A 288358-nucleotide genomic window follows, 5' to 3' on the forward strand; every position below is an offset into this window, starting at 1 on the left:
ATTCACCCCAGTACTTAGTATAGTGCCTAGCACATAGTAAGGGCTTAACAAATACTATACTTATTGTTATTATGAATAGTGATATTTGTTAAGTGTTTACTATATGCCAAGGGCAATTTGTTATACAGGGCTGATACAATACAGTCAAATCAGACACAGTCCCTATCCCATGCAGGACTCAGAGTCTAAGAAGGAGGGAAATATTACTATCAATATTTCTACTGCTACTAATACTGCTCCTCAAGAAAATTATCTCTCCATTACTTGTACATAGCTCTCTCATCTCTGAACCACCACATATTTCTTTCTACTGGAGTGCCTTCCCCCTTTGTCTTTGCCAATTCATACCTATTTTCCTCTTGAAATATACATTTAAAATTAACTTCCTGCATGAAGCCTTGCCGTATTAAGTGCTCCAGTCTTTTTATTCCTCCATTCCAGAAACTATAATCAGCATCTTTACACTCCTTGCGTTACTTTGTTACTTCTTCTGAATCTTACATCCCTTTTGTCTCAAGGCACTTTGTGTTAACTTTTCCCACTGATTTTCATTCTTTAGTGATTTATCACAGTGCTTAGTTAGTTGCTCTGCACAGAGTAGACAGCCAGTAAGGAGGTTTCATAAGAACCGTGACAATGGATTTGACTAGTTTTTCTAAACAGGTGGGCAAAAGGAAAAGATATGATTGGCTTATTAATATAGTTCCCCTTCTATCCATCAAATATGACAATGTGGTCCAGGTAGAAGGAAAGACATTATGGTGGAAAGAGAACATATACTTTACTGTTACAAGGGCTATTAATCAAACTAATCGATCATGCTTATTGAGAGCTTATTGTGTGCAGAGTGCTGTATGAAGAGGTTGGGAGACTACAGTATAACGTAACTGGTAGATACGTTCTCCTGCTCACGATGAGCTTACACTCTAGATTGGGAGAGAAACATTAATAGACATAAATACATAAAATTATTTATACATTGGTGCTATGGGGATGAGGGGCAACATTGATTTACTCCCAGACTGATCCCCCTCCTTCCTCTCCCCCTCTTCCCCCTCCCCATCCCCCCACCTTACCTCTTTCCCCTCCCCGCAGCACCTGTATATATGTATATATGTTTGTATGTATTTATTACTCTATTTATTTTACTTGTACATATTTATTCTATTTATTTTATTTTGTTAATATGTTTTGTTTTGTTGTCTGTCTCCCCCTTCTAGACTGTGAGCCTGCTGTTAGGTAAGGACCGTCTCTATATGTTGCCAACTTGTACTTCCCAAGTGCTTAGTACAGTGCTCTGCACACAGTAAGCGCTCAATAAATATGATTGAATGAATGAATGAATTGAAAGAACTATACCGAATTATTTCCTCTACAAAGATGTTCTGACAATAATACATCGAAAAGACAAAGATAATGAGAAAACATTAGCTGTATAGAAAAAGTGTGTAACAAACACTTAACCCTTAGTGCAAGGGCGAACTTGTGTTGCAACTCATTCCTTAAGATGCTCAGATATTGCAATTTCAGCAGAATAAGTATCACTTTTTTATTCAATTGGACCTAGTTTTCCAACTGGTCTGAAAATGTCTCTTCCTCAGACTATCCTAGCCTAGCTGTAGGGACCAAGCCAAAGGCAGTGGTGATAGAGATGAGAAGTCCTCTGAGATCCTAAGGAATACTCTGAGGGATAGTGATTTAATTACCAGCTGAGTTTGTGCAGAAGCAGAGTGAGTAACTGCCAAACCATGGAGGAATCTTGAATTTCCAGAGAGGAACAGGGGCATGGGACTGTGGAGTGAGAAATAATAATAATAATAATAATGGCATTTATTAAGCGCTTACTATGTGCAAAGCACTGTTCTAAGTGCTGGGGAGGTTACAAGGTAATCAGGTTGTGCCCTGTGGGGCTCACAGTCTTCATCCCAATTTTACAGATGAGGGAACTGAGGCCCAGAGAAATGAAGTGACTTGCCCAAAGTCACCCAGCTGACAAGTGGCGGAGCTGGGATTTGAACACATGACCTCTGACTCCAAACCAAAGCCCGGGCTCTCTCCACTGAGAGAAGACCTTTATCATCAAAGAGTGCTTATTAAAAGAGCACTTTTTGTTTGCTGAGTATCCTGGGTTACTTAAAGTGAGGTGCTGGAGTGTTTGTGTGTTTATGTGTGTGTGTATACATTTATATATATATATAAAAGACTATGGACTATAAATGGCTACAGATTATGACTATAGCCCCATCACTAGGTGCTGGCCATTGCCTGCGGAGTCTGTTCCATTTGACATGAGGAAGGAATCTGATCATGAGGTCTTGGCCATCGAGGTTAGTAGGAAAGTGCCCATGTGTAGAATTCATTCTGCTGGGGAAAACAAAATGGTGAGCTTGCTTGCCAGAGTAGATCACTGCCACTGGCACAGAAATGCTTTTCTTGTACGTTATTCTTTTTGCTTTCGTTTAGATTTTTCCTTGTCCTGCCTCTCCATTCCTCCTTCCCAGCCCCTTCACTATTGACCGCTCCCTCCAGACGCCCCCATCTCCTGGACTGGAATGGGCAAGAGTGAGGGTCTTCCTACTTAGAGCATGGGAAAATCTAGTTACTCTCCTTTCCTACACATATAATCTTTTCTCATTACCTCTGTCTTTTCGATGTATTATTGTTGGAACATCTTTGTAGAGGAAATAACTCAGTATAGTTCTTTCAATTCAAGGCTACCATATTTGTCTCTGCATATTAAATATAGGAAAAAAACAAATGATAGAAAGGAATAGGGTAGATGACTTGAGTATTCATTGGAGGAGGAAGTCAGTGAAACTTCCAGGTTTGAACTGGGTTAGTTGAATGAAACTCTCTTTGTATTTTCAGTATTGACATCCAAAATGTCAGTGAGCAACCAGGTTGAATGTAAAAGAGAACTCTGAAATCCTCAAATGTAAATTGGAGGCAGACAGAAACACCTCAGGAAAGGGAAGTTGGGGGAGTGTGGAGAGAAAAAGGGATGAGGAAAAACTGATCAACAAGTTACTTCTGTGACTTTCAAACTCTAAACCCTCTGGAGTGCCTCAGATTATCACAGTTTCAGCATGCTGTATCCACATTCCGTCCTGTCTATCTGTTGCCCTTGGGTAGATATTTACAATGTTTAAGAAGGGAGAAGGTTAGAGTCTGTGCTCCTATGATTTTTTTGGGGGGCTGAATCAGTGTGGTCTAGTTAATAGAGCTTAGGTTTAGGAGTAAGAAAGACTTGGGTGATAATCCTGGCTCTGCCTCTTGTCTGCTATGTGACCTTGTGCAAGTCATTTCACTTCTCTGTGCCTCAGTTATGTCATCTGTAAAATGGGGATTAAGACTGGGAGTCCAATGTGGGACTTGGACTGTGTGCAACCCAATCACCTTGAATCTACCCCAGTTCTTAAAACAGTGCCTGGCTCATAGTAAGAACTTAATAATTGTGGTATTTATTATTACTAGGTCTTCCAGCTTTTCCTGTTTCCTCCTGGATTATTTTTCTCCAATGATAATAACAATAATAATAATAATAATGATTGATACAGTCCCAGTCTCAAATAGGGCTCACAACCTAAGGGGGAAGGAGAACAAGTACTTGAACCCTTCTGAGAAGCAGCACAGTCTTGTGGGTAGAGCATGGATCTCAGAGTCAGAAGGACCTGGGTTCTAATTCTGACTCTGCCACTTGTCTGCTCTGTGACCTTGGGCAAGTCACTTAACTTCTCTGGGCCTCATTTACCCCATCTGTAAAATGGGAATGAAGACTGTGAGTCCCATGTGGGACATGGACCATGTCCAACCTAATTACCTTCTTTCTACCCCAGCACTTAGTACAGTGCCTGGCATGTAGTAATCACTTGACAGATACCACAATTGCTATTATTTTCTCTAGTCTGTAAAATCGATGTGGGCAGGGGATGTGTCTACCAACTCTATTACATTGCACTCTCCCAAGTGCTTAGTACAGTGCTCTTTGCACACAGTAAATGCTCGATAAATTATGATTGATTAAGCAAGTGGCAGAGTCAGGATTAAAGCCTGGATCTCCTGAATCCCAATCCTGTACTGTTTCAATTAAGCTATGCTGCTGCTTTTACTGTCCCTCCTTCTGACCAGGACATCCCTCTTTTATCTGCAAAAGACAGGGTTAAATGCTGTGGAATTAAGCTACTCCTGAGCTGAAGGACACAGTTAAAATTGGTTTTGCAATGTTGACTCTGAGATCCATAATACAGACTACTTATTTCTGCTCCAATGTAGATAATAATCAATCACCACCAAACTATATAAGGTGGTTGGGGGCAAGTAAGAGGGTGATTTCTGGAGCTAGAGTAGGCATGGCCATAGTGGGCAGTTTGGAATGAATCAAAAAAATAGCAGGAGGTACAGGAATGTGGTAGAGTTTGATGGTAATTGAACATAGTGGGAAAATGAACAGCGTAATGAGAAAAAATTTGGGGACAGTCCAAGAACCATGGTGAAATATATGGGACTGAAATTCCCAAGGAACAAACTTACATAAAACATGTTTCAATTATAGCCAACTTGATATTATGATTTATACCGGACAGCCATCTGTGGATTGAATTTATGAACTACTGATGGACACTCCTTAGATAATTATTGTTTCTGCTCTGATCAGGGAATATCATATTTAGTGAGAACACATGATGAATGATACCCGGTCCTTGTCTATAGCCTACTTGGCTGTTCATGCTCATCCATTGTAGTAGTGGATATCAAACAACCTCTGACTGAAAGAAAACCCATCCATCCCTAAACTATCTACACTTGGGAGAGGAGAGAGAGTTGTATTGCATCTTGGAGGAATGTTCACAATGAGCTTTGTGATGAAAGGGGAAGAAATATAGTCAGGAGCCTGTCAGGATGATGATAGAATGATGGAGTGAGGAGAGTCTTCATGATGTGTAAGAGGATGAGAAAGAATGCGAGTATCACTTTAATGGATTCCTTTCTTCTCTACCTCCGGGGACACAAAACAAGGAAAAAAAATCCTCATCTTTCTAATGTGTGGTGTTACTTCGTCCCATAGTCTCCATCTTGTTTTTATTAAGGAAAAAAGAATCCACGTAGTAATATATTTTTAAGCTTGTTTTTGGAGTTAACCTCTGTTTTTAAAATTAAATAGCTCAGAATATTACTGAATAATCACAGTTCTATTTGGCATCTATATAGGATCTTTCTTCCAGAGAGTTCAAAATAGTTTTCCATATGCTATTTCATTTAGCCTCACACCATGCCTGGGAAGTAGGTACTACACTCATTTGACAGATGGGGAATTAAGGTTCGGAGAGGTAAGTGCCTTACAGATTGAGAGGGTAGAACTGGGAAAGAATTCAGATCTCCTGATTACCAGTTCCAGCACTCTATATGCTGTTATCACTTCCAGAAATTTACTTGTCATTACCAGGTTCATATTAGGTGTAGACATGGAGGTCGCTTGGCTAATCTTCTATGCTAAAAGCAAAACAGCACTCTCAAGGGACTCATAATAATAAATGTGGCATATATTAAGCTCATACTATGTGCCAAACACTATACTAAGCATTTTTAGACTGTGAGCCCACTGTTGGGTAGGGACTGTCTCTATATGTTGCAAACTTGTACTTCCCAAGTGCTTAGTACAGTGCTCTGCACACAGTAAGCGCTCAATAAATACGATTGATGATGATACTTTTGTAACAATGTTCCTACATGTCTTCACTGTGATATGGAATTGAATATTGAAGAATCGTTTATAGAATCCTGATATCATCACCCTCGAGTGAATATCAGTGAAGTATCTCTGGATGTCTTTAATAACTTGTTACAGAATGGGATAGTCACTCTTACTGGGCTCTCACTCAGAGGCTGCGGTTATTCGTGCACCAGTTCCTTTTCGGCAAATTCCTGATGAATAACAAGTTCAGGCCCCAGAACTCCTAACATTCTAATAACAGAACACTTTATTCCATGGTTATGTTTGCATCAGTTGCCCCTCATTCTTATTACTTAAACTAACACCCGCAGGACAGAGCCCAATCAGTCCTGGAAAAAAAATGAAACCTGGAATGAAAATGAAATGGGTCAGCAACTCAATGACTTGATTATTATATTATCTGTTATTTTTCCACACTCTCCACTCGGCCTCCAGTTTTACTGTAAAAATGTTAGCATATCATAATGGAGGGTGTAATTTTTCCCACTCTGCTCAGTTTATTGTTTTGAATTTAACCACAAAATCCAAGTTAGATATAATAATAATAATAATAACAATAGTATTTAAATTCTTACCATGTGCCAAGCACTGTGGTAGGAAAGAATACAATTAGAGCAGACACAGTCCCTGTCAATGGGACCCGCAGTCTAAGGGGGGAGGGAGAATGGGTATTTAATTTCCATTTCACTGATGAGGAAACTGAAGTACAGAGAAGTTAAGTGACTTGCCCAAGGTCACAGAGAAGGCTAGCAACGGAGCTGGGATTAGAACTCGGATTTCCTGGCTCTCTAGGCCATACTGCTTCCCAAGTCCTTGACAGTAGGTCATAAAGTGTATGCATACACATGCTTATGTTGTATTTTACCCCCATTTCTATAACATGAGGGTTTGTTATGGAAAAAAATCTTTTGATATTCAACCCCCACACACGTGCATGTGTTAATAGCCAGTTCTTTTAAGTACATGGTATGCCGTATCCAAACTTCTCATGTCATCAAATGAAAGTTCCCTAATTCCCTTATAATGCGTTAGTTGCAATGCATGGAAACACACTTTATGGTAAAGTCAAATTTACACAAACATACATTAGGTATACATGTAGGTCCATGACTTAAAAATTCAAACAGAATGTGGGCTTTGGGAAACTCTTTAACTGAATTTACATTTAAATCATAGAAACTACCTGAGAATGAATAATATAGAATCCAGTAAAACAAATTCTAATTTGTCAGTAAGAGCAAGAACAAGCATTAGACCAAGTAATTGGGAATGCGATCGTTTGGATCAGGGAGATGTATATTTAGGAATGACTCTAAATTGTTGGAACAGGCAGGTGTATATTTAGGAATAATTCTTTCAATTGTTGGAACAGGCACCAAAACAGTCTAATTTCATCTTCTATAATATTCATTTTAGTTGTTATAGAATGTGTGAACTTTAAATAAGGTGAAATTTCATTTGGTTGGTAGGGATCAATTGGCTTATTTTAAAGTTGTCCGTCAAGCAATTAAATAAATACTTGGGTCAGGGCCCCTTTGAGAATGCTAAAATGAATAAAGATAGAATAAATTTCTTCTTGTCTCAATTCCCAAGTTGCTCTGTGAATCTGGTTGATGGACTCAAGGCAAGTTAAAAGCCAGCACCTGGATATTTAAAGGGAGTGTGTTGAGATGGTATGTGTCCTGTCAGTTACAGACAGAGCAACACTCTGAAAGAAAATATTTACTTTTCTTCTCCTCCACTAGAAAAAAAAACAAGAGGAAGCCTTTTGGAAACCCCATTTTTGTCTCTTAATTTTCTGACGTTTGCCATTAATACTCCCTTTTGTTGACCATAGGCAACTCAGTTAACTTCTCTGTTCCTCAGTTACCTCATCTGTAAAATGGGGATTGAGTCTGTGAGCCTCATATGGGACTGGGACTATGTCCAATCTGATTTGCTTGTTTCCACCTCAGTGCTTAGTACAGTACCCCAGACCTTAGAACAGTGCTTTGCACATAGTAAGCACTTAACAAATGCCATCATCGTTATTATTACAGTGCCAGGCAAATAGTAAATGCTTAACAAATACCATGATTATTATTTACTGCTGAGTCTTTATCTTTCACTTCTGGTTCGATGCCTGTTAAAATGAAGTAGCTGCTCTGGAAAGCTAGGTTAGGTTCAGACAGTGGGAAACTTAAATGTGCTTGATTTGCTGGAATTATTCAATCCTACAGTGAATATAGGAGCTCTTCTAATGTGCTCTTTTTTTAGGTGTGCTGTGTTCACATTGATCTCATAATTCCTTTCAGGTATTATAACTCAAAGTTTGTGAATTAGAGATGGTCCTCACCCTCTGGACAGTCAGAGCCCTGAGAAAATAGATCTTCAGCCCCAAGTGGGCATCACATTTCTCTACAACTGCCCTGTTTGGCTGGAGTCAGGAGAGGTGACAACAGGCTTTAAAGGAAGAGTGGACCGTCACAGAACAGCTGCAACTGTTGACTATAACATAAATCCTGATGCAATCTGGGTTTGAAAGATAAAGACTAACTAGTAGGGATACTTCTCCAGATGGAATCTAGAGGTCCCTATGGGGAAAACCAGCAAAACAAAACGAAGAAACACTGATGAGAGCTCATAAAGCAGAAAGCTACCACAAAAAAGTGGGAAGATAAGGAAAAAAATGTTAATTTCTATGCACCTGTGTAGAAATATAGAGTATCTTTGGCTCCAGTCCTTTATTTTGGCCTTTTATATGGTATTTATCCTGCGAGACTGTAAACTGCTCAAAGGCAGAAATCGTGTCCAGTTACTCTATTGCTCCTTCCCAAATTCTTACTACAATGATCTTCACAGAGTAAATATTAGTAGCCATCATTTACTCTATGTCAAGCACTATGCTCCTACAGCCCTTGGGGCATGTCAGCTTGGTTCATGTGTGCTTTTGAGAAGGGGATTTTGGGGATATAAAATTCCAATTTTTCTTGAATTTGTACGTGGAAAAACTTAGACTTTGAGGACTGTTCTGTGCAGTGAGGAATTAATAGGTTTTTGATCTGCTTACCATGTCATACCTCCTAGTCCTCCAGACTGCAAGCTCCTCGTGAGCAGGGAACGTAACTACCAATTGTATTGTTCTTTCCCAAGCTCTTAGTGTTTTGCACACAGTAAGCACTCAATAAATACCACTGATAGATATTAAGATAACAGACTCCTTGATGATAGATTGCATTTCACCCCGCTTGTCCTCTTCCAACACTGGCATTTTAGCCGTCCCTTGGAGAGTCTGCTGGATGTTACAAAGATCCCAATAGAGTGATGAGAGGGAAGAGTAGGCTGGATGTAGTGGGAGGGAGGAGCACAGAACTCTATGCACCTTCACGTCATAGCAGCCAGCCCATTGCTTGAGAAGCAGCATGGCTTAGTGGAAAGAGCCCAGGCTTGGGAGTCAGAGGTCATGGGTTCTAATCCCGGTTCTGCCACCTGTCAGCTGTGTGACCTTGGGCAAGTAACTTAACTTCTCTGTGCCTCAGTTACTTCATCTGGAAAATGATTGATTGTGAGCCCCATGTGGGACAACCTAATTACCTTGTATCTACTCCAGCACAGCACAGCACAGCACATAGTAAGTGCTTAATAAATACCATTATTATTATTATTGTTATTATAGCTTCTCTGACCAAGAAGGAGACCCATATTGATGAATGTATATGGCTTTGGCCTATAGCTTTACCTCTTCAGTGCTTAATAATAATAATAATAATGATAATGGCATTTATTAAGCACTTACTGTGTGCAAAGCACTGTTTTAAGCACTGGGGAGGATACAAGGTGATCAGGTTGTCTCACATGGGGTTCACAGTCTTCATCCCCATTTTACAGATGAGGTAACTGAGGCCCACAGAAGTGAAGTGACTTGCCCAAAGTCACACAGGGGACAATTGGCAGAAACAGGATTTGAACCTATGACCTCTGACTCCAGAGCCGGGGCTCTTTCCATTGAGCCACGCTGTTTCTCTAATTGCTTAATTGTCATATAATAATGATGGTAATTGTTAAGCACTTATTATGTGCAAAGCACTGTTCTAAGCGCTGATGCAGTATTAGTGTCAAATCCCCCAACTTTTAATGGTCAACATGACTGTTTCCTATTATTTCTCTGAATTGGAGGAGAATCTGTGGTTTTTGGCTAGCTGCCAAGATATTTACTATGCAGACTCAAGCCGTAATATGAATGATCAGAGGATGTTTGAGGAATGGCTGTTGGCCTTATTGGCTGTCATCTACCTCTCAACTTTACTCTTTTGTAACTTTGAATTTTTCATCGAAGTCATTTGGATTTACTGTCAAGACTGAAAAGAAAATGGTTGGAAGGGACAATAATGATAACTGTGGTTTTTGTTGAGCACTTACTATGTGCTCAGAGGAGCAGCATGGCCCATTGGAAAGACCACAGACATAGTCTAATCTCAGCTTTGCCACTTTTCTGCTGTGCGACCTTGGACAAGGCATTTAGCTTCTCTGCGCCTCAGTTACCTTATCTTCAAAATAGGGATTAAGACTGTGAACTCCATGTGGGACATAGACTGTGTCCAACCTGATCAGCTTGTCTCTTACTGTCAAGCTGTCTCCAACTCATTCAGTCATTCAGTCATATTTTTGAGCACTTACTGTGCAGAGCACTGTACTAAGCTCTTGTAAAGTACAATTCAGCAACAAAGAGAGACAATCCCTGCCCACAGCGGGCTCACAGTCTAGAAGAGGGGAGACAGACATCAAAACAAGTAAACAGGCATCAATAGCATCAATATAAATAAATAGAATTATAGAGCCATAGCAATGCCATGGGCGCATCTCTCCCACAATGTCCCACCTCCACCTGCAATCATTCTGGTAGAGCATCCGTAGAGTTTTCTTGGTAAAAATAAGGAAGTGGTTTACCACTGCCTCCTTCTGCACAGTAAATTTGAGTCTCCACCATCAACTCTCTCACATGCTGCTGCTGCCCATCACAGGGGAGTTTTGACTTATAGCAGATCACCTTCCACTCACTAACCACTGTCCAAAATAGGAATGGAGTGTGTATACCTTTTTTTTAACTCTCCCTCCCATAGTTGAGACTGGTAGAGTACTGGAAACTCTCCTGGTGCAAACCTGAGAGGGGAGTTTGTCTCTACCCCAGCACTTATTACATTGTCTTGTAAATAGTAAGCACTTAAGAAATACCATTTTTTAAAATGTGCCTGTACTAAGCACTGGGGTAGATTCAAGATAACCAGATAAGACACAAGTCCTGTTCCAAATGGGGCTCATGTAGTGTGAAATATGTTCAAAGGCAATAATGATGCCTAAGATTTCACTCAGTCAGTCAGTGGTATTTATTGAGTGCTCACTGTGAGCAGAATACTGTATTAAGCACTTGGAAAAGTACAACAGAGTTGGTGGATGCAATCCTTGCCCAGAAAGAGCTTAGATTCTACAGATCGAGGCAGAAATTAAAATAGATTTAGGGAAGTAATAGAATATGTGTATAAGTACTGTACAGATGGGATGATTATTACTCACATATCTTTGTGGTTGGCAAACGAGTTTCCTCAATAAATACTTTTGATTTTACTGTGCTTTAGCAATGACTGGCAAATCCAACTAACTCTTGAAAAATGAATTGTTCTCAATACAAACATTGTTTTTCTGTGAGGTTTCCCTCTGGATGAAAGTCTAGTTTTAAAACTGCAGTGGTAGGACATTTACAAGTCAAATCAGACAAAGCAAGTTCTGAAATTCATGGAATAGATCTGTGTAGCCTACTGACACTTGCCACCTCCTTGCAGAACCAAATCAGGATTATGTCTCTACAACAAGAAACAGAAGCAAATTCTGTTTTATCCATGACATTGAGGGTCTTTTGGTTTATATGTTCTGCATCTGTTGGAGTAAGGCCCCTTCTGTCAGCTCTCCACAGATGTTGGCAACCATTCTATTTCTTTCCTTCCCTTTGCCAATGACAATATTCTATATTTCAGTGTTTCCTTTGTGAGGCTGTGTCTGACGTGGTCTTTCTTGTGCACATGGTTCATAGGAGAAGTGTATTCTGCTTTGAATAGTGGAAGAAACACAAGTGGATTGCAGACATTACACAGATCATGTGGAGTAGACTGTCTAACCCTATCACATTACAATTAAATTTCCTATGTACTTTATCTTAGAGACTTGTCATTTGGAGGAAAATCAATTCGGGTGTCAAATATTGGGTTGATGCCTTTGTCAGCTAGGTTAACTCTACCACTTGAAACCACGGGCCAAACATTTGCCGCATAGTTAGATTCCAGCATGTGCTGGCATTTGCAGCCTGATGTGATCAATCAATCAATCAATCATATTTATTGAGCGCTTACTGTGTGCAGAGCACTGTACTAAGCTCTTGGGAAGTACAAGTTGGCAACATATAGAGACGGTCCCTACCCAACAGTGGGCTCACAGTCTAGAAATGTACTCTTGTCTGACCAGGAACCAGAACTTTCTATCTAAACAGTGTTAAGCCACCATTTTGTGCCAATAGGGAAGTTGGGAAGAACATCCAGTTCTATCAAAACCCTCTTAGTTTATGTTGGCAATAATTTGGCCCAGGGCTTCTCGGGAAGCTTGAATAGATTTGGACCATCATTTTCTGCATCCTGGTTGCCCCAGGGGATCCTAGGCCAGAGCAAACAACTGGTCCACACAACTGTGACTCAGACCTCTGAGGGCCCTGTGGTGTTCTGAATTACTGAGCTGTACAATTCCAAGGAAACCAAGTCAGGCAAGTTCTGACACAAGCCTGAGGAGTTTAGGTGGATTCCCAGGATGGAATCAGGAAATTCATCTGGCTCATTCCCTTAACCTCCGGTGTAATGTTTTCACACAAGGATCAGGTATATTAAACGTCTCCAAGCCTGTGGTCTCCATTGGATTGGGCTAATTACCTAAAGGGATAATTCATAGCTCTCACAAGAATCTCCATTTTGTAGGCTCGTGGTATAACAGACACGGAAGGGATTTCAAGAAATCATCATCATCAATCGTATTTATTGAGCGCTTACTGTGTGCAGAGCACTGTACTAGGCGCTTGGGAAGTACAAGTTGGCAACATATAGAGACAGTCCCTACCCAACAGTGGGCTATCATTTGGTCTAGCTCCCTGAAGAGCTAAGCGTGATGTTTTATGCTTAGTAGAAAGAACACAGGAGTCAGGACACCAGCTTAATTTATCTGTGCCTCAGTTTCCTCAAATATAAAATGGGTATTAAATGTTATCTCTCCTTAGACTATGAGTCCCATGTGGAGCAGGGACTGTTTTGGATCTGATGATCTTTTATCAACCCCAGTGTTTATCATATTAGCTAATAGGAAGCAAATGCCATTATTAATAATAATAATAATGGCATTTATTAAGCGCTTACTATGTGCAAAACACTGTTCTGAGCACTGGGAAGGTTACAAGGTGATCAGGTTGTCCCTCAGGGGGCTCACAGTCTTAATTCCCATTTTCCAGATGAGGTAACTGAGGCACAGAGAAGTTAAGTGACTTGCCCAAAGTCACACAGCTGACAATTGGCAGAGCAGGGATTGGAACCCATGACCTCTGACTCCAAAGCCCGGGCTCTTTCCACTGAGCCATGCTGCTTCTCAATTATTATTATTATTATTATTATCATTATTATTAATATTAATAATATTCCTCCTTATATCCATCCCAAATTTCTCCAGATTTTATGCGTCTATTTCTTCCATGTACATGGAGAACCACCTGGGAGTATCTTTTCTGAAGAAACACTTCACAAATTTGTAGATGGTTTTTAAATCCTTCCTTTCCCTTCTGTCTTCCAGATTAAACAATCCCCAATTTTTGGAACTTGGCTCATTCGACTTATTCTCCATCCCCTCTTACTCACTCTCCTTTGGACCCTCTCCAATGCTGGAAATCATCTTAAGGTACATTGTCTAAAACTGGGCTCAGAATTCAGTAAGGGCCTGACCAGTATAAAAACTATTTCTGTGACTATTAGTATATTTACATTTTCCCATTGAAAAATAAAGTGTCCTGGCATTGGAATGCCAAAAATGCATCATGAGCATTTTTAGGGCCAGTCTCTCCAACCACAAATCTCTGGATTGTCCAGTCTACTTACTCTCCTCCATCAAATCCTCACCCACCCATGTCGGGCTTTTTTCTGAATTCACCAGAAAATTCCAAAAAGAGGGAGATTTGTGGGTCTGAAGGATTAAATAACCCATTACACTCCATCTACCCCAACTTGCATTCTATGGGCTTGGCATGGATCTGCGTAATTTTTCCTTTATTAGAATGATGAAGATTGTATGCATGCACTTTGAATTTTCCCTCTGCCTTTTGGACTCAGCATTGGAAACTCTCTGCCCAATTATCAAAGCACAAGACAAAATTTATTAAGGATTTGTACTTTTCTAAGCATCTAGAATGTAACACTGCAGTCAGTAGGTGCTCTATAGCCGTTGTAATTACTTCTACTCCCACCTTAGTGGGTTGAAAATATTAATGTCATCACCTCTCACAGGGATTGATTCAAGCCCTTAAAAAACTCTGGAAACATTTTCCTTTCTGCCTCAAGGCACTAATTGATAGTTTCTAAAGAGAAGAGCAGCATCCCAAGTCACCTACTCATTACCAGAAGGGAATCACATCTTTTAGAGTACAAAAACTGATGCATCCAGCTTATTTGAGCGTAAACCCTTCGGGTAGAGGGAACACGTCTCTTCTATGAATCATACTTTCCCAAGGGTTTAGTTCAGGAGATCACAACCAGTGAGAGCTCAATTGATGCAATTCCTGATAATATTACTCCTTAAATGGGATGAAGGTTATAAAACGGTTTAGCAAAATCCTGCCTTCTCAGAGTTCGGCACAAGATACAACCTGTGCTGCTTTATATTGTAAGAGGCTGAAAGTCGCTGGAATCAATTAGGTGGGGTTGGAGGAGGAGGCTGTGGGGGGAAGGGGAGACAATAGGTAGAAGGGAAATCTGGGGCAGGGGAAGGAAGAGGCAGTTGGAAAGTGCTAGCTGAGTTATTTAGGAGAAGAGGAAAAGGATGGTTGGACTTGGTTGTTTCTAGCCCCTTAGGCTAGAGAGACGTGCAAGTTCCACAGACAGCACAGATGTTGGTTGGTTGACCCAGGCACAGGTGTTTCTGATAACCAACTAACATCGTACTGCCTTAATGTATTAGACTGAAATGGTCTTGTGATCTTGGTTTACCAGAAATCCAAATGAAAGGAAACTTTATTATTATCAAATTGCAACACTGGTTCAAGATTTGTCTGTCCGGGATAATAAAGTTCTTACTGTCTTCAGAACATCAGAGAATTCAGTATCCCTGGTTTAGTCTTTGAAGTCCCCAAGACACTGTCGCCTGTGATAAAAGAGTTTATTTATAACTTGCTCAGCTTATGTCCTTCCTCGGCCAGCCAGCAGGCACTCAGAGGTTTGGAGATATGATTTCAAGGGCCTTTAAACCTCTGTCAAAATTTGGTCACCCCCTAAGGGGACTGCCTCGCCAACATTCTCCTTGCTACGACAGGTCTTCACGTGAAAGTGTTCAGAAAGCTGACAGTTTCAAGGGCCAGAGTTTTTGGAACTCAAAGTGGCATTTAATCTGAAAAATAACATTAGCAAATCAGCATATAATTGACTTTCTAGTTCCTCGGCCATTTTTTTTCTTTTACACACGTAGAAGAGAGAAGTCAAAGTAACATTAAATAAGTTCCTGATTTCTGGGGAGATGCTTCTCAAAGATTATCTGGCTTGGGTGGCATAGACAAGTCCTGTGGTGAAGTTTTGAAAATAGCAAGAGTAAAATAGAGCCTTTAAGACTTTGTTTCGCTCTCCCTTTGTGTTTTATACTGGTCAGTAGCACATAATTTGAAGATTGTACACTTATTGAGGGTAAATATGCTATGTGCCTATTGTATTGTATTTTCCTAGCCACTTAATACAGTGCTCTGCACATAATAGGCTCTCAGGAAATATCTTTGATTAATTGAGTAATTGGGTAGATGCAGTCTAAACAATTATAATTAACGGACATTTGCTAACTGTGAGAGAAGGCTTTCTTTCCTACAATGCCCTTGTAAATTACCCTTTTTCTTTCCCTCTTCCTGCTTTATTCTCCCCCACTTCTCTCTCCTCCTATATCCACTGCATTTCTTGTCCTTCCCATTTTTCAAAGCATATTTATATCTTCACTTGCCTACTTTTCCCAGATTCCAACTATTCCAGCTCTCAATTTATTGGAATATTATGTAGTCACAGCATTTTAGTTAGGAATACTGCAAGTCTCAATCAATCAATCAAGGGTGTTTATTGAGTATCTATTATGTACAGAGCACTTGGAAGAATTGATAGTCTTGATTTGTGGACCTTAAGAATCTTACAATCTAGTGGGAAAAGAGACACTAAAGTACAGTACAGATAACAATGTAACATGTTCAAAACATGGTTGTGAGTAGTTAGGTGGTGTGAAATTGTTGACATGGCTTCCGGGGGTTATAAAGAGGGTAGATTTAAAAATTAATCAGGGAAAGCTTCCTAGAAGAGATGTGATTTCAGAAAGGCTTTGATTTCAGAAAAGGATGGTGTGCTAGGCCAGGCTTGAGCAATTTCCAGTTATAGTCTCTCCAGTGACAGGAGAGATGAGAATAAAGCAAGTAATTGTTTAGCTTGAGGAATGGATAATTTTAGGTGGTGTACAGTGGGAGAAGAGAATGGATGCTTTAAATGCCTTTGAAGACATTAATTAAATGCCTTAAAAGGCAGTGGACAGAATTGTCTGATTATTGAAGGGAATGGACAGCTACTGATTATTTTCACTTGTTCATTCAATCGTATTGAGTGCTTACTGTGTGCAGAGCACTGTACTGCTTGGGAAGTACAAGTTGGCAACATATAGAGATGGTTCCTACCCAACAACGGGCTCACAGTCTAGAAGGAGGAGACAGACAACAAAACAAAACATGTGGACTGGTGTCAAGTCATCAGAATAAATAGAAGTAAAGCTAGATGCACATCATTAACAAAAAAATAGAATAGTAAATATGTACAAGTAAAATAAATAGAGTAATAAATCTGTACAAGCTTATATACAGGTGCTGAGGGGAGGGGAAGGAGGTAGGGCAGGGGTGATGGGGAGAGGGAGAGGAAAGAGGGGGCTCAGTCTGGGAAGGCTCCTGGAGGAGGTGAGCTCTCAGTAGAGCTATGAAGGGAGGAAGGGAGCTAGCTTGGCGGATGTGCGGAGGGAGGGCATGCCAGGCCAGGGGGAGGATGTGGGCCGGGGGTCAATGGCGGGACAGGTGAGAATGAGGCACAGTGAGGAAGTTAGGGGCAGAGGAGTGGAGGGTGTGGGCTGGGTTGTAGAAGGAAAGAAGGGAGGTGAGGTAGGAGGGGGCGAGGTGATGGACAGCCTTGAAGCCGAGAGTGAGGAGCTTTTGCCTGATGCGTAGGTTGACTGGTAGCCACTGGAGTAACATGCCCAGAGCGTTTCTGCACAAAGATGATCCGGGCAGCAGCGTGAAGTATAGACTGAAGTGGAGTCTACATTTTGAGGAGTATGGAGGAAAATCAGAGCAGCATTTTAGAAAAATGGCTCCGGGAGCGGCCTGAAGTATGAACAGGAGAGGGAGAGAATGGAGTCAGGGGGATCAACAAGGAGGCTGGTGCCATAGTCAAGCTAGATATTGTGACAGCATACATTTGATGAAAATTCTCTATTCCTAAACCCTTGTCTTGAAAACCTGAGAATGTGAACAGACTGAAGATGAATACCATTTCTGTCACAACAATAATATTTTGATTTTTTTGTTTAGGGCTTTTATTTTTCCAAAGTTGCTTCACATCACTTATCTTATTTTTTCCTCACAACATCCCTGTGAAATAGGGAGAGGTGGTTATTATTATCCCTGTTTTAGCAGATGAGGCAGTGACTTTCCCAAGGTCACAGAGCAGGCCAGAAGCAGAGCTGGACCTAAACCCATATTTCCTGACTACTAATTCCATGCCCTTTTCTAAATCCTGGGCCTATTTGCTTATTATAAAGTTCCACTGCTGTAGATGTTCTTATGTCTGTCTCTCCAATTAGAGTGTAAGTTCCTTGAGGATAGGGTTCATGTCTTCTATTTCTCTTCCATAAGTGCTTAGTATACTGTTCGGCATACACTAAATGTTCAATTTAAATACTAGTGGTTGATTTTTACCTAGGAGGTAGAACAAGGTAACTAAAATCCAGAGAAGCAGTGTGGCTTAATAGAAAGAGCATGAGCTTGGGAGTCAGAGGTCATGGGTTCTAGTCCTGGCTCCGTTACTTGTCAGCTGTGTGACTTTGGGCAAGTCACGTAACTTCTCTGTGCCTCAGTTACCTCATCTGTAAAATGGGGGTTAAGACTGTGAGCCCAACGTGGGACAACCTGATTACCTTGTATCTACCCCAGCACTTAGAACAGCTTGGCACATAGTAAGTGCTTCACAACTAACATCATCATCATTAAAGCAGGGATACAGTTCTCATAATCTGTAGTTTTGCCTAGGGAAGTGAGAATCATGAGTGAATCCAGCATGTCACAATGTTGCTAATCAATTAATTGGTGGTATATTATAATTTATTCATTGTAAATGCCTCTCTCCCCCTCAAGACTGTAAGCTCATTGTGCACAGGGAACGTATCTACCAACTCTATTGCATTGTACTCTCCCAAGCGCTTAATATTCATTCATTCATTCAATCGTATTTATTGAGCGCTTATTGTGTGCAGAGCACTGTACTAAGCGCTTGGGAAGCACAAGTTGGCAACATATAGAGACGGTCGCTACCCAACAATGGGCTCACAGTCTAACAATGGGCTTACAGTGCTCTGCACACAGTAAGATTCAAAAATTGCCATCAATGATTTATTGAGCACTTTGTGTAGAGCACTGCACTTCAAAACTTTATTGAAGGCACACCTCCTCCAAGAAGCCTTCCCTGACTAAGCCCTCCTCTCCTCTTCTCCCACTCCCTTCTGTGCCACTTTTACTTTCTACTTCATTCATCCTCCCTCCCATCCACACAGGACATATGTATTTATCTGTAGTTTATTTATTTATCTATTTATATTGATACCTGTTTCTCCCTCTAGACCGTGAACTCATTATGGGCAAGAATGTTTCTGTTGTTATACTGCACACTCCCAAGAGCTTGGTATAGTGCTTTGCATACAGTAAACACTCAATAAGTACAATTGAGTGAATGAATGAATGCACTAATTGCTTGGGAGAGTGTCCTATGTGATTCCTGCTCTCAACGAATTTACAGTTCAATGGTGAATATACATTAAAATCTACTACAGGTAGGGGAAGCCCTGCTGGACTGTGTAGAAGCAGTGTGGCTCAGTGGAAAGAGCACAGGGTTTGGAGTCAGAGGTCATGGGTTCAAATCCCAGCTCCGCTAATTGTCAGCTGTGTGACTTTGGGCAAGTCACTTAACTTCTCTATGGCTCAATTACCTCATCTGTAAAAATGGGGATTAAGACTGTGAGCCCCCCGTGGGACAACCTGATCACCTTGTAACCTCCCCAGCACTTAGAACAGTGCTTTGCACATAGTAAGTGCTTAATAAATGCCATCATTATTATTATTATTATTATTAGAGGGTGGGCACAGAGGAGTAGGAATATGGCAGCAATGCTACTGCCAAAACAGCCCTGGCATGGGGTTGCTTCGTCCACCCCAACCAAAGCTTGCCGAATTTCAGCACAGTTGGTGGTTTTTAAATTTTCAAGTAGAAACAACACATACATTCTAAACTAATCTTTAGAATGCACTTACTACATGGGCTGATTAGAGTCTAAGACATTTTTTTGAAACAGAAAGGGTCAGGGAAGAAGTCACAAACTTCTAGAGCCTAATTCTGATAAAATGGAATCTGATCAGCCAGTAAAAAACTGCATTTTGATTATTTTGCCTTTGGTTCTAGGAAGAAGCACAGTTCCCTCACCCCTACAATTGTCTGTGACATAAAGGGGGACACAGAAGGATTTGAAATGATTTGGGAAGAGATATCACAACAGGAGATCAAGGTATGTCTTCTGAGTTGCATTGGAACATCTTGGGAAAATAGTCTTGTTATAACTGTCTATCAGGAAGCAATGAACAATGGACAGAGAGCACATAGTTTGGGATCCCACTCTGGGTCACTCCCTGGGCTCTAGTACTGCACAGAATAATTTTATTACTTTTTTGTTATTTTGGAAAAAAAAAATAGGTACTCTGTCTTCATGGCAGCCTTTGCACGTAGGATTCTGGTAAAAAATTGCCCTCAAAATGTGTTTTCATCCATGACTAACTTGCGAAAGGACAGCTATGGAAGTGAGTTCCTATTTTAATTAGGAAATGATGCAGTATTGTTGAAAATTCTCTTCACAGCCTCTTTTCTTACAGTTTGCTAAAAATGATAAATCTTGAGAATGTTAAATGGAACAGTCCTTTAGGAATAATTTCTGGTAGTACCTGAGCCCAGTGATATTTGACGTTAACTTTTTTTGTCACACATTTAGCAACTTCCATGATGACTTTTGTCATGCGCTTGAAATAAATGAATGGATAGACATGCCACCTTTTTCAGTAACACATTTTTGCAATAAAACACTTCATATTGTATTACAGTGCAAAATTTGCTTGAAAAGCCTCCAAATTAATGGACTTAAATTTTGTGAATCTCTAGATACTCTTTTCTATGATGTCAGCTGGTATAATATTTTTTTTCCAACGAAGGTAGGCGACCCTGCCCAAGTACTCCTTTTCTTAGTAATGATCAAATAACTCTAACTATGAAAAGTGATGTAGACCAGAACCAATGATAGTTAAATCCTTGAAGTAGACAATTCACAAAGCCAGTTTTCTTCAGCCATTTTAATCTGCATTTTACTTTTTCTGTACAGCAGCTACACATATGTTCAGTTTAAAAACTACAGGACCACAGAACAAAACCAGCTGGATAGAGGGTAGCTGGTTTTTGGGGGGGTTTTTGTGGCAGGAGGAGCGTGGTACGTGTGGTGGGGGTGGTACCCACAAGGGTATGTTGAGGTTCAGTATTTTGGTAAATGGACCCATGTGAAATCAACAGCAACATCTTCAAGGTTAATAATTTTTTGGGGGGTTTAATATAACTTTATCTTTACAGTGAACACTATTACTCTAATACCAGTTATCCTGCATCATGAGGGTTGTGTTCTTGTGAAACTCCACATTAAGGAAAACTCACTGTGCTATTCAGTGTTCTAATGCCAAGAGAAATGGGCACAAACCATTCCTTCACTGAAGACAAATGGGCTTGTATCGGATGAGCGCTCTATGATTCCCAACAACATTCAGGTCAAAATGCTCCTTGAGTACCCAGGTACAATCAACTGTAATCCTTTTTAGTTTATCACCTAGAAGCGTTCTCAGAATTTGGGCTCCTTTCTAGTCGTGATCTCATTCTTCCTTGGTATAGCCTTGACAGATAAGTGAGAGAAAAGTATCATTTTCATCATCATCTATCCTGGACAACTTCCAGTTCGAGGGAATGTTTTGGAAGGACTGAAATGGATTCCGGTTGCGTATCAGTTGACAGTGTTTATTAGATGCTTACTCTGTGCAGAGCAATGTACTAAGTACCTGGTTCAGAGAAAGCCTGAGAGTTTTTCCTTTAAGAAAATAATGTGGATTTTTAGTCTCGCAGAAATTTTCTTCTCTTGGGCTTTGTTTCAAGCACTGAGAGAAAAGAAGAAATACATAATACAACACATCTTCAAGGACCTTACAGTTTAATAGAAGATACCTGTAGTTGAACTATAGAATCTTATTCATAACCAAATCAATCAATCAATCAATCTTATTTATTGAGCGCTTACTGTGTGCAGAGCACTGTACTAAGCACTTGGGAAGTACAAGTTGGCAACATATAGAGACAGTCCCTACCCAACAGTGGGCTCACAGTCTAAAGCCAAATGTGTAATAGGGATGTACATAATTGGTCCAATTGTCAGCTGTGTGACTTTGGGCAAGTCACTTAACTTCTCTGGGCCTCAGTTACCTCATCTGTAAAATGGGGGTTAAGGCTGTGAGCCCCCTGTGGGACAACCTGATAATAATAATAATAATAATAATAATAATGGTATTTGTTAAGCACTTACTATGTGCAAAGCACTGTTCTAAGTGCTGGGGAGATTACAAGGTGATCAGGTTGTCCCACGTGGGGCTCACAGTTTTAATCCCCATTTTCCAGATGAGTAACTGAGGCCCAGAGAAGTTGTGACTTGCCCAAAGTCACACAGCTGACAGTTGGCAGAGCCAGAATTTGAACCCATGACCTCTGACTCCAAAGCCCGTGCTCTTTCCACTGAGCCACGCTCCTTCTCCACCTTCTGATCACCTTGTAACCTCCCCAGTGCTTAGAACAGTGCTTTGCACCTAGTGAGTGCCTAATAGATGCTATCACTATTATTATTATTACGTGAGGATGGAAGATGGAGGTGTATACCAGAGTATCTGGTGTTGGTAAGGTTAATCTGGAAAAGTTTCCCTGGGTGAGGAAAGATAGGAATGGAGTGTTCCAAGATGGGGAGGGCATAGATTAGCAGATGAATTATTAAGTCAAGTCATTTCTGATTCATAGCGACTCTATGGATATATTTTCTTCAGAACGTCCTGTCTCCCACCATAGTCCATAACCTCTCTAAGGGTTCTTCCGTGATTGTTGTTATGGTCTCTATCCATCTAGCTGCTGGTCTGCCTCGCCCACATTTTCCCTGGAATTTTCCTAGCATTGGTATATTTAGCAAAGGAAAGGCTGCTACAAATTGGAAGAATAGCAAATCCTGTGCAAGACAGTTAAACTGGTCTTATCTGACCAAAGTGCAGAGTGGAAGTTTGCGTAATCAATAGTATTTATTGAGTACTCACTCTATGAAGAGCACTGTACTGAGTATTTGGGGGAGTACAATAAACAGGGACAATCTGTGGCCACAAGCAGCTTACAGTGTTTGGGGAAGAGAGTTACTAAAATCAATTACAGCTAGGGAGAAACAGTAAAAAGGTATTGAGTATATATCTAAAGTAGAATAGAGAAGCAGCATAGCCTAAAGGATAGAGCATGTGGCTGGGAGCCAGAAGGTCATGGGTTCTAATCCCAGATCCACCACTTTTCTGCTGTGTGACCTTGGGTAAGTCCCTTCACTTCTCTGTGCCTCAGATACCTTGCCTGTAAAATGAAATTGAGACTGTGAGCCCTATTAGGGACAGGGACTGTGTCTAACCCAATTTGATTGTATCTACCCCAGTGCTTAGTACAGTGTCTTGCACATGTTAGGTGCTATACAAATGTCATAATTATTATAATAAAGATATGTACCACGTTGAATCACCCTGCTATACTGTAAGCTCCTTGAGGGTAGGAATCATGTCAACCTATTTTATTGTACTCTCCTAGGCATTTTTAATGCAGTGTTCTGCACACAGTGAGCACTCAATAAATAGTACTGATTGAAATGTAGAGGAAGGCTAGAGTACCCAAGTGTTTCAATCTCATGAAAGTACTGTAGTAACAGCTGTGGGAGATATAGGCTGCACTGAAACGAGCCTAATTAGGAAAGGCCAGTTGCAATAGGTCTTTTAACTTGGGTAGTTGTTTCAATCACATGTATTGAGAAGAAAAAAAATTGACTTAGGTGTGTCAAACTGAACTAAATACCCAACTGACTATTGTCGACTGGTAAACAACACTGTGGGTCTTGAGGGCAAAATGTTTGGTTTAAGTCAGTTTCAGCTCAAGTTTTGTATTGGGGCTTCAGGATAGTTTCAGCAAAATGTGTGGCACCATCACATAGCTTCCCATAACCATCATATAAACTGATGTCTCTTGATTTTTACTCACTGAGTACATTTGCTAAAGTGTTGAAGAAAGGAAAAGGAAGAACAAAGGATTCCATAACTTTCCATGTAAATCTTTATATCACTAGCCTGTCTATTAAAATTAAGTTTTTAGGGATCTGGAATGGTCTGCATGAAACCAGGCCTGTTTCAAAGCCCAGTTGCCATGGGAATCATCCAAAATTTTCATCATGTTGGGCCCTTCAGAGCCGGTAAAGACAGAACTCCTTTTTTCTCAATGGGCCAAAGCCACTTTGGTTATTCCGCATCAAGATAAAAATGAGGAAAGCAGAGAGTGCTGGATGCATGGAAAGAATATTAGTGATTGGTACTAAAATCTCTCAGCTTGAGTCTGCACTGCAGATGTGTCTGCAGACTTGAAATATCAATATAATTGCCAACATAAAATCGAAATTCGCAAAGTGGATGCAGTCAGGCCTACCTCTCTAACAGTTATGCTCGACGTCGTAAATGTATTTGAATCAAACCAGTGGAAGAACATTTCAGTGTAAAAATGATCAATTCATTAAGGAAAACAAAGAAAAAAGTTATAGACAAATTCTGCGACAGAGATAACATTAAAAGAAATCCACTGGTATAGGGAACTAAAGGACAAAATAGATTTTGTGTGGCTTATTCAAAAAGACTGAAAAAATAACTGGTTTTTCCCTGCTTACCTGTTAGGCACATATAATTCCAGAAGCTGCTCACGTCAAACACGCCAACACAGTGTGACAGCCTCTGTTTTTGTAACAATGAAGCCAGTACTGTGTCTTACATTGGCCTCTTCAGTCCCATATGCCCCCATAGGTGAATTTCACTGACACCACTAGATGTATACATAGGTTAGGGATCATATATTTCTTTAGGTGGAAAATTTCCTCTGAATGAATCATTTATTCATTTTGTTCTGTTTTGTTCTGATGACTTGACACCTGTCCACATGCTTAGTTTTGTTGTCTGTCTCCCCCTTCTAGACTGTGAGCCCATTGTTGGCTAGGGACTGTCTCTATATGTTGCCGACTTGTACTTCCCAAGCGCTTAGTATAGTGCTCTGCACACAGTAAGCACTCAATAAATACGATTGAATGAATGAATGAATGTATAAATTTGGATACTGTCAAAGATTGGACAAACCTGGGAATTCTTTTATATCAATCAACCAGGGATCTTTATAAAACACTTGCTATGCAGAGAGCATTTTATGAGTACTTGGAAGAGTACAATACAATATAGTACAGTTCAATACAATAGAGTTATTAGACATGATCACTACCCTCAAATGCATAATTTGAAAATTATGACCTTCCCTCCCAACTGCACTTTTCTCTCCATGCCCAATTATTTCACATATCATCATCACCACCAACGATGTTTATTGAGCACCTACTACTTATGAAGCACTGCACTATACACTGTACAACTGTAAAACAGACACACAATCACTGCCTTCCATGCTCTTACAATATAATGGAGTGGGGAGTCAAAAATTATTTAGAAATAATGAGGACAAGAAGAAGGACAAGGATAAAGCAGAAAGTAGGTGAAAATGTAGCAGGATGAAATAGGTGAATAAATAATTGAATGCACCTATAACTATACAAATAAATATAGCTAGGTTCATACATTCTGAGGTTAGAAAGGAAATGCAGATGTACTAAGGGTAATCTTGGTTTAACATATACCTTTTCCCCCACATGGAGTTCCAACCAAGCAAAGGTAGCTGAACCTTTTGGCTTCTGGAAATTTTATGAAACTTTGTGTTTCCTCTCCACAGTGAGAAGCTCTGAGACCTAGTGGAAAGCACATAGGTCAGAGAGTTTAGAGACCTGGATTCTACTCCCAGCTCTGCCACTGAATTGCTATGTGTCCTTAGCTTCCACCTCTATAAAATGGGGGTTAAATATCCATTCTCCCACCCCTTCAGACTGCAACACAGGGACTCTACCTGACCTTATAATCTTTCATTTACCCCGGTGCTTAATACAACACACAATAAGTACTTAATAAATACACAATTATATTATCATCCACCCAATCAATGGTATTTAAAAATAGAATACAACAGAATATCCTGAGGTGGTTTTTGAAGCTGTGTCTGTGACTCGGTTCTCTGAGAAAGTGAGAATGCCTGGAGGAGAGCAAAGGATCCAGGGTAGAACCCCGGGAGCCCCCCACGATTATAGAGCAAGGAGAAGAAGGGTGGCTGGGAAAAGAGATGAAGATTCTTCTCAAAACACGATAAGAATTCCTAGAATCTACCACATCTGGCTTCCAGCAAAAGGAAATGGACAGGTTATTTATTCGCTGCTTGGGCAACAATAATCAGCTTGGCCAATGATGTAACAATTTGGGCAGGCGGAAAGCATCCAATATCAGAGGATAAAATCTTTGATTTGGGGAGATTAGTAGAAGTTCTGAAGGAATAAAGCATTATTCAATGTGCAAAGGGATTGTTATTTTAGGAGTTAACAGTCTTTGGCAATCAGACTTTAATCCTGACTTGATTTTTTTTTTCCTACTTTCATTTCTGCTACAATAATGAAAATGATCTTGGTAATAGTAATTTCTCCTTCTTTAGTTTGTCTTCGATCCCTCAAAACGTTTTGACATTTACCAAACTGGTAAACTGAGGCATTCAGGGCTTAATTGGCTTCCTTTATATTTTGTATTCTGCTAAACAAGGTGCACATGGAAATATCATTCATGAGTGTAGATGTCTAGACTTCTTTTTAAAGTCAACTGGATGTTTTCTCCCAATACCAGGAGACTGCCGCACCAAAAATCTCTGGTTAAAACACTGGCATATTTTTCAGAAATGATTTTGGGGTAACTAAAAAGAGAAGCAATTCGAATACTGTTTTTGCAGTCAGAATTCCTGAAATGTAGGTTTAATATTTTTCCTGTCTGTTCAATTGAATTTGAATTATTATGGACAAGGGATGCTTCTAGCCTGATCCTTTCAGACCAAAATTATTTTCCCCAGCCTATTCCACAAATCTGTTATCTGCATCGTGGGTATTTGCTTTCTCTCCAGGACTTGTTCCATAAAAGGATTCTGTGTAACTTGGAATGAGCATTTTCTTGTAAGCTTTGGAGTCTTACCATTATGATTCTTCTTGCCAAAAAAGAATAAAGAAAACTAAGTGAGAACAGTAGACTTCTAAATTACACTTGAGAGCTGAAGATGTAAAAAAGAAAATGTAAAACATCCAGTTTTGTCAGAATAATTTTTGTTGGGGATGCCCTAGATGCAAATTCGATCCTTTCAGCAAACTGGAAGTTTTGTTACTCGTAAAATGGGTCAAAGATGACTTCACCTGTACAGAGTCAGAGTCCAGCTCCTAAAAAACAAGGCCGTAATGCTAAAAGGTATAATGACTAGCTTATGGAGTCTTTAAAATACATCATTGGAGCTGGAAAGAGTCTGGCACCCGGGAATTTTTCTGTTGGCATTATTAGGGTTACAGGTACAGTCAGAGGATTCAAATCAGTGTCAGGGAGGTTTTCAATGAAAATTCCAGATGTTTGATGAATGCGTTGTTTCTAGACCTTTTCAATCATATGCTGTAGGCTTTCTCCTGCCAACAGTTCTCTACTCTATTTAAATCCTTAGACGTGCATGTAAATTTAGGGGCAGTCTGGATGAAGGTCATTTGCCTACCAAAAAATAAAATGTTCTTGTCTTTCATAATCTTTTTCTTTTTGGAGTGATCAAAACTGGAAATTGTATGCGTGTCACTGTCTGTTAACAATTTGTTTAAGCACTAAACACTAGTTTCATCCTCTCAGGTAAAAAAAAAATATTTTAGGTGCCTGATTTGCAAATAAGATTAATTTTTGTTAAAAGAATGCGCAGGATCTTGAGAATTCAAATTTCAGTGGAGATAACTGATAGCAAATTTCCATTATTATTACTATTATGGTATTTGTTAAGCAGTTACTACGTACCAAGCACTGTTCTAAGTGCTGGGGTAGATACAAGATTCTCAGTTTGGACATAGTCTCTGTTCCAAATGGGGCTCACAGTCTAGGTAGGAGGGAGTAGGATTTAATCCCCATTTTACAGATGCAGAAACTGAGGCACGGAGAATGCCACAAAACCTTACTGAAGGCACAGCTCCTCGAAGAGGCCTTCCCTAAGCCCTCTTTTTCTTTTTTCCACTCCCTTCTGTGTCACCCTGATTCTTTGCTTTATTCATCCCCACTCCCAGGCCCGTAGCACTTTATGTACATATCCGTAATTTTATTTATTGATATTAATGTCTGTCTCCCACTCTACACTGTAAGCTCACTGTGGGCAGGGAGTGTGTCCATTACATTTTTATACTGTAGTCTCCCAACCACTTAGTACCGTGCTCTGCACACAGTAAACAATAAATACAACTGATGGATTAATTAACTGATTTGCCCAAGATCACATAACAGACAAGTGGTGGAGCGAGGATTATTCAGTCAATCGTATTTATTGAGCGCTTACTGTGTGCAGAGCACTGTACAGAGTGCTTGGGAAGTACAAGTCGGCAACATATAGAGACAGTCCCTACCCAACAACGGGCTCACAGTCTAGAAGGGGGAGACAGACAACAAAACATGGAGACAGGTGTCAAAATCGTCAGAACAAGTAGAATTATTGCTATATGCACATCATTAACAAAATAAATAGAATAGTAAATATGTACAAGTACAATAAATAGAGTAATAAATCTGTACAAATATATACAAGAAAGTCCTCTAGCTCCCAGATCCCAGGCTCTTTCCATCAGGTTGCACTGCTTATTTAAGAAAAAATGGCGTGTTTCATTTTAATTGTTTAATTGTCATTTTCTGGCACCTTTGGGAATTCATTCTTTAGTCCAGCTAAAAAGATTGGGTCATTTTTATATCCATTCCAGTGATCCAGATTCAACTCACCGATCTCTTCCAGCTTGAAGCAATCTCTGAAGTCACTGGGTAAAGACGCTTGTGATGGAATAGAAAATCAACGTCTGGCCTAAAATCACTTGTATGGGGGAATTCTTGACCGCCTTTCCTAGCTGATTCTCAGATTTACCCGCTCGTTCTCGGCACCCCAATGACCCTAGTAATTTGGGTTTGCTGACGGTAATTGTTTTCAGATGCAACTAGTAAAACTTTCTCTTTCACACTGTCCTTAGCCACTTACTCCTAGGGTGGAAGTCGCTGCGGTGCGTATTTAGGGCAGAAGTCTGAGACTCAAGGAATCAACCCCCCTTATAATGTTCAACATTGGACTTGGCTGAGTACTGATAGACCTGTGTGTGAGGGATTATTATGATGTTACTGCGGTGGTTAGCCTTTGGATGACATGCTGCTGGGCCGGCCTCATACTCAGAGCCTTGAATTACAGCCCTAATCATTCAAAGAACCAAACCTTAGCGACGACAAAAGGGTCGGAACATCCAATCAGTCAATAGTGTTATTAAGCATTTACTGTGTGCAGAGCCCTGTACAAATAATAATAATTATATCTGTTGTGTGCTTACTGTGTGCCAGTCACTATACTAAGAACTGGGGTGGATCAACTGGGGTGGATAGAGAAGCAATGTGGCTCAGTGAGAAGAGCACAGACTTGGGAGTCAGAGGTTGTGGGTTCTAATCTCGGCCCTGCCACTTAACAATAATAATAATAATAATAATAATAATGGTATTTATTAAGCACTTACTATGTGCAAAGCACTGTTCTAAGCACTGGGGAGGTTACAAGGTTACCATGTTGTCCCACCGGGGGCTCACAGTCTTAATCCCCATTTTACAGATGAGGGAACTGAGGCACAGAGAAGTGAAGTGACTTGCCCAAAGTCACGCAGCTGACAAGTGGCGGAGCCAGGATATGAACCCCTGACCTCTGACTCCAAAGCCCGGGCTCTTTCCACCAAGCCATGCTGCTGCCCCTTGTCAACTGTGTGACTTTGGGCAAGTCACTTCACTTCTCTGTGCCTCAGTTACATCATCTGTAAACTGGATATTAAAAGCATGAGCCCCATGTGGGACAACCTGACTATCTTGTCCCCCCCTCAGCGCTTAGAACAGTGCTAGGCACGTAGTAAGCGCTTAACAAATGCCATCATTTTTCAGTGCTTAGAACAGTGCTTTGCACATAGTAAGTGTTTAATAAATGCCATTATTATTATTACAAGCAAATCGGATCGGACACAGTCCCTGTCCCATTTGGGGCTCACAGTCTCAATCCCCATTTTGCAGATGAGGTAGCTGAGGCTCGGAGAAGTGAAGTGACTTGCCCAAGGTCACACAGCAGGCAAATAGTGGAGCTGGAATTAGAACTCATTACCCTCTGACTCTTAGGCCCGTGCCCTAACCACTAAACCATGCATTTGGTAGAGAACAATACAATAGTTGGTAGACATGATCCCTTGCCCTCTAGGAGTTGAAAATCTAGCGAGGAGTTTATTATTTTTCAATAAACAGTATTCAGCTTGTTTAATTGGAAATTAAACTAGAATCAGTAGCATTTACTCAGCACTTACTGTGTTCAGAGCACTGTACTAAATAATAATAATAATAATAATGGCATTTATTAAGTGCTTACTATGTGCAAAGCACGGTTCTAAGCGCTGGGGAGGATACCAGGTGATCAGGTTGTCCCACGGGGGGCTCACAGTCCTCGTCCCCATTTTACAGATGAGGTAACTGAGGCACAGAGAAGTTAACTGACTTGCCCAAAGTCACACAGCTGAGAGTTGGTGGAGCCGGGATTTGAACCCATGACCTCTGACTCCAAAGCTCATGCTCTTTCCACTGAGCCATGCTGTTTCACTAAATGCCTCAGAGAGTACAATACAACCGAGTTGGTAGACACGTTCCCTGCCTAGAGTGAACTTACAGTCTATAACCGCACAATCTCTCTTGACATGACATCTTGAACGAGTTGCGTCTCTTGCTTTAGGATTCAGCCACCCTTTCCCTCATGTGGAACGATCCTTGTGCTCATATACACGTATGTTTTAATTTCTTCCTTCAAGCCATTGGGAGAACAGGTTACAAGTAGAAAGCACCATTTTAGGTCTCATCTTTTGTGAGAGTACAGAGGATCCTTGAAAGTTTGGGTGGCTCATCGAGCCCCGTCAGGGTGAAATGGAAACATCAAAGCAGACAAGAGATTAACGGGGGAGCTGGGTCTCTGAGCTCAGGAAACACTTCAAACAATTTGACTGGAGTGGCCCAGCTAAAGTTCCCCAAGAAAAACATCACTTCTTATATGAAACCTGACCCTGAACGAAGTTAATTATTTTTAACATGCCCACCTCACTATCTGCTGTTTTACCGCATTTCTCTGGAGCTTAGTCATCCTTTCTATAAACATAGATGTTTCCTGTCTCTACCCCATCGCTTTGGAAGAAGGAAGCCACATCCTTGGAAATAGGGATTGCTGAGTCAGGTACAGTAGCTTGAAGTGGAAGGAATGGGCCTTCATGGAAGAGAAAAGCCTGATCTTTTTATTATGAGGGGCAATTAACATTGTACCTATTCCTTCTGTCTAATGAATTAGCTGAATTACTGTCCATTTCCCCCACACTGCTTTCCAGCTTCATCATTTTGTTTGACTTCAAGAATATTTTAGATATTTTATTTTTCTCTTGGCTCATTCATCTATTAGAAGTTAACAGCGTGGCTCAGTGGAAAGAGCACGGGCTTTGAAGTCAGAGGTCATGGGTTCGAATCCCGACTCTGCCACATCCGCTGTGTGACCTTGGGCAAGTCACTTAACTTCTCTGAGCCTCAGTTGCCTCATCTGTAATATGGGGATTAAGACTGTGAGCTCCACATGGGACAACCTGATCACCTTGTAACCTCCCCAGCGCTTAGAACAGTGCTCTGCACATAGTAAGCACTTAATAAATGCCATTATTATTATTATGGTCTAGGGGAAATGGGGTGGGTGGGGAGATGGGACATCTGACTTCTCTTCCCCACTCTTCCATTGGCTTACTGTGTGACTTTGGATAAGTGACTTAACTTCTCTGCTCCTCTCTAGACTTTAAGCGGGGAACATATCTACCAACTCTGTTATGCTATGTTCTCCTAAGGGCTTAGTATAACGCTCTGCCCACAGTAAGTGTTCAATAAATACAATCGATAGGTTGAAACAGTTACCTAATCGATAAAATGGGGAATATGTATGCTTGCCTCTTCCTATCTCACAGGAATTTTGTGAAGATATAATAAGAGCTTTGAAAATGTTTTGAAAGAAAATATCACTATACATTTTCATGACATTATTTACATTATTATGTCACTAAAGTATCCATCATTCCATTCTCTTTTCCTGGAGAGTCCAAAATCTGTTTGCCTCTGATCACCTGTCATCCATCTTGGGAAAATGGCCAACTCTCCTTGCTAATCATGTTTATCATCACTGAGGTGCCCTGCTTATTATTAGTACCCAAGTGTCCTCACATTCCTTTCCGGCTAGATCTCAAAGAGTTTCCAACTATACCCTCTAATGTATTTTCACAAGTCCACGAAGCTGGTATCTGCCACTTGCCTGTTGTGTGACCTTGGGCAAGTCACTTCACTTCTCCAGGCCTTAGTTACCTCATCTGTAAAATGGGGGTTGAGACTGTGAGCCCCATCCACTCCAGAGCTTAGTACAGTGCCTGGCACATGGTAAGCATTTAACAAATACCATCATCATCATTATTATTATTATTATTATTATTATTATTATTATTATTATTATTATTATATTAAGCACTTTGTGTTTGAGCACTGGGGTAGATAAAAGTTAATCAAGTTGGACACAGTCCCCGTCCCACCTGGGGCTCCCATTCTTGGTAGGAGGGAGAACAGGTACTTAATTCCCATTTTATATTTGAGGAAACTGAGGCATAGAGAAGTAAAGTGACTTGCCCAAGTCTTACAGCAAGCATTTGGCAGAACCAGGATTAGGATCCAGATCTTCTGACTTTTAGGCTCATGCCTGTTCCCTTTTCCCACATTGGTAGAGGACTGGTGTTATCCTCATATAAATGAGGGAACAGGCTTCATGGGCAAAATGTATTTTTGTGCCGTTCAAGTTGGGGTACTAATGATTACTATTCCTCAGTGTTGTCTGACTGAGGCATTGCTTACTATCAGTCAAGCAATCGATTGTAATAATAATAATAATATTATACTTTCCCAAGTACTTAGTTCAGTGCTCTGCACACAGTAAGCACTTAATAAATATGGTTGAATGAATGGTTTGTATTGAGTGCTTAATATGTGCAGAATACTCTACTAAACTTTTGAGAGAGTACAGTACAGCAGAATTAGAGGACACGTTCGCTGACCACAGTGAGCTTATGGTCTAGAAGGGAAGACAGACATTAATATGAATCAGCGATAGATGGCCGGTTGATGATTACTGGAAGACCTACTACTCCAAAACCTGGAAGAACTGGTCAAAAATCTTAAAGAAATTGAATTCTTACACTTGCTCAGTGTGTGTGTGTGTGTGTGTGTGTGTGTGTGTGTGTGTGTGTAACACAGAGATGTGTGACAAGAACTTGTTGTAGACAGGGAATGTGTCTACCAACTCTGTTATATTGTATTCTCCCAAGTGCTTAGTACACTAAGTACTCATTAAAAATAATAGTAATAATGGCACTTGTTAAGCATTTACTATGCACCAAACACTGTTCTAAGTGTTAGAGGGGATACAAGGTAATCAGGTTGTCCCACGTGGGGCTCACAGTCTTAATCCCCATTTTACAGATGAGGTAACTGAGGCCCAGAAAAATTAAGTGACTTGCCCAAAGTCACACAGCTGACAAGTAGAAGAGCTGGGATTAGAACCCATGACCTCTGACTTCCAAGCCCATGCTCTTTCCACTGAGCCATGCTGCTTTTCTGATACAATGGGTTGATTGAAAAAACTCTCTGGCCTCCAACAAAGCAAATATGGCCTAAATAATAACAACAATAATAATAATAATAATAATAATAATAATAATAATAATAATAATAATGGCATTAAGCGTTTACTATGTGCAAAGCACTGTTCAAAGTGCTGGAGAGGTTACAAGGTGATCAGGTTGTCCCACAGGGGGCTCACAGTCTTCATCCCCATTTTACAGATGAGGTAACTGAGGCCCAGAGAAGTTAAGCGACGTGCCCAAAGTCACACAGCTGACATTTGGTGGAGCCGGGATCTGAACCCATGGCCTAAAGTGGTAAGAGCACCAGACTGAGAGTCAAGAGAACCAGGCTCGAGTCCTAGCTCTGTTCCTGGACCACTGTGTGTGATCTTGGGCAAGTCACTAAATCTCTCTGGGCCTCACTTTCCTCATCTGTAAAATGGAGATTGTGAGCCCCATGTAGGATAGGTACTGTGTCCAGTAGTAGTTGTAGTAATAATAGTATTTAATAAGGATTTATTGTTTGCGGATCAGTGTACTAAATTCTGGGAAAGAGTTCACAGGCTCAGAATTAAACCTGGACTCCGTCCCGCAAGGGAGTCACAATCTATGAATAATAATAGTGGCATTTATTAAGTGCTTACTATGTGCAAAGCACTGTTCTAAGCGCTGGGTATTCCCAGACTAAGCCCCCCTTTTCCTCATTCATTCAATCATATTTATTGAGCACTTACTGTGGTCAGAGCACTGTACTAAGCACTTAGGAAGTACAAGTTGGCAACAGCATATAGGGACTGTCTCTATATGTTGCCAACTTGTACTTCCCAAGCGCTTAGTACAGTGCTCTGCACACAGTAAGCGCTCAATAAATACGATTGATGATGATGATGATGACGGTCCCTACCCAACAACGGGCTCACAGTCTAGAAGGGGGAGACAGGCAACAAAACCAAACCAGTAGATAATTGTCAATACCATCAGAATAAATAGAATTATAGCTTCTAGAATTATAGAAACTATAGAATAGATATAGAATAGATACAGAATTATGCATAGAATTATATACACATCATTAATAAAATAGAGTAATACATAGGTACAAATAAAATAGAGTAATAAATAAATAAAGTCAGGGAGAGGAAAGGGTTTGGGAGGAAACCCTCCAAAACTCAGTCTTTTCCTCAGCTCCCCCTCCCCTCCTTTTCAACTGACTCTATCCCTTTGCTCTTTTCCCCTCTCCCTGCCTCACAGCACTTGTGTGTATATGTACATATCTAAAATTGTATTTATTTACATTATGCCTGTTTCTTCTTTTCATTTTCATTCAGTCATATTTATTGAGCCCTTACTGTGTGCAGAGCACTGTGCTAATCGCTTGGAAAGTAAAAATCAGCAACAGATAGAGACAATCCCTACCCAACAATGGGTTCACCGTCTAGAAAGGTGGAGACAGAAAACAAAACAAGTCGACGAGCATCAATAGCATCAAAATACATAAATAGAATTATAGATATGTACACATTATTAATAAAATAAATAGAATAATAAATGTGTACAAATACACAAGTGCTGTGGGGTGGGGAGAGGGGTAGAGCAGAGGGAAGGAGTAGGGATGATGGAGAGGGGAGGAGGAGCAGAGGAAAAGGGGGGCTCAGTCTGGGAAGGCCTCCTGGAGGAGGTGAGCTCTCAGTAGGGCTTTGAAGTGGGGAAGTGAGCTAGTTTGGTGGATTTGAGGAGGGAGGGCATTCCAGGCCAGAGGTAGGACGTGGGCCAGGGATTGCGGCGGGACAGGTGAGAATGAGGCCCAGTGAGGAGGTTAGCGGCAGCAGAGGAGTGGAGTGTGCAGGCTAGGCTGTAGAAGAAGAGAAGGGAGGTGACGTAGGAGCGGGCAAGGTGATGGACAGCTTTGAAGCCAATAGTGAGGAGTTTTTGCTTCATAGGAAGGTTGATAGGCAAGCACTGGAGATTTTTGAGGATGGGGGTGTGTATATATCTATAATTCCAAGTATATTGATGCAAGTTTACTTATTTTGATGTCTGTCTCCCCCTTTCTAGACTGTAAATCCAATGTGGGAAGGGATTATCTCTCTTTATTGCTGAACTGTACTTTCCAAGCACTTAGTGCAGTGCTCTGCACAAAGTAAGTGCTCATGTCCCAAGCTAACTCTCTTCCTCCCTTCAAGGCCCTACTGAGAGCTCACCTCCTTCAGGAGGCCTTCCCAGACTGAGCCCCCTCCTTCTTCTCCCCCTCCCTCCCCCCTCTCCATCCCCCCGCCTTACCTCCTTCCCCTCCCCACAGCACCTGTATAGATGTATATATGTTTGTATGTATTTATTACTCTGTTTATTTTATTTGTACATATTTATTCTATTTATTTTATTTTGTTAATATGTTTTGTTTTGCTCTCTGTCTCCCTCTTCTAGACTGTGACCCACTGTTGGGTAGGGACCATCTCTATATGTTGCCAACTTGTACTTCCCAAGTGCTTAGTACAGTGCTCTGCACACAGTAAGCGTTCAATAAAGACGATTGAATGAATGAATGAATGAGAAGGCTGGAGACAGTCACATTGGAAGCAAAGAAATGATAAAAAATGATAAAACAGCATAAAAGGCAAGGGCAGATACATAATTCACAAAATGGAAAGAAAAGTCAGTAGTGTCACATGACTAGAGAAACAATTTCAGGTTCCTCGTGGTTAATCAATCAATGACATTTATTGAGCACTTACTGTGTGCAGAATGCTTTTGTAAGCAGTTGGGTGAGTACCAAACAATTGAGTTGGTAGACATAATCCCTGCCTTCAAGGAGGGTACATTCTAGAGAGTTTAGAGTCCAAGATGCTTAAAAAATGTCATGATTATTAGAGTAAGACCTAGCATGAGGCAAGCTTTGATCTTCTCATTTCTATTTTCTATTAACTTCCCTTTTCATATCTGACAGTCATTCTCCCCACCTTCAAAGCCATATTAAAAGCAGATCTCCTCCAAGAGGGCTTCCCCGACTAAGCCCTCATTTCCTCTTCTGCTGTACCATGCAATTAAATCTGTCCCTTTATTCATTCCTCTCTGAACCCAATAGCAATTATTTAATAATGTATTTGAATTAATGTCTGTATCCCCCTCTAGACTTTAAGCTCACTGTGGGCAGGGAACATGTCTGCTAACTCTGTTATATTGAAGTACTTAAACAGTGCTCTTCACACAGCAAGTGTTCAATACTTATGATCGATGGATTGATTATTTTCCTTGCAACAACAGTAGAACTGACATCGAGCTGCATGACTTCGTCCTTTTCCTGGGCAGGACATGCCCAGGGGTAAGAGTTATATAAACTTCTCAAATGTTCCTAGATGGATTTTGTATAGTTGGTAATAGTTCCTACTTAATTTTTTTCCCAGTCAACAGTTCCCTCAGATTTCTAATAGCCATATTTGTTGGCAAATTTGATAGAATTGGAGAATAAAACCAGAAAATGTCCTGTAATTCTCCTTAATGTTTTTAGACTCATCTTAAATCAGATGGGATTCCCATAGAATTTCAGATCTGGTACCTTTTCCTTTGCTCTGTTCCATTTTGGTTACTGAATATAGAAGCTAGAATATACACCAAGTCTCTGCTACAGTGTTATGCACATAGTAAGCTTTCAATAAAAGTTATGATTGAGACACCAAACAATCAGTACCATTTATGGAGAGCCTACTGAGTGCAGAGCACAGTTCTAAGAACTTGGGAGAGTGTGATCAGAACAGTACTCTAGCTCCTTGCCCTAGGGGAATTTGCAATCTAATATGGGAGACAGACGAACAAAAATGACTTACAAAGAGTGGAAGCAGGAGGAAGAAAAAGCAGCGAGAAGCAGCATGGCTCAGTGGAAAAGAGCACGGCTTTGGAGTCAGAGGTCATGGGTTCAAATCCCAGCTCTGCCAATTGTGAGCTGTGTGACTTTGGGCAAGTCACTTAATTTCCCTGTGCCTCAGTTACCTCATCTGTAAAATGGGGATTAAGACTGTGTGAGCACCCCGTGGGACAACCTGATCACCTTGTAACTTCCCCAGCCCTTAGAACAGTTCTTTGCACATAATAAGCACTTAATAAATGTCATTATTATTATTATTATTAAAAAAGATATAACAGAGAGCAGTACAATTACCTCCTTCCCTTCCCCACAGCACCTGTATATATGTATATATGTTTGTACATATTTATTACTCTATTTATTTTACTTGTACATATCTATTCTATTTATTTTATTTTGTTAGTATGTTTGGTTTTGTTCTCTGTCTCCCCCTTTTAGACTGTGAGCCCACTGTTGGGTAGGGACTGTCTCTATATGTTGCCAACTTGTACTTCCCAAGTGCTTAGTACAGTGCTCTGCACACAGTAAATGCTCAATAAATACGATTGATTGATTGATTGATTAGGAATATTTTGGTTAGGCCCAGCCAAATGAGATTTCAATGAGACAATCAATGGTATTTATTAAGCTGCTTACTATTTGCAGAGGACTATATTAAGTGCTTAGGAGGGTACAATAAGATGAAAGTGATAGACATGATACCTGCCCATGAGGAACTTACAGTATAGAGAGGGAGGTTTTGTTTAACATGCCAACTCCATCTTTCTTGACACCCTATACAGGATAGTAAGCGCTCAATAAATACGATTGATGATGATGATGATGACAGTGGTATTTTGGGGAGGTTTAAAAGAATTATGGAAAAGACTGAGAGGAAGATGTATTGTGGCCAGATGTTAGGAAGTAACCCAACATTCATTCATTCATTCATTCATTCAATCATATTTATTGAGTGCTTACTGTGTAAAGAGCACTGCACTAAGCACTTGGGAAAGTACAATACAACAATAAATGGATACATTCCCTGCCCATAATAAGCTTACACATTTTCTTTCCTGCCCTACCACCTAGACTAGATGAGTAGCACCATTTGCTCAGATGAATTAGATGGCATTGCATGAGATTTTTTTCAGTTCTGAGCAATTAACTCAGAGACTGAGTAATGGAAAGAATCTCGGAAGATCTCTAGTTTACAAGTAAACCACCTCAATCCTGTGGTCATCATTTTACTCAAAGAATTTAATGGTGAATCTTCAGAGAAGAATCTCCCTCTGGACCAATTCTAGGGTTTAACAATTCTTACTGCTCTTCCTTTTATCTTTTAAACTAAACTTCCCTCCTGAAAGAACCCATATCTCATTTTGTTCCCAGTTGAGGGGAATAGCTGTGTCACAACTCTTCTAAAATACATTTCAAGAGAATCGTTAGTATCTTCAAACCTTTGTTTTTTAGAGGCAAAATAACCAAATTTGCTAAAAACAATCCAAGTTAAGAACAGTCCATTTTATTTTGCCATTAATTATATCTTCATATAGATTAAGGCAATTGTTCAATTGTTTATTTGTTCTTCATGGAATATTTTGAACTAACACAAAATCATTATTTTAAAAATATCATTCTTCAAACTCCTTTTTTCCCTCTTTCCTTCCTTTTTTTTTCTTCCCCTCTCACAGACGTTTTGGGGGAATCCTTTAGAAAGAAAAGTAGCTTTACTTTGGATAGGATATGAGAGATCTCCACAGGGCACAAATTAATAAGGTGTTTTTTTTCCTACAGTTTCTAGTGTGCCATTCATTTGTTTTCTGTCAGACGTATTCTGTATACTTGTGGAAAGTTTAGACTAGCCACTTTTTGTTCAAGTTTTGTTTGTTTCACTTGCCAGAGCTCTGCTTCACTTCCTCCAGTTTTTAATGGGCTCTCCTGCTTTCTACCACCTAGGTGTAGTGTTTGAAGGTGCTTGGATTTGGATTGGGGCATTTTTAACGGGAGGTCATTCAGAGTTCACCAATGTTTGGGAAAGGAAAAGAAGCCTGAGAGAGGTCTTTTTGGGGCGATAATTATGGGCCTTCTACTGTAGTTCTCCATTGTTGCCACTCAAGATGCCCTGTGTCATGACATGGTCATTCACACTAAGCTCTGCCATGAATCATGACAACGTCAAGAGAGAAGCTGGGAAAGTAAGCAGGGAGGTTGTTTTTCAAGGTATTACCTTAGCTCTGAGTGGCCTTGAGAGAGCAAGCATTGATTCGGACTTGCTTTGACTGGAGGCGCTGGACTTAAAAAACTGAATTTTTTCAATAAAGCGTTCTGAGTTTTATATTTTAAAAGCTAAATTCATTGGAGAGCCGTTGAGTTTAATCCTCCTATTTTGTTGTCAGTAACTCATGACTGGCATTTGAAGATATAGCAGTTAAAAAATTATCTAGCCAGAGCATTGGAGGAGGACAAGGGAGACGGGTAGAGGAAGACAGACAGAGGCAGGCAGTGGAGGACTAATAACTCTTAGCTGGGTAAAGCATTTACACATAACTTCTGGCTTTCTCTCAAGCAGAGCTTTTGCAAGGGATTTATAGGTCAGATAGGCTCAGCAGTTTCAGCCTCTTGCCCACCCTACCTCAACAAAGCTTGTGTGTGTTTGTACAGCTGTGCCTTTAGCTGTGGGAGTCCCGGGAATCCCACAAGCCTCCAGTTCCTCTACCTCCCCTTCGCCATTTACCGCCGCACAAATGCACACAGAATCAAACTGTCTGACTAGCAGGTTAAAGGCTCACAACCCAAGCCCTGTTTATTTTCTTTGCTTGATTTCCTGCTGCTACAGGGAGTAAATGACATTTTTCCCTTTGCCTTCTTTACCTGTTTGCCTCTCCTGTCTGCTGGAGAGTGAAAGAAACCATAACTTTTAGGGCCTTTGGAGCTTACCCTATGGGTAGTATTATTCCAGATCTCTTTCTCTCTCTTCTCTCTCTCACTCTCCACTCCATTTTTCTACCCCAGATTTTTTTTTTCCAGTGGGGGTGGGGGAGAAGGACTGAGGGAGCTGAAAGGAAGAACAACATCCTCTCATAGTTCTAGTGTAACCACCCAGAGTCATGGTGTTATTTTAATTTGAGTCTAACCTTTTCTCTGGTAAAGTCAGTAAATGCTTGATGCCTCTGAGCCTAGTGGCAGTTAATATAACTTTTGAATCAGTGCCACAAACTACAGAGACTGCCATCTGGGGAGGTATTATATTTGTAAGAAAAAATAGTCAAGATTTTTCTTAAAATTAGCTAGTGAATTCCAGTCCATCTGATACCTTTTCTTTTTTAGAAAAACTAACATGAAAACTATTTTCAAATTTTACCTAGGAACATAACAAGGCCTGGAAACTTTGGGTTTCAATAAGACATTATCTTAGTAAATGGCTAAAGAATAATAATAATAATAATAATAATAATTTTTTTATTTGCCAAGTACTGTCATTCTTAGAATCTGAAGACACTTTCATATATGTTTTAAATTAGAAATATTCTAATGTTTCTCTCCTCTCCTCCTCCTCCTCTTCTTTTTGCCCCCTCCCTCCCTCTACCCTACCCGCTTCCCCTCCCTATAGCACTTGTGCATATTTGTACATATTTATTACTCTATTAATTTTATTAATGATATATATATATAGCTATAATTAAATTTATTCTGATGGCATTGACACCTGTCTACTTGTTTTGTGTTGTTGTCTGTCTCCTCCTTCTAGACTGTGAGCCCGTTGTTGGGTAGGGACTGTTTCTATATGTTGCCAATTTGTACTTCCCAAGTGCTTAGTACAGTTCTCTGCACACAGTAAGCACTCAGTGAATGCGAATGAATGAATGAATGAATAAAAATTCAACAGAAATGAAATTAAAATCCATCCTGCTGAGCATTTAAATGAAGAAACAAATGTAACAGTCAAACCATTCAGGCTGATCAATCTCTGACCAACCTTCCCCTTTCATCTGTGGCTGCATTCAAAATGATCAATTACCCCATGATTTAAGCAGCATTGACTTCTTAACCAAACCACAAAAGGAAAAGCAAAATCATAGGTTGAGGAGAGCTGAATGAATCCAATATCCGATGGAGAGCCCAAGAAGTCAATTTAATATTAAATCAGACAATGCCCAGATTGACACCCTAGCTTGAGGTCCAATAAGGAGGTTAAAACCCAACACTGAAATGATAACATTGGAATAATCAGAAAGGAAAGCTTATTGTTTTGGGGGTAGTCCTGTCAGGAGTTGTTCCAGAAGGGACCACGTCCTCTTTCAAAGTTACTTCAAAAAAACATAAACTGTACACTCTGCTGATGTATTTAAATATACTTAGAAGGAAGCTTTCTGATATTATCCTTCCAGTTGCAAAGTACTTTGGTTTGGTGCGCCCTTTGGGGCTTTTAAATTGTGGAGACTGATTCAACGGAGAAAATGTATGTAGCCTCTCTATGAAGTAATCCGTATTATAACGGGTCCTACAATAGTAGTTTTCTAATGTTTAAAATGATTGTATATTTAGACCACTGTGGGTTGCAGTGAAATGAACCTCAGAACAAATGTTCTGGCCTAAAAACTATTTCTTAAAACTGAGGTTTGGCATTTTCTTCCCCATCAACACTATCATCATCTGCTAATATTTAAAAGAAGCCGTGGAAACTCTGGGCTCTTTTGATAACTAAATCTGAAGAAACATCAGTTGTTTATAACAGTTGCCTAAAAAGAGTTTCACTATATGGAAATCACCATGAACATACCTATGACCATTTTCCTTGCCCTGAGGTTGCTAATGTTGCAGTGAGATTAACAGACTCCCTGTCTCTTGTCTCCTCCCTTCCCAGTACATATTTCACTCTGCTGCCGGATTCATTTTTCTAAAAAAAGTTCAGCCCACATCACCCCTCTCCTTAAAAACCTCCAATGAGTGTAAATTCTCCTTCACGTCAAACAGGAACTTCTTACCACCAGCTGTAAAGTACTCCAGCTCTACTCCTACCTTACCTCACCACTCTTCTACAACCCAGCTCTCATGCTTTGCTCTGCTAATACCGACTTATTCCATACTCCCTGATCTCAACTCTTTCACCATTTATCCCTTGCTTACATCTACACTCAGGCCTGGAACTCCTTCCCCATTCATATCCAACAGACACCACTCCCTCTATCTTCAAAGCTTAAAGTCCAATCATAGCTTCTCTAAGATGCCTTCTCCTGCCTACGCCTTCACTTTCCAAATTTCTCCTTGCTTCTGCATAACTTCCCCTATTTGTTCTCCCTTCTGCATCAACTATGAACTTGGGTTGGTAACCATTCAAGCACTTTGTCAGTACCTGGAACATAATAAGCGCTTAACAAATACCACTATTATCATTATTTCAACCCACAGCACTTATGTACAAATCCGTTTGTACTTAACTGTAATATATGTCCCCTCTTCTAGTCTGTAAGTTCCTTCTGACCAGAGATTGTGTCTGCCTGCTTAATTGTATTATACTTTCCCAAGTACAGTGTGCTCTGCACACAGTAAGTGCTAAATAAATACCATTGATTGATTGACTACTTTTATCAGGCTGATATTCTATGATTTGAATCAAAATAATTGACTTTTGTTCTCGACATAAATGTTAGACAAATGTTAGACTGTGAGGCCATTGTGGGCAGGGATAGTCTGTGTTTGTTGCTGAATTGTGCTTTCCAAATGCTTAGTGCAGTTCTCTGCACACAGTAAGCTCTCAATAAATATGATTGAATGAATAAATGTACTTCACAAATGAGCCTACTTATCTTTAAAAATATTTTTGCTTTTATGGAAAATGAACCCAGAAGATTTTATATTAAGATTTTTTTCACTTTTCTCAAGTACCCTACTTTGTGCTTTTTTGTCTCACTCTTTTATTCTTCTTGTCCTTCCTCACTCGTAGACACTTTCAGAATCTCTAGGTGAAGCTCCTTCTAGATAGCTGTCTAAATCTGAAGCAATGCCAGTTGTTTGTTGCCAAAAGAGCCCAGCCCATCCAGAGGTTCTGTTCCTTGAAGTATGATTGAAACTGTGCTCATGGCCTTCTTGAAATAGTTTTCTTCTCTTTGCTGCCAACTCAGTGAGAGTAGGTCTTTTGAAACCTTCAAGCTGTTGGGAAACCAAGTCAAAATGTCTTTACAATGTTGCTCAGGGTAACATTCCAGTCCACCATTTGGTTGTATTTTCACTGCCTTTCCTCTGCTAGGACAGAGACTGCCTGAACCTTAGATGGGGAACACTGGTAAGAGCCTGAGAGTTTCTGGGTTAAATATTCTCTCTACCTTTTGAGTGGGTCTGATGCCAAAGGTTAAGGAAGTAAACTCATTTTGCAAGAATAACAATATGCTAATGAAACATTATCTCTTGGAACAACCTCCCAAATCTCCAGCCAAAGTTGGGTAGGAATAATTAAAGGAGTTAAATTAAAATTTTAACTATGGCTTCATTAAGTCACTGATTAGCAGTATATTTTAGCGATACTTTCTCCATGGGGAAACGTAACTTGGGTGGAAAAATGATTTGAAAGAGCTAGATCATGAGGTTGGGGAAAACTCAAACAGCTGCAATTTTCAAATCTCTCCACCACCAAATTCTTCAAATGGAGAGGCAGCTGCAAAGGAGTGTTTGAAAAGTCCCTCCCTTCTGAAATGTAAAAAAACAGCCTGATGGGGCTAAGAAATGACCCAATGGATATTGTTTATTAGGAGAGCCTTGGGGAAAAAGAAGCAGGAAAGTAAAATGAAATAAGTTCAAGATTCTCATTCATTCATTCAATAGTATTTACTGAGTGCTTAGTGCAGGCAGAGAGCTTGGGAAGTACAGATCAGCAACATATAGAGATGATCCCTACCCAACAACTGGCTCCCAACCCCTCCCCTGCCAACTTTCTCACAGGTCAAAGATTTTCAAAGAACAAAATAATTGCCCCCATGTTTTAAGATGTACTTTAAGGAAACAGGAGGGAGAAAGATAATGTCCTTTAAGTGATAAACTCTTTATAAAGTCTACAGATCTTTCTCTTGATATATACATATCCATTTGGGGGAAATATGTCCTTCACAATTTTATTCTGGCAAGGAGGAGGAGAGGTGAGAAGTGCAAAAAAGAGGAGTTTTGACCTGAATGAAAAGAGAAAAGAACAAGAAATGGATAAAAAAGGGGTTGGGGAAAACAAGATCAAAAGAGAAAAGCAATATTCAGGAAACACAGTGTGTCTCAATTACTATATCAACACATTTTGGCCTTGGGTCTAATGGTTTTGGTTCATGCAGTTTGACGTTGAAATCGAAAAAGTCTGAGGAAGCATAACTTTTCTAAATTCCTCTATTTATCATTGATAACATATTAGATACCTGTTTTATTCCATAGCATTTTAGGTTGAATCAAGGAATTTCTGAAGTAAGGGGTATCTAGAGAGTAAAATTATGGAAAAGGTAAGCTAAATGTATAATGATTTATAATTGTTATTATTAACTAGTGATAAAGTGATATTTGTTAATCACTTACCATATTCACATAATAATAATGATAATAGTATTTGTTTTCTAATTACTATATGTCAAGCATTGTTCTAAATGCTGCGGTAGATACAAGTTAACTAGGGTGGACACACATCTTGTCCCACATGGAACTCACAGTCTAAGTAGGAGGAAGAACAGGTGTCAGCCCTAATTTAAAATGAGGAAACTTCTAGACTGTGAGCCCACTGTTGGGTAGGGACCGTCTCTATATGTTGCCAACTTGTACTTCCCAAGCACTTAGTACAGTGCTCTGCACACAGTAAGTGCTCAATAAATATGATTGATTGATTGAGTACAGAAGAGTTAAATGATTTGTCCAAAGTCACACAGGAGGCAAGCAACAGAATCCATGTCCTCTGATCCCCAGACCCATGCTTTTTCCACTAATCAAATCAATCTTATTTATTGCGTGATTACTGTGTATGAGCACCATAGTAAGCTCTTGGGAAAATCAATATCGGGGTTGGTAGGCGCATTCCCTGTCCTCAAGGAGCTTATACTCTAGGCGGGAGACAGACATTAATATGAACTACAGATATATACCCCCTCTCAGGGTTGCACCTGGAGAGTTTCCAGTACTCTACCAGTCTCCACTGTGGGAGGGGGAGTCAAGCAGAGACATACTCATTCCATTCCTAGCTTGGGCAGTCATTAGGAAGTGGAAGTCAATCTGCTACAAGTCAAAATTCTCCTGTGCTGGGCAGCAGCAGCATGGGAAAGACTTGAGCACATTTACTGTGCGGAAGGAGGCAATGGTAAACCAATTCCATATTTTTACCAAGAAAACTCTATGGATACACTACCAGAATAATTGCAGAAGGAGGTAGGGGGTTCTGCGAGAGATGTGTCCATGGTGTTGCTATGAGTCGGAGGCGACTGGACATTGTAAGACAAGACAGAAATGTACACAAGTGCTGTGGGGCTGAGGAGGGGTAAATAAAGTGTGCAAATCCATGTGCAAGACTGACGCAGAAGGGAGTGGGAGTAGGAAAAATGAGGGTTTAGTCGGGAAGGCCTCTTGAAGGAGTTACGATTTTAATAAGGTTTTGAAGGTCTGCTGGATATGAAGGGGAAGAGACTTTCAGGCCAGAGGTAGGAAGCAGCATGGCTCAATGGAAAGAGCACAGGCTTTGGAGTCAGAGGTCATGGGTTCAAATCCCGGCTCCGCCAATTGTCAGCTGTGTGACTTTGGGCAAGTCACTTCACTTCTCTGGGGCTCAGTTCCCTCATCTGTAAAAGGGGGATTAACTGTGAGCCCCCCAGTGGGACAACCTGATCACCTTGTAACCTCCCCAGCGCTTAGAACAGTGCTTTGCATGTCGTGAGTGCTTAATAAATGCCATTATTATTATTATTAAGTGGACAAGGGGTTGGCAGTGAGATAGATGGAATGGAGGTACAGTAAGTACACTAGCAAAAGAGGAGCAAAATGAGTGGTCTGTGTTGTAGTAAAAAATCAGAGAGCTATGGTAGGAGGGGGCAAGGTGAATGAGTGGCCAATGATAAGGGTTCATTTTTGATGTGGAGGTGGATGGACAACTTGGACTTCACAAGCACTTAGAGTGTTCTGCACACAGTAAGCACTCAATAAATACGATTGAATGAATGAATCCATGAATGGAGGTTCTTGAGGAGTGGGGAAAGCTGGTCTGAATGGTTCTGTACAAAAGTGGTCAGGGCAGTAGAGTGAACAGTGGACTGAAGTGGGGAGACAGGAGGCAGGGAGATCAGCAGGGAGGCTGATAGAGTAACCAAGGGAGGGTAGAACAAGTGGTTGGATTAACATAGTAGCTGTTTAGATGGAGAAGAAAGGGTAGACTAGTGATGTCGTGAAGGTTGAACTGAAAGGATTTGGGTGACAGATTGAATATGTGGATTGCATGAATGATTTGAGTTGAGGATAATGCCAGTGTTATAGGCCGGTGAGATAGGGAGGGTGGTGATGGTCTCATCAGTGATGGGAAAGTCGGGATGGGGGGAATGAATTCTGTTTTGAACTGAAGCAAGGCCACTAGACTTTACTAGCACTGTACTAAACACTGCAGCAGATATCAGATAAACCAATTGGATATTGTCTCTGACCCACACTGGATTAGCTGTCTTAAGGGAGAGGGAGAACAGATGGGGAAATTGAAGCCTGGAAAAGTTAAGTGACTTGCCCCAGATCACTCAGAAGAGTTGGGATTAATAATATAATAATAATGATGGCATTTATTAAGCACTTACTATGTGCAAAACACTGTTCTAAGCGCTGGGGAAGTTACAGGGTGATCAGGTTGTCCCAAGGGGGGCTCACTGCCTTAATCCTCATTTTACAGATGAGGTAACTGAGGCACAGAAAACTGATTGATTGATTAAGTGACTTGCCCAAAGTCACACAGCTGACAAGTGGTGGAGCCAGGATTTGAACCCATGACCTCTGATTCCAAAGCCCATGCTCTTTCCACTGAGCCACACTGCTTCTCATAGAACCTAGGTCTCATTAATTGATTGATTCATTCATTCATTCAATTGTATTCATTAAGCGTTTACAATGCACAGAGCATTGTGCTTAGCCCTTGGTAAAGTACAGTACAACAATAAACAGTGACATTTCCTGCCCAGAATGAGCTCACATTCTAGAGTGGGGAGACAGATATCAACACAAACAAATAAAATTACAGATATATACGAAAGTGCTACAGGGCTGGAAAGGGGTAGGGAAGAACAAGTCAGGATGATGCAGAAGGGAGTGGGAGATGAGGAAAACTGGGGCTTAATCTCCTTAATCCCAGCTCTGGACACTTTCTACTAGGCCTGATGAGCTTAGCTTGGTTCTCCTTGTGAAAAAAAAATGATTTATCTTCATAAATAAGTGGTAATCTTCTTCAGGGAGCTCCTTGAGGGTATGGATTATGTCCTATAACTCCATTTCTCTCTTTCCAAGTGCTTAATATGGTGTTCTGCCCACACAGGGTGCTTAGTAAATGATGGTAATGGATTGTGCAGTGGCAGAATACTTTTTCCCTACCCACCTTGAGTTGGGGTGTCTGGGAGGGAGGGGTGTGAATGATGGGTAAGGAAGGAAAACTCCACAAGAGTATTTACATTTATCTTTTAGCACAGGGGACTTGAGAGCCGTGATATCAGCGTGTATGAGTTTGGTTTATTTCACTTTCTTGGCAGAATTCTTAAGCTGTATGGAAGATGGCTAATGGGCTGATAATAGCAGTTGGTGTTTATTTCAGCCAGTGAAATGAGCAGGTTAAAGGGTAAAAGAGGAGGAACTTTGACAAGACAGTTAGGGCGAAGAAAAATAGGGATTGCTTGGGTTTTAAAAGAAAACAAAAAGAAAAGCAATAAGCCACCAGAAATTCATGAAATTTCATGTGATTCTTTTAGACCAGGTAAAATATTTGAAATGCATACAAATAACAGATGTGGGTGTTCCAGAACATCATACTAAATTAACTAACCTTTCATTTTTCTCAGCACAAGCATATTTCTAAAAACGTTCATCACTGGACTATTTTTATAGGTGTGAATTTGGTTTTATTTCCCAGGCCTCTCTTCTTTGACCAGTCAGCAGGTTAGCTTGTTGATTCAGCAACCTGTTTGTCTGCACTTCTTTAATCATGTCCCATTTTGAAACATCAGAACGAAGGGGCATCCAATCTGAGGCCTTGTTTTCAAAAGTCAGGCACTCTTTATTGGGATTGGCCCGAAGACCTATCCGCTGATCCTCACGCAAAGTTTTCGGCATTCATCACACATCCAGATCGTTCATTAATGCTCTCCTGGCTCGGCTGCACAGGCAATACTATACATTTGAAGGAAGGCAGAGCCTACGTCTGAAATCTGATCTGTCTCTCTTATGGCTTTGAAAAGTGAAGATAAACAATGAGGCATTTGCATTCTCTAAGACTCCTGACAGAATCCCAGTTCTCCCTCTCTACCCCTGGCCTTCTCATTCTGCTGCCACCTGCTAATGCTACCTATTAACCCAGGAGATCTTAGTTACTCAATAATGAAAAACGGCTCGAAATTTCATTATACTCCGTGGCAAGATGGCTCTTCACAGAATCTATTATCCTCCTTTCCACCCTGCCCTCCCCCCCCAAAAAAAAAGAATAAGCAGTGGAATCTTCATTATAATAATAATAATAATAATAATAATAATCATGACATTTATTAAGCACTTACTTTGTGCAAAGCACTGTTCTAAGCGCTGGGGAGGTTACAAGGCAATCAGGCTGTCCCACAGGGGGCTCACAGTCTTAATCCCCATTTTACAGATGAGGTAACTGAGGCCCAGAGAAGTTAAGTGACCTGCCCAAAGTCACACAGCTGACAATTGGCAGAGCCTGGATTTGAACCCATGACCTCTGACTCCAAAGCCCGGGCTCTTTCCATCATATTCCATGCAAGGAAGCCCCTGAAGTGATTTATAAAATCCAGGGCTGACCCAAAGGGCATTCCAAATGGCCACACAGGTGTAAGTGTGGAAGAGACTCATTTGTCTCGAAGAAGCTAGAGTAAGCAAGGCAACCTTTTTGTTGTTTTGTTGTCTGTCTCCCCCTTCTAGACTGTGAGCTCACTGTTGGGTAGGGACCGTCTCTATATGTTGCCAACTTGTACTTCCCAAGCGCTTAGTACAGTGCTCTGCACACAGTAAGTGCCCAATAAATACGGGTGAGTGAATGAATGAATGAACCCGTATTGTACATATTTACTATTCTATTTATTTTGTTAATGATGTGCATTTAGCTTTAGTTCCATTTATTGTGATGACTTGACACCTGCCCACATGTTTTGTTTAATTGTCTGTCTCCCCCTTTCTAGACTGTGAGCCCGTTGTTGGGTAGGGACCGTCTCTATATGTTGCAAACTTGTACTTCCCAAGAGCTTAGTACAGTGCTCTGCACACAGTAAGTGCTCAATAAATACGATTGAATGAATGAATGAACCCTCAGTATTAAGTCAGATATGTCTGTATCTAGCTGGAGCAGTTAAATCTCTGTGAATGGTTGAAACTTCATTCATTCAATCATATTTATTGAGCACTTACTGTGTACAGAGCACTGTACTAAGTGCTTGGGAAGTACAAGTTGGCAACATATAGAGATGGTCCCTACCCAACAGGGGAGTCACCGTCTAGAAGGGGGAGACAGACAACAAAACAAAACATATTAACAAAATAAAATAAATAGAATAAATATGTACAAATAAAATAAATAAATAGAGTAACAAATACGTTCAATCAATCAATCGTATTTATTGAGCACTTACTGTGTGCAGAGCACTGTACTAAGCACTTGGGAAGTACAAGCTGGCAACATATAGAGACAGTCCCTACCCAACAGTGGGCTCACAGTCTAGAAGGGGGAGACAGAGAACAAAACCAAACATACTAACAAAATAAAATAAATAGAATAGATAGGTACAAGTAAAAGAAATAATTAAATTGAGTAATAAAATATGTACAAACATATATATGTACATGTATACAGGTGCTGTGGGGAGGGGAAGGAGGTAAGGCGGGAGGACGGAGAGGGGGTGGACGGGGAGAGGAAGGAGGGGGCTCAGTGTGGGAAGGCCTCCTGGAGGAGGTGAGCTCTCAGTAGGGCTTTGAAGGGAGGAAGAGAGCTAGCTTGGCGGATGTGCAGAGGGAGGCCATTCCAGGCCAGGGGGATGATGTGGGCTGGGGGTCGACAGCGGGACAGGCAAGAACGAGGCACGGTGAGGAGATTAGCGGCAGAGAAGCGGAGGGTGCGGGCTGGGCTGGAGAAGGAGAGAAGGGAGGTGAGGTATGAGGGGGCGAGGTGATGGACAGCCTTGAAGCCGAGGGTGAGGAGCTCATTCAGAATTTGGGAGAACTTGAGAGCTGATTCAGAATTTGAAGCCTTTAATAGCATTTAGAACTGAGAGAGTATAGAAAAGCCACTTCAAAACGAATTTTAATTTCTAGAGGGAAGAAATGGTGAAAGTGGTAAGGGAGCTGTACACAAGAGAATCAGAAGTTTCTCTTTGATATAGTTATATGTCAATGCTTCTTTTGCACATTCTGAAAGGGGCAAACTTCGTTAATAATATTTCTGTGTATTATTTCAATTTGAATGGGGTGTTTTTTTTAAATGGTACTCAAGCGCTTACTATGTGCCAGGCACTCTACTAGATACAGCTAATCAGATTGGATACAGTCCCTGTCCCACAGGGGACTCACAATTTTAATCCCCATTTTACATATGAGGTAACTGAGGCCCAGAGATGTTAAGTGACAGCAGACAAGTGGCAGAGCAGGGATTAGAATCCAGGTCATACTGACTCTCAGGACTGTGCTGTATTCACTTCACCATGCTACTTCTCACGAGAAAGAGTGTGAAATGGTTTTTTTCACCTTTGACAACATCAAAGGAAAGAAAGAGGCTACTTTTGTCTGATCCTTGAAAGCAAACACTCATGAATTATTTATTTATATTAATGTCTGTCTTCCCCTCTAGATTGTAATGATATGGGCAAGGAATGTGTCTGCTAATTTGGTTGTATTTTACTCTCCCAAGCCCTTATTAGAGTGCTCTGCACATAGTAAGTATGCAATAGAGCAGCCTACTTGAGAAGCAGCATGGCTCAATGGAAAGAGCCCGGGCTTGGGAGTCAGAGGTCATGGGTTCTAATCCTGGCTTCACCACTTGTCAGCTGTGTGACTTTGGGCAAGTCACTTCACTTCTCTGGGCCTCAGTCCCCTCATCTAGAAAATGGGGATTAAGACTGTGAGCCCCCTGTGGGACAACCTGATCACCTTGTAACCTCCCCAGAGCTTTGAACAGTGCTTTGCACATAGTAAGCACTTAACAAATGCTATTATTATCATTATCATTAATAAATGCCACTGATTGGTTCATCAGGGCAAGCAAGTGGCAGCCCTAAAAATGTATCATGCCTGGGAAGCCATTTCTGACAATTTCTTAGGTAATCCCATCCAGAAGTCAGTTGTGTTTTTTAATAGTATTTTTTAAGGGATTACTGTGTGTCAGACACTGCTCCAAGCCCTGGGGTAGGTACTTGTTTGGCACATAGTAAGTGCTTAACAAATACCATAATTATTATTAAGTACTCTAACAAGTTAATTAGGTCAGACACAATCCATGTCCTTCATGGGGCTAATGGTTTATGTAGGAGGGAGAACAGATATCCCCATTTTGCATTTGTGGAAACTGAGGCACAAAGAAGTTAAGTGAATTGCCCAAGGTCTTATTGGAGAATAAAATGAAATTTCTCTCTGTCAATGAAGTGTTAGCCAGTGATTTTCATGAGTTTTCCCTGGATGATCCAAACTGATATCCGTCTGGGTTACTGTATCATCAATCAATAATTTGAGTACTTACCGGGTGCAGAGCATTGTATTAAGTGGTTAGGAGAGTAATAAAAATAAAGTGTGTAAACATGTTACCTTTCTACGAGAAGCTGAAAGCTCACCTCCTCCAGGAGGCCTTCCCAGACTGAGTCCCCGTTTTCCTCTGCTCCTCTTCCCCTCTCCATCTCCCAGACTCCCTCCCTCTGCTCTACCCCCTCCCTGCCCCATAGCACTTGTGTATATATATGTATATAGTACATATTTATTATTCTATTTATTTTATTAATGATGTATATATATATATATATATATAATTGTATTTATTTGTATTAATACTATTGATGCCTGTCTACTGGTTTTGTTGTCTGTCTCCCCCATTCTAGACTGTGAGCCCATTGTTGGGTAGGGATTGTCTCTATTTGTTGCCAGATTGTACTTTTCAAGCACTTAGTACAGTGCTCTGCACACAGTAAGTGCTAAATAAATACGATGGAATGAACGAATCAATCAATCAATCAATTGTATTGAGCGCTTACTGTGTGCAGAGCACTGTACTAAGCGCTTGGGGAGTACAAGCTGGCAACATATAGAGACAGAATGAACGAAGCTTACCATTTAGCAGGGAGACTGGCATTAAAACTTCTAGACTCCTTCTAGACTGTGAGCCCACTGTTGGGTAGGGGCCATCTCTATATGTTGCCAACTTGTACTTCCCAAGCACCTAGTACAGTACTCTGCACACATTAAGTGCTCAATAAATACGACTGAATGAATGAATGAATTAAAACAAATTATGTATTCTGTGTAATACATTTGGGGCTGAGGCTGAGTATCAAGAGTTTAAATGGTACAGATTTAAGTGCATAAGGGATGCAGAAGGGACAGGGTATAGGGGAAATGAGGTCTTAGTCAGGGAAGTCCCCTCCTGCTTGAACTACCTGAAATGGGGGAAACAGCATAATGAGCAAATGAGTATTCATGAGGCTTTGCTGGGTGGGAAGAGTCCCATAAACCTGAGGAGGAGGTAAAATAGACTCTAGAGCAACCCTAAGGGTAGGTCAGAACAGATATAATAATGATGATGATGATGATGGTATTTATTAAGTGCTCACTATGTGCCAAGCATTGATATATCATAGGCATCTTAGAGCACCCCAAACCCTCGATGAGCCCTTCCTGGGGACTGAAATAGGCTTACCTCTGACTCCCAATGCTGATATTAGGTGGTTGGCTTTGTACAAAGCCTCTTGAGGTTCCCCTGAAAATAACTAGGCCAATTATCCCTACTGGAATGTTAGCCCCTTGAGGGCAGGGAGCTTGGTGACCAATTCTCATGTATTGTACTCTCCCAAGCACTTAGTTCAGTGCTCCGCACACAATCAGCACTCAATAAATACCATAGATTGATTGATTGGATAAAAGACTGCAGCAGTCTGCTCCGAGCCAGGCCTGATAGAGAAGCAGCGTGGCATAGCAGATAGAGCTGAGGCCTGGGAATCAGAAGGTCATGGGTTCTAATCCCGGCTCCGTCGCTTGTCTGTTGTGTGACCCTGGGCAAGTCACTTCATTTCTCTGGGCCTCAGTTAACTCATCTGTAAAATGGGAACAAGACAGAGTGCCACATGGGCCAGGGATTGTATTTACTTGTATCCACCCCAGTGTTTAGTACTTAGTAAACACTTAACAAATGCCACAATCATTATTATTATTATTGTTACCCAGTCAGACTCCCCATTCAGCACAATTACTGGCCACCTCCATGTTTTTACCTTCATGTTTTCCTCCAAGTTCTTATGATTGATTGCATGATCCCGTTTCCACACCAATGTAACGATGATAATACATGGGATATTCATGGGAGAGAAAGGGACAGGACCACTTGGCCAATCAGAATACACATCTTACCTTCTCTCACAGTTCATCCTTCCCTACTTTTCTCCTGGCCACTACCCCAATTCTGCATCCTTCCTGGCATGGCCTCGTTTTCCCTTTCATGCTTCTTAGAATCCTAGTACACCTGCTTCACTAAAAAAAAATAACTGTTGTTGCCATCAAATCCATTGATTTAGATTTAACTTGTTTCTTGGTTTGGCGTCTCCTAGAGTAGCTTGTCCTGGATTTCAGTGATCCATTCAGTTACACCTGGGGTTGACAAGGAAGGAGGGAAAGAAGATGAATTTTGATGAAAGGTGGACAGAGAGAAGAAAGAAAGACAGAGGGAACAGCAGATGATAGGTGGGAATAATAGCTTTGCAATTAGAATGTGCTCAATAAATAACATTGATTGAATAATAATAATGATGGTATTTGTTAAGCGCTTACTATGTACAAAGCACTGTTCTAAGCGCTGGGGAGGTTACAAGGTGATCAAATTGTCCCACAGGGGGCTCACAGTTTTAATCCCCATTTTATAGATGAGGTAACTGAGGCCCAGAGAAGTTAAGTGACTTGCCCAAAGTCACCTAGCTGACAAGCGGCAGAGTCGGCATTTGAACCCATGACCTCTGACTCCCAAGGCTGTGCTCTTTCCACTGAACCACACTGCTAATAAGTAGCATGACCTGCTGGAAAGAGCATGGGCATGAGAGTCAAAAGACTTGCATTCTAATCCTGCCTCTGCCACTTATCTGCTGTGTGACTTTGGACAAGTCACAAAGCTTCTCTGGGCTTCAGTTTCTTTCTCTGTAAAATGAGGATTAAATCCCTATTCCCTCCTAATTAGACTGTGATCTCCATATGAGACAGGGACCGTACCCAACCTGATTATCTTGTGCCTAACCCAGAGCCTAGTATCAAGCTTTGCACAATAGTCAGCACTAAACAAATGCCATTAAAATGATTATTTTTTATGGTATTTACTTAGGACTTACTTTGTGCCAATAATAATGGTGGTATTTATTAAACACTTACTATGTGCCAGGCACTGTTCTAAGCGTTGGAGCCAAGCACTATCCTAAGTGCTGGGATAGATTCAAGTTAATCAGGTCAGTCATATTCCCTGTCCTCCATGGGGCTCACAGTCTAAGAAAGAGGGAGAACACGTATTTAATCCCCATTTTACAGAAGATGAAACCGAGAAACAGAGAAGTTAAGAGATTTACCCCAGACCACACAGCCGCTGAGTGGAGAAGTTGGAATTAGAACTTGGGTCTCCTGACTCCTACTCCTGTGCTCTTTCCACCAAAGGCAGAATTGGAAAGGAATGCGGAATGGAAGAGTTGAAGGCAAGGGGACTGGGGGGTGGGTCAGAAGAATACTATGTTTGGAGATAATGAGAAAGATCATATGGGAGGTCTCAGCCACAGATCTAGAGATGGTGGGGTGGGAGAGGCAGGAGAGCAGGAAGGACTGGGCAGGGACCGTGTCTTCCAACTCCGTTGCATTATACTCCCCCAAGCGCTTAGTGCAGTGCTCTGTACATAGAAAGTTCTCAATCAATACCATTGACGATTTTGATATTCTGCCTTAGGTATCAGTGTATATATCCCACTAGATTGTAAGCTCTTCCCACTGGACTGTAAGATCACTGAAGGCAGGCATCCTAACTCTTCTCTACACTATTGGTTGATGGTGGAGAATATCCATTCATTCAGTTCATTCGTTCATTCATTCGGATTTATTGAGCACTTACTTTGTGCAGAGCACTGTACTAAGCGCTTGGGGGAGCATAATGCAATGGAGTTGGAAGACACGGTCCCTGCCCAGTCCTTCCTGCTCTCCTGCCTCTCCCACCCCGCCATCTCTAGATGTTGCCAACTTGTACTTCCCAAGCGCTTAGTACAGTGCTCTGCACCCAGTAAGTGCTCAATAAATACAATTGATGATGATGATAAATAGAATTATAGACATATACATAAGTGATGTGGGGTGGGGAGGGGGGAAAGAGCAAAGGGAGCAAGTTGAGGTGATGCGGAAGGGAGGGGAAATTGTCTACTAACTCTGTTGTATTGTACTCCTCCAAGAGCTTAGTATGGTGCTCTGCATACAGTAGGTGCTCTATAAATGGCATTGATTGATGGCTCAGGAAGGGTAAGAGAGAGGTAAAGAGGACTAGGAATAGAGGAGTGAAGAGGGTGGAAGGTAAAGTAAAAAGGGCTAAGTTAATAATAATAATAATAATAATAATAATAATGGTGGCATTCATTAAGTGCTTACTATGTGCAAAGCACTGTTCTAAGCACTGGGAGGTTACAAGGTGATCAGGTTGTCCCACGGGTGGCTCACAGTCTTAATCCCCATTCTACAAATGAGGCAATTGAGGCAGAGAGAAGCAAAGTGACTTGCCCAAAGTCACACAGCTGACAATTGGTGTAGCCGGGATTTGAACCCATGACCTCTGACTCCAAAGCCCGTGCTCCCTCCACTGAGCCACGCTGGTGTGCTGAATGGCCATAGATAGCTCACTATGAGAAGCATGGCTCAGTGGAAAGAGCACAGGCTTGGGAGTCAAAGGTCATGGGTTCAAATCCCGGCTCTGCCTCTTGTCATCTGTGTGAGTTTGGGCAAGTCACTTAACTTCTCTGTGCCTCAGTCACCTCATCTGTCAAATGGGGATTAAGACTCTGAGGCCCATGTGGACGACCTGATCACTTTGTCTCTCCCCCAGCACTTAGAACAGTGCTTTGCACATAGTAAGCACTTAACAAATGCCATCATTATTATCATTATTAACATCTCTGTGCTTCAGTTGCTTCACTTGTAAAATAAGGATAACTGCTGTCTCTACCACTGAGATTGTGAACTCTATGGGAGACAATGATTGTGTTTGAACCGATTCTCTTGTATCTACCCCAGTGCTTAGCAAGTAGTAAATCATCATCAATGGTATTTACTGAGTGCCTTTTATGTGTAGAGCACTACACAAGTGTTCGAGGGAGTACAGTACAATGTAATTGGTAGGTATGTTCCCTGTCCAAAATGAGCTTGCAGTCTAGAGAAGTTGATAGCCATTAACATAAACACTATATAATTAAATGCAATATGTACCTAATAGATTCTTTAGTGGTGAACATTTCTGATTTATCACATGACAAAGATAGGATTAATTTCTGCTGGTGTTTTCTTTTCAAACCCGGAAGAGTTTGGTTAGCAGCTTTCTCCTGAGGAGCCCAGAGCATACTCTAAAGGTCTCTGAAACCCCAAGACATCACTGTGATCCTGGGTTAGTGGACATTTTGGAAATACATCTTCCAATTTCCAAAGCATCTGAAATATCCGTATTGATAATTCCACCTGGGTGTTTTGAACATTTGGAAAGTGTTGCATTATCATCTTCTTTGATGTTTCACGCATTGGGATCAAGAGATCTGAAAAATCAATGGACGGGAGAAAGGGGCTTTAGTCTTTGAAACTGCAAAGGGGTCACCTACAGTGTGTTGTCCTGCAAAGTTACTGAATCGATTTTCCTAAACCAAATCAGTAGGTTATTGCTGGAAAAATCACAAGTGAGTAGTTGACATTGGGGACTTTTAAAACAGGCAACCGCCTGGACACGCTTTCATTCATTTTCATTTAGAAAGTTCAGTCCACGGCTTTCCAAGTCTGCTTTCCTTGAAAATTACAGCTGTATTGTTTGGATTCGATGCGGGTACTCAGATTTGGATTTCATAAACTGAAGCAGGAACAATACCTCTGTTCAGCACCACCTGCATAATTTTAGATAACACTCAATATCCAATTGAGCAAGATTAATTCCAATCTGTCAGGGTAGTGTGGGCGACCCTGTAGCAGGAAGTGTTGTTTTTGGAACAATGTTAGCAGCCATTGCCATTTTACTGTCTCCTGGCAGAAATTAATAGCGAAGGCCTTATAGAGCAATTTATCAACAACCATTTGAATTCACACTTTTTCAGACTCCCTATCTCCAGACTAGGGAGTGAGCTCCCTGCCTATTTGTGTCAAAATGTCAGCGAAGGCAGAAACTGACCAGGACCCCTTTGGGGAGTAACGGATCTTAGTGACGCAGAGTTTGGTTAAACTCCTCCAGGGCTGGTCTTGAAAGGCGCTGGAAGGCCTCAGAACTGGCCTCCGACTGATCGCAGAAGATATGGAAACACAGATGCAGCAGGCAGAAGGAGAGCAATCCTGGAAATGAAGTGTGCCAAATACACCATAATTAGCCCACAGTGAAGCAAAAATGCCAGGGTGGACTGGGGGAAATAAACAATCGGCTTTTAAATTAAACTGTGTAACGTCAACTGAAACCTCTGGAAAGGAGCCCGGAACTAGGAAGAAAACTAATTGTGTGTGCTGTCTCCTTCCTTCCCATAGGCTTCTCCATCATCCCCATCCCCATACATCAAAGAGACCAGGTTCTCGGCCCATCCAAAAGAGGCATCTGTTTAAAATGAGGGTTTCTCCTTCCTTTAACTACAGTTTCTGAAATCAAAGCATACCGGACCAAGAATGTGTTTTTAAGGGAAATCTTACTACCAGTTATGGCCCAAATATTCATTCATTCATTCATTCAATCGTACTTATTGAGCGCTTACTGTGTGCAGAGCACTGTACTAAGCGCTTCGGAAGTACAAGTTGGCAACACGTGATGTGACATCAAAAAATATGTGATGTCATACTCTTGGAATATAGCTGTTCAACCAGTCACCATTTTTTAGCTGTAAGAAAAAGTCAAAGAGGACCGGCAAAACCTCTTACATGATCATGATAAATCGGTTAATCATATTTATTTAGCACTGTGTGCAGAGCACTGTACTAAGCGCTTGGGAGAATAGGAGATAACAGAGTTGGTAGACATGTTCCCTGGAAATAAAAGAGCACTGTGATTCCTTATTAAGTATACTGCTTTGATGGAGCGGATGAGCCCGAACTGATTGAATTCTTTTTGGTCAAAATCTAGCTCCATATACATATATATGTATATGTATTTTAACACCGAAAGAAGACAGCAGCACCTTTTGGTTCTAAGTAGGATTTTTTCTTTTCTAGAAACATTAAAATTAACAACTCACAGGTGTGTGGGTGTTTTTTAAAAAGCAATCTCCTTGTATTTAAATGTGCACAGAATGATTTATAAACCCACATAACTTTCTATTCAGTAACCCTTAAAAAGAATCCCCCCACCGTGTCAACTCTATCCTCATTGTTTTTTTCAACCTCGAGGGCTGCGAAAAAAGAGAGCTTTATGGTCCTGTGGAAACTCTTAAAGCATATTTTCCAGTAGCAGGCTTTATTTTCAGCCATTTATCTTGAGCTGCTTCCTTTCTCTGAATGCGACTTCTGATGCCGTTTTGTGTGAGGGATAGCGGCATGCTGACTGGAAGGACCTCAAGTTGAAGGAAAAAAAAAAAAAAACCTTCTTTGGTTGACAAAGAAAAATATTCTTTCTAATTCTGTCATGCATTTTCCAGGATAAGAATTTACGGGGGTCTGGACTTCCTGGCACTACCTGACATAACTTGCATTATTTGATCTCTCTAACCACAGCACCCGAAAGCTGCAAAGAATCAGTCAGGTAAAATCCACATGCATTTTTTACCCCCTCAATGAAATTCATTGTGTAGGCGCATATGTTCAAGAGAAAGTGTGAGTTTTATTGCAGGTCAGAGAGGCTATGGAGTTCAAATCCATGATTCACAAAGAAAACACAACCCAAAGAGGGCCGAGGTTAGCCTGCGTGATTAAGGGCTGAAGGGCCAGTGGAGAGACTTTCCGCCAGGTAGCCAACAGCAATGGCTATAACAAGATGCCTGCTACCCGCGTGTATGGAAAAATTAGTATCCTTAAAGGAATCTCAGCTAGATTCTCCCTGAACAAAGACTATGCTGGGATTGTGAATCAGGGACTTCAGGTGACTCTTTAATGAGAGGTTCAGTAAACTCTCAGCTTCTCCATTCTCCCCCTTTAGACTTTAAGCTACTTGAGGGTAGGGTTCACGCCTGCCAACTGCATTTTACTCTCCCAAGTGCTTAGTAGCGTGTTCTGCAGAAAGTAATCATTCATTCATTCATTCATTCATTCATTCAGTCGCATTTATTGAGCGCTTACTGTGTGCAGAGCACTGTACTAAGCGCTTGGGAAGTCCAAGTTGGCCACATCTAGAGACGGTCCCTACCCAACAGTGGGCTCACAGTCTAGAAGGGGGAGACAGAGAACAAAACCAAACATACTAACAAAATAAAATAAATAGAATAAATATGTACAAGTAAAATAAATAAATAGAGTAATAAATACGTACTAACATATATACATATATACAGGTGCTGTCAGGAAGGGAAGGGGGTAAGGCGGGGGGGATGGAGAGGGGAAGGATTAAATGATTCACATTTTTAATCAATCGTTCCATAATGACAATCGATTGATTAAAAATGTAAAATTCACTTGAGAGCAAGACAAGTATGAAAGCTAGGTCAATATGCGAGTCTGAAAACAAAGCGGAAAACATTTTGGTACATCCCTGAGTCCTAGGCTAAATGTTTCTTCAAAGGTATGATAATAATGTAATTACTGTGGCACTTGAGAAGCACTAACTAGAGAAGCAGCATGGCTCAGTGGATAGAGCCCGGGCTTTGGAGTCAGAGGTCATGGGTTCAAATCCCAGCTCCGCCAACTGTCAGCTGTGTGACTTTGGGCAAGTCACTTCACTTCTCTGGGCCTCATCTGTAAAATGGGGATTAAGACTGTGAGCCCACTGTGGGACAACCTGATCACCTTGTAACCTCCCCAGCGCTTAGAACAGTGCTTTGCACATAGTAAGCGCTTAATAAATGCCATCATTATTATTATTATTAGAGGTAGTAGGCATGATCCCACCCTCATGGAACTTACAGGCTTGCAGGGAATGTTGCCGACTCCGCCTTTGAGGCTCATCTGGGAAGTGTGAGGAAGAGACAGTCAAGGATGAACAGGGAACAGTGGGAAGTGGCAGAAAGAGGCCAGCTAGGGCAGGAACATGAGAGTGTGTTCAATCAATAGGATTTATTGAGTGCCAAGTGCTTGGAGAGCACTATACAAAATGCTTGGGGGAGAATACGATGCAATAATAATAATAATGATGATAATTTTGGTATCTGTTAAGCGCTTACTGTGTGCCAAGCACTGTTCTAAGCGCTGGGGGAGATACAAGGTATTCAGGTTGTCCCACGTGGGGCTCACAGTCTTAATCCCCATTTTCCAGATGAGGTAACTGAGGCCCAGAGAAGTGAAGTGACTTGCCCAGAGTCACACAGCTAATAAGTGGCGGAGCTGGGATTAATCAATCAATCGTATTTATTGAGCACTTACTGTGTGCAGAACACTGTACTAAGCGCTTCGGAAGTACAAGTTGGCAACATATAGAGACAGTCCCTACCCAACAGTGGGCTCACAGTCTAAAAGATTAGATTAGATGGATTCGAACCCATGACCTCTGACTCCCAAACCCGTGCTCTTTCTACTGATCCACGCTGCTTCTCAACAGAGCTGATAACCACAATCCCTCACCTTGAGGAGTTTACAATCTAGTATGAGCAGAGGAGAACTGCAAGGAGGGCCCGAAGACTAGAGTGGCAGCTGCAGGAGAAATAAATTGGGCGAAAATTACACAAATAACACGTTCTCATTATTTTTACATTGGATCTTTCTCTGAAATGGGCACTGAAAATTACTTCCTCCGGGAACGTCTGACACGGTGGCTATTCAACTTTCTCCATAGCATTCGTGTACAAATTTGAATAGTTCCTTTTAGTCTGGAATTTATATTAGTATTTGTCTTCCATGTTATGCTGTAAGCTTCTTGGGGGCAGGGATCACATGATCTATTTTGCTGTCAAGCGCTTAGTGCAGTGCTCTGCACATTGCATATGCTCATTAAGTACTAATGACTGATTGTAAGCTCCCTGTAGTTGGGTATTTTGTCTTCTACCTCTTTTGAACTCTCTGAGCCCTAGTATAGTGCTCTGCTCACAATAGCTGCTCAACGTGGGCTAGAAGCAGCATGGCTCAGTGGAAAGAGCACCGGCTTGGGAATCAGGCCATGGGTTCTAATTCCGTCTCCGCCACTTATAATAATGATGGCATTTATTAAGCACTTACTATGTGCAAAGCACTGTTCTAAGCACTGGGGAGGCTACAAGGTGATCAGGTTGTCCCATGGGGGCTCACGGTCAATCCCCCTTTTACAGGTGAGGTACCTGAGGCACAGAGAAGTGAAGTGACTTGCCCAAAGTCACACAGCTGACAAGTGGCGGAGCCGGTATTTGAACCCATGACCACCAACTCCAAAGCCCGTGCTCTGCTGTGTGACTTTGGGCAAGTCACTAACTTCTCGGTGCCTGATCTGTAAAATGGGGATTAAGACTGTGAGCCCCACGTGGGACAACCTGATTACCTGTATCTCCCCCAGCCCTTAAAACAGTGCTTGGCACATACTAAGCCCTTGTGAGAAGCAGTGTGGCTCAGTGGAAAGAGCCCGGGCTTTGGAGTCAGAGGTCATGGGTTCAAATCCTGGCTCTGCCTCATGTCAGCTGTGTGACTTTGGGCAAGTCACTTAACTTCTCTGTGCCTCAGTTACCTCCTCCGGAAAATGGGGATTAAGACTGTGAGCCCCCCCGTGGGACAATGTGATCACCTTGTAACCTCCCCAGCGCTTAGAACAGTGCTTTGCACATCGTAAGTGCTTAATAAATGCCATTAAAAAAAAAAGAAATACCATCATTATTACTATTATTATAAGGAGAAGTGTGCCTAGTGGAAAGAGCCGTGTCTTGGAATCAAAGTACCTGATTTCTAATTTCGACTCTGACAGTTGCCTGCTGTATGACCTTGGACAAGTCATTTACCTCATTTGTGCCTCAGCTTCTTCTTCCTCTTTAAAATGGGAATTTAAATAGCCTGTTCGGCCACCTACTTAGACTTAGAGCCCCAAGTGGGACAGGGACTGAGTTCAAACTGATTATATTGTATCTTCCTCAGTGCTTAGAACAGTGGTTGACACATAGTAAGCAGTTAACGAATGTAATAATAATAATAATAATAATAATAATAATAATAATAATAATAAAAAGCACTTCATACAGGGAGAACCCTTCTTCTGAAAATGATGAGCACCATGATCCTCCCTACAAATTTTCCAAAACATCACTAGTAGAGAGTGATTCTGGGTACTTTGTTTTCTGGATTTACTAAGTGTTTACTATATTAAGCAGTGTGCTAAGTGCTGGGTTAGGTATATAAGTGCTTAGTACAGTGATCTGCACACAGTAAGCACTCAGTAAATACGACTGAATGAATGAGAATTATATAATCACTTTCATAGATTTATGTAATTAGAAGATGATCCTGGTTTCTGTTTATTCATGTATTTCATAACAGAGGATGAACTAATTAATGTTTGCTGACTCAGAGAGCAAGACCCATTGGATATAATGCTTGCCCAATGAGTTAGAAGTCTGTTTTCACTCCCTTGAGCAAACTTCTTCTTCCAATGGCAAGTGTTCTGTTTTTTGAGGTTTTTTTAAATTTTATTTGAAAACTGGCATGATCTTTTTGACGGCTGGCTAACTGTTCAGAGAAAAGTTGAACTGTCCAGGGGACATTTGGGCTTTGAAGCAGCCTGGCCTAGTGGAAAGAGCATGGGCCAGGAGTCAGCAGACATAATAATAATAATAATGGTATTTGTTAAGCATATATTATGTTCGAGGAATGGTACTAAGTGCTGGGGTAGATACAATCAAATTGGGTTGGACACAGTCCCTGTTCCACATGGGCCTCACAGTCTCAATCTCCATTTTACAGATGAAGTAACTGAGGCACATAGAATTGTTAATTTGGTATTTGTTAAGTGCTTACTATGTGCCAAGCACCGTTCTAAGCACTGGTAATCAGGTTGTCCCACGTGGGGCTCACAGTCTTAATTCCCATTTTACAGATGAGGTCACTGAGGCCCAGAGAAGTTACGTGGCTCACCCAAGGTCACACAGCAGACAAATGGTGGAACCGGGATTAGAACCCACGTCCTCTGACTCCCCTGATAGACGAGAGCGAGGCAAAGTGAGAAAGCTGGCAGTTGAAGAACAAAGTGGGTTGGCTGGACTGTAGTAGGATATCAGTGAGGTAAGGTAGAAGTAATTGAGCTGACAGACGGTTCTGGAGGAGTGGGAAGATGTGGACTAAATGGTATTTTAGAAAAATGATTCATGCAGCAGAGTGAAGTATAGACTGAAGTCGAGGAGAGGCACAAGGTTGGGAGGTTCATTCATTCATTCAATCGTATTTATTGAGGGCTTACTGTGTGCAGAGCACTGTACTAAGCGCTTGGGAAGTACATGAGTCCGCATGTGCAGTAGTCAAGGTGGGCTAGGATTAAGTGCCTGGCTCAGCGTTTGCATGAAGAGGAAAGGGCAGATTTTAGCGATGTGGTGAAGATCGGACCAACAGGATTTGGTGACAGATTGAATATGTGCATTGTATGAGAGAGATGAGCCGAGAGGAATGTCAAAGTTACGGGCTTGGGAGATAGGATGGTCGTGGTGTTGTCAACAGTGATAGGGAAAAACAGAGGGTGGGATGATGAGGAGTTCTGTTTTGGACATATTTAGTCTGAAGTGTTGGCTATTCTCCATTCCTCTTCGTCTACGAGCCCCATGTAGGACAGAGACTGTGGCTGAGGTGATTATCTTGTATCTTCCCCAGTGCTGAATACAATTCTTGGGACACAGTAAGTGCTTAACACATACCACTATCGCTAGCATTATCAATCTCATTATTAATATCATTGTTATTATTATTAATAATAATAATAATAATAATCAAAAGGCCTCCAGGAGGCCTTCCCAGACTGAGCCCCTTCCTTCCTCTCCCCCTCGTCCCCCTCTCCATCCCCCCATCTTACCTCCTTCCCTTTCCCGCAGCACCTGTATATATGTATATATGTTTGTACATATTTATTACTCTCTTTTTTTATTTATTTATTTTACTTGTACATATCTATTCTATTTATTTTATTTTGTTAGTATGTTTGGTTTTGTTCTCTGTCTCCCCCTTTTAGACTGTGAGCCCACTGTTGGGTAGGGACTGTCTCTATATGTTGCCAATTTGTACTTCCCAAGCGCTTAGTACAGTGCTCTGCACACAGTAAGTGATGATGATGATGGTGATCAGTGGGGTAAGCTCCTTTAGCTTTATTCTCACTTCAAAATGTCACCAATTCCCATAAGCCACATACCAAATTGTTTCACTCAGTGGCCTGACATCCTGGTAACTCGTCCCACCTGCTGGATAGAGGTCAGCCAACCCTGGTTGACCATCTAGGCTATGAAATATCCTGAAATGTTCTTCCAAGGAAGAGAGAAAGCTATAACTAGAACACGTTCCAAAAATCTTCCGATAGTAACGATTCACCAATCGAAATGATGCGGATTTATTCTAGAAACCTGAGATTGGCATTTGTAGACTCGACGCTCGGAGAAAACACTAGAGAACTGGTTGGAAATCCTCAGAACTGTTGAATCACATGAATGACATATGGGGGGTTTTCTTTATGGGTGTGGTCCTTAAGTAGCTGTGGTGTGTTTGTGCTGATTCACCCTCCCAGCTGCCATACCCTATGTGTGAGTCAGGCAATGGATTTATAAAATCAACTGCCGCATTTTGCACTGTAGGGAGAATGCCCACAGAGCAGGTTTAAGAAGCCACATCCTGCCATTAGGGTAACGGAGAAGCAGAAAGAGGATGCTGCCATTTGAAATGTCTTTGGAAAATGTCCAGTGCTCAACACTGGGGTCACTTCCAAAGAAACTCCAACTGAAATTTCCCAGGCCAGGAAGGATTGGTCCTAAGATGAGGGAGAATTGGTTTGAATTTAGGATAAGAGAATGGTAAAATGTCATATCTGGGAAAAGTTCACACAACAATATATATGCCTTTAAGTACTTATTCAGTTTCCCGTTTTTCCATTTTTTTTCCTCCTACCAGTACATAATTTCATGCCTGATTTCTCAGCTTGATTCAAGTTCGTTGAGAGGAAGAAATGTGTCTTCTAGTTCTGTTATATTCTCCCAAGTGGTTAACATACTGATCTCTACTTATTTGGTGCTCAATAAATATCATTACTACTACCGCTTTGAACAACGCTCTGCTCAATTTAAGGGCTCAAGAATACAGGGAGACAGGAAATAATCTACAAGGAAGAGATCTTATAAATTACTACTACCGCTTTGAACAACACTCTGCTCAATTTAAGGGCTCGAGAATATAGGGAGACAGGAAATAATCCACAAGGAAGAGATCTTATAAGAACTCTTCTAAAACTCTTCTGTAGAAGTCTTTTATAAGTCTTATACAATGTGAATTGTATCCACTGGCTTTAATGTGCAGTGATTGAATTATTGCAATGTGAATTTCTTAATGCTTGGATATGAAAGATGCATTGAAGGGCTCCCAGGCTGAGCACCCTCCTTCCTCTCCCCCCATCCCCCCCGCCCTACCTCCTTCCCCTCCTCACAGCACCTGTATATATGTTTGTACAGATTTATTACTCTATTTATTTTACTTGTACATATTTATTATTCTATTTATTTTATTTTGTTAATATGTTTTGTTTTGTTGTCTGTCTCCCCCTTCTAGACTATGAGCCCGCTGTTGGGTAGGGACCGTCTCTATATGTTGCCAACTTGTACTTCCCAAGCACTTAGTATAGTGCTCTGTAAGCGCTCAATAAATACGATTGAATGAATGAATTGAAGTACAAAAGTCAATCAATTGTATTTACTGAACACTTCCTATGTGCAGAGCACTGTACTAGTTCTAGACTGTGAGCCCACTGTTGGGTAGGGACTGTCTCTAAATGTTGCCAAATTGTACTTCCCAAGTGCCTAGTACAGTGCTCTGCACATAGTAAGTGCTCAATAAATATGATTGATTGATTGATTGATTGGGACAGTGCAATACAATGGAATTAGCAGACATGTTCCCTGTCCAAAATGAGCTTACAGTCTAGAGGGGGAGACAGAAATTAATGTGAATAAATAAGTCACTTGTAAATATAAAATTAACAATACGTACATAAGCGCTGCGGGGCTGGAGGTAGGGAGAACATCAAGTGTCCAAAGGCCACAGATTGGGGTGCATAGATGACTCAGAAGGGAAAGCAAGGAAAAGAGGGCTTAATTAGGGAAGGCCTCTTGGAGGAGGTGTGACCTTCATTATGTTTTGAAGGTGGAGAGTGGGGGAAAGGGATCCGCAGCAAGATAGGCAAGATCGGGGCACAGCGAGTAAACTGGAGCTAGGGAAGTGGAGTGCGAGGGCTGGGTTGTAGAAGGAGATTAGTAAGGTGAAGTAGAATGGGGCAAGTTGATTGAGTGCTTTAAAGCCAATGGTAAGAATAATGAAGATAGAGTTTGAAATAAGATAATGGTTCCCTTTTCGTTCGAAGCCATCCATTTCAGGTCCCCGTCATAGGTGTCTGCCCAATCCCCTCTCCCCATTTTTGTGATTTGACCTTGAGCCTTGGCAGGGCTGGGACCTTTCCTAATTCAAACTTGCATAATCTTTCCCAGTGCTTAGTACAGTGTTTTGCATACAGCAAGCACTTCATAAATACTGCTACTACTACCATCAAAACAAGGTCTCGGAATGCTTAGAGCAAGCCATTCCTAGCTTAACCAAAAAATAAAGAAAACAAAATCACATAACTGTATGATTTTGTCCTAGGTTGTTTGATTCCTAATGTACCTGTTGAAATTTTGTCCTCAACCTTCTCAGATCTTTTCTTATTGGTTATTCCGGTTTCATATTGAATTAAAGCTACGTTTGGGTGAGGGCCATCCTTTGCCAGGATATGACTGAAGTAAACTGTCTGACAAAGTACTGTGATGATCACACTCTGATGCTATAGAAGGAGCCTCCAGCTTTCTGTGACCCCCTTTTCCCCCATGAGAGGAAATGCTAGCTAATGTCACTGACCAGACAGTCCCTGTTTTAGGTAAGAGCTCTGTGATTCTAAGGCTGTTCACTTTCTATTGCCACATTGCCTAATGAGTAGCTGGCTGTGTGACCTCAGGCAAGTCACTTAACTTCTCTGGGCCTCCATTTCCTCTTCTATAAAATGGTGATTAAATAACTGTTCTATCTCCTACTTAGACTGTGAGCCTATGTCCAACCTGATTATCCTGTGTCTACCCCAGAGCAAATTTTAGTGCTTGGCACTTAACAAATACCAGGATGATTATTACTGCAGACGTCATATCATAAGCCATATTTTGGATATTAGTAGTACACCCATGATCAGCAATTTCTTTTAGAGCAACCGCAATGATAAGAAAATAACCAATAGTATTTTCTGAGCACCTACTGTATACAGGAAACTGAACTAAATGCTTAGAAGAGATGTGGACTATGTTACATCTTCCCACAAGGAACTTATGGTCCAACAGGAGAGACGGACTCACAAAAATGTACCATTAGAAGGACTAAGTGCTCCCAAACAAATGACACTTTCATTTTCTTGGCCCCAAACGAGCTTTATGCATAACTTTAGGGAAGGCTTCACACCTTCTGATTTTAAACAGGCACACACAGATCGTCTGCTACCCTACCTCAGATGTGTGGTGTGATGAAAAATAGGACTTTCTTCTTCGGCCCCAAAGGGATCAAATGCAAGAAGCAAACAGCCGTATAATATCTGCTTCCCAGGTTATCTTGGTTTTGAAGCTCTGTTATTTCCTGCTGCAGAATCTCTCCTTTGGCTTTGGTGAAACATCAGAGTGGAGAGGGTGACCCTGCACACTTGTTTCAGATGAGTGTAAACAGAAGATGATATTACTTGTCTGAATGAAGTCGACTATCCCATGGAGGAGAATAATAGCTGTCTCCTAGCACTGTGTTTTCTTAAAAAGACCAGTGAGAGCTTAAAAGTGGAAAGATCCAAAGACGAGGGTAAGAGTTGATTACCTTAAGGATTAGGGCTGTTACCCTGGTGAAGTCAGCAAATACCGTTTCCAAGCAATGATTTCAATGTCTCCTGAGTGCAATGAATTTCAACTGAGTGATCAGGAATGCGCCTTTGGGGAAGGAACCAAGGAGTATCATTTTATCATTTATTGTGATGCTTTGACTTCCAGGATAAGAGGACCTACTTTGTAAAGAGGCTCTACCCCACTGCAAAAATAGCCAATACTTTGTCAAAAAAATAGTCCAAGACACCAGTCGCTTAGTTCCCTTCAGAAATGACTCCATTTCTAAAGTTGTTATCCTAAAGGGAGAATGTTTGATTCATAACTAAGACTTTTATAAGCAAAATTGTTTCCCTTGAAGGTCTCCTGAGTTTCTACAGCATTGGAAAAGCCGAATGATGGTCATTAAGGCTCACGAGGCATTATTTCAATGTTATAGCTGTTATTTATCAAAAAAATTGAGGAAGATATTAAAGACTCCTCAGATGGTTTATAGGTGACTATAATTGTGTTCTTCAGAGAACTGCTCTCAAAATAATTCACTATAAACACCCTGGAATCCCATAAAGCAGAGGATGTTTTAAGTTGAAATCCTGTAATGGCTATGACCTTTAACCTCTATGTAACAGTTCCTGTCCTGGCTACTACACAATTGTTCATGAAAGGCCACAAAATACAGAAGTAAATGTGGAGGCTAACAAAGTTAGTGGACAAAACAAACTTGATACTGAGAATGAACTTTCACTGCAAGCAAGAAAATAAACATGATTCTCTGAGAATAACCTACCCGGAAAGCTTAGGATGCCTAAATATTACAAGTTCTTAAATGCATAATCTGTTTTGAAGAAATTTGTTTACTCTAACAACTTTTGAACAGTGAGCCTTTATTCTCAAAAATTTTTGCCTTGGTGCATGAGATCATTTTTTTTTTCTTTTGAAATTCCCACTGGCATTCACTATTTGGACAGCAAAAACACCCAGGGAGATTGAGTAGCATAAGAACAACTTTCCATCTACACTGAAATAGGTTAGCATATTTAAGTCCAAATCTTCTCTAGAAAATGCCTGAAAATCAACATCAGCTCTCGGGTCTAGAAAAAAATGATGTTTTCCTTGATTTCTAAACCATCAGTTTGACGTGAAAGAGAAATGAGAATTCAGTTTGAATTTTCCCACTCCTCTAACTTTGTTTCCCAGGGGCAAATACTCTGCAACAAAACTCACTAGAGTGGACTTTGCCAGGGAGAATTTTCCAGTCCTGGCAATGCTATTAGCAGTTTATATTGCCTGAGACTCTGGGAGTAGGAAATTAGCTGTTACTTAGTTTTGGCTTGCCGTTCTTTCGTTTCTATGAGAACAACTTTTCTGGATTTCTTTTAATCAAGGATTTAACAGTGTACCATATATACGGTTGTCCTTTATAGTCAAAGAAGACGGCATGAGAGTGAAATTCACTGATAAGTGCAGGTGTGGCTAAAAAAGGTCAATGTGGGACCGATAGTCCCGGCCACAACGTGCACACAAAATGACTGTCTCTTGATACGTTGTCATGCTTCTTGTTTGCGGTACCTGCTGCTGTTTTCTTTTTTGTCTCCTTGTCTCATCTGAAGGTTTTGCTTGAAGGGAGCCACTAATTTCTTGATAGCAGTGTGCCATGGTGGTCTAGGCTTGACAGCTGACTTCTGGTTTTCAGCTGGGATGCAGCACGTTTTTAAGGTTTTGATGCACCACGTCCTTAAAGCGTTTCTTCTGCTCTCTCACCAGTGCAAAAATATCGGAATGATCTAAACAGCTCCCGTTCCCAAATCACCTGAGATGTATAGCCAAAATTGCTAATACAGTTTTCTAAAGTAGAACAACAGTGTCTTACTACAGATAGCCTAAAATTCCAGAAGATATTGCATTAAGTACCAATTTCGACATCTAAGAAGGCTTTCTCTCTTTCCTGCTATGTGTGTATTAACTTGATAAATGCAAATTATGGGAGATCAGGGGTATTTTGCAGAAATAAAAATAGCTCTATTATCACAGCTGGGCCTCCAGGTTTAGCTTTAGCCTCTGACATTCCCCCAGGACCCCTCTGACCCAATGCTCAAATGCAGCAGACAGTTGTCAAAGATGAGCTTTGATGGCTTCAAAGAGGAACGCTATAGGGAGCTGAAGCCTTGCACATACACATCAATGAGAGCCCCAAACTGGCTCAGTTCACTTCTCCCCAGCAGGCCTGACACATTCTGGTACAGGCTCCCCACTGGCTGAATAGTCTTACTCTTGAACGAGGTAGTCCTAGGCTTTTTTCCTAGGAGCTGTAATTCCTCTGAATTAATGACTCTCTCCCTGCTGCATATTCACTCCAACAGTCTGTCCATCAGTGATATTGATTGATTGCTTATTGAATGTCGAGCCTTACACTCAGTCCTCGGGAGAACACAATATAGTTGGTAGAAACTATCCCTGCCCTCAAGCAGTTTGCATTATAGTCAGGAAGATGGACATTAAACTAAATTATGGGCAATAATAATAATAATTGTGGTATTTGTTGAGCACTTACTATGTGTCAAGCACTTTTCTAAGAACTGGAGTTGGCCACAGTCCCTGTCCCACACCAGGTTTACAGTCCTTAATCCCCACTTTACAGATGAGGTAACTGAGGCCCAGAGAAGTGAACTGATTTGCCAGTCATCCAGCAAAGTGGCGGAGCTGGGATGAGAACGTAGGTCCTTCTTATGTCCGGGCCCCTGCTCTCTACCTGCTAGGCCATGTTGCAACCTACTCTGGGGACACGTACATAAATGCTGTGGCGATGGGACTAAGTATGTGGGTGAGGCAGTAAGGAGGGAAAATGGGGACGGGGGTGAGAGCTCACTCAGGGAAGTCTTCCTAAGGGAGGTATAATTTTAGTAGGGTTTTGCAAGTGCCGGTCTACTGGATATGCAGCGGGAGGAAGTTCCGGGCAGGAGGGGGAGAGCGTGAACCGGGGTTTAGTGGCGATTGAGGTGACAGTGAGAAATATTGAGCGAGTATGTTACTATTAGAGAAGAAAAATGTGAGGTCTGGGTTATAGTGGGAGAGGAGTGAGGGTAGGTTGCTGGAGAAAACCTTTTGCACTCATAAGTGAACTTCACCATCAGGAGCGTCTTTGAATACGAAGGACTACCATGTAAATATAAATCCTGATGGAGGGTATGAATATACAAATATGAAAGTGGCACACCTAGTTTTCTTATTATATGGGCTTTATATTTGTTCAGGACACCATTTTAAGGAAAAGTTGCATTGACGTATTGTGAACAAGACTGCATCATACTAAACATGAAACAAAACATGGGCATATTCGTTCATGACACCATTTTGAGGAAAAGTAGCACTGACATATTGTGAATAAGACTGCATCATACCAAACATGAAAACGCTCACGTTATTGGAAGAATGTTCCATATTGTTGGCATTCTAACCAATGTACTTAGTGCATGAATCGCATGTGGGACGAAGAATGGGTTTGACCTCTGCTTATCTTGTACCCACCCCATGCTTAACCTATATCCATAATCCATTTTATTAATAAATAAATTATTAATGATGATTTTTACATAATAACATAGTAATATTATCACTCACCATCAGTTATTCATTATTAATCAATTACAATATATATTAATTATTAATATTAATGATTACATTATATTAATATGACATTATTACTTTTATTAATGCTTATATTAATGTCCTCCTCTAAACTGTAAGCTCCTTACTGGTAGGGAATATGCCTACCGACTCTGTTATACTGTGTGCTCCCAAGTGCTCAGAACACTGCAGACAATAGGCATTTAATAAATAAGAATGAGCATCTGATAATAATAATAATAATAATAATAATAATAATAATAATAATAATAATACCATTTATTAAATGCTTACTATGCCCAAAAGCACTGTTCTAAGTGCTGGGGAGGTTACAAGGTGATCAGGTTGTCCCACGGGGGGCTCACAGTCTTAATCCCCATTTTACAGATGAGGTAACTGAGGCCCAGAGAAGCTAAGTGACTTGCCCAAAGTCACACAGCTGACAAGTGGTGGAGCAGGGATTAGAACCCATGACCTTTGACTCCGAAGCCCATGCTCTTTCCACTGAGCCATAATATTTAGTTATTTTAGTCACTTCACAGAGAACACTGTGAAAAAGTGTGTTATAGTGTGTTATACTGAGTTTATTTCTCCATTGTCCTCTGGATAAAAGATAGTCTGTTTCCCTAAAACATCCACATCTGCACCCATCTAAACACTACATTAAAATAGGAGCCTAGACTTCTGTTATTGGTATTTTCAGAAGAAGTAAAGTGGCCTAGGGCACACATAGGTAGCATAAGCTCTCTTCCTCCCTTCAAAGCCCTACTGAGGGCTCACCTCCTCCAGGAGGCCTTCCCACACTGAGCCTCCCTTTTTTCCTCTCCTCCTCCCAATCCCCCCACCCTACCTCCTTCCCCTCCCCATAGCACCTGTATATATATTTGTACAGATTTATTACTCTATTTTACTTGTACATATTTACTATTCTATTTATTTTGTTAATGATGTGCATATAGCTTTAATTCTATTTGTTCTGATGATTTTGACACCTGTCTCCATGTTTTGTTCTGTTGTCTGCCTCCCCCTTCTAGACTGTGAGCCCATGGTTGGGTAGGGACCATCTCTATATGTTGCCGACTTGTACTTCCCAAGCGCTTAGTACATTGCTCTGCACACAGTAAGTGCTCAATAAATACGATTGAATGAATGAATTAAAACAATCTGTTTCATAAGAACTACACATTTGGAGATTTTTGTTGTTTTTTTATGCAGAAAATAATGTTCAAATTGAAAGGGAAAGTGGAAGCAGAGCAAAATGATGAGATCCGAGAGCCTTACTTTTAAATCACCACTCATTGTGACTTGGTTCACTGATTCAATCATATTTATTGAACACTTACCGTGTGCAAAGCACTGTACTAAGCACTTGGGAGAGTACAATACAACAACGACCAGACACGTTCCCTGCCCACAACGAGCTCACGGTCTAGAGCGGGAGCTCACAGGTAGTCTTACTTTCTGAAACTCAGCAAAGCTCAATTATTACCTACTTCAACTTGCTAATTGGTTATTGGGCCTTTTAACTTAGTTTGCTTGCATCTAAATGTCTTACTTGCCGTTGCCAGCAGTCATTCTCAAAGCAGTAGGATTAACTGGGAATTTTATACACCTGCAAAGTTCATTTAATGACTAGAATTGCAACTGCTGCAAAATTCAAAACTATATTTAAGATGTTTGGAGTTTCAATATTAATCACAGCTGCTTAACATTTTATCAGACTGAGTACATATGTGAGTGTATTGTGTATGTATATATCTACACACATATACACATATATATTTATATATATATGCATATGTATATATCTATACTTGTATGTATATATATGTGTATATGTGTGTAGATATATACAGATGTGTATAATATGCATCCCAAGGAGTAGGTATGATGGATTGTACTTTTTTGTCAAGTGGTTTGATTTGCGGGAAGAAATAACCCAAGTTATTGCAGAATCGGGCAGATTTAGGGAAAGCTGCATGGTCAGCAAATGTTCAAAAAAAATCACATTTGGCAGGCCACAGGACCTTAATTAAAGTCAATGGAGAATTGGAAAGGGAAGACATGCAGAAAGGCAGTTAAAGACAAAATGGTTGATTATTTTTCTAGGGGCTTTTACTCTGATGGATCGCCCTGCAAACCCAGACTAAGCAAAACAACTGACCTGTGGTGTGTTCGGTGGATGAATCAACCCTCGTTCAGACATGTCTGTCTTTTTTTCTTTTTTTTTCTTTCTTTTTCGGTGGCTGAGTGTCAGGGTCTCAGTGGGAGAAACTCACCTCGGCCACTGCCTGGTTTGCTGAAAGGACTCTCACCTCCGTTTCCCATCCGGTCACTTTACCCAAGGCCCAATTCTCATATTATGTTAATGGAGAAACTGAGGCAGACAGGAGTCACCCAGCATGTTGACCCAGCAGGTCGGTATTCAATCAAGGAGATGAAAGTTAAACATTTAGCCTGATGCTCTACCCAGACCTCCAATCTCTCTGCAGTCAGAATGTTTTCCTGACCTCCCGTGCTTCTGATTCATTGAATGCCAAACCCTTTAGAAGACCTTAAAAGAACCCAACATTAAATAGCTTCTCGCTTAGTAATTTTCAGGGGGAGACTTGCAGTTATACCATTCCTGCCAAAACAGTCTCGACCCAGAGTCCCTTCCACAAAGTGATAAGCAAAGCGGCAAACACATCCATATTGCAAAGAATGATCTTTAATGCGCACAGAAAAGAATAAAGCATAAAGGTCTTTGCAGCAACTCTCACATTGGGATAGGATTTCAGTCAGAACTGTTATCTTCACACAAAAGAACATCTCTCCCTTTCTCTGTTTTGCATTCTCTCTCTTTTTTTCTCTCTATTATTAATGTGTGGTATCTGATAAAAGCTTTGCTCTTTTCCCAGTGCTGTTCTAAGTGCGGGGTGAATACGGCACGATCAGGCAGTTCCTATTACATATGGGGCTAGCATTGTAATGGGAAGGGAGAAAATATATTTAATCACTCTTTTACTGTTGTGGAAACTAAGGCTTGGAGAATGTAAGTGTCTTGCCCAAGGTCACACATTTTCACAATGAAAATTGGGTTATAACTCAGGTCTCCTATCAGCCCAGTTCTATTTGCACTAGGTGCACTGTTTCTCAATGGTTGCAGGATATCAGATTTTGTCGTTCCCTTTTTTTTTTTTTTTAGATTGGGGGGCGTAATTGAAAAAGTCTAGCAATTATTCCTTAATAATGACATTGATGGGCTATCTTGGATGGTAGCAAGAAAAATGATGCTTTGAGACCTTATATGGCAGCAGGTCAGTGGGAAACAAAGCAGCTTAGCAGAAAGAGCTCAGGGCTAGGGGTCAGAGGGCCTGGGTTCGAATCCAAGCTCTTCTACTTGCCTGCTGAGTGACCTTGGGCAAGTCTCTGTACTTCTCTGTACCTCGTTTTCCTCATCTGCAAAATGAGGAGTTCTCCCTCCTCCTTAGGCTGTGAGCCGCATGTGGGACAAGGATTGTGTCCAATCTGATATCTACTCCAGTACTTGGTAGAGTGCTTTGTCCTTAGCAAACTCTCAACAAATTATTCAAGCAATATGATTATTACTTACGTGTGCATATACGATACATGCACTCACCAAAACTATTCAGTTTTGAAACATTGCTTCAATCAATCAGTTCTATTTACTGAGTGTTTACTGTGTGCAGAGCATGTAGCACTAGCTTGAAAGGATGCAATACAATGGAGTTGGTAGACACAATCCCTGCCCATAATGAGTTTACAATCTAGACAGGGAGATGGACATTAATGTAAATGACTATTTTATAGATAGATATATACCAAAGTGTTAGGGGGCTTAGGGTGTGGTGAATACCAAATGGAAAGCATATGGCCTAGTGGAAAGAGCTTAGGAGTTGGAGGACCTGGGTTTTAATCCCAGCTCCGCTGCTTGTCTGCAGTGTGACCTTGGGCAGGTCACTTCACTTTTCTGTGCCTCAGTTACCTCATTTGTAAAATGGAGATTAAGGCTGTATGCCTTCTGGGGGACAGGGACTGTGTCCAACCCGATTATCTTGTATCCACCCCAGCTCTTAGTACAGTGTCTGGCACATAATAAGTGCTTAACAAATATCACAACTATTATTATTATTATTATTATTATGCACAAAAGGCACAGATCCAAGTGCAGTTTCACATGCTATCAGTTCCACATCAGAAAGAGTCTGATTTGGCCCCAAATAACCTAGAAGTTCATGTGAATGGGTCCTGAGATAAATTTAGAGGTTGGAAATAGAGGACTATGCCCAGGGAGAGTGGGTGTGAGAGCATATCATCAAATTATAGGCTAGATCAATCTGCCGTCCATCCAGTGTGAGTCAGCCACTATCCCACCACTTCTCCTGCTGACTCCAAACTATGGGAAAAACCGAAAAAACTCTCACTTCAGGGATTCCATTTGGACATGTAAATCTTTCAAACCGGAGTCCGTGGTTTGGGTGTGGAATGGATAAAACCCTGCAAGAGGGAACCCAAAGTCCTCGGCTCCTGGGTGTGGTGCTTCTGTGCGGTTGCAAGAGGAGCAGTGAGTGGTAATATTGGAAGGCTTTCAGGTTAGATTCCCTCTGGCCACCAAACTGTCAGGATTTCTGCCCTCTTTCTGCCGGGAGCCTTGGTGGCCGTTAGCTGGATTTGGGGGCTCATTCCTCCTTCCTTCCCCAAGGTGAGCTATCTCAGAGCCCACAGTTGGGTAGGGACCGTCTCTATATGTTGCCAACTTGTACTTCCCAAGTGCTTAGTACAGTGCTCTGCACACAGTAAGCGCTCAATAGATACGATTGATTGATTGCAAAATTGAAGTCCCCAGCTGCTGCTCCTCTTATACTCAGAATCCCACTTGCGGTCCAGAAGGCGACTCAGTTTTCTATAGTTACTATTTCGTTTGGGCCTATGGGGACCTGTGGCTTTTGCTAGAAACGGCTCAGACCGATAAAAAATAGTCGGGCTTCTGCAGCCTGGCTGCCACAGCACCTCTGCACAGGACAACTTCTCGCCATCGCCTTTGTTGTTGCTACTGTTTGCTGAATCCTAATCCTGACCATAAGAGAACCCAGATGCGTGACCCAAAGCCAAACCGAAATTAATCTTCCCTAGGCCTCCACGGACCCGGCCTGACCGTGACTGGTTGTGCATATGTGTAAGTCGAGATCTGTTCTTTAAATCTCATTTCACATCACTTCGTTTGCTCCATGCCTCTGTTCAGTGTTGATTGCATCCTGACGGACGTTTGGCTGAGACCTTAATTAGCATCGTGCTTGGTTTTGACCTCCAAGGCCTGTTGGATATTAGCATTGTTTAAAGTGTAGTTGTCCCTGTGGTTCGACTGCAGAATGAATGGAAAGACCACTCTTTCAGAAAAGCGACATGGCCTAGTGGAAAGAGCAAGCGCCCGGGAATCAGGGGATGTGGGTTCTAATCCTCTCTCTCTGCCACTTACCTGCCTTTAGATCTCAGGCAAGTCACTTTACTTCTTTGGACCTCAGTTTCCTCATCCATAAAATGGGGATGAACAACCTGTTCTCCTCCAACTTAGAATGTGTCTGACCTGATTATCTTGTATCTTCCCCACTGTACAATCTCAGAGTATATGGTCTTAACCGACTATTTCATTATCCTAAAGCATGCCAATCCTCTCTCTCCTCTTTTTCCTCTTCTTCCTCCAGGAGGCCTTCCCAGACTGAGCCCCTTCTTTTCTCTCCCCCTCGTCCCCCTCTCCATCCCCCCGTCTTACCTCCTTCCCTTCCCCACAGCACCTGTATATATGGATATATGGTTGTACATATTTATTACTCTATTTATTTATTTATTTATTTATTTAACTTGTACATTTCTATCCTACTTATTTTATTTTGTTGGTATGTTTGGTTCTGTTCTCTGTCTCCCCCTTTTAGACTGTGAGCCCACTGTAGGGTAGGGACTGTCTCTATGTGATGCCAATTTGTACTTCCCAAGCGCTTAGTACAGTGCTCTGCACATAGTAAGCGCTCAATAAATACGATTGATTGATTGATTGATTGATTTTTTTGCTGACCATAGACTTATCTCCATCCTGCTTCACAAATAATAATAATAATGATGGCATTTTTAAGCTCTTACTATGTGTGAAGCACTGTTCTAAGCACTGGGGGGGATACAAGGTGATCAGGTTGTCCCAAGTGGGGTGTGCAGTTTTAATCCCCATTTTACAGATGAGGTAACTGAGGCCCACAGAAGTTAAGCGACTTGCCCAAAGTCACACAGCTGACAAGTGGCCGAGCCAGGATTAGAACCCGTGACCTCTGGCTCCCAAGCCCATATTCTTTCCACTGAGCCACGCTGCTTCTTAATGAGTTCTGGTTTTTCTGTTTAAGATTTATTGGACTGCACATTTATTTAACTCCATATGGGACAAATCCCCCACAAATTATCAACTGGGGTTCATGCTATTGCCTATTATCCTCCATTAGAGGAGCAATGTGTAAGCTCTTGGTGAGCAGGAAACTTATTTCCTCTCTGATTTGTACTTTCCAAGAGCTAAGCGCAGTGCACTGCACCTAATTGACCCTCAGTAGATACTACTATCTCCACTACTACAAATACTACTACTTATTTGTTGCTGAATTGTACTTCCCAAGTGCTTAGTACAGTATTCTGCACACAATACTGCGTTCAATAAATATGATTAAATGAATGAATACTCAAAGCTTATTTTGTAAAAAGCATCCTCTGCTTAGCATTGACATTAGTTCTATCCCAGTGGCTCCAACACTCTTGAAAAGTATCATCATCACTATTAATGTCATTACTTTTGTGTTCACCAACCAATTAAATATAAACAGAATTCCTTACCGCAAGGCTGGAGATTCAATATTGTTCCTGTTTTCTAATAATATTAATGATGGTATTTGTTAAAAGTTCACTATATGCCAAGCACTGTTCTAAGTGCTGGGGTAGATACAAGGTAATCATGTTGTCCCCCATGGAGCTCATAGCCTTAATCCCCATTTCATAGATGAAGTAACTGAGGTACAGAGAAGTTAAGTGGCTTGCCAAAGGTCACACAGCAAACAAGTGGCAGAGCCAGAATTAGAAGACATCCTCTGACTCACAAGGCCGTGCTCTTTCCACTGAATCATGATGTTGGGGATTCTTCCCAGGTGGAGTCAAATAAATAATAATAATAATAATAGCGTTTATTAAGTGCTTACTATGTGCAAAGCACTGTTCTAAGCACTGGGGAAGTCACAAGGTGATCAGGTTGTCCCATGGGGTACTCACAGTCTTAATTCCCATTTTACAGATGAGGTAACTGAGGCACATAGAAGTGAAGTGACTTGCCCAAAGTCACACAGCTGACAAGTGGCAGAGCTGGGATTTGAACCCATGACCTCTGACTCCAAAGCCCGGGCTCTTTCCACTGAGCCACGCTGCTTCTCCATCTGTATTCCCAAAAATTGTTAACAGAAAACCAGGACTCCTCTGTGTAGCAAAATCAAGAAAAGCCTATGGTCAGCAAAAAGAAAGGAGAGAGAGGACTGGCACACTCTGTCCAGCTTGGATGATGGAATAGTTGGTAAAGACATATCTATTCTATTTATTTTATTTTGTTAGTATGTTTGGTTTTGTTCTCTGTCTCCCCCTTTTAGACTGTGAGCCCACTGTTGGGTAGGGACTGTCTCTATGTGTTGCCAATTTGTACTTCCCAAGCGCTTAGTACAGTGCTCTGCACATAGTAAGCGCTCAATAAATACGATTGATGATGATGATGATAAAGACCATATATTCTGAAGTTGTACAGGAAAGTAAAGTAGGATATAAGGGTTGAATGACTTGCAGTCCCCTAGACTGTAAGCTCACTGTGAGAAGGGAACATAACTACCAACTCTTAGTGTACTCTCCCAACCGCTTAGAACAGTGCACTGCATACAGTAAGCGTCCAATAAATATTATTGAAAAATCACTTGCAATTATTTCAAGGCACACACACACACACACACACACACACACACACACACACACACAATTTCCTTAATTCTGTCTTGGAGGGAAAGGCTGTGCCTACTATTCCTCAGGAACGACCCCCTAGCTTGAGGTGGTGGGCTATAATCTTTAGCTTGTTTATTGCCTTTTCTTTTGAGTCATAACCAAATGAAAAATCACCGGGTAACCAAAAAGACTTCAATTAGCAGAAAAGTCTTTGGGTGGAATTATGGATGTCCCGGGGTGTCCTATCAGATCTACCAAGCCCTAGCAGAAGAGATTGAATTACAGCCTGCTAAGGACTGTTATTGACACCCGCCAGTCATATAAAGCAATCTAGAGCCAGCTTGGCACCCACCCGTCTTTCCTCTCCCCATCATGGGAGTCAGTAATATGACACAAGCCACATTCATCCCAGAAAATCATAATAATACTCGTGGAATTTACGTTTACTTTGTGCCAGATGCTATACTACTCTCTGGGGGTGGATTCAAGCAAATCAGGTTGGACATAGTCCCTGTCCCACGTGGGGTTCACGGTCTCAATCTCCATTTTACAGGTGAGGGAAACTGAGGCCCAGTGAAATAATAATAATAATGGCATTTATTAAGCACTTACTATGTGCAGAACACCGTTCTAAGCACAGGGGAGGTGACAAGGTGATCAGGTCATCCCACGGGGGACTCACAGTCTTAACCTCCATTTTACAGATGAGGGAACTGAGGCACATAGAAGTGAAGTGACTTGCCCAAAGTCACACAACTGACAAGTGGCGGAGCCGGGATTTGAACCCATTATCTCTGACTCCAAAGCCCATGCTCTTTCCACTGAGCCACGCTGCTTCTCCTGAGCAAGATCAAACAGCAGCCAAGTGGAGGAGCCAGAATTAGAACTCATGGCCTTCTGATTCCCAGGCCTGTGCTCTATCCACTGCGCCATGATGACGTCTCCTGAGCCTGCAACATGAGGCAGCTCCTGGGAGAACCCTGGGTCATCTCTGCTTTCAGATAGCCAGTCAATCATATTTATTGAGCATTTGCTCAATATATATTTGCATTTGCTCTCCTGGTTCTCCTCTTATCTCTCCAGTCGTTCTTTCTCAGTCTCTTTTGCAGGCTCCTCCTCCCCCTCCCATCCTCTTACTGTGGGGGTTCCCCAAGGTTCAGTGCTTGGTCCCCTTCTGTTCTCAATCTACACTCACTCCCTTGGTGACCTCATTCGCTCCCACGGCTTCAACTATCATCTCTACGCTGATGACACCCAGATCTACATCTCTGCCCCTGCTCTCTCCCCCTCCCTCCAGGCTCGCATCTCCTCCTGCCTTCAGGACATCTCCATCTGGATGTCCGCCCGCCACCTAAAGCTCAACATGTCGAAGACTGAGCTCCTTGTCTTCCCTCCCAAACCTTGTCCTCTCCCTGACTTTCCCATCTCTGTTGACGGCACTACCATCCTTCCCGTCTCACAAGCCCGCAAACTTGGTGTCATCCTCGACTCCGCTCTCTCATTCACCCCTCACATCCAAGCCGTCACCAAAACCTGCCGGTCTCAGCTCCGCAACATTGCCAAGATCCGCCCTTTCCTCTCCATCCAAACTGCTACCCTGCTCATTCAAGCTCTCATCCTATCCCGTCTGGACTACTGCATCAGCCTTCTCTCTGATCTCCCATCCTCGTGTCTCTCTCCACTTCAATCCATACTTCATGCTGCTGCCCGGATTATCTTTGTCCAGAAACGCTCTGGACATATTACTCCCCTCCTCAAAAACCTCCAATGGCTACCGATCAATCTGCGCATCAGGCAGAAACTCCTCACCCTGGGCTTCAAGGCTCTCCATCACCTCGCCCCCTCCTACCTCACCTCCCTTCTCTCCTTCTACTGCCCAGCCCGCACTCTCCGCTCCTCCACCACTAATCTCCTCACTGTACCTCGCTCTCGCCTGTCCCGCCATCGACCCCCGGCCCACGTCATCCCCCGGGCCTGGAATGCCCTCCCTCTGCCCATCCGCCAAGCTAGCTCTCTTCCTCCCTTCAAGGCCCTGCTGAGAGCTCACCTCCTCCAGGAGGCCTTCCCAGACTGAGCCCCTTCTTTCCTCTCCCCCTCGTCCCCCTCTCCATCCCCCCGTCTTACCTCCTTCCCTTCCCCACATCACCTGTATATATGTATATATGGTTGTACATATTTATTACTCTATTTATTTATTTATTTATTTATTTTACTTGTACATTTCTATCCTACTTATTTTATTTTGTTGGTATGTTTGGTTCTGTTCTCTGTCTCCCCCTTTTAGACTGTGAGCCCACTGTTGGGTAGGGACTGTCTCTATGTGATGCCAATTTGTACTTCCCAAGCGCTTAGTACAGTGCTCTGCACATAGTAAGCGCTCAATAAATATGATTGATTGATTGATTGATTGATTGATTTGCTGTGTGCAGAGCACTCTACTGAGTGTTTGGAGGAGTCCAATATAACATATGCTTTCCTAGTGTCTGCTCCCCTCCCTCACCATCATTCCACCATCTTCTGAGTTCTTAGTACAGTGCTCTGCACTCAGTAAATGCCCAATAAATACCACTGATTGATTGATTGATTACCACAAAGCTCACCCAGCAAAACCAAACTTCACACAGAAGCCCTTTGATGACAGGATATGGCAACACCACAACTGAAGCATCCTGAATTGGAAAGACCATGTCATTTTTTCTGAAAACAGGTGAATTTTTTTCAAAGAGGTTTTAAAATGGGAAACCAAGAGCTGTGATAACAATACAAATTGATTTTTTTTTTAAAAAAAACCTCATTCCAATTCCATTCTTAGGTACTATTTCTGATTACCCAACATTCTCCAATAACCACAAAACTCAAGTCCTAAGAGGCTCGGATTCCCAAGCCGAAATCCAGTACTCTGGGCACCCATTTTTATTTCATCACTTTGCTGACCACTGTCTTGGCAAAAATTGTCTCTCTCACCAGCCTGCTAATGCAGTTCTCTTTTCTCTTTAAATTGAGCTCAGTTCTGAATTTGAAGGCTCTGGACCTGCAGGACATTGGGGCTTCCAAATATAAGATTTTCAGGCAGAGGTAGGCATGGGCTTTGAGGGGCTTTGATCTACAGGTTTTCCAGCAAGGGGAACAGTTCATAGTGACCCAAAATAACCAGTTTTGGCAAAGGATTAATGTATAATTCTATTCATCTGGTACTGAGTATAAAAGGAGAGTAAGATTCAATACTTGAATATGATACTTTTTTTATATTTCAAATGTTATCTTACGAACTACTACTACTAATAATGGCATTTGTTAAGCTCTTACAATATGTCAAGCACTGTACTAAGCGCTGGGCTAGATTCAAGATAGTCAGGTCCCACTTGGGGCTCACAGTCTGAGTAGGAAGCAGCATCGCCTAATGAAAAGAGCACAGGCTTGGGAGCCAGCGGTCGTGGGTTCAAATCCCAGCTCTGCCAACTGTCACCTGTGTGACTTTGGGCAAGTCACTTAACTTCTCTGGGCCTCAGTTACCTCATTTGTAAAATGGGGATTAAGACTGTGAGCCCTCCGGGGGACAACCTGATCACCTTGTAACCTCCCCAGTGCTTAGAACAGTGCTTTGCACATAGTAAGCATGTAATAAATGCCATCATTATTATTATTATTCTAATCCACTTTGCTGTGTGACCTCGGACAAGTCACCTAACTTCTCTGGGCCTCAGTTACCTCATCTGTAAAAATGTAACCGCTTACCAAATACCATCATTATTATTAGAAGGGAGAACAGGTATTGAATCTCCATTTTGCAGATGAAGGAACTGAGGTCCAGAGAAGTTATGTGTCTTGCCCGAGGCCACAAAGCAGATATGTGGTGGAGCCAGGATTAGAACCCAGGTCCTCTGACTCGCATGCCCTTGTTCATTCCACTAGGCCATGCTTCTTCTCCAAGATGTTTTATTTCTAAGTAAAATTATTTCTTAAAATGTAGAGCTTACCATCTTCATTATAATCAACAACAGCATTTTGTGAATGCCAACTGTATGCCGAACACTAGGGCCTGGAGAACATATTACAGAAGTGAAAGGAAAGTATTGTCACTTCCCTCCCAGCTCATAATAATGGAGACACATGGATATTCATGGCCAAATATGTCACAGGTGTGTTAGGGTTAGAACATAGATAGAAGTGATTCAGAAGATCAGGCATTGAAATAGATCACAAAGATAGAAACATGGATGCTAAAGTGACTGACAGGGTTGAGGATTAGGATTAGGGGGAAAGCTTCTAGGAAAAATAAGACTGAAGTGAGGAAGGAAATGTTTTGACGGATTTGATGGGTGAGGAATTTCTATGTTGGCAGGAGGGGAAGCATTTAGTAGCGAGTCAGAAACAAGAGGGTCGTGAGTAAGGAATAGTTAGAAGGCTAGCATTGCAGAAGAGAAATATGCAGACTGGAATGTAGTGGAAGAATGATAATTATAGTTTTTGTTAAGCACTTACTACTCTGTGCCGAGCACTGTGGCTGAGTTTAAAGAGCATGGGCTTGAGAGTCTGAGGGTGTGGGTTCTAATCCTGGCCCCACCACTTGTCTGCTGTGTGACCTTGGGCAAGTCACTTAACTTCTCTATGTTTCAGTTCCCTCATCTGTAAAACGGGGATTAAAAGTGTGATCCCCACGTGGGACAACCTGATTACCTTGTATCTACCCCAGCACTTAGAACAGTGCTTGGCACCTAGTAAGCGCTTAACAAATACCATTATCATTATTATTAGTATGAAGCACTGTACTAAATGCACTGTACAAGTTAATCAGGTTGGACAAAGTCCTTGTCCCACATGGGACTCACAGTCTCAATCCCCATTTTACAGATGAGGCTACTGAGGCCCAGAGAAGTGAAGTGACTTGCCCAGGGTCATGGGATTAGAACCCATGACCTTCTGATTCCCAGGCCTATGCTTTAGCCATGCTGTTTGAAAGAAGGGAAGCAGCATAGCTCGGTGGAAAGAGCCCGGGCTTTGGAGTCAGAGGTCATAGGTTCAAGTCCCGGCTCCACCAATTGTCAGCTGTGTGACTTTGGGCAAGTCACTTCACTTCTCTGTGCCTACCTCATCTATAAAATGGGGATGAAGACTGTGAGCCCCCTGTGGGACAACCTGATCACCTTGTAACCGCCCCAGTGCTTAGAACAGTGCTTTGCACATAGTAAGTGCTTAATAAATGCCATTTTTATTATTATTATTATTATTAAGTGAGCCAACAGGGAAAGGAGAGGCTGCAGATAGAGGTTAGCGCAAGTCATATGTATTCAAATGTATTTATTCAGTACCCACTGGATGCAAAGCACTGTACTAAGCACTTGGGAATGTACCATATAACAAGAAGAAGATACATTCCTGCCCTCAATGAGCCCACAGCCTACAGGGGGAGACAGACATTAAATAAATGGATAAATAAATAGATAAATTAAAGATATATAAAGATATATATTGAGAACTTACTCTGTTCAGAGCATTGAACCAAGTGCTTGGGATAGTACAATACAACAGAGTTGGCAGACATGTTCCCTGCCCACAATAAGCACACAGTCTAGAGGGGGATTTGAACATTAAACAAATCAATTATTGATATGTGCCTAAGTGCTGTGGGGCTGAGGGAGGGATGAATAAAGGGGGCAAATCCAAGCACAAGTGTGATAGAGAAGGGAGTGGGAAGACCTCTTGGAGGAGATGTTCTTTTTAATAAGGCTTTGAAGGTGGAGAGAGTAATCATGACCAATATGAAGAGAGAGGGAATTCCAGGCCAGCAGCAGGATGTGGGTGAAATAGAACAGATTGAGGTGTAGTAAATAGGTTGACATTAGACGAGCAGATTATGCGGACCGGGTTATAGTAGGAAATCAGGGAGATAAAGTAGGAGGGGGAAAGATAATAATAATAATAATAATAATGGTGGCATTTGTTTAGCACTTACTATGTGCAAAGCACTGTTCTAAGCGCTGGGGAGGTTACAAGGTGATCAGGTTGTCCCACAGGGGGCTCACAGTTTTAATTCCCATTTTACAGATGAGGTAACTGAGCCCAGAGAAGTTAAGTGACTTGCCCGAAGTCATACAGCTGACAGTTGGCGGAGCCAGGATTTGAATCTATGACCTCTGACTCCAAAGCCCATGCTCTTTCCATTGAGCCACTCTGCTTCTCTTATGATTGATTGAGTGATTGAGTGCTTGAGTGTTTTAAAGTCGATGGTAAAGCATTTCTTTTTGATGTGTAGATGGATGGGCAACTGTTCTTGAGGTTCTTGAGGAGTAGGGAAGCATGAGATGAACAGTTTTGCAGAAAAGTAATCTGGGCAGGGGAGTGAAGTATGAACTGTAGTCAGGAGAGCCAGGCAGGTCAACAAGAAAGCTGATGCAGTAAGCAAGGCTCGATAGAATAAGTATTTGAATTAACATGGTAATAGTTTGGATGGAGAGGAAAGTGCGGATGTTAGCAATGTTTTGTTTTTTTTTTTAATAATTGGTACTTGTTAAGTGCTTACTCTGTGCCAGGCATTGTACTAAGCTCTGGGGTAGATACAAGATAATAAAATTGGACACTGTCCATGTCCCATGTCAGGCTCCTAATTATAATCCCCATTTTACAGATGAGGTAACTGAGTCCCAGAGAATAATAATAATAATAATAATGACATTTGTTAAGTGCTTACTACAAGCAAAGCACTGTTCTAAACACTGGGGGTGGATACAAGGTAATCAGGTTGCCCCATGTGGGGCTCACAATCTTAACCCCCGTTTTACAGATAAGGGAACTGAGGCTCAGAGAAGTTAAGTGACTTGCCCAAGGTCACACAGCAGACATGCGGTGGAGTTGGGATTAGAACCCATGACCTCTGGCTCCCAAGCCCATGCTCTTTCCACTGAGCCACGCTGCTTCTTTGTGTACAGAGAAGTGAATTGAAGCGGAGCCAGAGTTAGAACCCAGTTTTCTTACTTCCAGGCCCGTGATCTTTCCAATAGGCCATGCTGCGATGTTGTGAAATTTGAAGCAACAGAATTTCCTGGCAGATTGAATGTGTGGGTTGAATCAGAGGGATGAGTCGAGGATAACACCAAGGTTAAGAGCTTGCAAGACTTCTACTACTCCCTCCCACTGCTTGGGCAAGGATCCTGCCAACAATGAAGAGTAGCAAGATCCCCCCTGCTCAGATCGATCCCCTTTCGTTTTGAAGATAGCGACAGTGGTGTCATGTTTGAACTCCTCAGCATGTTAAATAAGAGTCTGGGCAAGAAACTGAGCTTAAAATCTGGTCCCCACTCAAACAACTTGTCAGATCAACTCTCAGATCAGGACTTCTCACTCTAATTCAGGTTTGAAAGGCTTTAATAGGAGTGGGAATGGAAGGCATCATCTTCAGTTATGAAAAGTGCGCTGAGATGGTTGAAGTGTTGTAACCACTTCCCTATAATTTCCTTCTTTATCTCCATTATGTTGTAAGTTCCTCAAGAGCAGAGACCATAATAATTGTGCCAGTCACTGTACTAAGCACTGGGGTAGAAACATGACAATCAGGTCCCATATGGGGCTTGCAGTCTAAGTAGGAGGGAGAACAGGAATTGAATCTCCATTTTGAAGATGAGGGAACAGGAGCAAAGAGAAGTAAAGTGAGACTCCTAAGGTCACTTGGCAAGTAAGTGTTGGAGCCAGCGTTAGAACCTAGGTCCTCCGACTCTCAGGCCCGCATTTTTTCCACTATGTTGCTTCGGAGATCAAATCATTTACCAGTATTTTTCTCTCTCAAGCACACTGTACAGTGCTCTGCACAAAGCTGGTGCTTGATAAAAAACAAAACATTGGGTTAATGAGAGTGGAGTCATCTCTACTCTTCAGGGGTGTCATGGATGAACACCTTTCATCCTTGACATCCAGTCAGTCAAAATGAATAACTGTGGTATTTATGTGCTTACTATATGCCAAACAATGTAGTAAGCACTGGGGTTGATACAATCCAAGCAGATTGGACCTGTCTTCTATGGGGATCTCAGTTTAAGAATGTTGAATGTTTCTGAGCGTGATCTAAATTCCATGGCATTGGCTTCCAAAAGCAATTCTCCCATCAGCATCATGAAGATCTGCACAGTGTGAATGCATTCTTTGCTCGCTCAAAGATTTTATTCATCTGCAGGTCCTTGTGGGTTCTTCTGACAGCACCTGCTGTCTTAAAAGGTCATAGTACTGAATGACTCATAGTCACTTGTAAGCATCAGTCAAATTGATTGAAGCAAATGGAGTTCCTTGTCCTGATGGAGCTGCATTGATGGTGTCATGAAGTTTCAACAGTCATCATCATTCTCCAAGAGTTAGACATTCATCCATTTGGATGGCACATGCGTGGAATTATTATTAGTGAAAGTTGTCAGACAAGGCACTGGACCTGCAGGGAAACAGAAATACAATAATCTCTTAGCCCTTGTTGCTGGGAAAGAATCAATTAGGTGCCACTGCTTATAACTCAGATGCAGCTAAGATATCTTCCTCTCATCTGGTAAGGGAAAAATTGTGTTGCTGGTCACAAGCTATTTTTACCAAGCTATTTCTACCAACTCTGTTGCATTGTGCTCTCCCAAACACTAGATACAGTGCTCTGCACATAGTAATGGCTCAATACATGCTATTGATTGATTTTACTAAACTACATTCTGATACCTGCATATATGTATATATGTTTGTACATATTTATTACTCTATTTTACTTGTACATATCTATTCTATTTATTTTATTTTGTTAGTATGTTTGGTTTTGTTCTCTGTCTCCCCCTTTTAGACTGTGAGCCCACTGTTGGGTAGGGACTGTCTCTATATGTTGCCAACTTGTACGTCCCAAGCGCTTAGTACAGTGTTCTTCACACAGTAAGCGCTCAATAAATATGATTGATTGATTGATTAATGTTTATCATATCTTCATGACTCATTGCCTTCCTAGCCCTAGGAATGCTAGACCAGGTTGGCTTCTTTCTAGTTGGAAATGTTTTCCACTTTATGGCAGAAAACCCAATTGTATGAAACAATATCCAATATGAATTTCAGCTGAATTAATTAAATGTTGCTGAAACACTGAAGAAATAAGCCTTATTTAAATTCGGCTTTGTCTGATATTTGATTTCATATCTGACAAATCTGGAGTGAACTTCATATTGCCCTGAATGTTCATTATTTTTGCAATGTATCGAGCACACATTTTCATCCCCTTTAACTTATTTTTTAGTCTCGGCCTTTCCATTTTTGACATTAGAAAAATATACAATCCAAATCTATAAGACTTTGATTAAATGTTGATACAGCTGATTTCAACACAGCCCCAGCCAATGACCATACACGGAATCCAAACAACAGCTAGTAATTACAGTGTCAGAGGCGTGTATACACTCTGTGTTATGTTTCATTGTCTGGCATGCAAATAGAGTCTCGGTTTCCTTTGCACTATTTCCAAAGTATAAAGAAAGCTAACCCAAGAGTTCTGTTTCGTTTACACAAAAGAACAAGGTTCAATCATGTTTGATAAGTTGCAAATTACTGGTAATACCGCAAGTGTTGTTACAGCTGCTAAGAGTGGTCAGGAGGATGTACGAAATACAGCAAAGGCATGAATCAAGAGAAAAAATCTAAACAATTTTGAATGATAGTGTATAGTACTGCTAACTTTAACTTGGTGTTGGGGCCTAAACAAGGCAGCACGGGGCCATGGTGATGTGCAGAGTCACTTGCCTCGTTTGTTAGCTATGACTTGTTCTGCCCCACCAGCCTATCCAGCTATTTGGATCAGCTGAGAGTAGACTCTTTTCCATTGCACAAGGACCTGACATCTCAAAGCCCAGCTCCCTTCAACTCTTTAATTGGACGTCCGACACGACAGGAAGAAGAAAGATGAGCGGAAAGGGTGGGAGTGAATATGTCCAGAGAAAATAAGACATCACTCCAGCTTTCTCCAGTGAAACGGCAAGCCCTGGACAGCAATGGCATCTGGGTGGGTTGGCGAGCTTTAGAAAAGGAAGAAAGGAAGAGGCGACAGGGCTTCCTGAATCGTGTTAGCCACACTAAAATCCAAAGAGATTCCGTGTTGCTGGAATTCCAGATTTCACTTTGATCCCCTTTAAAAGCCACTTAATCGTTGTTGAAAGCATCTGAATCTCGGAAATCCGTGTGCCAAACACGCGATCAAGAACGTTTTGACGATGCACTGTCCTGTAGCCGTAGAAACTCTCCAATCTAGAAAGTTCAGAAAGAAAAGCTTCTTGGGTTGTCGTGCTTGTCCAACAGGTCTGGATTTATGACCCGGGATTTATATACTGTACATCCAAATGCCAGAAGGATGGAAATAGTAAGTCCAATAAATGATGTTTTTCACTTTTTTTGTACTCTTCCACACATTCAGTACTATGTTCTGCTCCCAGTAGATGCTCAGTAACTACTATTGACTGACTGGATGCAATTTGAAGAGGACACAGTTAAAACGAAGCCAGATCTTCCCTTGGCATACCCTTAGGACAGTGCTTTGTAGATAGTAAGCGTTTAACAAATGTCATCATTATTGTATTCTAAAATGACATTAGAGTGCTTGACAGCTATTAAGTGCTTAACAAATGCCATCATTATTATTAAATAAATTTTAACAGAATAAACAGCTCTTTGATCACTGCCAGGCATTGATTTTTACTGAGAGCCTATTTAGTGTGAAGCACCGTGTGCTTCACTTCAAGTTTATCCTTTCCTGCCTTAACTCAGCCCTCTCTTCTGCCAGACAAAACTATTTCTCCTCCCTTATTGACACCCATGCCCATCACCCCCGCCAGCTCTTCCGTACATTCAACTCCCTTCTCAGGCCCCCGGTTCCTCCCCCTCCTCCTTCCCTCACCCCCAACGATCTGGCCTCCTACTTCATTAACAAAATTAAATCCATCAGGTCCGACCTCCCCAAAGTCTCTTCCCCCCTTTCTCCAACCTCCCGGCTCTCAACACTCTCTGCTACTCTCCCATCCTTCCCAGCGGTATCCTCAGAGGAACTCTCCTCCCTCCTCTCAAGTGCTACTCCAGCCACCTGTGCTTCTGACCCCATTCCCTCTCATCTTATGAAATCTCTCGCTCCATCCCTTCTCCCCTCCTTAACTTCCATCTTCAACCGCTCACTCTCCACTGGTTCCTTCCCCTCTGCCTTCAAACATGCCCATGTCTCTCCCATCCTAAAAAAACCCTCTCTTGACCCCACCTCACCTTCTAGTTATCGTCCCATATCCCTCCTACCATTCCTTTCCAAACTCCTTGAACGAGTTGTCTACACGCGCTGCCTAGAATTCCTCAACAACAACTCTCTCCTCGACCCCCTCCAGTCTGGCTTCCGCCCCCTTCATTCCACGGAAACTGCGCTCTCAAAGGTCACCAATGACCTCCTGCTTGCCAAATCCAACGGCTCATACTCTGTCCTAATCCTCCTCGACCTCTCAGCTGCCTTTGACACTGTGGACTACCCCCTTCTCCTCAACACGTTATCTGACCTTGGCTTCACAGACTCCGTCCTCTCCTGGTTCTCCTCTTATCTCTCCGGTCGTTCTTTCTCAGTCTCTTTTGCAGGCTCCTCCTCCCCCTCCTATCCTCTTACTGTGGGGGTTCCCCAAGGTTCAGTGCTTGGTCCCCTTCTGTTCTCAATATACACTCACTCCCTTGGTGACCTCATTCGCTCCCACGGCTTCAACTATCATCTCTACGCTGATGACACCCAGATCTACATCTCTGCCCCTGCTCTCTCCCCCCTCCCTCCAGGCTCGCATCTCCTCCTGCCTTCAGGACATCTCCATCTGGATGTCTGCCCGCCACCTAAAGCTCAACATGTCGAAGACTGAGCTCCTTGTCTTCCCTCCCAAACCTTGTCCTCTCCCTGACTTTCCCATCTCTGTTGACGGCACTACCATCCTTCCCGTCTCACAAGCCCGCAACCTTGGTGTCATCCTCGACTCCGCTCTCTCATTCACCCCTCACATCCAAGCCGTCACCAAAACCTGCCGGTCTCAGCTCCGCAACATTGCCAAGATCCGCCCTTTCCTCTCCATCCAAACCGCTACCCTGCTCATTCAAGCTCTCATCCTATCCCGTCTGGACTACTGCACTAGCCTTCTCTCTGATCTCCCATCCTCGTGTCTCTCTCCACTTCAATCCATACTTCATGCTGCTGCCCGGATTATCTTTGTCCAGAAACGCTCTGGACATATTACTCCCCTCCTCAAAAACCTCCAATGGCTACCGATCAATCTGCGCATCAAGCAGAAACTCCTCACCCTGGGCTTCAAGGCTCTCCATCACCTCGCCCCCTCCTACCTCACCTCCCTTCTCTCCTTCTACTGCCCAGCCCGCACCCTCCGCTCCTCCACCACTAATCTCCTCACTGTACCTCGCTCTCGCCTGTCCCGCCATCGACCCCCGGCCCACGTCATCCCCCGGGCCTGGAATGCCCTCCCTCTGCCCATCCGCCAAGCTAGCTCTCTTCCTCCCTTCAAGGCCCTGCTGAGAGCTCACCTCCTCCAGGAGGCCTTCCCAGACTGAGCCCCTTCTTTCCTCTCCCCCTCGTCCCCCTCTCCATCCCCCCGTCTTACCTCCTTCCCTTCCCCACAGCACCTGTATATATGTATATATGGTTGTACATATTTATTACTCTATTTATTTATTTATTTTACTTGTACATTTCTATCCTACTTATTTTATTTTGTTGGTATGTTTGGTTCTGTTCTCTGTCTCCCCCTTTTAGACTGTGAGCCCACTGTTGGGTAGGGACTGTCTCTATGTGATGCCAATTTGTACTTCCCAAGCGCTTAGTACAGTGCTCTGCACATAGTAAGCGCTCAATAAATACGATTGATTGATTGATTGCTAAGCACTTTGGAGAGGCCAACAAAAGCAAGATACACATTCCTTGCCATCCAGGATCTCACAATCTAATGGTCAGCCAGTCGACCGTATTTATTGAGCACCTACTGTGTGCAGAGCACTGAACTAAGCACTTGGGAAGGTACAATATAACAATATAAGCAGTGTGGCTTAGCATATGGAACATGGCCTGGGGTCAGAAGGACCTGGGTTCTAATCCTGGAGGCCTTCCCAGACTGAGCCTCCTCCTTCCTCTCCCCTTCCTCCCCCTCCCCCTACCCCCCCCCCACCTTACCTCCTTCCCCTCCCCACAGCACCTGGATATATGTTTGCACCGATTTATTACTCTATTTAATTTGTACATATTTATTCTATTTATTTTACTTTGTTAATATGTTTTGTTTTGTTGTCTGTCTCCCCCTTCTAGACTGTGAGCCCACTGTTGGGTAGGGACCATCTCTATATGTTGCCAACTTGTACTTCCCAAGTGCTTAGTACAGTGCTCTGCACACAGTAAGCGCTCAATAAATACGATTGAATGAATGAATGAATGAATGAATGAATCCCGGCTCTGCCACATGTCTGCTGTGTGACCTTGGGCCGATGGCTTAACTTTTCTGTGCCTCAGTTATCTCATCTGTAAAAAGGGGAAAACCATTTTTACACTGTAAAAACACTGGAGTAGATATAAGGTCATCAGTTTGGACGTGGTCCCTGCCCCACATGGGGTTTTCTCGATAAATATGATCGATATGATTGGTACTTGATAAATACAGTTGACTGGCTGACCATTAGATTGTGAGATCCTGGATGGCAGGGAATGTGTAACTTGCTTTTGTTGGCCTCTCCAAAGTGCTTAGCACACAGTGCTTCACACTGTGGTTTATACACAGTGCTTTTACAGTGTTTTTGCAGGTTTTCACACTGTGGTTTACTGAGAAAACCCCATGGGGACAGGGACCACGTCCAACCTGATGACCTTGTATCTACTCCAGTGCTTAGAACAGTGTTAGGCACATAGTAAGTGTTCTTCAGGTACCGCTGTTCTTATCATTATTAATAACAGACCCATTCCCTGCCCACAACTAGCTTACAGTTTGGAATACTGCCCCATCATCAGCTCCGAGTTTGTGGTCACCTCTGGGGTGGGTTTGCCTGGTTTTATCTCACTTCCGAGCTACTTGGATTGACACCAAGACATCAAGCGCTTAGTACAGTGCTCTGCACACAGTAAGTGCTCAATAAATATGATTGATTGAATGAATGAATGAATGAATGAATGAATCGCGGCTCTGCCACATGTCTGCTGTGTGACCTTGGGCCGATCGGGCTTAACTTTTCTGTGCCTCAGTTACCTCATCTGTAAAAAGGGGATTTTTACTGAGAACCCCATGTGGGACAGGGACCATGTCCAACCTGATGACCTTTTATCTACTCCAGCGATTAGAACAGTGTTAGGCACATAGTAAGTACTTTGTAGGTACCGTTGGTCTTATCGTTATTAATAACACCCATTCCCTGCCCACAACTAGCTTACAGTTTGGACTACTGCCCCATCATCAGCTCCGAGTTTGTGGTCACCTCTGTGGTGGCTTTGCCTAGTTTTACCTCACTTCCGAGCTACTTGGATTGACATCAAGACATCAAGCACTTAGTACAGTGCTCTGCACACAGTAAGCGCTAAATAAATACGATTGAATGAATGAACACCAGCATTATTCCACCAGGCTAGATCCAGCAAGAGTAAAACAAGAACAACTAGGCGTTATGAATGAAGTAATTTCCTTGCAGTTTGAGAGACCCCCCGGGAACCCTGGAATTTGAGATTTTCAGTGCAATCCCCAAACCTTAGGAATGAAAAAATCTCACAGTAGGGCTTTTTATCCCTGAAGGTGAAGTAAAGGTGTGTGCTGAAACTAAATGGCAATACTTTCAAACAGCTGCAGGAAGACAATGTGGTGTTAATTTTGACTGGCCTTTCATGGAAGTTTCACTGAATTTTTCCTCGCTAAATGCAGAGCTGAATGTATGGATATTATTAATTACCAGTTTTGCCTGCGGCGATGTTGAAGCCACAACTAATTGCTCTAGCCAGCACACACTACATTTTTAAGTGACCCATTCCTCTCTGCCCTAAGATATTTCTTGAGGGTGTATTCCACTCCTGGAATAAACCTTGTGTGAGGTAAGCCCCCTGGGAGAGTTGTAATTTACAAAATCCTTTATAAAAAAATTCAAATCTGTTTCAAGACATTGCATTATAAACATACCCTCCCTAATGAGCTCTGGTGAAATGGCCGGAGGCAACAACTTGTGAAATTCGAAGGATTTTACCCCTTCTCCTCTCTGTATTATTTTCATTTAATCTACATCACAAGCACTGTAAAGAGACCAGCTGTTCACAGTGAGACTAAGCATTCCAGCCAAATGCTCTGTCTCTTCAGTCTAAGTGGCCCTTCTTTTTCTATTATTTTGTTAAAGTTGTATAAATTGATTCTATATACAAACACACATATGTAAATGCTGTATATAATCAAAAGAAAGGCCCTGATACTTGACACTGCTCTAAATGCAGATGTTGGGAGTGTTGAAAGTACAGATAAATGGGTGGTTTTTGACTTTCTTTTCATTAGAAAAAGAGTAAGGAAACCTCTAATTATTATTAGAGACCATAGCACTAATAAATATGAAATGAGTCACTGTGCTTTTCTCCCAGTGGCATGACTGGCAGTTAAACCATAAATGGAGGTTCGCAGGTTTCGAGGAGCAGCATTGCCCAGTAGACAGAGCACAGTCCTGGAAGTCAGAAGGACTTGGGTTTAAATCTCAGGTGTGCCACTCGCATGCTGTGTGACCTTGGACAAGTCACTTCACTTCTCTGGGCTACAGTTCCCTCATCTATAAAATGGGGATGAAGACTGCGAGCCCCATGTGGGACATGATTATCTTGTATCTACCCCAGCCCTTAGTACAGTACCTAGTAAGTGCTTAATAAATATCATTTAAAAGAAAAAAAAAAGGAGAGATCTATCCTTACTTACCAGTCCTTCCTTGTTCCTCTCAGAGAAAACAAATTGACTTAGTCAACCCCAAAGACTGAGTTGGTGAATTGTTACAGTCAAAGCAGTTCCTACATTAGGAAGACGTATTTTTTTTTAACAATAATTCATTCAATTGTATTTATTGAGCACTTACAGTGTGCAGAGCACTGTACTAAGTGCTTGGGAAGTACAAGTTGGCAACATATAGAGACGGTCCCTACCCAACAGTGGGCTCACAGTCTAGAATAATGAAAATAATTGTGATATTTGCTAAGTGCTTACTATGTGGTAGACCCTGGGGTAGATTTGAACAGGTCAGGTACAATTCCTCATCCCACGTGAGATTCATTTTGAATTGAAATGAGAATTCTGTGCTTTATACACTCAAATACCTTTTTTAATTCCTAATTTCACAGTTCTGGAATTTTAAGGGGTACTGATTGCAGGATGCAGAAGTTCATTCATTCATTCATTCAATCGTATTTATTGTTTACTGTGTGCAGAGCACTGTACTAAGCACTTGGGAAGTACAAGTTGGCAACATATAGAGTTTTTCTATTCACCGTCAGGCAACTCTTTGGCCCTGAGATGACATGGAATGGCTAAGATTCCATATTCAAAAAAATGAGGAGAATGTGAAAATAATGAATTGGGTAATTCAGGTGGCTCTACCTTGTTCAATAGCGGCAGTAGAAGAAATCAATTTAACAGTTTTCTGATTTGTGGGATTATTTACGATTACTTTGAATATTTGACTTTAGGCTTAAGGAAAGATGTGTATTTGGGTATTTTGCACATGTTTGTTGAACTTAGTCAAAAAATTGATTTCCACCTACAAGCCCAGAGCCTAAAGATAATTTAACATATTTATTCATTCCTTCATTCATACGCTTCCTCTTCTAATTCAATACTCATTTAATATTTTTCTGGAAATCTCCATTTGTGAGTAATAGAATTTCTACACTGGAGGGATATGTTTGTGTTTGCTTAACTTATTGAAACGAGAAGTTCTTGAATGTGAAGCAGTATGGCCTAGTGCAAAGAGCACAGGCTCGGGAGTTGGAGGACCTGAGTCCTACTCCCAGCTCTGCCATTTATCTGCTGAGTGTCCTTGGACAAGTCACTTAATTTCTCTGTGCCTCAGTTATCTCATCTGTAAAATGGGGATTCAGGGTGTGAGCCCTTTGTGGGACTTGGACTGTGCCCAACCTGATTATCCTGTATCTACCCTACGAGAAGCAGCGTGGCTCAGTGGAAAGAGCCCGGGCTTTGGAGTCAGAGGTCATGGGTTCAAATCCCGGCTCCGCCAATTGCCAGCTGTGTTACTTTGGGCAAGTCACTTAACTTCTCTGGGCCTCAGTTACCTCATCTGTAAAATGGGGATTAAGACTGTGAGCCCCCTGTGGGACAACCTGATCACCTTGTAACCTCCCCAGCACTTAGAACAGTGTTTTGCACATAGTAAGCACTTAATAAATGCTATTATTATTATTATTATTATTATTATTATTATTATTATTATTATTATTATTAAGCACTTGAAAAATACTTTTAAAAAAATAGTATGAAGTGGGAAGGTTTGGGATTTTATTGGAGAATTTAGTGATGCATAGTGCAAATTCTGTGAACCAGAAATGATTTTGCACGGTGGGCTGAGAATGATTTTTGAAAGACTTGTGCAAGGAGGGCTTTGAAAAGATGATCATTAAAAGCAGTTTCCTGAACCAACAGGTACATTAGTGTGCATGAAACAGTACATGACTACCCGCATCACGTACAATCATTTTAATTATAGTGCATGCTTGCATTATGCAGTTTGGATAAAATTTGTAACAAAAAGAAGGTGAATGTAGTTAAATGACCATAACACTCTTATGAACTGGTTATAACTCCATGGGACTATGCCAGAAATGCTGTTTTACATAGAAGTGTGGAAACCCAATTACCAGTCCTTCCTTAGCATTTGGAAAGGAATAAATCAGTGTTCAAAATTTAATTTTTACTGTATACTTTTAAAAAATGATACAAAGTATTAATAGCCAGTGATAAGCATCAGATAAGGGGAGAATTAGAAGTGAGACTGGTTCAAGGTCTTCAAGGCTAAAACACAAAGAAAAATGAGGTTTTGAGACATTTTCATTTTCCAAAGATTCCACAGACTATTTCAGTTGTTTTCAAACTATGGTCTCCCTTTCCCTTTTTATTTCCTCCTGAAATAATTGTTGACACAATACAATTTGGGGGGTAACCTGGGGATTTGCAGGAGCACAGCTCCTGTGAAATAGGAGAAATGACTAAATGTAGAAAGATCTGCCAAATGAGAAAGGGGAAAACATGTGGCCCAGTTAGCAAAGGAAAGGATGATTTTGGAAAGGATGTTTTCACTTGGAATAATCATTTATAACCCAAGTTAACGGGGAAGGTGTCGAACGTTTAATACCAAACTAAAGTATGCGAGGAAAGCACTGTGGACTTCTAGTTTTGTCTCAGAACCTTCCAAGGTTCAATCAGTAGATCAGTCAATCAATATATAGTTTATATTGAGTCCTTTCTCTTTGCAGACCACTTTACTAAGCTCTTGCATGAGTATAATAGTTTTAGGAGACATGATCTTTGCTCTCGAGGCTCTTGTGATCTAGTTTAAAGATGGATATTGAAATAAATTACAGGGTGGGGAAGCAAATGAGTATTAAGGTATGTCCATAACTGCTGAGGGGGTGGGTGGGGTGTTCAATACCTAAGTAATAATTATAATTATTATTATGGTACTTGTTAAGTGCTTGCTATGTGCCAAGTACTGTTCTAAGCGCTGGGGGAGATTCAAGTTAATCAGGTTGGACACAGCCCCTGTCCCACATGGGGCTCACACTCTAAATCCCCATTATAGATGAGGTATTTGAGGCCCAGAGCAGTTCAGTGACTTGCCCAAGGTCATGCCGCAGACATGTAGCAGAGCTGGGATTAGAATCCAGGTCCTTCTGATTCCCAGGCCCAAGATCTATTCACTAAGTACTTGAGGGAGGAGGGTTCAAGTGTTAGGTGAATCGATAAGGGATCAAATAGGGTGGGGAGGTGTGAAATTAGTCACACCACATACTGTATGAGGAGCACTGTTCCTCATTATTTGGGAGAGTTAGTAGACAGGATCCCTGCCCTCAGGGAGTGTACAATCTAGTGGAAGGATCTTACAATCAGGCAGGCAAAGTTACAAACAAATCTAGTGGAAGGATCTTACAATCAGGCAGGCAAAGCTACAAGCAATAGGAACCAAAGTGAGACTATAAATTTATTTTAACAAAAGGGATCAACATCAACGCGGTATTTATGATGTGTGTGTCTGTGTACAGAGCTCTGTACTAAGAACTTTGGAGGTCGAAGATGCGATCCCTCCCCTCTCAGAGCTTATGGTCTATTGGGGAGACTTGAACATTCATGTGAATTATTGCCCAATTGTGAATTCCCTAAACGTACTAATTTAACACCTCTCTGGCCCCCGGTCTAGACCCTGAAGAAATCAATTTAAGCAGACATTTCCTTCCAACTCTTGGAAGTAATGATTTAAAAGTCAGTTAAGCCAAAGGTAGCATATGAACCTTGCCTGTTAGCATGCAGGGAAAGCTTGAGCGTGCGTGTGTGTGTGTGTGTGTGTGTGTGCGCGCTCTTTTCCTCATTCCCCTAAAATGCAATTATTATTAGGTGTAAGGAATTGCCATCTCTGGCCAGGCAAGTGTCTAGCTCCTGAAATTTAACATGATTTACTGCTTCCAAAATCCACCTCTCCAGACTCTGGCCTTTCTTGTTCCATCAGTAAATATTGCAGAAGTCCTAGCTGGTCACTTAACTGGGGACATTCGGACAATATCTAATCTCAGGTTGTTTAAAAGGGACTGCCGATCCTTAGGAATTACCCTTTTCTTCCCCAACTACCCCATCATCCCATCCTATTAGCCATCTCGATACTTTCATCTTCCTTTATTATTGACTGATTTATTCACCTCCAGGTGTTATTTATTTCTATTTTTATGGGGCTGGCTAAATGCTTACTCTGTGCTAGGTACTGTTCTAAGAGCTGGAAGTGCTGGAAGATAATCAGATTGAACATAGTCCTTGTCCCACGTGGCTCACAGTTTTAAGTATAAAGGAGAAGAGGTATTGAATCCCCATTCTGCAGGTGAGATAACTGAGGCATAGAGAAGTTGTGTCTTGCCTAGCTCTCTTCCTTCCTTCAAAGCCCTACTGAGAACTCACCTCCTCCAGGAGGTCTTCCCAGACTGAGCCCCCTCCTTCCACTCCCCCTTCTCCCCCTCCCCATCCCCCCCCCCCGCCTTACCTCCTTCCCCTCCCCACAGCACCTGTATATATGTATATATGTTTGTACGGATTAATTACTCTATTTAATTTGTACATATTTCTTCTATTTATTTTATTTTGTTAATATGTTATTTTATTTTGTTGTCTGTCTCCCCCTTCTAGACTGTGAGCCTGCTGTTGGGTAGGGACTGTCTCTATGTGTTGCCAACTTGTACTTCCCAAGCGCTTACTACAGTGCTCTGCACACAGTAAGTGCTCAATAAATACGATTGAATGAATGAATGAATGAAATGGCAGAGCCAGGCTTTGAATCCAGGTCCTCTAATCTCCAGACCCTTGCCCTTTCCACAAACTGCATGCCTGGAAGGAGTCAGTCAGCCAAGCGTACTTAATGATTGTTTACCTTGTGCAGAGCACTGTACTAAGCACTTGGGAGAGTACAATACAATAGACACATTCCCTGCCCACAACGAGCTTACAGTCTAGAGGGCAGGACCCAGGGAGAGGTCATGCTGGCGACCTTGGATTGACAGAGACCCAGTGAGGGATCAGACTGGAATCAATCAATCATATTTATTGAGCGCTTACTGTGTGCAGAGCACTGTACTAAGCGCTTGGGAAGTACAAGTTGGCAACAAGTCAACTTGTCCCGCTGACGTCCCAGTCCAGCAGCTAGTACTCTGGAAGAGTGAGACTTCGGCCTGCCTTTGAGGGGAAGAGGAATGGGATCCGTGGGAGGTCTACAGATGAGAAGCAGCGTGACCTAGTGGAAAGAGAACGGACTTGGGAGTCGTAAGGAACTGGGATCTCCTTCTTCTCTGCCACTTGTCTGCTGTGTGACCTTGCGCAAATCACTTTACCTATCTGTGCTTCAGTTCCCTCATCTGCAAAACGGGGGTTAATACATTCAATCATATTTATTGAGCGCTTACTGTGTGCAGAGCACTGTACTAAGCACTTGGGAAGTACAAGTTGACAACATATAGAGACGGTCCCTACCCAACAGCGGGCTCACAGTCGAGAAGGGGGAGACAGACAACAAACCAAAACGTATTAACAAAATAAAATAAATAGAATAGATATGTACAAGTAAAATAAATAAATAAATAGAGTAATAAATCTGTACAAGCATATATACATATATACAGGTGCTGTGGGGAACGGAAGGAGGTAAGGCGGGGGGGATGGAGAGGGGGGGAGAGGAAGGAGGGGGCTCAGTCTGGGAAGGCCTCCTGGAGGAGGGTTAAGATGGTGAGCCCTGTATGGGACAGGGACTGTGTCCAACCTGATTATCTTGTTTCTACCCCAGTGCTTAGTACTGTGCCTGGCACATAGAAAGTGTTTAACAAATGCCACTACTACTATTATTATTATTATTATTATTATTAGGAAGTACAGAGGGTTCTGTAGGGAGAAATCATAAATCCAGGGAAAGGCAGTTTGAATGGATTTGTTTCCGTTGTTATCCTGCTAAGAATCCCTCCCTATCCTCCCCCCTGGCCTTACCTCCTTCCTCTCCCCACAGCACCTGTATATATATTTCTACGTATTTATTACTCTATTTATTTATTTATTTTATTTGTACATATTTATTCTATTTATTTTATTTTGTTAGTATGTTTTGTTCTCTGTCTCCCCCTTCTAGCCTGTGAGCCCACTGTTGGGTAGGGACCGTCTCTATATGTTGCCAACTTGTGCTTCCCAAGCGCTAAGTACAGTGCTCTGCACACAGTAAGCGCTCAATAAATACGATTGAATGAATGAATGAACAAAGAATTTATTAAATTCATTCATTCGGTAGTATTTATTGAGCGCTTACTGCAGAAAACTGTACTAAGTGCTCGGGATAGTATAAGATGGAGTTGGTAGGCTATTCCTTGATGACCTCCATGCCTTCAGGAAGGCACCTGGACTTCAACTATAGAGCGATGGCAATGACTGGAGTGTGGAGACTTGGGGAGCCATGAATTGGACACCCCCAAAACCTCCATTGGAAGAATGGGAGAACTGGAAGGCTTTAGGGCCCAGCAAAGGCCTACTGGGTCTGGGCACCTTGGCTCTGTCACTTATCCACTGTGTGACCATGGGAAAGTCACTTCAACTCTCTGTGCCTCATCTGTCAAATTCATTCATTCATTCATTCAATCGTATTTATTGAGCGCTTACTGTGTGCAGGGCACTGTACTAAGCGCTTGGGAAATACAAGTTGGCAACATATAGAGACGGTCCCTACCCAGCAGCGGGCTCACAGTCTAGAAGGGGGAGACAGGCGACAAAACAAAGCATATTAACAAAATAAAATAAATAGAATAGTAAATATGTACAAGTAAAATAAATAGAGGAATAAATCTGTACAAACATATATACAGGTGCTGTGGGGAGGGAAAGGAGGTAAGATGGGGTGGGTGGGGAGGGGGAGATGAAGGCTCAGTCTGAGAAGGCCTCCTGGAGGAGGTGAGCTCTCAGTAGGGCTTTGAAAATGAAGATGAAGACTGTGAGCCCCATGTGGGAAAGGGGCTATGTCCAACCCAGTTGGCTTGTATCTACCTCAGTGCTTAGTACAGTGCCTGGTGCACAGCAAGTGCTTCTTAAATACCACCACTATTATTATTATTATTGTTATTATTATTATTGATAATAATAATAATCAAGTGACTCCAGGGGGTCTTGCCATCTGGATTCAGGGGTGAAAACCCCCAGATAGTGTGACAACAGGGCATTTAGTACAATTTAGTACAATAGAGTTCATAGATGTGGTCCTGAAGCAGTGTGGACTAATGATGATGATGATGATGGCATTTATAAAGCACTTACTATGTGCAAAGCACTATTCTAAGCACTGGGGAGGTTACAAGGTGATCAGGTTGTCCCACAGGGGGCTCACAGTCTTAATCCCCATTTTACAGATGAGGTAACTGAGGCACAGAGAAGTCAAGTGACTTGCCCAAAGTCACACAGCTGACAATTGGCACAGCAGGGATTTGAACCCCTGACCTCTGACTCCAAAGCCCGTGCTCTTTCCACTGAGCAACACTGCTTCTCAATGGAGGAGCATTGGATAGAACATGGTCTTGGGAGTCAGAAAGACATGAGTTCTAATCCTGACTCTGCCACTTATCATCATCATCATCAATCGTATTTATTGAGCGCTTACTTTGTGCAGAGCACTGTGCTAAGTGCTTGGGAAGTACAAATTGTCTGCTGTGTGATCTTGGGTAAGTCACATAACTTCTCTGGGCCTTGGTTCCCTCCACTGTAAAATGAGGATTAAGACCCTGAGCCCCATGTGAGATATAGACTGTGTTAAACTTTATTAGCTTGGATCTACCCCTGCACTTAGTAAAGTGCCTGGCACATAATAAGCGCTTAACAAAAATGGTGAAACAGGAGCCTATAATCCTGTTGATACTGACACTAATATCTCAAAAGGTTTGACCACCTTGTAAAAATGAGAATTAACTACGCTCCAGAAGTTAAAATCGTGAATAGAAGAAAAACCAATTATCCAGAACCCATAGAAGCAGTGTGGCTCAGTGGAAAGAGTACGGACTTGGGAGTCAGAGGTCATGGGTTCTAATTCTGACTCCACCGCTTGTCTGCTGCGTGACTTTGGGCAAGTCACCTAACTTCTCTGTGCCTCAGTTACCTCATCTGTAAAATGGGGAATGAGACTGTGAGCCCCATGTGGGAAAACCTAATCACCTTGAATCCCCCCAAGCACTTAAAACAGTGCTTTGCACATAGTAAGCGCTTAACAAATATTCACCTACTTGTTTTATTTTGTTGTGTGTCTCCCCCTTCTAGGCTGTGAGCCCGTTGTTGGGTAGGGACTGTCTCTATATGCTGCCGATTTGTACTTTCCAAGTGCTTTGTACAGTGCTCTGCACACGTAAGCGCTCAATAAATACGACTGAATGAATAAGGTGATACTGGGTAACTGTTTCTTACCCTGCTGAGATATTTGAATATTTATTGTATCTGCTGTAAAATGATATACAAAGTTGAAGTACTGAAAAGTAGGAGTGAGCACCTTTTTGTATACTTATTTTAGTTGGAGATGAAGGGTCATATATAATACTGTGCACATTTTATGTCATCTTAGAGGTTTTCTGAGAGACAGCGAGTAAGAGAGCTCTGTACCAACTCAGACTTGCATCATAATTTACCTTTTAGTGTGGTTTAGCACTTAAATATTTCATTTTTGCTGCACCTTTTAAGAGGAATTAACTTGTACACACCACTGAAGTCCAGAATTCTTATCTCAGAAAAGTATGGATAATTAAATTTTGGGGATAATCTAAATAGCATACTTTTTACTGCACTCAACCTCCGATATACCGGGATACAAAATATCTAAACTTACAACTGCTGCAAAACTTAGCGGTGCTTTGTGGGGTGGAGTCTGAATAGTGCTGGAGTTAGGAGAGTGTCCTGCTGCTGTAATGGAAAGAGTGGTTTTCCATAATGCAGATCATCACAAAAACTCCAGGGAAATCAGGCTAAATATTGCCCTTGGACTTTACCGTAGAAATATTGCAAAGGAAATTGTCCCTCTGATGCTCAAGGGTTATAATAATATGGAAAAACCAACTCAGTTCAAATAATTTATTGTCTCTGCCACGGCTTTTGCACAGCCCAGCTTAAGTTGTCATTCAATTGAAGGTTATTTATACAGTCTGAAATTCCAAAGGACTCCTGGATTTGTTTCCTTTGACACTCTTTAAATGATGCATAATAGGTGTGGTACAGTAGTCCTTTGTAATGATTGCGGGACCACTTGGCTTGGACGTTATTAAGGCAATGCAAGAGCGGATACTGTAAGCCCGTTGTTGGGTAGGGATTTTCTCTATTTGCTTAGTGAAGTGCCTGGAACCTAGTAAACAGTTAATACCGTACAAAAAAATGCAAAACAAAAAAATGCCATTTATTCTTTGAAGATGCTTACATTCTGGTACTCCAACCTGTCATCCAGGTAAGCCATTTGCATTGTTTTCCTTTACACCTCCTCTCTGCCAGAGAGAGACACACACACACCCCACCTTCCCAGCACTCCCTTTTAGCTCCTGGTCCCTCTTTCCTCAAACTGCGGATCCCCTGAGGCTGCACCTCTGCTGTCCCCAAAATCCTAAGCCTACTTCCCATCTGCCCAGTCCCAAAGCTCCAAACCTGCTCTAGGGTCAGGACCTCTTTTATAATTAATTGATTGATGGTATTTATTGAGGCTTTAACTGTGTACAAGGTACTATAAGTGCTTGGGAGAGTACAGTACAGTGGCCCAGTAGACATGTTCCCTGCCCACATTGAGGTGACCATCTAGAGGGGAAGACAGGGATTAATATGAATACATAATTTATATATATGTACATAAGTGCTGTGGGGCTGAGGTGGTGTGAATACTAAATACATAAAGGATACAGATCCAAGTGTAAAGGCAACACAAGAGAGAGAAGGAGTTGGAGTAAAAAGGGCTTAATTGGGGAAGACCTCTTTTTTTAATTGTGATTAAGAATTTACTCTGTGTCAGGCACTGTTCTAAGGTAATCAGGTTGGACACAGTGCGTGTCCCACAGGGAGCTCACAGTCTTAATCCCATTTTACAGATGAGGTAACTGAGGCACAGAGAAGTTGGGTGATTTGCCCAAGGTCAGACAGCAGACAAGCGGTGGAGCCGGGATTAGAACCCAGGTCCTTCTGACTCCCGGGTCTGTGCTCTATCCATCTTCCTCCTCTTAGAGGAGACGTATCCTAGTTTTTGAAGGTTGAAAGGATGTTGTTCTCTCGTATTTGGAGGGGGAGGGCTTTCCAGGCCATAGAGAGAATGTGGAAAAAGGTCAGCCAGGAGATAGATGAGATCAATCTGCTCCCCCCATATCCACAGTTCTTTTGTTCTCCAGTTTTCCTCCTCAAATAGTGATGGGGTGATATATTTCCTAGTTTAATGTCTTATATCTGGTGGTGTTCTCTTTCCTTCCTCATTGTTTGGAAATCCAATCTGGGGGTAATCAAAGCCTCAAAATATGGCCATTCAATACATTATAGAAAGAAATGCTTGAATGGACCTTGTGAGATTGTATCTACATTCCATGATTAATCTCCTTTCAGGTCAAAACAATCAAATGACTGCCTTTAGTATCCTGTTTATACACTGATCCTTTGTACTTCTATTATCTCAACAAGCTAATTTACATGTTTTTTATTTATCCCGCCACACTATTATCAACAATTATTCTCTCTCCTTCTTAGATTATTGCAATTAATTTGTGTCAGTCTCCCTGTTAGATTGTAAACTCCTTGAGGACAGGGTCTGGTCTTCAATTTTTTATTGTATTCTCCCAAGCACTAAGCAAGGAGCCTACATACAGCAGGCATTCAGTAGATGCCATTCATGGATTTACTTAGACCAACTCTCTTTCCAGACAGGGTGTCAAAATTCAGGATTTCTTTGGGATCAGCTACCTTGTGCTAGCTGGGTCCATGCTTAATTTCAGTCAACCGTATTGTTCAATCTATTGATGCATCGATGATAACAAAACTATATATTGAGGGCTTACTGCGTGCAGGGAAAGTACAATGTACACAAGTGGGTAGACATGATCCCTGTCCTTGAGTAACTTAAAATATAGTGAGGGAGACGGATGTTAAAATAAATGACAGATAAGAGAAGCCTCTGAGTATAAAGCTGCTTACATAAGTGCTGTGGGGCTGGAATGAGTATCAAAGTGCTTAGTACAATGCTCTGCACCAAGTAAGCCCTCAAAAAAAGCCATTGATTGATTAAGGGAATCCAAGTGTACAGGCAACACAGAAGGGAGGATGAAAAGGCTGGGAAAATGAGTGGTTTGTCAGGGAAGGGCTTCTTTGAGGAGATTGAATTTTAGAAAGGTTTTGAAGATGGGGAGAGTGCTGTCCTGTCAGATATGATTGGGAAGGAAGTTTCAGGCACAAGAGAGGATGTGAGCAAGAGGATGGCAGTGAGAGAGATGAGATTTAAGATGCAATAATTAGTAAACTGGTGTTAGAGGAGCAAAGAGTGTGGCTGGATTGTAGTGGAAGTGGAGTGAGATTAGATGGTCAGTCCATCGTTTTGACTGAGAGCTTACTGTATGCAGAGCACTGTACTGAACATTGGGGAGAGTATAATATAACAATAAATGGACACTTCCCTGCCCACAAAGAGGTAGGAGGGGGAGAGCTGATTGAGCACTTTAAAGTTGTTGGTGACGAGTTTCTGTCTGATATGGAGTTAGGCAACCACTGGAGATTTTGGAGGAGTGGGGAGTATTGTAGGTACAGAAATAAATAACCAATTTTGGGGATTATTTATCAGTGCTGTGGGGCTGGAATGAGTATCAAAGTGCTTAGTACAATTCTCTGCACAAACTAAATCCTCAATAAATGCCATTGATTGTGATTAAGGGAATCCACGTGCATAGGCAACACAGAAGGGAGGATGAAAAGGCCAGGGAAATGAGTGGTTTGTCAGGGAAGGGCTTCTATGAGGAGATTGGATTTTAGAAAGGTTTTGAAGATGGGGAGAGTGCTGTCCTGTCAGATATGACTGGGAAGGAAGTTTCAGGCACAAGGGAGGATGTGAGCAAGAGGATGGCAGTGAGAGAGACGAGATTTAAGATGCAATAATTAGTAAACTGGTGTTAGAGGAGCAAAGAGTGTGACTGGATTGTAGTGGAAGTGGAGTGAGAGTAGATGGTCAGTCCATCTTGTTGACTGAGCGCTTACTGTAAGCAGAGCACTGTACTGAACATTGGGGAGAGTACAATATAACAATAAATGGACACTTCCCTGCCCACAAAGTGGTAGGAGGGGGAGAGCTGATTGAGCACGTTAAAATTGATGATGACGAGTTTCTGTCTGATATGGAGTTAGACAACCGCTGGAGATTTTGGAGGAGTGGGGAGTATTTTAGGTACAGAAATAAATAACCAATTTGGGGGATTATTTCTCCACTAAAAGGATGAAAAACCACCAGTTTGTAGATAAAGAGGGGTAAAATGCAAAAAATGAATGACTTTAGGGCATAACAACTTTCTAAGATGTGGTCCATTAGGAAACTGAATGAATAGATGGGAATAGTGACATACTTTCCAACCAGATTGTTTAGAGTTTGCATCAGATGCTCTGGCTTCACCTCCTCTCTTTTCGCATGACAGAAGACACTTATCCCATTGTAAAGTTCATTCTGTAATCAATTATTTCTAACAAGTTAACTCAATTGTAAGTGATATGATATAAGTGAAGATTAGAGCTAATTTAAGTCAGTATTCTTTACTACTGTATAAATTAGCAATGGGAGAATCAGGAGGAACTATGGTTCTGATTAAGGGCTGGTTTTGGCCAAAGGGTTTCAATAAGATAACTTTTTAAAAAGTCTGAATCAGAGCCAAAACCTGTTGAAAGATAATAGAATATATTAAAGCCACATTGGAAGGGTGGTGGGGGGGGAGGAAACTTTAATCGGGAAACAAACTAAAAAATATGTAATTAACATCCCTTCCCCCATGAAGTTGGTGTAGTGTACATGTATGAAAGCATGTATACATTTTAGAAAAGCAATAGTCTAACACAGTAGTAGTGAAAGACCCTCCAGGTTTCCTCTGGCTAAGCGAATGGATCAGGAAATCTTTGAGAAGGATACTTTCCCAAGTGGTGCTGGGGTGCTTGGCACATAGTAAGCTCTTAACAAATGCCATCATTATTATTTTTATTATCAAAGGTAAAGGAAACCTACTAGCCTTCCTGTTTATTTGGCAATTCATAGAAGGTCCCAGGTTTCAGGCTAATACCAAAGTACAATTTCAAGGCCTTCTTGGTATCTGTGCTTCTTAGCCCAATAGGAATTGCAAGTTCATAGCTCTTAGAAGATCGTGTTTGAAATTGGATATTCAGTTCCTTTTCGGGTTAAAATTCCGGTTGGCCTAGTGGAAAGAGTATGACCCTGGGTGTCAGAGGACCTGGGTTCTAAACCCGGCTCTGCCCTGTGTGACCTTGGGTACGACTCTTAACTGCTCTGTACCTCAGTTTCCTCATCTATACAATGAGGACTCAATACCTGGTCTCCTTCCTGCTTAATGAGCTTCCAAGAGGCCTTCCCCAACTAAGCCTCCTTTTCTTCTTTTCCCACTTCCTTCTGTGTTGCCTTCGCACTTGCATTTCCACCCTTTATTCACCCTTCTCTCAGCACCACAGAACTTATGTATATATCTGAAATTTTAATGTCTGTCTTCCCCTCTAGACTGTAAACTCCTTATGAACAGAGAACATGTCTACCAACTCAGTTACATTGTAAGCAAGCATGCTTAAGAATTCAGCGCTTATATGTTATTACAGACTTGTGTAATTTCTTTTCCACCGGTGGCAGCCAAAAGACGGTCTGCCTCGTACCTCAAGATTGAACTATTTTTAAACAATTTTCAAAATCGAATGTCATTTTCCTCCCTAGAGAAAAGCAAAAGATGTCATAAAAGCTGATTTTCCAGAAGAAAATAACGATTGAGATTTCCAGACTCTTACACACTGCTTCTAACATTTATCATATGATTAAGATCAATGCAGTCCACAATAACCCACGCTGGCCACAAGCAGCAGCTAAATGTTTCTAAGTTGACACTTGGATTATGTCCTTCAGAAGAGCAAACATGCCCTGGATGGTATGCAGAGTCATATGATCTAATTGTGGCCTACTGCTCACTTAGAACAGTGCTCAGCGCTTAGAACAGTGCTTTGCACATAGTAAGTGCTTAATAGATGTTATCATTATAAAGGGAGAGACTAGATAGCAAAAGTGCCTTGCCAATAAAGCAAAGGCAGAGACTTGCCGATTCCACCCAGAAGAGTGAAGATATACCATGTGGCAATAAATTTTCTTTGCACCTTCCATTACCCAAGGGATTCATCTATAACCTTATCTAAGTCATGCACACATGATATTTATAATAGTAATCTGCTTTCAAGAAAGTATGTTTCTGGGTACCTACAGAAATAAACTTTGTCAGCTAATTATAAACCGCATGCTTCGAAAGTGTACCCCATGCCTCTAAATGCCTGACTAAGCCATCCGTTCCTTTTCTCCCTTTCCCTTCTGCATTGCCCTGACTTGCTCCCTTTATTCATCCCCCCTCCCAACCCCATAGCACTTATGTATATATATATATATCTATATATATATATATATATATAGATATATATATATATGTAATTTATTTATTTATATTGATGTCTGTCTCCCCCTCTACACTACAAGATTGGTTTGGGCAGGGAAAGTATCTGTTATATCATACTCTCCCAAGGGCTTAATGCAGTGCTCTGCACACAGTAAGCACTCAATAAATACAATTGACTGAGTGACTGACTAAACAGTCTGATGTTCACAGTTTCATAAACAGTATGGGTTTAGAAGCATTAAATGGAATGACCAAACACTGAAAATTTCCCTAACATTTGCCGGATGCTGTGCATTCATTCATTCATTCATTTAGAAGCAGCGTGGCTCAGTGGAAAGAGCCCGGGCTATGGAGTCACAGGTCATGGGTTCAAATCCCGACTCCGCCAATTGTCAGCTGTGTGACTTTGGGCAAGTCACTTCACTTCTCTGTGCCTCAGTTCCCTCATCTGTAAAATGGGGATGAAGACTGTGAGCCCCACGTGGGACAACCTGATCACCTTGTATCCCCCCAGTGCTTAGAACAGTGCTTTGCACCTAGTAAGTGCTTAATAAATGCCATCATTATTATTATTATTATAGTAAGTGCTTAAGGAATACCATTATTATTATTATTATTATTATTATTCACTATTATTATTTCTCCCCCTTCTAGACTGTGAGCCCACTGTTGGGTAGGGACCGTCATATATGTTGCCAACTTGTACTTCCCAAGCACTTAGTACAGTGCTCTGCACACAGTAAGCGCTCAATAAATATGACTGAATTCATTCATTCATTCATTCATTCAGTTGTATTTATTGAACGCTTACTGTTTGCATGCTGACGGAGGACTTAAGGTCCAGCTAACCTACAGTACTGGAGCATTTTATAAAGGGTGAGGTGAACTAATCAAGTCTAAGACCTTAGGGGCAACCCGCTGTCTAACTGGAAAATGTTCTTTGTCTCTGAGACAACTTTTCTAAGTTTTTATAGCTTTTCATAGTTCCAACTATGTTTTGTTGATTGTAAGGTCAGTCTAGTCAAGACAAGTTAGAAGATCACTCCCAGTTCCCCAAACTTTTTGAACCCATCAGCCAACTCCAGCACCTGCAAACTTATTTATATCCACCTTTAGCACTCTTGTATATATCACTTTTTTATTATTATCATTATTGTATTTGTTAGGTGCTTGCTATATGCCAAACACTGTTCTTTGCCCTGGGATAGTTACAAGTAGATAGGGTCAAACACAGTCCCTGACCCCCGTGGAGCTCACATTCTAAGTAGAAGGAAGATCAGGTGTTGAATCCCCATTTTACAGAAGAGGAAACTGAGGTACAGAGAAGTCAAGTGACTTGCCCAAGGTCACGCAGCAGGTAACTGGCAGAGCCGGGATTAGAACCCAGCTCTTCTGAATCACAGACCCGTGCTCTTTCTACTAGGTTGCTTCTCATAAATGTTCATTAGCTGTAGATTATCATCTCTAGTTGTGGATAATTTTATGTATGTCTCCTCCTTTAAAGTGTAAGCTCCTTGTGGGCAGGGAACATTTATTCTATATTTCCCAAGCACTTTGTACCACTGTACTGTACCAAGTGAATGTTCAATAACTATTACTACTTCCTTTATTCCAATATGACAAAGGCCTGTTTAGCAGAGGTTGGTGGATGCTTCTTTTCTGTACCCAGAACAATCAATCTATCATAATTATGGAGCAATTACTATGTGCAGAGCACTACATTCCCTTCTAAGCATATGACATCTGATTCAACTGCAGCCAAAGAAAGTTAGGTATGATAGAAGGAATATTTTATAGACCCGGGATGAGTTGCTATGAGAAGCTATGAATTCATTCCTTGGAATGGGATCAAGGTCCAATTGTCAGAGGCCATTTAAGTGTGGTTCAGTTTAATGGTAGGAAGATAGACCGCCTTACCTTACCTCTCCCTTTCGTGGCTCAATGGAAAGAGCCTGGGCTTTGGACTCAGAGGTCATGGGTTCAAATCCTAGCTCCACCACATGTCAGCTGTGTGACCTTGGGCAAGTCACTTAACTTCTCTGAGCTCCAGTTCCCTCATCTGTCAAATGGGGATTAAGACTGTGAGCCCCACGTGGGACAACCTGATCACCTTGTATCCCCCCAGCGCTTAGAAAAGTGCTTTGCACATAGTAAGTGCTTAACAAATGCTATTATTATTATTATTATTATTATTATTATTATTATTATTTCATCATTGCTTGAAGATTCTGTCCATGATGCATTAAGATAGTAAGCACTTGAGATACCATAGTTTAACAATGATTCTCTGGATAATTCTTCGGTGGGTAGTATAAAATTTTAAAAAATACACTAGGTCGAAAGCAAGTAGGGGCGAGGGCGGGTAATGAGGAAGAGCCAGAATAGGGGAAGAGAAGAGGAAACCAAGAGCAGGTCAAGCTGTGTCAATCAGTCAATCGAATTTATTGAGTGCTTATTGTTTGCAGGGCATGGTACTAAGCACTCGGGAGAGTACAATGCAACAAAAAGCTGACACATTCATTCATTCAATTGTATTTATTGAGTGCTTACTGTGTGCAGAGCACTGTATTAAGTACAAGTTGGCAACATAAAGAGACGGTCCCTACTCAACAACGGGCTCACAGTCTAGAAGGGGGAGACAGACAACAAAACAAAACATGTGGACAGGTGTCAAGCAGCGTGGCTCAATGGAAAGAGCCCAGGCTTTGGAGTCAGAGGTCATGGGTTCAAATTCCGGCCCCGCCCATTGTCAGCTGTGTGACTTGGGGCAAGTCACTTAACTTCTCTGGGCCTCAGTTCCCTCATCTGTAAAATGGGGATGAAGACTGTGAGCCCCCCGTGGGACAACCTGATCACCTTGTAACCTCCCCAGCGCTTAGAACAGTGCTTTGCACATAGTAAGCGCTTAATAAATGCTATCAAAATAAAGTCATCAGAACAAATAGAATTAAAGCTAGATGCACATCATTAACAAAATAAATGGAATAGTTGATATGTACAAGTAAAACAGAGTAATAAATCTGTACAAACATATATGCAGGTGCTGTGGGGAGGGGAAGGAGGTAGGGTGGGGGGGATGGGGAGGAGGTTAGTAAAGCAGTTAGTACAGTGCTCTGCACACAGTAAGTGCTCAATAAATACGATTGAATGAATGAATGGGGAGAGGAAAAGGACACATTCCCAGACCACAGCGAGCTTACAGTCTAGAGTGTGTTTCTTGCCTCCTCTCATGTGTCTAGTCAGTATGGAAGCCCGTGGGCCATGACTTGAGGCAGCCAGCAGCCCCATGGGACCATCCGGTGGCACCGAGGGCTTGGGGATGAGGCACACCATCCGGCCAAGGTGGTGGCCAAGATGCCCACCAACGTGACAGTCAGCTGACATAGTGCTCTGTCGTTGAGTTGCATAAACCACAACCCCGATACCCCTTCAACGGCCCCAGCTACACACAGCTCAAGTCAATAACGCTTTGGCAGCGGGCTAGCCGTTCACCAGGAATCCAGCTAAGGAATCCGCTTTATGAAATGGAACTTTCTGAAACGATTTCTCTCTTGGGCCGTCTTCAGAAAGGTTCTCTAATTGAACTTCCAACCTGTTGTTATTGGCCCTCGGTTCCATTCCAAGCCCTCCTTTTTCAGTAGAAGTGAAGTGGAGCTAAGTTGGAAGTGAAATCTTTAATAGGGAAAGAGGAAGAAGCCGAGTCCTCCCTCTCCGTGACAAATTGAAAAAAGATTCTTTGGGCAGTTAACATCAACCCCAGGTTTTCAGTCCATTAGTCTTCTGGTGGTTCATATTGTTTCTGAGGTGTGCTCAGGGAAGGGGTTATGGGGACAACCTTCTCTTGTTACAAAGTTACAAAGTGTTTTGTCATTATTTTGGTCTGGTCTCCTTCCCTCTCAATATCTCCTTGAATAAGGCACATTATAATTTTATCTTCAGAGAAACTGGTGCACAGGCAGAGTATTTTGCCTTGCATCCCAAATAAGTGGCAAGATCAGGGATCATTACCCAGCCATCTCTGAGCCCTAGTCCATTTACCGAATCCACTAAACAAAGCTATTCTTCTTCAGTACTCCAATAGTTGCTAGGGGAGAATATCTGAATTTTTTTTTCAGAGTTTATACACTTTGGGAGGTGCATACTCTCTATCAGTTTAATCTTTTGGAGCCAGAGTAACCTTAGAAGAAAGTGGAAAAATGAAAAGAAAAAAAAACACAGGGTAAAAAATACCAGCCTCATGCAATCAAAAGTTATATAAGTGAAGTGGCTGGATCCAAAGGCTTAAAAAAAATCACATAGATCACTGACTTCTAGATAAGTACTTGTCTTTTAGTATTCCTGTAGGTCCGAAGTTCTTTAAAGAAGGCATGTTGTCCCTAGAAGTGAAAATGAAAACATAGATTTTTGTGTGGATAAATGATGATGGGGAATAATTTTAACAAAGGTAACATTTAATGATAAAAGCTGTTCAAAAACTACTGAAGCATTTGGTTGTCTTTTATACTTCAGTTTGTACCAGGGATGGTTTTCCAAGTGTTTTGTAACTTGTGTATAAAATGTGTGTGTGTTGCTCATGTGAACTTGTGCATGTGGAAATGCATTTGTATATGTCTATGCGCTTAAGGATGCTCTAGTGAGCATGTGAATGTGGGTATGTATTTGTGCATTTCTATGTGTGAATGGGTGAACATGTGTGAGCACGTTCACGTGGACAGTTGTGTCTATCTGTGTGAAGTGCGTGCTTGAGTGATCGTGTATGTGTGTGAAGCACAAACGTAAACATTGCAAACAGGAGCAGGTGTGAAAGGAAGCCAGAGAATCCCAATCACGATACACTGGTAAAAGTTAAAACTCACCTGTGCTGGGCAGCAGCTTCATGGGAGACAGTCAAGAGCAGAGACTCAGTTTACTGCGTGGAAGGTGGCAATGGTAAATCGCTTCCAAATTTTTACCCAGAAAACTCTATGGATACACTACCAGAACGACTGTACTTTGTACTTCCCAAGCACTTAGTACAGTGCTCTGCACACAGTAAGTGCTCAATAAATACGATTGATGATGAAGATGATGACTGCAGAAGGAGATGGGACGTTCTGGGAGAGATGTGTCCATGACGTCTCTAAGGGTCAGACACAACTCGACAGCGTAAGACAACAAAAACATACATCAATCACTGTTCTAAGCATTGGATTAGGTACAAAATTTATCAGGTTGGACACAGTTCCTGTCCGACATGATGCCCACGGTCTGAGGAGGAGAGAGTACAGGTATTTAATCCCCATTTCACAGGTGAGGAAACAGAGGCACAGAGGTGTTAAGTGACTTGCCTATGGTCACACAGCAAGCAACTGGTAGAGCTGGAATTAGATCCCATGTGTTCTGACTTGCTATCAAAGTAAATTACGACTTACCCCATTGTGTAGTAGTGGGGCCTGGGTAGACCAGTGCACTGGGCAGAACAGTCTGATAAATGGACATCAATCAGAAGAGGAGGGGAGTGGTAGCAGTCATGGTAAGAGCATTTATTAAGCACTTACTTTGTGCAAAGCACTGTACTAAGTACAGGAAAAGAATACATGGGTGAGAAATAGTCTTATTCCCTGGCCTCAGAGGGCTCAGAATCTAGGCATATAAAGAGTACTGGAAACAGACAAATGTGGAACAAATTAAACAATAAGAACAACAACAAAAAAAAAAAACATGAGATGGCAGGGATAAATGCAAAATTAAAATGAAAGTCATAGATTACTGTGACTAGAAGATAAGTTTTGGACTTCTCCCAGCTCTGTTCTCCTCGAGTGTGTTTCATCGAAAATCAGCATTTCATGGGCCTGATTGACAAGAGAGAGAGAATTTGAATGGGATAAACCAACTTATAATGATGGTATTTGTTAAACACTTAACTATGTGGCAGGCACTATACTAAGTGCTGAATAATTATGGTATTTGTTAAGTACTTGTGCCAAGCATTGTTCTTAGCACTGGGGTAGATACATGGTAGACAGGTTGTCCCACATGGGGCTCACAGTCTTTAATCCCCATTTTACAGATGAGGTAACTGAGGCCCAGAGAAGTGAAATGACTTGCCCAAGGTCACACAGCAGACAAGTGGTGGAGTCGGGATTAGAACCCATGACCTCTGACTCCCAAGCCCAGGCTCTTGCCACTAAGCAATGCTGCTTCTCCTTGTTGCTATTGTTGTGGTTGTTATAGTAACAGTAGCATTTACTGAGCCCCTCCTTGGTAGGGGGCACTATACTAGGTGCTTCAGAAGTACAGAATAATGAAGTGAGCCATTCCCTGCCCACAGTGGGCTGACACTGAAGCATGGTTTACACAGTGATTCCTCAATGCCAACTCTCTCTCCTTGATCCCCTCCAATCTGGCTTCCGTCCCCTACACTCCACCGAAGCTGCCCTCTCAAAGGTCACCAGTGACCTCCTTCTTGCCAAATCCAACGGCTCCTACCCTATCCTAGTCCTCCTCGACCTCTCAACTGCCTTCGATACTGTGGATCATCCTCTTTTCCTCAACACGCTATCCAACCTTGGCTTCACAGACTCCATCCTCTCCTGGTTCTCCTCTTTATCTCCCCAGCCGTTCATTCTCAGTCTCCTTTGTGGGCTCCTCCTCCCCGTCCCCATCCCATCTCCTTACTGTAGGGGTTCTTCAAGGGTCAGTTCCTGGTCCCCTTTTGTTCTCTAACTACACTCACTCCCTTGGTGAACTCATTCACTCCCACGGCTTCAACTATCATCTCTACGCTGATGACACCCAAATCTACATCTCTGCCCCTCCTCTCTCTCCATCCCTCCAGGCTCGTATTTCCTCCTGCCTTCAGGACATCTCCATCTGGATGTCTGCCCGCCATCTAAAACTCAATATGTCCAAGACTGAATTCCTTGTCTTCCCTCCCAAACCCTGCCCTCTCCCTGACTTTCCCGTCACCGTAGACGGCACTACCATCCTTCCCGTCTCACAAGCCCGCAACCTTGGTGTCATCCTCGACTCTGCTCTCTCGTTCACCCCACACATCCAATCCATCACCAGAACCTGCCGGTCTCACCTCCGCAACATCACCAAGATCCGCCCTTTCCTCTCCATCCAAACCGCTACCCTGCTGGTTCAATCTCTCATCCTATCCCAACTGGATTACTGCATCAGCCTCCTCTCTGATCTCCCATCCTCCTGTCTCTCCCCACTTCAGTCTATACTTCAGTCTTCAGTCACACAGCTGACAATTGGTGGAGCTGGGATTTGAACCCCTGACCTCTGACTCCAAAGCCCGCGCTGTTTCTGACATTCACAATGTTTTTTAGAAATATGAAGTATTTTGTCTGTGTGGTAAGATATTTAAAATCCTGTTGCAAGAAGAGGGGGATTAAAAATAATAATAATGATGGTACTTGTTAAAGGCTTACTATGTACCAAGTACTGTTCTAAAACATGAGGCTCACATTTTAATCCCTGTTTTACAGGTAAGGTAACTGAGGCCCAAAGAAGTTAAGTGACTTGCCCAAGGACATAGAGCAGACATGTGGTGGAGTCGTCATTAGAACCCAGGTCCTTCTGACTCCCACTAAGCCGCACCGCTTCATTTACCACCATAAAAGCCTAAAAGCCTTAGATACTTTGGATACTTACTCCAAAAGCCTAAAGATACTGTGGTCTGCTGGACTTTCACAATGTGCTGCTTGTAAATTGACAAATCCTGTGGCCAGTCATTGCCTGCCACGTGGCTTGGATTCCGAGTTACCAAAAGACATTTGAATAAATGAGTCCATTTGGTTCCATTTGTCGCCCTTCCCCCGGAGCCCCACCATCAGCAAACAGAGATCTAGCTTTGCCAAATCCAGCTTGAACATTCTTGTGGTGCTTAGTCTGGCCCCAACTAACATAATAGTAATAACTTTATTCTTGGAATAGAAAAATATAAGTCTCCAGGGGGAAGTGTAAATAGGGCTGTCCTTGGTCGAGAATGTCATTTCACTCCAGATACAAGAAAAGGGGTGTAAAAATGTAGTAAAGACTTTTGTAATAACAGACCATTTTCACATGCTTGTTCGTTTTCCTCTGGGATGGAGAGAGAGCCTGTTACGGGGGGCAGGCGAGTGAGAGCTGGGCTTTATCCCCCGAACCACTACATATTCTCACCATAGCCTTGTAAAATTTGCTTAGCCTCTTGTTGTTTGACCCATCTGCTAAAGCAATTGGTTTCTTTTAGAGGTGTGCTGGATGGCTTAATTAACTAATGTTGGCAAAACCCTTTGCTATCCTTCAGGAGGAATGTATTTTTTTTTCCATTGGCTGCCTTGATTTCCACTTTCTGCCAAGGTCTCTCCTTTGTGGTGGTGGGCCCCATAGATCACCCAAAGTGGTCAACGTTTACAGTTTTCACTTGGTGGAATATTTATGATGTAGGAGAGTGTAACCAGAAACTGGTCAGTGGGTGTAGCTGATAATTAATCCAGCACTTGGCTGGATTTTTTTTTTGGCTCCTAATATAGTGTTCCTATAGGTTCATAGGCCCTGAGGGCATTGGCTGAAAAATTATTTGTATAGGCACCATGCCCTTATATACAGACATTAAAGAATAATATCCCTGTCGTGCTGCAGAGGCAGGAAGAATTATGAGGGAAGAAAATTATGGAAACCAGTGTCCATCAGATAAAATCCAGAGGTTGGCCAGAAGAATGTGGTGACTTTCAGTGGATCTGTGCTTAATGTTTTTTGAGGATAAATTGTAGAAAGATATAATGATATAATGAAGATAGTTGTAATGGTAGTAGTAGAAATAGACAGAAGAGTGCTGGTATTTACTAAGTGCCCAACTAGGTACAATGGACTGTATTTAAACCTTGGAAAAGTTAAACAGAAACATAATCCCTGCCCATAAGGAGTTTACTCTTTGAGAGGGGAGCAGAAATATTCGGTTCTGTTTCCGGGTCTTCCTGAACACACACAACTCTGAGGAACTACCACAAGAGTTCAAAAATGCCACCACTATCACCATCTTCAAAGAGACAAGGCAGACAGCAGGCCTTGGAAAACTGTGGGATCTGACTGCTTTTTTCTATATGGTATTTGCTAAGCATTTGCTAAGTGCCAGGCACTGTGCTAAGCGCTGGTTTAGATAAAAGACAATCGGGTTGGACACAATCCTTGTCCCACATAGAGCCCACAATCTCAATCCCATTTTACAGGTGGGGTAACTGAGGCACAGAGTAGTCGAATGATTTGCCCAAGGTCACGCAGCAGACAAAAATGGCAGAGTCAGAATCAGAACCCAGGACCTCTGACTCTCAGGCCGTGACTTTTCCACTAGGTCACTCTGTTTCTCTGCTTCCATAGTGCGGTTTATCATCTGCCAGATAATAAGTAAAGCAGCTTTAGTAGTACTAGTAATGTTATTTACTGTGTGCCACCCAAGTGTTATACATTGTACTAAGACTGTGTATTATCTCGCAGCACGTAGTACAGTGCTTTACACCCAGTAACCACTTAATAAAAACTACTACTACTTCTTCTAACTACTACTACTACTACTACTACTACTACTACTACTACTACTACTACTATTACTACTACAGAAAACATAGGAGAAGCAGAAGACACATCCTATGCCTACAGGTAATAGATCATCTCAACCTAATGGGTAAATCAGATATAAAAATATATAGAAATAATTAGAGTAAATGATTGACCCTCATCGATCCTAATTGACTATATTTGCATAATCAAGCTCCAAGTATGGGTAGCATGGTCTAGTGGAAAGACTATGGGCCTGAAAATCAGAGGACCTGGATTCTAATTCTGGTTCTGCCACTTTAATAATAATAATAATAATAATAATAATAATAATAATAATAATGACATTTGTTAAGCACTTACTATGTGCCAAGCACTGTTCTAAGCACTGGGGAGGTTACAAGGTGATCAGGTTGTCCCACATGGGGCTCACAGTCTTCATCCCCATTTTACAGATGAGGGAACTGAGACCCAGAGAAGTTAAGTGACTTGCCCAAAGTCACACAGCTGACAATTGGCAGAACTGTGGTTTGAACCCATAACCTCTGACTCCCAAACCCGTGCTCTTTCCATTGAGCCATGCTGCTTTTCTAGCCACACTGCTTCTCTATGAGGCCTTGGATGAGTTACTTAACTTTTCTGAGCCTCAGTTTCCTCATCTGTAAAATGAGAATTAAATCCTACTGCCTCCAGCTTAGATTGTGAGCCCCGTGACAGTGTGAGCCCAACCTGGTTATCTTGTATCTACCCCAGCACTTAGTTCAGTGTGTGGCATAAAGTAAGCACTTTGGTGACATAAAAAAGATATCAGTGAAGATGTAAGTGCTAGAGATGGCTGTTGGGTTGATGTGACTTGAAAGGAGTTAATCAGGGAAGGCTTGATAAAGGACTGTGAGCCCCATGTTGGGCAGGAACCGTGTCTGCTCTGATTATCTGGTATCTGCCCCAGCACTTAGTACAGAGCCTAACATAGAGTAATTGCTCAACAAATGCCATTGAAAAAATAACAGAAAAAACCCTAAAACCTTGAACATGGGGAGGGCTCCAGTTTATTCGATTTTGGGGAGGGAGAGTGAGAGTTTCTGGTTTGAGGAACAAATTGGGTAACACTACCAGTTTTTTTATGGTACTTGTTAAGCACTTACTATGTGCCAAGCACTGTTCTAAGCAATGGGGTGGATACAAACTAATCAGGTTGAACACAGTTACTGTCCCACATGGGGCTCAAAGTCTTAATCCCTGTTTTACAGATAATCAGGGAATGCTTGATAAAGGACTGTCAGCTGCATGTGGGGCAGGAACTGTGTCTGGACTGATTATCTGGTATCTGCCCCAGCACTTAGTACAGAGCTAACATAGAGTAATTGCTCAACAAATGCCATTGAAAAAATAACAAAAAAAACCCCTAAAACCTTGAACATGGGGAGGGCTCCAGTCTATTCGATTTTGGGGAGGGAGAGTGAGGGTTTCTGGTTTGAAGAACAAATTGGGTAACACTACCAGTTTTTTTTTTTTTAATGGTACTTGTGAAGCACTTACTATGTGCCAAGCACTATTCTAAGCAATGGGGTGGATGCAAACTAATCAGGTTGGACAGAGTCTCTGTCCCACATGGGGCTCAAAGTCTTAATCCCCGTTTTACAGTTAATCGGGGAAGGCTTGATAAGGGACTGTGAGCCCCATGTGGGGCAGGAACTGTGTCTGGTCTGATTATCTGGTATCTGCCCCAGCACTTAGTACAGGGCCTAACATAGAGTAATTGCTCAACAAATGCCATTGAAAAAATAACAAAAAAAACCCTAAAGCCTTGAACATGGGGAGGGCTACAGTTTATTCGATTTTGGGGAGGGAGAGTGAGAGCTTCTGGTTTGAAGAACAAATTGGGTAACACTACCAGTTTTTTTTATGGTACTTGTTAAGCACTTACTATGTGCCAAGCACTGTTCTAAGCAATGGGGTGAATACAAACTAATCAGGTTGAACACAGTCCCTGTCCCACATGGGGCTCAAAGTCTTAATCCCCGTTTTACAGATAATCGGGGAAGGCTTGATAAAGGACTGTGAGCCCCATGTGGGGCAGGAACTGTGTCTGGTCTGATTATCTGGTATCTGCCCCAGCACGCACTTAGTACAGAGCTTAACATAGAGTAATTGCTCAACAAATGCCATTGAAAAAATAACAAAAAAAAAAAAAAACCCTAAAACCTTGAACATGGGGAGGGCTCCAGTCTATTCGATTTTGGGGAGGGAAAGTGAGGGTTTCTGGTTTGAAGAACAAATTGGGTAACACTACCAGTTTTTTTTATGGTACTTGTGAAGCACTTACTATGTGCCAAGCACTATTCTAAGCAATGGGGTGGATGCAAACTAATCAGGTTGGACACAGTCTCTGTCCCACATGGGGCTCAAAGTCTTAATCCCCGTTTTACAGTTAATCGGGGAAGGCTTGATAAGGGACAGTGAGCCCCATGTGAGGCAGGAACTGTGTCTGGTCTGATTATCTGGTATCTGCCCCAGCACTTAGTACAGAGCTTAACATAGAGTAATTGCTCAACAAATGCCATTGAAAAAATAACAAAAAAACCCCTAAAGCCTTGAACATGGGGAGGGCTCCAGTCTATTCAATTTGGGGGTGGGAGAGTGAGGGTTTCTGGTTTGAAGAACAAATTGGGTAACATTACCAGTTGTTTTTTATGGTACTTGTTAAGCACTTACTATGTGCCAAGCACTGTTCTAAGCAATGGGGTGGATACAAACTAATCAGGTTGGACACAGTCTCTGTCCCACATGGGGCTCAGAGTCTTAATCCCCGTTTTATAGATAATCAGGGAAGGCTTGATAAGGGACTGTGAGCCCCATGTGGGGCAGGAACTGTGTCTGGTCTGATTATCTGGTATCTGCCCCAGCACTTAGTACAGGGCCTAACACAGAGTAATTGCTCAACAAATGCCATTGAAAAAATAACAAAAAAACCCCCTAAAACCTTGAACATGGGGAGGGCTACAGTTTATTCGATTTTGGGGAGGGAGAGTGAGAGTTTCTGGTTTGAAGAACAAATTGGGTAACACTACCAGTTTTTTTTATGGTACTTGTTAAGCACTTACTATGTGCCAAGCACTGTTCTAAGCAATGGGGTGAATACAAACTAATCAGGTTGAACACAGTCCCTGTCCCACATGGGGCTCAAAGTCTTAATCCCCGTTTTACAGATAATGGGGGAAGGCTTGATAAAGGACTGTGAGCCCCATGTGGGGCAGGAACTGTGTCTGGTCTGATTATCTGGTATCTGCCCCAGCACTTAGTACAGAGCTTAACATAGAGTAATTGCTCAACAAATGCCATTGAAAAAATAACAGAAAAAACCCTAAAGCCTTGAACATGGGGAGGGCTCCAGTCTATTCGATTTTGGGGAGGGAGAGTGAGGGTTTCTGGTTTGAAGAACAAATTGGGTAACACTACCAGTTTATTTTTAAGCACTTACTATGTGCCAAGTACTGTTCTAAGCAATGGGGTGGGTACAAACTAATCAGGTTGGACACAGTCCCTGTCCCACATGGGGCTCAAAGTCTTAATCCCCATTTTACAGATGAGGTAACTGAAGCCCAGAGAAGTGAAGTGAGTTGCCCAGGGTCACACAGCAGACAAACGGCAGAGCCAGAACTAGAGCTCAGGTCCTTCTGACTCTCAGGTCTGTGCTCTATCCATTAGATTTTCAGAAACAATTTAGGTAGAGCCTTTCGACTAAATCATTAGAATAAATTTTGGTGAGTTGAGTGAAAAAACACAGGGTGCTTCTATAAATCAATCTGGCAGAAATAATTACGGAATGATTATTTTTGGTCTGCTACATAAGAATGTCTTCTGAATTCTAATTAGCCCCAGAATGGATTTTTGCTGGACTGATCATAAGTGCTACAAAACTCAGGACTCAGCATGTTCTAGTTTGGAAGATGCAGGATGTCATGACGTTAGGGTAAATATCCCTCTTAGCAATTGTGTGAGGGGAGGATTTCTGGAAATTGTAGGGAAAAAAAATCTACCTCACCACTGAACATCCTGCCCAGAATCAAACTAGAGTATAAGCTCCTGTGAGTTCCTTGAGAATGGGGATTGCATCTACAAAATCTGTTGTATCATATTTTCCAAGTGAGAGGTCATGGGTTCAAATCCTGGCTCTGCCAGTTGTCAGCTGTGTGACTTTGGGCAAGTCACTTGATTTCTCTGTGCCTCAGTTCCCTCATCTGTAAAATGGGGATTAACACTGTGAGCCCCACTTGGGACAACCTGATCACCTTGTATCCCCCCCGCGCTTAGAACAGTGCTTTGCACATAAGCGCTTAACAAATACCATTATTATTATTATTATTATTATTTAGTATGGTACTCTGGTCGCGGTAAGCACTCCATGCCATTGAGTGACTGATTGAGAGCAGGAGTCAAGCAACATGGCTTAGTGGCTAGAGCCCGGGCCTGGAAGGTCATGGGTTCTAATCCCTACTTTGCCACTTGTCTGCTATGTGACCTTGGGCAAGTCACTTCACTTCTCTGGGCCTCAGTTACCTCATCTGTAACATGGGATTGAGACCACGAGCTCCACGTGGGACGGGGACTGTACCCAACCTGATTTGCTTGCATTCACCCCAGCGCTTTGTACCGTGCTTGACAAATAGTACGTGATTAACAAATATCCCAATTATTATTATCATTATTATAATTCCTACCAGCTCAATTTTATTGTATTCTCCCAAGCACTTAGCACAGTGCTCTGTATCCAGTAAGTGCTCACCACGGAGTCCACCATAAACTTGGAGCTGATGATGGGAGCATCAAGGCCCTACTGAGAGCTCACCTCCTCCAAGAGGCCTTCCCAGACTGAGCCCCTTCCTTCCTCTCCCCCTCGTCCCCCTCTCCATCCCCCCTATCTTACCTCCTTCCCTTCCCCACAGCACCTGTATATATGTATATATGTTTGTACATATTTATTACTCTATTTATTTTACTTGTACATATCTATTCTATTTATTTTATTTTGTTAGTATGTTTGGTTTTGTTCTCTCTCTCCCCCTTTTAGACTGTGAGCCCACTGTTGGGTAGGGACTGTCTCTATATGTTGCCAACTTGTACTTCCCAAGCGCTTAGTACAGTGCTCTGCACACAGTAAGCGCTCAATAAATACGATTGATGATGATGGGAGCAGCCCTCTGGAATGAAAGCTCTCTGTGAGCAGGGAATATGTCTGTTTATTGTTAAATTGTACTTTCCCAACTGCTTAGTACAGTGCTCTGCACACGGTAAGCGCTTAATATGATTGGATGAATGAATAAATGTCACTGACAAATTAAATTAACCTCCTACAGCCGTTTGGGAGTCATAGCAGAGAGAAAGAGAGAAATAATCAGTTTCCAGCACCTGCTCTGACAGGAACTACTAGGGAGGGAAGAAGTTCTCCTTGGGTCCCTTCCTGTCTGACTGGTGGATCTCAGAAAGCTCTGGAGGGAGCTACAGGTGACACTCCACTCCCCAGAGCTCAGGTATTCAGATTACAAATAACTTGCTCTGCAATCGATCAATCAATCGATCGATTGTATTTATGGGGTGCTTACTGTGTGCAGAGCACTGTTCTAAGCACTTGAGAGAGTACAATGCAACAGAGTTCATAGACAGGTTCCCTGCCCACAACAATCTTGCAGTCTGGTATTTGTTAAGTACTTACTATGTTCCAGGCATTGTGCTAAGCACTTGGGTAGAGAAGCAGCGTAGCTCAGTGGAAAGAGCCCGGGCTTTGGAGTCAGAGGTCATGGGTTCAAATCCCGGCTCCACCACTTGTCTGATGTGTGACCTTGGTCACGTCACTTCACTTCTCTGGGCCTCAGTTCCCTCATCTGTAAAATGGGGATGAAGACTGTGAGCCCCTCATGGGCAACCTCATTACCTTGTATCCCCCCAGTGCTTAGAACAGTGCTTGGCCCATAGTAAGTGCTTAACAAATACCAACATTATTATTATTATTATTACAAGCTAATCATGTTGGGCACAGTCCCTGTCCCACATGGAGCTCACCGTCTTAATCCCCATTTTACAGATGAGGGAACAAAAGCACAAACAAGTGAAATGATTTGCTCACAGTCACAGAGCAGACAAGTGGTAGAGCGGGGATTAGAACTCAGTTCTGGCTCCCAGGCTGGTGCTCTAACCACAAGGCCATGCTGCCTCGGCCGTGCTTCAGCACCTGGTTAAAACGGTTTAAATCCTGCTGCCCATTCACCCTGACCTCGGCTACTGTGTAATTCTCAAGAGGACGGCTTCTCCTGAAGTACCTTCAGTGCTTTTTAGAGGCCCCGAGGTTTCTTTGGATGATATCCCACCGCAGAACCGACCCGATCTAACCCGCCTTCGTTTGGGTGAGCTAAAAAGTTCACAGCCCGAGGTGTTATGTCTACTGGTTGAAAAGGTGTTTTCTCTTTTCGTTTGGGTAGCCGCAAGACCGTGTGTCCTTCTCGGAGCTGGCTGGACTGCGAGTCAGGAGATTGGGTTCCAGGCTCAGGTGGGCTCCTCGCATGCAAAGACACTTTCAAAGGAATATTGACCTTGATGGCATTCATCATCCTAAGGATTGTGGGATTCATTCAGTCATACTTATTGAGCACTCACGGCGTGCAAAGCACTGTCTTAAGCCATTGAGATGCTCTGGGCTAGGTGGCAGATAGGGTAAGGAAACTCTTGAAGGGAGTACTTGTCTTGAACTTTTTGGAAGAAAGGGGCAATGATGTTGCAGTATTATGGGACTTCATATTCCCTTTAATCCCGGTTCCCAAGCCAGTCCAAAAGGTTCCTTTCACCTTGGAAAAAATCTGTGCTTTGCCCTTGGCAACTACCTAAGCGATCTCCAAGTACTGTACATATTGCTCTAAAATATTTTCTAATGAATTGGTCCTTTCAGCTGGTAAACACAGGGAAAAAAAATAAAACACCAAAATAAACCACCAGTCCAAACCAAAAAATAACAACCAAGCCATAAACAAAAACGCAGATCCAGACACCACAAACCCAACAGCAGTCTAAATTCCCTCTCAGATAACCATAACCAATTTATTAATTGCAAAAGGGTGAAACAAATTTTAGCTGGTGTGCCCCCGTATCTGTGTGATACCCTTGCTCATCACCCCCCTCCCATTCTCCAGCACAAAGAAGAAATATGAGGTAATCCTCACAGCCTTGTTCACGTTCTATAATGCAGAAAATATGAATTCCTAACTATGGAATTTAATCCAGCCTCAACCCACATAGTGTAATGCAAGCAGAGAGAAATGTGATGCTCGTCTGAATGTTTATTATTTTTATTTATTATTTACTAGAAATGAGACAGGCGAGTACCCGAGACTTGATCCAAATGCTCAATGTTAATTAGCTTGAAGGCATATTGGATAAGTGAGTTGGCATGTTTTTGATATTAACCCGAGCTACACTACACTTGCCCAATGTTTTTCATTGATACTGAAGACCTAGTAATGTTACATCTGGGGGATCACTTGAGGTTAGCAGGAGGAAGCCCAAATATATTACATTAAGTAGAAGAACAGGACTCTAGGTAGAAATTCAATTAAGAGGGGACTCAACTATTTGCTCTAGATTTGAACTGTTTATGAATTTTACTTAGTATTTCCCTTTTAGAATATTTTAGCTATTGCTTTTCCTTTTCCCATATAAGACATACTAATTGCGTTACCTGTAGTTTGTAATTGCATCTTTGATTGCATTAAATTGCATCTTCTAGACTGTGAGCCTGTTGTTGGGTAGGGATTGTCTCTACCTACTGCCGAATTGTACTTTCCGAGTGCTTAGTACAGTGCTCTGCACACAGTAAGTGCTCAATATATATGATTGAATGAATGAATGAAAAGGAAGACACCTCCCAATTTTGGCCCCAATTAACTATATCATCTTAGTACCAGTTTGTCTATAAAACCCATTTCTAGGCCAAATTAATCATGGTGAACATCATTAATTAACATTGGAATCTATCTTTGGTAATATTAGTAGTAGTTGGGCCCTCTCTATCTTTTCATTTGACATTAATAATAATAATGATGGTATTTGTTAAGTGTGTAACTCTGTGCCAAGCACTGTTTTAAGCGCTGGGGGGATATAAGGTAATCAGATTGTCCCACGTGGGACTCACAGTCTTAATCCCCATTTTACAGATGAGGGAACTGAGACTCAGGGAAGTTAAGTAACTTGCCCAAAGTCACACAGCAGACAAGTGCCAGAGCCAGAATTAGAACCCATGACCTCTGACTTCCAAGCCCGAGCTCTTTCCATTGAGCCACGGTGCTTCTTACTTTAAGCTTCCTGTAGACTGCAAATTCCTTGTGGGCAGGGAACATATCTATAAATCTGTTTAGATTGTACTTTTCCAAATGCTTAATTCAGTGATCTGCATACAGTAATAACCCAATTTAAAAAAAAGATTGATTTGGCTTAAGGGTCTTCTTTTTGGTGACATCTCACCTGGAATATTTTTTTTGTTTATTTATGGTATTTGTTAACTGCTTAATATGTTGTGAAGAACTGCTTGGATAGTAACAAATTTATCAGGTTGGACATATTCCCTGTCCATTCATTTATTCATTCAACCATATTTATTGAGCTGTGTGCAGAGCACTGTACTAAGCACTTGGGAGAGTGCAATATTACAGAAAACAGACCCATAATGAGCTTACAGTCTAGAGGGGAAGATAGACATTAATAGAAATAAATATACTTTTGTACATAAGTGCTATGGGGCTGGGAGAGGGGATGAATAAAGGCAGCAAGTCTAGGAGACGCAGAAGGGAATGGAAGAAAAGGAAAAGAGGGCTCAGTTAGGGAAAGCCACTTAGAGGAGATGTGCCTTTAGGCTTTGAAGGTGGGAAGAGTAATTGTCAAATATAAAGAGGGAGAGCATCCCAGGACAGAGGGAGGATGAGAGCAAGTGGTTGGTGTCGAGATAGACAAAACCAAGGCACAGTGAATCAGTTGGCAAATAATAAAAATGAGAAAGGCAGAGAGAGTGGGATCATAGGGATTGATAAATGTAGATTACATTTAATATGGGTTAAACCTGCTTTCTGAAAGTGGTATGCCTGGAGGCAATATGAGGCCCTAATATTTATTATTAATAATAATAATAATAATAATGATGGCATTTGTTAAGTGCTTACTATGTGCAAAGCACTGTACTAAGCTCTGGGGAGGCTATAAGGGGATCAGGTTGTCCCACGTGGGGCTCACAATCTTAATCCCCATTTTACAGATGAGGTAACTGAGGCCCAGAGAAATTAAGTGACTTGCCCAAAGTCACACAGCTGACAAGTGGTGGAGCTGGGATTTGAACCCATGACTCCCAAGCCCGGGCTCTTTCCATTGAGCCACGCTGCTTCTCTAGATTTATTATCTAATGTATAGAAATGTGGATGAGCTGATTCCTTGGACATCTTTAAAATGTCTATTGGGAAGCAGCATGGTGTGGTGGATAGAACACGGACCTGGAAGTAAGAAGGTTAGGAGTTCTAATCCCGGCTCCTCCACATCTGCTGTGTGACCATGGGCAAGTCACTTCACTTCTCCGGGCCGCAGTCCCTCATCTATAAAATGGGGATTTAGACTATGAACTCCACATAAGACAGTGATTGAGTCCAAACTAATTTGCCTGTATCCACTCCAGCGCTTAGAACAGAGCCTGGCACGTAGTAAGCACTTAACAAATGCTATTATTATTATTATTATTATTATTATTATTAATACCAGCCACTTTAAGTAAATAATTTTGTAAACTTCAAATTTGAGTGAATTTGTATATTTGTGTACACACCCCAGTCCTTATTATGGTGCTCAGCAAATAGAAATTGTTCAATAAATTCAGTAACTAACTTTATCACTCAGCAATAGAAGCTATACCAGTTGCTTGAAATATATGTTAAAGATTAGGCACAGCCCTTTCCCTAAAGGAACTTATGATCTAGCAGGGAAGACAAATCATACAAATACATACTCAATGTAATTAAGTACAAAAAGAGATAAATAAAAAAATAAATCTGAGTGGGATGTTCGGTTCATGATTTGAGCAGCTGGTCTGGATTATGCCAATTGTATCATGGTTTCTCAGTGAAACTGTCATGATATGAAGAATGTTGATCAGTGGAGGCATACTGTAGGGGCAGATCAAAGTAAATTATGAAAGAAGCAATTTATAAAGGAAATTACTGGGTTTTCTCGACCTTGGCCATGCGTCTTAACCTTAGATACTCGGAAGATACTGATAAAAATGATCTCCTCAAAAGAAATATTCAAATCAATAAAAATGAATAATAATAATAATTATGGTGTTTGTTAAATGCTTGCCATGTGCCAACCACTGTTCTAAGTGCTGGAGTAAATACAAGGTAATCAGGCTGTCCCTCATGGAGCTCACACTCTTCATCGCCATTTTACAGATGAGGGAACTGAGGCACAGAGAAGTGAAGTGACTTGCCCAAAGTCACAGAGCAGATAAGTAGCAGAGCCAGGATTAGCACCCGTGGCTTCTGATTCCCAGGCCCATGCTCTTGTCACTAAGCCACACTGCTTAGACATCAGGGCTTCCAACCAATAGAAAATGAATGAAAGAAAGACTGTTTTTATGGAGAAATGAGTGTATTTTATTGTAACCTGAACTTGTAAGTAGTTTTCAGCAGTCATCAAGACCTCACAGATTCTAAACTAAATTTTCTCCTCTTTTGAGGATGGAGTAAATTCAGTTCTGAAGGGTGGCCTGGAGAAAAGGTGTGTAAACACACACATACACACACCATCATCATCATCATCATCATCATCATCATCATCTCTGTGTTTTAACACATGACAGCTTTGCTTCTCATAACCCCAACCACCTGAACTCACTGGTCTTTGAAAGTAGAGAAAATTTGAGTTCTCTGTCTGACCCACAATATTTGGACGGGCTCCACCCAGAGTTACTAGTATGAGCCCACTGTTGGGTAGGGACCATCTCTATAGGTTGCCAACTTGTACTTCCCAAGCGCTTAGTACAGTGCTCTGCACACAGTAAGCGCTCAATAAATACGATTGAATGAATGAATGAACCCCCTATTAAGAGCTCACCTCCTCCAGGAGGCCTTCCCAGACTGAGCCCCCTCCTTCCTCTCCCCCTCCTCCCCCTCCTCATCCCCCCCACCTTACCTCTTTCCCCTCCCCACAGAATCTGTATATATGTATATATGTTTGTACATATTTATTACTGTATTCATTTTACTTGTACATATTTATTCTATTTATTTTATTTGGTTTACATGTTTTGTTTTGTTGTCTTTCTCCCCCTTCTAGACTGTGAGCCCGCTGTTGGGTAGGGACCATCTCTATATGTTGCCAACTTGTACTTCCCAAGCACTTAGTACAGTCCTCTGCACACAGTAAGCGCTCAATAAATATGATGGAATGAATGAATGAACCCCCCCACCTTCAGGACTGAAAACCTGCACAGAGGAGTAGATTATAGCGCTAGTGGCTTGTGCCTTCCACCTAATGATAATAATGATGATGGCATTTGTTAAGTGCTTACTATGTGCAAAGCACTGTTCTAAGCTCTGGGGAGGATACAAAGTGATCAGGTTGTCCCACATGGGGCTCACAGTCTTAATCCCCATTTTACAGATGAGATAACAGAGAAGTTAAGTGACTTTCCCAAGTCACACAGCTGACAATTGGCAGAGCCAGGATTTGAACCCATGACCTTTGACTCCCAAGCCTGTGCTGTTTCCACTGAGCCACGCTGCTTCTCTGCTCCTAATCAGCAGCAGGGACAGTTCGGGGGGAAGATGGGTACCCTCGGCTTTTGATTCCTGCGAAACTCATCCTCATTAAAAACTCCTGGAGGAAGGGATCATGTCCACTACCTCTGTTGTACTGCATTCTCCCAAGAGCTAGCGCTCTGCACACTGTAAGTGCTATTAATGGACTGATGAATTCTCCAGTTCTTGTTCGTTGGAGTAACTTATTTTTCAGGGATTGGAAGTAGGAGAAATAGTTAATCATGGAGCTGACTTTCACGATACGGACACCCCCTGCCCTCCAAAAATTCCAAGGGTTCTGGAACATTCTGGTTCCTGATTTGCGAAGAGAAATGAGAAATCCCAGCCTACAGTGGTCCCAGGTTTTAGAAGTGTTGACAGACTTTAGGGTTTCCAGCAATTTGACTCTAGGTCAGGATTGGCCCCAATAGTCTGGATGATCCCTAGTTGAATCTGAACCCCTTAATGGAGATCCTTGGAGACTCAGGCTAAATCAAAACCCTGCTAACCTCTTTGAAATGTATCCCTGGGCTATTCAGAATTGTCTATTCCTCCCCTCTCCCCCAGTTATGATTTTATTGTTTTCTTTGTTCGGTACTGAGTGATTTTAACTTCTTCTGGAACTATTGAATTGTGTCAAACCCAGATAGGGTGTAATTTGTGTCAAGAATGCCGCACTAATAAAATATTTTGGTTTTAATGGCCCATAGGGATCAGAATGGTGAAACACTGAAAGGTTTTTTTTGGTGCTTTGAAGAAAAGGAGGTGGCAACAGTTCATTCTAGGAAAATAATTACAAATAGATTTTCACTTACAAGCATATTTGGGATTTATGCTTTAACTTTTTCTAATTATATTTTTATACATGCAGCTGTAGTTACAATCACACTTTGCCAAATCATCAGTCATTCAAGCTACTGAAGGAACTCCCCCAGGCTGAAAGGGACACTTGTGAATTTATATGACTGCCATAAAACGTTTGGCTGGAATTTTCTATACAAATAATTTTCATGTCTCCTATATACATTGTACTAACCGTATTTTCCAGGGACTTGTGAATATCTCCACCTCTAAAAAGGTTTGGCCAACAATGCCCTACAAAAAATGGACTGAAAATCTTCTAACTGGAGCTTGATGAGTTGGGAAAATCCATCCTATGAGCAACTCGGACTTTCCCGAACTCTCTAGTTTCTCCCTAAACATGAGCCAACGAAAACCTCATTAGAGCCACTATTCCATGGATTTGGAATGAACATTTAAACAGTGGCCTTTGAAAGATGATGGCAGTATGTGTCAACTAAAGATTTCGAAGTAATTCCTTTCCTATTTTGGGGATGTTAGATTCTGAGCTCTGATGTTCTGAGCCGTGATATTTATTGACCGCTTACTGTTTGCAAAGCCGTGTACCAGCGCTTGGAAGAGTACAGTGCTATAGAGTTGGTACACATATTCCCTGCCCACAAGGAGTTCACAGTCTAGAGGAGGAGGGAAACATTAAAACAAATAAGTGACAGATATGTACCTAAGTGTTGTGGGGCTGAGGGATGAATATCAAATGCTTAAAGTGTGAAGATCTGAATGTATTCCATAGAATTGCAAATACAAACCTCGTGGTATTTTTTGGTCAGTCAGGGTAAGTGGTGGAAGAATCAGGGTAAATTTATAGCTATTCCAGCCATTCTCAAATCACCACAGAAGCCTTAGTCATAGAGATTTGGTTTCAATCCAAAAGCAATGGAGAGACAAGCTTAATCGGCTTCAGTAAACACGCGAACAGCAGTGATCACATGAACTTCCTTGGGACTGAGCACGTGTCCTGGGTGTGCATTACCATTCTGTCTGGAGAGCGCGGACCACACGTCAGAGAAATGAGAAACCTACCTCTCACGAATTCATATTTCTGATTGGTTCATCAAATGTCAGAGCTTTGTCTAAGCTATCGTTGCCTGGTCCCAGCGTCTTTCTTCCATTTTCCCTCTAGGATCTGAGAAATGTTGCTCTTGGGAAGGGGAAGGAAAGAGGACTCCAATCCTTCACTTCCTTTTGATACCTCACTGCACTGCCTGAGTGTTTCTAAGCCAAGGCTCGTCCAATGCAACGCTAGCTGGGGGAAAATGGTCTATGGAATTTGAAACATATCCTTCTCTTATAGTTCTATATAAGCTTCATTGGACTGTAAGCTATGTGAGGGTGGGGGCTGGGTTTTGCTGTTGTTTTCCCAAGTATTTAGTGTAGTACAGTGCTCCGCATGATGAAGATGATGACGATGGAGTCTCCAATGGGAAGGGCAGATGAGCTTTGTTCCTGAGACTCCAGGACTGAGAACCTGCAGAAGGAATTGTTTATCGTGCTAGTGATTGGCACAGTGTCACCCACCAGTGTTACTGAATCCCCATTTTGCAAATGAAGGAACTGAGGCACAGAGAAGTGACACGCCCAAGGTCACACAGCAGGTATGTGGAAGAGCAATAATAATTAATAATAATGATTGTGGTATTTGTTAAGTGCTTACAATTTGTCAGGCACTGTACTAAGCACTGAAGTGGATTTAAGACAATCAGGTTGGACACAATCCCTGTCCCATATCTATCAATCAATCAATCATATTTATTTAGCGCTTACTGTGTGCAGAGCACTGTACTAAGTGCTTGGGAAGTACAAGTTGGCAACATATAGAGGCAGTCCCTACCCAACAGTGGGCTCACGTCTAGAAGGGGGGTACTCAAAGTCTTAATCCCCACTTTACAGATGAGGTACCTGAGACACAAAAAAGTGGAGTGACTTGCCCAGGGTCACACAGCAGACAAGTGGCGTAGCCAGGATTAGAACCCAGGTCTTCTGAGTCCCAGGCCTTTGCTCTTTCACCAAGGCCATGCTGCTTCCCAGTGCTCCTCAAAGAAAGAAATGGTTTCAGATGGTTAAATTCTTATTGACTTCTTTCTCTCCTGCTAATCCAGACTAATGTTTCCTTTCCAGACTCACCTGAGTCCTGTTGTTTACGGACAATGTGAGTTTTCAATAACCTATGCCAAAAACATGTGCACAATACAAATCCCGGTAGGAAAGTTGGATAAATTTGGGTGTTTAGCACATTTCAAAGAAATTTTGATTGTAAGTGGTAGTTTTAGTGGAGACCTAGCCTCAGCTTTTCTGCATCTGACCTTTCATTTTTGCCGTCAACTCCCATGACTGCTAGTAGTAGTAATCATCGTAATATCTATTTAGCACACCTGGATGCAGTAGAATGCAGCGTGGCTCAGTGGAAAGAGCCCGGGCTTTGGAGTCAGAGGTCATGGGTTCAAATCCCAGCTCCGCCACTTGTCGGCTGTGTGACTTCAGGCAAGTCACTTAACTTCTCTGGGCCTCAGTTACCTCATCTGTAAAATGAAGATTAAGACTGTGAGCCCCAGTGGGACAACCTGATCACTTTGTAACCTCCCCAACACTTAGAACAGTGCTTTGCACATAGTAAGCGCTTAATAAATGCCATCAAAAAAAAAAAATTCAGAATTCAGTCCACACCTGGGAAGCACAGATCAAGCAGCACATTCCCTGCTCCACGAGGAGTTTACCCTCCAATGGGAGAGGCAGACGAAAAGATATTTACAACCAATAATCAAAATAAATGATCGAATACACAGGTGAATTAAAAACATACTTAAGTGTTGAGAATAAGCACATTTTTGGACACACCTTGGGTGAAGTAACTGTTCTCGCTATCTCTGTCCACCCCGATGCCTGGAGCGGTTGAGATTTGTCGCTAGCAAGGAGACATCCGTTGTTTTGAATGTGTTGTTTCTGATTCTTTTTCCTGCAAGAGCCTCAATGGGCCCGGAATGAAGAAACTTTTACAGCTCAGAGAGGTTTTGCTGTCGAGGGGTTTTCAGTTGGTCCCAACTTCTCACCCGACCGTGGGCCGCATTTCCAGACACTGTTGACTTGTTGTCCGGGCTGGGGAGCTGTGGAGTGTTCCCCAACACCATTTTTCAGTTTGTTTTGTTACCGTGGGGAATTGAGCCGGGCCGCTAAACTACCCTTTAAGGACGCCTGCCATTGAAATTAAAAAGAAGTTAGTCATTTATTATTAATCTTCCTTAAATGAAGTCTACTGTATAGCCAAGGTTTTTTTTTTTTTTTTTCCTTGGGCTATGAAAAAAGCTATGGTTGTTTCCTGGTTGACTTCTAACCACTTAAACGATTTAAAGCAATATTTGGGGGTTGTTTATACAGTCAAAACATGTTAAACCATATATCATTTGACATGTACAATATTTTAATAACACACATTGTCTGGTTCAATAACCTATCTTAATGTACAGAATGATATTTTTAGCTGTGTTTCCAACTTATGAGTTACAGCTGGGCCTAAAATAATAACTATTGTCAGTAAAAGAAACATTATTAATGGGCAGAGGCAGGTCAAATAAACATGTAGCTCTTGAATGGAGTGGCAAGTTTTTAAAGCAATGAGAAGAAACTTCAATTAAAGAACATTAGGGTTTTGATAAATGAATAAGACGGGTCATTACAGTCCCTGTAGACTGTAAGCTCTTTGTGGGCAGGAGACCTGTCTACCAATTCTGTTATATTGTACTCTCCCAACCATGTAGGACAGTGCTCTGCGCATAGTAAGTGCTCAATAATAATACTAATGATGGCATTTATTAAGCCCTAGACTGTGAGCCCACTGTTGGGTAGGGACTGTCTCTATATGTTGCCAACTTGTACTTCCCAAGCGCTTAGTACAGTGCTCTGCACACAGTAAGCGCTCAATAAATACGATTGATGATGATGATGATGATGATGATGATGATGATGTGCAAAGCACTGTTCTAAGCACTGGGGAGGTTACAAGGTAATCAGGTTGTCCCGGAGCGGGGCTCACAGTCTTAATCCCCATTTTACAGATGAGGGAAGTGAGGCCCAGAGAAATTAAGTGACTTGCCCAAAGTCACACAGCTGACAATTGGCAGAGTCGGGATTTGAACCCATGACCTCTGACTCCAAGGCCGGGGCTCTTTCCACTGAGCCACGCTGCTTCTGCTTCTCACGCTGCTCAATGAATATGGTGGCTAGATTGATTCATTTAACGAGGTGGTGAAAATCAAAGAAAAATACCCAGGCGATTACAAGTCACTACTGTTCTCTGTATGCTGGTTGAAGCAAGTCTACGATGTGATTTGTATCTGCATTGGTGGGAGGGCTCTCTCAAGCAGAATTCGGAGATATGGCAACAAACACAGTCGTCGCACCTCATTTCAGAAATGAGAGACATTTCCGTCGTAATGACTTGGGCACTCAGCCCAAGCATTCAAACCCAGTCAATAATAATAACAATGGTATTTGTTAAGTGCCTATGTGCCAAACATTCATTGATTCATCCATTCAATCGTATTCATTGAGCGCTTCCTGTGTGCAGAGCACTGTACTAAGCGCTTGGGAAGTACAAGTTGGCAACATCAGCACTGTATTAAGTGCTGGTATGGATGCAAGAAAATTGGGTTAGTCATGGGTTAATATGTATATGTATATATGTTTGTTATATGTATATATGTTTGTTATATGTATATATGTTTGTACATATTTATTACTCTATTTATTTTACTTGTACATATCTATTCTATTTATTGTATTTTGTTAGTATGTTTGGTTTTGTTCTCTGTCTCCCCCTTTTATACTGTGAGCCCACTGTTGGGTAGGGACTGTCTCTATATGTTACCAACTTGTACTTCCCAAGCGCTTAGTACAGTGCTCTGCACACAGTAAGCGCTCAATAAATACGATTGATTGATTTATTAATGATCCCGATTCTCCCCGCCCAACTGCCGCAGATTTCCCTGTTCGTTCTCTTTCCCCGACCCATGGACCCATAAATCCTACACACCGCAGCTCTCCCACCTCCAAAAAGCCCACCTCCTCCAGGAAGCTTTTGATTGATTCCTAACACCCGTCACATCAGCTCAACACCCCCGACCCCTACGACACTTTCTTCCCATCCTCAGCGTTTATGGTGTTGCTGTTTTATGCTGTTTAGTCATGCCCAACCCATAACGACAGCATGGACACATCTCTCCCTGAACACCCCACCTCCATCCACAATCGTTCTGGTAGTGGATCCAGAGAGTTTTCTTGGTAAAAATCCAGAATTGGTTTCCCTTGGCCTCCTTCCACACAGTAAACCTAAGTCCCCGCCCTCGTCTCTCTTTCACGCTGCTGCTGCCCAGCACAGGGGAGTTTTGACCTGTAGCAGATCGCCTTCCACTCGCTAGCCACTGCCCAAGCTAGGAATGGAATGGATAAGCACTTAGTAATAATAATAATAATAATAATAATGGCATTTATTAAGTGCTTACTATCAATCAATCGTATTTAAGTGCTTACTATGTGCAAAGCACTGTTCTAAACACTGGGGAGGTTACAAGGTGATCAGGTTGTCCCACAGGGGGCTCACAGTCTTCATCCCCATTTTACAGATGGGGGAACTGAGGCCCAGAGAAGTTACGTGACTTGCCCAAAGTTACACAGCTGATAATTGTCAGAGTCGGGATTTGAACCCGTGACCTCTGACTCCAAAGCCGGCACTGTTTTCCACTGAGCCATGCTGCTTCAGTAAGCATTCAATAAATATGATCGAATGAATATGCCTCTGCTCAACTCTCCCTCCCATAGTCAGGACTGGTCCAAGTACTTGAAAATCTCCAGATGCGACCCTGAGAGGCCACAGCATTTGTGTGCTTACTCTATATTTCATCATCATCATCATCAATCGTATTTATTGAGCGCTTACTGTGTGCAGAGCACTGTACTAAGCGCTTGGGAAGTACAAGTTGGCAACATATAGAGACAGTCCCTACCCAATAGTGGGCTCACAGTCTAAAAGTGGGCTCACAGTCTATTATTATTATTGATTCATTCATCTAACTCATCCTCACACACCAGTGAGAAGCAGCATGGCCTGGTGGAAAGAGCACTGGCCTGAGAGTCAGAAGGTCCTGTGTTCTAATCCCGGCTCTGCCACTTGTCTGCTGTGTGACCTTGTGCAAATCACTTTACTTCTCTGTGCCTCAATTACCTCATCTGTAAAATGGGGATTAAAATCGTGAGCCCTATGTGGGGTAGGGACTGTGCCCAACCTAATTAACTTGCACCTACCCCAACATTTAGTACAGTGTCTGGCACATAGTAAATGCTTCACAAATATCATAAAAAAAAATATGCTACCATTGTTCCATGCTCATTCTTGCCTGCCTCCCTCCCCAACTAGATTCTAAGCTTCTTAAGAAGCTGATGAGAAGCAGTGTGGCTCAGTGGAAAGAGCCCGGGCTTTGGAGTCAGAGGTCATGGGTTTGAATCCCGGCTTCGCCAATTGTCCGCTGTGTGACTTTGGGCAAGTCACTTAGCTTCTCTGGGCCTCAGTGACCTCATCTATAAAATGGGGATTAAGACTGTGAGCCCCTGTGGGACAACCTGATCACCTTGTAACCTCCCCAGAGTTTAGAACAGTGCTTTGCACATAATAAGCACTTAATAAATGCCATCATTATTATTATTATTAAGAACAGGGAATCTGTGAGCTGCTGGAGTGTCTTAAGCTCAGAAAGCGTTTGATAAATACCTCTTATGATGACAGTGATGCCTTTGTGACGGTGAGAAGCAGAATGGCCTAGTGGATAGAGCCTGGAGCCTGGGAGTCAGAAGGACCTGGGTTCTAATCCTGGTTCCTCCACATGTCTGCTGTGTGACCTTGGACAAGTCACTTCACTTCTGTGTGCCTCAGTTACCTCATCTGTAAAATGGGGATTAATAATAATAATAACGTTGGTATTTGTTAAGTGCTTACTATGTGTCGAACACTGTTCTAAGCATTGGGGGGGGATACAAGGTAATCAAGGTCGTCCCACGTGGGGCTCACAGTCTTAATCCCCTTTTACAGATGAGGAAACCGAGGCCCAGAGAAGTTAAGTGACTTGCCCCAAATCACACAGCTGACAAGTGGCAGAGCCGAGATAAGAACCCATGATCTCTGACTCTCAAGCCCAGGCTCTTTCCTCAGTCCCACGGGGGACATTGACTGTTTCCAACCTGATTAGCTTGGATCTACCCCAGTGCCTAGTACAGTGCCTGGCACATAGTAAGTGCTTGATATGTACCACAATTATTGTTATAATTATTATTACTTTGTCAAATGGTAAGCAGCTGCATGGAGATGGTAAAAAATATCTTGGTCCTTGGTTTCCTTTTCTCCCTCCTTTTCTCCCTCCTTTTCTCCCTCCTGCAGTGTTCCAGCATTAGTTAGAGGGAATCAATACCAGATATGGCAAGATATCTGCAACTTGTACTTCCCAAGCGCTTAGTACAGTGCTCTGCACACAGTAAATGCTCAATAAATACGATTGAATGAGAAGGAGGAGGACCGTCTCTAGATGTTGCCAGCTTGGACTTCCCAAGCGCTTAGTACAGTGCTCTGCACACAGTAGGCGCTCAATAAATGTGATTGAATGAATGAATGAGGAGGAGGACCGTCTCTATATGTTGCCAACTTGTACTTCCCAAGCGCTTAGTCCAGTGCTCTGCACACAGTAAGTGCTCAATAAATACGATTGAATGAATACATACAATTGACTGAATGAATGAATGTCACTGCTACCTGAATACCACCTCAGCCAGACTCTGGCAAGCAATCAGTCAGTCGTATTTTCTGAGCACCGATTGTGTGTAGAGTATTGTAGTAAGCGCTTGGAAAAGTCCAACAGAAGCTCCCCAAGTATTCTCCCTATAATCCGCCTTCCAAAGTTGTCCCAGGCAAGGTTGCGCTGATATACTGCTTACAACTCTTACTGTGGGAGGCTGGTATCGGAAACCCAACTCCTGGGACTTCAGACATTCATCGGTCAAATGAGAACGGTGTCATGGTATGCTTATCTAAGCACCTTGGAAGTCTAGCTAAGGATGCTATATAAATACACAGAGATAAAAATGAACTTAATTGGCCAGATTTCCATCTTCAGTAATTGCTTGGGAATGTTGTTTATTGTCATTTGACATGTCTCTTCGTAACCTTTTCCCAGTTAATTCTCACTCCCAGATAAGGAAGGGGCCAATGTCATTATTCACGTTTTAGAGATGAGGAAATCGAGGAACAGAGAGGTTGTGTGCTGTGGCAAAGGTCACTAGATAGTTGGAGGGGTGGGGATTAGGATTAGACTAGAGAAGGTATGAACCCGTGGTTTCTTTTCATCCTGCAGAAACAACACCAACATCAATTCGCATGAAACTAGCAATGAATGCACATTTTTGCGTATCTGAAGTTAACGAAGGGACTGCTTATTTTAAGGAAGACAAAATGATGAAAATGACATTAGGAGATGAATAAAGCATCGACTCCCATTTCCACCGATTTCATATTAACACATCTCTTGATTAGAATGCATTGTGCTTTTCAGAATTGATCAGTGTAGACGAGTTTGAGTCTAACTCCTTAAAGAGAGCAATGCAGAGATTTAAGAAAAGGAACGATTCTCAAAATATTGCTGCATAAATTCACCAAGAAACTATTAAGCAAGGGCTTGGGAGTCAGAACTCATGAGTTCTAATCCCAGCTCCGCCACTTGTCAGCTGTGTGACTTTGGGCCAGTCACTTAACTTCTCTGGGCCTCAATTCCCTCATCTGTAAAATGGGGATTAAGACTGTGAGCCCCACATGGAACAACCTGATCACCTTGTATCCCTCCCAGCGCTTAGAACATAGTAAGTGCTTAACAAATGCCGTCATTATTATTATTACTATTATTAAGCACCCTCGTGCAAATAGTGTCCTATGTGGAAAATCATCAATTTTATCGCTTTTCCCCCCTCCTTTTTCCCTTGTGTGATAATTGTGATGTTTATTAAGCATTTATTATGTGCTATGTATTGTGTTAAATCTTGGAGTAGATCCAGGATCTAAGACTGGATATAGTCCCTGTCAATGGGGGAGAGAGAAGGGGGACAACAGTCAAAGGGGAAGGGAGAATTGGCATTTTATCCCAATTTTACACATCAGAAATTTTTACAGATCAGAAACCTAAGGCACAGAGAGCCGTGAGAAAATGCCAGAAGTGGCATAGTCAGATCTAGCATTTATGCTGATGCAATTGGCCCCAGAGAGGATTTAGAGTGAAGTTGCTTGGAAGTGCTCCCTAAAGCTTGACTATCGATCAATCTATAGATCAGTCAGTCACACAATGCTATTTATCAAGTGTTTTCTCTGGAGAGCACTTGGAGGAGTGTGATAGAATGCCTACTAATATTATGTTGTTGCTTAATGTTTGGCTCACCCTTGGAGATCTGGGTCTCAAAGTAAAGTTTTCTACTGGAGAATGACCTGCAAAAATAGTCATGTTCCATATACACAAGGCCAATGCGTGCTCTTTTGTTGAACTTTGAGGTGCTAAAAAAGTACTGTTTCTTCGGAATGGAATGTGAGAGATCTTCTGGCAAGCATGTTTGACTGCAGGCACAAATTAAGTCATTACGTTACAACAATACAAGGCCAGATCCTTGGAACTTGAAAGGTCAGTGCAATATTCATATAATATTCCAATATAATTCTTCTTTATTTGTGTTTGGTGGAGTATCTGGGCCAAGATAGCACTTGGTCATTTATTTAAATGAAGATCCCTTTACATGGCTTATCTATTTCCTTTTCCATTTCCCTCTGTTCTCTCGGAGATACAATGAATAGAAATATCTAAGTAAAAGATTTATTAAAGCAGATGCAGAATAATCTAACACACTGTAAAGAGTTACAGTATATTATCTTTCTGGTATTCAGTTTTTTTCACTATCAATCCTCTATGATCTCTCTCTGGAAAGACCACAGATCTGTCTGGGTTCTAATCTGGGCTTTGACACTTGCCAGCTGTGTGACCTTGGACAAGTCACTTGACCTCTCTGAGCTTCGGTTTGCTCTTCTGAAAAATGGGGATTAAATACCTCTTCTCCCTCCTTCTCAGACTGCAAGCCCCATGTGGGACGGGGACCAGTTCTAAAACTGGAATCTCTCCAAATGCTTAACAAATATCATCATTATTATTACTATTTATCGATTCTTTTTATCTATCAATCTGTTGATCGACAGTCTTTCTTTGACACCTACGATTTGCAGGGCCCTGAACTAAGCACGGGGGAAAGTACATTAGAACCAGTGGACTTAATCCCTTCCCTCAAAGGGAAGAGAGAAACTGAAATAATTTTCAGGTATGGGGAAGCAAAAACTTTTAAAGATAAGTACATAAGTACCAAGGTGGTGTAAAAATGCTGAAATGGCACTTAGAGATATTGAGTCAGATTAGAAATCAGTCAGGGTAACCCTCCTGGAGGAGGTGTTATTTCAGAAGGACTAGGAATATGGAGAAAGCATTGTCTAGCCAAATGTGAAGGGATAGAGAGAGAATTCCATGCTTGAGGGAAAGCCAAGGAGTGATAACTGGCAGTGAATGTTAGAAGAAAGTGGATAATTAGGAGGAAATAGCTGATTGTGTGCCTTAGTAGCGCCATGACCTAGTGGATAGGGCAAGGGCTTGGGATTCAGAAGGTCCTGAATTCTAATTCCAGCTCCATCTATTGTCTGCCTTGTAACCTTGGGCAAGGCACTTAACTTCTCTGGTCCTCAGTTTCCTCATTGGTAAAACAGGGATTAAGACCGTGAGCCCATGTGAGACCTGGACTGTGTGCAACCTGATTAGCAGAAGCTGAAGAGAAGCAGTGTGGCTCAATGGAAAGAGCCCGGGATTTGGAGTCAGAGGTCATGGATTTGAATCCCGGCCCCGCCAATTGTCAGCTGTGTGACTTTGGGCAAGTCACTTAACTTCTCTGGGCCTCAGTTCCCTCATCTGTAAATTGGGGATTAAAAACTGTGAGCCCCCCGTGGGGCAACCTGATCACCTTGTAATCTCCCCAGCGCTTAGAACAGTGCTTTGCACATAGTAAGCGCTTAAGAAATACCATCATTATTATTATTATTATACCTAGCAAATACCGTAATTATCATTATTACTCCTCCTCTTCCCGTTAATACTACTACTACAAGTAGTAGTATTACTACTACTTTCTAACTTTTTTCCTCTCACCCTCCCTCCCTTTTGTCTTTTTTTTTTGGTGTTATTTGTTAAGCACTTACTATGAGCAAGGTAATGTACTAAGAGCTGGGGTAGATAGAAGCTAATCAGATTGGACACTACCCATATCCCACATTGGGCTCACCTTCTTAATCCCCATTTTACAGATTAGGTTATTGAGGCACAGAGAAGTGAAGTGACTTCGCTTACCCAAGTTCACATACCAAACAAGTGGAGGAGCCAGAATTAGAACCCATGTCCTTCCTGCTCCCAGGCCCATGCTCTATCCATTAGGCCATGCTGTCTCCACATAAATGGAATTTCGTCAGAAGTCAACATCTATAGAAGATGAAGACGGACTATTTGCGAGCTGAGGAGCATGTGAATTTCCATTTTGCTCTCTCAGACCCAATACAGAATGTCTCTGAGAGGAACATTTTACCTGCCAGGAATAATTTTTAATCGCTTGAAAGGTAAAAGGAGGGAGACATGGATATCATTGCTCTCAGTCCAAATACAGTATTCACTCTAAGCCAGCCGTGAAAATAAATTCTGGGCCCCATGCCAGATTCCAAGAGGGGCTCAAAAGAAATCAGGCAGCTGGCCTAAAAGAAAGCTAATATTCTTTGCTGGGCCTATGATTCTGTTTTTCTATAATTTTTTTTAAAAAATATTTTGCTAAGAATGAGTGTCTGGGTTGTGAACAGGTGAGATTTTATCTTTGTGACATGAGGATGCTTGTTTTGTCTTGACCTTGTGGTGTAGACAGAAAGGAGGGGCTCGGGAGGCTGTGTCCATTTTGAGGGCTGATTAGAGAATTGGCGGGTCTGATGATTTTGAAAACCATTTTCAAGGCCTTTCTGGGTCACCATTTCCCCGTCATTTTTTCACCATCCCCTTTCTCCCCCAAAAGGATTTTAAACCAGTGTAGATTACCAAATCAAACATGATTTATATTTAAAACTTCAAGGGTGGACCGGGCTAGTTAATAGTGCAGTACAAGCAAAACATTTTTTTTAAAGTCTCCCAACCAAACTTAATTTGAAAAGTAGTTGACAATGGCATGGTTTTGTGTAAGTTAATGATGTGAGAAGTATGTACTGCATCCAGAGCCATTTTAGCACTCACAAGGGTTCTCTCCCAGATTACAAGTTCTAATACATTTCCCTTCACTCTTCCATGCCACATTAACTCAGGTCCCCCAAATAGCTGAGATGCAAATATATATATATTAGTCAGGTGCCTGGAGCACTAGCGGTCTGCAAGTAAATTATTTTTAAAAGTTGCTCGACCCTACAGGAAGAGGAGATCACAGAGGTTTGCGGCCAGGGATTCGACGATAGCAGAACGTCTTTCAGTGTAACATAACTGGTCCGGTCACTGGGGCGATGTCAGCAGTCACTGTTGTGACTTCCCTCACTATGAGAAGCAGCGTGGTTCAGTGGAAAGAGCATGGGCTTTGGAGTTAGAGGTCATGGGTTCAAATCGCGACTCCGCCACTTCATTCATTCAATCATATTTGTTGAGCGCTTACTGTGTGCAGAGCACTGTACTAAGCACTTGGGAAGTACAAGTCGGCAACATATAGAGACGGTCCCTACCCAACAACGGGCTCACAGTCTAGAATCAAAAGGATTACATTTCAACACACATATAATCTTTATCAAAATCCAACTCTGTATGGAAAATAATGAATGAACACCCAAACGCCCAAATTCCATTTTGCCTGTAGTTACAATATCTGCCATTTCCCTAATTTTAACCCATCTGCAATCCCACTAAAATCTCTCTTTCTGTCACTTGTTTCGGGATACTATTACATTGTTCGCCATCAAGTAATTCTTACCACAGAGCCCTTAGAAATACACAGGACACCACTGTAAATGCCCTGTTCCCTCACTGAACTTTGGGCAAGTCATTTAACTTATCTGTGCCTCAGTTACCTCATCTGTAAAATGGGGATGAAGACTATGAGCCCCACATGGGGCAACCTGATCACCTTGTAAATTCCCCAGCGTGTAGAACAGTGCTCTGCACATAGTAAGCGCTTAATAAATGACATTATTATTATTATTATTATCCTAATCCCACCTCGCCACTTGTCTGCTATTTGACCTTGGGCAAGCCACCTAACTTATCTGTGAATTGTTCCCTCATCTGCGAAATGGGGATTAAGACTGTGAGCCCCACATGGGACAACCTGGTTACCTTGCATCAACCCCAGTGCTTAGAACAGTGCTTAGCATGTAGTAAGCGCTTAACAAATACCATTATTATTATTATTACAATAGGGATTACTGAATCAGTATCTGTTCTCTCTCCTATTTTGACTGTGAGTCCCATGTGGGCCCTGATTATCTTGTAGTAATCAGTGCTTAGTGCAGTGCTTGGAACTTAGGAAGTGTTTAACAAATACCACAAATTATTATTATTATTAATAATTTTAGGAGGGCTTTGAAGGTAGTGAAGACCGAGGGTTGGTAGTTTTCAGGAGCAGAAAGTTCCAGGTTGGAGGGAGCGATATGAACAAGGGGTCAGAGGTAGGTGAGGTGGGAGCCAGATGGAGTTAGGTGGTAATAATAATAATAATAATAATAGCATTTATTAAGTGCTTACTATATGCAAAGCACTGTTCTAAGTCCTGGGGATGTTACAGAGTGATCAGTTTGTCCCACAGGGGGCTCACAATCTTACTCCCCATTTTACAGATGAGGGAACTGAGGCACAGAGAAGTTAAGTGACTTCCCAAAGTCACACAGCTGACAAGCGGCAGAGCCGGGATTTGAACCCCTGACCTCTGACTCCAAAGCCCGTGCTCTCTCCACTGAGCCACGCTGCTTTCTTGCTGTCATCACTCATCCTATCCCGTCTGGACTACTGCACTAGCCTTCTCTCTGATCTCCCATCCTCGTGTCTCTCTCCACTTCAATCCATACTTCATGCTGCTGCCCGGATTATCTTTGTCCAGAAACGCTCTGGACATATCACTCCCCTCCTCAAAAACCTCCAATGGCTACCGATCAATCTGCGCATCAGGCAGAAACTCCTCACCCTGGGCTTCAAGGCTGTCCATCACCTCGCCCCCTCCTACCTCACCTCCCTTCTCTCCTTCTGCAGCCCAGCCCGCACCCTCCGCTCCTCCACCACTAATCTCCTCACTGTGCCTCGCTCTCGCCTGTCCCGCCGTCGACCCCCGGCCCACGTCATCCCCCGGGCCTGGAATGCCCTCCCTCTGCCCATCCGCCAAGCTAGCTCTCTTCCTCCCTTCAAGGCCCTGCTGAGAGCTCACCTCCTCCAGGAGGCCTTCCCAGATTGAGCCCCTTCTTTCCTCTCCCCCTCGTCCCCCTCTCCATCCCCCCGCCTTACCGCCTTCCCCTCCCCACAGCACCTGTATATATGTATATATGGTTGTACATATTTATTACTCTGTTTACTTATTTATTTATTTATTTTACTTGTACATTTCTATCCTACTTATTTTATTTTGTTGGTATGTTTGGTTCTGTTCTCTGTCTCCCCCTTTTAGACTGTGAGCCCACTATCGGGTAGGGACTGTCTCTATGTGATGCCAATTTGTACTTCCCAAGCGCTTAGTACAGTGCTCTGCACATAGTAAGCGCTCAATAAATACGATTGATTGATTGATTGATTGATTTGGCAAGAACTCCCTAGAGTCCCCTAAACTGTGAATCAGAGAGAGAGAGAGAGTAGATGTGAAAAAAAGCTGACTCCCTGAGGCGCAGGCCACTGCAAGAAGCAGCTCTGAAAGCGTAAAGATAATAGTAAAAATTACATTATTTGTTAAATGCTCACTATGTCAGTTGTATTTACTGAGCACTTACTGTGTGTAGAACACTGTGCTAAGAACCTGGGTGAGTACAATATAACAGTATATCAGACACTGCCCATGACGAGTTTTCAGTCTAGAGACTGTATGAGCCAAGCATGGTACTAAGTGCTGGAGAAGATACAAAGTAATCAGTTTGAACACAGTCCCTATCCCACACAGAGCTCCCAGTTTAATCAATCAATCAATCAATCAATCATATTTATTGAGCGCTTACTGTGTGCAGAGCACTGTACTAAGCGCTTGGGAAGTACAAGTTGGCAACATAGTTTACATAAGACAGAGAAGAGCCCGGCCTGGTGGAAAGAGCGAGGGCTTGTGGGTCAGAGGACCTGGGTTCTAATTCCTGTTCTGCCCCTTGTGTGTGGCGTGACCTTGGCCAAGTCACTTAACATCTCTGTGCCTCAGTTACTTCATCGGTAAAATGGAGATGAAGACTGTGAGTTCCACACGGGACGGTGACTTAAAGACTCTTTACGGTTCCTTTCGCTCCCAGCCCTGCCTCATGTCACGGATCTGACTTGGTGGTCATGACTGAGGAAGAAGTTGGAAGGAAGAGGGGAGACAGAAATAAAGAAAAATTAGGAGGCAGGAAATGCCACTTTAACATTAAAGTAGCCTGTGTAGGCTTATTGGAAATATGAGCACATAATATTTGTATTTTAAAGGAGAAAACCTTTCTGTTTCTCCTAACACAACCTAAGTCTGGGTGTGAATTTTGTAGAGGCAGTGTACTCTAGTTGGAAATGTATAAGTTTGAAAGTCTGACGAACTAGGTTCTAGTCCTAGCTCTGATGCTGGCTTTCTGGGTCACCTCGGACAAATAACTTAACCCCTCTGTGCCTCAGTTGCCTTATCTGTAAAATGGGGCTGTTAGCATTTGCTCCTCCTTCTCTTACAGATCTCTTAAGGAAACAGCATGGTCCTACGGGAAAGAGTGTAGGCCCGGGGGGGTCAGAGGATCTGGATTTTAACCCGAGCTCCGCCATTTACCTGCTCTGTGATCTTAGCCAAGTCATGTAACTTCTTTGGGACTCAAATCCTCATTTGTAAAATGGAATTCAATACCTGTTACTCCTACTTAATACCTCATCTGTGAAATGGGGATTGAGATGGTGAGCCCCACGTGGAACAGCCTGATCACCTTGTATCTACCCCTCTGCTTAGAACAGTGCTTGGCACATAGTAAGCACTTAACAAATACTATTATTATTATTATTATTATTATTACCTTCTACTTAGATTGTGGGTCCTACATAGGACTTGATGGTGTTTTAATTACCCCAGCACTTAGTACAGGGCTTGGCCCATAGTAAGCACTTTACAAAAACCACAGTTATCATTTCAGTGATTATTAGGAGGATAAAATGAGATCATTGTAGTGAAAGTGCTGTGTAGAAATGAAAGCACTCCAGAAATTTGGTATCCCTAGTAATAATAATAATAATTATGGTATTCGTTAAGTACTTTCTATGTTCTGTTCTAAGCGTTGGGATAGATACAAAATAATCAGGTTGTCCCACGTGGGGCTCACATTCTCAATCCCCATTGAGGTAACTGAAGCCCAGTTGAGTGAAATGACTTGCTCAAGGTCACATAGCAGACAAGTGGCAGGGCCAGGATTAAAGTAGCTGCCTGGTGGTGCTTTGAGATCCATTGAAGTAGCTGCCTGGTGGTGCTTTGAGATCCATGTAACTAAGTCTCCATACAAGCATGGTGTAGTCACTGGCAGACTCTTTAATGCAATCCCTAGTTGTTAATAAATACGGTTTTGTTTTTCCCACCTTCAGTGAGTTGGCTAAAGGGTGCAGTTAAAGGAATTAATAAAAATATCAGCCTTTGAACTTGGGTCAGATGAAACGTCAAACATTCAGGGACATCGCAGCCTGTTTTGCTAACCTGCCGTCTGGAGCCTGCAAGGACGGAGCACGCCTGAGAATCTAATCTCTGGTTTTCCCAGAAAGGACAGACTGTGGCCAGAACCTCCAGTTTTCAGGGAAACCGGGGTGTCAACACCGGAATCTGCTCAGGGATGTTGACTGCTCTTTACGGTAAAGCCGAACGCTTGGCCAGCTCCACAGATGGAGATCTACAATTCCCGCCGCCCTCACAGGCGCCTAAAATGCCTGCGGCAGAAATTCTGGCAATTCCAAAGGCTTCCAGCCTTTGGAAAGTCGGAGGGAGCGGAGAGGGACTCTGGCCTGTCAGTCTTACAGTTGGAGGGCTAGCTACCTGACCCGTAGACATCCAGAGAGCGAGAGAGAGTGAGAGAGAGTATTAAGCCAGACTCCAAACCACGCAGCAGAAGCTGGTCTTGCCAAACCTGTGGTTGAGTTGAAGTGGCTTTGGCCCTTAATCTATTAATTCCAGGCTCCTGGTGGTCTGGAACCAAAGAGGCAAAAATCAGCTAATTACTAAAATGAACAGTATTCCTTCCCCCTCATCACCTCTCGGTGACTGTTTTCCATGCGGTGTCTCCGCCTGTTTTTCAATCCCATGTAGACAGAGCAGGGTAGAGTATGAGAAGCAGCATCCACCACACGGTGGAAGAGCTTGGGCCTAGGAGACAGAAGGTCATGGATTCTAATCCTGCCTTCACCGCTTGTCTGATGTGTGACCTTGGGCAAGACACTCCACTTCTCTGGGCCCCAGTTCCCACATCTGTAAAATGGGGATTGGGACTGTGAGCCTCATGTGGGACAGGGACTGTGTCCATCCCAGAACTTACTATAGAGTTTAGAACAGTGCTTTGCACATAGTAAGCGCTTAATAAATTCATTCATTCATTCAATCATATTTATTGAGCACTTACTGTGTGCAGAGCACTGTACTAAGCGCTTGGGAAGTACAAGTTGGCAACATATAGAGACGATCCCTACTCAACAGCGGGCTCACAGTCTAGAAGGGGGAGACAGAGAACAAAGCATATTAACAAAATAAAATAAATAGAATTAGTGCCATTATTATTATTATTATTGAGTGCCTGGCACACAGTAAGCATTTAACGAATACCATATTTACTATTATAACAGAGGATCAGCATTTTTGCAGAGACATGGACTCGGTGTAGTAGGTAAGTTTACTTTGTCAATAATATTTTTACAGAATATGCAGTCCCCACCAACATTCTGAGGAATCTTAACCCTTTTTTTATTAGTGAGTGTTTTCTGTTATTATTCAGCCAACCAATCCACTGCATTTATTGAGCATTTTACTGCATGCAGTGCGTTGTATTAAGCACTTGGGAGAGTAGAATACAATAGAGTCGGTAGGCATGTTCCCTGCCTATACGGAGCTCACAGTTTGATGGGGGGATGAGACAGTCAGAAAAATAAATAAATGAATTAGAGATGTGCACAAAAGAGCTGTATGGATGAAGGTGGGGTGAATATCAAGTGCTAAAAGCGTACAGCTCAAAATACATAAGTGACAAAAAAGGAGGAGGGAGAAGGGGAAAGAGGGATTAATGGGGGAAGGCTTCCTGGAGGAAGTGGGATTTTTTTTTATAAGGATTTGAATGTGGGGAGAGGGGTGGTCTGCCATATGTGGAGGGGGGAGGGAGTTCCAGACCGAAGGGAAGATATGGTCATGTAACCAGCAGCAAGGTAGATGAGCCGAAGAAACAGAGCAGGTCAGTGTTAGGGAAATGTGGTGTGCACTAAATTGCAGTAGGAAATTGACTGTAGAGTAGGAGGGGGTGAGCTGATGAAGTGCTTTAAAGGTGATGGTGAGGAGCTTCTGTTTAATGTAGAAGTGGATGGGCAACCACTGGAGGTTCTTGAGGAATGGGAAGATGTGGACTGAACAGTTTTTAGAAAAATGATCTGGGGCAGCAGAGTGAAATATAAACTGGACTGGGGAGATCCAGGCATCAGGGAAGTCAGCAAAGAGGCTGATGAATTACTCAAGGCAAGCTGGACCTTAACCAGACACTTACCTGCCGTGTGAACTTGGGCAGGTCACTTAACTAGAGAAGCAGCATGGCTCAGTGGAAAGAGCCCGCGCTTTGGAGTCAGAGGTCGTGGGTTCAAATCCCAGTTCCGCCAACTGTCGGCTGCGTGACTTTGGGCAAGTCACTTAACTTCTCTGTGCCTCAGTTGCCTCATCTGTAAAATGGGAATGAAGACTGTGAGCCCCCCGTGGGACAACCTGATCACCTTGTAACCTCCCCAGTGCTTAGAACAGTGCTTTGCACATAGTAAATGCTTACTAAATACCATCATTATTATTATTATTATTATTATTGTTAACTACAGTAGGCCTCAGTTACCTCATCTGTAAAATGGGAATGAAGACTGTGAGCCCCCCGTGGGACAACCTGATCACCTTGTAACCTCCCCAGCGCTTAGAACAGTGCTTTGGACATAGTAAGCGCTTACTAAATACCATTATTATTATTTTATTGTTAACTGCAGTAGGCCTTACTTTCCTCATCTGTAAACTGGGGATTCATTCATTCATTCATTCTATCATATTTATTGAGCGCTTACTGTGTGCAGAGCACTCTACTAAGCACTTGGGAAGTCCAAGTTGGCAACATATGGAGATGGTCCCTACCCAACAGTGGGCTCACAGTCTAGAAGGGGGAGACAGACAACAAAACAAAACATATTAACAAAATAAAATAAATAGAATGGTAAGTATGTACAAATAAAATAAATAGAGTAATAAATCCATACAAACATATATACAGGGGCTGTGGGGAAGGGAAGGAGGTAAGGCGGGGGGGATGGGGAGGGGAAGGAGGGGGAGAGGAAGGAGGGGGCTCAGTCTGGGAAGGCCTCCTGGAGGAGGTGAGCTCTCAGTAGGGCTTTGAAGGGAGGAAGAGCACTAGCTTGGCAGATGTGTGGAGGGAGGGCATTCCAGGCCAGGGGGACGACGTGGGCCGGGGGTCGACGGCGGGAAAGACGAGAACGAGGCACAGTGAGGATTCAATTCCTCCTCTCTCTAACACTTAGAATGTGAGATCCATGAGCAACAGAGACTGTGTCCAGCCTGATTAATTTGTATCTACCCCTGTGTTTAGTATAGTGCTTAGCATATAGTAAGTGCTGAACAAATATAATAATAATTAGCATTATTATTAGTCTGAAGGGTTTTTCAAGTGGATGTTGTCCACTATTGTGCCCGAACCATCAATAAATGTTCAATTTCACTCCATCTGCATTTCCTCAGTAAAATTCTGACAGAATATAATTACTCTGTTCATATTCATTCATGCATTCATTCAATCATATTTATTGAGCACTTACTATGTGCACAGCACCGTACTAAGCGCTTGGGAAGTACAAACTGGCAACATCTAGAGACGGTCCCTACCCAACAGTTGGCTCCCAGTCTAGAAGGGGGAGACAGAGAACAAAACAGATTAACAAAGTAACAAAAGAAAATAAATAGAATAAGTATGTACAAATAAAATAAATAGAGTAATAAATACGTACAAACATATGTACATATATAAATTTTTATTTTCATATAAAAAGAATTGTTTGTGTTTTTGGTTTCATCCGGAGTAAACTAGGTTTCTTTCCAAAGAGGTCCCTCTCTCTCCCCATCGCCCCCCGCCTTAACTCCTTCCCCTCCCCACAGCACCTGTATATATGTATATATGTTTGTACGTATTTATTACTCTATTTATTTATTTTATTGGTGCATATTTATTCTATTTATTTTCTTTGGTTTATATGTTTGGTTGTCTGTCTCCCCCTTCTAGACTGTGAGCCCGCTGTTGGGTAGGGACCGTCTCTAGATGTTGCCAACTTGGACTTCCCAAGCGCTTAGTCCAGTGCTCTGCACCCAGTAAGCGCTCAATGAATCCGATTGAATGAATGAATGAATCCGATTGAATGAATGAATGAAAGGTGCAGTTTACTGCGCCTTCTTCTTCTCAATAAGAAAGGAGCGCCCTCTAGCGCCCAATCTATAAAATTACACGCGCCTGTTCCATAGTCCATAACTGTGAGTTAGTGTTTTTATATAATAATGATGGCATTTGTTAAGCGCTTACTATGTGCACAGCACTGTACTAAGCGCTTGGGAAGTACAAGTCGGCAACACATAGAGACGGTCCCTACCCAATAGCGGGCTCACAGTCTAGAAATAATATAATAATATATAATATATATATTATAATATATATATTATATATATATATATAATCTGCATAATAATGATGGCATTTGTTAAGCGCTTACTATGTGCAAAGTACTGTTCTAAGCGCTGGGGAGGTTACAAGGTGATCAGGTTGTCCCACGGGGGAGGCCCACAGTCTTCATCCCCATTTTACAGATGAGGGAACTGAGGCACAGAGAATTTAAGTGACTCCCCCAAAGTCACACAGCTGACAATTGGCAGAGCCGGGATTCGAACCCACGACCTCTGACTCCAAAGTCCTGCTCTTTCCACTGAGCCATGCTGTTATATCAATCAATCAATGGTATTCATTGAGTGCTTACTATGTCCTAAGCACTGTTTAGCGCTTAGAACAGTGCTTTGCACATAGTAAGCGCTTAATAAATGCCATCATCATCATCATCATCCTAAGCGCTTGGGAGAGTACAACACATCAGAATTAGCAGACACGTTCCCCGCCCATAATGAGCTTACAGTCTAGATGACTGTGAGCCCACTGTTGGGTAGGGACTGTCTCTATATGTTGTCAACTTGTACTTCCCAAGCGCTTAGTACAGTGCTCTGCACACAGTAAGCACTCAATAAATACGATTGATTGATTGATGGGGAGATGGACATTAACATGAATAAATAAGTACTTTGTAATAAATAAACTAAAGATATGTGCATAAGTGCTGTGGGGTTTGGGGCGAGGCGAATATCAAATGTCCAGTATGTAGCAGTAAAACTGTAATCCGAACACCAGGGAGAAATCCGCTGCATCATTATTAAGCTTCTAAATTATTATTTTGGTTTTTCAGTGGAATGCAGAAGAAAATGTTTCTAAAGACCAGAAACAATTCCAGTTTGGGAAAAAGATTTGCCTCGATAATAGACTGAAAATGTTCCATATAATTTCAGGTGATGCTGTTGTTTAGAAACATTTTGGAAAAGGGGCATGACTTCCAGACTGTGAGCCCACTGTTGGGTTGGGACCGTCTCTATATGTTGCCAACTTGTACTTCCCAAGCGCTTAGTACACTGCTCTGCACACAGTAAGCGCTCAATAAATACGATTGAATGAATGAATGAATCCAAACAGACATTGAAAAAGAACCCAAAACTCCCTAAAATCAGAACAAAGTGTAATAGAACTGCAGGATTTCGCATATTTTCATTTCTTTTCATGTGTGTGTTCATTGACCAAAGTCTGGGATGCAAAATGTTTTGACTTTATGCTTTATTTTTGTCTCGGCATATTAACTTGTGATTCTCTTACGGCAAGTTAACCTTCATTCCTTTGTAGCAATGTTTCTTAATGTTGCTAGTTAGATTTTACCGAGTCTGGACTAGGAAAGTAGAAAAGGCAAACCAAAGTTCCAAGGAGCAAGGAATCATTCATTCATTCATTCAATCGTATTTACTGAGCGCTTACTATGTGCAGAGCACTGTACTAAGCGCTTGGGTTGTCCAAGTTGGCAACATATAGAGACGGTCCCTTTTCAACAGCGGGCTCACAGTCTAGAAGGGGGAGACAGACGACAAAACAAAACATATTAACAAAATAAAATAATCCACAGTAGGGTTAAGCCACGCCAAGCCAGTAGGCCCATGGAGAAATCTCCACCAAGTAGTTGAAGCAGATGTGGTGTAGACATTCAAGCGACCTCTTCAAACAACACTGTCCTGCAGATTTTGCCTGTCTTCTACCCTGGAAAATGAAAAAGTTAGAAGCGTCAAACCCTAAAGGCTGGAGGCAGAAGATTGATGTCATCCAGAGACACTGAAAACATAAAGGAAGCTAGAGACTCAGGCGGAGCACTTAAAGTATGGCGTGGGTGAAAATTTAAGGTGGGGCAAAATGGTACGTATGCTGGAGTCTCCCATATTAAACAATTTGTTGAAGTTTAGCCCAATACGAGAAGCAGCGTGGCTCAGTGGAAAGAGCCCGGGCTTTGGAGTCAGAGGTCATGGGTTCAAGTCCCGGCTCCGCCACTTGTCAGCTATGTGACTTTGGGCAAGTCACTTAACTTCTCTGGGCCTCAGTTACCTCATCTGTAAAATGGGGATGAAGACTGTGAGCCCCCCGTGGGACACCCTGATCACCTTGTTAACCTCCCCAGCACTTAGAACAGTGCTTTGCATGTAGTAAGTGCTTAATAAATGCCATCATTATTATTATTATTATTATTATTACGAATACCTGGAGAAAAGCATAGACTTGGGAGTTGGAGGAACTGGGTTCTAATCCTGCTCCTCCACTTGTCTGCTGTGTGGCCTTAGGCAAATCACTTAACTTCTCTGTGCCTGTTACCCTATCTATCTAGAAAATGGGGATTAAGACTGTAAGCTCCCCATGGGACAACCTGATCAACTTGTAACCTCCCCAGCACTTAGAACAGTGCTTTGCACATAGTAAGCGCTTAATAAATGCCATTATTATTATTATTATTATTATTATTATTATTAACTTTTTATGTCTTCTGTCTCTTCAACTGTAAAATGAGGATTCAATATTTGCTTTCCCTCCCACTTACACTGTGAGCCCCATGAGGGACAGGGACTGTGTCCAACCTGATTGACGTGTATCTACCCCAGTGCTTAGTGCTTGATGCATAGTACATACTTAACAAAAACTGTAAAAAAACAAGAAGCAGCGTGGCTCAGTGGAAAGAGCCCGGGCTTTGGAGTCAGAGGTCATGGGTTCAAATCCCGGCTCCGCCACTTGTCAGCTGTGTGACTTTGGGCAGGTCACTTAACTTCTCTGGGCCTCAGTGACCTCATCTGTAAAATGGGGATTAAGACTGTGAGCCCCCCGTGGGACAGCCCGATCACCTTGTAAGCTCCCCAGTGCTTTGCACATAGTGAGCGCTTAATAAATGCCATTAAAAAAAAAAGGAACTGAAAATTTGCACAGAGGGATTGATGATCATCTGAGTTGGTCTGTGAAATGCCACTTGCACTCCCTCAAATCATGACCCCAACGGGGATGGTGAGTACAAAAGATCTTTTTAAGATAAAAAGGGCATACAACGGGAAGATAAAGTAAATGTCACACGAATGGTAAAGGAATCAGATGCTAAAAAAGGGACAGCAGAGGTTGCCCATTATGCTGCGATCTCTTCATTATCCCGAGCATTCAGTCCATCAATCATATTAATTGGGCGCTTACAGTGCGCCGAGCGCTGTACAAAGCGCTTGAGATAGTACAACACAACAATAGAACAGGCACAGTCCCTGTCCACAGTGAATTCCACCAGATATTCCAATCATTATTATAAGGTTTTGTAGCAGGAGAGAGTAATCATCTGTTGGATATGGAGAGAGAAGGCATTCCAGGCCAGTGGCAGGATGTGGGCGAAAAGTCAGGGGGAGATAAATGAGATAGAGGTACAGTGAGAAGGATAGCGTTAGGGGAGTGAAGTGTGCACACTGGATTGGAGTAGGAAAGTAGCGAGGTGAGATAGGAGGGGGCAAGGTGATTTAATGTTTTACAGATGAGTCGAGTCGAAGGAACAGAACTGTGCTAAAAATCTGGGCTCTCAGAAGACGCGATTTTGATTTCTGGGTCGACACCTGGTTAACTGGTTTCACACCACATACGCTCCCCGCATCACGTTGTCCACTGTTCAGTGCCAACTTCCACTTGGGCTTTTTGGATCTAGAGCCATTTAGGGCAAATCTCCCACTGGTTTGGAAAGGGTCAGCTGGAGTAAGAACATAAGAACATCAACTGTATTTATCAAGTGCCTTCTCTGTGCAAAGTTCAGCTCTTGGGAGTCTTTTTTAAATATGTTCATTCATTCAATCATATTTATTGAGCATTTAATGTGTGCAAAGCACCGTGCTAAGCCCTTGGGAGGTACACTATAACAATAAACACACCCCTGCCCACAATGAGTGAGCAAAGGGACCAGGTGGTGACTTGTCCATAATAATTGATAATAATTGTAGTATTTAAGTGCTTACTATGTGCCAGGCACCGTACTGAGCACTGGGGTGGATACAAGCAAATCGAGTTGGACACACTCTCTGCCCCACTTGGGACCCACACTCTCAATCCCCATTTTACAGGTGAGGTAACTGAGGCACAGAGAAGTAAAATGGCAGGCCCAAGATCACACAGTAGACACGTGGCAGAGCCAGAATTAGAACCCATGACCTTCTGAATCCCAGGCCCGCACTCTCTCCACTACTCCATGCTGCATCAAAGCCACTTCAAAGTCCAAAGCTTGAAAGGAGTAAGTGACATCAGGGACACACGCTCCAGCCATAGAATATTTACTGCTATAATAATAACAGCAATGTTTTTCATTAAACATCTACTATGTGTGAAACAGTGTACTAAGCACTGGGGTAGATGCAAGGTAATAAGTTCAGACACAGTCCCTGTCCCGCATGGGACTTACTGTCTAAGTAGGAAGAAGAACAGGCAACTTATCTGCATTTTACAGATGAGGAAACTGAGGAACAGAGAAGTCAAGCAACTTGCCCCAAGTCATAGAGCAGGGGAATGACGAAGCTGGGATTAGAACCTTTATTTTTTGACCCCCAATTTTATGCTCTTTTCACTTGACCATACGCATCTTTAGAAGTTGGGAAAATGAATAAACTGCATGATCCAGAAACTTTATTCAGTGCTTTCTTGATTAATAAGAGCGGGAATGACCCTGCAGTGGTTTATTGAGTCCACCTCTCGATCGTGGTGTTAGAACTCAGTAACAGAACTAAAGAAATTTCATCTTGAAGCCCTGGGGAAGTTATTAGAGCCAGGAAGAGTTTCTAGTTTGCACTTTGCATGTCCTGGCTTGCACAGATGAAAACGATATTTTCATGAGACTTCCCAAATTTGATCCAGAGCAAATATGCGCTATTTTAGCCAACACAATTCTCTGACCATGTGGCGAATTTGGACAAGAATGAAATTCTCCTTTTGAAAAAGTGAAAGGTGCCGTGTAGCCCTACCTTCGATTTTGGGCTGGAGAGAGGAGGTGAACAGGAGCCTTTGAAAAGAGGGGGAAAAAAAAAATTGAACCGCATTTCGCGTTATCCAACGCTTCATGGTGCAATTCTGTTGGGAGGTTGAAAGAATTTTGCACATTTGGTCTGTATCCTAACGGCAATGATTCAACTGAAGCTACTGTTAAGGAGAGTAGACATTTGTATTTGGTTTCACTCAGGACTGAAAATATTGGTCAAGAGCAGTTGGCACTGCATTTTTCAGGGCGATTGCTTCATCCCCCCAAATCCAACATTCTGGGGTCCTCCTGCCATTTGCCTGAACTATGACTGTGCTCCCACATAGCAACATCAACACAGCCACCTGCATTTCCCAAGCGCTTAGTACAGTGCTCAGCACACAGTAAGCGCTCAATAAATACGATTGAATGAATTTCCCATTTCAGTAGCTCTGGCCCTGGTCGCCCTGGTTCTGCCAGACAGAAATCACGAGATCACAGTTGGTCAATACATATTAGTTTGTCCTCCGAGAAGCAGCGTGGCTCAGTGGAAAAGAGCCCGGGCTTTGGAGTCAGAGATCATGGGTTCAAATCCCGGCTCTGCCAATTGGCAGCTGGTTGACTTTGGGCAAGTCACTTAACTTCTCTGTGCCTCAGTTCCCTCGTCTGGAAAATGGGGATTAAGACTGTGAGCCCCGTGTGGGACAACCTGATCACTTTGTATCTTAGGACAGTGCTTTGCACGTAGTAAGCGCTTAATAAATGTCATCATTATTATTAGTAGTAGTAGTAATGGTATTTATTGAGTATCCATTTCATGCGGTACTCTCTACTAAGAGCTCAGGAATAGAAGTACAGCAATAATAATAATAATCATAATTATAGTATTTGTTAAGCAGTAATCATGTACCAAGCAGTGATCTAAGCACTGGAGTAGATACAAGTTAATCTGGTTGTACACAGAACCACTATCCCACATGGGACTCACAACATTGATCACCATTTTACAGGTGAGGTAACTGAAGCACAGAGAAGTTAAGCGACTTGCCCAAGGTCACACAGCAGACGTGTGTCAGAGACGGGATTAAAACCCAGATCCTCCTGATTCCCGGGCTCATGCTGTAGTCACTAAACCATCCTGTCTTGTGGTTTAGTGGAACCTGGCCTAGTGGAAAGAGCCCGGGCTTGGGAGTCAGAGGTCATGGGTTCTAATCCTGTCTCTGACACTTGTCAGCTGTGTGACTTTGGGCAAATCACTTCACTTCTCTGGGCCTCAGTTCCCTCATCTGTAAAATGGGGATTCAGACTGCGAGCCCCCCGTGGGACAACCTGATCACCTTGTATCCCCCCCAGCACTTAGAACAGTTTGCACATAGTAAGCGCTTAACAAATGCCATTATTATTATTATTATTATTATTATTATTAATAATAATAATAATAATAAAGAGTGCAGGACAGGGAGTTAGACTGTAAGGTTGCTGTGGGCCGGGAATGTGTCTGTTTACTGTTATGTTGTACTCTTCCAAGAGCTTAGTACAATGCTCTGCACACAGTAAGCACTCAATAAATATGATTGAATGAAGGAAGGAAGGAAGCAGTTGGGTTTTAATTGGGCCCTGCCTGCTTTGTGACCCCGGGAAAGTCACTTAAGTTCTCTGTGCCTCAGGTTTCTCATCTGCAAAATGGAGATTCAGTAATAATAATTTACCAATTTTGATATTTGTAAAGCACTTAGCATGTGCCAGGCACTGCACAAAGCGCTGGGGTGCATACCAGAAATTTGGGTTGGACACAATCCCTGTCTCAGATGGGGCTCACGGTCTTAACCCCCATTTTCAGATGAGGTCACTGAGGCGCAGAGAAGTGAAGTGACTTACCCAAGGCCACACAGCTGATGTGACCTAGCCAGGATTAGAACCCATGACCTTCTGTCTCCCAGCCCCGTGCTCTATCTGCTACGCCATCCTGCTTCTCTTGTGCATCACTAGGAGGATAAAATAGGAGTGGATTTGGATATAATGCACGGGCTTCAGATCAGCGCTGTACCTCATTCTCCTCACTGTACCTCATTCTCGCCCATCCCACCATCGACCCCTGGCCCACGTCCTCCCCCTGGCCTGGAATGCCCTCCCTCTGCACATCCGCCAAACTAGCTCTCTTCCTCCCTTCAAAGCCCTTCTGAGAGCTCACCTCCTCCAGGAGGCCTTCCCAGACTGAGCCCCCTTTCTCCTCTCCTCCTCCCTATCCCCCCACCCTACCTCCTTCCCCTCCCCACAGCACCTGTTTATATGTATCTATGTTTGTACGTATTTATTACTCTATTTTATTTGTACATATTTATTCTATTTTATTTGGTTAATATGTTTTGTTTTGTTGTCTGTCTCCCCCTTCTAGACTGTGAGCCCGCTGTTGGGTAGGGACCGTCTCTCTATGTTGCCAACTTGTACTTCCCAAACGCTTAGTACAGTGCTCTGCACACAGTAAGCACTCAATAAATACGATTGAATGAATGAATACCTCTTTTCCCTCCCCACAGCTCCTGTATATATGTTTGTACAGATTTATTACTCGATTTTACTTGTACATATTTACTATTCCATTTATTTTGTTAATGATGTGCATCTAGCTTTATTTCTATTTATTCTGATGACTTGACACCTGTCCACATGTTTTGTTTTGTCGTCCATCTCCCCCTTCTAGACTGTGAACCCGCTGTTGGGTAGGGACCGTCTCTATATGTTGCCAACTTGTACTTCCCAAGTGCTTAGTACAGTGCTCTGCACACAGTAAGTGCTCAATAAATATGATTGAATGAATGAATGAATCAATCAGAGTCATTTGAATATTTCTAGCGTTTCAGAAATGAAGGTGAAACACAGGGAAGAATGGAAAATTTTAAATGTCTTTATTTGCCCAACCATTTTCACCCTTCTTGGTAGTTTAGACATCACAGATTGGAGCAACCTAAATTCTCAGCTGTATTGAGTAGACTCAAGTAAAGTGGAAGTAGAATGCTGTTAAAGTTAACTGGCATCAGCGGTTTCAAGGTAAGCCTTTGATATTTCTAAATTTTTGTGTTTAGGTGGAGGCAGAATGAAGCCCTTTGAAGACTTCCATAGATGAAGCCTCACTGGTGGAATACTTAACTTTTATGACCTGTATCTAAGGCCTTCTGAAGCTCCATAGGAACAGAGTGTGGTTTCCTGACAGAATCTGTCTCCTGGGATTGGAAATACATTCAAAATCCTCAATTTTTACCAGCAGACTCAAAGGCTCAGTGCAGCCTAGCTAAATGTATTCATTATATAGGATAGGATCGACTGTGTTGTCTTAACTAGAAGGCTGAAAAAATCAACCTCCACACCTGTTTTCCAGTGACGAGTAAAGGGAATCCAACAGCCAGGTAGGTTGGTAATTCTCATTTTGAATGATTGGCCATTTTGAGTATTTGTGTTGTGCTTTGATGCTTTGTGTTCTGTTGCAATGTTTCATCACTCGTGACGTGCCTGTCTGCAGTCCCTTCTCATTTAAAATCTCAGATTGAGAGCGTGCCGAGGGATAGGGTCTATGTCCAGTTCCCACCTGTGTATCAGTACAATGTGCTGCGTGTGGCAAGTGCTTAATAAATACTATTACTGATATTACTACTGAGACACACTATAATGGAGATTGAGTAGTGTTGTGTACGCACTCTCTGTAAAGCCTTGCGAGGTAACCAACCAGTCATTTAGAAATCCATGCAAAATTTTATAAATCTGGGAAAGCTTCAAATTGGGTAAGTTTAATATCTCGGAACACATCAGAAACTCAGGGCAAGGTGAATCTTGGGAGGCCGTGGAATGTGTCCGTAGCCACTTTGATGACAAGTGAGTGTCACTTGTCCTTTTAGACTGTGAGCCCACTGTTGGGTAGGGACTGTCTCTATGTGTTGCCAATTTGTACTTCCCAAGTGCTTAGTACAGTGCTCTGCACATAGTAAGCGCTCAATAAATACGATTGATGATGATGAAGTGAGTGCACAGTGGAACCACCAGCCAGAGAGCACGACAGAGTTATACATCACATGAGAAGCAGTGTGGTCTAATAGAGCACAGGCCCCGGAGTCAAAAGGACCTGGGTTCTAATCCCTGCTCGGCCACTTGTCTGCTGTGTGACATTGGGTAAGTCACTTCACTTCTCTGTGTCTCAGCTAACTCATCTGTAAAATCATCATCATCAATCGTATTTATTGAGCGCTCACTGTGTGCAGAGCACTGTACTAAGCACTTGGGAAGTACAAGTTGGCAACATATAAATGGGGATTAAAATGGGGATTAAGACTGTGAGCTCCATGTGGAACTGTGTCCAACCTGATTAGCTTGTATCTTCCCCAGTGCCTGGTACATAATAAGTGCTTAACAAATTGCAAATGACTCTTCTCTTTTTCCCCGAACTGAATAATAATGATGATAATAATAATTGCCGTGTTTGTCGTGTGGCCTTTAGGATCTGTACCCAAGGTATTTGTAAACTGAAAATCCATGATGGGTTGACCTAGGTCTGTACTCAGCCTATGCACCCGAGACCTTACCCATTCCCTTAGATTATGAGTCCCTGCTGGACTCGGAGCTTCCCAATTGTGTAGTCTCTCTACAATGCTATGTTGCCAACTTGTACTTCCCAAGCACTTAGTACAGTGCTCTGCACACAGTAAGCGCTCAATAAATATGATTGAATAAATGAATGAATGAATGCTTATCCCAGGTAAGTACCAAATGCATACTATTACTGCTATAAACATAATTTATAAATAGTAATACTATTAATAAATACAATTGAGTGACTCTGCTCCCATTAAATGTTAGAGCACATTTCCCAGCTGAGAACCCCAAATGACCCCCAAATAATTACCTGCAATAAATAATAATTATGGTATTTGTTAAGTTCCTCTATGCACTAGGATAGATTCAAGCTCTCTGTCCCATGTGAGCTTCACAGTCTAAATATGAAAGAGAACAGGTAATGAATCCCCATTTTACAGATGAGGAAACCGAGACACAGAGAAGTGAAGTGACTTGCCCAAAGTCACACAGCAGGCAGCTGGCAGATCTGGGATTAGAAGCCAAGTCCTCTGGCTCCCAGCTCTGTGCTCTTTCCATTGGGCCACAGTGCTCCTTGGGGTCAGGCTTGAGTAACCAGCCCACAGCCCATAGTCATTTTTTGGGCTAAAATAATAATAATAATTATGATATTTGTTAAGCACAATGTTCCAGGCACTGTACTAAATGCAGGGGTGGATACAGGCAAATTGAGTTGGCCACGGTCCCTGCCCCACGTGGGGCTCACAGTCTCAATCCCCATTTTACAGATGAGGGAACTGAGGCCCAGAGAAGTTAAGTGACTTGCCCAAAGTCTCACAGCTGACAAGTGGAGGAACCGGGATTTGAACCCATGACCGCTGACTCCAAAGTCTGAGCTCTTTCTACTGAGCCACGCTGCTTCAAATCTAGTTATAGCTGTTCCACCTTTCACATAACACACAAAATTATTGTTTTGCAAGAACCCCAGTACAAAAGCTTTCACAAAAGCACAGGAAAATAAGGACTCTTCCATTTATTATATTCAACTCCAAGAAGGAGTGTAGCTTATTGGATAGAGCATGGGCCTGAGACTCAGAAGGACCTGGGTTTTAATCCTGGTTCTGTCACTTGTCTGCTGTGTGACCTTGGGCAAGTCACTTCACTTCTCTGGGCCTCAGTTCCATCATCTGTATTTAGCTTTAATTCTATTTTTTCAGATGACTTGACACCTATCCTCTTGTTTTGTTTTGCTGTCTGTCTCCCCCTTCTAGACTGTAAGCCCATTGGTGAGTAGGGACTGTCTCTATATGTTGCCAACTTGTACTTCCCAAGCGCTTAGTAAGGCGCTCTGCATGCAGTAAGTGATCAATAAATACAATTGAATGAATGAATGAATGAATGAATGAAAGGCAGATATTAAATATTTACCAACCACACCTCCTCCGAGAGGCCTTCCCTGACTAGGCCCTCATTTCTCCCATTCCCCCACCCTTCTACGATGCCTATTGACTCAGATCTGTCCCCCTTAAGAATTTAATATTCACCCCACCTCCAGTCCCACAGCACCCCACAGTACATACCTCTATACTCTCCCACTCGCCCACCAGTAATTTTTTTTAATATCTTCATGTCTAGATTATGAGCTCCTTGTTGGCAGGGAACGTACCTACTAACTCCACTGCACTGCTGTCGCCCAAGAGTTTAGTGCAGTGCTCTGTGCATAGTAAGCTCTCAATAAATACCGCTGATGATCATTGCAAATAGAGTTTTTGCAACTCAGCAGTCCAAGCCTTCCACACTACCTCGGGAAGTTTTCATCAGGTCTCCTTTAAGCTAATAATACCAATAACAATATAGTACAATAATAAAATAACGATATAATGATAATATACAATAATATAATAATGCTTATAATTATTGTGGTATTTGTTAAGGACTTACTATATGCTTACTATGCACATTGTGGTATGTAAGTACTATGTGCTGAAGGCAGGGGAAAATTCAAGAAAACTAGAGCGGACACAATCCCTCACAGAGTGAGGGGGAGGGAAAGTGGTATGGAATCCCAATTCCACAAATGAGGAAACTGAGGCACAGACAAGTTAAGTAACTTTCCCTTTGTTACGCAGCAGGTAAGTGGCAGAACCAAAATTGGGAAATAGATATCCTGATTTCCATTCCCATGTTCTTTCCATTAGGCCACACTGCTTCCTAAGCTACAAGGCAATCCCCTATACAATCAGCAACATGAAGTTTCTCCCAAAGCAATCCCTTGTATCATCTGCAAAATGAACTTTCTCCCAAAGTAGATCTAGGTTGTTCAGACCAACCCAGTGGCTAGAAAATGCCACCATACTGAAGGACTTTCTGAATCCTTTCCCAGAAGTGTGGTTAGAAATGAGAACCCTGAGGAAATGTGCAGTTTGATTTTTCATTGAATCAAACTTTTTGATTCAGTAGAATTTGAAATTTTGTAAAACCAAAGGTACATCTGCAAATTGAGCAAAAATAACTAGGTGATGAACAAGTGTGAACCTTATCACTCCAAACAGCATCTGTTCAAAGGTGTGTAGAATGAAATCCTATTAAAAAGCACCATCCTTCCTTTCTCTTGGCTTCACCTTAGAGAGGTTTTGGCCCCTTTAGGGTTCTCTGTGGTTTCATCAGCCTGTCTAAGTTTCAAGGCATCTCCTTCTCTCCAGTGCAAGGTGCTTCAGAACACCTGTAATTCCCCAAGACTCTCAGCTGAATCAAAAACCATCTTTGACCCACAAAAAAACCAGCATGGATAAAACACAGGCCTGAGAGTCAGAATGACATGGGTTCTAATCCTGACTCCACCACTTGTCTGCTGTGTGACCTTGGGCAAGTCACTTCACTTCTCTGGGCCTCCATTACCTCGTGTGTAAAATGGGGATTAAGATTATGAGCCCCATGTGAGACAGGGACTGAGTACAACCTGATGGGCTTGTGTCTGGAACCTAGTAAGTGCTTAATAAACCCCATTTTTTTTGGAAAAAGTCCTTGGACTTCCTGTCTGCCTTCACTTAACTCTTTTTCCTAACCTGTTCCACTCAATCCATCAATCAATAGCATTAATTGAGCCCTTACTCTCTTGGAGAACATTGTACTAAGTGCCTGAATTCGTTCAGTAGTATCAATAGGAATAATCAGGATGCTTAAACTCCTGTTGTAGTGTTGATTTTATCTTCTGCATCATCATCCCATTGAAAAAATTCACTGTACATGCTAAATCTTTTAGGGAAGCAATCAGACATTTTGACCTGTAAAATTGTTTCCTGTTTCCCGTGGGTCTCTGAAATGAACATAGGGCCTTGGGATTAGCTTCAGTCTAAGAGAAAACCACCTACAATTATTTAAGCAAAATGAAAACGTAAAAATAAAACATACACAAACCCAAATCCTACAATACATAAATTCTCTAGGAAACAGTTAATCTACAGCCAAGCCTTTAAAAGAAGAAGCTGGCCATCCATCACAGGCTATAAGCATCGTGTTCACTTACATTTTGTTGGCTTTTTCTATGCCTCCAATGCGAAATTCCACTGTAAAATGTCTATTTCTGATCCGTTACCAGCCTGGGGTGGAGCCAGAAGTAAAAGCGCCAAATGGGACTGGAGCCAGGAATACGCCGAGTTGTTAGGATCCCTGAGGATTTAAGAAGAGATGGACGGGTGACTCTCCTCTGCCATACTGGACCATAAAGATCAGGCAAGGCTGGGAGAGTTAGTTCTAGGGATTTTTTTTAAAAACGGGAGTCTGTAAATGGGAATAGTAATAATTAATGATAATTATGATACTTGTTAAACGTTTACTGTGTGCCAAGCCCTGTTCTAAGCGCCAGGGTAAATACAATTTAATCAGGCTGGGCACAGTCCCTGTCCCACACTGAGCTCATGGTCTCAATCTTCATTACACAGATGAGGGAACTGAGGCCCAGAGAAGTGAAGTGACTTGTCCAAGGTCACACAGCAGACAGGTGGTAGAGGATGAGAGAAAACCAGGTTAATCTAAGTTTAATTTCTCATTCTCTTCTTCTAATGAAAACTGAAAAACATGGCATCTGCGTTCAGCTGGTACGGGACTGCAGTCATTGTGGTATTTGATGACGGCATTTATTAAGTGCTTACTCTGTGCAAAGCACTGTTCTAAGCGCTGGGGAGGTTACAAGGTGATCAGGTTGTCCCACGTGGGGCTCACAGTCTTCATCACCATTTTACAGATGAGGTAACTGAGGCCCAGAGAAGTGAAGTGACTTGCCCAAAGTCACACAGCTGACAATTGGCAGAGCTGGGATTTGAACCCATGACCTCTGACTCCAAAGCCCGTGCTCTTTTCCACTGAGCCAAGCTGCTTCTCTAAGCAGTGTATTTGTTAAGCACATAGAGCTTACTTTGTGCCAGGCTGGAGTAGGTAAAAGATAATCAGGTTGGACACAGTCCCTGTCCCATATGAGGCTCATAGTCTACAAAAGAGGAAAATAGCTATTAAATCACCTATTTATTTATCTATTTATTTATTTTATTTGTTCATATTTATTCTATTTATTTTATTTTGTTAATATGTCTTGTTTTGTTGTCTGTCTCCCCCTTCTAGACTGTGAGCTTGCTGTTGGGTAGGGACCGTTTCTATATGTGGCCAACTTGTACTTCCCAAGCGCTTAGTACAGTGCTCTGCACACAGTAAGCGCTCAATAAATACGACTGAATGAATGAATGAAAATCCTCAATTTACAGGTGAGGAAACTGAGGCACAGAGAAGTTAAATGACTTTCCCAAGGTCACACGGCAAAGTTTCCTTCTTAAGATTCCAGCTAGCCCAAAACCTTTGCCCCACCAATGGCTGTATATGGCAGGGGAAGAAGAATCTTATGGGAGCAGTTAATTCAGTGGAAAAACACGGTCAAAGTCGCATGACAAATGTTCCAGCGAGCCTACCAGGTGGTAGATATGATTTGTGCTCCTGCTATTTATCAGGGGTTAACAAACAGAAATAGAGAAAAGAAACAACAAGAAGTTCCTTTTAGCTGGTTATTAATTATCAAAACCAACCCTGAGTCCCTAGACCTTCTGCGGAGTTGCTCGGTTTGCAGAGTACAAAGTGAGAGCCCGCTGTGTGGGGAAACTGATGACTCACATTTAATATCAGGTTGATCCTAGCTTTCCAGCTCTGCCAAGTGAACTCTACAGGGAGCCTCATTTCAACCCACATATATTACCTCGGAACGACCCTGTGTTTCTGCAGGCTAGCTTTCGCTTAATCATTTTGATTTGTAAACAAAGGTGGGCTTCGTAATAATAATAGTAATAATAATTATTATTATGCTATTTATTAAGTATGGTATGTCTTCTGCAACGAGCACTATACTCCATGCTGGCGTACATTCAAGATAATCAGGTTGGACGCAGACACTGTCCCACTTGGGACTCTCCATCTACATAGTGTGTAACAGTCTGATTTCTAAAGTCCTGAATACTGAGTCCGAAGGTCATCTATAGCTCATTCAATTCAGAGGACGCCTCTCCAGTGCGACGCTTTAAGGCCATTTACCGGGTACAATAACTTTTCAGCATTGTGGTTTTTCCATTCCCATTAATCTGAGTCCTAGATTTCGTCCCAGAAATAGAGGTCTTCCCTGATTCATCAGACGAAAGAATCAATGCATTTTTTGCCTGTGAAAACACACTTGGAAAGAGATTTAATTTATAAACCCGGAGCCAAAAAAGTTTCATTTGAAATAGATGGTGTATTTTTGTGTCCTGACTTTAGGATTTAAGCCATCAATCCAGTTGGGTTTTGGTTTTTTTTAATGAATTCTTGGAGGCGTGTTTGTTTGAAATCCATGAGTTTCAGCTTTGTGAAATTTAGGATGTGCAGAAGTAACCTAAGGGCTCCTACTCACCTCTGGCAGATTTGTATCCCATTCTTCCCATAGTCCGATATCCAGCTCAGACACCGTCGCTTCACAGATCAAAAGCCTCATGTTTATTGTGCTGGCTGCATGACGGAAAATATATCTCGGGGTAAGCTCTGCATTAGGTTTCCTGCCTGAGAAGACAAAATACTTTCTGTTCAGACACACAAAGATTGCTCTTAAAAGAGGCTTCTGTTTAGTTGTAGGGCTGCCCTGCCAAACTGATTACAAATCCAGTGGTATTTTGAAATGTTAAACAAATCAGTTTTTAAAAAAAATAAAAAAAGCTTTATTTCACCCCTCCCCCCAGCCCACACCAGGGTAGAAAGCAGTCTGCTAAGTCCAGTACACCTGGGACTTCCTCAGGGAGAAAAGGGAATGGAGAAGTTGATATTGGATAGGCTGAAATGGTGTCATTTTAAGAGAAGAGAGTGGAAGAGTCAGGAATGACTAACATTCAACCCCCTTATTTACAGCTGGGACTGTCCTAACTGTAGAGAATGAAGAACTCAAACGTGGTTCAGTAGAAAGAGCAGGAGCTTGGGAGTCAGAGGTCATGGGTTCTAATCCTGGCTCCGCCACTTGTCAGCTGTGTGACTACGGGCAAGTCACTTCACTTCTCTGGGCCTCAGTTACCTCATCTGGAAAATGGGGATTAAGACCATGAGCTCCACGTTGGACTACCTGCTTACCTTGTATCTCCTTCAACGTTTAGAACAGTGCTTGGCACATAGTAAGCGCTTAAAAAATACCGAAATTATTATTATTATCCCTTTCATAATAGTAATAATAATAATAATAATGGTATTTGTTAAGCACTTACTACGTACAAAGCACTGTTCTAAGCGCTGGAGAGGTTACAAGGTGGTCAGGTTGTCCCACAGGGGGCTCACAGTTTTAATCCCCATTTTACAGATGTGGTAACTGTGACTTGCCCAAAGCCACACAGCTGACAGTTGGCGGAGCCGGGATTTGAACCCATGACCTCTGACTCCAAAGCCCCTGCTCTTTCCACTGAGCCACGCTGCTTCTAGTAGCAGGCTCCAAAACCACAGCACAGTGATTGCAGCCAATTCAGTCCTGCAGCAACTCCCCACAGTTTTATCCTCTCTTTCCTCGCCTAGTACTTAGCTTTTGTCTGATTGATTGATTTAGTCTGTGTCTTGGGGGTGAATGTATTTTGGGGTCTGTCCTGCCTCTTGTTTAATGTGTATGCCACCCAAGGGCAGGGAGTAGGTCTTAACTAGTAGTGATGGTAGTAGTATTAGTCATTCATTCATTTATTCAATCGTATTGATTGAGCACTTACTGTGTGCAGAGCACTGTACTAAGCACTTAGGATGTACAAGTCCCGCCTCTACTCTGGAATGCCCTGCTTCTTTGTATCCGACAGACGGTGATTCTCCCCTCCTTCAAAGCCTTATTGAAAGCACATTGCATCTAAGAGGCCTTTCCCGACTAAGCCCTCCTTTTTACTTCTCCCTCTCGCTTCTGCATCGCCCTGCCTCGTTCCCTTTATTCATCCCCCCTCCCAGCCCCACAGCACTTTTGTATGTATCTCTAATTTATTTATTTATATTAATGTCTGTCTCGCCCTCTGGACCAGAAATTCACTCTACTAAGTGCTTGGGAGAGTACAATATAAAAATAAGCCGACATATTCCCTGTCTACCATGAGCTTATGGTAAAGGATTTTCTAGACTGTAAGCTCCTTGTGGACAGAGAATGTGTCTATCATCCCTTTTGCATTGTATTCTCCTAAGTGGTTACTACAGTGCTCTGCACATAGTAAACACTCAGTGGAAAAGAGCGCGGGCTTTGGAGTCAAAGGTCAGGGGTTCAAATCCCAGCTCCACCAATTGGCAGGTGTGTGACTTTGGTCAAGTCACTTAACTTCTCTGTGCCTCAGTTCCCTCATCTGTAAAATGGGGATTAAGACTGTGAGCCCCACATGGGACACCCTGATCACCTTGTAACCTTCCCAGAGCTTAGAACAGTGCTTTGCACATAGTAAGCACTTAATAAATGGCATCATTATTATTATTATACCATTGAATGACTGATAGATTGACTTCTGGATTATGTGGGATATGGATAGCCTAGCATTAGGGACTCAAGCGGTAGGGCTTAGTTGCAGAAACACCTATTTTAGAAGATGATGAGGAGTACGTTTACTCTTTTTGTCTTTCTTCACTAGCTTTTCCAGACTAGACCCACCCACTGGTGAAAAACCCACACTGTGGTTATAGAATATCAATGAGGCATTCCTATGGGGTAATGGATTTCACATTAGTGGGGCCCTTCCTTTTGGGGAGCAGGGCAATCTTGCTTGGGAGAATGATGCGGATGCAGAATCTTGGTTCATTTCACATCAATCCATCGATACTATTTATTAAGCCCTTACTCTGTGAAGAACACTGTACTAGCAGAAACCATCACGGCAGCAGGGATTTTCAATTGAATTTAAAATGCAAACGATTCGGTCTGGTTTCAATTGTGGGTACCTTTTTTGACGTGAATACTATCCAACTCCTTGCCAGCAAATGAATGACACTTGAATTTTACTTGTTTAATGGTGATGACCCTGATATAACCGACTATAATGACTGTAACATCTTTCAAGGGCTGTTTATCGTCCTGAAATAGTCAAATTCTATTTCAACTCCACATTTTAAACTTTCTAATGATTTCCCAGAGTATCATTCTCTATTGGTCATGTGTTATTTTTTAAGTCCATAATAAATATCACTGCCCAATTCAGTAGCATCTGAAAGTTAGAAAAAACATGCCTAGGAAAAAAAATCAACTCTCTTTGACTGGGAAGGATTCAGATACCATTCCCCTTTGAGCTCAAGTTTCCAGACCTTCCTTTGTTATTTTATTGTGTCCGAAACAGGAAACTCAGCCGTTCTATTCATACAGTTTAGAGAGTCAAAAGTGTACTTGCCCTGTCTTTTTCCTTAAAAAAAATTCTGATTTGTATACTGTATAGAAATAAAAATTCACCCGGACACCTTTGGTTCAATATTCAAGACCACAGGATAAACACAGGTTCCAAATACGTCCGCCTGTAAATAACAGTAAGGATGGAAATTGACCCTGAACAGAAATTCTCAGTGTTGGCCTTTTCCAACTGAAAGCTGCTACGTCTTTGAATCAAGGGAATTTGGAAAATCAAAGAATTTATCAGGACTCAGGGAAGAGTATTCTACCTTTTCTGTGTGCTAAGAAGTGGATCAGTAAGAAAATATTTATTTATTTATTTATGTTAATGGTTTTTGTTAAGTGCTTACTATGTGCCAGACACTCTACTAAGCACTTTGATAGATATAAGCCAGTCAGGTTGGACACAGTCCATGTCCCACATAATATTAATAATAATAATGATGATGATGACATTTGTTAAGCGTTTACTGTGTGCCAGGGACTGTACTGAGCGCTGGAGTAGAAACAAGCTGATCAGGTTGGACACAATCTGTGGCCTGCATGAGGCTCACAGCCTTAATCCCCATTTTACACATGAGGTAACTGAGGCACAGAGAAGTTAAGTGACTTCCCCAAGGTGACATAGGGGACAAGTGGAGGAGCTGGGATTAGAACCCAGATCCTTCTGTCTCCCAGGCTCATGCTCTAACCATTAGACGACTGTTTTTTCTTATCATTGCGTTCCTAGTGTTATAACACGACAAAGCTGCAGGTATTAGAGTGCTTATACTTACCTAAAAGCCACTTCTCTCTTGTTCCTTGGACAGTCTTTCTTCTTTGTCATCGTCCTCTATTCTGTAAACTCCTTGTGAGCATGGAGCATGGTCAGGGGTTCAAATCCCAGCTCCACCAATTGGCAGGTGTGTGACTTTGGTCAAGTCACTTAACTTCTCTGTGCCTCAGTTCCCTCATCTGTAAAATGGGGATTAAGACTGTGAGCCCCACATGGGACCTCTCAAGTTACCTCCCACATACAAAACTGAACATACTCGTAAAAAGGTCTATTTTTAATCTGTATAAATACTCCCTTTCTCTTTTTCCCAGAAACCACTGCTTTCATTTAGCCCACACCGAAAGGACAAAACTCTTGATACGGAGGACCTTTGATCTCATCGACTTGGTTTTTAAGCATAATTGTTTCATTTAATAGATTTATTTTTCCAAACACATTCTATTCAGGACAGTAGAGCTCATCAGTGGACTAGTTACTAATTAATAATTATGGTATTTGTTAAGCGCTTACTATGTGCCAAGCACTGTTATAAGCCCTGGGGGGGGTGGATACAAGGTAGTCAGGTTGTCCCACGTGGGGCTTACAGCCTTAATCTCCATTTTAAAAAGGAGATAATAGTTAGACAAACAGGCATTGCAGAACTCTGGAGAAGCTCGATGTTTGCTACAGAATTTGCAATGCCACACAGGTAGCAAGCCTGCGTTGGATTTTGAATAGCAACTCTATAGCCATTTAAGAAGCTGTGAAATATATACACATAAAATGAAAACGTTTCCAGGTAGATGTGTAAAAATTCTATAAGTCAGACAAGTTAAAGCTATAAATGTGCTGAGGCCAATGCAGCAAATCTCTCCCCTTTCTCCCCCGTCCCCTCCTTTTTTTCTTTCTCCCTACCCACGACCGTCTACACACGTGCAGACGTACTACTGGTTACCTAAGGGTAATTCAGTAACCTGACACACTTAGTCCCCTCTGCAGTGTGAAATGGTTATGGGGCACCCAACTAATAATTTTTTTTTTTGGTAATGAATGCTTGGAGCGGTGCCAAGTATTATCTCATCAGCAGTTAACACCACTGCCGCAGAATGAAGGAAGGAGAAAACACACAGACACATGAAATGGACGGATAAGTAGTGGAGAGCGCTGAAGAAAAAAGGCTCCATAACTGCACGGTGGGCCGGCTTAGCTCTCCCACACAGCTGCACGGGGAGGTGTGTTCGGCAGATGGAGTGGCCACCCTAGCAATTGTACAGCTGTGCCTATCTTGCACAGAGTTATTTCAGCTTGGAAGTGTTAGTGAACCAGCCGCCAATTGGGAAAGGAGAGAGGGTGAGGAGGGGGAGAAGAGGAAGGGAACAGGAAAGGAGGGAGAGAGAACACCCACTGTTGCTTTCCAGAAAAAATAGAAAGCAACAGCGAATGTAGCCCGGGCCGCAATAGAGATTTCTTGACTGGATCTCTGATGAGCTTCATCATCCAGGCTATATTTTGAAGGACATAATGTCTAATCTTATCGGTTTTATAGGGTTACTTAACACTGACGGTATCCTGCCTGGAACTGTCCAGAATTATATATATTCTTGAGAAATGAGTTTGTGTTATTGTGGAGTGAGTTCAAATTATTGGGGAGAAGTACAAATTTATAGTAGCAAAGGTCCAGTTGTTGCCTCTCATCCATGTGGCTTTTTCTTTAAGGGAGGCAGCCAGAGACATTGGTCCGGTTTATCTGGATAAATTCGACCCACTCTAGGGGAATGGGAAGATATTGAAGTTAAACTGTCTAGCCATAATAAAAGTTTTAATGATCTTTGTTGTAACCTTTTCCTGTTTTTTTTTCTTTTTCCGCATTATTCAGGAATGTCTATAGTATATATTCTATTATTTCTAGTGTAAGATTGTTCTAGAAAGCTCAGGTATCTTTCTGAATTTGAAACCTAGTGTTCCAAAAAGGTCACTGTTTAACAACCAAAGCAACTACTTGTCCCTTCCTTTGTTTAAGAAATTCATTCATTCAGTCGTATTTATTGAGCGCTTACTGTGTGCAGAGCACTGTACTAAGTGCTTGGAAAGTGCAGTTCAGCAATGTATAACCAGGTCTTCTATACTGTGTGCATATGGGGTGGGGGACGTGTTATATTCTTTCAATATATAGAGAGAAGCATAGTATAGTGGATAAAGCACATGCTTGAGAGTCAAAAGGTCATGGGTTCCAATCCTGGCTCCACCCCCCTTGTCTGCTGTGTGACCTTAGGTAAGTCCCTGAATGTCTCTGTGCCTCAAATGTAAAAATGGGGATCGAGACGAGTCCCACGTGTAACAGGGACTGTATCCAACCCGATTTGCTTGTATCCATCCCAGAGCTTAGAACAGTGCCTGGCACATAGTAAGCGCTTAACAAATACCATTATTATTATTATCATTATTATTTCAAGACGCCTTCTTAAGGAAAAGTCAGGCTGCTTAATTGCTAACTGCTTGGAAATTCCTGTCCCCAAAGAGCTTTAACTCTAACAGGGAATGCAAACGTAAAAATACTTAAACTAGAATGTTGAAAATAAATTGAGAGGACACATATGCAGAAGTGCTAAGGGGCTGACAAAAAGTTCTTACGTGCTAGAGATGGCTGAAAGGGTTGTATAGTTCAGAGTGCTGGAAGTTTTATTATTATTATTATTATTATTGTATTTGTTAGGTGCTTATTTTATGCCAAACAGTGTTCTAAGCACTGGGGTAATAATAATAATGATGGCATTTATTAAGCACTTACCATGTGCAAAGCCCTGTTCTAAGCACTGGGGAGGTTACAAGGTGATCAGGTTGTCCCACGGGGGGCTCACAGTCTTAATCCCTATTTTCCAGATGAGGTAGCTGAGGCACAGAGACATTAAGTGACTTGCCCAAAGTCACACAGCTGACAATTGGCGGAGCGGGGATTTGAACCCATGACCTCTGACTCCAAAGCCCGGGCTCTTTCCACTGAACCAGTTTGGACACAGTCTTTGTCCCGCATGGGGCTTACACTCTAAGGAAAAGGCTTGTAGGAGGAGGTGAGATTCTCTTAGGGATTTGAATGTGGGGAGAACTATGGTCTGTCTAAAGCGGGAAGCGGGTAGCTCCAAGCTCGGAAGCAGCGTGAGCAAGGAGATGGAGGTGGGAGAGTCAAAAGCCTGGCAAAGCCCCGGTAACCACTTTTCATAAGCCCCGGATTATCTCGCTAGATGTTTAGGTATCTTGTGAGCTTAGTCACCAAACAAAAGGAAAATATGAGAATTATCTTCAAAGAACAAGCCGATGTTCACCATTTACGGGGACACACTCTTCTTGGTTAGCTCCCTAATATTCCGAGAACTCATTCTGCCTCTTCCAAGGAATCAGCATCAAAGCCAGGAGCGAGAATGAGGGATTTTGATTTTTAATAGCTTCTGTGTCCCAACTATTGTATCCGTAGTGGCAGGAGGTAGATGTTAAGCAAATCGCCACCTCTTGCCTGCAAAACCCACTTTGGCTTTCTGGTTAAAGAAGTTTGGCAACTTCCACTTCTGCCTGAGACCCAAGGGAACAGGAACTGTGTCTGAACTGATTATCTTGTAACTACCCCAGCACTGAGGAAAGTTCTTGGTACACAGTAAGCACTTAACAAATATTATCATTATTGTTGTTATTATTCCTAATAATTATTCTGCGTTTTAGGGGCTGCTCTTAGCTTTTGTTCCTACCTATTCTTCTGGTGAATTGACTGATCAGTCATTTTAAAGAAAATCACTGCTTTACTTGCATTGATTAACACAGTTCCGTGGCACACACTGAAGTTTGGGGATGGTGGTTTGGTTTGGAATTTTTGAGCAGAGATCTGGAATTGTGAAGAAATGATGGAAATGCCAAACATGGGTATGAAGCTGAAGAATTGTTCATTTATAAGCAAATCAGCAACTGGATCAAACATATTTCAGTCAATCATTCATTCAATCGTATTTATTGAGCGCTTACTGTGTGCAGAGCACTGTACTAAGCGCTTGGGAAGTACAAGTTGGCAACATCTAGAGACGGTCCCTACCCAATGGCGGGCTCACAGTCTAGAAGGGGGAGACAGACAGCAAAACAAAGCATATTAACAAAATAAATAGAATAAGTATGTACAAGTAAAATAGAGTAATAAATACATACAAACATATATACATATATACAGGTGCTGTGGGGAGGGGAAGGAGGTAAGACGGAGGGGATGGGGAGGGGGAAGGGGGGAGAGGAAGGAGGGGGCTCAGTCTGGGAAGGCCTCCTGGAGGAAGTGAGCTCTCATTAGGACTTTAATCAATCGTAATATTTAATGTGTGCAGAGCACTGTTCTCCACTCTTGGGATAATATGATACAACAGAGACGTTACACATGATTTAGACTGTGAGCCCACAGTTGGGTAGGGACTGTCTCTATATGTTGCCAACTTGTACTTCCCAAGCGCTTAATACAATGCTCTGCACACAGTAAGTGCTCAATAAATACGATTGATTGATTGATCCCTGACCACAAGGTTACATTTGCGAATAACCTGAAGGAAAATTAGAAAGCATAGTGTCTGTGATGTGCTTAAATGAACTCATTTAAAGAAAATAATTGTTATGCCAAACAGTGAGAGCTTTATAGCAGAATCAGAGGCCTTCGTGAGAATTAAAATGTAAACAAGCAAGTAAATTGTGAGGCAGAAAAGCAAGTCAAGAACCCCCAGAAAATTTCCAATTTTGTTGAAGTCACTGAGGACTCAGGAGGGTGTTCCAAAGATAAAGATACTTCAGAATCCACAGGCAGTTGGTTTGGTTGGTGAATGTCAGTCAGTCAATGGACGGTATTTCTAGCATGCCCATGGTAGGAAGAACGAACACTGGTTGCTGTGAGGAACCTGAAGATATTAATCTTCCCTGGAGGTGTTCACAGCTAGCATGAACCCAGAAGCCTAACAAGCAAGTAAATTGTGAGGCAGAAAAACAAGTCAAAAACCCCCAGAAAATTTCCAATTTTGTTGAAGTCACTAAGGAGTCAGGAGGGTGTTCCAAAGATAAAGATACTTCAGAATCCACAGGCAGTTGGCTTGGTCGGTGAATGTCAGTCAGTCAATGGACGATATTTCTAGCATGCCCACGGTAGGAAGAACGAACACAGGTTGCTGTGAGGAACCTGAAGATATTGATCTTCCCTGGAGCTAGCGTGAACGCAGAGGCCTAAGGCCACGGTTGAGTCGGGAATCTCTCCTCATGATCTCAACTGAAACCCAGTGGACTCTATTAGCTTTTTAAGTAGAAATGAACTCACTGTATTCCATTTACAAATTCGGAAAGAATTGCTCCAGGATAATCACATTAGGGAGAAAATGCTTAAATTGAAATCAGCCTGTGTGTGTTGCCCTGGGATTAGAAGTCCAGGCGGCCAGAGGATGTACATTTTCTTGAGGGCCCTCATCTAATAATAACAATAAGTGTGATATTTGTTAAGTGCTTACTATGAGCCAAGCCCTGTATTCATCAGTGAGGTAGGTACAAGATAATCGGGTGAGATAAAGTCTCTGTCCCACATAAGACTCAAAATCTCATAGGGAGGGAGGGCAGGTAATTGAAGCCTCATTTTGCAGATGAGGAAACTGAGTCACAGTTAAGTGACTTACCCAAAGTCACACCACAGGCAAGCGGCAAAGTTAAGATTAGAACCAAGGTCCCCTGAATCCCAGTCTCTTACTCTCTCCAGTAAGCCACACTATTTCTCATCTGTGGTTCCTATTAGGGTGGGTCCAAATTCAAGCTTCTAATTAAGTTACAACATTCATCTTCTCTCAGGCATCGCTTGAGGCCTAGTCTAGATCAGATCCTCTTGCCTCTCCCATTTGTAATTTGGATTTATAACTAGGTGTTTTCCTAGAAAGTTAGGACACTGTGTGCATGATAAAGGCTAGCTCGCTCAATGAATCTGTTAATCATTGGTATTTACTGAGTGTATACTGTGTGCAGAGTACTGTACAAAGTACTTGGGAGAGTACAGTACAATAGAGTTGACAGGCATGATCCCATCCCTCAAAGAGTTTACAGTCTAATGGAGGACTTTATAGTCACTCAAGCTCACATCTCCTCAAGTGATTTTAGAATACCAGATTAATGCTTATTACAGTGCTCAGCACATAGTAAGTGCTCAATAAATACCATTGATTTATTGATTTATTTATTTATTTATTTTACTTGTACATATTTATTCTATTTATTTTATTTTGTTTATATGTTTTGTTTTGTTCTCTGTCTCCCCCTTCTAGACTGTGAACCCACTGTTGGGTAGGGACCGTCTCTATATCCCAAGCTCTTAGAACAGTGCTCTGCACACAGTAAGCACTCAATAAATATCATCATCATCATCAATCGTATTTATTGAGCGCTTACTATGTGCAGAGCACTGTACTAAGCGCTTGGGAAGTACAAATTGGCAACATATAAAGTCCCTACCCAACAGTGGGCTCACAGTCTAAAAGGGGGAGACAAATATGACATTGATTGATTGATTGATTGATTGACAGGTCGATTGAGAAGATTCTTTCCCCGCAGTAGGTTTGGGAAAGGAGAAAGAGCCACATGGCTTCAAAGGAGAGGGCCCAACATGCGGATTGGTAAATAATAATAATGATACAGTATATGTTCTGTATTATATATACAAACACAAATTTGGAATTTAAGTGCTTACTGTGTGTCAAGCACTCTACTAAGCGCTGGGGTGATACAATTCAGATACAGTGCCTGTCCTTCATGGGGCTCACAGTCTTGAGTAGGAGAACAAGTATTGCATGGTGTCCATATGCCACAGTTAAAAGCCACGGCACAAAAAACACAGTTGTACTTTTTCTGAGTGAGGGAAGGGGCTGGGAGAAAATGTCATCAATAGCAGAAAGTGTAAAACGGGGGGAATTGTAGCTTTGTTTGGTGGTATTTGTTTAGCACTTACTCTGCATCAGGCAGGGAGTGTGTCTACCAACTCTGTTATAGTGTACTCTCCCAAGCACTTAGGACAGTGCTCTTCACACAATAAGTGCTCAATAAAGACTATTGATTGACATTCTTAGCTCTGAGGTAGATATAGATAATCAGGTTGGACACAGTCCGTGTCCCGCATGGGGCTCACAGTCTTAATCTCCATTTTACAGATGAAGTAACTGAGGCACAGAGAAGTAAAGTGACTTGCCCAAGGTCACCCAGCAGACAAGTGGCAGAGCTGGGACAAGAACCTAGGACCTCTGACTCCCAGGACTGTGCTCTTTCCACTAGGCTACACTGCTTCCATGAGTTGTTACTGGTACTCATTGGAGGCAGTGAAGAATTGGAGGAACGGAAGGAACTGTCTGGGCTGGAAGACTTCTTTGTAGTGCTGATTCCACAGAAATTGTAAGAGCAACGTTCTGTCCCAGTCCTTCCCATTCAGGTTTCCATTTTTGGTTTTTTAGAAAAGCAGATTGGCAGCGCACTGCACTGATGCTTAAGAGAGTAAGCAGCGTGGCTCAGTGGAAAGAGCACGGGCTCTGGAGTCAGAGGTCATGGGTTCAAATCCAGGCTCTGCCAATTGTCAGCTGTGTGACTTTGGGCAAGTCACTTAACTTCTCTGTGCCTCAGTTACCTCATCTGTAAAATGGGGATTAAGACTGTGAGCCCCCTGTGGGACAACCTGATCACCTTGTAACCTCCCCAGTGCTTAGAACAGTGCTTTGCACATAGCGCTTAATAAATGCCATCATTATTATTATTATTACTTCCCAGGCGTTTAGTACAGTACTCTGCACACACAGAGCAAGGGTTTGGTAATCAGAGGATGTGGGTTCTAATACTGCCTCTGTCACTTGTCTGCTGTGAGATCTTGGGCAAATCACTTAACTTCTCTGTGCTTCAGTTACCTCATCTGTAAAATAGAGATTAAGACCGTAAGCCCCACATGGGACAACCTGATTACCTTGTATCTACCCCAGTACTTAGACCAGTGGTTGGCACATAGTAAGAGCTTAATAAATATCACAATAATAATAATAATAATAATAATAATAATTATTATTATTATTATTATTATTATTAATCCCAGACTGCCACTTGTCTGTTGTGTGACCTAGGAAAAGTCACTTCACTTCTCTATGCCTTATTTTCCTCGCCTGTAAAATGGGGATTGACTGTGACCCCATGTCAAATGGAGACTGTGTCCAACCTGATTTACTTGTATCCACCCCAGAGCTTAATATAGTACCTGGCACATAATAAGTGCTTAACAAATACCATTATTATTATTATTATTATTATTATTAAATGGTAGAGTCTGGATTAGAACCGAGGTCCTCAGACTCGCAGGTCTGGGCTCTATCCATTAGGCCATCTTGCTTCACATTTTAACCATCCCAAAAACGTTGCCTTTCTTCAGAGACAGATATTCCTGCTGTGTTCCTCTCCTCCCTGAGGCTGTTGGAAATGTAGATTTCACATAAATCCATCTTCCCGGTTCACCTTTTCCCAATAAAGATCACACAGGAAATGTACCTTCACCTCTGAAGCCTGAAAGACTTTTCCATGACCCACTCTCCTTCTATCTTGGGGTTCTTACCAGCTCGTTATCTAAATAATAATAATGATGATGGTATTTGTTAAGCACTTACAATGTGTAAAACACTTTCCTAAGTACTGACAAGGTTACAAGGCGATCAGGTTGTCCCACGGTGGGGGGCTCACAGTTTTAATCCCCATTTTACAGATGAGGTAAGTGAGGCCCAGAGAAGTTAAGTGACTTGTCCAAAGTCACACAGCTGACAGTTGGTGGAACGGGGATTTGAACTCATGACCTCTGACTCCAAAGCTTGGGCTCTTTCCACTGAGCCATGCTGCTTCTCGATCCTGGGTGGCACTTGGCAAAAAAAGAATTGTTTCCCTGCAGCACTGACTCTTCAGTGACATTCTGGAACGAACGGTCTACCCCTAACATTGCTCTGGGGGTGGGAAAGTAATTTCATTTTCTGCTCTCTATTTTTCATCTTCAATTAATTCGAGGCAAAACATATTGTTGGAAATGGAATTTTACATAGGAATGCAGTGTGCAGAGGAGCAATATGACCTAATGGAAAAGAACGCAGGGTTAGGAGTCAGAAGACCTGGTTTCCAATCTCTACTCAGCTATTCGCCTGCTGTGTGACCTTGGGCAAGACACCTAACTTCTCTGGGCCTCTGTTTGCTCATCTATAAAATGGGTATCCAATACCTGCTCTCCCTGCAACTTAGACCGTGAGCCCTTTGGTGGAACAGGGACAGGATCTGATCTGATTGTATCAAATCTACCCCAGTGCTTAATACAGTATTCTCACTGCAGTAAGCCCTTAACAGACCCCACAATTATTTCGTATTATTATTGTCATGGCTATCATTATCATTACTACTACTACTACTAATAATAATAATAATAAGGGCATTTGGTAAGCGCTTACTATGTGCAAAGCACTGTTCTAAGCGCTGGAGAAGCTACAAAGTGATCAGGTTGTCCCATGGGGGGCTGACAGTCAATCTCCATTTTACCGATGAGGTAACTGAGGCCCACAGAAGTGAAGTGACTTGCCCAAAGTCACACAGCTGACAAGTGGCGGAGCCAGGATTTGAACCTATGACCTCTGACTCCCAAGACCGGGCTCTTTCCACTGAGCCACACTGCTTCTCTTCAAGGTGATTACTACATTGTAATCACCTCTCTAGCCTGTAAACTCTTTGTGGGCAGGGAAAGCATCTACAAACTCTGTTGTATTGTACTCTCCCAGATGTTTAGGACAGTATTTTGCACACAAATGTTCAATGGATATCACTGATTGATAGATTAATAGTGTTAAAGTCAAAGTCTCAAGTCACTTCTTTCCCAACCATGCCACACCTCAAAAAGTAGCATGGCTTAGTGGAAAGAGCACTGGCCTGGAACTCAGAAGGTCATGGGTTCTTACTCCAGCCTGCCACTTGTCTGCTGTGTGGCCTTGGGCAAGTCACTTAATTTCTCTATGCTTCAGTTACCTCACCTGTAAAATGTGGATTAAGACTGTGAGCCCCATGCAGGACAGGACTGTATCCAACCTGATTTGCTTGTATCCGCCCCAGCGCTTAGTACAGTGCCTGGCACATAGTGCTTAACAAATAGCATATTTTTTTTTTTTTTAATTTTCCCTGGGTCCTCAATTTCCTCACCTGTAAAATAGGGAACACATGTGGGATGGGGTTGTGTGCAACTTGACGACCTTGTATCTTCCCCAGCTCTTAGAACAATGTTTGGCATATAATAAGCACTTAACAAATACCCTAATTATTACTATGATTACTATCAGACCCGAACTGATGGTCATTGCTCATCATCAAAAAGACCCAATTGTTGTTTTCTGCCCTGTTTGAACGCAGCCTGGAGGTCCCACAGAGACCTAGTGCTGACAATCCTGGTGGAGGTGATTTTCACCCTCAGTCTCCTCCTCGTCACAGATCCATGAAACAATGCAGGGGCGGTCAGAGTATATTATTTTTTCAAACAGGTCTGGTACTTTCTTGGCTCTCCCCTCACTGTTATTATTGGAATTCTTACAATTTTATGGAATTCAATGGGACCCTACAATTTCCTTGAGTGTAGGATTTCTCCTTTCCTGTGTTTCCATGCCACAAAACGGAGTTTCAAAGAGTACACACTCTTGCCTCGGAGGGCAAAGCCGGGCCTCAGCAAATTCCTAATCTCATTAACATCCCTAACAACTCAGACAATAAATTGAGTGCAACTGCTCTTGAAGCTCCATCCCACCTTGTTGAGTTGCCTTCCAAGACGGCTGTAAATCAAAGTAGAAAGGCTAAGGTCATCACACAAGTCCGTTGCTTGTTCCAGGGCGAGGGGCTGATTGCTTTACCAACTGCTCATTTGGGCTGTTTTTCTAGACTTGTTTGGCATCTCGGCCTCAGAGAAGGGGACTCCTTGGCACGGATGAGGTTTATTCTTTGGCCTCAGATTTTGCCTCCTTAGCAGAAATTCACTAACTAGGTTAACAAGCTGGATAATGTGTTGCCTAAAGAGAATAATAGGCCAAATAAAGAATAAAAAGGGGGGTTTTAAGGAAGTTTGGGGGTAATAATAATAATAATAAGAAATGTGGTTTTTGTTAAGCTCTTACTATGTGCCAGCCACTATACTAAGTGCTAGGGTGCAAACAAGTAAATCAGGTTGGACACAGTTCCTATCCCTCATGGGGCTCACGGACTTAATCCCCATTTTACAGATGAGGTAATTGAGGCACAGAGAAGTGAAGTGACTTGCCCAAGGCCACACAGCAGACAAGTGGTAGAGCTGGGAGTAGGATCCATGGCTTTCTGACTCAACAGGCCCATCCACTATCTCCTATGTCATGCTGCTTCCGGAATCTCTCCCTGCAACACCTGATTGGAGCTCTTGGAATCGTAAATCCTGATTTACTGCTAATCCCATTTTCACTTCACCTGTGGGAAGTGAAGGTGGCTCATACTTCCCCCCCAGACTTCAAAGGCCACTCCAATAATTGAGAAAATATCTCTCCTCCAAGATGGTTGCTAATTTTTTCCTTTTTGATCAGTTGTATTCCTATTGGATTTTTCAATCTCTGACTCTAAAACAGACACTCACTGAATTAAGCCCCTGCTGGGTCTTGAGCCCACCCATCTCATCGAGAAAAGTCCTACCTTAACAGCTGGATATTGCACTGCCTTAAGATAGGTACCTTGAGGACAGGAAATCAGTGCCTGTTACACCAAAAATTAGAAGCTTCACAGCCCTACAGATATCTGCAGAAAATGGCCTGCTTCCAGGACTCAGGATTCAAACCCATGGGACCATATTTGGAACTAGTTGTTGGGATATTATGAAGGTAGGAAGACACTATTTCAGGTAAACAATCACTTGATGGCATTTATTGAACACTTACTCTGTGCTGAGCACCTTACTAAGCACTTGGGAAAGTACAATCCAATGGAGTGGTAGACATAATCCCTGCCCACCAGGAGTTTACTTTCTAGAAGACCAACCCTATCTATAGTAATAATAATAATGATGATGTTTGTTTAGTCCTTACAATGTGTCAAACACTGTACAAAGTGCTCGGGGTAGCTACAATACAATCAAATCAGACATAATCCCTGCTCTCTGAGCCTCACAGTCTAAGGTTAGAGTGGCAGGGAGGGGGGAGAACAGGTTTCTTACCTCCATTTCACAGATGAGGAAACTGAGGCCTAGAGAACTTAAGTCACTTGGCCAAAGTCTCACAGTAGGGAAGTGGCAGCGCTGGAATTAGAAGCAGTGTGGCGTGGTAGATAGAGAACAGACTTGGGAGTCAGAAGGACCTGGATTCTAACACCCCCTCTGCCAGTTGTCTGCTGTGTGACCTCGGGTGAGTCGCTTAATTTCTCTGTGCCTCATTTACCTCATCTGTAAAATGGGGATTAAGACTGCGATAATAATAATAATAATGATGGCATTTGTTAAACGCTTACTATGTGCAAAGCACTGTTCTAAGCGCTGGGGAGGGGAACCAAGGTAATGAGGTTGTCCCGTGTGGGGCTCACAGTCTTAATCCCCATTTTACAGATGAGGTAACTGAGGCTTAGAGAAGTTAAGTGACTTACCTAAGGTCACACAGCAGACGTGGCAGAGCCGGGAGGGGAGGAGGGGGCTCAGTCTGGGAAGCGACTTGTACATATTTATTACTCTATTTTACTTATACATATTTACTATTCCATTTATTTTATTTTGTTAATATGTTTTGTTTTGTTGTCTGTCTGTGAGCCCCAAGTCATAGACTATGTTCAACCTTGCTTGTGTCAGTCTATCATATATGGCATTTATGAGCATTTATTCCGTGCAGAGCACTGTAGTAAGCGCTTGGGAGAGATTGTGAGCATTGTGGGAAGGAAATGTGTCAGTTTATTGTTGTACCTTAAGCGCTTAGTACAGTACTCTCCCAAGTGCTTAGTACAGCATACGGTAAGCACTCAATAAATACAACTGACTGACTATGATACAACAGAATTAGTGGATACGTATCTACTCCATCATTTAGTACAATGCCCGGCACATTCATTCAATCGTATTTATTGAGTGCTTACTGTGTGCAGAGCACTGTACTAAGTGCTTGGGAAGTACAAGTTGGCAACATATAGAGACGGTCCCTACCCAACAGCGGGCTCACAGTCTAGAAGGGAGAGACAGGCAACAAAACAAAACATATTAACAAAATAAAATAAATAGAATAAATATGTACAAATAAAATAGAGTAATAAATACGTACAAACATATATACATATATACAGGGATATATGTATATATATATATATATGTATATATATATATATATATATATGTGTGTGTATATATATACATATATTCATTCATTCATATATATTCGTTAAGCACATAGTAAGTGCTTAACGAATACCATAAAAATATATATTAGATCCCAGGTCACCTGATTCCCAGGTAAGAGAACAGATGCTGACCAAGAATCTCCAGGAATTAGGCAAAGAAATAAGACCAGAAAAACGTCAGGAGACTCTCCTGCATCTCTGTCTTTGTAATGGAAGAAAGACAAAAAAAGCAAACATTTTCATAAAGTGTCTGATAGGATTATGAGTTGAAGCTTATGAAGAGTTGGATGTTTAAGATGGCTAAGTCAGCCAAAAGGCAGCTGTGAGACACTGCAGAAGAGGATTTTTCCGGGGTAATTTCATAAGCCTGTAAAATTGGTGTTTATCCTTCAGGGCTTGAGCTGAAAGATATGATTTTCCCATCCTGTGTTGTCTAGAGAAGTCCACTTGTTTCTCAACCAGGTTTGATGCTGGGTCATTTCTGAATTAAAACATCCTGGATGCTCCCGTGTTCAGGAGGAAGTTCCTGATCTTCACATACGGTGGCCATTCATCTAGGTTTGTACTAGATAATCTGCTTTTCAGCCAGCTGACCTGCTCCATATCTGGTACAGAACAGACACCTGATGCCTTTGGGCATGTATTTTTTAACTGCTCAGTTAATTGAACAGTGGCATTTACTGAGTCCTTGCGGCATGCAGAGTACTGTACTGCCCATTGCTCAATCTCCCTCCACGTCAGCTCTTATCACCAAGGCCTGGGATTCAGAAATGGTGCTCGTACTGATACAGGGACCAGGGAGAGGAATGTAAAGATCAAGAGAAGCAATGTGGCTTAGTGGAAAGAGCACAGACTAGAAGTCAGGAGACCTGGAGACCATAGCCAAGTCACTCAACTTTTTTGTTCTCAGTTTCATCTGTAAAGTGGAAATCAAATATCTGCTCTCCCTCCCCATTAACTTCTGTGTGTCTCAGCTTTCTCATCTGTAAAATGAAGATTCAATCAGTCAATCATATTTACCATGCTCTTACTGTGTGCAGAGCATTGTACTAAGCGGATGGGACAGCATTCATTCATTTGTTCAATCATGTTTATTGAGCACTTACTATGTGCAGAGCACTGTACTAAGCACTTGGGAAGTACAAGTTGGCAACATATAGAGACAGTCCCTACCCAACAGCAGGCTCACAGTCTAGAAGGGGAAGACAGACAACAAAACAAAACATATTAAAATAAAATAAATAGAATAGTAAATATGTACAAGTAAAATAGAGTAATAAATCTGTACAAACATATATACAGGTGCAGTGGGGAGGGGAAGGAGGTAGGGTGGGAGGATGGGGAGAGGAAAAAGGGGGCTCAGTCTGGGAAGGCCTCCTGGAGGAGGTGAGCTCTCAATAGGACTTTGAAGGGAGGAAGAGAGCTATCTTGGCAGTACAGTACAACAGAGTTGGTTAGACATAGTCCCTGCCCACAATGAGTTCACAGTCTAGAGGGGGAGACAGACATAAATAAATAAATTACAGATACATATATAAGTGCTGTGGGGCTGAAGAAGGGGTGAATAAAGGTATCAGATCAAGGCAATGTGGAATGGAGTAGGAAAAGAGGAAAGAAGGGCTTAGTCAACGAAGACCTCTTGGAGGAGATGCGACTTCAATAAGGCTTTGAAGGTGGAAAGAGTAATTGCTCTGTCAGATCTGTCTCCCCCTTTTAGACTGTGAGCCCACTGTTGGGTAGGGACTGTCTCTATATGTTGCAAATTTGTACTTCCCAAACGCTTAGTACAGTGCTCTGCACATAGTAAGCACTCAATAAATATGATTGATGATGATGATGATGATATGAGGAGGGTGGCCATTCCAGGCCAGAGGCAGGATGTGGGCAGGAGATCGGTGGCGAGATAGACGAGATCGAGGTACAGTGAGTGGGTTGTCGTTAGAGGAGCAAAGTGTGTGGGCCGGGTTGTAGTAGGAGAGTAGCAAGGTGAGATAGGAGGGGTATGGTGATTGAGTGATTCAATATGTGTTCTCCCTCCCTCTTAGGTGGTGAGCCCTGTGTGGGGCAGGGGCTGTGTCTGATCTGATTACCTAGTATGTACCCAACATCTAATATAGTGCTTGGCCCATAATCAGGGCTTTAGCAATACCACAGTTACTTTTAATCAAAGAGAGATCAGAGATCTCCCTGTAGAAATACAGGTTCAGACTTGGATGAGTTCACACAAAGTGGAGTTTATAGCATTATCACCTGAGCTATATATATATATATTTATTTATTTATTTATTTATTTATATATGGCAACGCTTTTGTTGTTTTGTTCTCCATCTCCCCCTTCTAGACTGTGAGCCCACTGTTGGGTAGGGACCATCTCTATATGTTGCCAGCTTGTATTTCCCAAGTGCTTAGTACAGTGCTCTGCACACAGTAAGCACTCAATAAATATGATTGAATGAATGAATGACTATAGTATAGCTTTAATTCTATTTGCTCTGACGATTTTGACACCTGTCTACATGTTTTGTTTTGTTGTCTGTCTCCTCCTTCTAGACTGTGAGCCCGTTGTTGGGTAGGGACCATCTCTATATATTGCTGATTTGGACTTTCCAAGTGCTTAGTACAATGCTCTGCACACAGTAAGCGCTCAATAAATACGATTGAATGAATGAATGAATGGTACCGGTGAACATATCAATGTTCCCTTACCTTCATCCCTTCAAACCCTGGTTTTCAGCAACAACCTGAAGAGCTGCCCCTATTCTGGGATAACCACTTGGAAGGCAAGGGAGAAGGGAAATGGGATTTCACCTGCCTGCCTTCCTTCCTGACATTAGGCAGGGACTTGGAATGGTTAAGGAAAACTTCCTTCTGCTCTCTTTACTGGGTTTCAAAATCCAGGCACATGGCTATATTGGATTCTTGTGGAGACAAACAAGCTAATAGGCCCTAACTTGATCTCTCCTTCTGGGATTCAACAGGCAAATTGAGGTAATCTATATGCCAAGTAGAGGAATCTTCAAATTAAAATTGAGAACAGTTGAACCAAAATATCTTAGGAGGAGAAGAAAGCAGCATGGATTGTGGCTTGCAATATACATTCAACAACTACTGCTCGTGTTTCCTACAGAGTTCATTTTAGGTTTTGCAGACGAAGAGTCTGCTGAAACAGGTAGGTAGATTATAATATGTCTGATGATGGTCTATTTTTTTCCCATTTTATTTTCCAGGGTAAAGCATGGGTTTGGTTTGAGAAGGAGAAATGGAATACTTTCATGAGCTAAAATTGCAAGTGAGTGTTATAACCCGTCATAATGTTTAATAAATGTGTTTGCAGAGTCAGAGGAAAGGACTGGTTTCTTGTTGAATGTGTAGGAGTTCCATGGAGGATATCAGATTAATCCCAAAGGAACTTGGATATTTTCATGGGTGTTGGGCCACCTGGAGTTATACCTGTGAAACTTGGCTCTGAATTGGACTTTCCATTTAAAAACTATGTGAATTTAGTAAATTTAGCCCTACTGAAATATCATCTCCTCCAAGAAGACTTCCCTGACTACCCATATTCCCCACCCTATTCTCCATCACCCTGTGTTACCTACACATTTGGGTATAGGCATATACTCGTTAACCACTTTGAACTCACCCCACTCCCAGCTCCACAACACTTGCATACCCAAATTCATATTCTGCCATTTCCCTATTTGTAACTTTATTTCAATGTCTTTCTCCCCCTCTGGAGGTAAGCTCCTTGAGGGCAGAGATCATAGCTATCAATTTTACTGTTTGTTGTTGTTGTTATGTCCAACCCACAGCGATGCCATAGACACATCTCTCCCAGAACGCCCCACTTCCATCTGCAGTCATTTTGGTAGTGAATCCATAGAGTTTTCTTGGTAAAAATCCAGAAGTGGATTACCATTGCCTCCTTCCATGCAGTAAATGAGTCTCTGCACTCAACTCCTCTCCTATGCCGCTGCTGCTCAGCACAGGTGAGTTTTGATTTGTGGCAGACTGCCTTCCACTCGCTAGCCACTGCCCAAGCTACGAATGGAATGGGTATACCTCTGCTTAATTCTACTGTACTGCAATCAATCAGTCAGTGATATTTGTTGAGTGCTTATTGTACTAAGCCCTTTTGGGAATTGATTTTTTCTCAAAATGCAACGAGTTGATAGACACATTCCCTACCCACAAGAAACTTAGAGGGGGAGAGAGACATTAAAATAAATTACAGATATGTACATAAGTACTGTGGGGCAGAGGGTGAGGTGAATAGTGTTTAAAGAGTAGAGATAAAAATGCATAGGAGATGCAAAAAGAAGAGGGAATAGGGGAATAGAGGGTTTAGTTGGGGAAGATCTCTTGGAGGGGATGTGATTTTTAACAAGGCTTTGAAGGTGGGGAGAGTGGTGGGCTGTCGTATATGAAGGGGAAGGGAGTTCCAGCCCAGAGGGAGGATATGGACAAGATGTTAGTGATGACATAGACAAGACAAGTGTGCTTACTGGGTTATAGTAGGAAATGAGGGAAGTGCTCCCAAGTGCTTTGTACGGTGTTCTGCACCCAGTAAGCACTCAATGTATCACTGATGGACTAAAGTGGAGCAGCTGGTTTGTTTTGATGAGTTTCTCAGTGACAAAATCACTCCCTGGACTTCCATGATTTCAAATAAGCCTTCCACTGTTCCACATGTATTTTCCTTTGCTCCGTTTTGCTTCCCTGCATAATTTCCTCTAGGATCCCCTTTCTTGGTTTGAAGTCTTGGTTAGCAGGAAGTCTAGAATGGAGTAGGCTGATTTTACCAGCTGCCGGGCGGACCCCTGGAGACCTAGCTAGTAGAGGGCTCTCGGAGGTCATAGGTTGTTGTGTGACCGGCTACCCAGACACCAGAATTAATGGTATTTTTCAGGCTCTTACTATATGCCAGGCACTGTACTAAGCGCTGGGTAGATTACAAGATAATCAGGTTGGACACAGTCCTTGTCCCACCTGGACTCCCAGTCTTGATCTCCATTTCACAGTTCATTCATTCAGTGATGTTTACTGAGCTCTTACTGCATAGAGAGCACTGTACTAAGCACTTGGAGGAGTACAATATAGCCATAAATAGACACATTCCCTGCCCGCATCAAGTTTATGGATGAGGGAACCAAAGCACAAAGAAGTTAAGTGACTTGCCTAAGGTCGCCTAGCAGGCAACTTTCAACATAGAGGAAAGATGATCAAACCCAAGTCAGAGGCCCATGCTTTTTCCACTATGCTGCTTCTACTCATCCTGGGAAAATTCCTTGAAGTCTTTAAGGAATCCTTGAATACTACCAGCAGCTGGAGGAATGGCTTCTGAGGTAGCTGTCTTGGGGGCTTCTCTCTAGGACAAGGCAGGAAGCTCTGGAGATTGGAGGAAACTCTTAAATCCCTCACAGAATCTCCTAAACCCAGCTCAACTCCCTTTTGCCTTTTCTCTCCCCGTCCTCCCTACAAAGGGCCCTAAAAAGCAACACACCTTAGCGGAACAGCAAAGGGCTCGGCATACAGTAAGCAGTCAGTTGATTAGTCAATTAGTATTATTATTGCTAATAATAATAATAATAATTGTGGTATTTGTTAAGTGCTTATTACATGTAAGGCACTGTACTGAATGCTGGGGTGGATACAAACAAATCGGTTTGGACGTAGCTTCAACCCCCATTTTACAGATGAGGTAACTGAGGCGCACAGAAGCAAAGTAGCTTGCACAAATTCACACAGCAGACAAGTGGTGGAGCCGGGATTAGAACTCACGACCTTCTGATGCCCAGGCCTGTGCTCTATCCACTACTCCATGTGATCCAACTGTGGTACCTCGGGCATGGTTATCTATTTTTTCTCTATTATGAATAAAAGTTATTCTGTGAGCATGTCTTCTAGCAAAGTTGGAGTTTATCTACTAGGTTTTGCATTGCTGTCTTGGACAGTGATTTTGTTGCTTATTGCTGTTTTGTTTTCCATTCTATTTGCCTGTTTATCCCCATTTTGCCGCCGAGCCCCACAGGGGATGGGAAACATGTCTCCCTATTTTACAGGTGAGGATCAGAGTTACTCTATTTATTTTACTTGTACATGTTTACTATTCTATTTATTTTATTTTGTTAATACATTTTGTTTTGCTAGTCCCCAAAACTGAGCCCAATCAAAGCAGCAAAATCAGCACCTCCACTACCCAATTTGACTTTTCTATGGTACCGATTGCTAGAGATCCCTCGTACTTAACATAAACCACCGCATTATCCCCCGGAATCGTGAAACTTATTTTTCAAATTTTCCAATTCAAATGTTGCTTGAACTTGAAATCTAAAGATACTCTGGGACAATACTCAGCAATGGGTTTGTTTATGTAACCTCTCGTTCCTTGAAAATCAACAAGTGGATTGCTTGGATACCAAAACGAGTTCTGGGTATATACATAGCTAAACAAGATTTGCCTCTAGTTTTCCATAAAGTGCTCATCCAAGCAACATTATTGTCTGGATAGTTTTACTGGCTAGCGTACAAACTTCAAGTCTTAAAGATTTCAATTGCTCTCAGTTGTGAGTTCCGTGAGTAATAGAAGCCTATAACTAAATTTGCAAAGATGAGTTGGTTGCACAAGAATTCAGATGGTGGTTTAAATATAATGACTTTATGTATTAAATTGTTTTAAAATGTTGTTTCTGAGATCCAGGGATGAAAGGTACTCAATCTTCGCCTTAAGCACAAAGTATTTTTTAAATTTACTGTATTTTTCATTGTCCATGATTCCACATAATGGCATATGCTGCTTTTCCACTCTGATGGCATTTAAACATACTGAGGTTTAGGCCACAGTTTGGACCTCTAAATTTACACAGAGAGCTTAAAGATTCTGTCAAAATGACTTTCCCGTAAGGGCCTTTGTGGAAATAAGAATAAGAATAAATTAATAAGCATTCATTCATTCATTCAATCATATTGAGCTCTTACTATAATAATAATGATAGCATTTGTTAAGCACTTACGATGTGCAAAGCACTGTTCTAAGCACTGGGGAGGATACGAGGTGATCAGGTTGTCCCATGTGGGGCTTACAGTCTTAATCCCCATTTTACAGATGAGGTAACTGAGGCCCAGAGAAGTGAAGTGACATGCCCAAAGTCACACAGCTGACAAGTGGAGGAGCCGGGATTTGAATCCATGACCTTTGACTCCTAAGCCCGTGCTCTTTCCACTGAGCCACGCTGCTACTATGTGCAGAGCACTGTACTAAGCGCTTGGGAGAGTACAATGCAACAATAAACAATGACATTCACTGCCCACGATGAGCTCGTAGTCAAGAGGAGGGGAGACAGACATCAATACAAATGAATAAAATGACAGATATGTACATAAATGCTGTGGGACTGGGATGGAGGATGAATAAAGGGAGCAAGTCAGAGTGATGCAGAAGGGAGTGGGAGATGAGGACAAATGGGGCTTAGTCCGGGAAGGCTTGTCGGAGGAGATGTGCCTTCAGTAAGGCTTTGAAGGTGGGGAGAGTAATTGTCTGACAGATTTGAGGAGGGAGGACGTTCCAGGCCGGAGGCAGGACATAGGCGAGGGGTTCGCAGTAAGGCAGGTGAGTAGGAGGCACAGTGAGAAGGTGAGCACTAGAGGACAAATTGTGTGGGTTGGGTTGTAGAAGTTGAGAAGTGAGGTGCGGTAGAACAGAGCAAAGTGGTGGACTGCTCTGAAGCCAATGGTAAGGAGTTTTTGTCTGATGCAGAGGTGGATGGGCAACCACTGGAGGTTTTTTTGAGGAGTAGGGTGACATATCCTGAAGACTTTTGTGGAAAAATGAGCCAGGCAGCACAGTATGGACTGAAGTGGGGAGAGACGGGAGACAGGGAGGTCAGCAAGGAAGCTGATGCAGTAATCCAGGCAGGATAGGATGGAGTGATTGTATTAACGTGGTAGTAGTTTGGGTGGAGAGGAAAGGGCGGATTTTAGCGATGTTGTGAAGGGGGGACCGACATGATAGTAGTGTTTTTTTAAGCACATATTTATGTGCCAAGCCCTAGAGTAGATGCAAATATAATAAGATTAGACACACCCCCATCCCAAATGGGGGAGAAACTAAAACACAGAGAAGTCAAATGAGTCGCCCAAGGTCACACACCTGGCAAGTGGCAAAACTGACAAGGACCCAGGTCCTTTAATTCCCAGGCCCATGCTCTTTCTGAGATAGAGATCATAGACAGATTAGATAGATAGATAGACAGATAGATAGATAGATAGACAACCAGGAATAGAATATATCTCAACTCTTTACAGTATGTTAGATTTTTCTAATCAGTCGTTTATATTGATATTTCTTTTCAGTGATTCTCTAAGAGATACTACCATTATTACTTCTATTACTACAACTACCACTACTAAGCAGCGTGGCTCAGTGGAAAGAGCCTGGGCTTTGTAGTCAGAGGTCATGGGTTCAAATCCCGGCTCTGCCAATTGTCAGCTGTGTGATTTTGGGCAAGTCACTTCACTTCTCTGTGCCTCAGTTTCCTCATCTGTAAAATGGGGATTAAGATTGTGAGTCCCACATGGGACAACTTGATCACCTTGTATCCCCCCAGCGCTTAGAACAGTGCTTTGCACATAGTAAGTGGTTAACAAATGCCATTATTATTATTATTATTATTACTACTACTACTACACCAGTACAAGGACCATTCTGGTGCTACCATCTAGTGCTGTCTGACTGTTGACTGAAAGTTTGGTTGTCAACCCACCCAGGAATGTAGTTTCCTTTTTGAAAATATTCTTTCATGGAGGGAGGGACAGGTGGCTGACAAATTATTTCTCAGGATCTCTGTTAATACAATTCCCAGAAATTCCTAATTTAGGCTTTGCACAGTTCTGAGGTGGTGGTCAGAGCAAAGTCTCTTCTAAACCTCCTGCTTCCAATTTACCTTTTCCTGAGCCTCAACTTCCAGCTCATTGATTTGTTGGGTTTTTTTTGCATGTTCAATCATCTCCACTGAACAGCAGCCCTGGAACATCAATGCTGGATATCCCTGCAGAGAAAAAAGTCCTGCTCACCTCCCTCTGAGCTCCTGGCACACGGAGGTAATCTGTCTTTGATGTCCATCATGAATACATTCACTTCAAGCTAGTGACTCAGCCTAACATTATGCAGAGTTCGTACTTTTTCTACATATTGAGATATCGTATGAGAAAAACTGCCTCTGGTAGAAAGCACTTTTGGAATGGAGGCAAAAACAGGCTACGGAACTGAATGACGTATCATTACTTCAAGATGTGTTCTTCATTGATCACTCCCAACAAGTGCTTAACACACAGTAAGTGCTCTGTCAATCAATCAATCAGTGATATTTATTGAGCATTTACTGTGTGCAGAGCATTACACAACAGTAGAGTTGGTAGACACATTCCCTGCCCACAAGGAGCATACTGTTTAGAGGGGGAGACGGATATTAATAAAAATAAATAATTTACAGATATGTACATAGGACCAAGGGGCTGAGATGACAGAAAAGGGAGACCACAAGGAATAGACTGCTAGTGAACATTTCAATGCCCAGGTGCCAATGTCTTACCAACCTTATTTATTTTTCTTCTGATTTAGCAGCTGCCCAAACTTAAGATGCAGGGAGAAGACAGCTATGACCACTTGAGTCAGAGTGGTAGAACTAAAGGCGCTAACAAAACAACTAGCAAAACATTCTGCCAATTTCCTGAAGCAAAATGAATGAAAAAAATAAAGGTAAATCAGGTCGGGAAGGGGTGGGGAACAGTTCTGGTTTACGCATAACCCTAAATCAGAGACACACTTCCAATTTAATTCCTGGCAGCAACGTTTTTTTCAGGAGTAAAATCAATAAATGTCAATATGTTTGGAAGAAGTGATGGATCAAATGAAGGTATTTTGGTATTAGGAGCGATTCATTTTGTGCAATGTAGGTTTTACTGACGATGTTATTAAATTCCATCAGGCTAAAATGATATATTCACTTCAGCTCCTGGTGATAATTTCATAGTCCCCTCCAAGCTATGCCTGCAAAGGTGTTAGGGGTAATTAACCCCCATTTTCCCCGTAATTCAGAATCTGCAATTAATCAAAAAATGGAGCCTGCCTGATTGTAGAAAACACTAACACTTGGTTGATTATGTGGCTCAGTCTTATTCAGGTTGTTTTACGATGGCTTCAGTTGCTCTCTTACCTGGGGATTTATGACGCTGACCTGTTAGCCAATTAAATCTTCTCACTTTCGACTGACTTTAGACCTGGTGAGTTTGTTATATATATGTGCAAGGCTGCCTGTCAGTTCCGATGGTCAGAAACCTGAGAGACCGCATGTGTTTAAGCTATTAGAAATGGAGAATTTTCCCTAGACCAAGAAATTCACCTTCCGAACAGAATGTGCTATTTTTATCACTGAGGAGCGGAGAAGAGAAAATGGGTGCCTCGGGAGAAAACTGTCTTTCACAGCCTTGAGTGGCCGTTAAAAATAGCATGGTTTCTGTGGTGGGTAGAGAAGCGAAAACGTTCAAGTTTTTCATAAAGCAGTAGCAGATTTAGACCTTGGTGTAAATCATCGTGAGCGTGGCTTGGCACTATTCCAAAATGGTACCTGTCCTTACTGTAAAACAAAACCCAGCGGTAACCAGCTCTTGACTAGAGGGCCTGGGCATGTGAATAGGCCTTCACTGGGTGCCTTTCCCCTGGAAACTTTTTTTAGTCCTATACGGTTCAATAGCTTAATCAGCTCTTTTTTGGCATATCAATGGCTGCCTTGAGTGCCCATTGCCTTGGACAATCCATTCGATCCTTCTCATCTCTAGCCATCAGTTGCTGTCAAGGGCCTGAAAAAAGTGGACTGGCTATGCCTGATGTATCTTGGCCCAAAGCTAGACCACGGTATTTTGAATCATTTTGAATCCATAATAATAATAATAATAATAATAATAATAATAATAATATTGGTATTTGTTTAAGAACTTACTATGTGCCAAGCAATCAATCAATCAATCAATCATATTTATTGAGTGCTTACTGTGTGCAGAGCACTGTACTAAGTGCTTGGGAAGTACAAGTTGGCAACACATAGAGACAGTCCCTATCCAACAGTGGGCTCACAGTGTAGAAGGGGGAGACAGAGAACAAAACCAAACATATTAACAAAATAAAATAAATAGAATAGATATGTACAAGTAAAATAAATAAATAGAGTAATAAATATGTACAAACATATATACATATATCCAGGTGCTGTGAGCAGGGGAAGGAGGTAAGGCGGGCGGGATGGAGGAGGGGGAGGGGATAGGAAGGAGGGGGCTCAGTCTGGGAAGGCCTCCTGGAGGAGGTGAGCTCTCAGTAGGGCCTTGCAGGGAGGAAGAGAGCTAGCTTGGCGGATGGGCAGAGGGAGGGCATTCCAGGCCAGGGGGATGACGTGGACCGGGGGTCGATGGCGGAACAGGCGAGAACGAGGTACGGTGAGAAGATTAGCGGCAGAGGAGCGGAGGGTGCGGGTTGGGCTGGAGAAGGAGAGAAGGGAGGTGAGGTAGGAGGGGGCGAGGGGATGGACAGCCTTGAAGCCCAGGGTGAGGAGATTCTGCCTGATGCACAGATTGATTAGTAGCCACTGGAGATTTTTGAGGAGGGGAGTAACATGCCCAGAACATTTCTGGACAAAGACAATCCGGGCAGCAGCATGAATCAATCAATCAATCAATCAATCGTATTTATTGAGCGCTTACTATGTGCAGAGCACTGTACTAAGCGCTTGGGAAGTACAAATTGGCAACACATAGAGACAGTCCCTACCCAACAGTGGGCTCACAGTCTAAAAGGGGGAGACAGAGAACAGAACCAAACATACCAACAAAATAAAATAAGTAGGATAGAAATGTACAAGTAAAATAAATAAATAGAGTAATAAATATGTACAACCATATATACATATATACAGGTGCTGTGGGGAAGGGAAGGAGGTAAGACGGGGGGATGGAGAGGGGGACGAGGGGGAGAGGAAAGAAGGGGCTCAGTCTGGGAAGGCCTCCTGGAGGAGGTGAGCTCTCAGCAGGGCCTTGAAGAATGGATTGAAATGGGGAGAGACACGAGGATGGGAGATCAGAGAGATGGGAGACACGAGGATGGGAGATCAGAGAGAAGGCTGATGCAATAGTCCAGACAGGATAGGATGAGAGCTTGAATGAGCAGGGTAGCAGTGTGGATGGAGAGGAAAGGGCGGATCTTGGCAATGTTGCGGAGCTGAGACCGGCAGGTTTTGGTGACGGCTTGGATGTGAGGGGTGAATGAGAGAGCGGCGTCGAGGATGACACCAAGTTTGCAGGCTTGTGAGACGGGAAGGATGGTAGTGCCATCAACAGTGATGGGAAAGTCAGGGAGAGGGCAGGGTTTGGGAGAGAAGACAAGGAGTTCAGTCTTGGACATGTTGAGTTTTAGATGGCGGGCAGGCATCCAGATGGAGATGTCCTGAAGGCAGGAGGAGATGCGAGCCTGGAGAGAGAGGGAGAGAGCAGGGGCAGAGATGTAGATCTGGGTGTCATCAGCGTAGAGATGATAGTTGAAGCCGTGGGAGCGAATGAGGTCACTAAGGGAGTATGTGTACCATGTAACACCTTGCCTCTTGCCTCATTCACCCTAAAAGACAAAGTAGGACGGTGAGGTGCTATTTTTTAATGGGGACACTTAAGCTCAGGAATATAATATAATATAATATAACATATATAATATAATGATAATATAATATAAAATATAATGTGATATAATATGAGAAGCAGTGTGGCTCAGTGGAAAGAGCACAGGCTTTGAAGTCAGAGGTCATGGGTTCAAGTCCCGGCTCCGCCACTTGTCAGCTATGTGACTTTGGGCAAGTCACTTAACTTCTCTGGGCCTCAGTTACCTCATCTGTAAAATGGGGATTAAGACTGTGAGCCCCCCGTGGGACAACCTGATCACCTTGTAACCTCCCTAGCACTTAGAACAGTGCTTTGCATGTAGTAAGTGCTTAATAAATGCCATCATTATTATTATCATTATCGCTAGTGCTTAGAACAGTGCTTTGCATGTAGTAAGTGCTTAATAAATGTCATCATCATTATTATTATTATCCCTAGTGCTTAGAACAGTGCTTTGCATGTAGTAAGTGCTTAATAAATGCCATCATTATTATTAGTATTATTATCCCTAGCGCTCAGAACTGTGCTTTGCATGTAGTAAGTGCTTAATAAATGCCATTATTAGTAGTATTATTATTATTAATGTGATCCTGGTTCCCCATGAATGAATGATAGCTAATTTCACCACTGTCAACAGTGTTTATTGAGTGTCTGGTCTCCAAAGTGTCATTTTAAGCAGTACAGTAGTAGTAGTGATAGGAGAAATAGCATTTCTATTGGTATTTGTTAAGCACTTACTATGTGTTAAGTGGTGGGGTAGATAAGATTTCAACATGTTGGACACACTCCTTGTCCCACTGGGGGCTCACAGTCTAAGTTGGACAGAGGAGGATTTAATTCCCATATTACAGGTGAGGTCATTGAAGCTCAGAGAAGTGACCTGCCCAAGGTCACACAGCAAGCAGTTGGCAGAGTCAGGATTAGAACCCAGGTCTTCTGGCTCTGAAGCCCATGTAATGTTCACTAGTCCTCACTTCCTAGGCTGCTGAATCCTTCTCCATGGCATCCTTCTCCTTCACCAGACCAGTTGTGGAAAAGCAGTCTCTGTTGATGACAGCATGCTGATTTATTGCATTTAATAACTACCATTCATTCATTCATTCAATCGTATTTATTGAGCGCTTACTGTGTGCAGAGCACTGTACTAAGTGCTTGGGAAGTCCAAGTTGGCAAATTTAGAGACGGTCCCTACCCAACAGCGGGCTCACAGTCTAGAAGTTGCCAGCCTGCTCATGACAAACTGTTCATTCATCCATGCACTTGCATGGATTGAGCACTTACTGTGTGCAGGGCACTGTACTAAGCGCTTGGGAGAGTACAATATAACAATAAACAAACACATCCTCTGCCCACAAGGAGCTTGTTCTAGGGTTTTCATTCATTCATTCATTCATTCAATCGTATTTATTTAGCGCTTACTGTGTGCAGGGCACTGTACTAAGCGCTTGGGAAGTCCAAGTTGGCAACATATAGAGACAGTCCCTATCCAACAGCGGGCTCACAGTCTAGAAGTTGCCAGCCTGCTCATGACAAACTGTTCATTCATCCATTCACTTGCATGGATTGAGCACTTACTGTGTGCAGGGCACTGTACTAAGTGCTTGGGAAGTCCAAGTTGGCAACATATAGAGACAGTCCCTATCCAACAGCGGGCTCACAGTCTAGAAGTTGCCAGCCTGCTCATGACAAACTGTTCATTCATCCATTCACTTGCATGGATTGAGCACTTACTGTGTGCAGGGCACTGTACTAAGCGCTTGGGAGAGTACAATATAACAATAAACAAACACATCCCCTGCCCACAAGGAGCTTGTTCTAGGGTTTCCATTCATTCATTCATTCATTCATTCAATCATATTTATTGAGTGCTTACTGTGTCCAGAGCACTGTACTAAGCACTTGGGAAATACAAGTTTGCAACACATAGAGACGGTCCCTACCCAACAATGGGCTCACAGTCTAGAAGGGTTTTGGGTTAGAGCTCTCATTTCAGCACCCTTTTATGCCCTTATTAATAATAATAATAATGGTATTTGTTAAGCGCTTAACTATGTGCCAGGCACTGTACTAAGCGCTGGGGTTGATACAAGCAAATTGGGTTGGACACAGTCTCTATCCCATGTGGGGCTCACAGTCTCAATCCCTATTTTACAAATGAGGTAACTGAGACTTCAGAGAAGTGAAGTGACTTGCCTAAGGTCACACAGCTGACAAGTGGCCGAGCCGGGAATAGAACCCATGACCTTCTGACTTCCGGCTCGTGCTGTAGCCACTTCGCCACGCTGCTTATTACCAGCGGGAGAGCCGGCTTGCGAGGACACCTGCTTTTCTGGGAATCCACTCTGTCCCTGACAGTTCAATAAATCAATCGTATTTATTGAGCGCTTACTGTGTACAGAGCACTGTACTAAGCGCTTGGGAAGTACAAGTTGGCAACATAAGTTCACAATTCAGGCCGCTCCCCGTGGGTCTTCCCACCCCGCTGTCTTCCCAAGTGGATGTCCGCTCAGAAACTGGCCCCTCGGATTTGAGATCCAGGGTCTGTCCCGAAGCTTTCGAATTTGCCTCGACTGAGTGCTGACAGTGGAACAAACTGCAGAAGACACATTTCCCTTTCCCATTGGGCTCGTAGTCTGGATAATTACGGTTCTGGTTTTGGTGCATGTTTGGAATTTAAAACTGTTGCTTTGTCAGTGTGTTGATTTTATGGTCAGTCTCATGGGTAAGTAGATTTCAAAAACATAGGCGGCTAAGTGGATAGTTGGCCGACTGTTAGATAAATGTATCTGGATAATAGTAGTATCAGTCCCATTCTTACGGCTTCGAATGGATGGCTGTAATTGACTTAAGCCTGTTCTTTTAAACATGTGGCTGGAAGACCTCTCTGGGTCTCTCAGCTCAAATGCTAAAACATATTCTGTAACGGCGGTAAGGTTTAGGCCCGCACAAAGGAAGCATTGTACTTTATCTCTCGCCTAGACTTTTCCCCAACATCAAAACATATTTAAATTTGAATTGGAAATACAAGATAATATGTTTCTTACCTTCTAAGATTTCCCCAGGATTGTTTGTGGAGTGTAGAGAAATTAAACGAATCCCTTGAAGCTACAAAAGCAGTACGAAGACATGCCTCTCCAGAGGTCACAGACGAGAAAAGTAAATTAAGCGGGAGAGTTTTTTAATGCTTTTCAGAAAGCTCAAAGAGCTCATTCAACTTGCTCGGTAGCCCTGACCATACGCGTGTCTCTCTGTGAGAGCAACAAAATATTTGAGCAGGAAATAAATCACGGGTATGGTCAAAGATGCTGTCTTGACAGGAAAACCGGTTTTACCACTTGTTTCACTTTGGTTTCTACTCTCCCTCCAAGTCTTGGTCTCTTCTAGGTGGATGGGAGTTATCCAGAACCCTGATTGATTATCCACATCTCCAGTGTTCTTTCTCATTCCATTCGGAAAAGCGTGTTTTAAGACCAACACAGTAAAGTTTGAAAATGGCAGTTTGTCCCTTAGCTTTAGCTCCAAGAGGACAACATCTCTTATGGTGACGTAATTTTTTTGTAAAAAGGTAACTGTTAAGTGCTTAATATGTGCCAGGCACTGTACTAAGCCCTGGCGTAGATACAGGTTTATCAGGCGGGACACAGTTTTTGTCCCAAATGGGGTTCACAGTCTTAATTCTCCTTTTACAGCTGAGGGAACTGAGGCACAGTGAAATGACTTACCCAAGGTCACGCAGTTCTTCTGACCCAGACCCTGGCACTATCCACTGGATCGCTTTGTTGTTCGTGTGACTGAACAGGTCAACGCAATAGTGAAAAGGGCACAGGCTTGGGAGTCAGAGGTCGTGGGTTCTAATCCTGGCTCCTCCACTTGTCAGCTTTGTGACTTTGGGCGAGTCACTTCACTTCTCTGTGCCTCAATTGCCTCATGTGTAAAATGGAGATGATTTTCTTTCTTCCCAGGTGGTCATAGCTCAGTCTGACACTCTAATACCAGAAAACTGTAAGCTCATAATGGACAGCGAAAGTGTCTGCTAATTCTGTTGTATTGTTTTCTCCCAAGTGTTCAGTACAGTGATCGGCACATAGTAGGTGCTCAATAAATATGATTTAAAAATGAAGAAAAAGAGTAAAAGGACTTATGGCTTATTGAAATTGGAACATTTTCTTCTCTTCTTCCTTGTTGGGTGGCTCTAAGCAAGTGATCTGAGTGCTTTGTATTTTTTAATGTTTTTTGTTAAGCACCTACTGTGTGCCAAGCACTGTTCTAAACCCCTAGCTTTGTTACAAGTCAATCAGGTGAGATACAGTCCCTGTACCTCAGGGGGGTCCCAATCCAGGTGGGAGGGAGAATAGATATTCAATCTCCATTCTACAGATGAGGCAACTGAGGCACTGTTAAGTGACTTTCCCAAGAACACAAAGCCGGCAATTGGCAACTGAACCTGTTGCTGTCTGTAAAATAGAAGTGATAATATTCTTCATTCACCAACAGCAGTAGTGGGTCATGATGGCCAGTGGGAGACTTATGAAAAATGCAGAGGGTGGGCCGGAGGGATATTACATCTAACAGGCAGATGTGAATGGCCTTTCTAACAATCCTTGAAGATTTGGGGACAACTCTAAAGACAGTGCCTAGCAATTGAGTAGTAGAGCATCTCCTTTTAAGAAAGTGGGTGGAACCAAAACATTTCCAATGAGAAAACATGAAAGAGGGATCCCTTTCCATTCAGAAACTATCTTTTCAGCATTTAGAGTCATTATTTGAACAAATAAATACAGCATTGACATTCGTTAATGATGTAAAAGTGGAATAATTTCAGATTTCCCTGGCTCCTGTTTTTACCTGAAAAATGCATCACTTTTGGGGTAATTTGGGGGCTGGAAACCTGGACACTCTCTTTTGGGGTGAGTCACAATTTAGATGTGGGGATATTTGAAACTTTACTTTGATCCTTGTTAAACGGGTGATGCTTCCAGTATAACTTCAAAGGCAAATTATCCTCTCATCAACTAGACTCTATTTCCAAATTAGACCAGGACATATTTCATGGCAATAGAGACGTCAAATCCCTAATCCCAAAAGATTAAGCAATGTTAAAGTATACAATTTAAATTAATTGTCACATTATGTGGTATAGAAATGAAAATATTATTCAAGCTTAGCCTCAGAGAGAAAGTCAAGATCTACGTCCAGTGCTGAGAAGGAGGAGGAATATTCAAAACTTCACAGAACTATGTCACGGAAGGTTGCAGTGCCTTTAGCCAAAACCATCAGCAATGTTCTCTGCTGTTTTAAGTGGAAGCATTACCACTGTGGTCCTGACTTTTATTCCATTTATCAGCATATCATATTTTTGTATGATCCCAAGATGCTGCCATGGTTTTACTGAGCAATTGCTGGGTTCTTTCTAGATATTTCCATTTTTAAATTAGTTCAGAGAACGAACTGAGAGCAAGCTGCCCAGCAAGCAGACAAACAGGCTCCTTGAATTTCCTGATTCTCACACCCTCTGAGTCTTGATTGCATACATAAACAGGGAATAGGAAAAAAATTGGGGGGTGGATGTGGTCTCAACTTTCAGAGGACCTTAAAGGACTGAGGACGGAGTGAGGGGAAATGGTGGGATGCTGTCGTCTAGTCTAATAATTATGGTATTTGGTAAGCGATTACTTTGTGCCAATCACTGTCCTAAGCACTGGGGTAGATACAGGATACTCAGGTTGGACACAGTCCCTTTCTCACAAGGGGCTCACGGTCTTAATCCTGGTTTTACAGATGAGGTACCTGAGGCACAGAGACGTTAAATGACTTGCCCAAGGTCACACAGCAGACATGTGGTGGAGTCTCATCCTTCTTCCCATCAACTATCTGTGTGATGTGATGAGCTGTAAATCCAGGATACCCTAAACAAGTACTAAGGAATATCTCCAACCGTGCCCCCAAAGGCCCTTCTAGACTGGGAGCCCGTTGTTGGGTAAAGACCATCTCTGTATGTTGCCAACTTGTACTTCCCAAGTGCTTAGTACAGTGCTCTGCACACAGTAAGCGCTCAGTAAATACGATTGAGTGAATGAATGACTAGTAGAGAAGCAGCCTGGTGGGGTGGATAGAGCATGGGCTTAGGAGTCATAAAGTCACAGGTTCTAATCACAGCTTCATCATTCATTCAATCATATTTATTGAGCGCTTACTGTGTGCAGAGCACTGTACTAAGCGCTTGGGAAGTACAGGTTGGCAACATATAGAGACAGTCCCTACCCAACAGTGGGCTCACAGTCTAGAAGGGGGAGACAGAGAACAAAACATATTAACAAAATAAAAGAAATAGAATAAATATGTACAAATAAAATAAATAGAGTAATAAATACACACAAACATATATACATATATATAGGTGCTGTGGGACGGGGAAGGAGGTAAGGCGGGGGGGAGGAAGGAGGGGGCTCAGTCTGGGAAGGCCTCCTGGAGGAGGTGAGCTCTCAGTAGGGCTTTGAAGGGAAAGCCCTAGGGATCACACTAGTCTGCTGTGTGATCTTGGACAAGTCACTTCACTTCTCTATGACTCAGTTACCTCATCTGTTAAATGGGGACTGAGACTGTGAGCCCCACGTGGACAGGGACTAGGTCCAACCCGATTTGCCTGTATCCATCCAAGCACTTAGAACAGTGCCTGGCACATAATAAGCACTTAACAACTACCAGTATTATTATTAGTAGTAGTAGTAGTAGCAACAGTATTTATTAAGTGTTTACTGTGCTGCTCTGAGCAGTGTACTAAGTGCTGGAAGAGAATACAGAGGTGGGAATGAGGCAAGGTCCCTGTCCTTCAGGGGGCTCATGATCTAAATCAAGGGAGATTATTCTGTGCGAGTTGGCGGAGTGAGTTAAAGCTTGAGAAGAGAAGTTAAATTGAGAATTTAAGGCTCTAATCTCGGCCACAGCACCTGGATCTCTGCAGTGAACTTTGTTTCTGGGCTCTTATCCTCTTTGACAGCCTTCACTACTCCAACTATAAAATGGAAGTCACGTCACTCCCCTGACTAGTAGAAGCATGAAAAGAGTGGAAGTACAGGTTGCCCTATAAGTCTGGTCCCTTGAGTAAAAACAAAACAGAAAAACATTATTAAGAATGTATTAAGTGAGGGCAAACTACACATTAAGAAAAATAATAATAGCAGTAACAATAATAATCGTGGTGTTTGTTAAATGCTCACTATGTTTCAAAAATTACAGCACTTAGAACAGTACTTTGCACATAGTAAGTGCTTAATAAATGCCATCGTTATTATTATTATTATTATTATTATTATTATTAATAGTGCTAAGAGGTAAGGTAGATTTGGGATAGTTCGATTGGACCCAGTCCTTGGCCCAAATCGAGCTCAAATTTTAAGAGGGAATCTATTTAATCCCCATGTTACAGATAGGGAAACCGAGGCACAGAGAAGTTGTGACCTGCCCAAGTTTTATCATTCCCTGGACCATGCTCGATTCTGGTTTCAGAGAGGTCTGGTTTCAGAGAGGAATTTGGGAGGAGAGAGAAGGGGAATTCTCCACAAACAGAGCAGAGAAGTAGGATCTGAATACCGCTGTGGTTCTGTACTCATAATCCTGGATTTGAGTGCCTGTTGCACTCCACTTGGCTAGGAATATTTGAAACTACTGGGAAGTGAATTATTCTGAAAGAGTTGGATTTCCATGCCAGCAGGAAAAGTGCATATTTTTTTGGTTCAACCTCGAGGGTCCAAAAAACTATAGAACCTGTTTAATCGATGGAGACACAAATCTCTGTTGAGGTCCTGGACTGTTTTACTAATCCATAAAATCTCAGAGAAGGGAGACAGAGAGACAGAACGTCCTGGTTAGGGTGACCAAGGCTAGCCGTTAGGTTTGGCTCGTCCCGTTGACATATACTTTAGCTCCTGGGAAAAGCTTGGGAATTCGACTTCTGTTATAATTGGATCAGATCTTTCCAGCAACTCCTTCAAGGAGGATATTAGTTTCATATGGATGTAGCAGGCTTCCAATTGGAGACTTTGATCTTGCAAATAAATGCTGAAGCACTGATGCTTGTTCTGTCACCCCAATAGAATTGATTGCTGATTTTAAATTGAACTGCTTGAGTGATGCTGTGAATTCCCCGAATGCAGAATTGGCAAAACAGGAAAGGAATAATTTTCAGTGTGTGGTGCAGATCTTGTTAGAGTTGAAGGACTCTAGAAATTTTTTTATAGTATCACGATCTTACTGTCCGGTCTGTATTAGTAGAAAATTTGAAATTGATTTGAGCTGTGAAAGCGTTTCTTAAGAAAATGTTTTGTCACATTAACAACCTGATGGAGAGCTCTACTTCATGATTATTCTTCAGTCTCGCATCAGAGTTCCTGCGTTATAAATTTGGCTCTCTGCCATTTGCCTGCCACATGACCTTAGACAAGTCACTTCTAATAATAACGGCTTTTATTAAGTGCTTACTATGTGCAAAGCACTGTTCTAAGCACTGGGGAGGTTACAAGGTGATCAGGTTGTCCCACAGGGGGCTCACAGTCTTAATCCCCATTTTACAGATGAGGTAACTGAGGCCCAGAGAAGTTAAGTGACTTGCCGAAAGTCACACAGCTGACAATTGGTGGAGCCGGGATTTGAACCCATGACCTCTGACTCCAAAGCCCATGCTCTTTCTAGTGAGCCACACTGCTTCTCTATTATCTTCACTGGGTCTCAGTTTCCTCATGCATAAAACAGAGCTCCAACACCTGTTCTTGCCCCTAGGGTAGGGACTGTCTCTATATGTTGCCAACTTGTACTTCCCAAGCACTTAGTACAGTGCTCTGCACACAGTAAGCGCTCAATAAATATGATTGATTGATTGATTGATTACTCTGACTGTGAGCCACATGTAAGAGGACTGTATTTGATCTGATTATCTGGTCTTTAATAATAATAACAATAATTTTGGTATTTGTTAAGCGCTTACTATGTGTAAAGCACTGTTCTAAGCACTGGGGAGGATACAAGGTGATCAGGTTGTCCCATGTGGGGCTCACAATCTTAATCCCCATTTTCCAGATGAGGTAACTGAGGCACAGAGAAGTTAAGTGACTTGCTCAAAGTCACACAGCTGACAATTGGCAGAGCTGGGACTTGAACCCATGACCTCTGACTCCCAAGCCCGGGCTCTTTCCACTGAGCCACGCTGCTTCTCTGATTTCTCTGATTTACCTCATCGCTTAGTACGGTAAGCACTTCACAAATTCTACAGTTCTGAGAGAGCACATGGGCTAGCCTCTCCCCAGTATTCAATCAATCAATCGTATTTATTGAGCGCTTACTGTGTGCAGGGCACTATACTAAGTAATTGGGAAGTACAAGTCGGCAACACATAGAGACAGTCCCTACCCAACAGCGAGCTCACAGTCTAAAAGGGGGAGACAGAGAACAAAACCAAACATACTAACAAAATAAAATAAATAGAATAAATATTCAGATCCTAAAGTGGGTAGGTGTGGAGCTAATCCTGTGATGGTCTGCTCTAACTAGTCAATTTGTCTCCCAGCTCTAAACCAGAGGGGTTTGAGTCATTCTAGGGAAGGGGGAAGCAGGTGAGCAACGGCACTGCTGACTGATTGCTTCTCTGACCCTGAGAGTCATTGGCTCCTAGGGTTGATTTAATTCCACAGCAACTGTGGCACTCATTTTGGGAGGGAGGGAGTCCTCCACAATATAGGGCCTGGGCCACAACTGGCCAAATTCATGGACCATTCATTCATTCAATTGTATTTATTAATAAATTATAATAAATAATTACGGTATTTGTTAACTGCTTACTATGTGCCAAGCACGGTTCTAAGCGCTGGGGCAGGTACAAACTAATCACCATTTACTTTTTTTAATGGTATTTATTAAGTGCTTACTATGTGCAAAGCACTGTTCTAAGCACTGGGGAGGTTACAAGGTGATCAGGTTGTCCTACGGGGGGCTCACAGTCTTCATCCCCATTTTACAGATGAGGTAACTGAGGCACAGAGAAGTTAAGTACTTCCCAAGCGCTTAGTACAGTGCTCTGCACATAGTAACCGCTCAATAAATATGATTGATTGATTGATTAAGTGACTTGCCGAAAGTCACACAGTTTACAATTGACGGATCAGGACTTGAACCCATGACTTCTGACACCAAAGCCCGTGCTTTTTCCCCTGAGCCACGCTGCTTCTCTGTGTGCAAAGCATTGTACTAAGTGCTTATTTTATTTTGTTAGTATGTTTGGTTTTGTTCTCTGTCTCCCCCTTTTAGACTGTGAGCCCACTGTTGGGTAGGGACTGTCTCTATATGTTGCCAACTTGTACTTCCCAAGCACTTAGTACAGTGCTCTGCACACAGTAAGCGCTCAATAAATATAATTGATTGATTGATTGGGAAAGTATGGACCACCGTGGATTGTGTCCTAGGTGGCCAACCTAATGAAGCAGGATCTGCCCTGACCTTGAAACATTCCAACGAGTGACAGTGTGTGTTTTTTAAAAAAAATGGAATTTGTTAAGTGCTTACTATGTGCCAGGTACTGTACTATGTGCTGGTGTCCATACATGCTAATCAGGCTGGACACAGTCCATGTTCCACATGGGGCTCACAGTCTTAAGCTCCATTTCACAGATGAGGAAAATGAGGCACAGGAAAGGTAAGTGACTTGCCCAAGGTCACACACCACACAAGTGGTTGTGCTGGGATTAGAACGCAGGTCCTTCTGACTCCCAGGCTGTGCTCTATCCTCTAGCCCACATTGCATCTCCCTAGCACTGATGGTAATTTGCTTATTTATGAATTTCAAATGCAAGGCTGCAGTAATTATATGTCTATATCTATATATCTATCTATCTATATGTATATGTGTATGTATATCTATCTATCTATCTATATATCTCGTGGCTCAGTGGAGAAGAATACGGGCTTTGGAGTCAGAGGTCATGGGTTCGAATCCCGGCTCCACCACATGTCTGCTGTGTGACCTTGGGCAAATCACAACTTCTCTGAGCCTCAGTTACCTCATCTGTAAAATGGGGATTAAGACTGTGAGCCTCCTGTGGGACAACTTGATCACCTTGTATCCACCCCCAGTGCTAAGAACAGTGCTCTGCACATAGTAAGCGCTTAACAAATGCCATTGTTATCAGCTCTTAGAACAGTGCTTTGCACATAGTAAGCACTTAATAATAATAAATACTATCATTATTATATATCTATATAGCTATCTCTCTCTCTCTCTCTCTCTCTCTCTCTCTCTTTATATATATATATTACTGGAAATGTGCAAGTGGTAATAATAATAATGGTAGTAGTAGGTTTTACTTACTTTGGGCAAAGCACTATGCTAAGCTCTGGGACAGATACAGTCAGATCTGATAAGGTCCTTGTCCCACATGGGGCTTACTGTCTGAGGGGGCAGAGAAGTGGCATTTAATATTCATTTTACAGTTGAGGAAACTGAGGGGCAGAGAGGTTAAGTGACTGTGAGCCCACTCTTCTAGACTTTGAGCCCACTGTTGGGTAGGGACCGTCCCTATATGTTGCCAACTTGTACTTCCCAAGCGCTTAGTCCAGTGCTCTGCTCACGGTAAGTGCTCAATAAATATGATTGAATGAATTTCCCTAAGGTCACACAGCAGGCAAGTGGCAAAGCCAGGGTTAAAACCCTCATAGTTCAGAAGTGCAGATACTTCAGGCTACAAAGGAAAAATGACAGTACAAAACAATATTCCCTTAATTTATGGTATCCTTCTTCTGGTGAAAAATGTCTAGATAATCACTTGTCCCTTCCCCTCCTCCTCTGTACGATTGTGTGAGTTCTTTCTTTCTAATGTAAAGTTTTGGCTGCTTGGTTCTTAAGAGCTTAATATGTGCCAAGCATTGCCCTAAGTGCTGGGGTAGATACAAGCTAATCAGGTTGGACATGTTCCAGGTCCCACACTGGGCTCACATTCTTATCCTCAATTTACAGATGAGGTGACTGAGTCACAGGGAAGTTAAATGACTTGCCCAAGGTCACACAACTCATGTCCTTATGACTCTCAAGGCTGTGCTCTTTCCTCTAAATCATGCTGCTTCTCATTTCTTTAGGTGGTTATCTCAAGGGATCCAAGAGAAGCAGTGTGGCCTAGTGGAAAAAGCACAGCCCTGAGAGTCAGAAGACTGGGAATCTAGTCGCAGCTCAACCACTTGTCCGCTGTGTGACCTTGGGCAGTTCACTTAACTTCTCTGTGCCTCACTTCCCTCATTTACAAAATGGGGATTCAATACCTGTTCTCCCTTCAGTTTAGACTGTGAGCCCCGTGAGAGACCTGAATATCTTGAATTTACTCCTACGCTTAGTACAGAGCTTGACATACAGCCAGCACTGTAAAAATACTGCAATTATCATTAATAATAATAATAATGGCACTTATTAAATGCTTACTATGGGCCAAGCACTGTTCTAAGCACTGGGGAGGTTACAAGGTGATCAGGTTGTCCCACCTGGGGCTCACAGTCTTCAACCCCCTTTTTCAGATGAGGGAACTGAGGCACAGAGAAGTGAAGTGAATTGCCCAAAGTCTCACAGCTGGCAATTGGCAGAGTTGGGATTTGAACCCATGTCCTCTGACTCCAAAGCCCGGACTCTCTCTACTGAGCCATGCTGCTTCTCTAATTAGTAATTACTGTTAAGGAAGGGATCCAGGAGTGGCTCCCTGTGCTTTAGCTTTTTATATATTCTATTTGTTGAAGAAAGGACAATTTGGTTTTATCCCTTTTCAGATAAAAGGGTATTCTTCTGCCTTTTGCTCTGGTAAATCAGTGACATTTTTACTGCTAGGAGGAAAGCTGAGTCAGCAGTTCCATTATTAAAACGAAACTTCTCTATCCTCCTTTTCTTTTCTTCTCTTCCCAGACGGGTGCAGTAGAAAAAGCAGTATACGGACCAGTTCTGGCTTCATTTATCTTTCCTTTCCCTGAAGGAAGTCAGTCTTCCAAATTGTCCTCGTGATTTTCTCTGGATTGTAAACTTGTCACGGGCTGCTTACTGTACTCTCCCAAACACTTAGCAAGGCACTCTGCACACAATAAGCTCTCAAATACCATTGATTATTTTGCATATTTTATAACTGGTTAAATATAAGGTTACCTTTCCCTGCAAGATCTAAGCAGTGTTTATTGGCTAGATCTTAAGCATGAGACTAGGCTCCTCTGTTTCCAATATTTCTAAAGGTGAAGGTAATTAGGGTGGGTGTCCTGGGAAAATTGTGGGATTTTTGAAGAATCCTCAAAAGCATGATAGCTTCTCTTCTGATAGGATACTTAAATGGCAATTAATTAGTGGTGGTGGTATTTTAAGGAGCACTTACGATATGGAATTAAGACTGTCCATCTCCCCCTTCTAGACTGTGAGCCCACTGTCAGGTAGGGACCGTCTCTAGATGTTGCCAACTTGTACTTCCCAAGTGCTTGGTCCAGTGCTCTGCACACAGTAAGCGCTCAATAAATACAATTTAATGAATGAATGAATCCCCCCGCCCTACCTCCTTCCCCTCCCCACAGCACCTGTATATATGTGTGTACGTATTTATTACTCTGTTTATTTATTTATTTATTTTTACATATTTATTCTATTTATTTTACTTTGTTAATATGTTTTGTTTTGTTGTCCATCTCCCCCTTCTAGACTGTGAGCCCGCTGTTGGGTAGGGACTGTCTCTAGATGTTGCCAACTTGTACTTCCCAAGTGCTTAGTACAGTGCTCTGCACACAGTAAGCGCTCAATAAAATGATTGAATGAATGAATGATATGCTGAACACTGTGCTAAGTGTTGGGGTGAGTACAAAATGAACAACTCAGAAAAGCCCACAAGGAGCTCACAATGTAGGTGAGAGAGGGTGGACGCATGGAACAGAGAATAAAGGGGAGATGAGAAATGGCAGTCCATTAATACAAGAATCTAAAACTAAGTTCTTCAATAGATAAATGTCTAATTATTGAGAAGCAGTGTGGCACCGTGGATAGAGCACAGGCCTGCCGGTCAGAAGGACCTGGTTTCTAATCCTGGCTCTGCCACTTCTTTGCTGTGTGACCTGGGGCAAGTCACTTGACTTCCCTGTTGGACTATGTCCAACCTGATTCGCTTGTATCCTCCCCGGTGTTCAGTACTGTACCTGGAATATGATAATTCCATTATAACTGGTTAACATTATTGGTTCCATACTACTACTAATAATAGTAAGCAATTAAGAAATACCATAATTATTATTATCATTATTATTGTCAGATTTAGTGTTTGCAGTGCCTAGGACTGTTTCCTCTTTCACTTCTTTATCTCTCTTTCCTTGTGAAGCCTTTATCATCATTACTATCACATTATCATTGCTAACATAATAATACTCATAATTGTGGCATTTGTTCATTCATTCATTTAAGTGCTTACTCTCTGATAAACACTGAGGAGAGGAGGGGGAATGTGATAATCAGGGGAGGGGGAATGTGATAATCAGGTCAGTCACAGCCCCTGTCACACAAGGGTTCACAATCTAAGCAGGAGGGAGGACAGGTATTGTATTCCCATTTTTCAAATGAGGAAAGTGAAGCACAGAGGAGTTAAGAGACTTGGTCAAAGTCACACAACAGGAGGATGACAGAGCCAGGATTAGAACCCAGATCCTCTGACGCTCAGGTCCATGCTCCTTCCACTAATAATGATGGCATTTGTTAAGCGCTTACTATGTGCAAAGCATTGTTCTAAGTGCCGAGGAGGATACAAAGTGATCAGCTTGTCCCACGTGGGGCTTACAGTCTTAATCCCCATTTTACAGATGAGGTACCTGAGGCCCAGAGAAGTTAAGTGACTTCATCATCATCATCATCATCAATCGTATTTATTGAGCGCTTACTATGTGCAGAGCACTGTACTAAGTGCTTGGGAAGTACAAATTGGCAACATATAGAGACAGTCCCTACCCAACAGTGGGCTCACAGTCTAAAAGGGGGGACAGAGAACAAAACCAAACATACTAACAAAATAAAATAAATAGACTAGATATGTACAAATAAAATAAATAAATAAATAAATAGAGTAATAAATATGTACAAGCATATATACATATATACAGGTGCTGTGGGGAAGGGAAGGAGGTAAGATTGGGGGGATGGAGGGGGGATGAGGGGGAGAGGAAGGAAGGGGCTCAGTCTGGGAAGGCCTCCTGGAGGAGGTGAGCTCTCAGCAGGGACTTGCCCAAAGTCACACAGCTGACAATTGGCGGAGCTGGGATTTGAACCCCTGACCTCTGACTCCCAAGCCTCTGCTCTTTCCACTGAGCCACGCTGCTTCTCTAGTCCCTGCTACGTCTCTGGAAGATTTTGCTGGAAGAAAGTCATTCCTTTCTTGATTGCTGCCCCTCTGACTTTCCATCTGAGGGGAGTTCTGCTTAGCCACACTCAGGTCCAACTGGTGCGCAAGTTACAAACACACACACAGACACACACACACGTGTGTATCTTTACATGCTCCCTCTTTATGATTATCACGACGGGCTGACTGACTAGTCCACTTAACTCCATATTTTCCTCTATCTTTCCTGCTTGTCTCCCCAGGATCTTGTGATGATTTATATTTTTTAATAAGCCATCTGGGATTGTGAATTGGAATGGCAAGATGGGCTTCGGCTTCTGGGGGAAAAGGTTTACGGGAGCCCAGAGCGATGTTCTTTGTACCCCACGGTTCTTTCCGCCGACGAGGGCCGCGGCTGGGGATTGCGCTGATTGGCAGTGTCACGGAGGAGAGCTAACATTCGCTCAGCAGGTACAAACACTTGCAGAGTGTGTTTATTTCCCGGGGCTCGGAGCTTCTGAGGTTGAGGTCTCCTTGTGGCATCCCAGGCCATGAGAGGCACAGAAGGTCATGGGTCCTGGCTCTGAAACAGACTAATCTAGTCAGCGGGGATTCTGGCCAGACCATGGAAGGTATTTCCTTTCATTAAGCAATCAGAGCTACCAAGATCAATGGTGGGAGCCTTGCTTGTGTACTGATCTTCACCGCCCTGATCTGGTTTTAATAAAGCTCCTCCGGGTGATTGGCCTTTTTCCCGACAAGCTAACATGATAATCAAGGAAATCAGCTTCCTACCTCCACCCCCACCCTTGTTAAAAGTCACTTTGTTCCCAAAAGGTTAATGACCATATTTAGGATTCTTGGTTTCCTTAAACTGTTTGAGAAATTACCTCGGGAGAGATTTCACTTCACTGTCGCTTAGCCGGCTGCCCTGCAAATGCTCCAAACTAAAATCTGTGTAATAATAAGGGTGGTAATTATCTCTGAGTCAAACACTGTACTAAGCACTTGGGCATACTCAAGAGAATCAAACGGGATGCAGCCCCTATCCCCCTCTAGAATGTAAGCTCGTCGTGGGCAGGGAATGGGTCCATTTATTGTTATATTGTACTCTCCCGAGTGCTTAGTAGAGTGTTCAGCACACAGTAAGTGCTCAAGAAATATGACTGAATGAATGAGTGAATGAATGAGTCTAAGTAGGAGGGAGAACAGATGTTTCATCCCAAATTTACAGATGAGGAAACAGAAGCACAGAAAAGTTAAGTGTTTTATCTGAGGACACACAGCAGGGCTAGCAGTAGAGCCGGGTTAAGAACCCAGGTCCATGATTTCCCAGGCCTGTGCTCTGCTCCTCTGTGGCATCAGTCCACTTACTTCTCCCTTTAGCTGAGGAAAGGAAAGCCCCACACATATTTCTTCTAAATCTTCTGGGTGTTGATTTGTTGTGGGATCTTTGGTTTGTTTTGCTTTCCCATTGCTTTAGCCACAAGTAGAAAGACAACCCAAACCTTACTACTGCCAATCTGTGTGCCATTCCACTTCTGGGTCATTTATGGGGTGGGAGAACACCCAGCAGTATCCATTGCTGTTGAGGTTCATTGATTCATTCAATCGTATTTATTGAGCACTTACTGTGTGCAGAGCACTGTACAAAGTGCTTGGGAAGTACAAGTCGGGAACATATAGAGACGGTCCCTATCCAACCACGGGCTAACAGTCTGGAAGGGGGAGACAGGCAACAAAACAAAACATGTAGACAGGTGTCAAAATCATCAGAACAAATAGAATTATAGCTATATGCACATTATTAACAAAATAAATAGAATAATTAATATGTACAAGTAAAATAAATAGAGTAATAAATCTGTACAAATATATACAGGTGCTGTGGGGAGGGGAAGGAGGTAGGGCGGGGGGGATGGGGAGGAGGAGAGGAAAATGGGGGCTCAATCTGGGAAGGCCTTCTGGAGGAGGTGAGCTCTCAGTAGGGCTTTGAAGGGAGGAAGAGAGCTAGCTTGGCGGATGTGTGGAGGAAGGGCATTCCAGGACATGGGAAGGACATGGGCTGGGGATCGACGGCAGGACAGGTGAGAACGAGGCCCAGTGAGGAGGTTAGTGGCAGAGGAGCGGAGGATGTGGGCTGGGCTGTTGAAGGAGAGAAGGGAGGTGAGGTAGGAGGGGGCGAGGCGATGGACAGCCTTGAAGCCAAGAGTGAGTAGTTTTGTTTGATTCGTAGGTTGACAGACAGCCACTAGAGATTTGCATGACTATCAACTCTATTGTACTGGACATTTCCAAGCACATACTACAATACTCTGCACATGTTCATTGCTCAATAAATCCATCTTCATAATAATAATAATAATGGCATTTCTTAAGCGCTTACTGTGTGCAAAACACTGTTCAAAGTGCTGGGGTGGTTAAAAGGTGATCAGGTTGTCCCACGGGGGACTCACAGTCTTAATCCCCATTTTACAGATGAGGTAACTGAGGCCCAGAGAAGTTAAGTGACTTGCCCAAAGTCACACAGCTGACAATTGGCAGAGCTGGGACTTGAACCCATGACCTCTGACTCCAAAGCCCATGCTCTTTCCACTGAACCATGCTGCTTCTCCTCATCCCCTCAGCAATTATGTACCATCATTGTTTTATATATATATATATATATATATATATATATATATATATATACATACATTTATGCCATTATTATTATTATGTGCAATTCTGTTGGTCATTTCAAAGTCTGTCTCCCACTCTGGACTGTAAGCTCCTTGTGGGCTGGGAATGTGTCTGCCAGATCTATTATACTGTACTCTTTCAAGCTTAGTACCGTGCTCTGCACACAGTGAACAATAAATGCCATTGATTGAATGATTGAGTAAAAATTGATTTTTGTCAATGGTATTAGTTAAGCACTTACTATATGCCAGGCACTGTACTAAGCGCTGGGGTAGATACAAGTTAATCAGATTAGACAGAGTCCCTTAGTACAGTGCTCTGCACACAGTAAGCACTCAATAAATATGGTTGAATGAAATAGGGCTCACAGTCTTTATCCCCAGGTTACAAATGGGGTAACTGAAGCACAGAGAAGAGAAGTGACTTGCCCAGGGTCACCCAGCAGACAAGTGGCAGAGCCAGGATTAGAGCCCAGGTTCTTCTGCTTCCCAGGCCCGTGTTCTATCCAATTAGCAATGCTAAGTGATTAATTATCATAATCAGAAGTGGGAACCATTTGTCTTGCTTCTGTTCAGTGCTTTGTACTTAAAATCAATTAGTGGCATTCAATTCATTCATTCATTCTATCGCATTTATTGAGTGCTTACTGTGTGCAGAGCACTGTACTAAGCACTTAGGAAGTATAAGTTGGCAACACGTAGAGACAGTCCCTACCCAACAACAGGCTCAGAGTCTAGGAGGGGGAGACAGACAACAAAACAAAACATGTGGACAGGTGTCAAGTCGACAGAACAAATAGAATTAAAGCTAGATGCACATCATTAACAAAATAAATAGAATAGTAAATATGTACAAGTAAAATGAATAGAGTAATAAATCTGTACAAACATATATACAGGTGCTGTGGGGAGGGGAAGGAGGTAGGGCGGGGGGGATGGGGAGGAGGAGAGGAAATAGGGGGCTCAGTCTGGGAAGGCCTCTTGGAGGAGGTGAGCTCTCAGTAGGGCTTTGAAGGGAGGAAGAGAGCTAGCTTGGCGGATGTGTAGAGAGAGGGCATTCCAGGCCAGGGGGAGGATGTGGGCCGGGGGTCGATGGAGGGACAGGCGAGAACAAGGCCCAGTGAGGAGGTTAGCAGTGGCAGAGGAGCAGAGGGTGCGGGCTGGGCTGTTGAAGGAGAGAAGGAAAGTGAGGTAGGAGGGGGCGAGGTGATGGACAGCCTTGAAACTGAGAGTGAGGAGTTTTTGCTTGATGCTTAAGTTGACGGGCAGCCACTGGAGATTTTTGAGGAGGGGAGTAACATGCCCAGAGCGTTTCTGCACAAAGATGATCCGGGCAGCAGCGTGAAGTATAGACTGAAGTGGGGAGAGACAGGAGAATGGGAGATCAGAGAGGAGGCTGATGCAGTAATTCAGTCAGGATAGGATGAGAGATTGAACCAGCAAGGTAGCGGTTTGGATGGAGAGGAAAGGGCGGATCTTGGCGATGTTATGGAGGTGAGACCAGCAGGTTTTGGTGACGGATTGGATGTGAGGGGTGAACGAGAGAGCGGAGTCGAGGATGACGTGAGTGCTTACTGTCAATCATATTTATTGAGTGCTCACTGTGTGCAGAGCACCATACATTTACTTGGGAGAGTATTATATAACAATAAACAGACACATTCCTTGCCCACAGGAGTTTATAGTCTAGAGGAATTAATTTATGCAGGGCACTATACTTAGTGTTTGGGAGAGTACAGAACAGCAGAATTACCAGATATATACCCTGCCCATAATGGGTTTACAGTCCAGAGGCTCTAAATATGTGCTATTGACAGACTGAAGATGAACCTCTGAAACATGGGCAGCCGCATTCTGACCTTTTATAGAGGGAGAGATAGTGGGGGCTTTCAAGATTTCCCTTGATGTCTGGGCCTTCTTATTTAGGAATGTGATAACCACCTGAAAGGGCATGAGGACAGAAAGAATACACTACTATTTTGTGTTTGTGCGTGAGTGTGTCTGTGTGTGCATGTGTGTTTTATGCTATTTGTTAAGCGCTTACTATGCATCAGGCACTGTACTAAGTGCTGGGGTAGATGGAAGCCAATCAGCCAAACAGTCCAACCCACATGGTGATCACAGTCTTAATTCCCATTTTCCGATGAGGTAAATGAGGCGATGTGTTGGGGGGTGGGGTGAGGGAGCTGGGGAAGTATAGTCTGGTAGAGATTGTCAATAACTTTGTCACACTCAGATGTACTACCTATTTCAGCCGTATCTTCTTTAAACAAGAAGAACAGCTTTTTGGCCTTTCTTATTTATGCAGTGCAATCAAATGTATCAAAATAATTTCCTCATTTTTGTTAAACTCGTGAATTATTAGCAATTTTTATGGTATTTGTTAAGTGCTTACTACGTGCCAGGGACCATACGAAACGATGGGATAAAGAGAAGCTAATCTGGTTGGATACAGTCCGTGTCCTACATGGGGCTCGCAGTCGTAATCCTTATTTTACGGATGAGGTAACTGAGGCCCAGGGAAGTTAAGTGACTTGCCCAATGTCGCACAGCAGGTCAAGCGCAGCCGGGCTGGAGCTAGAACCCAGATGTCCCGACTCTCAATCCTATGCTCTGTCCACCAGAGCTCATGTCTCCCACTTTCTGTTCTGTAGCACGCCTGACACCATGGAAAATAAGGGGATTCTTAAAAGCCCACGTATAACCCTCACCCATCTGTCTGCTAGCCTCTTGCCACTGAGAAACAGAAGGAGAAACTCCAGCAGGCTGCAGAAGGAAGCAATTGTCTGAAAATCATTAGTTACTTCCTTGGTTCCTTGTAGACCATCAGAAAAGTTCCTTGGAAAGACATATTTTTTGCTTTTCCATTTTTTTCTTCTCTCAAAATGAAAATCCCCAGCACCATTTCTGGGCAGGGTTTGACTGCCTTTTGTTGGGAGCAAGTTATAACAACATCAATTCAAGGCCTGCTTTTCAGTGCGGTGATGCTTTTTGAAGATTTTATATCTGGGACAGCCTGTTTAGTGTTTCGACACTGTGGCAGCAGCCCGGCATAGCATTCTTGCATTCTTGAATATCAGGCACACTTAAGGCTGATTTATGTCATCGACCTCCACACGGTATTCATCATCAGCCATCAAAGTAAGTGCTTTCAGAAAATAGCCACGTCTGCCTCCACACCAGGCAAGGCGAAAGCTTTCAGGTGGTGGCAGAACCCAAGCCGAAGCGTTCGCCGAGCAAGTCTCTTGGCAGCGTGAGCGTCACGGCTGGCCATGGGACTGTGGCCTCACTTCGGTGTGCCTGCAAGCCGTCTGGGTTATGGAAAACAGAGCCCATCTGAGGGAAAATAAACAGATTTATCAGTCTGGTTGCGATTTTATGAAGTACAATGTTGAAAGCTCTCCACTGTCTGGGTGAGACCACGACGAGATAAACCCGACATGGCGAGGAGTAGGGTCCGGCGCTCCTATCGAAGGTTTGATAAGTATGAGGGGAAGGGTCCCCCACCCCTCTCGTGGAAGGTTTGGGTCAGATCTAAAGGACAGTTTGTTTGACTTTTCAAGATTCCTTCATCGTCGCAACCAAGTAACCAGTTCCGTTACAAAGTCTGGGGGCTGTTTATTGCCACGCCAGATGTCTGCAGCCCTAGGAGTGTGGAGGAGAACACTCAACTGGGCGATTTTCTTCCAAGAGCATGCTGGTATTTGGCCGGGAATATTCCACTGCTGTCCCGGGGGGAAGCTGATAGCGGACTTGCAGGGATATTTAAAATATATGAGGGATTAGTCATTTCTGCTACCTAAGTCTAGCTTAGAACGAGAAAAGAGGCATATGGTACTGCTAAGAGAGGCAAGCAAAAAGCACACATGAAGACAGTGAAAATGTGGGCTTGAACAGCCCCATGGGGAGCAGGGGCTGTGCCCAAGCACTTAGTAAAGTGTTTGGCTCAGAGTGAGAGCTTAACAAATACTACCATTTCTAGAATGGCTCCCCTTTCTGCTTTCTCCTTCTTCCATTGTCCTTTGGCTGAGCTATTCGTGACTCCTCTCCCCTTTTCTTAGGCTCTTAACTACCCTACAAAAGCACTTGAATTGTTTTTTCAAAGCCTGAGATAGTTGAAGTACTGTTTGAAGTGTGGTCAGGTCTAAATGAGAAAAGTTAAGTGGAGAATTGAAGTAATAATCAGGATAATTCAGGCCTTTAAGGAGCTGGATATCATACTGGATATCTATGGTGTGGCAAAGGCGTGCACAGTTCATTAAAAAGGAACTTCAGTGTTGAGCAGGAAAGTAATAGAGATTTTTTTTTTAATAAAGTAGATGCAAACCCATGAGTAAATCAGCAATTTCCATAGAGGCCATTTTGGGTGGGACTTCGGTAAGCCTTTGAAGTTCATTTATTGCCAAGAGTTGAGTAAAATCCCAGCAATAACCCTCTTTTCACTTCACAAGTTTTGGTTTCAAATGGGAGGGTTCTTATAGATAATTATGTAAGTCCCGTTTCTTCAACTCCTTTAAGCTTCCATTCTTTATGCTACTTTTGGCTACCATTCTATTTAGTGGTAGCATTAATTTTCTTTCCGATATCTGATTACGTGGATAGTTTAGTTTGTCAGTTACAGAAGATGCTCATAGCTGCGCAGCAGCATAGTCTAGTGGAAAGAGCCTGGGTTTGGTGGTCGGGAGACCTGAATTCTAATGCTGATTCTGCCACTTGTTTGCTGGCTGTGTGACCTTGGTCAAGTCACTTAAATGATCTGTGTCTCAGCTTCCTCACCTATAAATGGGGATTATATACCTTTTCTCTCTTTCCTTTAGGTTATGAACCCCATTTGGGACAAGTGCAGTGTTCAATCTGATTATCCTGAATCTACCCCAATGCTCGGTACATAGGAAGTGTAAATACCATGGTTACTGTTATTATTTTATTATTATTACTATTATTATGATTACACTACTGATCAATCAATAGTGCAAATTGAGTATTTACTATGTGCAGGGCACTGTACTAAGAGCTTGGATGAGTACATTTCAACAGAATTAGCAGATCCTCCCTCCCTCTGCCCTACCCCCTTCCCCTCCCTGCAGTGTTTGTATATATTTGTACATATTTACTACTCTATTTTATTTGTACATATTTACTCTATTTTATTAATGATGTGTATAGCTCTATAATTCTATTTATTCTGATGGTACTGACACCTATCTACTTGTTTTGTTTTGTTTTCTGTCTCCCCCTTCTAGACTGTGAGCCTGTTATCGAGTAGGGACCATCTCTATATGTTGCCGATTTGTACTTCCCAAGCACTCAGTACAGTACTCTGCACACGGTAAGCACTCAATAAATATGATTGAATGAATGAATGTTCCCTATAATAATAATAATAATAATAATAATAATAATGGCATTTGTTAAGCGCTTATAATGTGTGAAGCACTGTTCTAAGCACTGGTGGGGGGGAATACAAGGTGATCAGTTTGTCCCACATGGGGCTCACAGTCTTAATCCCCATTTTACAGATGAGGTCACTGAGGCACAGAGAAGTCAAGTGATTTGCCCAAAGTCACACAGCTGACAAGTGGCAGAGTCAGGATTCAAACCCATGACCTCTGACTCCAAAGCCCGTGCTCTTTCCACTGAGCCATCCACAGGTAATACAAAAATCTCAATTAACTAATGATTTCAATTTCTTTTTTTTTTTTTGAAGGTATTTGTTAAGAGTGTACTCCGTGCTAGGAACTGTTCTAAGCACTGGGATAGATACAAGGTAATCAGGATGGATAAAGCCCAGGTCCCATATGGGGCACACAGTCTTAATCCCCACTTCACAGATGGAGGGAACTGAGGCACAGAGAAGTTAAGCTACTTGCCCAAGGTCACACAGCAGAGGGTGACTCTCCCTTACTCCCAGAGTTTTTATCAGATCTGTTTAGAAAACAGTAAGATGGACAGTAAGATATTTGAGTTGCACTCTTCTCTGTTAACCCTCTTTGGGTGAAAATTAATGAGTTCATTCACTTGCTGTGTGCAGAGCACTGTACTAAGTGCTTGGGAGAGTATAGTATAACAATAAGCAGACACATTCCCTTCCCACAACGAGCTTACAGTCTACATAGGGAGACAGGCATTCAAATAAATAAATAAATGACAGATAAGTATATAAGTGCTGTGTGGCTGGGAGCAGGGATGAATAAAGGGAGAAAGTCAGGATAATGCAGAAGGGAGCAAGAGAAGAGGAAATGAGGGCTTAGGGAAGACACGTGTTGAATGGGTGGAAAACAAAGAATAATCCACACTCGAATTTGCCTGTCCCTGAATAGCAAGAATTGGCATCAAGGATCTTAGGGGTTTAAGATGGTAATTTGAGTTATTGAAATAATATATAAAAATGTATTTTATTACCATTTAGGTTTGTAAATGAGGAGACTTCTTTACAAAGATGACAGAGGCCTGGCACAGCTATAGCAGGAGAGGAAGCTAGAACTAAAGATGGTCACTGGGTCAGAGGGATACTGGAAAAACGATCAGGGGATTGTTTTACAATGCATCAGGTTTTGTTTCAGTTTTGACTTGGTAATTATTGTTCTTTGAAATTTGGATTGCAATTGGTTTAATTGGATGGTGTTATCAGATGCCTGACCCATTAGGAAGATGAAAACACGTTTTAAAGCTAGTTTCAACTAATCTGCCTTTTGATCCTTTCCTTAATAGTTCTCTGACACTTATTTTGGCAGAGTGCATTGCACTCAATACATTTCATTTCAACTGCTTATCTGATGGTTATCAATAAGTCATCAGCAGCTCACAGGGATCATTTCCTACTGCTGAATGCCAGGTTTTAATAAGAAATGAATAATTTTTTAATCATATTTGTTAAGCATTTACCAGGTGCCAGGTAGTGTGCTAATCGCTGGGGTATATTCGAGCTAATCAGGTTGTCCCACGTGGTGGCTCACAGTCTTAACCCCCATTTTACAGAGGAGGTAATTGAGGCACAGAGAAGTGAAGTGATTTGCCCAAGGTCACACAGCAAATAAGTGGCAGAGTTGGGATTAGAATGCAGATTCTTCTGCTTCCAAGGCTCATGCTCTATCCATTAGGCCACATTGCTTCTCAGTTTGGTCCCCTTTGCGATGCTAATGAACTACTAACCACAGCGGTGCCACATGAGCCCATGATTTTGCTTTAAACAAATTTAAGAAGGTATTGCTGACATCCCGGGCCCAAAAATCAGAAGGTCATGGGTTAGCTTGGCTCAGTGGAAAGAGCACAGGCTTTGGAGTCAGAGGTCAGGGGTTCAAATCCCGGCTCTGCCAATTGTCAGCTGTGTGACTTTGGGCAAGTCACTTCACTTCTCTGGGCCTAAGTTACCTCATCTGTAAAATGGAGATTAAAACTGTGAGCCCCCCGTGGGACAACCTGATCACCTTGTAACCTCTCCAATGCTTAGAACAGTGCTTTGCACATAGTAAGTGCTTAATAAATGCCATCAGTATTATTATTATTCTAATCCCGACTCTGCCACTTGTCTGCTGCGTGACGTTGGGCAAATCACTTCACTTCTCTGTGCCTCAGTTACCTCATCTGCAAAATGGGGAGCGAGACTGTAAGCCCCCCATGGTAAGAGCCCCACATGGGACAGGGACTGTGTCCAACCTAATTTGCTTGTATCCACCCCAGCGCTTAGTACAGTGCCTGGCACAAAGTAAGCACTTAACAAATACCATTATTATTATTATTATTATTATTATCACATTATAAACAATTTACAGCTGTGTTATGAGAACTGTGTCAACCATGCACTTGGCTATGTACCCCTAAAACACCCTGATACGCCCCCCAACCCCAGCTCCACAGAACATACGTACATTTCCTTATACCCTACAATTTCCTCCATCTGCAATTTATTTTACTATCTATCTCCTTCTGTAGACTGAAAGCTCTTTATGGATAGAGATCGTGTCTACCAACTCAATTGTTTTGTACTTCCCCAAGTGCTTAATACAGTGTCCCGCACACAGTAAGTGCTCCAAAATGCCATTCATTGATCAATGTCACCTATTCTTCCATCAGGTTCTCTCCAAATCGGTTCTAAAGCCTCGTGCTGTGACAGGAATGCCTGAATTTGACCCCAGTGTACCTCCTTTCGCTACTCCATTCCATCACTACCCTAATAAATCAATAGAGGCCTTTCAAAATGATGGGAATTAGTTCTAAATGAGCAATTATTGTGCCGTAATGCAGAAAAGCTTTGCATGTTTCTTACCTGAATCAACCTTGCCCCCTCCTAACTCACCTCGCTTCTCTCCTTTTAGAGTCCAGCCCACACACTTCGGTCCTCTAGTGCTAAACTTCTCGCTGTGCCTTAATCTCACCTGACTCGCTGCCAACTTCTGACCAACATTCCTCAAATCCGACAGATAATACTCTCCCCGCTCTTCAAAGCCTTACTGAAGGCACATCTCCTCCAAGAGGCCTTCCCAGACTAAAGTACACTTTTCCTCAACTCCCACTCCCTTCTGCATCGCCCTGACTTGCTCCCTTGGCTCTTCCCCTTCCCAGCCCCACAGCACCTATGTATATACCTGAAGTTTTATTTATTCATGTTGTCTGCCTCCCCAACTCTAGAATGTAAACACATCATAGGCAGGGAATGTGTTTATTGCTATATTGTACTCTCCCAAGTGCTTAGTACACTGCTCTGCACACATTAAGCGCTCAGTAAGTACGATCGAATGAATGTTTTAATGATATTGAATTTAGCTAAACTATTGTTGCTCAACAGCTATGAAGCAGAGGAGCTGATGTCTGCTTTCTGGAACTTGGTGCCGCAGTGGATCAATCAGTAAATTGTATTTATTGAGCACTTACTGTGTGCAGAGCACTGTACTAAGCGCTTGGGAAGTACAAGTTGGCAACATATAGAGACAGTCCCTACCCAACAGTGGGTGGATGATGATCAGACCAAAAGACTGTACTGACTCGTCTACAGGGTAGAGGGAGAGAGTTAAGTAGAGAGAAGGTTTGCACTTAACATTTTTCTTTTTGAATTTTCTGTAGTGATCCAGTCTTTCTTTTGTTTCTCTTCACTCCCACATCCTTCCCCAACCCCCGCAATCTCCCACAATGGATCAATCCTATGAGGACCTTAATTGACATGCCCAATTAATATTGTTTCAATTTAAATAGGACCAGATCTCCTCCCATTAACTGTGTACAGAACGGATCATCTAACCCTTAGGGATTTTTATACTTCAAAGTATATAATTCCATTCTAGAAAACTAGAAAAACAATTTTTATATCTTTATCCTTTACAGAACTTCACTTTAGAAATATAGAACTTGCTCTGTTTCTTTTTGCTTCTGCCCATGGCAAAACCCTCTGACGAATTAGGTTATATCTTCCTTCAGACTGAGATTTGCTTCTTTTTTCTGGTATTTATTAGGTGCTTGCTACATGCCAAGAACATTGTGTTAAATTCTAGGTAGATGAAACTCATCAAGTTGGAGACAGTCCATGCCCCACAGTGGGCTCACAATCTTAATTCCCATTTTACTGATTAGGTAATTTAGGCACAGAGAAGTTAAGTGATTTTCCCAAGGTCACACAGCAGACAAGTTGCAGAACTGGGATCAGAGTACAGGTTCTTCAGCATTCCAGGCCCATGCTCTATCCACTAATAATAATAGTGATAATATTGTTTGTATTTGTTAAGTGCTTACTATGTGCCAAACACTGTTCTAAGTGCTGGGGTAGATGCAAGGCTATCAGGTTGTCCCACGTGGGGCTCACAGTCTTAATCCTCATTTTACAGATGAGGTAACTGAGGCACCGAGAAGTTAAGTGACTTGCCCAAAGTCACACAGCTGACAAGCGGTGGAGCCGGGATTAGAACCCACAACCTCTGACTCCCAAGCCTGTGCTCTTTCCGTTAGGCTACACTGTTTCTTTTTGACTATTTTAGAAAAAACATGGTTTGGGGTTTTATTCAATAAACAGCATGGCTCAGTGGAAAAGGACCCGGGCTTTGGAGTCAGAAGTCATGGATTCAAATACCGGCTCCACCAATTATCAGCTGTGTGACTTTGGGCAAGTGACTTGACTTCTCTGTGCCTCAGTTCCCTCATCTGTAAAATGGGGATTAAGACTGTGAGCCCCCCGTGGGACAACCTGATCACCTTGTAACCACCCCAGCGCTTAGAACAGTGCTTTGCACATAGTAAGTGCTTAATAAATGCCATTATCATTATTATTATTAAGAACTAATTCAACTGTAAATTATATGCCCAGGTTATCCCCCAATTCTTCCTGATTCCCATTATCCTCAGAAGCGGTGTGGTGGAAAGACCACAGATCTGGGAGTTAGAGAACCTGGGTTCTAATCGTGGCTCTGCTCCTTGTCTGCTATATGTCCTTGGGCAAGTCATTTGTCTTCTCTGTGTCTCAGTTTCTCCATCTATAAAGTTAAATTAAAATGAAATCCTCCTACCTTCTACTTAGACTGTGAGCCCCATGTGGGACAGAGACTATGTTCAACCTAATTATCTTGCATCCACCCCAGTGCTTAGTACAATGCTTGACATGTAGTAAATGTTTACCAAATTCCACACATTATCATTACTGTCACCATTATCATTATTATTGTTACTATTATTATTATTATCTTGAAACTCCAGTTCATGCTCTTTTTCCTGCTTGAACACACTGCTCCTGACTGGAACTCTCTCCCACTTCACATCCACTAGACCGCAGCTCTCCCCATCTTCAAAGCCCTTCTGAAATCATGGTGGGCAGGGAACGTGTCACCCAGTCAGACGATTGTATTTATTGAGTGCTTACTGTGTGCAGAGCACTGTACTAAACACTTGAGTACAATATAATAATATAATAGACACATTCCCTGCTCATAGTGAGCTTGCAGTCTAGAGAGGGAGACAGATATTAATATAAATAAATACATTACAAATATAATAGTAATGGCATTTATTAAGTGCTTACTATGTGCAAAGCACTGTTATAAGCACTGAGCTGCTATGGGGCTGGGACGGGGGAAGAATAAAAGTAGCAAGTCTACCTACTCTGTTATATTGTACTCTCCCAAGTGCTTAGTATAGTGCTCTGCACACAGCAAGCACTCAATAAATACGATTGATTAAAACCTCACCTCTTCCAGAAGGCTCTCCCTGATTAATTTTATTTTTTCCTAGTCATAAACTTCCAATTACTCCCTCAACACTTTTGCCTCACCTCCATACTTATGCACCCCAAATCACCTGTCACACTTCCGTACTTATTGGCTTACATGCTCTTATTATTTAAGCATTTAGTACTTTATCCATCTTTCCATTCTCTTTTTTCCTCCTCACTGTAATTTCTTCGTGTCTACATCCTCCTCTGGTCTGAAAGCTTCTTGAGAGCAGGGAACATGTCTAATGACCACACTGGAGTTTCCCAAGTAATAATAATGATAATGATGGTATTTGTTAAGTGCTCACTATGTGCCAAGCATAACAAATATAAACATTATTATCACTATTATTATTAGTGGATAGAGCATGGGCCTGGAATGCCGAAGAACCTGTGATCTGATCCCAGTTCGGCCACTTGTCTGCTGTGTGACCTTGGGAAAATCACTTAACTTCTCTGTGCCTAAATTACCTGATGAGTAAAATGGCAATTAAGATTGTGAGCCCTCTGTGGGGCATGGACTGTCTCCAACTTGATCAGTTTCATCTACCCAGAATTTAGCACAATGTTCTTGGCATGTAGCAAGCACTTAATAAATACCAGCGCTGAGGTAGATACAATGTAATCAGGTTGTCCCACTTGAGGCTCACAGTCTTAATCCCCATTTTACAGAGGAGGTAACTGAGGCACAGAGAAGTGAAGTGACTTGCCCAAAGTCACACAGCTGATAAGTGGTGGAGCTGGGATTAGAACCCATGACCTCTGGCTCCCAAGCCCGGGCTCTTTCCACTAAGCCAAAGGATGCTCCATGAACACTTTTGATTGACTTATGGATCGATTACATTTTCCTGAGGGATAGAAGAGAGTATGCCTTAGCTCTTTCATTACCATTTATTTTTATGGCATTGTTGAGCATTTTCTATGGGTCAAGCACTGTTCTAAGCTCTGGGTTCATCATAATCATCAAATTCCCATGAGTCATTTCCAATCCAGAGCGACTCTATAAACATATTCTCCCCAGAACATCCTATCTTCACTCTTTTGTAATCATTCTGCTATGTATATCCATAGAGTTTTCTTGGTTAAAAAAGAATATAGGGTTTTCTTAGTTAAAAACAATTAATAAGAGCTCTGGGCCTCACAGTCTAAGTAGGAGGGAGAACAAGTATCTGTTGAGGAAACTGAGGCACAGAGTAGTTAAGTGACTTACCCAAGGTCACACAAGTGATGGAGATGGGATAAGGGCCCACATCCTTGTGTCTCCCAAGCCCAGACTCTAACCACTAGGCCATTCTGCTTCCATCTGACACTTCACTTTTCCCGTGTCCATTCCGAATAATCTCTATGTTCCAAAATAATGAAACCAATCTTTGTCTTTGGGTGAGTTGAATGCCATCATCTGAACGCCAAGCCAGACCCCTGAAGGACTGCAAAACCAAAACAGTTCAGGGTAACTTAGCCTGTCTCAATGGAGGAGTCCACAGTAGCTGGGGAGGACTTTCCACTGGGCAGATTATCCTCAAACCTTCAATCAAAGACTCTAAAGGATCCAGGAGGACTTCCCAAACTGAGCCCCCTCCTTCCTCTCCCCCTCCTCCCCCTCTCCATTCTCCCCGCCTTACCTCCTTCCCCTCCCCACAGCACCCGTATATATGTTTGTACGTATTTATTACTCTATTTATTTATTTTATTTGTACATATTTATTCTATTTATTTTACTTTGTTAATATGTTTGGTTTTGTTGTCTGTCTCCCCCTTCTAGAATATGAGCCCGCTGTTGGGTAGGGACCGTCTATATGTTGCCAACATATTTATTTTATTTGTACATATTTATTCAATTTATTTTACTTTGTTAATATGTTTGGTTTTGTTGTCTGTCTCCCCCTTCTAGACTGTGAGCCTGCTGTTGGGTAGGGACCGTCTCTATGTGTTGCCAACTTGTACTTCCCAAGCACTTAGTGCACTGCTCTGCACACAGTAAGCGCTCAAAAAATACGATTGAATGAATGAATGAAAGGTTCTAATGCTGGCTTTGTCACTTGTCTGCTGTGTGACCTAGAGAAAGTTACTTCTCTTCTCTGTGCCTCAGTGACCTCATCTGAAAAATGGAGATTGAGACTGTGAGCCCCATGTGGGACAAGGACTGTGTCCAACCTGATTAGCTTGTATCTTCCCCAGTGCTTTGTACAGTGCATGGCACATAGTAAGCACCTAAGAAATAGCAGGTACCATAAAAAAAAAAAAGAAAAACAGCTGCTGGAGGAATTTTTCAATGTTCTTGGAACACTTTCTAGAATTCTTAGAGCGGTCCATCTGAGTTTGGTTTCTTACCTCTCTTGGAGCAGGGATGGTCACTATTTGTGGCTGAATTGTACTTTCCAAGCACATAGTACAGTGCTCTGCACACAGTAAGCACTCAATAAATATGATTGAACTTCCTTAGTTGAAAGTTCCTTCTGTCATCCCGTCCTTCCCATTTTTGTCCCTTGTGATGTATTTACCCATTTCATATGAAACAGACAATCTTTACCATCAGGTTTCATAAGAGAATATATGTGTTTATACAAACTGGATGAACAATATATATTTTTTTCATGTTCCCTCTTTAGTAGACCTTTCTCATGCATAAAAGAAAGGCTTACTGTGAATGAAAGGATCATATAGTTGGACAATATGTTGGAACGAGATCCAACCTTTGCAGAGATAAGTAGAAATGACCATTTGAGGAATTATGAAAATATCTTGCCCCCACTTAAGAAGAAAAATATTGTCTGCCCTTAGTCAAACATCTGAAGGAGTTGAAGCTTGCTATGGTGAGCTCTCAATATAGCAAAACATGTTGGAATAGTTCTACTTCCATTGTCAATGAAATATGACTGGGAGCTATGACATGTATGATAAATATGTGGTGAAATACCTTTGGATTGCAGATTTTGCTCATTTTCAACTTTATTCATTCAATCATATTTATTAAGGGCTTACCATGTGCTAAGCAATTGAGAAAGTGCAATTCAACAATAAACAGCAACAGTCCCTGCCCACACTGACCTCACATTCTTCCCAACTTGGCTGTGTCTCAGGGAGAAAATGTGACCTAGTGAAAAGAATGGGAGTCTAGGAGTTGAGAGGCCCTGGTTCTAGTCCCAGCTCTGCCACTGATCCACTGTGTGACCTTGGGTAAGTCATTTTACCACTCTATAATCTCAATTTCCTCATCTGGAAAATGGGGTGGAGGGGGAGGGAGGAGGGTGTTACTTGTTCTACTTAGACTGTGAGCCCTTGTGAGGGACAAAGACTATGATCTGATTCGATTCAATCAATTGTAGTAGTTGAGTACTTACTGTGTGCAGGACATTGTACTAAGCACTTGGGAGAGTACAACAACAATATTACAGACCCATTCCTTGCCCATGGTCATTTTGTACCCACCCCCGTGCTTAACATAGAATTAATACTAATAATTGTTATTATTATTATCATCATCCTAGGTTTTTCTTTGCAACAGCTCACAGTAAACTAGAAAAATATAACCCTTTCTTCATGAAAATATATTCCTAATAATAAGAATAGTAGCCTTATGTGTTTTTGGATATGCTACTGTTAGTGAAATTTTGCTATTATCTCTCTACCTGGTAATTCAGTCACTAAATCACTGTTTTCCCTTAATTACTTAGGTATTTAGAAGTATATTAAATTGTTCAGTAGTAACAGTAATACTAACAATAATAATAATTGTATGTATTCAGTGCTTACTATCAGCAAATCACTCCATCAATACTGGGAAAGAATTTCCCTTTCTACACTGCTGTCACTTGTTCATTCATCCTCCCTCCCATCTATTTATTTATTCATATTCATGTCTGTCTCCCCCTCTAGACTGTGAGCTCATTGTGGGCAGGAATGTGTCTGTTGTTATATTCTACTCTCCCAAGCACTTAGTATAGTGTTTTGCACACAGTAAGCACTCAGTAAATGCAGTTGAATGAATGAATGAAAGAGTCACAAGTCCTATCAAAGTACCCACTGTCTTGGCCTCCAAATGGGGCTCTACACCTTCACCTCTCCTATTCATTCATTCATTCATTCATTCATTCATTCAATTGTATTTATTGAGTGCTTACTGTGTGAAGAGCACCTGTACTAAGTCTTCTGGAGAGAACAATTCAACAATAAACAGACACATTTACTGTTCACAAAGAGCTTGCAGTCTGGGGTGTGTGTGGGGGAAGATAGACATTCATATAAAAAAAGGACAGATATAATAATAATAATGGCATTTATTAAGTGCTTACTATGTGCAAAGCACTGTTCTAAGCGCTGGGGAGGTTACAAGGTGATCAGGTTGTCCCATGGGGGGGCTCACAGTCTTAATCCCCATTTTACAGATGAGGGAACAGAGGCCCAGAGAAGTGAAGTAACTTGCCCAAAGTCACACAGCTAATTGGCAGAGGCAGGATTTGAACCCATGACCTCTGACTCCAAAGCCGATGCTCTCTTCCACTGAGCCACGCTTCTTCTCTAGCTATCTATATCTATATAAGTGCTGTGGAGCAGGGAGGGGGAAGAACAAAGACAGTAAATCAGGGCAACGCAGAAGGGAGAGGGAGAAAGGAAAGGGAGGGCTTAGTCAGGGAAGGAGGAGATGTGCCTTCAATGAGGCTTTGAAGTGGGGGAGAGTAATTGTGCTATGTCCACAGAGCCTTTGCTTCTCCTATTTTCGAGCCCGCTTGGCCTTTCCCACGTCTTCATGGGCTCCACCTAGCCTGTGGATTCAACCCATGGCCCCCATTAGCCCATTTCCTCTCTAACAACAGCTGGTGTTCTCCAGACCCACCCAGTCTGCGACATGAACGAACAAATCCATCCATCCACCGGGGATGGGGATGGGGGAATGGAGGCAGAGGCTGATGGCGGTGGACTTGACTCCACTGCTGACGGGATCCAGCTCCGGGAAGCCAGAGGCTTCCCCGGTTCAGCCCCGAGAGCCGGAGATCCGCCCCAGCCCAGTCTACGACTCAACCTTTGACTTCGGCTTTTCGTGCGCATTGTATATTCTGCACGTATTCTATTTCTTGAGACTCTTTCAGTGTTTTTCAATGCACCGTGAAACCTAATTTGGAAGCTTATACCCACAAGAAACTCTATAAAATGTAATACAATTTATTTATCCTTGTAAATGGCTAAGAATTATATTTCTTCATCCCAGTGAAGAAGAAAGCAGAAACACCCTGATGGAGCACGGGCCTCCGTTAGCTCTCAGCCGTGACACAAAACCCCATCTGGTGGGACAGATCTAAGCAAAGCAGTGCCCGCGTGGGCCTATTGTGCCTTTAAATTTGCAGTGGCCCAATTGAGAGGAGCTTGTGTCCATCTAAAATGCTCAGTAAATACGAGTGACTGCCTAACTAACTGACTGAAATGAAGGTCTGAATGGAACCCGTATCCTTGAAGATAATTTGGGACGTTGAGGGCATTAATCGGCAGCTTTGACCAACTGTATGTCTGTACAGGCCATAGTGAGGGAGGAAAGGATGTAGGCTTTAGTGTTTCAGTTCTCTCTCACACAAACAATCATATTTATTGAGCGCTTACTATGTGCAAAGCACCGTATTAAGCTCTCAGGAGGGTACGGTACAACAGAATGAGCCAACACGTTCCCTGCCCACAGCAAGCTGACAGTCTAGAAGGGGAGACAGACATTAATACGAATAAATTCCTTCTCATCCGAAGTCATCATGCCACTATAAATAGCCCTACAAGTTCACCTTTCCCAGTGGCCGAATGCTTTATTGTTTTAGATTGAGCCTTCAGTTTTCATGCTTGTAGGATACATGCTCAATTAATACTGCAATCGCCCCACAAAATCAGATGTGTGTTTTGGGAGGCTGTCCCAGGGATGCTGGCCTTAAATAAGTAAATGTGGAGAAACAGAAAATTGAGAAGAAACGTGGAAGGAATACGCACCTTGAAGTTCAGGGAAATAAGATGGCTATCTTTAGGATTTATCCTTCAAGGTTTTTTTCTTTCTTTTTTCTTTTTTTTTAAGAAAGGAACTTAAGGAAATAACTGAGGCTCGATGCCAACTGCATATTGAATGCAGATGGGAATTCCCGTTTCATTTGTGCTGTAACTTCAGAAACTCCAGAAACTAAGAATCCATGATTAGAAACTTAAAGGGTTCCCGGGATGCTTTGAAGAGCTTACGGATAAAATTAACTCCACAGAGTCCAAAAAGGGAGAATGGAAAGGCAAGGGAGTGCACCTGGGGAGAGGTAGAAGATGTGGGCTGAAAGAAAGCAAGTGAAGGATAAAAGGACCGAGGAAAGACATTACAGCCTCCCAGAAAAAAGATGCCATGCCAGCATTCTGAAGGAAGGAAAACATGTTGACTTTGAAACATAAATAACCTCTCTCTGCTTAGTTTAGAAATCTCATGGAGGCAAAGACACTTAAATAAGTCTTTTAAAAATGACGCAGGCTCTCGCGGTAGGTGAATATCGAATTTTATCATTTGAGCAGTTTGCAGTTTTTAACTAAAACATATTGCACAAGAAACACCCAAATCAGGATTTTTTTCCCCTGCAGTGCCTCCGTTAATAGAGAAGGTAATAAACACATGATAGGTGCTCAAAAAATATATGGAAGGGGCTTGATATACATCAACACAAAAAGAGAAGGCCCAGGAGTATCAATCCGTAGTTTAGGAAGACATGTTTTTGCTCATCTCAGACCCCAAAGTTCTGCCGTACGTACTTGGAATGGGCAGGGAATGTGGGCAGTGAATTCTTTTTTTCATATTTCTCAAGCCGTGCAACAGTCGGGGCAGCAAATAAAAACTATGCCCTTATTTCCCCTATTCCCTCTCTCTTCTGTTGTCACACTTTCACTTAGATTTGAATCCTTTATTCACCCCACCCTCAGTGCCACTGCACTTCTATGCATATTTATAATTTATTTATTATATCCACTACTATCTCCTCCTCTAGACTGTAAGCTCTTTGTGGGCGGGGAATGTGTCTACCAACTCTGTTGTTTTGTCCTCTGCCAAGCATTTGGTACAGTGCTCTCCATGCAGTAAGTGTTCACAAAAAATATGATTGATTGATTTGATAATGTTGTTACTACTACTAATACTACTCTGGAAAAAAGCACGAGGCAAAATCAATAGCCTGAGAGAGTCAGATTAATTACTCCTAAAACACTTGGATTTTTCATGAGGTTTATATTCTGGAAAGAAACATGCCCAATTAGGTCAAGCTGGTGCATATTTTTATGCCAGGGATAAATTCCTAATATAAGTACCTAAAATAATGTTTGTATGATTACATAATGTTTGTAATCTTCTTATGGGCAGGGAAAATGCCTACTAATTCTGTTGTATTATACTCTTCCAAGTGCTTAGTATAGTGCTTTGCACGCGGTAAGCTCTCAATAAATACCATTGATTTTGCTAAATAATAATGATAATTATGGTATTTGTTAAGTGCTTATTATGTGCCGAGCACTGCTAAAGAGGAAGTTATGACAATATGGCATTAAGAGGACTGCTTCATCTTAATTCAAGTTTCTACTCTGTGGGCAGGTGTCGAAAATATAATTTTCCAAATTCGGAGCAGGAAGATTCTGCTAGTCATGGAAGTAGTTTCAATTACTAAAGGGGCTACTGACTGACTCAATCAGTAGTATTTATTGCACACTTTGTGCAGAGCTTTATACTAAAGGCTTGGAAAAACACAATGTAAAAGAACTGCCTATGAGTTTACAATCTAGTGCAATGCATTTTATCCCTTTCATAGGTACTTACGTGCGTATATGTATTTTATTCAGCTATTTCACCCTGCTCTGTTTACTACTTGTTCTCTCTCCTGGCCAAAAATAAATAATTTATAATCTTTATGAATAATTCTAGTTTCTTTGCCTCCCCAGAGAAGCTGAATTAAACCAGAAGACATAAGGGAATGGAAAGAGCCCACATCTGAGGGGAGACATGGATTCTAATCCCAGCTCTAGCACTGGCCTGCTGTGTAAACCTGGGCAGGTCACAGTGTGTCTCTGTTCCCAAAATGACAATAAGACCATTGCTCTCCCTATTTCCTCGACTAAGTGTCCTGGGTGGGATAGGTTCTGTTATTCTTCTGTTATTAGAACAGCACATAGCAAGAGCTGTTTTATTTAATTTATGGTACTTATTAAGCACTTACTAGGTGCCAAGCACTGGACTAAGCATTGGAGTAGATACAAGCTAATCAGGTTGGAAACAGTCCCTGTCCCACACAGGACTTCCCAGTCTTAAACCCCATTTCACAAATGAGGTAACTGAGGTACAAAGAAGTGAAGAGACTTGACCAAGGTCACCCAGCAGACAAGTGGCAGAGCCGGGATTGGAACCCATGTCCTTTTGACTCCACTAGGCACACTGCTTCTCTTAAGAGCTTAAGAAATATCATAACTAAGTCATCAAGGGATGAAACAGACTAGTGTCTAATCAAGATCTAATAGGGAAAATGACTCCAATTTACCATTTATGTAAGTTTGAGCGTATAATGTACAGTGGATAGAAAGGTTAGGCGGTACAGGATTATCCAGTTTGCGATATTTAGCTTTGGTCGTATCATGATAGGGAAGCAACGTGGCCTGGTGAAGACAGCATAGAACTGAGAATGAGGAAATGTAGGTCCTAATCCTGGCTTTTCTGCTTGCTTACTGTGTCAACTTGGACAAGTCAGTTAGCTTCTGTGTGCCTCAGTTCATCTGCAAAAATGGGGTTGGCACCTGGTCTCTTACAACCTTAGACCGTGAGCCCCATATGGGGAAGCGACTGGCTCTGGTCTAATTGCATTTTCAATTCCTTGAAACTTAGTACAGTGCTTGATACGTCATAAGTACTTACTAAAATATTTTCGTTATTATTATCATTAGTAGTAGTAGTGAGAGGAGGCATTTACAAGAATGATTACATTAGTCCACGGGGAGATAAGGTCCTGTTTCTGAACTACTAAACTGTTTCTGAGTTTATATTAACCCTCTAGACTGTAAACTCATTGTGGGCAGGGAACATGTCTACCAAGTCAATCAATCAATCAATCAATCAATCGTATTTATTGAGCGCTTATTGTGTGCAGAGCACTGTACTAAGCGCCTGGGAAGTACAAGTTGGCAACATACAGAGACAGTCCTTACCCAACAGTGGGCTCACAGTCTAAAAGGGGGAGACAGAGAACAAAACCAAATATACTAACAAAATAAAATAAATAGAATAGATATGTACAAGTAAAATAAATAAATAAATAAATAGAGTAATAAATATGTACAAACAGATATACATACCAAGTCTGTTACATTGTACTCTCCAAAGCACATAGTACAGTTCTCTGCACACAGCAAACCCTCAATAATTGTGATTGATTAATTGAACTGTTTTATCCGTATTTTCCCCAACACTTCACCAGGATCAGCACACATGAGGCACTTAGTGACAATAATAATAACTGTGGTATTTGTTAGGCACTTACTATGAGCCCCGCACTGTGCTAAGCACCGGGATGGAAACAAGCAAATCGGGTTGGACACAGTCCCTGTCCCACATGGGGCTCGCAGTCTTAATTCCCATTTTACAGATGAGATAACTGAGGCACAGAGAAGTTAAGTGACTTGCCCCAGATCACGCACAGCAGCTACGCGGCAGAGGCAGGATTAGAACCCAGGTCCTTCTGATTCCCAGGCCCACGCTCTATTCACTAGGCCACGCTGCTAAATACCCCAATCGGTTGGAATCGTGTTGGAAGCTACGAAGCCGAAAAGCATCTCCCCACGGAATTTGCCGTGGTGTTTGCTCTTTGGAGAGGACAAGAGGGTTGGGATCAGGGATGCTGCGGGGAGGGATTTCAACTCGTCCACCCCTCTGGGACCTGACATTTCCTTGCCTCCGTGGCTTTAAGTCCACCCAGCAGGAGGCCCCTTCCTAACCAACCTAGAAAAGAGAGAGTTCTGCTGACCGCAAACTGCAGCACCATGGCAGGATAAACAAACCGGCAGGCGGGCTCCAATCAGGTCCCACCGTTTTGTTTGACTCCCCGATATGTTTGCATTCTTTGCAACCACATGTTGGAGGCTTGGGGTTAAAGACAAAATTGTCATGTGCAGGAGGGAATGCTTTTCATGTGTATTTTTCTTTTCGTTTTGGAACAGGCTAGTAAATGGTTTAGGAGTGAGAACACTAATTTGGATGAGATAAAAATCAAGACAGACGGAGATGTTTTTTAATTGTTGGTAAATCGTGGATCGGTCGGTGGGGATGGTGGGATAACACACTATTTCCTTTCCGGAGTTGTTATTTTAAATCCGTATTATCATTATGATTTTCCGGCACGTTTTTGGGCTCTTCAGACTCCTAACTTTATTTCCCTTCAACGTGTCATTTCTCGAGTCTGAAATCTGGGCTGGATTCCTGTTGCTTCAGATTAATCTCAACCAATAAATCATTAAGTTTCACTCTGCCAACTGCAGAGTGTTCTTCAGTGGGAGTGATCTGCCAAAACCAGAAACTGTAAGAGGCCAAAATCTGGTTTCACCCTCTCCTTCCATAACACTCCTCCTTCTTCTGCTCTTCCTCATCCTTCTCTACCTCCTCCTTTTCCTTCTCATCCTTCCTTTTCCTCCTCCACCTCCTCTGTCTTCTCTTCTCTTCTTCCTCCTCCTTTCACCCTTTCTCATTCCTATCATCCTCCCTGTCTTTCTCCTCATCCTCCTCTCCTCCTTGTCCTCTTCCTCATCGTCCTCTTTCTCCCCTTCTCATCCACCTCCTCCCCACCCCTCGTCCTCCTCCGCTCCTCCTCCTCCTCCTCTTTTCCCCTTCCCCTCCTCCCCCACCACTCTCCTTTTAATAATAATAATGATGGCATTTATTAAGCGCTTACTATGTGCAAAGCACTGTTCTAAGTGCTGGGGAGGTTACAAGTTGATCCGGTTGTCCCACGGGGGGCTCACAGTCTTAATCCCCATTTTAATAATAATAATGATGGCATTTATTAAGCACTTACTATGTGCAAAGCACTGTTCTAAGCGTGGGGAGGTTACAAGGTGATCTAGTTGTCCCACGGGGGGCTCACAGTCTTAATCCCCGTTTTACAGATGAGGTAACTGAGGCACAGAGAAGTTAAGTGACTTCCCCAAAGTCACACAGCTGACAATTGGCGGAGCCGGGATTTGAACCCATGACCTCTGACTCCAAAGCCCAGGCTCTTTCCACTGAGCCACTTTTCCTTCTCCTCCTCTTCTTCCACCCTCTTCCCTTCACATTATCATCCTCCTCATCCTTCTCTTCCTCCTTCTCCTCCTCCTTTTCTTGGTCCTCTGCCTTCTCTCCTTCCTCCTCTTCTTTCTTCCCTTGCTCCTCCTCCTCCTCTCTTTCCTCCTTCTGTTGGTCCACCTCTTCCTCCTCTGGGGAATCCCATGCCGCCTTATCTCCCCCCTCCAGTTAGCTGTTTTCTTCCTAGATCTTCAGTGGAATCTGCCAATCACCCCTCCCGCTACAAGAACAGGTGGACATTTCAGCCCAAGTAGCCAAGAGTCAGCAGCCACCGCATGGAATCCACTCGTGTCGTTTTGTTTTTCATTTAAGCAGCATTGAACTCCGGCTTCCAGAAATGAAAGGTTACTTCATCAAATCCCCATGCCACCTGGCCCCTTCCTGTTTATTTTCATTTTGCATTTTCTCAGCTGGGACATCACCGCCCACGCAGGCGGACACAGCGGAGGGGAGAAGAGGAAATAAGTGTTGTTTCACAACGAGTGGATACCGTCAGCGTTGAAGTCGATGGCCCTGGTCATAGAAGACTGTTTCATTGTGCTTTGCTTCCAAGCTGCCTCAGGGAGATTATTTCTCTTGGGTCTCAGTGGATATGGGAAGATATGGGAAGGACAGATTGGTGCTCCACAAATGTCCAATGTTGGAGCCTAGTTCTTGTAGTATAAAGACCCTTCATCAATGAACAGATGGAGAAAGTTTCATGGCCTCTTGGCTTAGTGCTCTTTGTTCCCATGTATTTGATCTTATCCCTAAAGTTTTCAACCTGAGGGATTGGGAGGTTCATTTTAGGATGCGAAGGAACCTACCTGCCAGGCATATTGGCTGAGCGGTATTACCATAATAAGCATTCTCTGTCCTAAATATATGAATGCATGCATCAGATACTTACTCAGGTCTCTTTCACTTCAAAGGCTCTTTCTCATGTTTTGATTTTCCTCCCCTCCAGGGTCATTTGGCATTGATTAGAGCCGAACCACCATTTTGAGCGATGGAGTCCTCACGGCCCAGGGAGGTAGGAGGTAGAGTTGTACCATCACAGTCCTTTTATTGAGAGGACTGTGATAGGGAAGGGGCTTACTACATGTCGTATCCTGGGCTTAATTCTTTCCTCCATGGCCCTGTGGGGACGATAGAAAAACTTCCCTCTACTTTTCCCTCATATTCTCTGGAGCAGCTAGACTCCCACCTAGTGCAGGTGAGCCACGAGGTAATGGTTGGCTCTTCGAGGATGGGCAGATCTACCCCCTGAAGGCCATATTGAAAGGGTCCCAGTCTTGAAGTTGCCTTTTCTCTCCCCATATCTTACCTGATGTTAATAAAACACTGAGGATGATAATGATAATCATATCTGTTAAGCGCTTACTATGTGCCAAGCAGTCGACTAAGCACTGGGGTAGATACAAGATTAGCGGGTCCCACATGGGGCTCACAGCCTAAGTAGGAGGGAGCACAGGTATCCAAACCCCATTTTGCAGATGAGGTTATTAATAATAATAATAATAGTAATTGTGGTATTTGTTGAGTTCTTACTATGTGCCAGGCACTGTTCTAAGCACTGGGGTAGATATAAGTTAATCAGGTTGGAGAAAATCCCTGCTCCACGTGGGACTCACAGTCTTCATCCCCATTTTACAGATGAGGGAACTGAGGCACAGAGAAATTGTCACACAGCAGGTAAATGGAAGAGATGGGATTAGAATCCAGGTCCACTGTCTCCCAGGCCCATTTTCTTTCCTCTAGGCCAAGCTACTCCAGACGTTACATAGGAGAAAAGAAATCTCTCCCTCCTCCAAGTGGTTCCTATACTTTGCCCTGCTTAAAGAGGAGGTGACTCAGAGGGGCTTGTCGTCTATAAGGATGACAATTCTGTCACCTCCCAATTCAGGCCACACCAAGAAGCAGACCAGTGGTCACCCTGAGGAGAATAGCACTTTGCTTCTCTCCTGGCAACCTCCCAGTAAGAGGTTACTATACAGGCTACCAACTGTATAGTAATAATAAATAAATAAATAATAATAATTTTGGTATTTGTTAAGCGCTTACTATGTGCAAAGCACTGTTCTAAGCACTGGGGAGGATACAAGGTGATCAGATTGTCCCCCGTGAGGCTCACTGTCTTCATCCTCATTTTACAGACGAGGTAACTGAGGCCCAGAGAAGTGAAGTGACTTGCCCAAAGTCACACAGCTGACAATGGGCGGGGCCGGGATTTGAACCCATGACCTCTGACTCCAAAGCCCGGGCTCTTTTCCACTGAGCCAAGCTGCTTCTCTAGTACTCTCCTAAGTGCTTGGCACAGAACTTTGCACACAATAAGAGCTCAAGAAATATCACTGATCGACTGGCTGATTAAGAGCCATGAGGCTTCTGGGCTATTTTCCCCTCAGGTGGGAGGTTATATTAATGTTTGTCTCCCCCTCTAGACTATAAGCTTGATGTGGGCAGAAAATGTGTCTGCTATTATTAGTAATAATAATAATAATTATGGTATTTGTTAAGTGCTTACTATGTGCCAAGTATTGTTCTAAGCACTGGGGTAGATACAAGGTAATCAGGTTGTCCCACGTGGGCTCACAGTCTTCATCACCATTTTACAAATGAGGTAACTGAGGCACAGAGAAGTGAAGTGGCTTGCCCAAGGTCACACAGCAGATAAGTGGTCAAGCCGACATTAGAACCCATGTCCTCTAACTCCCATTCATTCATTCAATCATATTTATTGAGCATTTACTGTGTGCAAAGCATTGTACTCTCCCCCTTCTAGACTGTGAGCTTGTTGTTGGATAGGGACCGTCTCTATATTTTGCCGACTTGTGCTTCCCAAGCGCTTAGTACAGTGCTCTGCACACAGTAAGCACTCAATAAATACGATTGAATGAATGAATGAATACTAAGCGCTTGGGAAGTACAAGTTGGCAACATATAGAGACGGTCCCTACCCAACAACGGGCTCTCCCAAGCCTGTGCTCTTTCCACTAAGAGCAGTGCCACGTTGCTTGTTGTATTGAACTCTCCCAACCACTTAATACAGTGCACTACACTCAGTGAGCACTCAATAAATATGATAGAATGAATGATTGAATGAAATGAGCTGGAGAGCGGGAGAGGGAGGAGGATTCCTGGGGTCCAGCCAGGAGTGACCCTAGCTCTTTGAGATATTCATTTTATGGGCTGAGATTTCTCTCTTAGCAAGCTTGTTCTATCATGGGGATTGCCATTCTAAATGCTAAAGGTCAGAAATTTTCAAAAACGGCTGCCTTTTTACATATGGTGTTTGAAACTAGCTCTTACTAGTTTCCAAACACTGTACTAAGCCCTGAGGAAGAGATAAGCTAATCATGTTGGACACAGACCAAGCTGGGGTTGATACAAAGTAATCAGGTTGTCCCATGCGGAGCTCGCAGTCTTAATCTCCATTTTACAGGTGAATTAACTGAGGCACAGAGAAGTGCCTGATCTGATCTGATTCTTTTACATCTACCATGCTGCTTGGCACATAGTTGAGCGATTAAGAAGCACCCCAATCATTATAATCAAGAATTCCTTGGGAGCTCCCCCTTTGCCCCATGATCCATCTTTTGTGTTGGATCCCATTGGCTTCATGAATCATGGAATCCTAATCCATAGGAAAGCGGAGTGGCTCGGTGGAAAGAGCACGGGCTATGGAGTCAGAGGTCATGGGTTCAAATCCTGGCTCCGCCAATTGTCAGCTGTGTGACTTTGGGCAAGTCACTTAACTTCTCTGTGCCTCAATTAGCTCATCTGTAAAATGGGGATTAAGACTGTGAGCCCCCCAGGGGGCAACATGATTACCGTGTAACCTCCCCAGTGTTTAGAACAGTGCTTTGCACTGTTCAATCGCTTAGTAAATGCCATTATTATTATTAGTAGTAGTAGTAGCAGTAGTAGTACTACTACTACTACTACAATAGTTGTACTACTACAATAAATACGATTGATGATGATGATGATAGTAGTAGTAGTAGTAGTAGTAGTAGTAGTAGTAGTAGTAGTAGTAGTATCTTCTGGACCTGTTATCTGGATCACAGGGAAGAAAAGTTGTACTCCATCTCACAAGGAAGGAGAAAGATTATATTCAGGGTATAGGTTGACTGCCCTAATAACAAGGCATCAGGCTTTTGGAGACTTACTCAAGTGAAACCTGAGAGTTTTCCTGGTCATTTTTGAGGCCAAAATTGGCTTAGCAAGAGAGGTCTTAATCATGCACATCCTTTTAGTTCTGGATGACATCAATATTTAATAAATGTCTCTTAAAAAATAAGCTAGGCTTTTCCTTGTCTGTCTCAATTATCAAACTAGGGAGATGCTGCTTCATTTCAAACTCCCTGGCTTTTAGCATTTCATTGTCAACTGTAAAAGGCGATTTTGATCCAAGATTTAAAACCGATTATTTAAATTCAGCATTGGAATAGCCAAGAGCAAATGGTTGTAATTCTTCTAAGGAGAGCTAACATATTCAAGCTCCTGATGTTGGTTAAAAAGGAGGGAAACCACATCCAGGTTCTTTAAATAGCAGCCAGACCTCCTGATTCCCCTCGTGAGCAGGCCCGGAGCGCACACAAAGAAGCATCTGGGACTGGGTGACAGGCTTAGTGGAAAAAGCCCGGGCTTTGGAGTCAGAGGTCATGGGTTCAAATCCTAGCTCTGCCAATTGTCAGCTGTGTGACTTTGGGCAAGTCACTTCACTTCTCTGGGCCTCAGTTCCCTCAACTGTAAAATGGGGATTAAGACTCTGAGCCCCACGTGGGACAACCTGTTCACCTTGTATCCCCCCAACACTTAGAAAAGTGCTTTGCACATAGTAAGCACTTAACAAATACCATTATTATTATTGTTGTTATTTATGAAGTACGAACTTCAACAGACCCAATGAAAAAATGACCAATGACATAAGAGGACATGGCTTCCACTAGGAGGTTGTAAAGAGTTCCAGACACTCCTCGGCTAACACCTACCACCCCCACCATCATTTTTATTTAAATAAATTGATCATGTAAATAACAATAACTTTTAAACACATCATGTTCCACTCTAAGAAACTGGTAAAGATGATTAAGAAACTAACAATTTATTTGGTGGCATTTTTGGTAGATGAAACTAATACTTCTATAAAGGACAGTCTTGTGTTTTTCAAAAAAGAGGAGAAAGACAAAGAGACTCACAGCACTTAGGTATATGTGCATAGATCTATAATTCTATTTATGTATTTTGACGCCTGTTTTCAGAGAAGCAGCATGGCTCAGTGGAACGAGCACAGGCTTTGGAGTCAGAGGTCCTGGGTTCAAATCCTGGCTCTGCCAATTGTCAGCTGTGTGATTTTGGACAAGCCACTTAACTTCTCTGGGCCTCAGTTACCTCATCTGTAAAATGGGGATTAAGACTGTGAGCCCCCCGTGGGACAACCTGATCACCTTGTAACCTCGCCAGTGCTTAGAACAGTGCTTTGCACATAGTAAATGCTTAATAAATGCCATTAATATTATTATTATTGTTATTATTATTACTATTATAAAGGACACTCTTGTGTTTTTTGAAAGATAGAGAAAGAAAAGGAGAAAGAGAAAGAGACCCACAGTACGTATGTATATATGCATATATCTATAATTATATTTATATATTTTGATGCCTGTTTACAGAGAAGCAGCGTGGCTCAGTGGAACGAGCACGGGCTTGGGAGTCAGAGGTCATGGGTTCTAATTCTGGCTTTGCCACTTGTCAGCTGTGTGACTTTGGGCAAGTCACTTAATAATAATAAAAATGGTATTTGTTAAGTGCTTACTATGTGCCAAGCACTGTTCTAAGCGCTGAGGGCCTCAGTTACCTCATCTGTAAAATGGGGATTAAGACTATGAGCCCCACGTGGGACAACCTGATAACCTTGTTTCTACTCCAGCGCTTTGAACAGTGCTTGACACATAGTGAGAACTTAACAAATACCATTATTATTATTATTATTGCATTGATGTCTGTCTGTCCCTCCCTCCCCCAACCCCGAGACTGTAAGCCCATTGCGGGCAGGGGTTGTCTCTCTTTATTTGCAGTACTGTACTTTCCAAGCGCTCATCACGGTGCTCTGCATACAGTAAGCGCTCAATAAATACGACTGAATGAATGAAGAGAGATATCAGGGGACTGTTTGTCTTTGTGGGCAGTTCCTGATACAAGTGGAGTAAGGAGACGGTTTTAAGTCAAGTGATCGGATCAATCAATGGTACTTATTGAGTGCTTACTTTGTGCAGAGCACTGTACTAAGCACTTAAATTAGTAGGTATGATTCCTGCTCTGAGGGGGCATTCATTCTAGGGGAGGGAAGCCCAGCTGCCTTTTACATCTCTGAAACAGGAGGACTAAGACCCCCACTAGAAATTGAAAGCAGGGTGTTCATTTATCCGGTTCTCAACTGGTCCATCTCTTATCTGCTATTGGCACGATATTGGGTGCCTTTATGTCTAGGGTGAAAAAGCAACAGACCAACCAAAACTGATCAAATGTGTGTTACTTAAAACTCACTAATGAAGCTGAACCAAATTTTAGGAAAATAACCTGTCTAAACATATGACAGATTAATGGACAATACACAGAATAACTCCATGAAGTTTGGATCATTCCAGAAAAATCCCAATTCTCATTCTGATAAAATTATATATACGTGGACAATGAAATTGTATATTTAGGATTGAGTAGAGCCTTCAAATTGGTCCCAGGTGAGACTGTGTGGGAAAACTACAAAGATGTTCCCTGGATTAATAATGGATGTTAAGCCTTTTTTACAGTTATAATCAATCAATCATATTTACTGAGCGTTTACTGTGTGCAGAGCACTGTACTAAGCACTTGGGAAGTACAAGTTGGCAACATATAGAGACAGTCCCTACCCAACAGTGGGCTCACAGTCTAAAAGGGGGAGACAGAGAACAAAACCAAACATACTAACAAAATAAAATAAATAGAATAGATATGTACAAGTAAAATAAACAAATAAATAGAGTAATAAATCTGTACAAACATATATACATATATACAGGTGCTGTGGGGAAGGGAAGGAGGTAAGATGGGGGGGTGGAGAGGGGGACGAGGGGGAGAGGAAGGAAGGGGCTCAGTCTGGGAAGTTATAAATAATAATGAATCGGTTTGGGCTTGATTTTTAACCAAAATTCCACCGGAACACATATAGGAGCCAATGATCTGAAAAACCTACCAAAGTGGATTGGCTATTTCATTCATTAGGTTTGTTGGTAATTGACACATATTAGCAGGATCTGCTTAAGGCCCAGGTGGCTAAATCTGTTCTAGTCCAAAGGATTAAGAGGCAATGTGAACTGTATTAGCGAATAGCAATAGCAAACAGAAATGTAGAAAGACTCGAGTTCAAGAGGTTGACAAAGCAATAAAGGGGCTTGAAAAGGATTTTGAAAAAAACAAATTCCTAGGAATCTAATCAATCAATCATATTTATTGAGCACTTACTATGTGCAGAGCACTGTACTAAGCGCTTGGGAAGTACAAATTGGCAACATATAGAGACAGTCCCTACCCAACATTGGGCTAACAGTCTCAAAGGGGGAGACAGAGAAAAAAAAAAACAAACAAACATACTAACAAAATAAAATAAATAGAATAGATATGTACAAGTAAAATAAATAAATAAATAAATGGAGTAATAAATATGTACAAACATATATACATATATACAGGTGCTGTGGGGAAGGGAAGGAGGTAAGATGGGGGGATGGAGAGGGGGACGAGGGGGAGAGGAAGGAAGGGGCTCAGTCTGGGAAGGCCTCCTGGAGGAGGTGAGCTCTCAGCGGGGCCTTGAAGGGAGGAAGAGAGCTAGCTTGGCGGATGGGGAGAGGGAGGGCATTAAAGAACTCATTCGATCCATGGTATTTATTGAGTGTTTGCTTTGTTCAGAGCATTGTACCTAGCACTCGGGAGAGTACGAAACTCCAAGTGTTCCTCACTTCTTATCCAGAAGGATGTTCCCCTCACACCGTGCTGGAGATCCTCTCGCCTGGCTCCTGGATTTTCCCTCAAGTTTGGTAGGAGAACACTCTTGGCCTCTCCAGGACAGCAACTTCCTTGGGCTGCTTCAACAGAAGGGAGACTTTGGACTGTAAACTTTAGACTGTAAGTAGGCTCACTGTGGGCAGGGAAAGTGTCTGCCAACTCTGTTGTATTCTACTCTCCCTAGCCCTTCCTACAGGCTTCTGCACTTAGAAAGCTCTCAATAAATACCGTTGGCGATAATGGAAGGGCAGCAGAAAGAGGATCGAAAGCCCACCGGGACAGGGAGAATCTGCCCTATCCCCCCCCCCCCACCTCCTTCCCTTCCCCACAGCACCTGCATATATCTTTGCACAGATTTATTACTCTATTAATTTTACTTGTCCATATTTACTATTCTATTTATTTTGTTAATGATGTGCATTTAGCTTTAATTCTATTTGTTCTGACGACTTGACACCTGTCCACATGTTTTGTTTTGTTGTCTGTCTCCCCCTTCTAGACTCTGAGCCCGTTGTTTAATAGGGACCGTCTATATTTTGCCAACTTGTGCTTCCCAAGTGCTTAGTACAGTGCTCTGCACACAGTAAGTGCTCAATAAATACGATTGAATGAATGAATGAATGCTGACCTAGCCAGCTGCTGACCCTAATGCCCAGCTCACCCCAGCCCCCTTCCCTTCATGGTAATAATAATAATAATAATAATAATAATAATAATAATAATGGCATTTATTAAGTGCTTACTATGTGCAAAGCACTGTTCTAAGCACTGAGCATTTTCTAAGTGCTCCTATGGTACATAGGAGAGTTTGTGTTCTAGGAGAAAGTACTCTTCTGAAAGGTCGTTCTGCTCATGTGTGAGGTGGAATAATGTCTCTCTGTTATTATATGGTATCTTCTTTTTCATTAATTCATTCAATCGTATTTATTCAGTGCTTACTGTTAGCAGGCACTGTACTAAGCGCTTGGGAAGTACAAGTTGGCAACATATAGAGATGGTCCACAGTCTAGAAGGGGGAGACAGTCTAAAACAGGGAGACATAATACCATATAGAGCCTTAATACCATATAGAACTACCATAATAGATCTTATGGTATTCGGTAAGCACTTGTATGTGTCAATCCCTGTTCTGAGTGCTTGGGTTGATATGAGCAAATCGGTTTGGACACAGTCCCTGTTCCACATAGGGATCACAGTCTAAATAGGAGGGAGAACGGGCATTGAATCTCCATTTTACAGATGAAGAAATTGAGGTACAGAGAAGTTAAGTGACTTGTCCAAGGTCACACAGCTGGCAAATGGCAGAGCCAGGATTAGAATCCAGGTCCTGTGATGGCCAGGCCCATGCTCTTTCCACTAGACCACACTGCTCCTTTCTTCAAATCCACTGGATAAATCCACCCTGACAATGCTGGCACATGGCGGCACTATCTGCTGCGCCTCTCCCTTCAGGCACAAAAAAATGTTTATAATAATATAATAATGACATTTATTAAGCACTTACTATGTGCAAAGCACTGTTCTAAGCGCTGGGGAGTTTACAAGGTGATTAGGCTGTCCCACGTTTATGTTTGTTCAAACATTAATAACCTCCTCTGAACTCAACATTGTCTGCTGAGATTTCTGTGACTGTTGACCTGAGCATTGTGGAGTCTAAAATCGTTCTTCTTTCATGTTTATCATCTGTGGCTTGGGAGGACTTGAATTCTAATCCCCGATCTTCCACTCTTCTGCTATATGACCTTAGGCAAGTCATTTAACTTCTGTCTGAGCCTCATCTGTAAAATGGGGATTCAGTACCTCTTTTCTCCCTTTTATTTAGACTGTGAACCCCATGTGTGTCAGGGACATTGTCAGACTTGATTATCTTAGCAAAGTGTTTGGGGCATAAGCATTTAAAACCACAGTTATTATTATTATTATTATTATTATTATTATTATTACTTGGTTTCTTTGTTCATCTTTCTTTATGTGTCTGCCCCCACCTTATCCTTGGATTATGAGCTCCTTGAGGCCAGGATCATACCTATAGTTCATCTACGGATTTCTTTCCCTGTGCTTGGAACAGTGCTTTGAACATAACAAGCTCTAAATGAGGATTTTTACTTTTACTAGCAATCCTTTTAATCATGGAATTGCTGCATTTTAATAGCACTTTGCTGTAGTCAGTAGCTTCAGAAAAGGTATCCTTTTGCCTTGGAAAAGTCGAGTTTTTTAAGCCATTACGATGCCTTTCCAAGCTCAGTGTGATCTGTTTGGAAATATAGTTCATACTCCTGGAAGTTAATTTGGGGGAAAAAGTGTTTTGTTCAAAACTAACTCATTTATCAGTGTGGCTCAGTGGAAAGAGCAAGGGCTTGGGAGCCAGAAGTCATGGGTTCTAATCCCGGCTCCGCCACTTGTCAACGGTGTGACTTTGGGCAAGTCATTTGACTTCTCTGTGCCTCAGTTCCCTCACCTGTAAAATGGGGATTAAGACTGTGAGCTCCACGTGATCACCTCGTACCCCCCCCCAGCGCTTAGAACAGTGCTTGGCACATAGTAAGATTATTATTATTATCATTATTAGTATTGTTATCATCATTATTATTATCATTTATCTAATGGAATGTTGTTACAATCAGTAGAGAGCTATTTTGGTAATATTCATATAGGACAGTTTTTCTTTCTGGGTTGAAACTTCAGGATGCTGATCCCAGAGTGATACATTTACCCAGGGAGCACAGCTATGTTCACTGAGTCAAAGTGCTTTGCTTGGGCTCCTCGGGACTGTTGATTAAAGCCTGCTGGCATTTAATATTCTCTGGGCTTGGTAGAACCATAATCAGTTTGCCCCCTCCTAACTTACCTCACTGATTTTCAACTACACTCTGCTCCTCTAACACCAGCTGTGCCTGCATTTTTTTATGGTATCCGCTAAACACTTACTGCGTGCCAGGCACTGTACTAAGCGCTGGGGTGGACATAAAATAAGACAAACGGCGGAGCCGAGATTCAAACCCATGACCTTCGCCCGGGCTCTACCCACTATGCCATGCTGTTTGTGGGAACGGACCGTATCTACCAACTCTGTTTCATTGTATTCATTCATTTCATTCAATTGTATTTATTGAGCGCTTACTGTGTGCAGGGCACTGTACTAAGCGCTTGGAAAGTACAAGTTGGCAACACAGAGAGATGGTCCCTATCCAACATGAGCACTGTACTAAGCGCTTGGAAAGTACAAGTTGGCAACACAGAGAGATGGTCCCTATCCAACATCTGCTATATGACCTTAGGCAAGTCATTTAATTTCTGTCTGAGCCTCATCTGTAAAATGGGGATTCAACAGCGTGCTCACAGTCTAGAAGGGGGAGACAGACAACAAAACAAAGTATATTAACAAAATAAAATAAATAGAATAGTAAATATGTACAAGTAAAATAAATAGAGTAATAAATCTGTACAAACATATATACAGGTGCTGTAGGGAGGGGAAGGAGGTAGGGCGGGGGGATGGGGAGGGGGAGAGGAAGGAGGGGGCTTAGTCTGGGAAGGCCTCCTGGAGGAGGTGAGCTCTCAGTAGGGCTTTGAAGGGAGGAAGAGAGCTAGCTTGGCTGATGTGTGGATGGAGGGCATTCCCAGGCCAGGGGGAGGATGTGGGTCGGGGGTCGACGGTGGGACAGGCGAGAACGAGGTACGGTGAGGAGATAAGCGGTGGCAGAGGAGCGGAGGGTGCGGGCTGGGCTGGAGAAGGACAGAAGGGAGGTGAGGTCTTCTAGACTGTGAGCCCACTGTTGGGTAGGGACCGTCTCTATGTGTTGCCAACTTGTACTTCCCAAGCGCTTAGTACAGTGCTCTGCACACTGTAAGCGCTCAATAAATACGATTGAATGAATGAATGAATGAAAAGGTAGGAGGGGACGAGGTGATGGAGAACCTTGAAGCCGAGAGTGAGGAGTTTTGGCCTGATGCGTAGGTTGACTGGTAGCCACTGGAGATTTTTGAGGAGAGCAGTAACATGCCCAGAGATGATCTGGGCAGCAGCGTGAAGTATAGATTGAAGTGGGGAGAGACAGGAGGATGGGAGATTCTTCAAGGCCCTGCTGAGAGCTCACCTCCTCCAGGAGGCCTTCCCAGACTGAGCCCCTTCCTTCCTCTCCCCCTCGTCCCCCTCTCCATCCCCCCATCTTACCTCCTTCCCTTCCCCACAGCACCTGTATATACGTATATATGGTTGTACATATTTATTACTCTATTTATTTATTTATTTATTTATTTTACTTGTACATTTCTATCCTATTTATTTTATTTTGTTGGTATGTTTGGTTCTGTTCTCTGTCTCCCCCTTTTAGACTGTGAGCCCACTGTTGGGTAGGGACTGTCTCTATGTGTTGCCAATTTGTACTTCCCAAGCGCTTAGTACAGTGCTCTGCACATAGTAAGCGCTCAATAAATACGATTGATTGATTGATTGAGATCAGAGAGGAGGCTGATGCAGTAATCCAGTCGGGTAATAATAATAATAATAATGGTATTTGTTAAGCGCTTACTATGTACAAAGCACTGTTCTAAGCGCTGGGGGATACAAGGTGATTAAGTTGTCCCATGTGGGGCTCACAGTCTTAATCCCCATTTTACAGATGAGGTAACTGAGGCTCAGAGAAGTGAAGTGACTTGCCCAAAGTCACACAGCTGACAATTGGCAGAGCCGGGATTTGAACCCATGACCTCTGACTCCAAAGCCCGGGCTCTTCCACCGAGCCACGCTGCTTCGCTACCCAAGCGCTTAGTACGGTGCTCTGCACACAGTAAATGTTCAAGAAATGTCACTGCCCGACTGACTGGTTGACTGAAGCTCGTGAAACTGAAGTATGATCCTTTTGACAAGTCCCACAGCTTTAATTCGCCACTCACCTAATGGAATTGAACGATTCGGTAAATTTGGGGGTATAAAGCATCTATAGGCAAGGCAAGACTCCACCATGTGGCTCCGCATAAAAATGTATATGATTACTTCTCCCCAGCAGGCTCCCTTGCAATTTCCACGACAACAAGGGAATTCCAAAATATGCCGTTCAAAGGAAAGCTGACATATTACAGTACCTCCGAAATGTCTTGGGGGACTATGGAGAATAAAGACCTTCGGCTTATTTTGGTGTTTGGAGGCTTTTGTATAAAGTTCGTAGATTTTTCTCTAACGAGCTCTGAAAGAAAAATAAATCAAAATCATCATCTCAATCTAGCCACAAAAACCAAAACTGGTAGGAAAGAAAGGACGTTTTGGTGGTAGAATTACCTGTTCATTTTAATGTTCATACTTTTGGGGAGGGAAGACATTGATACGCTGTGGAATTTTAAATAGAGATGGAAATTAATTTAACTTATCTACCAAAATCAGGAAGAAAGGAATTACCGAACTTTCAGAAAAGCAGAAAGAAAGCTTTAAAAGAAATACTTTAACAAATGATTATATTTTGACGTGAATGCAATCAGGCCTAAAGTAAACTTGCAAGAATAAAAGTGACCATTCTTATCAAAGATGGCGATTATCTGTAATATCTTCGGCACTTATTTACTCTTTATTTTTTCCCCCAGCATGGCAATGTTTAGAAAATTTAAAATCCCAGAAACAAACTTATATTCTCTTTCATCATTTGCTTCCTCCACAATATTTGGAAGAAGAACCACTCTTTCATAGTAGAAGACATAATCAATCCAGTTTATAGATCAGTCAATTTATAGATTGATTTATCCATCTGTACCAAGTAGTGCTCAGAAGGATTCATTTTCATAAAGCGTGAAGAAATCAAAGATTTTGTCCGCCAATGGTATGTTCTGAAATCTCACTGTGTTCAGACCACTGTACTAAGCGCTTGGGAAAGAACAATAGGGTCAAAGTAAGAATAATAATAATAATTGTGGTATTTAAGCACTTACTACGTGCCAAGCCCTGTTCTAAGTGCTGGGGCAGAACAAGGTATTTCTAGACCATGAGCCCGTTGTTGGGTAGGGACCGTCTCTATATGTTACCGACCTGTATTTCCCAAGCGCTTAGTACAGTGCTCTGCACACAGTAAGCGCTCAATAAATACGATTGAATGAATGAATAATCAATCAGGTTGGGCACAGTCTCTGTCCCACATGGGGCTCCCAGTCTTAATCCCCATTTCACAGATGAGGTAACTGAGGCACAGAAGTTAAGTGACTTGCCCAAGGTCACACAGCAGACATGTGGCGGAACAAAGGCACAATTAAGTCTTAGAAACATCTGTACCATGTCAGGGGGACAGATTTTCAAGGCAGAGAACTCCGATTCTTTGAGGGATAACTGAACAATCCTCTTTCTGACTTTATCTGACGGAAGCACAGCACAATCCATCTCTGAGTTCAAGTCTATCTACCATCACGATAATCTTCCACACAGTTATTTTTGCTTCTTGGGATCCAGTGTTGGCCTGCCCGTTTCTACTTTCCTTTATCTGTAACTTCTAACGTGTCTTTCACCCCTGGACACTTCCTGATAACTTCCCTTGGAATTTTACTCATTGTTCACTGCATTGCTCTTTAGGGCACCTTGTCATTTTCTCCACTTTCTTGGCCTTCGTTACCTCCAAAATTTTTGATTCACATATTTGATGCTAAACTGTGGAGTCCTAAAAACGTCTTTTCTTCCAATAGGGATGTTCTGATATGATGTATATACATATTGGTTCGTGCTGTTCTTCTTTGCATTCATAGTTGAAAGGTTTGGCCTGACTTCTGGATGAGATACGTGAATTTTCATTTTCAAGAGACTCATTTACGGCCCAAATTCGGCCAACCACTTCCTCTTTAATTCTGCTTTATCGTTTGTAAATAAAACTCAGTTGTCTACATCCACATGAATTCCTCTTTCCCAGTTGCTGTACAGAGCCCTCCTAAGACTGTGAGCCCGTTGTCGGGTAGGGACCGTGTCTATATGTTGCCAACTTGTACTTCCCAAGTGCTTAGTACAGTGCTCTGCACACAGTAAGTGCTCAATAAATAGGACTGAATGAATAAAAAGGCACTCAACTAAGTAAGCACTGGAGGAGATAGAAGCTAATTAGTTTGGTCACAGTCGGGCTCATGGCCTTAATCCTCATTTTACAGATGAGGCACAGAGAAATGAAATGACTTGCCCAGGGTCACACGGCTGATACGTGGCAGAGCTGGGATAAAAAGACAAGTCTGTCTGACTCCTCTGCCCATTCTCTAAACAGTAGGCCTTATTGCTTTTACTGATATAGTCCTTTGTGCCAGCTATTTATATCTACACTCTCACTCTCAGCTCCGTTATGCTCACCTTTACTAATAGATTGTAAACTACTCTATGGTTGGGACCCATTAGATAATTGAGAAGAGAAAATATGGGGCAGGGAATTGAGCAGTCAGAGCTAGTGACCTCATTTGGAAGTCATTTGTATGAAGGGGATATTTGAAATGATGAGAGTGAACATTCATTCATTCAATCGTATTTATTGAGCACTTACTGTGTGCAGATCACTGTACTAAGCGCTTGGAAAGTATAACGTGGGCAGCAAATAGAGACAATCCCTACCCAACAAAGGGCTTACAGTCTAGATCATCTTCCAGAGATAAGCAAGATGAACTTCAGGATAAAGAGGGAAATGATTAAGGGATGATAGGCTGATGTCTAGGAGTTAGGATTTATGTCTAGGCAGTAACCATCAAATGACTCAACCTGAGGCCACATTTCGAGCCAGCTCTGGGATAGAAGTACCATTTTGTCTCACCACGTTAATACCATCATTCCTGTGCTTATGAATTCAACAGCCAATCAGTCGATCATATTTATGATTGATTTATCATTTTAACATTTTATTTTGTTACTATGTGTTGTTCTGTTGTCTGTCTCCCTCTTCTAGACTGTGAGCTCCCCCTCTTCCCCTCGTCCCCCTCTCCATCCCCCCCCACCTTACCTCCTTCCCTTCCCCACAGCACCTGTATATATGTATATATGTTTGTACATGTTTATTACTCTATTTATTTTACTTGTACATATCTATTCTATTTCTTTTATTTTGTTACTATGTTTGGTTTTGTTCTCTGTCTCCCCCTTTTAGACTGTGAGCCCACTGTTGGGTAGGGACTGTCTCTATATGTTGCCAACTTGTACTTCCCAAGCGCTTAGTACAGTGCTCTGCACACAGTCAGCGCTCAATAAATACGATTGATTGATTGATTGTTGGGTAGGGACCGTCTCTATATGCTGCCAACTTGTACTTCCCAAGAGCTTAGTACAGTGCTCTGCATACAGTAAGTGCTCAATAAATACGACTGAATGAATGAATGAATTTATTGACTAGGCACAGAGCACTGTACTGATAACAGTAGTAATAATAATCATGGCATCTGTTAAGCGCTTACTATGTGCCAACCATTATTCTAAGCACTGGGGTAGATACAAGCTTAGGTTCGACACAGTCCCTGTCCTTCATGGGTCTCACAGTCTTCATCCCCATTTTACAGATGATGGATCTGAGGCCCAAGGTCACACAGCAGACAAGTGGCAGAGCCAGAATTAGAATAAATGTCCTCTGATTCCCAGGCCAGTGCTCTTTCCACTAGGCCACACTGCTCCTCTCGTACAATAGTACCAGTAGTACTAGCAGCAACTGAGTACACCATGTGCAGTGCTCTGCACACAGTAAGCGCTCAATAAATATGATTAAATGAATGAATGCACAGGAAGAATTTGCAGAACAATAATTAAAAAGTCCCTGAGCCAACGGCTAGTACTCCAAAATAGGCACAATGACACGGACAAAGGGAACAAAAGGGGATTTAACTATGTGACAGGCTCAGACCGTTGGAAGATGCTCTGGCCAAACGCTGAAAATATATTTTCTTTTTTTTAGTTGTATAACTTTGGCCTGTTTAAAATTCAGGTTGCTCCTTTGTTCGCGAGAGCGAAGTTGCCGCGGTCAGAGGGTGCAGGAGGAGAGGGTTGGCCCGGCCGATGGGAGCAGGCGAGAGACGAGCGGAGGAAATAAAGAAGTTCAGCCTTCTAAGCCACCAATCACGAAGTTGGCAAACTTCCTGGAAAAGCTCCATAGACTAAAGACCTAAACGCTGGAATGCATGGCCAGAAATGAGAATTGGTGGAATTGAAAAATGGCCTCTTTCCATCCTTACCACTGCTTCACTGAGTGGCCTCGAACAAACCATTTCCCTCTTCTCTTTCCCATAGTCCCCTCGCTCGAATAAGACCTTTGATGAGAGAGAGAAATGGAGGGAGTTGTTTTAAAATCCTTTGGGATCATCGTAAAAATAACTAGTGATATAATGTCATCCCGTCGTACTATCCAGGCACCAGAGTACCCTTGGCCTGGCTTCCTGATATTCATTTCTAGACTGTGGGCCCACTGGTGGGTCGGGACCGTCTCGATATGTTGCCAACTTGTACTTCCCAAGCGCTTAGTCCAGTGCTCTGCACACGGTAAGCGCTCAATAAATACGATTGAATGAATGAATGAAGTAGTATCATCATCAATCGTATTTATTGAGCGCTTACTATGTGCAGAGCACTGTATTGTCATACTGTAGTTCACTTTTAACCGGCCTAGAGTCTGCCTTCCCGAGGTTGAGATGCTTAAGCTCAAGTTAGTTCTCTTTCATTCATTCAGTCGTATTTATTGAGCGATTACTGTGTGCAGAGCGCTGTACTAAGTGCTTGGGAAGTACAAGCAGCATGACTCAGTGGAAAGAGCACGGGCTTGGGAGTCAAGAGGTCATGGGTTCAAATCCCGGCTCCGCCACTTGTCAGCTGTGTGACCTTGGGCAACCCACTTAGCTTTTCCGGGCCTCAGTTCCCTGTAATCTGTAAAATGGGGATTAAGACTGTGAGCCCCAAGTGGGACAACCTGATTACTTTATATCCCCCAAGCGCTTAGAACAGTGCTTTGCACATAATAAATGCTTAACAAATACCATCATTATTATTATTATTATATAGAGACGGTCCCTACCCATCAACGGGCTCACAGTCTAGAAGAACTTCTCTTGGGAAGCAGCTTGGCCTAGCAGACAGATCCCGGGGCTGGGAATCAGAAGGTAACGGGTTCTAATCCTGCCTCCGCCACTTGTCTGCTATGTGGCTTTGGGCAAGTCGCTTCACTTCTCTGGGCCTCAGTTATCTCATCGGTAAAATGGGGATTGAGACTGTGTGCCCCATGTGGGACAGGGACTGTGTCCAACCCAATCGGCTTGGATCCACCCCAGTACTTAGTACAGTGTCGGGTACATAGTGAGCCCTTAACAAATACCATTGTTATTATTATTATTAGATCATTCCAGTAGAATGGACTTCACATTATGAATATTTTCCTGCAATTCCTTGTAAATTCCCAAGTCCTTTCCTGCCCTGGTTTTGGCACCTCCCAAATTCTCGCTAATACTCTCCAGATGGAAATAACCAAATAGCTCAGTAATGGACTTTAATTACTGCAGAGCATACAGTTAACATGCTTAAAAGCACGGGAAAAAGCGTGGCTCAGTGGAAAGAGCACGGGCTTTGGAGTCAGAGGTCATCGGTTCAAATCCCGGTTCTGCTACTTAATAATAATAATAATAATAATGATGGCATTTGTTAAGCACTTACTATGTGCAAAGCACTGTTCTAAGCGCTGGGGGGATAGAAGGTGATCAGGTTGTCCCACGTGAGGCTCACAGTCTTCATCCCCATTTTACAGATGAGGTAACTGAGGCTCCAAGAAGTTAAGTGACTTGCCCAAGGTCACACAGCAGACCTGTGGTGGAGCTGGGATTCGAACCCATGACCTCTGACTCCAAAGCCTGTGCTCTTTCCACTGGGCCACGCTTCTTGCCACTTGTCAGCTGTGTGACTTTGGGCAAGTCAGTTAACTTCTCTGGGCCTCAGTTACCTCATCTGTAAAATGGGGATTAAGACTGTGAGCCCCCCGTGGGACAACCTGATCACCTTGCAAACTCCCCAGCACTTAGAACAGTGCTTTGCACATAGTAAGTGCTTAATAAATGCCATCATTATTATTATTATTATCTGTAAAACGGGGATGAAGACTGTGAGCCCCACGTGGGACAACCTGATCACCTTGTAAACTCCCCAGCACTTAGAACAGCGCTTTGCACATAGTAAGCGCTTAATAAATGTCATCATTATTATTATTATTAAAAGGAGAATGTACATTAAGAATGGCAAATGAAGTGCAGAAGCCAACCAAGGGAGATGGGCTCTCTTTGGTTATAATTTTTGGCTATATTATATAGCCTCCTTAAGATTATCGTTGTCACATTTATGACCGGATTTGCCCCGGACTATAAACCTTTGGTGGAAAAAATTCAGTTGGCATCTGAAAATATGTGTAATTTACCTGTTTCTCCAATCTCCTCTTTCCTCACTGATTCACAGATCATGTTGTTGCAGCTGAGGAAAGAGTCTGAAGAATAGACACGTGTGAAATGAGCTCTGTTTCTGGAGTTTTCCTAAGGCTGACGAGTGATGGTTTTCTAAGTAAAGTTGAAATTGAAGCGGTAGGTCTAAACTACAAAATGCAATAATAATAATAATAATAATAATAATAATAATAATAATAATAATAATAATAATAACATTTGTTAAGCGGTTACAATGTGCGAAGCACTGTTCTAAGTGCTGGGGGGATACAAGGTGATCAGGTTGTCCCACGTCGGGCTCACAGTCTTCATCCCCATTTTACAGATGAGGGAACTGAGGCTCAGAGAAGTTAAGCGACTTGCCCAAAGTCACACAGCTGACAAGTGGCGGAGCCCGAATTAGAACCCATGACCTCTGACTCCCAAGCCGTTTACTGTAACCTTGAAAATGGGTTGAGTTATGGTTGTAGTGTATGTCCTGTCACAAATGCCTATTCTGGCTGTTACTTTTTTGTGTGTGTGAATCAGTTTAAATGTGTAGCTACAAGTAGATTTTTCACATTTGATAATAATTGTGAAAAATAGTAAGCGCTTAATAAATGCCATTATTATTATTATTAATTGTGGTATTTGTTAAGTGTTTACTATGTGCCAAGCCCTCTAGTAAGAACTGGGCAGGGAATGTGTCTATCAACTCTGTTATAGTGTACTCTCCCAAGCGCTTAGTACAGTGCACTGCACACAGTAAGCGCTCAATAAATACAACTGATTGATTGACTAAAGATAATAATAATAATGGTATTTGTTAAGTGTTTACTATGTGCAAAGCACTTTTCTAAGTGCAGGGGGGATACAAGGTGATCAGGCTGTCCCACGTGGGGCTCACAGTCTTAATCCCCATTTTACAGATGAGGTCACTGAGGCCCAGAGAAGTTAAGTGAACTGCCCAAAGAAGTCACACGGCTGCCAAGTGGTGGAGCCGGAATTAGAACCCATGACCTCTGACTCCCAAGCCCGGGCTCTTTCCACTGAGCCACGCTGCTTCACAGCAGACAAGTGGCAGATCCTGGATTAGAACCCAGGTCCCCTGGCTCCCGGCCAATCCTCTTTCCACTAGTCCACACTGCTTTGGATCCCCAATAAATCAATCAATCGTATTTATTGAGCGCTTACTGTGTGCAGAGCACTGTACTAAGCGCTTGGGAAGTACAAGTTGGCAACACACAGAGACAGTCCAGCCTTTGTACCTGCGAAAATTAAAATGCTTTCTTTGTAGATGAAAAGTCTAGGATCCTAATTAAATTAAAATTAAATTAAAATGCTTTCTTTGGAGATGAAAAGTCTGGGATCCTAAAAGTTTGTCAAGAGTAAATCCTACTTTCTCTTGTATTCTTTTTTTTTTCCTCCCTATCACACAGTTAATGAAGATTCCAATCCTTTTAGAAGACTGTATTTATTTTGCTTTTATACGCAACATAGCAACGTCTCAACACTCGGCTTCTGAGTACTGTGAATGTAGAGACAATCGGAATGGAAGGTTGGAACGAAAATCCAGTGCCCTGAGGCTGTTCGAAATAATGACTACTCAAAACATAAAATACTTCACATGTGTTTCAGATTTATAATTTTTTAAGGAGGCGACAGTGGGTGTGTTTAGCGATTGTTTTAAAAATTTAGCCAGTAGACAAAAAGCACCAGCTCTTCCTCTGTGCCAAACTAGCTAAAGGTTTGAGTACACTCTCAATATCGTTCATTCAATTGTATTTATTGAGCGCTTACTGTATGCAGAGCACTGTACTAAGCACTTTGGAGAGTATAATACAACAATAAACTGACACGTTCCCTGCCCACAATGAGCTTACTGTCTAGAAGTGGGCATCATCTCCCTAAACTAGCCCGAGGATGACTAGATTTATAATATGGTCCTATTTCAGTCCGGAGATTGCCAAATTAAATACACTGTTGTCCTTTGTAGACAAAGAAGAGAGCACAGATGGTGAAGCTCATCTATGTGTCTTTTAGACAGTCTTTTAGACTGTGAGCACCTGTATATATGTATATATGTTTGTACATATTTATTACTCCATTTATTATTTATTTTACTTGTACATATCTATTCTATTTATTTTGTTAGTATGTTTGGTTTTGTTCTCTGTCTCCCCCTTTTAGACTGTGAGCCCACTGTTGGGTAGGGACTGTATCTATACGTTGCCAATTTGTACTTCCCAAGCGCTTAGTACAGTGCTCTGCACATAGTAAGCGCTCAATAAATACGATTGATGATGATGATGATGGTGGTGAGCCCACTGTTGGGTAGGGACTGTCTCTATATGTTGCCAATTTGTACTTCCCGAGCGCTTAGTAGAGTGCTCTGCACATAGTAAGCGCTCAATAAATACGATTGATGATGATGTGTGCTTGTGTGGATGAAAAGAACACGGAAGGACCCAAAGTCCCGGTCACATTGTGCGCCCAAAAAGATTGCCCCTTGTGTTGTCATGCTTAATGTTTGCAGTGCTGGGGCTGTTTAGACTTTGTCCTCCTTGTTGCTCAATCAATCAATCGTATTTATTGAGCGCTTACTATGTGCAGAGCACTGTACTAAGCGCTTGGGAAGTACAAATTGGCAACACATAGAGACAGTCCCTACCCAACAGTGGGCTCACAGTCTAAAAGGGGGAGACAGAGAACGGAACCAAACATACCAACAAAATAAAATAAATAGGATAGAAATGTGCAAGTAATAAGTAGTGGTTTTTTGGGTTTTAAAGAGTGAAAGAACTGTGAGTGCACAGACGAAGTTCCAGAAGGATATGCTGAGAAGTAAGATACAACACGTGCCGAAACCCGGGACCTTTAGATCTTCAGTCTAACGCTCTCCCAACTGAGCTATTTCGGCTCAGTACATACAAAGCTTTTGCTCAGAAGGGAGTCGTCGCTTTCGCGATAGTAACGCATCACATTGCTCTGTCGTTGGCAATTGATTCCCAGTTTTCAGCCGGGATGCGGCATCATCTAAGGTTTCGTTGTACCATGTCTTTGAAATGGTTCCTCTCTCCTCCTTGCTTTTATTTTCCCCATTTCAGCTCTCCACTGGGGAGCTGTTTTGGTGTCCTGCTGCCAGCTCATCCTCCTCTTACGACCCATCCAGGAGAGTCGCGTGAAGCTGAATATGCCGTCGGTGAAAGGAGACTGACCACGTTCCAGAACTTCATCGTTTGTGCAGCAAGATCAGGCTCGTGGAATAGAACAGGGCCTAGGCAATGGGTTTTGAAAGCAAGTTCTTCTGTAGCCGCTCTGTTTGATACTAGATTATGGGCAGGGAACATGCCTGCTAATTGGTAATTATGGTACTTGTTAAGCGCTATGGACTAAGCGTTGTTCTAAGCGTTGGGGTAGATACAAGTTAATCAGGTTTGGCCACAGCCCCTGTCCCACATGGGGCTCACACTCTTAAACCCCATTTTACAGATGAGGTGGCTGAGCACAGAGAATAATCATACTAATAATAATAATAATAATAATAATAATGGCATTTATTAAGCGCTTATTATGTGCAAAGCACTGTTCTAATAATAATAATAATAATAATAATAATAATGGCATTTATTAAGTGCTTACTATGTGCAAAGCACTGTTATAATAATAATAATAATGGCATTTATTAAGCGCTTACTATGTGCAAAGCACCGTTCTAATAATAATAATAATGGCATTTATTAAGTGCTTACTATGTGCAAAGCACTGTTATAATAATAATAATAATAATGGCATTTATTAAGCGCTTACTATGTGCAAAGCACTGTTCTAAGCGCTGGGGAGGTTACAAGGTGATCAGGTTGTCCCACGGGGGGCTCACAGTCTTCATCCCCATTTTACAGATGAGGTAACTGAGGCCCAGAGAAGTTAACTGACTTGCCCAAAGTCACACAGCTGACAATTGGCAGAGCCGGCATTTGAACCCATGACCTCTGACTCCAAAACCCATGCTCTTTCCACTGAGCCACGCTGCTTCTCCTAAACGCTGGGGAGGTTACAAAGTGGTCAGGTTGTCCCACGGGGGGCTCACAGTCTTCATCCCCATTTTACAGATGAGGTAACTGAGGCCCAGAGAAGTTAACTGACTTGCCCAAAGTCACACAGCTGACAATTGGCAGAGCCGGGATTTGAACCCATGACCTCTGACTCCAAAACCCGTGCTCCTTCCACTGAGCCACGCTGCTTCTCCTAAGCGCTGGGGAGGTTACAAGGTGGTCAGGTTGTCCCACGGGGGGCTCACAGTCTTGATCCCCATTTTACAGATGAGGTAACTGAGGCACAGAGAAGTGAAGTGACTTGCCCAAGGTCACACAGCAGACAAGCGGTGGAGCTAGGATTGGACCCCAGGTCCTCCTGACTCCCAGGCGAGTGCTCCAGCCACTAAGCCACGCTGTTGTTTTTGTCTTGTCTTATGCTGTCGAGTCATCTCCAGCGTGGCTCAGTGGAAAGAGCACGGGCTTTGGAGTCAGAGGTCATGGGTTCAAATCCCGGCTCCGCCACTTGTCAGCTGTGTGACTTTGGGCAAGTCACTTCACTTCTCTGGGCCTCAGCTACCTCATCTGTAAAATGGGGATTAAGATTGTGAGCCCCCCGTGGGACAACCTGATCACCCTGTAAACTCCCCAGCGCTTAGAACAGTCCTTTGCACATAGTAAGCACCTAATAAATATTATTATTATTATTATTAGAACAGTGCTTTGCACATAGTAAGCGCTTAATAAATGCTATTATTATTATTATTATTATTATTATTATTATTATTCTTATCTCCAATCCATAGCAACGCCAAGAACACGTCTCTCCCAGAACGTCCCACCTCCATCTGCAATCGCTTTGGTAAGTGGCTCCGGAGAGTTTTCTTTTCTCGGGTAAAAATCTGGAAGTGGTTTACCATTGTCTCCTTCCGTGCAGGAAGCCTTGACTCTCTCCCACGCTGTCGCTGCCCAGCGCAGGTGGGTACTGTTTAATGATTAACTCAGGGTTTTAAATTGAACATATTTAGGCAAGTAAGAACTTTGTACATATTTATTACTCTATTTATTTATTTATTTTACTTGTACATATCTATTCTATTTATTTTATTTTGTTAGTATGTTTGGTTTTGTTCTCTGTCTCCCCCTTTTACACTGTGAGCCCACTGTTGGGTAGGGACTGTCTCTATATGTTGCCAATTTGTACTTCCCAAGTGCTTAGTCCAGTGCTCTGCACATAGTAAGCGCTCAATAAATATGATTGATGATGATGATGTCTGACAAATGAAATATTCGGAGAGCATTTATTTTTTTTGTTAGTGACCATGCCATAATAATCACGTGGCTGTCCTTGAGAACTTTGTTCTGGAATGAGACAAACGACACAGGCTGAATCGCCCACAGATCACGGGAATGCCCTCGATCTATTTTTCAGCATCGGGGGAACTTCTAGACTGTGAGCCCACTGTTGGGTAGGGACCGTCTCTATATGTTGCCAACTTGTACTTCCCAAGCGCTTAGTACAGTGCTCTGCACACAGTAAGCGCTCAATAAATACGATTGATTGATTGATTGATTGAAGGGGAGCTTTTGAAACTGTCTGGAACGGGGGCCACTTCTTAAAGGGCCCTTAATGGCTTGCATAGTAATAATTAAAAATAATGATGGTATTTGTGAAGTGCTTATTATGTGCCAGGCACTGTACTATGTGCTGGGGTGCATACAAGCAAATTGAGTTGGAAACAGTCCCTGTCCCCATGTGGGGCTTACAGTCTCAATCCCCATTTTGCAGGTGAGGTAACTGAGGCCCAGAGAAGAGAAATGACTTGTCCAAGGACACACAGTAGACAAGGGTGGAGCGGGATTAGAACTCAGGTCCTTCTGACTCCAGGCTCAGGCTCTCTACACTATGCTGTGCTCTTTCTAGCACCAATCGCCCTCTCTCCTTCCTGTCAGTCCCGTCTCCCCTGGTACAGAGCATAGACTGTGAGCCCGCTGTTGGGTAGGGACCGTCTCTATATGTTGCCAACTTGTACTTCCCAAGCGCTTAGTACAGTGCTCTGCATATAGTAAGCGCTCAATAAATACGATTGATTGATTAATTGATTGACAGCTGCCAGGCGGCACATTACAAAATGAACGGGTAGACTATATACCCACCATAATCGGCTCCAAGCCGAACGTTGCCAACTTGTACTTCCCAAGCGCTTAGTACAGTGCTCTGCATATAGTAAGCGCTCAATAAATACGATTGATTGATTAATTGATTGACAGCTGCCAGGCGGCACATTACAAAATGAACGGGTAGACTATATACCCACCATAATCGGCTCCAAGCCAAACCAAAACTAGCACCCTAGTCTCCTCGCTTTTCCAGAGCGATGTGCTTTCCCCTGGATCAAGAGATGAGCTTTCTGCCATTTTCTATTTAGTGAAGCACTGATGTCCATATCTGTAATTCATTTATTAATTTATATTGATGCCTGTCTCCCCCTTTAGTGATAATAATGTTACTCTATTTATTTATTTATTTATTTATTTATTTTACTTGTACATAGCTATTCTATTTATTCTATTTTGTTAGTATGTTTGGTTTTGTTCTCTGTCTCCCCCTTTTAGACTGTGAGCCCACTGTTGGGTAGGGACTGTCTCTATATGTTGCCGATTTGTACTTCCCAAGGGCTTAGTACAGTGCTCTGCACATAGTAAGCGCTCAATAAATACGATTGATGATGATAATAATGATGGTGATGATGGTATTTGTTAAGCACTTACCCTGTGCCATGCGCTGTTCTAAGCGCTGGGGTAGATACAAGGTGATCAGGTTGTCCCACCTGGGGCTCCCAGTCTTAATCCCCATTTTACAGATCAGGGAACTGAGGCAGAGAGAAGTAAAGTGACTTGCCCGAAGTCACACAGCTGACAAGTGGTGGAGCCGGGATTGGAAGCCTCGACCTCCGATTCCCAAGCCCGGGCTCTCTCCGCTAGGCCATGCTGCGGGCAGGGAATGTGAGTGCTTACTGTGATACTGTACTCTCCAAAGCGCTTAGTACAGTGCTCTGCACCCAGTAAGCGCTCAAAAAATATGACTGAATGAATGGATGACTATTCAGAAATGAGATTGGCTGAGTTGAGCAGGTGATGAAAACCATCCGTGACATTGGTGGTAGAGAGGCCCCAAAAGTTGATGGATTACTGCTATTTGATGTAGCCAAAGCATTTATTGAGCGCCATTGTATGCTATCAGTGAATCGATCAATGGTATTTATTGAGTTCTATGTGTAGAGCACATACTAAACACTTGGGAGGGTACAGTACAACAGAATTAGCAGACACGTTCTCTGCTCCTAATGAGCTTACAGTCTAGAAGAACAGAACAGCATGCAGAACACCTCTAGGCTGTACACTCATCGTGGGCAGGGAATACGACTGTTCATTGCTTCGTTGTACTCTCTCAAGCGCTTAGTACAGTGCTCTGCACCCAGTAAGCGCTCAAAAAATATGACTGAATGAATGGATGACTATTCAGAAATGAGATTGGCTGAGTTGAGCAGGTGATGAAAACCATCTGTGACATTGATGGTAGAGAGGCCCCAAAAGTTGATGGATTACCGTTATTTGATCTAGCCAAGCATTTATTGAGCACCATTGTACGCTATCAGTGAATCGATCAATGGTATTTATTGAGTTCTAGGTGTAGAGCACATACTAAACACTTGGGAGGGTACAACAGAATTAGCAGACACGTTCTCTGCTCCTAATGAGCTTACAGTCTAGAAGAACAGAACAGCATGCAGAACACCTCTAGGCTGTACGCTCATCATGGGCAGGGAATATGACTGTTTATTGCTTTGTTGTACTCTCCCAAGCACTTAGTACAGTGCTCTATACACAGCAAGTGCTCAATAAATGCGATCGAATGAATGAATGAACTAAGCCCTTGGGAAAGCACAGAATTCATAGAAATGATTCTGACCTTCAAGGAGTTTATCGTCTAATGGAGGAGCTTATTTATAATCAACTTGAATTAACTGTATCTGGGGTGGACATCACCGGCTGGGGACTCATTTCTTTAGGTCCCTGAAGCGACCTCTGAAATTAGATTCTGGCCTGCGAACGGCAAAATCTGCAAGGCATTAGACGACAGCTTCAAATATGTCGGGATGCCGAATTAACGGGATAAATGTGAAGTTCGTGCAACTGCTTTTATGTATTAGAAACATGATGTTTAGATTTCTTTCCTTTGTTGCCCGTAATCTCATAAATTTTTAGGTCACTTTATTTACTTTTAAGACTCGAAATGGCTGCGGTCCTGTTTGACTTATCTTCTTTTACCTTCTCTTCCAAACTGTTTACTGAGAGAATTGGCAAGGTATTGAGTCTGTCTCGGTTTTTCCTTAAGAAGATGGGTGCCAGAACATTTTATAATTACGGTCATCCAATGCGGAACGAATTAAAAGCCGCTATCCAAACTGCAGTCTGTTTAGATACTTAAATCCAGGTTGAAGACATTATGTTTCCCGATTCTGTTATTTACTCTTAATTTCTCTTGACTTTTACGACGTCCGAATGTAAAGCCCTCGAGTTCTGTGCAAAATACCAAGTGAAAACACATTAACGGGCAAAGGTTGAGCGGCGTCAATTCTGAGGCAAGGTGGCTGGCTTGAAAATTATCAGGGAAGGAACCTCTTCCCTCGTCTGTGAAATGGAGATTAAGATTATGTGGGGCAGGGAATGTGTCCAACTTGATTATTTTGTATCTACCCCAGGGCTTAGAGCAGTGTCTGGCACACAGTGAGCTGAAAAATGCCATGGTTATTATTATTATTGTTATTAGCTGGCTTGAAAATTATCTGAGAAGGAACCACTTATCTGTAAAAAGTGGGGCAGAAAGGAACCCAGGAGGCATGGAAGCCAACCCATGAAAATCTTTGACTTTGTTAAGCAAAGTCGCATCTTGTGCAAGAAAGTTTCCCGGATTTTGCTTGCATTGCTCCAATTCCCCTCCAAAGACTCAGTCACATCTTTTGCGTATCAAATGTGACTCAGTCTCGTCTAGTCACAAATCACAGTTTTCCGTCATCTTTTTTCCCTCCGGTAGATTGTAAGCTCCTGGAGGGTAGGGATCGTGCCTACAAACTTTACCGTACTCTCTCGAGAGCTTGGTTACCGTGTTCTGCCCACGGTAGGTGCTGAATACAAATTATTGACTGATTAATATTCCTGCATGTCCCTTGCAATTTTCTGGGTCAAACCTTCTATAAGAATAATAATGGCATTTATTAAGCGCTTACTATGTGCAAAGCACTGTTCTAAGCACTGGGGTTGATACAAAATAATCAATTTGGACACATTCCCTGCCCCACATAATCTTAATCTCCATTTTACAGACGAGGGAAGAGGTTCCTTCCCTGATAATTTGTGAGCCAGTGTCCCACGGGGGGCTCACAGTCTTCATCCCCATTTTACAGACGAGATAACTGAGGCCCAGAGAAGTGAAGTGACTTGCCCAAAGTCACACGGCTGACAATTGGCGGAGCCGGGATTTGAACCCAGGACCTCTGACTCCAAAGCCCGGGCTCTTTCCACTGAGCCACGCTGCTTCTCTCTGCTTTTGAGTAGGATTAGAGCAGCGTGACCCGATGGATAGGGCACAGGACTGGTTTCAGGAGGCCTGGGTTCGAATCCTGGATCCACCACCTGCCTGTTGGGTGACCTCAGGCAACTCACTTCTCTGTTTCTGTTTTTTCCAATTTTGTAAAAAAAATGGATTAATTACTTGTTCTTTCCCATCATCAATGGCATTTATTTAATGCTTACTGTGTGCAGAGCACTACACTAAGCGCTTCCCCTTAAGAGTGAATCCCATGTGGGACAAGGACTGTGACTGAACTAATTGTATTGCATCTTCCCCAGCGCTTAGCACAACGCTTGGCACAAAGTGCTCGAAAAATTAATCAGAGAAGCAGCTTAGCCTAGTGGATAGAGCATGGGCTTAGTACAGTGCTCTGCACATAGTAAGCGCTCAATAAATACGATTGATGATGGGCCTGGGGCCCGTTCTTGGGTAGGGGCTGTCTCTATATGTTGCCGACTCGTCCTTCCCAAGCGCTTAGTACAGTGCTCTGCACACAGTAAGCGCTAAATAAATACGACTGAATGAATGACTGAGAAGGACTTGGGTTCTAATCCTGACTCTACCACTTGTCTGCTACATTATCTCAGGCAAGTCACTTCACTTCTCTGTGACTCAGTTACCTCATCTGTAAAAAGGGGTTTTTTACACTGTGAGCCCCATGTGGGACAGGGACTGTGTCCAACCTGATTACCTTTCTCAGTGCTTAGAACAGTGCCTGGCACATAGTAAGCGCTTAACAAATACCATGAAAAATAAAATAAAATAAAATCACAGTCCCTGTCTCATATAGGGCTCACAATCGAGGTCGGTGGGAGAACAGGTATTTTCCTCATTTTACAGATGAAGAAACTGAGGCACGGAGGAGTTAAGTGATTTGCCCAAGGTCACACAGCAGGCAAATGACAGCGCCCAAAATAATAATAACAATAATAATAGTATTTATTAAGCACTTACCATGTGCCAAACACTGATCTAAGCCCAAGCCCGTGCTCTTCCCGGCCGGCCGCTCCACTCCTGATAGATGATGATGTAATTGTTCTGAGAAAACGTAAAATATCCTTCATCTGGTCTCTTCCTAATGTTTTTCAGTCCTCTGACACTGAGGTAATTGGCTAGCTACCACAATCAATCAATCGACCGTATTTATTGAGTGCTCACTGTGTGCAGAGTACTGTACTAAGCACTCGGGAGAGTACTTTGTAGCCCATTGTTGGGTAGGGACCGTCTCTATATGTTGCCAACTTGTACTTCCCAAGCTCTGCACACAGTAAGCGCTCAATAAATACGATTGAAAGAATGAATGAATGAATGAATGAATGAATGCAGTTGGTAGATATGTTCTCTGCTCATAGGGAGCATACAGTCTAGAAGGGGGAGAAAACAAAATAAATTAGCTATATACATCAATGCTGTGGGACAGAGTGGGGCAACTATCAGCAAAGCCTCTCTAATTTCGGTTCAGGGGTCAGTGAACATCTATTTGAACATATCTATTCTATTTATTTATTTATTTTATTTTGTTAGTATGTTTGGTTTTGTTCTCTGTCTCCCCCTTTTAGACTGTGAGCCCACTGTTGGGTAGGGACTGTCTCTATGTGTTGCCAATTTGTACTTCCCAAGCGCTTAGTACAGTGCTGTGCACATAGTAAGCGCTCAATAAATACGATTGATGATGATGATGATCTAGTCTGAATTGTACGATATTTTAAAAAATGCAACCCAAGCTTTATAACCACATCAAAGAAGGCAGTCAGTCATATTTACTGTGTTGCCAATGTGTTGCCAATTTGTACTTCCCAAGCGCTTAGTACAGTGCTCTGCACATAGTAAGCGCTCAATAAATACGATTGATTGATTGATTGATTGATTGATTTACTGAGCTCTTACTGTGTGCAGAGCACACAATATAGAAGACACTCTCTGTCCGCAAGTCTAGTGGGGGACATTGTAGACGTTGCAGATTCTGAATCTAATCTGGGCTGCAGATGAGTTTCTTGGAGGAGAGTCAGACCCTCTTGTTGCAACATGGTTCCAGCCTGTTGGTCTGTCCTCTGGGTCCTGTCCTGACCTCAGCCACGGTTCCAGAAAGAAAGGACGGTGAAAATCAACGTCTGAAATGGGCAGAAATAGTCAATCAGGCCTCCTGGGGAGGCGGGATGGTAGGAGGCACCAAAACGGTTAATCCTGTCTGCACAGCACAATCCCTACGCACGTTAATTAGGGACAATCTTCACGATTCGGGGCAGCCTCGGGGCCCCAAATTGAATTTTCTAAACGAAAATACATCTTAAACATGCAATTGGCGTAGATGACACTGCCTATGAGTTCCCCTGAGGAAATCCAGCCTCCAACAAATGCTTTTTCATAGTAGATCCTCCACGTCATGCGGACCATAGGTTAGGCAATGAACTAACTGCTTAGATTTGAGTCACTGATGCCAGGAAACATTTCCCACCTAACTCCTGACTCTGAGGAAAAGCTCACACCAACCAAATATGTATTATTCACTCACTGGATAGAGTCAAAAGGCATATTCTATTTATTTTGTTAGTATGTTTGGTTTTGTTTTCTGTCTCCCCTTTTTAGACTGTGAGCCCACTGTTGGGTACGGACTGTATATGTTGCCAACTTGTACTTCCCAAGCGCTTAGTACAGTGCTCTGCACACAGTAAGCGCTCAATACGATTGATGATGATGATGATGATGAAGTGGTTTGCCTTTGCTTAAAATACAGGTGGCAGGAGGACCGCTTGGGATGCATGAAAGAGCAGTCAGCGATATCATCGTCTCTATGTGTTGCCAATTTGTACTTCCCAAGCGCTTAGTACAGTGCTCTGCACATAGTAAGTGCTCAATAAATACGATTGATTGACTGATTGATTGCTACCCTCCTCCTCCCTCCAACGCCATTCCGCTCTTGAGCCCTCTCCCACCCCGACACTGCCAACCTACAGAAAAGTAATTTATTTTGAGAAGCAGCGTGGCTTAGTGGATACAGCACAGGCCTCGGAGTCAGAAGGACTTGGGTTCTAGTCCCTGCTCAGCCACTTGTCTGCTGTGTGACCTTGAGCAAGTCATTTCACTCCCCTGTGCCTCGGTTACCTCATCTGCAAAATGGGGATTAAGAGAGCGAGCCCCATGTAGGACAGGGACTGTGTCCAACCCGATATGCTTAGTACAGTGCCAGGTACATAGTGAGCACTTGAAAAACGTCATTATTATTCTGTACCACGTATTATTTTTCACAATTTGTTGGTCCCGATTTTGAGCTTGTAAACATGGGAAGCCCTCCACTAATCTTGCAACTGAGCAAAAATGCCAGTGCAGAATTCCAACCGGGAACTATTTTGCTTATTTAGAAAATAAAATATAACCACCTCAATACAATAAATCAGATACGGCAAAAATACATAAAATGACCCATCTGATTTGTTTCCCTTGCTAGGGTCAAAAAGCAGTAGGAATTAAGTCAATATCGTCAATTTATTCTTAGAATTGAAAATCATTCACCATGTTTACCAGTCAGTCAATCCAGACATTAGCATTGTAGTGGAGGCTACCATGCCTGTCTTTCACAGTAAAACATTGGTTTCTCCATCTCTTTGCCCTTTTCCTCTTTGTAATTAAAATGAATCATTCACTGATAGGAATTTCTCCTGTCACAGCCTTCCTGTTATTTTCCCACCTTCTCATGTTTGATTTTTCTGCTGCATTAGCTAGGCACGCCCACCAGATTACTGGTGGACCATGGACTATTTAAAACTGCTTTTCCAGAGAAACCAAAAATAAAAAAAGCCAAAAGCAGACCATGTAACAGCTACAGTTGAGTTACGAACTAAGTACCTTGACTTACATGTGTTCTCATCGGAGACAGAGTCAAGAAATGCCTGGAAGTTTCCGGATGAAAAGAGAGCTACTTTATAACGAAAAATTGCATCCTGGTGTCTGGAAACAAAAATCATCGTTATCTCAAAAACAGAGTTGTATTCTGATTGGCAGGTAAGTTACATGGCGAAACAAGCTCTTCCCAGCCAATTTTGTTGCTATGAATTAAGCTTTAATCATTTTTGTATTTAAAAAAAAACCTAGATTTTGTGTCCTGGAAAAGCATACCTAATACAAATGAATGAATGGTGGAATAAGAAATGATGCTCTATTCAGAAATAGTTTAATCATTCTCTAATAGTTCTTGTTTCAAAATCTGGTATATGAAAAGATTTACATAGGTCCACACAAGGTATAAAAATTACATTTGCTTGAAGAATTTAATTTATTTGAAAAATGTATGACATTGGTTTTATATTATATACTAGTTGATAGAATATTCTATTTCAAGTTAAACTTTTCACTACTGCTTTTTCACTTTTTGTTTCAATGGAGACTAATTATCTTGAAATTTTATCATTGTTAGCTCTGATAATTTTTCTTTATTTTAGGCTTCAGGATGATGCCACTAACATTAATCCTTTAGTTTCCATTTAAAAAGGGAGTGGGGAAAATCTGTTAACTGCAGGAACCACTAGATCGTACAGCAAATAGCCTGAATGTGTTGGGCGTTAACCAGCTTAAAGAATTATTTTAAATTGAAGTGTTTATTTGGAAAGCCTCTAAGAGTGCGTGCAGGCATGAAAGTACAGGTGCAACATAGAGAATTATCAGTAGCAAGGACCTTAAAGGAAGAAACGGAAGTTTAAGTTTTCAGGGCTTCTTTGGCCTTACAGTGTGATGTCAGCATTTACATATATTACTGTAATTATTTATTAATGTCCGTCTCCTTCCTAAGCTGTAAACTCCTTGTGGGCAGGGAACGTGTCTGTTCATTGTTCATTCTTTCATTCATTCAATCGTATTTATTGAGCGCTTACCGGGCGCAGAGCACTGTACTAAGCACTCTCCCAAGTGAGCTGCACACGGAATGAGCTCAATAAATACGATTGAATAAATGAATTGCATTGAGGAAAAGTAGTTTTGGGTTTTTTTCCTGATTCCACGCAGGGTGAATTTATGTACCATCAAGGCTGAGCTAGGCGTATGCTTTGTGAGCAAGGTTTTCCAAGACTCACACCACCTGTCCTTCTTTCGAAGAAGTATGGCATAGTGGAAAGAGTGAGAGACTAAGAACCAGAAGACATCTCTGGGTCTGCTTTCTCATTTCTAAAATAGGTCACTGTACTAAGCGCCTGGGCGAGCACAATACAAGACACGTTCCCTGCCCAGCCCAGAGCTTAGCAGTTTTTGGATAGGAAGTGCTTAATGAATACCACAATAATAATTAGATCCTGAACGTAGAAACCCTTAAAGTATCTGTTCGATAATCAAAAACAGGTTAATTCAATAATATGCATGTAACAGATGATGGACCATTTGTGAAGTACAAAATACAAATGCTATACCAGTAAACAGGAATGCATTCAAAAACAAATGCTGTGTATGCCAGTGCTTATTTGAAACCTGCTCTATGCAGAAGTATTGATTTGGACGAAATCATCAAGGTAAATTATAGTTCCAGCCTCAAATGGGATTAGACTGTAAGCTCCTTGAGGGCACGGAATGTGTCTGTTATATTGTACTTTCCCAAGCGCTCGGCACAGACAGCGCTCCGCACAAGGTAAGGGCTCAATAAACACAACTGACTAGAAGATAGATCAATAGGGCTGGGACTGAGCCCCTTCCTTCCTCTCCCCCTCGTCCCCCTCTCCATCCCCCCCATCTTACCTCTTTCCCTTCCCCACAGCACCTGTATATATGTATATATGTTTGTACATATTTATTACTCCATTCATTTATTTATTTTACTTGTACATATCTATTCTATTTATTTTATTTTGTTAGTATGTTTGGTTTTGTTCTCTGTCTCCCCCTTTTAGACTGTGAGCCCACTGTTGGGTAGGGACTGTCTCTATATGTTGCCAATTTGTACTTCCCAAGCGCTTAGTACAGTGCTCTGCACATAGTAAGCACTCAATAAATACGATTGATGATGATGATGATGATCAGAAAATAAGCAGCATGCACTTGGAAGTCAGGGGACCTGGGGGTTTAAATACTGGCTCTGCCACATACCTGCTGTGTGCCCTTGGAAAAGTCACTTAACTGCTCAGTGCCTCAGTTTCCTTATCTGTAAAATGGGGATTTCATTCCCATTCTCCCTCCTCCTGAGCTCCATATGGGACAGGTATTATGTCGGACCTGGTGATTTTAAATCTACCCCCGTGCTTAGTACAGAGCACCTAATAAGTTACCTAATAAGCACCTAATGTTGTTAGGTGCCAGAGCCTAATATTGTTACCTAATAAGTGCTTAATAAATAAGCACAATTATCACATATATAGGTACATATGATAATAATTGTGGTATTTGTTAAGTGCTGAACTGAACTAAATGCTGGGGCACATACAATACAAGGAGAGTGCACAGCCTGTCTCACATGGGGCTCAGTCTAAGGGGGGAGAGAGATAAGGTATCTTATTCCCATTTTAGAGAATAATAATAATAATAATACTAACAATGGTATTTGTTAAGCGCTTACTATGTGCAAAGAAGCAGCGTGGCTCACTGGAAAGAGCCCGGGCTTGGGAGTCAGAGGTCATGGGTTCTAATCCCAGCTCCGCCACTTGTCAGCTGAGTGACTTTGGGCAAGTCACTTCACTTCTCCGGCCTCAGTTACCTCATCTGTAAAATGGGGAATTAAGACTTGTGAGCCCCACGTGGGACAACCTGATTATCTTGTATCCCCCCCAGTGCTTAGAACAGTGCTGGGCACATAGTAAGCGCTTAACAAATGCCATCATTATTATTATTATTCTTTTATAGATGAGGAAATGGAGCCACAAAGATCACACAGCATCAGGCAAGTGGTGGAGCCAGAATTACAACCCAAGTCTCCTGACTCCCAGTCCTGTGGCCTTTCCAGTATGCCATGTGCTACTTGATACAAAATAATAGAAACACCCGATGCCATGACGCAGGATGGTTTAAAGAGACCCAGAGCCTCCTATGTGACTTCAGCTGGGAAGGAGGGAGCAGGGAAGCAGTGTGGGCTAGTGCAAGTCCCTAACACAACGCTTTGCCCACAGTAAAAACACAAACACTACTGATTGATCGACTGAAAGAGCACCGATTTACCAATGTACGACAGACTGTTCCTCTTAAAGACTGTTTATTTTCCCTCATATACAACAAGTTCTGACACCGCTCAGAAAGCGGCTACAAATAGAACTATATCCTGGAAGCACAGTACTGCACTTTGGCACGGTAAAAAGAATCTTGACTTGTTGACCACACGACTGCTGTATATCTATTCCAATTCATCCTTTCATTCTGGGACAAGATTAAAATTTTGTGAGTCTTCGAAACGTTTGTGTTCCCAAGGCACAGATAGATCTAAGTCTCACAAGAGAAAATTCGAAGTTTCAGGACCTATATATGGGCGGGATAGCTTAAGCGTGATTCTCAGGGGCTAGATTAAAAACTTGAAGTGATAGAGCACCTGATCCGAAGACAATTGTTCTGACCTTCTGAAGCGTCAAAATGATTTACTGGGACTTCTCTTTTTTAAGCACTGGCTCTTCTAATAGTTGAGAAGAGTCAGCATCGTCATGTTTTCTTTTCTTTTTCTTGCCCTTTCTGTGGTCACTTTGGTAACCGCTGGAGTCGCTGCCATGAAACCCAGGGTCCTGAGCCTCCCTCTCCTCACTCTTTCTCTTCTTCTTTTTCTTCTTCTTTGGCGGGGTCTCACAGAAGCCATTCACACTGTCAATGGGCTGCATGTCTGTCTCCTCTTTCAAGGCCACCGTTGCGAAATCGGCTGCCTCGGCCGCGCCACCTTCCTCCTCCTGGTGCTTCTTCGAGTCTTTTTTCTTTTTCCGCTTTTTCTTGGGAGTTTCTTCGGTGGCCCCGGGATTATGGTCGATCTCCGCCGACTCCTCTGGAACTCCTTTGGAACACCTGGCTTTCAAGCTGTGAAGATAAACACGGAAGCGAGTGAGCAAAAACTAATGGGACGGGGTCTCCGAGGGCATCTCACCTCACGTCGGGATTTCTTGAAAACCCAGCAGCTAGTGGGCTACAACATACACTTGGCATTCTCACCCAAGCCACTGAAATTTGGTTGGAAGAGAAGAATGTGTTTTTAGACCCTGGCGGGGGAATGCAAATGCTGCTCGTTTCAGAGAGCACATCGGCACTCCCCAAGTCCTACTTCAGGTCAATCCACGTGTGAGAAAACTCAGGGAGTTGACTAGCCGTCAGGGGCATTATTGGGTGAACTTTGCTTTAAAGACGTACATGTTGGGTTAGACTGATCCCCACCACCTCCCAAATGAACCCTTATCCACGGTACAGGGCCTGCTTCCTAATTCATTCCTTCATTGTCGTAATTGTTGAGCACTTACTGTGTACACGGCACTGTACTAAGCGCTTGGAAGGTACAATTCGCAACAAATAGAGACAATCCCTGCCAAACAATGGGCTGGGAATACACGGGAGTTCAGCTCTCTGGAACCCTCTTGAATGTTTCCCTGGGGAGGAGGGAGGGTTTGAATTCGCGGATGTTGTTTCTGTCTTTCGCACCTTCATCCAAGCTCATCGTGGGCAGGGAATGTGTCCCTTCATTAATAATATTAATTCTGCTATTTGTTAAGTGCTTACTGTTTGTTATTGTTGCACTGAACTCTCCCCGCCACTTTGTACAGTGCTTCGCACACAGTAAGCACTCAATAAATATGACTGACTCTGCTGACTCTCTCAGGACTGTTTCACCCTGTACTCATTCTCACTGCTTTACCCCCGGGCCTTGTGAAAACTTTCCTTGGCCACAAACTGTCCCTCCAGGAGAAAGACTGCTCTTTTGTCTCAGTGAGTATCCCAGTACAGACAACGGACAGCAATACACAATAGCACTTTCCCCTGAGAATGAACCCGTCGGAAGGTTGGAAAAATGGCCAAAAGAAATTTGACCCTGGGCAGTTCCCTCTTCAGAGGGCTTAAAAATCAAAGCCATTTTCCAACAATGAGACTCTAGAGTCTCATCTACAGGCAGTTTCTATCCTGTAGTTATGCCTACAAGTTTAGATAATCAGATTCACGACTCTAAATCAAATGGGTCAAACTAAAGTGAAAAATTTCTCTACGAAGATACCATATTTAAAACAGGGGGGGGAAAAAGAGCAAAATGGGGACCAGTGAAAAGAACTGGACCATCGACCGGGCTCACACTCTTGGGACTTCTTATTCTGTGAATCCACAACATTCTTTGTAGCCTTTCGGGTTTTCCCAATGACAGCATCACATCATTCGTCAGTCAGTGCTCTCAACGTCTAGACCCCATCTCCTTAAGGTTATGAAGAAGGAGGAGGAGGAGGAGGAGAAGCATTCACTGGAAGACTCTCACTGTTTCTGTTTTAAAGAACCACGGCATGGTCCAGTGGAAAGAGCCCAGCCTTGGACACCTGGGTTCTAGTCCCAGCTCCGCCCCTGGTCTGTTGTATGACCAAGTCACTTAACCTCTCTGTGCCTCACTGCCCTCTTTCCACCTCACAAGGAAGATGGGAGGATGTATGAAAAAATTGACGTGAAAGTCCCATACTTTTGAGTTAATTGAGAAACTGCCATACACCTGTTATCTATACCTCTAAGCCTATATGCCTGTATTCATATAGAAAGGGGGCAAGTTGAATCCTGGCAAATGCTGATTTATACAGTGCACCTAAATATTAACACAAAACACTTGCATTAGTATTCATTCATTCAATCGTATTTAATAAGTGCTTTACGGTGTGCAAAGCACTGGCTTAGTGGGTGCGAAAAATCAAACGAACAAATGGCAAAAATGTGAGGTTAGCCACTGAGTACTTTGGCTACAAAACGAGAAGGATTGTGAGTGAGGCATCATTACTGAAATTTAATTCTCAAAGTGAATCACCCTCCCATGTACAGAAATGATCCCAAATATACGTATGTGGTTAATAAAGAATTTGGGGGAGGGAGGAGTTTACAACACGTCTCCTTATTTCCGCAGTGAAAACGTTTTGCAGTCGCCAATTTTTTTTCTCAAAGAACGTGTTTCCTTCAAGAACCCGCGTGCACTGGCGTTAGAGCGGCGGCTCGACGGAGAGAACACGTGTCGAATGAACGGTACCTGTTGTCGTTCAGCTGTCCCCGGATGCAGAACACTCCGGCAGCATCGGAGTCTAGACGGAACACTTCAAATTCCAACTCGTCTCCTATTCGTATCCCCAGGTCTTTCCACTCTTCGGTTTGCATCTGTTCGGGTTTGGGGATGGAGGCGTTGAAGCAGCCGTGCACCAGGCAGCCTATGTGACTTGGAGACACCTTGTTGACCTGCCCCTAAAAGCCACAACACAATGTGAAACGAGATCGTGAGCTACAAGGCGGACCGCACAAATTCCGCATCCCTGACTCGGGTAGGGGTCTCCAGGGGAGAAGGATGGGCGGGCCTCGGTCCGGGAATGGGAATGTTTAAGGCGCTGGTTATCCGGGCAGCGTCGGGGCCCTCTCTGGTTCTGGCTGGCTGGGTTCTCGGGCCACAGTTGAGCCGTCGCCGTGGCAACTATTGCCCCCCGTGTCAGTGCGGTGGGTCCCTAGGGGTCCGTCCCTTCAAATAACATTCCAGATGGCTCTTTGGACCATTGGCTTCCCCACCGACGGCCCCCGGCCTGGATCCCTGGTCGCCAAATCCCAGATCCCGTTTTTTCAGCCGGATCCAGCGCGGAGCCAAGCGGCACCGTGGGAGACTCACCTGTGCCATATTTCGGCCCCAGCTTGAATTAGAAAATGTTGTCATAATGGCATACCTTAATAAGGATTTACCTCAACTAAAATTCAGGGCAGAAAACGTGGCTGTACAGCACTGCGGTGTTTTTCTCAAAAGTAGAGCTTCTCTAAATTAACGGTTGCATGTCAACCGTGTAACAGAAAAGAAAACAGCCTCAACCCCCCACCCCCAGCCCCCGCCTCGGCTACAATCCCCCTAGGAGCAAATCACTGCACTTCCACATTAAAACCCCCCGAGGCAACGCTCCTTGATGTGACCGGCTTTTGAACGAAAGTTCAAGAAGTTTAGGGCGGGAAACATATGCTTTTCATAACTGGGATCCATGATGCATTTCCATAAACAGAACTAATTTGAAAACTTAAAAAGCATTCTTTAAAGATTTAATTTAGCATGATGCAAAGAGTTATGTTTGAACATGGCTTGGCCCTTATGTGTAAAATAGCATGCTCTATATGCTCATTCTAACCAGCTGACAATGCCATTTTTTTTTAAAGGATTTCATTTACTGATCCATCTATTTTCGAATATTCTGCCTGGTCCTACCTGCCCTACAAAATTGGGAGAAAGGGGTCTGAAGATTCATTCATTCATTCAATCGTATTTATTGAGCGCTTACTGTGTGCAGAGCACTGTACTAAGCGCTTGGGAAGTACAAGTTGGCAACACAGAGAGACGGTCCCTACCCAACAACGGGCTCACAGTCTAGATGAGTTTTGAAGAGTCGACACCTAAGCCAGGTGGCAAGTTGTGAGAAAAACCAGTTATGGTTACAGGTTTCAGGGGATGAAAGACTATGCCTTTTGTACTACGTGCCAGGTAAGGAAAAAAGAAAAAAAAAAAAGTTCACACTTGAGAGTCAGGGGACCTGGGTTCTAGGACCCGGGTTCTAGCCCCAGCTTCATCATTTCCTTGCTGGGTGACCTTGAACAAGTCACCTACTTTCTCTGGGTCTCAGTTTCCTGATCTGTAAAACGGAGCTTACGTCCCTGTTCTCCCTCCCGCTTCGCCTGTGGGACAGTATGGGACAGGAGATGTGCCCAAAGTGATTATCTTTTATCTATCTTTTAAATTATCTATTTTAATTATAGTATATTAAATATAATTAAATATAATTAAATATAATTAATAATATGGTTTTATTATTTTAATTATCTATTTTAATTATCTATCTTTTAAATTATTTTTTATCGACCTCAGTGGTTAGTTCAGGGCTTGGCGTATAGGAAGCTGTCCCCCGCCCCCGAGGGTATTTAAAGGGCTTCGTGTGCCAGTCACTGTACTAAGAGATGGGGCAGATACAGCTAGTCACGATGGACACAGTCCATGCCCCATGAGGGGCTCACAGTCTTAATCTCCATTTGACAGATGAGGTAACTGAGGCCCAGAGGACCTAAGTGACTTGCCCAAAGCTACCCAGCAGGTAGATTTATTCATTCATTCATTCATTCAATCGGATGGCAGAGCCAGGATTAGACCACAGGTCCTTCTGACTCCCGATACACATACGCTGCCGATTTGTGCTTCCCAAGCGCTCAGTACAGTGCTCTGCACACTGTAAGCGCTCAAAAAATACGATTGAATGAATGAACTCCCAGGGATGTGTGCTCTCCACTGGGCCATACTGCTTCACTGTTAAGTGCTTAAACTCCACGATGATTCTGAATCGGTCCCAATGTGGCCACAGTAGAGTCCTGGAGCCCCCAGGGAGCCCAGGAGGTCCCTTTGAGGCTGCTGCCGGAGGCCTGAAGGTGGGGCGTGCCCCAGCATCTTTGGCCTTCCCCGTCTCGACTAGAGGATTTCCCCGAGGTTCATTAAGGGCCAGCCGCCCGCCCGCCCTGCTCCACTCTGGGGACCCCGACTGACCGGGCCGGGACACTCCCTACCGGGCGGGCATCGGCTCCCAAGGACAAAAAGAAGTAGGAGACCTGCTGGCGGCACCTTCTCCAAAGCCGGGGCCGGGAATCTGCATGTGCTTCCTTCCTTCCTGCTCCCTCCTCCTCCCCTCTCAAAACCTGGTGATGTGAAGGCTTGTGCCAGGCAAGAAAAGATCCTAACCAAACCCCCCTGCACCCTCCTGCTTTTCTTTATTTAAAAAAAAAAAAAAAAAAAAACCACACTTGTTAAGCACTTACGTTGTGTCAAGTGCCGTTCTAGCCACTGAGGTGGATACAAGCCCACCCCAGACTTAGAGAAGCAGCGTGGCTCAGTGGAAAGAGCCCGGGCTTGGGAGCCGGAGGTCATGGGTTCTACTCCCGGCTCCGCCACTTAGCTGCGTGACTTGGGGCAAGTCACTTAACTTCTCTGGGCCTCAGTTACCTCATCTGTAAAATGGGGATTAAGACTGTGAGCCCCACGTGGGACAACCTGATCACCTTGTATCCCCCCCAGAGCTTAGAACAGTGCTTCGCACATAGTAAGCGCTTAACAAATGCCATCATTATTATTACTAAGTAAATCAGGTTGGACGGTCCCTGTCCCACACGGGGCTCAGAGTCACAGGGGGAGAAAAGACACTGAACCCCCATTTTCCACATCTTCTGACTCACAAACTGTGCTCTTTCACTTAGGTCTTGCTGCTCTGGTTGACTGCTGTGTGACCATGGGCAAGAACACAACTTCTCCATGCCTTCCTTTCCTCATCTGAAAAATGGGAATTCAAAACCTTTTCTCCCTCCCATTTAGACTGGGAGCCCCATGTGGAACAGGGGCTATGTCCAACCTGATTAACTTATATCTGAGCCCTCTTTTTCCTCTCCTCCTCTCCATCCCCCCACCCTACCTCCTTCCCCTCCCCACGGCACCTGTATATATGTTTGTACAGATTTATCACTCTATTTATTTTACCTGTACATATTTACCACTCTATTTATTTTGTTAATGATGTGCATTTAGCTTTAATTCTATTTGTTCTGATGACATCTGTCCACGTTTTGATTTGTTGTCTGTCTCCCCCTTCTAGACAGTGAGCCCACTGTTGGTTAGGGACCGTCTCTATATGTTGCCAACTTGTACTTCCCAAGCGCTCAATAAGTGCTCAATAAATACGATTGAATGAATGAATCTACCCCAGCCAGCGTTTAGAACAGTGCTTGACACAGAGTAAACAGGTAACAAAGACCATAAAAAAATAAAATCAATCAAATCAATTTTCCAAAAGATGAGAGAGCACTTGCTTGTCAGACACCCAACCAACCAGCGAGCAAGTCTTTGGGTATAAGAGTGCTGATATTGATGCATACATTTAAAATGAAAGGGAAGTAGAAACCACTGCTCACCAACCACAATAATTCCTTCAGATCCCAACACCTGGATTCACCTAAAGCCTCAAACAGATGGCTTTCCAGATTGTAGTCCAAAGCAACAGAAAGAGAAAAATTAGAAAAGAATTTACGTACCACCAGCGTTGCCCCTTGCTCAGGAGAGAAGATGACAAATTCGGCCTCGATGTTGATGTGAATGTGCCCTTGGTCATCGTAAATATCTCCCAGGTGTCCCACTATTTTGATGTTATCGTAAGCCACGGGAACGCCCTGGAAGCTGCAAGGAAGGAAACGGAGCCACTTTTAGCCCCCAGACCAAGACGGTAGGACTTGTTCAACAATAAAAGCCCGCACGGCGACGTGGGACGTACCCGAGTGAGAGATTTCAAACCTAGACGCTATCTGCCGGGGGAAAAAACGTCACTAGTGATGGAAAATGAAGCAGGACCAAGGGCCGGTTCCAATTTGCCCCAAAAGCAGCCACCGGTTCGTTCTTTCATTCATCCGATCGTATTTATTGAGCGCTTACTGGGTGCAAAGCACTGTACTAAGCGATTGGGAGAGTACGATACAACAGTATAACAACACATTCCTTGTCCACAACAAACTTGCAGTCTACAGGGGGAGGCAGACGTTAATATGAATAACGATAGGACACACTTGTACATAAATGATGTAGGGTTGGGCGGGGAGCAGAGGATGAATAAAGGGAGCAAGTCAGGGTGAGGCAGAAGGGAAAGGGAAGAGAGGAAAGGAGGGCTTAATCAGGGAAGGCCTCTTGGAGGAGATCATCATCAATCGTATTTATTGAGCGCTTACTATGTGCAGAGCACTGTACTAAGCGCTTGGGAAGTACAAATTGGCAACATATAGAGACAGTCCCTACCCAACAGTGGGCTCACAGTCTAAAAGGGGGAGACAGAGAACAAAACCAAACATACTAACAAAATAAAACAAATAGAATAGATATGTACAAGTAAAATAGAGTAATAAATATGTACAAACATATATACATATATACAGGTGCTGTGGGGAAGGGAAGACGAGATGTGTTCAAATCCCGGCTCAAACAATTGTCAGCTGTGTGACCCTGGGCACGTCACTTAACTTCTAAGTGCCTCAGTTCCCTCATCTGTAAAATGGGGATGAAGACTGTGAGCCCCCCGTGGGACAACCTGTTCTCCGCGTAACCTCCCCAGGGCTCAGAACAGTGCTTTGCACATAGTAAGCGCTTAATAAATGCTTATCATTATTATTATTGTGTGGCTTCAATAAGGTTTTGAAGGTGGGGGGAGGGATCCAAAAGGACTACAGCCCGGGGGAGAAGCATTGGCCGCGGCAGAGGATGGACGAGACCCGGCGCTCCTCAAAAACACCAACGAAGTAACTGGCCAACAAAGGTGCCCCAGCTGCGAACTGGAGATGAAATCAATCAATCGTATTTATTGAGCGCTTCCTGTGTGCAGAGCACTGTACTGAGCGCTTGGGAAGTACAAGTTGGCATGAAATCCCAGTTGTCCCCGCACACCTCGGGCTGTGAGCCCCTTAAGGGATGGGGACCGTGTGCGATCTGATTATTTTGTAACTACCCACGGCTTAGTACAGTGCTTGGCACACAGTAAGTATTTATGTATTTGAGACGCAGCATGGTGTAGCGGCTAGAGCTCAGGCTTGGGAGCCAGAAGGTCCTGGGTTCTAATCCCTGCTCGGTCACTTGTCTGCTGTGTGACCTTGGGCAAGTCACTTTACTTCTCTAGGCCTCATTTACTTCATCTGTAAAATGGGGATTGAGAGTGTGAGCCCCACGTGGGGCAGGGACTGTGTCCAACTCGATTTCCTTGTATCCACGGCTCCTGCCTGGCAGAGGAAGCGCTCAACAAACACCATCATTATTTTTTGAGAAGCAGCGTGGCTCAGTGGAAAGAGCCCGGGCTTTGGAGTCAGAGGTCATGGGTTCAAATCCAGGCTCCGCCACTTGTCAGCTGTGTGACTTTGGGCAAGTCACTTAACTCCTCTGCGCCTCGGTTACCTCAAGTGCGGATCAAGACTGTGAGCCGCAAGTGGGACAACCCAATAGCCTTGTCTCTATCCCAGAGCTTAGAACAGTGCTTGACACGTAGTAAGCGCTTAACAAATATTGACATTATTATTATTATTTAACCAATACCGCTATTAGTAATAGTGCTAATCCTGTTGTAGTGTCCTCTCCCAAGTGCTTAGAACAGTGAGCTGCACAAAGTGCTCAATCACCATCATCATCAATCGTATTTATTGAGCGCTTACTATGTGCAGAGCACTGTACTAAGCGCTTGGGAAGTACAAATTGGCAACATATAGAGACAGTCCCTACCCAACAGTGGGCTCACAGTCTAAAAGGGGGAGACAGCTCAATAAATAAGTTCCTTGATTGACTGACAGTATTAGTAAAGACCATAAACCAGCAGTGGACTTTTGGGATAACAGTCCAGCAGACAGCCCACCTATCTACAAGTTTTGCTGTGTGTTTCCCCCTTCTAGACTGTGAGCCCGTGTTGCCAACTTGTAGTTCCCAAGTGCTTAGTCCAGTGCTTTGCACACAGTAAGCGCTCAATAAATACGACTGAATGAATGAATGAGTAGCCTAGCCGGGCAGAGAAGCATCCCCAGTCTTGAAGGGAGGAAATGCTTCAATATCGCAAGGATCAATCCTCCCGGGAATAATACAAAGACGTGCGGCTCACGCTATGTCTCTTTTTGGCAACACACACACACCCCACCCCGCTATTTTCACCAGCAAAGTGAGCAGGAGATTGTATCCATGGGTTAATGAGCGACAACCAAGCATACACAGCATTACAGAGCAGAAATGTTTGCCGTCTCATTCATTCGATCGTATTTGCTGAGCGCTCACTGTGTGCAGAGCACTGGACTAAGCGCTTGGGAAATACAAGTTGGCAACATGCAGAGACGGTCCCTACCCAACAACGGGCCCACAGTCTAGGAGGGGGAGGCAGACAACAAGACAAAACAAGTAGACAGGTGTCAACGAGAAGCAGCGTGGCTCAGTGGAAAGAGCCCGGGCTTTTGAGTCAGAGGTCATGGGTTCGAATCCCAGCTCCGCCACATGTCTGCTGTGTGACCTTGGGCAAGTCACTTAGATTCTCTGAGCCTCAGTTACCTCATCTGTAAAATGGGGATGCTACTCAGGGGATACTGATACTCAGGGGATACTACTCTGCACATAGTAAGCACTCAAATACGATTGATGATGATGATGATGACAACTGTGAGCCCCACGTGGGACAACCTGATCACCTTGTATCCCCCCTAGCGCTTAGAACAGTGCTTTGCACATAGTAAGCGCTTAACAAATGCCATCATTATTATTAATGCCGTCAGAATAAATAGAATTATAGCTATATACGCATCACTAATAAAATAAAATACAGTAGTAATCTCAGAAACACAATCACCATAGCTAATTTAAAGGCCACGTAAGACATCCAAAAATTCTGGACAAGGCACCCCTTTCATCACAACCAGAGAAAGATCCTACTCCCCAAAAGCCTGTCCTGGTTCTTGTTCTGGCAGGGATTTTAATAGAGAAGCGCCGTTGGCATTCATTCATTCATTCAATCGCATTTATTGAGCGCTTACTGGGTGCAGAGCACTGTACTAAGCGCTTGGGAAGTACAAATCGGCAACAGTCGAGCCATTTCTCCGGAGCCTTCCCCTCGATGGTAAAAGAAACCATGTTAGATGGCAAAGTTTAGCTGAGGGAGCAAAAAATACACAGGGCAGGGAGAAACCCACACCACGCCTGAGAGGAGCAAAAGGCCATCCTCCATCTCTTCCAGTTGTAATCCACTTATCCCAAAGTTATAATCTCCCTGGTTTCCTAGAACTATTTTCATTATAATTATAATTACATAATTATTACTACCAACAGCAACAACAACAGTAATAACAACAGCATTTGTTAAAACACTTCAAGCTGTAGGTCAGGCCTGTTTCAAGCCTGTAGAAGCGGCATGGTGTTGCGGATGGAGCAAGGGCTTGGGAGTTGGAAGGATCTGGGTTCTAATCCTGCCTCCCCTCACGGGCCTGTTGTGGGACCTTGGGCCAGTCACTTCATTTCTCTGGACCTCTGTTATCAATACAAATGAAATAAAATTACAGCTATTACATAATCACATATTTACATTACATATGTAATAATGTAATAATTACATATTGCATAATTACAGCTATTACAGCTATCACAGCTATTGAGAAGCAGCGTGGCTCAGTGGAAAGAGCACAGGTTTTGGAGTCAGAGATCATGGGTTCAAATCCCAGCTCCGCCAATTGTCAGCTGTGTGACTTTGGGCAGGTCACTTAACTTCTCTGTGCCTCAGTTCCCTCATCTGTAAAATGGGGATTAAGACTGTGAGCCCTATGTGGGACAGTCTGATCACCTTGTATCCCCCCAGTGCGTAGAACAGTGCTTTGCACATAGTAAGCGCTCAATAAATACGATTGATGATGATGATGATAGTAAGTGCTTAATACCATCATTATTATAAGGGATGTGGGGGTGGGAAGAAGGAAAGGAAGCAAGTCAGGGCGACGCAGAAGGGAGTCTACTTTGCTCACGACCTCTTGCCCACATCCTACCTCTGGCCTTTCATTCATTCGATCACATTTATCGAGCGCTTACTGTGTGCAGAACACTGTACTAAGCACTCGGGAAAGTACAGCACAGCAATGAAGAGAGACAATCCCTGCTCACAACAAGCTCACGGTCTCGGGGGGAAGGGAGGCAACAGATATCGATTCAAATAAACAGATACTGGTGTAAATAA

The 288358-nt window shown here is 42.5% G+C and overlaps 1 protein-coding gene across 1 annotated transcript in view; it reads right to left on the reverse strand.

Moving 5' to 3' along the window:
- Window positions 1-276622: 276622 nt before the first annotated feature.
- The window catches only part of POLR1F (RNA polymerase I subunit F), an 18682-nt gene continuing 6946 nt past the window's right edge, over window positions 276623-288358 (reverse strand). The window contains exons 2-4 of the mRNA XM_038761338.1: window positions 283671-283812; window positions 279619-279827; window positions 276623-277439 (exon numbers count right to left, since the gene is read on the reverse strand). Of these exons, the coding sequence (XP_038617266.1) occupies window positions 277016-277439; window positions 279619-279827; window positions 283671-283812 (775 nt within the window). The 3' untranslated portion in view covers window positions 276623-277015. The remainder of the gene's footprint in view (window positions 277440-279618; window positions 279828-283670; window positions 283813-288358) is intronic.

The sequence above is a fragment of the Tachyglossus aculeatus genome, chromosome 2 (assembly GCF_015852505.1).
Source record: "Tachyglossus aculeatus isolate mTacAcu1 chromosome 2, mTacAcu1.pri, whole genome shotgun sequence".
NCBI classification, from domain to species: Eukaryota; Metazoa; Chordata; class Mammalia; order Monotremata; family Tachyglossidae; genus Tachyglossus; species Tachyglossus aculeatus.